Source organism: Hesperophylax consimilis, chromosome 18, assembly GCF_061612785.1.
Source record: "Hesperophylax consimilis isolate HC1 chromosome 18, BYU_Hcon_1.0, whole genome shotgun sequence".
In the NCBI taxonomy this organism is placed as follows: Eukaryota; Metazoa; Arthropoda; class Insecta; order Trichoptera; family Limnephilidae; genus Hesperophylax; species Hesperophylax consimilis.
In genome coordinates, this window is record NC_142853.1 from 32329911 (window position 1) to 32618268 (window position 288358).

Consider the following 288358-nt stretch of genomic DNA (forward strand, 5'->3'; position numbering starts at 1 on the left):
TCCATTGGGAGAAGAACTGAAACAAGTTGAATAAAATATACGTATCTCAGCCCTTCCAGAGGTTATGCTCCGAGCCCCTGCCCTGAGCCTGTGAATCACCAACGTCTCAGCACCCTTTTCTGGCTCCGTCTCCCTTCAGCTGCGGACACGATCACCTTCCAAGGTCTTCCTTCCCGCTGTAGCGACAGAACCCCGGTCCCGGATTCCGGCCAATTCACCCTTGATGCCGATCTTGATCCTGGATCTTCTGCGTACCCCGTGTAACGGTATACTCTCGACAAAATGTTGCAATGTCGGCTCCCACACACGTGTAAAATTGCGTTTTTACCGCGCAATTTGCCCGGCCCGATCTGCGTGCTCGCCTCGGCTGCGTGTGAATTCTCCAATTTGATAGCCTTTTATTATTCTTCTTCTTCCTTCAAAATTTAGCGATCCAACGCCCAAAAGCGCCAGACTATACTGTGATCACCAAAAATTCGAATAATCTTCTTGAATCATCTGATTCTCCGTAAACTTTTAATAATTTACGAACTACCGGCTGCGCCACTGTAACGTATGTTAACTCTACATACTCAATAATAACAATGCTTGTATTATAATATTTATTTGAAAGAAGACTATCACGGTTCTGGACTGAGAGGCTCATTCCCGCTCATACGATCTCTTATATACGTCTCGTACTCGCTGTCTCGCTCTCATGCTGTCCCCCTTACACACATACACCACACATTCAATTGACGGTGATGGATAGTTCCCCAGAGGATCGGGCCGTTTCGATTCAATGGTTGTGAATTAGGATGTAACCGATCTATAAATAAATAAAGCTAGATTTAACGGTGTTTTAACACCCCAACAGCCTTCGCAGGGATGCCTTGTCGAAGGTTTTTGACTTTGAGTCGGGATGGTGCATTTTTTTCAATTTATATAACATGGGTGCCAAGGTTATGACTTTCATTGTTAAATCGTTAAATTTGATGGACTTTTGATCAGGGATATTGATTTATTCTAATATTGATAGGACGGCCTCCATGGTTGAATGGTTTCGGTCCTCTGTTACAAATCCGGAGGTCGCGGGTTTAAACGTTAATTAATTTGAGTTATATCATAAATAATTCACTTAACATTCCAAATTGGCAGATACGTTCAGCATAGCCTTGGTGAAACACCGCCATTTTAGAATTGAAACGTTTTTGAAATTACTTTAGACGTGTTTTGTGACCAGATTTGAATAGCCAGCCACCTCTACACTCCAATAATTCACCTCTTCCCCCCCTCCTCTGCTCTTTCCCGACCTTCTACCTTCATCATCATAGCATAACCCAATTTGGGATGTTATGGTCTCTAGGGAACTATTACGTCTCTTTTGCGGTAAGTACCTACTCAAATAAAAAGTCACAAGTTGTGTGTATTGACTATTTCACTTTAAAAAGTCACAAGTTGTGTGTATTGTCTGTTTCACTTTAAAAGGTCACAAGTTTTGTGTATTGTCTGTTTCACTTTGAAAAGTCACAAGTTGTGTGTATTTACTGTTACACTTTAAAAAGTCACAAGTTGTGTGTATTGTCTGTTTCACTTTAAAAAGTCACAAGTTGTGTGTATTGTCTGTTTCACTTTAAAAAGTCACAAGTTGTGTGTATTGTCTATTTCACTTTAAATAGTCACACGTTGTGTGTATTGTCTGTTTCACTTTGAAAAGTCAGAAGTTGTGTATATTGTCTATTTCACTTTAAATAGTCACACGTTGTGTGTATTGTCTGTTTCACTTTGAAAAGTCAGAAGTTGTGTGTATTGTCTATTGCACTTTAAAAAGTCACAAGCTGTGTGTATTTACTGTTACACTTTAAAAAGTCACAAGTTGTGTGTATTGTCTGTTTCACTTTAAAAGGTCACAAGTTGTGTGTATTGTCTGTTTCACTTTAAAAAGTCACAAATTGTGTGCATTGTCTATTTCACTTTAAATAGTCACACGTTGTGTGTATTGTCTGTTTCACTTTGAAAAGTCAGAAGTTGTGTGTATTGTCTATTTCACTTTAAAAAGTCACAAGTTGTGTGTATTTACTGTCACACTTTAAAAAGTCACAAGTTGTGTGTATTGTCTGTTTCACTTTAAAAGGTCACAAGTTGTGTGTATTGTCTGTTTCACTTTAAAAAGTCACAAGTTGTGTGTATTGTCTGTTTCACTTTGAAAAGTCAGAAGTTGTGTATATTGTCTATTTCACTTTAAATAGTCACACGTTGTGTGTATTGTCTGTTTCACTTTGAAAAGTCAGAAGTTGTGTGTATTGTCTATTTCACTTTAAAAAGTCACAAGTTATGTGTATTTACTGTTACACTTTAAAAAGTCACAAGTTGTGTGTATTGTCTGTTTCACTTTAAAAGGTCACAAGTTGTGTATTGTCTGTTTCACTTTAAAAAGTCACAAATTGTGTGTATTGTCTATTTCACTTTAAATAGTCACACGTTGTGTGTATTGTCTATTTCACTTTAAAAGGTCACAAGTTGTGTGTATTGTCTATTTCACTTTGAAAAGTCACAAGTTGTGTGTATTGTCTATTTCACTTTAAAAAGTCACAAGTTGTGTGTATTGTCTATTTCAATTTAAAAGGTCACAAGTTGTGTGTATTGTCTGTTTCACTTTAAAAAGTCACAAGTTGTGTGTATTGACTGTTTCACTTTAAAAAGTCACAAGTTGTGTATATTGACTGTTTCACTTGAAAAGGTCACAAGTTGAGTGTATTGTTTGTTTCACTTTAAAAGGTCACAAGTTGTGTGTATTGTCTGTTTCACTTTAAAAAGTCACAAGTTGTGTGTATTGTCTGTTTCACTTTAAAAAGTCACAAGTTTTGTGTATTCTCGTTTCACTTGAATGAAAAATAAAAAAAAAGGTTATAACCTCCATTTGAGCGGGAGTGGGATAATGGCATCCCAACTTTGGTTGTCTTGGGAGAGGTAGGAGGGGGAAAAGTTTGGGAAAGCGAAGGTGGGGAAGTGCCCGGCTATTTAGATCTGGACACCAAACATGGCTAAAGCCATTTCTCAAATATCTATCGCATCGGTGCAATCTGGCGGAACTAGAGTCTAAACGAAAAATGGAATCATATGCGCACTGCTAATTGCGGTTTAAAAACAATGAATCCACCTAAATTTCACCGTGTATGCCATATTTTAAGGTTCTATAAATTTGGCACAATTTGGCCAGCGACCGTTCAAGACGGTTTTACGAACTTGCGATAGTATACCAAAAATCATTAGGGGTTAATTATATTATGAAAAATACTATTAATATACTAATTTTAGTGTGTCGTAACTCTGGTTCAATGAACTATAGAACTCGGATTAGCTTTGAATTTAAGTGCCTTTTTAAAAATTGGAACTGATTTTGTAAAGCAATAAACCGATAAAGTATTAACATAAGCATAATATTTTAACAGAAAGTTATTTTAATTGTGTTTTTTAAAATAGAAATTAAAATATCCCATGATAATTTTACTGTTCTGCGCTAGTTCATTATAAAATTGTTGATGCTTAGTTAATTTTTCAGATTATATTGATTAATTTTTGGGGTGTTGTAGTGTCCATCATCAGGGCAGATATGTATACGGCATAATACCCCAAAATATCAATATAATACTTTTGGCCGTGAACATCTCAAATCAATTTGTCAGATGTTTAAAAAATGTTACAACGATAAGCTTTTAAAAATGAGAGGATTATCTTAAGCCTAGTGGTTAATCCATACTAAGACGATGTCTGAACCAAAAGACTACAGATTTAATTTATATTTGATAGGAAATAATATAATGAAACAATTTCCCATTTCAATTTGCCTAAAAAAATATTAAACATCTCCTTGCAGGTTGAAAATGTTGTACATGCCTATGTGATTTATAGATACTTCGAGAAAGCATTTTACAAAGTCGACCATGATATTTTTTTAAAATTGAGTTACATCGGATTCTATCAGAATTTCCTCACTCTCGTAGACAAATTTAAATGTATTTAAATTGTATTAAATAAAGACTATTGATTGTTGTAATGAACTTTCCACCGATTAGAGAATATCCCTAGATGTTCCCATCTGGAGCCAGTGATACTATGGCATCCTCCAACAGGGGTATGATGTGAGCCTGAAGGTAGTAGGGAGTGGAAGAATATTGGGAAGAAGAAGAAGTGGAAGTACTTGGCTATTAAGATCTTATCGCCAAACACGGCTAAAGCCATATCAAGTGAATTTACTTATATTTCGAGTTAAAAACCTATTGCCATCAAATTTTGGTCGAATAATATCTTTGGGTTTGCTTTTAGCTTACTTAACTTAGGGGATATTTCACCATCCTCTTTATAGCTTATCCATAAGATAATGAATATTAATAAATAAACACTCGAAATAGATAGAACACTTGGATAACTTGTCCGATACACAACAAATAATAAGTTAATTAGTTTATAATAGTATAGTAGCATCTCATTTAAATTACTGCTCTAGTATCATTTTCTTGTGCAATCAAACGCAGATAAAAAAATTCAAAATAATTCAAAATAGAGGCATGCGAGCAGTATTGAATTGAAGTAGGTATTTTAAGATAATTAATATGCAGAAAAAAACTAGGTAAGTTAAGTGTGAGACAGTATAAAATTTACTATAACTTAATATTTATATTTAATCTCAAAAATTAGATGCTCCCGAAATACGAGTACATATTGAAGAATGTAAATTTTAATTTCGAAATACATGACAACCCCATGAGAAACTGTGGTGATTTTAAAATTCCGAAAAAAAAATTGTCTGTGACCCAAAACAATCTCTATTTTAAAGGATTTAAAATGTTAAAGAAGCTAAAAGCTTTTTGTGGGTCACGCCTAAATACTATAAAGAATAAGTTTTAGATGTATTGTTAAGTGTGCCTAAATGTCATAAAAATAAGTTCTTACTATTTAATGAAGGTTTATACTAGATATAAAATGTAAGTATTTATAACTAAATAAAAACAACCCTTAACAAGATTCACCTTATCGTATAGGTAAGCTTTTAAGAGGATGATGAAAACCCTAAACTATGTTATTTTTAAGGAACAACTTTTTCTTTTAATTTATTTTGAAGGGTAAATCCATCGATTGAATAAATCATCGAAGAAAAATATAATAATAATAAATCTAAACGAATCATGAAATAGAACAAGACATATAAAAATAACGCCTTAAGAGGAAGCTACAAGCCAAAAATGTGTATATTCTTGGTATACCTTATATTTTAGGCAATAGGTATTAAAATCGCTTTACAAACGGAGTCTAGAAACGTTCGATTTCAAGCACAAAACTGGTTTTTATTTATGTTGTAAATAATTTTATAAGAAAGCAAAAAAGTTAATCAAGTGAAACAGTCACAGATAATCTTATTAAGCTTTGCCTTAAGCGTTACGCCCGTCATTATTTGTTAATAATGACGCCTATATAATTGTCATAATTGTCCTGGTACGACAAGAGATTCTGGGTTCGATTCCTAGTTGTGACTGTTAACTTTTTATTTGTGTGTGCTTTGGTCTATTTCATATTTCTTTTTGACTTATAAGTATTATCTTCTTCTTCTTGAATGACATGTTAAAATTTTTCAAATTCCCTTTTTTGTGAAAAGCTATCCAATCATATCAATCATAAAATTGTTTCGCGCTTTAATTATTAAATTTTAAATGTTTTTTGTCTGTCAATCAATGAACAAAGTACACGTGAAAGTTTTTTTAAAAACATTGATTGTTCAATCATCCTTAGCCATAACTCATCATTAGAAGCAATAAATTACACAAATCGAACACATTGATCCTATTTGTCCAACAAAACAAAGCGGAATTATTTCTCCCATGTCACCGAGGCAGGAGTTTTTAATTAAAATTCCCAATCATCCATTTCCTGCGGTAACGAAGAGTAAGAGTTTCTGTTGGGAAAATTGAAATTGGAAAATGAGACGTGGAAAATGGAAAATACAAAATGGTATCGGCATAACGCGCGTCACGTGATTCGCTGACAGAATATGACATTGACAAATGCAAATATTAGAAATTCGTTTCCTTCATATTTTGGAGTAGACAGCATATTATATTTACATATTCCTCAAAGTAGATTACATCACTGTCTGATAAAAATACATTTTTAGTACGAAATTAACGTTTACTCAAAAAAATATTATATTTCAACAAAATTACAAAATGTCTGTCTGAATTTTTATTTTTGGCGTATAAAAAAGTGTACATTAGAAAAACACAGGAAAATTGTAGATTGGATCGGTAGCTCACTAAGTTCACGTCCTGATTATTATTAAATCTACTATTGCAGACTAATTTCTGAATTCTTGACAAAATTGCTTCAATTTTAAAAAAATATATTAAAATTATTTTCTGTTAAAAGGATAATATTATAGATAGCTTCTTCATCGATTGTCAGAATTATCAAAAAAATTGTAAAAAGCATTCACTTTGTGGCTCATCATAATTTATAATAAAAACACATAAATTTGTTTTTGACCACGATAGTTTTATTTTCACTCTACCGGTTTCGGAGTTTTAAATATTCTCCTGACGAAGGAAGGGATCTTCCGAAACCGGTAGAGTGAAAATAAAACTATCGTGGTCAAAAACAAATTTATGTGTTTTTATTATATATCAAAAAAAATGTTAAATTCAAATAAAAAAATTTAGAGTTCATGGAATCGGAGTTATAACCTACCTACTAACCCCTTAGTTTAGCGTCCGGTTCCTACCCAACCGTCCCGGATTCATTCATCATGTTTAGTGACCAGATTTGGATAGCCATAGTCGCACTGGATCCAGCGATTGTGAGCAGTTGAGGCTCTTGTGCGGCATTCATATAAAAAAAATCTCGACAGTCCGAAGGGTCGAGAAAATAATTAATCGAGATACTAACAGCGTGTTCAAGGCCTTCTCAAGACATGCGCAACAGAAAGTGAATAAAACATTGAAGAAGAACATAATACTAATAAATCTAAACTAAATATGAAACAGAACAAGACACGGAAAAATAAAAAAAATAACGGTTTCAACTGGAATCGTATCCAGGATATCTGTCTTACCGGGACAACGTCTCTATCCACTCGACCATTGGGACCCAATTATTACACATCGTTTTTGTTGATCTCATATTTCAAATTCAGAATCAACAATATTATGTTGCAACTAATTTTCCCATATTTTGGCAGCTATCTTTTTTGAATGATTACAACATTCCAAAATAATTGGTTTGTAACCTAGATAGTGTTACAGATAAACATGTTTGATTTTTATTTAGGTATATGGGATACATATTTTTTCTAAAAGTCTCAATTCATATTATTTTTAATTATAAACTAACGTACAAGGTTTTTATGCACAGAACATAGAATAATATATTATTTTTAAGCAAGTTGTGTTCTAGTGAAATAACTTTAATAGGCAATAATTGTTAATATGAAAATACCAGTACATATTGAATAATTTGGCGGGTTTCGAATTAGTCGACGTAGCGCAATTAATAGAGCAGCTGACTGGCAGTCAGAAGGCTGCGGGTTCGATTCCTGTCGGTGGCATGTATTTTTTCTCGGAAGATTTTTTAATTTATATAGATGTTGCAGGCTAATGATTATTTATTATTATATATATCACTCAAATACTTTGTCGACTTTTTATCAATATTAAATTAGCTGAAATAACACAACAAATGCGTACCACTAGAATTAGCTCTACCTTGAACTTTGTGGCGGTACATACTAAAAATTCTTTTGGTCAAAGAAATTATTTGTATCAGGAACCACTTATGTTTAATATTCTTCCAAATCATATTAAGTCTACCAATTCCTTAGTTAAATTTAAAAAGTAAATTAAGATTTTTGTATTGACAGATGATTGTCTTAATAATTTTTCATCTTTGTCCTTTCTTAAATAATAATATTTTATGTAAGTGCCATTTGTTAATAATAATAATTATAATAATTGGATGACTTGTATAGCGCCGTTTTTGTGCCAAATCACCTCAAGGGCGCTGTACAAACTTATATTACATCTCTACAGTGATCTATGTTATTACTAAACTATTTATGGAGATAATATATAGTACAATACTTACCTGGTAGGTCACTTGAGATTAACACTTAATTAAAATTATATAATTGTTTATTAGCGAAAATTAGATACAGGATTTAGGACATAATTGGATATAACTGGACTTTCTTTTAGGAATGGTATATTTAATTTAAGGGTACGACAGCTTAAAAAGGTAAGTTTTTAGTTCAGACCTGAATTCTGTTGGACTTGTTATGGATAAAAACTGAATGTCACCCTATCTGTCTTTATTATCTACTTTGCTTCTTCTTTTGAATAATGAATAATTATGGTTCAAATATTGTTACAATACACTGTCAAATTACCCATCTGGCAACACATCTAATACTTATTTTTTTCTTTAATTTTGAAATATTTTGTGTTTGTGTGTAGAATTACTTTATGTTTGTGATTAATCTTATGTTTGCTTCACTCAAATGTAAATTTTTGACCTCGATGCAGGCTTAGTCCTAGTGAGGTTGGTTTTTATGTGAAAAAAAACGTGTTTTATGTATAGTGAGATGCAATAAATAAATTATTTGAGTAAAACGCCTTAAAGTAGGTATCAAATAAATATTGATTGTTCAAAAGTTCAAGCATGCGTGCATAATCAACGATGTGCCGATATGGAATTGGTGAAAGTGGTAATAAGAAAATGTCAACTTTAACGATTACTAGTGAATAATAATAATAATATTTGGCTGTCACCTCAAGGGTGCTGAACAAGTTTTGTAAACAGAAGACCACACTTCTAAAAAGAATGGTAAAACTTTACCTACAACTGTATAGATAACATCTAGTTTAAGATAGCAAAGGATTTCGCCTAGTAATTAACAGGTACGTAGCCAGCGATCTCAGATGATTGTCTATTATGCCGATTATATGTTTCATATTTTCTATACTGCCTACAAACAAACGCGAATTATGTGCGAACTTCATATCGGTGTTCTGTCAAATTGCTGCGTCGGTTGGCAAATTTTCTCGTAAAATTTACGTAAATAATATTAAATATCAATATTTTTAAAATCGTTAATGCTAAAAGTTTTGGTTTATTGTCATTGAGTTGAATCAAATGATTGTTTTTTTAAAATGCGTATTAAAAACGGTAATTGTAGGTAAAGAATTACCAGAAGAATTTTTCTATTTATTTTCTCTTGATCTAATAAATCAAAAGTTTTGTAAGTGGGTACTTAAATACCTAGCTACTTAATTACATACCATAAATATTTAACAACTTTTTTATTTCAAATAAAGAGTTTGTCCAGAGAAATTTCACCGTGATCATTCGAACTCTGTTGGGATAAAAGGTAATATCAAACCTGGCCACCATCTTGAATCTCAACGTAACAAATAAATGTACAGACAGATGACTTGCCAAATAGTCGAGTAACGGGACTTCGCTACGCTACAAATTAAAACAATTATTTGGTGTATTGTTAAACATAATTATAGATACTCTGTCATGGGTCTTCCCAAGTGGTTCGCTTCGTTTGGTGACTGAGCTGGGGGCCCGGGTTTATGGGGTGAGAATTGTCTGCCCATCTACTGTGGCGGCCCGGATTTGAAGACGCTGGTTGAGAGAGATCTTTTCACCTCTCCAGCAGGACTCTCTCGACCCATCGCCTTGCACTGCAGTGGGAGGGATGAATTCAAACGCCCGCTACTCCTAGCATACTGACCACCAGATTCCTACCCATCCCTCATACCATTTTCCTTCCCAGAATTTTGTCTCCTTCCTTTCCATAAAAACATCCCCCGCGCAACATCCCCAAAGACGACATTGGTCCTGAGAGAAAGTATCTTTAGGGCCTCCTTTGTGGAGCTGTATATTCAGTTCTCAGCTCCCAATGTCTCTAAATAGTATAAAATAAAGTCGCTATCCGCGTCTGTCTGTTTGTGGGCTAAGTTCTTCTAAATTACGCAATAGAATTTGATAGGATTTTCACTACCATTTAGAGATATTTTTTTCCAGAAGGTTTTTATTTATTAAACATGCATATTATATTTATAAAAAGTAGAGAAAAGTGTATGTTTTGTAATCAAGTATTAAAAAAAATATTTCGGGCGCTTACATTACTAATGCTGGCTAAACCTTATGGGATACATCAAAATAGTATACTACGAAATTGTATATCTTAAAAAGGCATATAGAAAAGTATGAAACGGTTTATGTCAATCTCTTAAGGATAACACCTAGCAACGCTGGGTAAATGTCAGCTAGTTTTACATATTTAAAAACTAAATTAAATGTAAAAAATATTCTAAAAACTATTAAACAACCATTTATTTTTAAATCATTCACGTATAACCGTACACCTTAATACATGAATCAGTCCTAATGTGTTATTATTCACAACTTTTCTGTTCTAGCACGTGAAAGTTTTTAATGCCTCCCCTTTCTTATAACCTTTTCAACATCGAATAACTTTTTACCTCGAAGATAACATGGGCGTAGCGGAAAATTATAGGACCCAACGAATTTTTTAATTTTCTTGAATGAAGTGAGTTTGGCACAAGGGTCCCAACTACTCCAAACCTTCTGGAGCCAGTTAGACTATGGCATCCCCAATTGAGGTATGTTATGAGGCTGAAGGAAGTGGGGAAGAGGAAGTTACATGGCTTTTCAGATCTGGTCACCAAACATGGCTAAAGCCATTTATTTCAAGGTACTTTTTCAATTCTGAATGATTTTGTTTCAAAAGGGCGATGCTTAAAGTATCTGCCACTCTGGAACGAACAAATTGTGAAATAACACCAAGTAATCGAAATAAAATTTACTTGCACCTGCCGGGATTTTAACCTGTGACCTGCGACCTCCGATTTCGTAGCTAAGGATCGAAATCACTCTAACATAGAGGCTATCTTTACAATATGTTTTTATATTTTGAATTTGTTAAGCTATAAAACTGAAGGAGGTGAAGGAAATGTAAAGGAAGTTTTAATGTTACCAGGAGAAAGATTTCAACTATGCTTTAAGGATAAGGAATTGTCTTTAACCTTAAAATGAACGGCTTTTTCGCTGACATCTGAGAGAACTGGAATCGCAGTTAATGAAAAAGTCTTAATTTTAAGGTTAAAGCCAATTCCACTGTCATCTGAATCTATTTTTTTATACGATAAGGAGATAATTCCTAATTTAGTCGTGTGAGTAGATGACGATAAGTGTATTTGATCTTGTCATAGTGTTTTGTGCTGGTGTGTGTCGGAATAAATGCTGGCTTAGTGTTGGTATGTGAGGAGTGTTGAATTATTTCTTAAAATGGCAGTTTTGATGTTATATTTATTACTATACATATAACTTAAATAATTTTACGGCTAAGACAATTCTTTATCCTTAAATAAAAACCGGAATCTCCTGCAGATCTGGTCGCTAAACATAACTTTATTCAATTCGGGTGACAATTATTAGTTATTCGATGATGTATAATATCGCCGCAATTTATCTCTTCAATTTGCACATTATTTTTCAATTTAATTCATGTCTTTGGTCCTTATTAACCCTACTCAGCTTTATAAAGTTGTTACAAACATTGGGGTTGGTAATATGTTATTAGGTTTTACCACAAATACGAGAAACTTTCGCTTTGGTTTAGTTTAGAGCGAAGCACTACACCAAGTAATGCAAAATCATTTGTTTTTAGTTTGATAGCTTATAAATATTTAAGACGCTTTAATTGAATACTGCGAGCAGATTTTTTTTTGCCATTGAAATAATCAAGCTTTTTGTTGATTTGAAATCTCTCAAAGAAAAGGACTATAAAAACTACTTTAAGGTTTAAAATACGAACCCTTTTTGGTTATGGTTTTACTGTAACTAACTAACTAACTATCACGCCGTTTCCCCGCAGGGGTAGGCAGATAGGACGAACCGCCAAACAACTCGGTCTTGGCACACACTTTTTGCCTTATTCACATTCACAAATCGTCTCATACATACTCTTCTATTATTCTGACTCGAGTATCTGATTCACTTGGTCGTGCCATGTCTTCCTCGGGCGTCCCCGACTTCTGCTTCCATTCACATTTGCATCGTATATTCCCCAGTTTTATTGTATAATGTGGCGAATTAATTAATGTTATTTAGAAAATCTTGTGCCTGAACTTCATAAAATAAAAACACACTTTTTTCGATGTTTTTTCTGGCGTAATTCAAAACAGGCGGCCGTTAAGCGGAATTTAAACCTTATCGCTATTTACATAAGGAGTGTTATTGTTAGCGGCCCGATTCCAAATATTACACCAGTGGTGCATCGCTTTAATAGATAGGTTCAGTTTAAATAGTATTTAGTGGAGGGAACATTTAATAAATATTACACGACGTGGTGCATCGCTTTAATAGATAGGTTTAGTTTAAATATTATTTAGTGGAGGGAATATTTAGTGCATTTTTTTTTAAATTACAACTTCATGATAACAAGCTAGAGGGAAATATTATTTTTCAAGATAAAAACAAACAACAAAACACAAAATAAAAATAAAACATTCATAATAAGTACGAATAAGGTTGTTTGTTAAATCGTGCGAAAGAAATACAGTAAAAGCAATCATTTACTATTGAAACCTATTTTTTTAATATATCAAAATCATCTGTACGAAAAGAAAATACGTATTTTTTCCCTTCTCAAAACAAGTCATTCGCCGTATTTGCACATCAGGTAAACAAATTTCGTGTCATTTAGCGTTAAGAAATATTTTGATTATTTAAAATGACCACTGACCGTTTTGTTGCTACGCCACTGGTATACAAGTTAAAAGAACCATTAACAGTACTATCTAGTTATATCTACCGTTGTCTTTTCTTAACCTGCCTTTTTTAATATATAACAGCTAAGTACTGGGTATTAAGAAAGTTGGGATATGAGCAGATAAATTCCCTTTGCGAAAAGTAAAGACATTTTCGAAGTCTTCACTGATGTATCTACACATAAAGAATGAAAAGTTGAGCTTACCCTTAGAAAACCAAACCATAAAAATTAGTTAAGAGATGTCGGAAAAATGAGACAAATTTCCGATAAAAATATTTTGATTTGGTAAGGAATACGCTAATATGCAGTTTTCACAATTATCAGCAGAAGATGATAATAAAAGGTCCTTTTCAAATATTCAATGCACAATTATTATAAATAAACTTAAACTGAACTTGAAAACTACACACAACCACCCTTTGGTCATAGTGCAAACTACGTCACTGAACTATTATATATATACTGTACTTAAAGCAATTAAAAATAGTAATTGTTAAGAGGAAGCTACAAGCCAAAAATGTGTATACTCTTGGTATACCTTATATCGTTAGTAATAGGCATTAAAATTGCTTGACAAACGGAGTCTAATAACGTTCGATTTCAAGCAAAAAACTGGTTTTTATTTATTTTTTTAATAATTTTATAAGAAAGCAAAATAGTTAATCAAGTGAAATTGTCACAAATAATCTTAGCTATAATACTGTATTTTCAAATAGAATTTCCTTAATGCATTCATACATTTCTTTTGAAAAAATATTTTTTTTAGTAGTTTGCATTTATATTTTTTATTGAATAATTTATTTCTTTATTTGTATTTTACTCAAGCGAAGAGATAGGAAAACCTTCAATTTATTTAAAAAAAATTTTTAGTATTTATAATGCACACCAATTCGTTATAAAGATTAATCAAAATAGCGATTTGGCATTAAGCTTCGCCTTAAGAGAATCTTAGCACAGAATCTGAGCCCTATAATTAAAATAGTATACCCTATGAGTAAAACTCGGAAAAGTACGGATTATTAAAAAAATATAATAAATTAATTATGTAAACCGATTAAAATATGTCACATAATATCGAATTTCATTGATACGATTTTGTTTGTAAGTGTACCTACCAGTTTGAATGTTATATGTATTATAATTACGAAGATATCACCGCGCTGAAGAAATTCCTTTATTTTTACTTGATGTCTTATCTGTGAAAATAGTAAAGATGTACTAATGAACAAATTGTCAAATAATGTTAAAAGATCCCTGTAAGTCGTCTTGAATAATTTATCACTGTCAGCAGGTAATGCACTTTATGTCCTTATTAGAAGAACAAACTGCCTGCGTCCAAGTGGTGGTCCTTACCTAAGTGGCTCTCGAGTGGCAGGATCTTATCAAGGCCTTGGAGCACCCACAACACCCTGTCTGTCTGCTTTCTACCAGCCCACAGAGGTCCGAATCGCAAATGGACATAAATACTTGTTTATAAAAATGGAAATTATAACACCATCATTCTTTTGGTGTTCGAAACGCATTTACACCAAGAATTGTACAAAACTACAAAACTTTTTTCAGCGGATTTGAAGCCACGAAATATGTTTTCTAGTGAAAAATACTTCAGTAATTTCTGAAATCGAAATTCCATCAGTCTTTATTTTGATTCCTTTTCAATATCACTTTATTATATTACTAGTACCAAAGATGACTGATATTTTGGACACACTTTTTAATTTTAAGTTAAAGAAATATATAAACTTCAATTTCTTAACTTAAAAATGCACATCAAAGAAAAAAATCTAAATATTATTATTTTCCACCTGACTTACATAATTACATTTTAATTTTGTTCACATCTTCATTCAGTTTTTTCTTAAAGACGGGTTGTTTCTCAGAATTTGAGCAATTCATCAAATTTCAAAGTTGATTTACAAGTTCTGTGAAGGTTCTATTCAAGTTATGTTATTATATCTTTACTGGCCAGTTGTTTCACAAAACTGAAATAATTGCAGAAATTGAATAGATCCTTCACACAACTAGAAAATCAAGTTTTAAATTTGATGAAATGTTCAAATTCTGTGAATCAATCCGTCCTAAATGTGTTCAATCTATACATGTACTGTTGTCAAGCTATTGGGAAGGAAATTTTATGTGTGCACAGTGCATTTCCTAATGGTCTATGTTTCTTTTACCATTTTCAGTCTTTACTGAAATTGTGTACAGTTTATTATTTTGTCTTATGTAGTGTTCATGTACTTGTGATGTTTTCATAAATGTTGTATTCGTGTGTATAAATCCAATTAAGATTTTGTGGATTAATATGCTTATGTTATATTTGTATAGTTTTCTGATTTTCAGTAAGTTTGTTTTACGGTATAAACTTTTTAGGGGGTATCTGGGTTTTAAATAAACAGTTTTCTTATGACTTTATTCCCTATTATTTGCAGGTAGTTTGAATACGTGATGCGTGATGCGTGTGTTCCCGCATTTCAATTAGATAATTTATATGGGACTTTTTTTTTTTTTTTTTACAGTAATACCGCACAAGAGTCCCAACTGCTCCCGTCTGGAGCCAGTGAGACTATGGCATCCCCAATTGGGGTATGTTGTGAGGCTGAGGGTATTGGGGAGGGGAGGGAGATGGGGAAGAGGAAGGTGGGGAAGTACCTGGCTATTCAGATCTGGTCACCAAACACGGCTAAAGCCATTTCAAGCAACGTTTCAATTCTGAATGGTGGTCTTACACCAGGGCGATACTGAGAGTATCTTCCACTCTGGAACGTGCCGCAAATATACTATATATTATTTTAAATGAATTAATTGTGAAATAACACAAATTAATCAAATAAAATTTATTTGCGCACGCCGGGTTCGAACCCGCGACCTTCGGATCTGTAGTCAAAAGCGTATACCACTAGACCACGCCGGCCGTCAACACTGTTTTAAACTAAAGTATAATACCCTCTTTACTTGTGTTGCTAGAAAATGACCTAATCTACCATTTACACCAATTAGTGGGTTTTAGTTTTTGGGTGTGTTGCTTAATAATAATAATAATATGTGGATGATTTTTTTAGCACAATTTTTGTGCAAAATCCTCAAAAGCGCTGTTTAAATATATAATACATTTCTACAATTATCTGTGTTATTACTAACTGGATATGGAGATAATATTCAGTACCATACTTACCTGGTAGGTCACTTAAGATTAACACTTTTTCACGAGAAATTTACACACAGGATTTAGGACATAATTGGAAAATTGGATATAATTGGACTTTCTCTCAGGAATGGTATATTTAATTTAAGGGTATGACAGCTTAAAAGGTTAAGTTTTTAGTTTAGACCTGAATTCTGTTGGACTTGTTATGGATCTTAGTTCCGGAGGGTTTATTCCAAGCCTTTGGCCCAGATTCTCTGGAAGCCCGATCACCAAACTTATTATTTGGCTTGCGCTTAGGTTCCATCAATCTCCTTACAGCGTATGAGACGGCGTTTTCCCTTTTCATCACGATCATGTAACTAGCTTTTCTTAATATTAATCGTTAATATATTTTTTATTAGCCAATTTTTTAAAATTTTAATATCCAGTTGTGATTTTTCTAGTAAGTTTTTTACAAAGACAAAAAAAAATTATAAATGGCATTTCTGATCTAATATTTTGCTTCAATAGTGTCAAGTTCGTTAGTTTTTTTCTCGTGTATCTTACTTGTTAGGTATCCCCATAAAAATAATCCAGCGGATTTAGGTCAGGGCTCCCGGGGGGGGCAGTTAATGGTCCTCTACGAAAAATCACTTTATACGGGAACAGTTCGTCAAAAGCTTCAATTGATTAGTCAGATGTATGCCTTTAACTTGTCGAAACCATGTTCTTGAATTAAAACCTTAAATTCTTGCAACTCTGAGGTCAAAATGTTTCATAACATTTCACAATAACGGTTACTATTCTCGGTGAGTGCTCCCCTTCGTCGATCTTCAAGAAAATATTGACCAATGATGCCTCTAGCAGATATTGCAGCCCATACAATGACCTTTGGGCTATGAAGAGGTCGTTGATGTTTTCTTTTAGGATTTTCCTCTGCTCAGTAGCGACAATTCTGATCAACGTGTTGATCAATGATGTGTCAACGCGTTGTTGCCAATTTTTGTTCAAGATTATAGGAGTGCCAGCAGTGCGAATCTGGACACCATAATCTTTGCTAAATCATTTTCAGATCCTGGTCTATAAATAAAGAATTAGCAACGAATTTTAATATTTATATTTTTGTTTAATCCTTTATCAAATACCCGCCACCCTTTTAGTACGCCTGTACTAGTAGCAGAGATTATTGAAAAAGGTGCGGGATTTGGAAGCCCTTGGTGTTCCCATATCTGGTTCAACAATATTATTTAATCGTGTTTTTGGCCAACTAATATTGCGAATCGAACGTTTGTGCAATCTCCACAAGGAAACGGCCCAACTTGGGAGTGAACGTCGTCCAAATACTTTGCTAAGTGATGCGGTGGTCGGAACTCGTTATACCGTTCGGGTGCCGCATTAATTTTATGCACACAGAGTTCAGTAGTTTCATCTGAAACATGAAACTTAGCGAAGTCCTCAAAACCACTTCACTGGGAATTTTATACTTGCCGTACGTGTCAAGCAATAATAATAATAATTACTTTTCGACTTTCGTCTGCTTGATGTATCAAAACAATCAATATTTAAAAAAATCCAATAAATATTATGTATTAAGAATAATTTTAATCAATAAGTATTTAGACGAAAAAATGATGTTTGATTTTTGATCATAAAAATTCAACCCCTAAAAAACAAAGCTTTTTCAACAATACATCTAATTTAAAACTTTAAAAAAAATTGTTTGACTGGGATTGTACCTTCCTTCCTAGAGACTGAAGTCAACCGCGCTAACAACCTCGCCAAATGCCGATCCGTAGAACCAATATTTATTTTAAATATTAACGGCTGTAATGTCATATAATTTCTAAAAAATACGTATATGATTAAAACAAAAGTAGATAGAATACATTTTTATACAGAAAAGGGTTAATTTCCGGCTCCAAGACATCACGAAAACAAAAATTGAAATAGGCGTATTTAAAAAGCATTTAGTTGAAAAAAATTATATCAATTTTTTTGGTATTCTGTTTATTAAAATTACCGCATTTTGTTTTAATAATGAAATAACATCATTAATACGTATTCCACAAATATTTTTTTACAAGTTGATTTCTTACTACACACGAAAATCTATTCATTAGATAACAAGGGTAGTTTAACGTAAGTTGTTAGCTATGACACTATTTATGCAAAGTAAAAAGTCAAAGTTGAAACAGCTATCTCTTTCCACTGTTTCAAAAGGGAGACTGGAGATATGAATTCATAATTCAGCATTCTAAGGATTTAGTTCTACGAAGTTCTATTATTTATATTGCCATGAAGGCATATTTAAGTTGTGCGTGGTTCGTGAATTATCCATCAAATATTGTTTAAAACTTATTTATAGTGTTTAAAATTTATATTTATTTTAATTTTTCGGAGTAGATGAATACGCAACGAAATAGTTTAGAAGGGAAGTCGTCACGGGGTGGCGATAAACATATACATGATGTCTGTGGCGATAAACACATACATAATGTCTGTGGCGATAAACATATACGTGATGTCTGTGGCGATAAACATATACATGATGTCTGTGGCGATAAACATATACATGATGTCTGTGAAAAAGCAAGATACTCCCCCACCTTCCTTTTTCCCATATCCTTCCCATCCCCACTACCTTCAAGATAACAACTTACCCCGATTGGAGATGTCTCACTGACTCCGAACGGTTGGAAGTAGTTGGGACTTTTGTGCAGTTTCACATAAAAAAAGTGGGTGTGTCAAGCCTACGCAAGACAGAAGTGAAACTTCTAGTTTCAGCTGATGCTTGGCGTGGCGCAGTTCGCTGGTGTCTGAGAGAGAGGAAAGAAGAAAAGAGAGAGAACGTTCGTGAGCGGCTCCCCCACCTCAACAAGGTTTCACTTCAAAAATGCCACAGCCGAGAATCGAACCTCGCTTAACTGATTGAAAGCCAACCACGCTGAGCACCAACTGTAAGCAAAGCCGCATAAATTGATTATATTATGTAGGTTCTGAAAATATGAGAGCTTGTTATGTTTTATAATGTTACCTACATCACACCCAAAATATAATATATTTTTAAAAATAATGTACAATGTACAGAAATAGAATCCCACACAAGATCGCGTAGTGCGCTCTAGCGAACGGATATTTTATCAGAGGGAGATAGTTTTAATTTTTTTTTCTGTAAATTATTACATATTATCAAAATAAATAAATTAATTAAATAAATGTAATACAATTATCATAATATACGGATTAGATAATAATTTTAATCCAACACAATAACGCAAAGCGCGCTCTAGCGGAGTAATGTTTTATCACAGTGAGATAAGTGTTTTTATTATTTTGCAATATTATTTTCTTTTAAAAAATGTTCTGACCTACTAAAAAATAAGATATTGAATGAAAAAGGCGTTAAAAACAAAAAAATAATGTGCGATGGCCGAGAATCGAACTCGGATCAACTGCTTGGAAGGCAACTTTGCTGACCATTACACCACCAACGCCAGTTGTCGGGATGAGCTAAGAAGCATTTATATGTTACTTCAAAACTTTGAGATAGTTTTAATTTTTTTTTCTGTAAATTATTACATATTATCAAAATAAATAAATTAATTAAATAAATGTAATACAATTATCATAATATACGGATTAGATAATAATTTTAATCCAACACAATAACGCAAAGCGCGCTCTAGCGGAGTAATGTTTTATCACAGTGAGATAAGTGTTTTTATTATTTTGCAATATTATTTTCTTTTAAAAAATGTTCTGACCTACTAAAAAATAAGATATTGAATGAAAAAGGCGTTAAAAACAAAAAAATAATGTGCGATGGCCGAGAATCGAACTCGGATCAACTGCTTGGAAGGCAACTATGCTGTCCATTACACCACCAACGCCAGTTGTCGAGATGAGCTAAGAAGCATTTATATGTTACTTCAAAACTTTGACTAGATCAAATGAACTTTAATCGGTGGTGGGGGTACTCGCATTTTCGTTTCGATCCTGACTCGGTTTTACTACGTCCCCGAAAATTCATTACGCGGCTAAAGAAGTTTCACTTCAAAAATTATTAAAAAAACCACTTCAAGAAACGTTTCGAAAAGGAATGGTGATCTTTCACTAAGGTATACTTGGGATACTGGATCTTACACTCAGGAAATATTTATAAATTGTTTTTTTATTCATCGATAGTGGAATTATTTCAATAAAAATCATTAAAAGTAATTAAACCGAAATTATTAAAAATACTCATAATTGGAAAGCCACGGGTTCCGATTGGATACATAATTTTTTGTACAAACGTCTAACTACTTTACATCCTCTTTTGGCAAAAAATCTTTCAAAATTTGTCAGTCAACCACAAAATTTTCCAGATTTTCTAACTAAGGGCATTACTTATATGTTGCCCAAAAGCGAAAATATTAATAATCCCTCTCAGTACAGACCCATTACATGTTTACCGACAATATACAAAATATTAACCTCTTGCTTGACAGATTTAATATATACTCATTTAGATGAAAAAAATATTTTATCTGAACAACAAAAAGGTTGTCGCAGAAAACATATGGGATGTAAAGAACAATTAGTTATTGATTCTGTAATTCTAAAACAGATTCAAATTCGAAAACGTAATTTACATACTTCCTATATAGACTACCAAAAGGCTTTCGATAGTGTCCCGCACTCGTGGCTGATCAAAGTATTGAATATATATAAAATTAACCCCATTATTAATAGCTTTTTGGAAAATATTATGTCCTTTTGGAATACCAATTTACTTATCAATTTAAAAGGTAAGAAAATAGTAATACGGGGCATTTCAATTAAAAGAAGAATTTTTCAAGGCCTCATTGAGTCCTCTTTGGTTTTGTTTAGCATTGAATCCTCTAGGTATCTAAAATGTTAATTAAAAGCAAGTTTGGAATAAAAGTTAAGGGTAATACAAGGGAGAGTAGTACAATTTCGCATTTATTATTTATGGATGATATATATATAAAGATTCAAAAGTCGGTCATTTTGAATACATGTAGGATAACGAAAGATTTTTTAAATATTTATGTTGAGGGATCAGTAGGATTTATAGGCCCTGTTAGAAGTTCTACCGAGCCGAACCTTCTGATATGAAAATATCTGGAGTCGGTGAATTATTTTCCCATTTGATCTCTGGTGAGTTGACGTATTGTTCTTGTATTGTTTTGTATTTATTTTGCTTATATAATGCACTTGCATAATGTTGATTGACTAGATGATCATTTGTGGAAAAGTGTGTGGAAGGGTTTAGTTTTTCCTATGGGGAAGATTTAACCCGGACAATAAAATCATATTGAACCCGCCATCTCTGGATTCTTACTCATCAGTGGGGAGCAGTTGGGACTCTTGTGCAGTATTCAAGTAAAAAAGAATCGAAAAAAACGTGACTATTCGAAAGAGTCCTATGTTCAAAGCTGATACCCTATTGACGAAAAAGATTTTTGCATAGTAAAAATACATTAAAATATACTATCACTGTTGAATCCCAAAATATTTATTTAACACTTTATATTTGAACAGTTTCGACAAATGACAACGAATAATATGGCATTCAAAATAAGTTTCCTGCAAAACTAATTTTCAAAATCATTTATAATATTTGAATAATAGTATATTTAGGGTTCTATTTATTGTCCGAATTCCCCGGAGCCCATCTTTGTGCAACCTCCCAGCCTACTTTGAGTATCCTCAAGCTTGAATTTAAACAATCGTAAGGCTTGATAAGGGTTTTCATTATTCTCAAAGGCATATTGTGGCATCGTTTTATTAATTATAATTACGGCAACGGCTACTTTTTTACGTTTCACTACATTTACAGTCGTATTCATAACTCATTTTTTTCTATAAATATGACAATATTTGGCTACCACGAATTTTTTACTCAACTTATCAATGTGTTTTTGAATTTGAGACATCTAAAAAATTTACCCAATCGATAATTCAGAGTAGGAATTGTGGAATCATGACAAAGCATTTGGCTGCACATAAATGACTTGAAAACTTGTGCAGTTCTACAGAGTTCTTTCAGGATGCTCCGATGAGAGACGGCAATCAGTAGACAAAAATGTTGAATAGTGCGTTACATATAGACATGAAACTAAAATGGTGAATAGTGGGTTACATATAGACATGAAATTGAAATGTAGAATAGTGCGTTACATATAGACGTAAAAATGAATTTACTACTAGTAGTTCTGTGAAACACCAGACCACACTTTCAAGGTTTCTTTCACTTTTCCAGTTTGCTTTTCTTTAATAAATCGAGACCAAAAATTTCTCTAAAATTATAAAATTTCATAAGTATTATAAACGATAAAAATATATATATATATATATATATATATATATATATATATATTTTTTTTTTTATTTTTTTTTATATATACAATAATATTATTATTGGGTTTATAAAAACAGTTTATTTTTAAACAAGTTCTGCTGTGTAATTATTATTACGCGTGACAGCTGTTTCGCCCTCTAAAGGCATTATCAAACTGTCAAAGCATTATCAAACTGTCAAACAGTTTATTTAAAAATAAACTGTTTTTATAAACCCAATAATAATATTATTGTATATATAAAAAATAAAAAAATAAAATGGAGTTCTACAAATTAAACTTAATAACAATAAATAGATAAATATTTTGCTTATTTTTTTTTATTTCAAAGAAGGGTTTTACCACTCGTCCAAAGAAATGTCACCATCTTAATGACAATTATTTTTTTTTAAACTTCTTCAGGTCCTAGATATTTAATATTGATTATTTGTCATATGTCCGCTTTGCCAGGTGGTAGTGGGAACTTTGGCCTGACAAAAAGTTAGTATCCAACATGGCCACCATCTTAAGATGACAGATGAAATGTTAAATGGTTGAGTTAAAACAGAACTTTGCTGCACCCTCTCAATAAAATCATTATGCATAATGTACATTCAATTAAAAAAATTGTAGAACCATCAGTCAAACTGCCATGTGACAGCTTTGCATTACTTTTTCAAACGATAGATAGAGATATAATTATTAAAAATCTAAAAATGGAATAAAAGGAAAGGCATTGAAATGGTTCAAGGATTATTTAAGTAATAGATATCAAACCACCAAAGTGGGTGAGACAATATCCGAACCAGTAAAGATTACATTGGGAGTACCACAAGAGTCTGTTCTCGGACCTATTCTTTTTATAATGTACATTAATGATATGGCAAAAGTATTGAAATATTGTAAAATAAGATTATTTGCAGACGACGCACTGATATATATAACAGGAGAAGATTACGAACTCATAATGAACCATATAAATGAAGACCTACATAATATATCAATATGGTTGAAGAAAAATAAACTTAAATTGAATGTAAACAAAAAAAAATCATGAACCTTGGAAAACGAGTAACGCAAACAAAAAAAGACATATTGATAGACGGTGAAGTATTGAAAGAAGTATTTGAAATGAAATATTTGGGGGTAATAATTGACTCCAAATTAACTTTTGCTCAAAATAAAAAACAAATTATTAAAAAGATTGCCAAAAAATCTCACTGTTGGGAAGAATAAGAAGATTCCTTAACACAGTTTCCAGTAAAAATGTGTACACCGCAATTATTGTACCACACATAAATTACTGTAGCAGCATCCTATTCTTATCCGACGACGGTTTAATGAAACAAATGACAATTCTACAAAATAGAGCAATGAGAACCATATTGAAGAAAAATAAATACACAAAAATTAAGAACATGTTGAAGGAGTTAAATATCTTGTCATTTAAACAAATTATTTACTTTAATACCATATTTTTAATCTACAAGATAATCAATGGCCATACGTCTAGTGAATTCCTAAGATAAATTGTTAACTACAGAACAAACACACACATGAGACGAGGAAAAGTAATGAATTGAGACTCCCCTTCAGGAAAAAAACACAGAGTCAAAATTCATTGATGTACGGAGCGTTGAAGATATTTGGAGAGCTACCAGAAGAAATAAAATCAGAAGAAAACATAAAAACATTTAGAATTAAATTACGAAAATATATGATTGATTCATTTTAAATGTGTTACTATAATTATATGTATATAAGGATTATATTAGGACATAGATAACAATGGACCTACTTAAAATACCGCAATAACCAATAATAAACAATAAACCTGTTACTTTTTCTCCGTCTTTATATATATTTTTGACTGAGGATAGTACCTTCCTTCCCAAGAGTCGGAGTCGATCACACAACTGACCTTGCCAGATGCCGATCGTGTAGAACCGACATTTATTTCGTATATTAACTGCTGTAATGGAAATGCTTATATGAACGCGTGTACGTACGTGATTGACATCAAAAGTTAATAGAATGCATTTTCATTGACAACGAGTCTTAGGTCGATCGGATTGATAGAGCTAGCTTTGGTCTTCGAAGAATGGGCCACGCATATCGGATCATTGTCCGATGTGATATACCACGGGCATCAGTAGGTAATAAGCGCTGGCCGGGTACAGGTCCACGGCGATAACTTCAAAATGTTGACATGCAGGCTGAGATATTGTACAAATCGTACTGGAACATATATGGAAATCAGCGGTATAACCTTTCATCGGCAAGTGGGATTTCACCATAATCAGAAGTCATGTAAATTGACTTATTAAGTTTAAAACTCGTAAAGCCGGTTACTTTCGACTCGTCCGTTGGGTCCGTTGATTCGGGCGACATCAGCAGCCGCCACAACCCCCTTCCTACTAGGAATGTAGATCTCGGGATGTGGGTTAATTTTCACTGCCAAGATTTGCAACGTTTATTTATTCTTTCTTGAAAACAAGAGTGAAATTCTAATAGATTTATTTAAAAACTTTAGTTTATCCTTTATAGTTATAACATATTGATTGTGTGAGTTTCAGCTATATTGTATTTCGGGCAGTGGGTTGATTTTCGCTTCCAAGATTTGCATATATTCACTGTCGAAAACAAAAGTGAAATTCAAATAGATTTTAGTATTTAAAAAGAACGTTAAATTGTGACTAGCAGTTAAAAACCCGCTCCGCGGGTTTTTTTCTGCTAGGCCCTTCGGGCGGCACTTGGTTGGGCTTCGCCCAGTTTAAGTGATACTAACAACAATTACATTTAATGGGTAGATATTAGGTCATTCACAGAGAGAGGGTGAGTATATATTGTTAAAACACGGAACAGGAAGGAGTTTAGGCATATAAGAATGACAGTTGTTCGGCTAAAACTTTACCTTTCCCGAATAATTGCCTAAATGGCTAAATGTAAATTAATATAGGTAATTATTCGGAATCGCTGGACACGGAAAAATACGAAATATTTTTAAATAATACCTTCTGATTTACCTTAATTACTATAAAAGGAATCGAACAGCATTTGGGAAATTTTTAATTTTAGCTTTTTAATTTTTAATTACGTAAAATGAAAATTCGCTTTCGCTGTATGGGATAACAGCCTGAATAATTTATGTTGATAACATTTTCTTTTGTCGGTATTCCTGAAATGAACGGCTAGAGACAATTGAAAAACGTAAATTAAAAAGTTATAATGTAATACAATATTCCGGCAAAATAGTGCCTACTTAAAAAACACAAATGATTTATTTCGCTATTATTATCATTATTATTTTATTTAACCTCACCTATAATAACCTAACCTAACCTACAATAATCCAGCCTAACCTATAAAAATCCAACCTAACCTATAATAACCCAACCTAACCTAACCCGTAATAACCTAACTAACGTTACCTAACCTAACATAACCTGACTAATCCTAACCTATAATAATCCAACTTAATCTAACCTAACCTATAAACTAACTTGAACTATACTAATCCAACCTAACCTAACCTAGCATAACCTAAACTAACCTATCCTAACCTATAATAACCTTTTTTTTAATATTTCCTTACTTGTAAAAGAAACCAAAATACCTTTATTTTATTTTTCGAGCTTGGCTAAAATAGTACCACCTACCTAGTATTTGCATAGAGTAAATTGTAAAAATTCTAGCCACTCATATCAGGAATACCAAAAAAAGAAAATATCATCAATAGAAATTATTCCGGCTGTCATCCAATACAACGAAAGCGAATTTTAATTTTACGTAATTAAAAATTAAAATGCTAAAATTAAAAAATTCCCAAATGCATTCAGATTCCTTTTATATTAATTAAGGTAAATCCGAAAAATTATGTCCAGCGATTCCGAATAATACCTTAATATAATGTATATTATATACCTGGCAAAATGATTGTTTTATTAAACATATAAGTACATGTCAGATTAGAGATTTGTTGGCTAATTTTACAATCAACGAAGCGTTTCTATCTTCCGATTGTCTTTCATGTTATTTTATTGGGTTGGCAGTGCCTATACTTCCGCGTATTGTTAACTTCATGTCGGTGTTCTGTCAAATAGTGCGAAATTATTATTTACGTAAATAATATTAAATATCAATATTTTTCAAAATCGTACATGCAAAGACTTGTTGTTTATTGTCATTAAGTTGAATCAAATATTTGTTTTATTTGTAAATGCGTATTAAAACTGTAGTTTCACGTAAATAATTACCGTTGTTTGAATAAATGAAATTGTACGTATTTGTATATCGCTCTTATGCGCTCTGTCGGCCAATAGCAAAACTACTCCAGCGGCCGGTAAAGGAGGGATTGACATTTTTAAGGAACCCTGGAATGTCTGATTCTTGACAGACGTCAAATATATAAAACGTAATTGTGGATAATTTTTACTGTAATGTAATTAATCCAATGCATTGTGAACTTTCTAAAACATATTTTCTTCGATATTATCTAAAAATTATTTGAGCAGAAAAGATGCTTTTGAAGAAATCTGCGGATCCTATTTTAGTATTAAATCGGGTCATAATTTTGAAGTTAGCGGAATTTAACCGAAACAAACAATTTAAATTTGACCAATCAGAGGGCCTACATCGTCCAGACGCTAGGACAATAATACTATCAGATAAACCACCCTTTTCTTTAAAATTGGTATCTGGTAAGTAATCCTTCGGTATGTAATCACAGATGGTTTATGCAAAATACGAAGGATCAAATTTCGGTTCACGCGGCTTTGGTACTAAATGTTAGGACCAAATTAAATTATTAAGTACCAGGTTTAAATATTGTTTGTGTGCTTTTGAGGAGGTAAAATCCATTTAAGGGAAATAATTGACTTTGAGAAATAATATTAACTGTTTGGGATTACCTTTGACCTGAGCTTGGGAAAACTAACAATGGCAAAAACTACTAAAAACAATTAATTACTTTAAACATTACTTTAAGGTGAGTGATTTATATGACATATTATACGCACTAGGCTTTAGGTTTATAGGCTTTTAAATAATTAGGTTTTAGAATGACAATAAAGAACTAAAATCATTAACATTATTAATTCCTCAAGCCTAAGACATATTATGTTAGAAGGTTGGATTATTTTCGCCTTGCAATAAAATCTACGGAATATTTCTGAACGTATCCGAAAATTTAAATTTAATTATAAAAGGTGATGAAAAACGCCTTCAAAAACTTTTATTAGAATAAAATTAATTTTTGAATTATTTATATTTTCAATTCTCACAAAAAAAAAATTTAAATGTCTGCTAACGAAAAAAAAACACACACTCATATTAGAAAATGTATTACAAAGGTTATTTTCACCTTACTTTTGTGTCGTCTCATATAAAAATTATTAATAAATATTCGCGTTTCATTTTTTTTTTCAAATTGTAGTCGGAATCTTTGGTTTTACAGAAGTGAGCATTTTATCTATTCGGTGGTTAACTTTTAGATTTGAATATAAAGCGCCAGGCTTTCTCCTTATAACACCGTGAGAGTGCAACCAGTGCTTTAATTGAAAAATAGTCATTAAACTAGTGAACCAATGTTTATGTTGTTGATGGACAAAACCTGCCACAATCGAAACGTTGATCTTTTTCTACTTGAATACTGCCCAAGATTCCCAATTATCAGGAGGCGTACGGCATCGTCAACTGGCGTTTGTTGGAGTCTAGTCACCAAGAAACGTCAACTGGCGTGTGTTGGAATCTAGTCACCAAGAAACGTCAACTGGCGTGTGTTGGAGTCTAGTCACCAAGAAACGTCAACTGGCGTGTGTTGGAGTCTAGTCACCAAGAAACGTCAACTGGCGTGTGTTGGAGTCTAGTCACCAAGAAACGTCAACTGGCGTGTGTTGGAGTAATAGAGTTGAGTTGGTAATACTTAGGACGTGTTGTTTCGGAGTATTTGAACAATTCATCAAATTTCAACGTTGATTTTCAAGTTCTGTGAAAGATTTTTTCAAGTTCTGTTTTTATTTAAGTTTTGTCAAGCCACTAGTCTATAATGATATAATCACAGAACTTGAATTGGACTTTCAGAGATCCCAGAAATGAACGTTGAAATTTGATGAATTTTTCAAATACTCCGAAACAACCCATCCTAAGGACGCGTCGTTTCACGGAATGTGAACAATTCATCAAATTTCAAAGTTGATTTGATAGTTCTGCGAAGGTTCTATTCAAGTTCTATTATTATATCACTATTAGCCAGTTGCTTAAAAAAACTTAAATCATAACAGAACTTGAATATAACCTTCACAGAACTTGAAAATCTACTTTGAAATTTAACGAATTGTTCAAATTCTGCGAAACAACCCATTCTAATAGTGTATTCTACCCTGTATTTTTTTTACATTAGCGCCACAAAAAATAATCGTCAGGGCCTCTGTCAACTTTGAGAATACCATGTGGAAGGTCTTTTTTAGGAAATGAAGGAAAGGAAGATCTGGAAAGGAAAGAGGTATGACGTTTGAATTCATCCTTCTCCCTGCGGCAAAGGCGATGGCTTGCGAGAGTCCTGCTGGAGAGGTAAAAACATCTCCTTCAACCAGTTTCTCCAAATCCGGCCAGCTACAGGATAGGTGGGCACCGCTGCTAAGTCACCAAACGTAGCAAACCACTTGGACTTGACCTATGGCAGAGGTGTTGGTTATCCAATGAGTGCTTCCAGGGGCGGCAGTACCCATACCCGCCTTCGAAAAATGAGTCAGCCAAGCTTAGAATGAGGAAAATTTAAAACAAAACATAAAATTATTGGAGAGGCAGTCGATTTAAAATTTAATTTATAATTAATGGGAATTAATTTTTATAATATAAAATAAATGAATTAATTAATTTTTTAATATATATAATGGAAAAAAGAGACATCTCTTGTCATTTTTGGATGGATTTTTCTCTGCAGGTGTGATAACTGATTACCGACACCTTTTTTGCATTGATCAGTTGGATCTTCCAGTTTGTATTTTTTGTCAAAAGAGGTCTATTGAAGGCTAAATTAATTGGAATATTCTTTGACAGTAATGTGACTGTGGGTATTATCACATGTGCTGATTCATCATTAATAATTCTACTCTCTTGAGAGCTTGATCTTATAATCTCATAGTGCAAATGCAAAGTTATGCTGTGCTAATTGCTGCCTGCTGCCGAATTTTGGAAATCAAGGAGCCAAACTCAATTGCAAGTGTATTCTCTGGTAAGTCCTCTGTTCAAATGTATTTTTTAGTGGATGGTTTAAGTTATTTTCTCCCTGCAGAGTGAATTTATTAATCAATCAATTTATTTTCATAGGGAAATAAAATATTCCCTGATGGTCTGTGTTATTTACACGCCAGATCATCAACCAATTATCAATACTATTTTGAATGAAAAATCTTGTCCTATATTAAATTTAAAAAAGTTTATTTTTAAATAAAAAGTTTAAAAAAAAACATCATTCATATGCACGTTTACCTCCCGTATATTATTGTATGAATTTAGATGGGTCCTGGACAGGGGTTTAAGTACTTGAAAGCCGTAAGTCTCAGACCCAGCTAGGTTGGATATTCCAAATTCTTTATTTAGGTAGCTAGGGTTGCCCAGTTTCCGTAAGTAAGGGAAAGACCCACAAAAGGTGTTCTAGGAAAAGTCCTGCTAACCAGTGGTGTAGCGAAAACTTCCTAAGCACTCGGGCAATAATGTGTAAAATTAAATGTAGTAATTTGTGTCATGTGAATAACTTCAATACGGACAAAATATTCGTCGCTTAATGGGTTCCGTAAATTTCGCGTTATTTTTGACAAAATTCGCGAAACTCGCTTTTTTGGGAAAAGCAGTGTTATTTTTCAGTCAAAGCGATAGTATTTTGCAACCATGTAAACTATTTGGTGTTCTGCAGAAAAAGTGAATTTACCTTTTTTTAGAAACACGCGAGTAAAATAATGATTTTTCCGAAAAATGTGAATTTTGCGTTTTTCTCGTGAAAATGGCAAAATTCGCGAAAAAATGAATTTCGAATATAAATTGCATTATTGCAAAGGCAAGATTTTCATGTCTTCCAATAGAGTATTTTCAGAATCCACAAACCTACCATGGAAAGGGCGAAAAGTTTATTTTTCATTTTCTGATTTTCGCACTAAAAATTAAGAAATTTAATTATTTTTTTTACAAGTCTAGGATAATTTATTTATTATTTTGGAATAACTTAACGAGTAGACGGTAAGCCAATAGATGTCGCACATTAAAATAAAAATGGATAAATTAATCCAAGGCACTAATCTAGATCACATTTAGTTCAGGTATGATCTTGCAATAAAGATATAATAAAAATATGCGTTTAGTAAATGAAGATGGTGTTGGAAATTCTTATATGAAAAATGTTTACAATGGCAAAAAAAAATATTTATTGCCTTTGAGACCACGCAGCCCCGAGGCGCGCCACTGGAATCTACCCTCACTTCGTTATGGGTGCAAACGAAATTGGATCGCCACGCGCAGTTCTCAAATCGGAAATTCATAGACTTTTTTTAACGTGAATAAATGTAATATGTTCTTATTTGAATTTGTACTTTTCAACTACTGATAGGTGTCGACTAAAATTTTCTGTGTATGTGTTAACTGTGGAAAATCTGAAATTTGAGAGGCGGGTATGGGTACAGCCGCCCCAGAAACCATTTGTTGGATAACGAACACCCTTGCCATAGGTCACCCCAAGAGAATTGCTAAGTTGATTTAGTATGGCCTGGTTGCCCAGGCTCATGGGGTGAAGTTTTGTGGATATGTCTGAATCTACCTACCCCTCATACATTTTTGCTTCCCAGAACTTCCTCTGCTTCCTTTCATTAAAAAAAATTCACACAGCATCCCCTAAGATAACATAGGAACTGAGATAAATTATTTCCTGCTAATGTAAAAAAAAAATAATAATTAATAAAAATTTCTCAGTAAAAATTAGCAATAAAAATAGCTAATTAGTAATGTTACAAAAATACAGAAAACGGGCAATTTTCAATCAACGCCAGAGCAGTTCACCATTCGAGAGTTTTAATTGCTTCAGACAAAATAATATTTTTCAGTTTTTTACATGGCTACCTATATTATTTTTATACTTATAAAACACCCTTCATTTTTTTTCAATCATTAGATTAAAAAGTATAGAACTGCTCCAGTGAATTTTCTCATTTTTTAAATTATTATAAAGGGAAATTTAATCGGTTGAAAACTGTGTTTAACGGTTTCTGGTGCATACGTGAATAATATGACCAGATGGAGGATTGTGCTTTATTTATGGGATAAATGCGAGAACAGGATGAGAAAAAATAAGAAAAGAATTATTAATTATCTACATGGTTAGGTTGATAGACGCAGAAAGAATGATTAATAAAGTTATCCGCATGCGGTAGGTTGATAGACGCAGAAAGAGTGCTTAAGATAAACCAGAAATTAAAATTACTTTCAATGAGGAGGTTCTCTCAATAGACGACAATTCAAAATCTACACTTTGATTTTTTAATGTGTAACCCGACAAAAAACTAAATTTAATGTAAACTGCCTGAAGTTGCACTATTGTTTCGCCAATTGGGGAAAATGTTAGGATTAAGAAAGTGGAGAGGTAAGACAAAGGTTGAGAATTATTTGGCTATTCAGTTCGGGTTACCAAACACGCTAAAGCCATTTCAATCCAAGTTTCGACATTGAATAAAGTTTATACATAACACTAGCGCAGACCCTTAACGAATGAATTGAAAGGTTTTCTGATAAACTCTTAGTAAAATACCAATGTATTGCCGACATTGTGACGTGACTAATGTATTGTCACGATGTCGGAACACGTGTTCATAAAAATCGTGATATTTTCGCAATTCGTCATTATATATTTTCATGATAAATGTAGGTGCATGAACATGGTTTCCGATATTATTACGATTCTTAACTAATTAAATATACTAATTTTTCTCTGTACGTAAAAATCACGGGATATTTAATAAGTATTGCAGGTTTAGTGAAGTTGAATGTTTATGTAAAGAACTCATCAGAACAAAGACAATTGTTGCAGAGTGATTGAAAAAAAAACTTATGAATTCTTCACAGAATCAGTTCCGATTCTGAACATGGCAATTAAATTTTAATCAAATCAGAGTTCATTAAATCATAGAGTCACATAAAAAACAGACCCACAGTAGTTTTTTTATGATCATCGAATAATACAGAGCATCAGGTTCCCAGCCAAACATCACGGGTTCAATTTTCTTCTAGTTAAGTCTTCCATCATCACCCAACCAATATTTATCGTTTATAAAGTGAGAGGAATTCCAATAATTGTCAGGCGGTGCCTGCGTTCATAAATTTCTTATTTGTAATTTATTTATTAACATTCAAACCTGCTAAACAACTCTGTAGTTTGTCTGCAGGTATCTATTGACAACATGTTGTGTCAAACGGTATATATGTATTAAATATGATAATTATATATGATACGTATATGAACAGCACCTTTCAACACAACGTTCATGAATAAACCGATAATTTCAATGGTACGTTTATAAACAGCACCTTTCAACTCAACGTTTATGAATAAACCAATAATATCAATGGTACGTTTATGAATAATATCTAGCAGTCAATGATCCATTATGAACTCATCAGTTTATGAATAGACCACATTAACGAATATCAGTATTCAGTATTACTACCATTATAAATTAACAAAATACGCGGATTTTTGTATCAATATTTTAGAAGGGTCTTTGAGTTTGGTCAAGTCTTCGAATATTTATTTATTTATGTATTATACGCCCATAAGAGCTTTTACAAACATTTGATAATATGAACATAACAATTCAGTGAAACAGTAATCAATATTAAAATTGGAATTTAAAATTATTCAGAACCCATACAGAAGAATGGTATTATACTAAACTTAATTGTTATTATTACTGAGGTGTGTTATTATAGCCTTCTTGTGACTATATTCCGTGCAGCTGAACACATCTACAATTAATATAAGGTATGGTATAACCATAACTCGAGGTCTAGTCTTCGAGTATGGTCAAGTCTTCGAATATGGTCTAGTCTTCGAGTATGGTCAAGTCTTCGAATATGGTCTAGTCTTCGAGTATGGTCAAGTCTTCGAGTATGGTCAAGTCTTCGAATATGGTCTTGTCTTAGAGTATGGTCAAGTCTTCGAGCATGGTCACGTCTTCGATTATGGTCAAGTCTTCAAATCTGGTCAAGTCTTCTAGTATGTATTTGAATCACACGGCTTACGTGACAAATTTTTAGACAAACAAAAAACGTTCTTCTAAGAATTCAGTTATTTTCACGGTGGTAGAAGGTAAATATGTGGCCATATATTTAAATATTATTTGTGGAGAGGGACAGGACAAAGGTATTTGGGTTAACCAAATATTTCAGATTACGCGGCGTGGGTGTGAGTGAGGTGTGGGAGAGGGGATGGAATTTAGCCGCAGAACAGGTTGTGTCTTGTTAGGGGTGTGGAATATTAATAAAAATATGTAACCGAATTTGTGGTATTTCCTTTAAAAGAAACTTTGTCCTGCTGAACAAAGCCAACAGAACGTTCGTGCAAAGAATATTTTCAACAATTTTTTTTAGATGAACTTTCCTGAAATGAAAAAAGTATTTTCTGTTTTAAGTCCGCTATTTTTAAATGACTTAATATGACTTTAAAATAAAATTATGTCAAATAATCGAAATTATTTAAGAGCGTTTTAAATTCAAATAATAAATATTTTAAACTTCCGATTTTATGTCCGGGTTAAATCTTCCCCTTAGGAAAAACTAAACCCTTCCACACACTTTTCCACAAATGATCATCTAGTCAATCAACATTATGCAAGTGCATTATATACGCAAAATAAATACAAAACAATACAAGAACAATACGTCAACCCACCAGAGATCAAATGGGAAAATAATTCACCGACTCCAGATAATTTCATATCAGAGGGTTTGGCTCGGTAGAACTCCTAACAGGGACTATAAATCCTACTGATCCCTCGACATAAATATTTAAAAAATCTTTCGTTATCCTACATGTATTCAAAATGACCGACTTTTGCATCTTTATATATAATTTTTTTGATAAATATTTTGATATTTACAACATTTCAGTATATTTATTATCACGTTCATGATGGTTTCGCTGAATTGTGAGCACATATTTTTTTTACTTGTCTTTTTTGAAATATTTAAGAAGAATGTGTTTATCTGCTGATGTTCTAACGCAGTTTGATTTAATTGTAGATTATATTTTTAAATTAACTCCAATAACAAGAGGCTCTGAGGAAAACAATTTCCCTCACGACATGTTTCATCTTTGTGGATGCTGTGTGGAGGGTATTTGTATAGGTAGGATGGGAAGTAATGGGAAGGATAAATCCATCCCACTGTGGTGCAAGGCGTTAGGTCGAGAGATTCAGGCTGTAGAGGTCAATTGGCCTCTCCCGTAGTTGGTAGGCAGATGAATCCACCACCAAGACCTGGAGACACTCACCTAATTAACTTGGGCTGGGCAACCTTGCTAAATCACCAAACACATCGAACAACTTGGGGTAACCTATGGTACAGGTATTGGCTATCCAATAAATGGTTTCCAAATCGGCGATACCTATACTCACCTCCCAAATTTAGAACCAAAAAAAAAAAAATTTAAATAAAAAATGAGTCCAGAATTCTTTTTCAAAATCTTCTCCCGGAATCCAGAATCCTTTCGAGTGCTAAGTGGAGTTGTTTTTTTGTGTTCCAGGTGGAAAGCAGTATGTTATCATTATGTCAGGAGAAAAAGACAAGTCACGAGATACAGGAACGGGGACGCCTATACGACTACACAGGTGAATATTAAAAATTAAAGCACGTATTATATTTGCTACTCTCATAGTATGAACTTATTATATTGCACCCCCCTCCCTCCTCCCCATGGTGGCATCCAATTTTTGTAACCTTTGGCTTCCATCAAAATATTCTTCCAATACAAACTTAGTTACATAAATAATTTTGGAAGCTGTATCTGTACTATATGTAGCTGATTTTGTATTACACACATACCTTATTCAAAAATATGCGGAAATATTTTGAACATATTATGAATTATGATTAAAAAAGTAACTTTGTTTAAATCAATATTTCAAAAAAAATTATCTACATGTTTCAGATGTAAAGGTTCCTTCATCAGGATACAAAGTTGTTTTTTGTAATATTTTTTAAAACAGTTTATTTATTGTTATATCTCTGATTTACTTGTAGATTTCTGTGTTGGGAACTCTTTGATGAAGTAAAAGGTTTTTTACTATAATTGCTTTTATTTACGTTACAATATATAAGTCTGGATTTAGCTACACTGTTCATTGCCCGAGTATTGGTAATTCTCTGTTCCTAGAAGCTTGTTGTCTGGCAATAATATCCCACAGGCAATTGCTACACTCTAGCGACATCTGTCGGACTCTGGATTAAGCTTTATGACTGATGCCATCTATCGCTTGAAAACCCAACTTATTACCAAACATCATATTTATAAACAAGTTCTGCTGTATAATTATTATTACGAATTACAGCTGTTTTATCTTCCAAAGGCATTATCACTCAACTCATTTTCCAGTTATTGACGCGAACACTTGAGAAGAATAACAGTTTATTAGTCAAATGAAAAAATGGTTTTCTTTAAATGAAACTAAATAACATTAAATATGTTAAGTATACTTTGAATCTTTGGCACAGAAACAAAGTCATTGGAGTCGCAAATCTTGTCTGCGAATAAATGTGTGGTTCTATTGTCGACTGTATTCACATACAACAACTAGGGTAGTTGTGGTTAACAGTTAGAATCGGAAAATTATTCTGACTTACCCTGGTCTTTGGTTTACGTTTTGTTGCAAATCGATATAATGACCTTGAGGGACTGTTGTGTTCGTACAACAGGTCTTCAACTCGTCTTGGAAGGAGTTTATAATTAAATGGTTCTTTTAGATTAATCTGGGATTTATTAATACTCCACGTATTATAATGGTTACTCGATAGTAAACCTAACTAGAAGCTTGCTAATTGGAATCTGAAACAGTAAGTTTCTCTTAGAGCCTTACCACTGGGCCTGGCGACTACGGGCCACTGGCTCCATCTATGCACTGCCATCTGTGAGTGCATCTATGAAGCTCTTACTTCCCAAATATCACACACACGTCTTAACAGCTTTTAGGAGCACTTAACACGTCTACTGCACAGGTTTTCTTAACAGGCTGGTGATCTATAAAAAAAACTACCATGTCGCTGATGTAGGTATTTAGGTACTCCACCCTATCTGACAGGGAAGGGTAATTGGGTGGATGAATGTAGGAGCAAATGTTAAAGGGAGATCCACATAGTGCGTCAATAATAGGGGTTTAAACAAAGTAAATATTTTTTTTATTTCATCACAATTTTACCACAGAGTGAATTCACAATTTATTATTGAAGAAGATCGTATGATATTTTCCTGATATCCGCTAGTTGACGGCAATGAACACAACACATGTGGGGTTTAGCAGCTTATATTATAGTGTGTACTTTAATTTGCTTTCAACAAAGTTATGTAAATCATCGTTCATTGTTATGTGATCTCACGTACAAAGCCTTAACAAGAAATAATTAAGAAAAGCTTATCAGTTAAAGATAAATTATAGTTTTCCAGTGTTCAAAAAATTGAATAGACATATTACACTAGACGTTAGACAATAAGATGAAAAAATATATTATGGTTATGTCTGAATTTACTTTATTTTAGTTGGAACGCAATCTTGATGAACAATAAAATTTGCATTAAAATATTGTGTACCAAGAACCAACGGAAGCACATAGGTGCTTTAAATTGAATTTTGTTTAATAACCCAGGGCTGTCAATATTACTGTATAGACAATTCAATTATTTATGGAACATCGCATCTGAATATTGTCTGTGTAGACCTAATGCACCATTTTCAGAATACAAAGATTTTATTACAAGTAAATCGTTTTAAAGAGACTCTTGCTTGTGCAGTGGTGTACTGATTGGATTTTAAAATGAACCATTAATTGTATTTTAACGCAAATTCAAAAAATCTTTAGCGTACAAATAAAATATAAAACACAATTGATACACACCTAGAGCTTATAATAGGTACACCATAAATCCTATTCTGGTTCCATGGTAACTCAGGACAGTGGCGATTCAACACACTTTTCAATAATATTAACGCCGATAAACCTAACCTAACTTAGCCTATTTATTGAAAGGTAGAGCTTTAACAAACATAGTTCGTGGCATGTATGTTATGTACTTTATACTAATAACAATAACTGTACCCCCTAACTAATTTCCTATTTTTTTATTTGGTTTTACGTCCAGCCAGGCTTTTACATGTATTTTAAAAAAAGAATATATCTAGTGGGCTATAGAAATTTATACATATAACAGTAAACGTAAAAATTTAATTTTAAAAAATATTAGTAAAATATGTAACAGTAACATAAAATAATATAGAAACAATACTACATATAAGACTACTACTACTACATATAAGCTGGTATAGATTACGCTTAGTTCAGATTACTATAAATGGTTTCAATAAATAATAATATGTACCCCCAAACTTGTTACCCAGATCATGCATCCTATTGGTTAGTGAGTGTGTCTGGTAGTTGGTTGTGTATCTATTGCGGAAGAATGTTATATTTTGCAATTATAACAATCTTTACATTTAAGAGCCTTCATTTTATTTTTATTTATTTTTATTTATTTGTTAAGACATACACAGTACAATAAGATACAGTTAGAAATTTTTTAGTTATTACATAGTTGTAGTACCTATTACGTATGTCCATAAAATGTCATTACGTAATTTCGCCTGAGATTGTTATAAAAGGAAGGAAGTGTGTGGATAGATAATAATAAATGAATTGAAAATAAGAATTATAATAAGCTCACGAATTGTAATTGACTGTTAATACATAGGAGTTTTGAAAAATAATGTGAAAATATTTTTGAAATTTGTCATGCTAAGAAATTTAATAAGTTAGTTTTGTATGTTAGAAAGGAATCATGAAAGATGTCTAAATGTAGTAATTTTTCGTAATGGGTGTATGTTGTGATTGCGCGAGTAATTACTGAGTTGTTTGCTGCATTGGTATTGTTGGCTTCAATATGAAATAGTGTAGTGTGCCTGGTACGCCTCGTTGGAACATTTAAACCAATGACGGATAGTAATTCGGGACTATCTATTTTATTATTTAGCAGATTATGTAGAAACAACAGGTCTGACAATGTGCGTCTTTTTTGTAAAGTTAACATATTATTTGTAGTATTGTTGTATTTCTTGAGTAAATGTTTCGAAAATTTATTCTGTATACTTTCTACTAAATCTATGTATACCTTATATTGAGGATTCCATATTGTGGAAGCATACTCCAGTGGACTTCTGACCAATGAACAAAACAAAATTTTCAGAGTCTTAGCACTTTTGAAAACTTTGCATATTCTTAATAAGAAACCTAGCATTCTGTAGGATTTAGAAATAATGTGTTCAATGTGCTTGTCAAAAATTAATTTGCTATCTAAGTAAACACCTAGATCTTTACACGTAGACATAGGTTGTAAAGGTTTGTTATTCAAGTTGTATGGATAGATGATTTTGTTTTTATTTCTAGTAAATGTAATCGAGTGACACTTAGATATGTTTAAGGACAATAAATTTGATTCACAATATACGCACAAATTATCAAGATCGCTTTGCAATTCCATACAATCGGATAAACAACGTATAGCTTTATAAATTTTCATGTCATCCGCGTATAAAACAAAGTAACTATTTTTAAAGCATACGGAAATGTCATTTATATAAATATTAAATAAGAGTGGTCCAAGATGCGATCCCTGGGGCACACCTGAGATGATTTCCGTTAAGCAAGATGCAAAACCATTGACAACCGTGATTTGGTGCCGATTATTGACGTATGATGCGATCCATCTATAGAGGTCACCGTGAATTCCTAGACCTAATAACTTTTGTAAAAGAATATAATGATTAACACGGTCAAATGCTTTAGAATAATCCGTATAAATGGCATCTACCTGGCATCGCATATCCATTTGAGCATGAAGAAAATTTGTAAAAAATGCAAGATTTGAAGTTGTTGAGCGATTTTTCATGAAGCCGTGTTGATTATTTAAGAGTGAGGGTGAGATAGTAGAATATAATTGATCGTAAACAATTTTTTCCAATACTTTACTTAGTATCGGTAATTTGGATATAGGTCGATAGTTCGAGACATCATTTTTACTGCCATTTTTATATATTGGGGTAATCAGGGCTGTTTTCCATTTGTCGGGAAATGTTCCTTCGGATAGCGATAGTTTGAAAATAACAAAAATGGGGGGTGTCAATTGTTTACTACAATAATTTATGAAGATCCCTGGAAGTTGATCATCCCCTGGTCCCTTTTTGATATCAATGGACTTAAGGTATTTGAATGTGATGTCTTCATTGATCTCGATTGAGTTGATTATGCTATTTGAATTAGAGCAAAGACTGGCATTGCTTGTATGTGCAGGTTGAGCATTCGAAAATACAGATCCAAAATACTCAGAAAATAAGTTGGCTACTCCTCTACTGTCATTAGCAGTTTTTTCACCGTAAATCATATGATCAGGGATGGCAGGAGATTTTCTTTGAGAATTGACGTAGGACCAAATTTTTTTAACATTGTGCTGTATACCGGATTCTATTGTAGAAATGTAGGTTTTGTAAGCTGCTGAAGCGACTGTTTTTTGCCTTTTGCGAAGCAATGAAAATGAGAGATAATCAAGGGGGTTCCGATGGCGCTTCCATTTTCTAAAGAATTTTAATTTTTCGTTTGTTATTTTTATTAAGGCTGCCGTGTACCATAGTGGGTATTTTCCAGATTTCACAACTTTCTTAGGAATAAACGCTTCGATAATCTGTTCAATTATAACATAAAACGAATTTAACGCTGTATTTACATCTGGTGCATTTATAACGGTTGACAAGTCGGTTTCTTTCAGTCTCTCATTGATCTCTGCATAATCTGCTTTATGGAATAATTTTATTGTTCGAGGAGTTGAGAGGGTTGCAGTAGTGGATGGAAATTCTAGTTCTACAATCAATGATTTATGATGAGCATCTTCTTTAACTAATAGGTGGTCGGCAAGCGACACATTAACTGAAGTGTTACAAAAGACGAGGTCCAAAATTCGACCGTATTTGTTAGGTAAATGGTTAAATTGGGTTAAATTTGCAAAAGATAAGCAGTTAAGTAACGCGAGTGCGCATTGATCTCTATTACTTGGCATTTGTTGATTATTCCATTCGATATTGGGCATGTTATAGTCGCCAATGATTAAAAACTTGTCATTGGGAAAACGGATTGTTAAGTCAGAAATAGTATTGGTATGACTAGTAAATAATGCTAATCTTTCTGATGATGTTAATTTTGGACCGACGCTAGGTAAATACACGCAGCACATATGAATATTATAACAATGACGATTCGATTTTGATGTATTGACAGTTATCCAGATATCCTCAGCGTCTGATTTCCAAGAGCGAGGGGTAACAAAAAATTCTTTTTTAATTCCTATGAGTACGCCTCCGCCAGTTGATTTGCTAGTGCGGTGTATATCCCTATCATTTCTGTAAACAGAATAGCGATTATCGAATAATTCCTCATCTCGGATACTATCAACCAACCAACTTTCGGAAATGAAGATCAAGTCATAATTATTGAGCAGTATATTTTGATGAAATTCCAGTGTTTTCGAGCGCAAACCTCTTGAATTTTGATAAAAAATTATTAATGAATCATGCATTGAGAATTTTCGGTAATTACATTATTATGTTCGGTTTCTGTAGAATATATTTTAAGAATATTATATTCTAGAGTTATGTTATTAGTCATGAGTCCACTGGGCTTAGCAAAGCACAACATACTATTATTATCATTTAAAGTGAGTGAGTATATTATAGAATGTAGTAGTGAGCAGTTAGTGTAATTATTAGCATGTGGGGTTAATGTAAAAAGGGTGATGTTGAAAAAATTATGAAAAAAAATACGAAAAAAATAGTAGTTATGAGAGGATAGGTGGTTTAACATTGCAATAATTCATAATTGAATAAATGTCGAAAATTTACAAACATTATTCAGAAATACACATCAGTGCTATATTATACTTATTTGATTTGCATGTACCTACCAGTGATAAAATATTTTAAATATTTTTCAACGTTTCAATTTCATTTAAATGTGATTCGCGGAGACAAAGAAATGGCTCTTTCTATTTTTATTGTATTGCATTATGTATTAACCTTATAATATATTAATTGTCACTCCTCCATCATCAAAAGCTATAAATATAGCTTGAGCTACGATGGATAACTTGCAAAGGATTGAACTATATGTCAATAAGATGTTGAAATCCGTCATCTATGGTCATAGAACAACATTTGCAATATGATTCCGACAGTCGGTAGACAAAAGCCGATTAATAAGTGGGAATGAACTAACTAAGCTCTTAGAACTGAAAGAAAAAGGATACACGATCCATACACTTAATTAATTCATTTACAATTGAGCCGCGATCAATTGATTCCGTTCCAGAATCGAGAAACAAAATTTTTTGGTTATATTATGACTTATGATTAATGACTTCATGTAATAAGTAAACTTCCATTGGCAATATATATACAAAAGTTATCAATTTATTAGTATTTTTCGTTTTTCGTAGCCTTCTAACGTTTATGATCGTCAATTCATAGACAGATGTTTAGATTTGCATCATCAATATCTGTTTGGATATCAATATAAATCAGTATAAAATCATCGGTAGTTCCGCCTATCCGATATTGTAAAGTTATCGATTTCACTGTGCTAGACCCTCAGAAGGACAAAGAAAATATTATAACGAACCGTTCTTATTCTCAAAGAATGGGGTTTAGACACGAATATAAAATATTAGGAGTAATACGGAACTCAATTCAGAAAGTGAAAATTATTGTCTTGCTGTACAATGAGAACTGTCTTGAATCGCGTGTTGCCTTGGTTTAGGAACGTGATGATTTGTTCGTTTGTGTGCCAAGGAAGGAAATTACATATTAGTAGGGGTACGTAAATTTCGCAAATAAAAAATCGTGATTTCGCATTTAAAAAAACTCAAAATAGAAAATTTCGCATTTATTTCGCAAAAAAAATACACTGTTTAAAACTCAATTAAAGGCTAGCATTGTTGTAATTTCTACATTTTCATCTTTCATTGTTCGCCTGCGATCAGTTACGACAATGTTGTAGATACAAAAGTACCTCTCGGCATCAACACTATTGACAGGGCAATTGAGACATTGAATAGCTGCTTTTGGAAATCCAGGGTAGCAAGATTTTGATGTAACTAAAACTTGCATTACATCCACAGGAGCTTCTTGGCCGACCAATCGGAGTAATTGTCTGTGAAAATGTGAGTACCCGTCAATTAGTTCTTCTTGTGGTACACTTTTGAAAAACGGAATTTTCGCAAAGCTTTCCACTATGGAATTTGAATTGATAGAAGAAGAGGGCACATTTGCTGCTTCCGATGGACAAAATAATCTGCCAATGTGCTTGTAGCACTCATTTGTTTGATTCGGCCCCCCCATGTGTACCAACAATTTATCCAAGCTCTTTTGAGCAGCTGTCTTCAACATCATGCTGTGATCGATAGAATTTTCGGTTGATAAAATAGCCGTCTCTGTCTGTTTTGAACAGAGTTGTAATAATTGTTAGCGCGTCTGACCAACATTTGAAAGCACGTAACGTAAAAAGGTGCGAAAGTATTTAATTTTCAAATTTCGCTTTTATCGCAAATAAAATGCAGATTTCGCTTTTATCGCATCTATTTCGTAAAAACGAAATTTACGTACCCCTACATATTAGTAATGGAGGGGCAAAACGTCACCCCACCAACCTGTTGCTCCGTTCACAATTGGTTATTAGGCAACCTCGTTGATGTAATTACTATTGCTTGCTTTATGAATAAATGTAGCTTTTAGTGTGTTACAACGTTGATTAAAAATTGCTACATACATGAAACGATTCACTTATTTTTTTAATAGAACCAGATATTAAACTTGGAGATTGCGGAACATTAAGGGCAGGAGAAAATGGGGAGAAGAGAAAAAGAAATTGATTAATTTTATGGATTCTGGCTAAAGATTTCTTAGTGTTGTCTTAGATCGCATTACAAATAATCTTTCAAATCAAATTTCAGCCATATTATCGGAGCCATACTGAAAGCATCTTCCACTCTAACAATTGGTACAAAAGAATGATAAAACTGTCAATAACTAACGTTCCGGGACTAACTACCACATGCATGCACCAATTTCTGCTATCTTATCGGAGCTATACTGAAAGTATCTTCCACTCTCAAAATTGGTACATTGACTAAGTATTGTAAAATACGAACAATTTAACAATAACTTTAGGTGTGAATGAAATTAATGTAAACGAAGTAAGAATTGATATTATATCAGTGTTAGGTTGTTTAGGTAAGAAGATAAATGGTTTGGTTAAGCAGGGAATATATTATTTGATCTGCGTTTTTCAAGATAGTTTGGACACACACAAAAGAAAAAATATATTTAATTAGTTCTCTTCACATCCCAGTAATAATACTATAAACAGAGTAGTAAATCTTCTTTACAACACAACGTTCTCTAACCATCAACTAATATTTATAATGTATCTACTAAATTTCCCTCTCTGTATTTCTGTTCAAATACAAAGTTCATTTTTTGTTTAATATCACTAAGAAAGTACCTATCAAAATGTCTGTACACTATGACTCTGTGAACACTCAATGTTATTTGGTAGGCACTTTAGTTTTAAACCCTAATCTTCTTACTGCCAAAATGGTCAGCTTACACAAAGCCCTAATAAATTACGTCTACGTTTTACTACTTTCGTATGGAAAGCTCTTTTTTCCTTGATTCACTTTTTTATGGCTTTAAATAAAACTAATGGTAGAGCTCGTCAATTTTTATAGATTTTTTAGTGTCTGAAAATAAGGTCGATGGTCTGGTGAATTGGATGCTCGGCTAGTAATCGGACGGATCGAAATCGATGTATAGCGCTTACACGTTTAATCTGAACATCATTTTTACTTCAGTTTATTTCCATCTTCCTCTCCCCCATCTAATTCCCTTACCCACTCCCTTCAGCAATTATGGATATCATAGTCCCACTGTCTGCGGACAGTTGTGGGTAGTTGCTACCTACTTTGTGCGGTATTTGCATCAATTTAAAAAATAAAAATACAACGTAGTTTGGTAGTGTCGGACACTGCTGCAGTTATTTTCGTGAAAACATCAGTCGAGTATAGTATAGGTCGATTTGTATAGCGTATTGAAATTAAATTTCAAAAGTATTTTCAATTTTTTCATTAGTTGCCGATATTCGCGGCAGTGTTGCGCTTTGGTTCTGGGTCCGGGTTTTCAGCGTTTTCATGCGTTTTCAGTGTCAATCTCTTTGGAATTTTATGCTCTGCGCTTTCATGTTCGATTTTTATAATTCTGGTTATGCTTTGCCCTCATACATCGCAACTTGTTCAAGCTTGTTTTTTAGTTTTTAGACACATGGAGCCCAGAATGAGTTGTAACGTATAGGTACTCTTATTCAAAGCAGCAATTGTGTCACTTAGATGGGATAATTAATCCACGATCTCTTTTATGATACGTGTCGGATCCGGAAAGTCTAAAATCGTGGGTTCACTTTACGGGTGCGTAGATCGCTAAGACTGGAGGAGTACTGGCACAATTTTCGTACTTTTCTAATTCGAGACTAAGATTGCCGCACTATGACTATTTTTAGGTCAGTTATGAATGCCTCCCCACTCTCGGCTTATTGTCTTACAATATTAGTTTTGGGTTATGACATATGATAACACAATTCAACAGAAATACGTCGAAATTCTCGAATATTTATGATATTTTCAATTGAAATCAACGTGTCACCTATTTTGTAGAACTATAAATTGACTTGATTGTCACCTACCTGTTTTGAATTCCGGAATACTAATGACGAAGGGTTTTGTCCGTAAATATTTATTCTGTTTTAAGGGTCTAATGCCTTCCACCCGAAATGAGACCGTTAACGAATAATTAAAGATAAACATCATTAATTAAGCCATTCTGGCATTTCTTAACTTATTTGTAACGATCTTCTCTCATTTTATATTAGAAGTGACTGAAGTTCCCGGCGTTGCTCGGGCTTTGCGCAGAGCTTTTCGATATCCAATGTAAACAGAAATTTTCCTCTTATTTTGAACGTCAAGTGTTCAAAATTGCATCAAGAATATTGTCGAATTTCTGCTTTAAGATGTGGTAAAATTGGGTAAGGTGATTTTTCGAAATTTCCTTCCTCCTGTTTTGGAGGTCAAGCGTGAAAAATTTCATCACTCGAGGAATCTTACGTATTTTCACTGCTTTTTTTAATTCCCGAAGACAATTACGCTGGTGAAGGTACATTTTTTTTGTTGACGAGTTACTTTTCTGCAACGATTTTAAAAGTACCATTTTCAAATTGCCACCAAAACGACATGTTCGTTTTTATTCGTGAATTCGGCGGCGATGAATTACTGGCCTTTGGCGTGTTCTATTTCATAATGACGCTGTAGCCAGTTGTAACCGTATCGGAATGTGCGATATTAGATCGTTTTAGAAGTCGATAATTAAAATATTAAATATTTTTTTAGTACAATAACCATAATCAGAAATATATACCTTAAGTCTTCCATGCATTTTTAATTGCCGTTATTCGTAGTTTGTGAAAATACACTATTGCGGAACATCCGTCAACGAGTCGTTTCTACGACTTGCCGGCCTCTATGTTTCATCCCTCCTATAACATGGATCTCTTTATGACATAGTTTCAATCATTCCTTTCCACAAAAGACCATCCACACTTCATCTCCAAAGACAACATAGTTTTTTTGTCGTATAGTTAATAAATCACTTTATCGAAGCGTAACAAAGATTTTCACAATAGTGGATGACTTTCAGTTTCGCCCTGGTGAGAGACCACAATTCAGAAGCAAAATGTTGCTTGTCATGGCTTTAGCTGTGTTTTTTTACCATCTCTTTCCTTTCTCATTCCCTTCAGCATCATAATACACCCTGATTGGGGAAGCCATTATCCAACTGGCTCCGGACAGTTTGGACTATTACGCGCTATTCATATGAAACAAATTTTAAAAGATCACAAAAAAATTTTTTCGTTTCCAAATTTCATATGTCTTTAAATTTCTGTAAATATAAATATTATAAAAATATAATATGGCAGACCCGTGAAAAATCCTCCTTTTATCTCCTTTTTATTGGAATCTAATTAAGCTCTGCTCTCATTTGATTACTTTTTTGCATATTTGCCTTTTCTTATTACACATCTCATTGTTCTGTCTTTTATAATTCCTAGTTTGTTCAAGTTTCCTTCATTGTCCAAATATAAAATTTTAGACAAGTAACCTAAAAGCAGATAGTTTTTAAACTGACCTCTGTTGTGTTTCTCATGTTATTTATAGTTTACTTCTAAGTTTTCTAACTAAATTAACTTTTTTTGATCTTTATTAGCATCAATTTAAAATTTGCTGTGAAAGTTAGTTTCGAATCCAATATTACACCTATCGAATATGTGGAGCATGGAATTCCTCATTACATGCAAACCATCTAAATTGAAGTTTCAGAAGATTGTTATCGAAAGTTGTAACTTGCAACAACCATCTAGCGTGAGTTGCAACAAAACTATTTACTAACTCGTTAGCGAGGATGCCGTCACTGAAAGTGTATTACCTACCTGTACTCAATTTAGCGTTTGATGTCGGTTGACCTACTTATCTTCCTAAAATTGTCTACAACGTTTCCACAACTACTGACTAGGTATCCACTGTATCTAATCTTCATCTCGATTTGTAATATTTCGCAGTTTAATCATCTAATAATTTTTCACGCAACTATTAATCTTTCTTTAACATTTTCCTTGCATTTTTCCCATTCTATTTTTACCTATCGTTATCTGACTATACCCACGTGTGTGTGACATTTTACAACAGTAAAAGTGACTGTTAAACCAGTAGTTTTTATTGATGGAGCATGTTTGGTGAACATCTATTGTTATCAGTGCTGTTATTAATATCAACTCAGGGTAGAAGGCCTGTGCAGTGAACATATTTGGTTCCCTCAGTGTGTTTCGTATCCAACCTGGATGTTATGGAAGCTTGTGCGTGAAATCATATCTACTGTGAGTGAAATCATACCATCATCATCTTTGAAGAACATCAAAGGAAGAACAAGAGAACAAGAGTCGGATTCCTTCCTTACTCCATGTTCACCATCTCCAACCATAGTTGTGTCAACTTCAAAGTTCACAATTAATATTTTACAGTCCACTCTTGATTCGCCTGTTGCGATCACAATAATAAATAGTATAGTTTCAGAGTGGAAGATACTCTCAGGATCGCCCTGGTGTAAGACCACCATTCGGAATTAAACAGTTGTTTGAAATGGCTTTGGCCTTGTTTGGTGACCAGATCTGAATAGCCAGGTACTTCCCCAATTTCTTTTTCCCAGTGTTCTTACCCCCCTTCTACTACCTTTACCCCCATAACATACCCTACAAACCTAAAAATTATATTAAAACACAAATAACTTTGTTTACATCACTTTAATATATATAACCTCTACATGTTTCATGAACAATGTTCACCTCATCAGGAGCAAGTATATACTACAACACATGGCACAAGAGCTCCTCTTTTCTGATAAGGTATACATGACCATATATGAACCTTAATATTATATTTTGCAAAATATGTATGTAAATGTAACCCATATGATGTATATTAAAATAAAAAATAAAAAAATAAAAAAATAAAAATAAAAATTATAGATACCATAAACTTACTGGCTCCAGACGGTTGGGAGCAGTTGGAACTCTTGTGCGGAATTCGCAAAAAAAATGAATCTGCTAAAAAAGTACCTTCTTATCCTCAATTTTCGCATTATTTAAAAAACATCCGTATTAAAAAAGGAACACATTCAAATATCACTAAAAATTGGTCTGTGAAAGCAAAAAAATGCCCACCTTGTTCATTTGGGTAGGTACATATTGCCGGCGGTGTCCCAAAAACGTGAGAAGGGGTAACATTGACACACAGATCTAGCATCTGACAGGGGTTGGGTCGGTAGGGGTAACGTTACAGCGGTGCTAATCCACTATTTAGTTACGGTCGGAAAACCTGACAGAACATGGTTGAACTAGCTCGCTTTTTACGGGTGAATTTTGATACTTGTTCTGCGAACCCTATTTTTTCCTGCCGCCTCCGTTTTATTAAACGTATTCTAGATCCTATTAGAACAAGAAACGACAGGAGGTGTGACCCGCATTACAAACTTTTACATGAGGTCGTAAAATCCTTTACGATATAATAAAAAAGAAAAACCAAGAAACGGTTCTTAAACTAACTTTCTTATTACAAACTATTGTTAGCTATTTTAAAGTTTGGAAGTTTTAAAAATGGAAAAAAAGTAGTTTTGAGTAAATAACGTTTAAAATGGAGAACAGCATCAATTAATGGGCCAGTTTTACATATATGTTGTTTAACATTACCATAGGATGTGTATAGATATTGATTACAATTTTAAAAGTTCACAGTTTGTGTTTAGTTGTTACTAGGTGGAGATACAACTAGTGAAATAACAGAATTAATTCTATGGCATAGAGAAACCAAATAAATATTAAAAAAGTGATTACTTATTTTTTAGTTCATAGTTAGCAGTCCACAATGGAGTGCTGGTACCTACCCTGATGTATGGAAGTGAGGCATGGAACTGGCAAAGAAAGGATGAAAGTAGATTGAATGCTGTTGAAATGAGATCCCTGAGGCGTATGTGTGGTAAAACCATGTATGATCGTGTGGGGAATGTGGAGATCCGCAAAGAGTGCAAGGCTGATGTAAGCGTAATGAGTAAGATTAAGAAAAGGACGCTTAGATGGTTTGGGCATGTAGAGCGAATGAGCGAAGATAAGACTGTTAGGAGGATAGATAATGCAAATGCGAATAGTAGCAGAAGTCGGGGACGCCCGAGGAAGACATGGCACGATCAAGTGAATCAGATACTCGATTAGGGCCATGTCAAGAGTCAGAATAATAGAAGAGTTTGTATGAGACGATGTATGAATGTGAATGAGGCAAGAAGTGTGTGCCAAGACCGAGTTGTTTGGCGGTCCGTCCTCTCTGCCTAGCCCTGCGGGAAAACGGCGTGAAGTTTAGTTAATTAGTTATATTTCTATTTACCATGTCATCATACAAGCTTATCTTAAAATATAAAAATCACGTGTCACTGTATTTATACTCACTAATCTCCGAAACCGCCTAACCGATTTCAATAAAATTTGTGAATGTGTAAGGTTGGTTCCAGCATAAAATATAGGATAGTTTTAGACCCGATAGGTGGCGTTGTTGTCGAGATCTATTTTTTTTCTACGATTTTTTTTCAGATTTCTCATTAAAAAATACACATAACCACAAATTTTAACTTCCCTACATAGAAGGCGGTCTGTGGCAGGACAACGGTGCCCGGGCCGCTAATCCATCTATCCATATAAATAAAAATGTATATGTGCGTTTTGTTCAAAATCTTAAATCTCCGAAATTTCTTTAACGATTGCTCTGAAATGGTGTTACAACGTTGCATTCGAATATATTTTACATGCTTTTTGTCACCTGTGACAGCTAAAAACATGTTTTTTTTAAACAACGCCATCTGTTGGAGGTAAAAGCAAATCGCGCTATCTTTTCTCTATTTCCTCAGACAGACTGAGCCACAGCAATACAATGCGTGGCGGGGTACGGCTAGTGGCTAATTAAATTAGCACATGTTTTTTTTTTTAATGCGAGGCTGTTTATAAAGATGTCTATATCGTCACATTTACGGCATTATACAATCTACAGATTCGAGACAGGATTGAGATAAGCAAAATTGTTATTAAATAACTCAAGATGAAATATAACATTGCTTCTTAAACTAGCAGTTAAAAACCCGCTCCGCGGGTTTTTGCTGCTAGGCCCTGCGGGCGGCACTTGGTTGGGCTGTGCCCAGTTTAAGTGATACTAACAACAGTTACATTTAATAGATAGATATTAGGTCATTCACAGAGAGAGGGTGAGTATATATTGTTAAAACACGGAACAGGAAGGAGTTAATGAATAATAACATGCTCAATTTAGGCATAATAAGAATGACAGTTGTTTGAATAAATGAAATTTTACGTATTTGTGATGGATTATTTCAAATGAAACACTATTATTGACTACATGTCTACAACTGATATTAACTGTTATGGTACCTAATATAATTTGCTCATAGGAGACTTGCAATGCTTAAATATGTGTTACAACCGTCAATGTCTATAAGTTGAATCAATATCGTATAGTTTGTCACAACAATTAAAGATAGTTACAACAAAGTTGACTGAAATAATACATTATTACATATTGATTAATTGTACCCGTGTTTATGGATAAAAGGAGGGCAATTGTGCGATGTGATTAGCAGTCGGTTTAATTAAAAGGTGTGAATTTTACTCCAACTGGTGGTAATTCTTTACCTAAAACTGTTACTGTATCTAATAAAGTTTAAAGTTAGATTATATATACACCTTCATCAGGAGAGTAAAAATCTATATATAAAGGTAGATTATTATAATATAGCGCCCCTGAGGTGATATCTCACAAAAGCGGCGCTATGAAAATTGTCCAATCAATAAATAAATATAATGTTTACATTTTATTATGTACGTATGCATTGATATACAATGGAAATAGATAAACTAATGTTATCCGATTAAAATTTATTTTATTAAAAAACAAATAACTTTTTTAACTTCACTTTATTATATACAACCAATACATGTTTCATGAACGAAGTATACACCGAAGTCAAAAATTAAATATAGATTACAATTGGAAAAAAGAAGTGGAAGGAGGGGGGGAGGGGTAAGAGTAGGCTGGGTTTATAAGAATTAGGAATTAAAATATGAAAGACCAGTTAAGTGGGAAAATATTTAAAAGAGAGTTTATAAAAAAAAATTCTTGTTAATTACATCTACTTTTATAAACATGTTCTCTTATTTCTAAAATTTCGAAATTATTTATTTGTGATGCTTTATATCCTGTGTGAAGTATTTTAAGACCTGAAATTTTTTTTTGCATATAACCATAAAACAATATATTCATAAGACAAATAACATTTAATAACGGTTATTCTAATAAATTGATAGTTGAAATACTAAATAAAATAATTAAACATATTATCTTCAAACGGTATTTTTTACCCTATTTCTTAAGATATAAATAAACAATGGCGTAGAATTCTGTTTGTGAATAACGACACTTCTAAAATTATATATATAAACATTCCTGGTACTATTCAACCGGCGTTTTACACTAATAACAGAATGAATAAATATATTCTTAATAATAAAGATGGCGAAAATCAAACAAAAAAATCAGGAGTTTATAAACTCAATTGGGCTGGATTGTAATTTATTTTACAAAGGTAGAACCAATAGAAACTTTGAAGTCAGAACTAAAAAACATCTCAGGGTTCTAAATGGAAATAGTGAATCTGAGTTTGCAAATCATCTTTTGAATCACACTTTCGATAAAAATTCAGGTCTTAAAATACTTCACTCAGGATTAAAGCATCGCAAATAAATAATTTTGAAATTTTAGAAATTAGAAAACATGTCAATATAAAATCAGATATAATTAATAAGCAAAAAAAAATTATAAATAATAATGAAAAATGCCATTGCAAAGTTGAAATAAACTTCCAGAAGAAATCTTATTATTAAACGCTTGATGTTCAAGTAATTTTGCATATTTAAATATACGCGCCAGTCATTTGATTCGTTTCTTCACCGCCAGAGGTGCGCTCTGTCGACCCCTATAGCCGCGATGCGTATCGGGTATCGGCCATATTGAATTAACGCGTGCTTTTTTCGTCAAACGTCAAACGTAATCACGTAATTGTGGATAATTTTCACTGTAATGTAATTAATCCAATGGATTATGAACTTTCTAAGACATATTTTCTTCGATATTATCCAAAAATTGTATGAGCAGAAACGATATTTTTGAAGAAATATCGTATTACATGTGGCGATTCTATTTCAGTATGAAATCGTGTCTTAATTTTTAAAGTCTTATTTAAACACAATTTGAATTTGACCAATCACAGGGCCTACATCGTCCAGACGCTGGAGTATTAATACTATCAGATGACATCTGTTAGGAACTTTAGTGTAAATATTATTACGACAATGGATGGTTTCAAGCTTGTTGTGAATAATTTTGTATAAACATATTAATTCAGTAGATTGTCTTCGTTATTCTAATGTAATAAAATTAAAGCATTGTAGACGTTCCTCATAAGATTGGAGTAAGGCGTTCAACCACATTTTAAAGATTGTAGTCTTAGGAATACGTACCAGAAAATCATTTGACGGTCTCCGTGGTCGAGGGATAAGGCTCTTAACTACGAATCCGGAGGTCACACCCTGTCGCGCGCTATTGGTTAATGTTTTGTTTCACAATATTTCATTTTAAATAATATATATTCTGTCGCGCGCTATTGGTTACTGTGTTGTTTCACAATATTTCATTTTAAATAATATATATTCTGTCGCGTGCTATTGGTTAATGTGTTGTTTCACAATAATTCATTCAAAATAATATATATTCTGTCGCGTGCTATTGTCAATGTGTTGTTTCAAAATAATTCATTTTAAATAATATATATATCCTGTCGCGTGCTATTGGTTACTGTGTTGTTTCACAATATTTCATTTTAAATAATATATATTCTGTCGCGTGCTATTGGTTAATGTGTTGTTTCACAATAATTCATTCAAAATAATATATATTCTGTCGCGTGCTATTGTCAATGTGTTGTTTCAAAATAATTCATTTTAAATAATATATATATCCTGTCGCGTGCTATTGGTTAATGTGTTGTTTCACAATAATTCATTCAAAATAATATATATTCTGTCGCGTGATATTGGTTAATGTGTTGTTTCACAATAATTCATTCAAAATAATATATATTCTGTCGCGTGCTATTTTCAATGTGTTGTTTCACAATAATTCATTTTAAATAATATATCCTGTCGCGTGCTATTTTCAATGTGTTGTTTCACAATAATTCATTTTAAATAATATATATCCTGACGCGTGCTATTGATTAATGGGTGGCCGGATAAATCATCAAAATGATAATTCATCACATCCTTAAAAAGTTATATAAAGTCATGGAAAGTGATGAAACAAAAACTTTATTAACTGGGTTAATAGGTTAGGTTACGTTAGGTTTAAATTTATATTTTTTCATCGTTCCTAATGACTTTATATCACTTTTTAAAGGTGTGTTGAATTGTCACTGTGTTGAGTTATCATGGAACCGTTTAATGTGTTGTTTCAAAATAATTCATTTTAAATAATATATACCTTTTCACAATAATTCATTTTAAATAATATATTCTGAAGCGTGCTATTGGTTAATGTGTTTTTTTTACAATAATTCATTTTAAATAATATATATCCTAACGCATGTTATTGGGTAATGTGTTGTTTCACAATATTTCATTATAATAATATGTATCCTGACGCGTGCTATTGGTTAATGTGTTGTTTCTCAATAATTCATTTAACATAATGTATCTATTGTGTATTTATGTACATCCTGTCTTCATATGGTTACCAATAATTTACTGTTGTGAATATATAGGTATCAAATAGAGGAAACATATTCTGAAAAAATAATGTTTTCATGAATTATTATTGGCATGAGAGATTTTGTTGTTGTTGTTTTGTATAATTCTGTAGTAAACTTAATAAAAGTTATATGTTGTAGTGTAATATTTTTGAAATTTGATATTATCTTGATGATAATTTCACTACCTTTCTTATTATGTTGTCTTATTAGACCTAAAATCACAATGAATAAATCCTTACACGTGTACAAACTGGTAGATGTCTCTAAAATGAATAAATAAATAAATATTTGCAGCGCGTTCCAGTACCTATACACTCTCATTAACGTCATTCTCTCATAATTTAAACTTTACTTTAAATGATATAAGCCGCGATGGTGACCAAGTCTGAATAGCCAGATACTTTCCCAACATCCTTTTTTTCCCTCCCCACTATGTTATGCCATAATCTCACCGGCAATAACAGAAACGTTTTGGATTGAAATTTTGGAAAATGTCTAGAAAAGTCTAAGCACGCCATTATCAACTGGTCTCAATAAGTAACTTCTTCAAATGTGAAAAATTTTATAATTTTTAGGGAATTTTTTAATTAAATACTCTTATTTTCTTTCAGTATTTTTAAAAATCTTCGAATAATTTTCAACCCTATTTTAACGAAATACAATATTAATTCTACATTATCGAAATAATTTCATTGCAAAAATATCAACATTTTTTAAAACTGGAAACGTTTAAAAAACCTTTTTGACAACCTTCTTAATTTCGCACTTAGATTTTTAATAATCAATCCCTCCCTAGAATACGCCTTCTGTGGGGGTGAAAATATCACCCAATTACCTGTGAAAAATAATACGCAGCAGCACCGCCCTTATCGAATCATCGGAACGCAAATTTACCGAAAATACGACCCGGTCGATGAGTACTTTAAAAAAATTACGTCGTTCAGAGGTGCTTTTGGTTCGAAAATTTAACGTGATGAAAATATAGAAACGGTTTGTACGTGCCCAGCAAATCTCTTATTTGCTATGTATATACATATATTTTTATATATGTAAATAGTACGTTAGACTTATCGGAGCCAGTGGAACTATGACATACCAGTGTCGTTATAAATATGGTGCCCGGAGAAAAAAATGTGATAAAAATTATTGCTAAGTTATGAAGAATCTCTTGAAATTATTTGTAATCCGGTTAAAAACGGGATTGCAGGACCTTAAATAATAAATGTATAGGTTTCCTGGAAAAAATACCAATGTATTGTCACGATGTCGGAACACATATGTTATATAAGTTTTTTTTTTTTTTAGAAGGAGTTAGCGCAACACGGCATAACACCCCAAAAACAAACAACAAAAACATATGTTATATGTTCAGAAATATCCTAATATTTCGCATTTCGTAATTATTTATTATTATATAGACAAACGCAGGTGCATGGACACTTTTCCCGATATTATTAATAAATTACTAAAAGTATATCTGAAACAACATGCAATCCCGTTTTTAACCGGATTACCAATAATTTGAAGAGACTAAATTTGCAATACTATTGTTTATCCATGTCGCAGAGTAAATTATTTGAAATATAACATTGAAAGGTTGCAATCAGCGTGGAAACCCTATTTGCTAAATTATCAATATCTACTGTCTAGTCTCTCGTGTCTAGGATGAACGAAGTATGCATGAAGAATGAGTTAATGATGAATGTAAGTAAGTCTAAAGTAATGGTGTTTGAAAGAGAGAGTACGAAAACAGTGTGCAATATAATTGTGAATGGGGAATACTTGGAGCAGGTGGATGAGTTTGTGTATTTAGGAAGTATGTTTACGAGAGATGGGAAGGCTGACAGAGATATCGAAAGAAGGGTAAATGCAGGTAATTCCGTTAATGGAGGACTAAACGCCGTAGGCGCTAACAAAAAATTGTCCAAAGAAGCGAAGTTAGCAGTCCACAACGGAGTGCTGGTACCTACCTTGATGTATGGAAGTGAGGCATGGAACTGGCAAAGAAAGGATGAAAGTAGATTAAATGCTGTTGAAATGAGATCCCTGAGGCGTATGTGTGGTAAAACCATGTTTGATCGTGTGAGGAATGTGGAGATCCGCAAAGAGTGCAAGGCTGATGTAAGCGTAATGAGTAAGATTAAGAAAGGGACGCTTAGATGGTTTGGGCATGTAGAGCGAATGAGCGAAGATAGGAGTGTAAGGAGGATATATGATGCAAATGTGAATGGTAGCAGAAGTCGGGGACGCCCGAGAAAGACATGGCACGATCAAGTGAATCAGATACTCGAGTCGGGCCATGTCAAGAGTCAGAATAATAGAAGAGTATGTATGAGACGATGTATGAATGTGAATGAGGCAAGGAGTGTGTGCCAAGACCGAGTTGTTTGGCGGTCCGTCCTCTCTGCCTACCCCTGCGGGGAAACGGCGTGATGGTTAGTTAGTTAGTTAGTTAGTTACTTACGTATTATTATTAACATGTTATAATGGTTTACTTATTAACTAACTACTTACGTATTATTATTAACATTGTTATTATGATTTACTTAATAACTATCTACTTACGTGTTGTTATTCAAATTTTTATGATTTACATAATAATTATCTACTGACGTACTTTTATTAACATGTAATTATGATTTACTTAATAACTATCTTCTTACGTATTTTTATTGATATTTTTATGCTTTACTTAATAATGATCTACTAACGTATTATAATTAACATGTAATTATGATTTACGTAATATGTAACTATCTACTTACGTATCGTAATTCATCTTTTTATGATTGACTTAATAATTATCTACTTACGTATTATTATTAATATGTTATTATGATTTACTTAATAACAATCCACTAACGTAAGTAGATAATTATTGGTGAAGTAAGATAGTAATTAAGTAAATCATAATAACCTGTTACTAAAAATACGTCAGTAGATAGTTATTGAGTAAATCATAATAACATGTTAATTATAATACGTAAGTAAATAATTATAAAGTAAATCATAAAAAAGATGAATTACAATACGAAACTAGATAGTTATTAAGTAAATCATAAAAACGTGTAAATAATAATACGTAAGTAAATAGTTATAAAGTAAATCACAAAAATATGAATAACAAAATCTAAGAAATAGTTATTAATTTAATCATAAAAAGATGAATAACAATACATAAGAAGATAGTTATAAAGTAAATAGTAAAAAGATGAATAACAATACGTAAGTAGATTTTTATTAAGTAAATCATAATAACATGTTTAAAATAATACGTAAGAATATACTTATAGGTAAAATAAGAGATGTTAATAAGAAAATTATTATAACATTTTTATAAAAATACGTAAGTAGATAGTAATTAAGTAAATCATAATAACATGTTTATTATAATACGTAAGTAGATAATATATGACTAAATCATAAAAAATGAATAACAACACATAAATAGATAATATTAAATAAAAAAAATAAGAATACCTAAGAAGATGGTTATAAAATAAATCATAATAACATGTCAAGAATAATACGTAAGTAGATAAGTATTATCCAGATCATAAAAAGGTGAATAACAATAAGTAAGTAGATATTCATTTAAAATCATAAAAAGATGAATAAAAATACGTAAGTAGAAAGTTATAATCATAAAAAAGATGAACAAAAAACATAATAAATAGTTATTAATTACTTTACCAATAATTATCTACTTACGTATTATTATTAACATGTTATTATGATTTACTTTATAACTATCTTCTTAGGTATTGTTATTTATCTTTTTATGATTTAAAATTAATGTCTTTTTTATGTATAATTTGTTTATATTTATTTACTTTTTATTACTTACGTTTTAGTATTTACCTATTTCCATTTAAATTAATATATTTTTATTTTTATGATGATTGTGGCTAATAAGCCGACACTGTTACTTTGTAATACTTATTTAGTCAGTAGAATGTGATTGTTGCCACCTTTAAACGTACTGCCCAGCTGTAATTTTAGTTTGAATAACTGTGTAACTTATTTTTTTAATCATTTACTATAATTGTGTTTCCGCACATTTGGACACACGAATTGCCTAGTGAGATGAACGGCTTATGTAAAGCTGCACATTTGGATACAAGAATTCCCTAGTGAGATGAACGGTTTAAGATTTTATTGTAATGAGCCATTTTTTTCAATAAATAAATAAATCTTGTGGTCTCAGAAGCAAAACACTGGGAGGAAAAATCTGTCAAAGAGTAGCATGTTCGGTATTTTTAATAAAACAAGACCCATTTCAATCAGCGCCCTTTATATATATTATTTTAAATTAATAAATTATTAAATACCTAACAAAAATTAGTTAAACGCCGGGATTTGCGCCCGAGACCTCCGGATTCGATGCCAAGGATCGAAACCACTTAACCACGGAGGCTATCAAATTATTATTTAAATTTAGGCATCGACCGAAAAGGCTTCTTGTTAAGCGTAAGGGTTGATTTTTAAATTTATCTCAACTCATTTTTACTCGAATTGGCACTATGTATTTACATATAATTATCCCCTTAATTCAACTATATAACTTTGATTTAAAAATATATCTCCTCCCAATCCTTCTCTCCTCCTTCACTTTCCCGTTCCATCCCCCTTCAACCTCATAATATATCTAAGGCGAAACACTACATAGTAATGCAAAATCATATGCTTTTGGTTTGAAAATTTGATGGCTAAAAAATATTTTGATATACATATAAATACTGTGAGTAGAACACATTGCCTTTAAAATAACCTAGAAAACCTTTTTAAAAGGCCTTTAAAACTGTTCAAAATCTGCTACTTACGATTTCATTTTCGATTCTGGTTTTATTGTATAATGTAGAAATATCTATGCTTAAACTTCGCAAAGTAAAATAAAACACACTTTTTGGCGTCGTTTTTTACTTGCAAACATCGAAACAGTCAGCTGGTGATAAGCGAAAATTTAAATCATATCGCCATCTGCATAAGAAATGTTATTGTTAGCTACTCGATTCCAAAATTAACACGACGTGATGCATCACCTTAAATGAGAATACCATAGTCTCTTGGCTTTGAGAAGATGGGACTCTTTAGAAGAAATGCGTTCCTAAATACCCTTAAAAGTATCAACTTCGATAGAAAGAAGAAATATTTGCAGTAATTTTGTATAACCAGTTGCGACAGTTCGCAATGATAAATGGTATTTGTATTTACAACTGAGCGGTTTTTGGCAAACTTACAAGACTAGAATTCGCATGGCAAACTTTATATCGCATCGCGCTAGTAGCGTAGCTAACAGTATTTTCCTTCTAACTAATTCATGTTTCCATTAATTATTTCGCGCCCATTGCCTTCTGCAACGCGATGCATCTACAATGTGCAGTATGCAATAGTGCGCATATTTAGGTTGTGCATGCATTGCTTTTACAAAGGCTCTACTCTCCTTTGAAACGAAGCTCGGAGCATAAACGTCAACTGGGAGAAATGCCTATTAAGATACGCCGTTGTAATAATTGATTGTTGAAAGCTCTCAAAGATAAAAAAAGGCCAAAAAAAATGTAACTTCTTAAGTGGAAGAAAGTGAAAATTAGGCCATTGTAGAAAATAAGAACTAACAACAATTCACGCAGAATATTCTTTTTTACTGCGGGTAATATTTGCAGGATCGCAACACTGCCTCTTTCCGCCTCTTGCTACAGACGCTAGCCATTTTTAATTTTATTCAGGATCTACCATTCTTCGTTGACAGTTCGTTTTTATTTCCTTACTTCTGATAAATTTACGATTTATTCACGCATACATTTTAACGAGCAATAAAGATCAGTTGTATTACAATCAGTGTTTTGATTTATAAATTGGTTATATATGTTCGCTGAAGTTAAGCCAGCGATTCATCATAATCCATACCATAAAATATTGTCTACAACACCACTGTGACAACCCACCTGAATTACTGCACAAACTTCATATTTCTAAGCATTAAAACACAAGTTAATAGAATATAAATAATTCAGAACAAAGCCATGAGGTCTATTTTGTGCTGTAGCAGATATATTAAGATAAAAAACAATGCATCGCTAAGTGGGTTGCAACGTTTAGTCTATAATATTTACTATTTATAAATCAAGTATTTTATATAAGTCAAAAAATAAAATGTTAGCACATTATATGTTAAAAAGTATTAGTAGTACAGTCCATGGCTATCCTACGAGAAGCTGCTAGATTTTAAGCTTCTTAAGACAAAGTTATCGGCAGCAAAAAAAAATATTTACGAAATGTTTCAAACTCCCTTTAAATGTTAAGGGAGCTAAAAGTCATGCAGTTTATCATGGATTATGTCTAAATGTTGTCCAAAGTCCAAATATTAGTACATAGGTAATAGAATATTATTGTTCTAGTTCAAAATAGATATACACTATATATATAAAATTTGATAGCTAAATAACATATACTCAAAAAAATATTAAATAGTATATATAATTTTTCTTTAATCATTTTACGTAAGAAAAATTACAAAATATGTAAGCTTTGACTGTATTTCTATCCTATCTAAATGAATAAGTTAAATAATATCTAACTGAACCAACGGTATAAAACATATTTTTAAAACTAATAAACGAATAAACGGCGAGGGTGGTGAAAAGTGCCCTATTTTCGCTATCTGAGCTACAGGAGGTACTATCTACACAGGTATCAGGAAACTAGGACTGCCAGGAGATATCAAGCGAGTACTAATAAAGTTGTTCCCCGAAGAGAAATGGTTCCGACTTTAAGGCTGAAAGAAGATTAATTTCTTCCCCTTTGTCTCTCCGCGTTTTATCTGTTCTTGGCAATATCTGTGACGGTGGAATATAAAAGAATACGTGACAAATCACTTTTTCTATTGAGCGCGGCCAGAAAGAGTTTCATAATATCATGTTTCGTTATTTTTTGTAGCTTTTAGTTTCTCCTCCAATGTCACTATTTTTCGTCAGCATGAAACGAACTCAGCATGAATGAAACTTTGTAGGTACCCATTTTTCATGAATGTGGTAAATAGTTTGAATTTCAAAGGGATTCAGACTTACCCTGGTCTTTAGTATATGCCTTGTTACAAATCTATATTATGGCCTTGGGGGAGCCGACGGGTGATCACTATACTAATATAATAAAGATATACTAAAATAATAAAGTGTTGCTGATGTACGTATGTGCACTCTCTGTCTGGTGGAGGAATGAAGGAACATATTTAAGGGCCCGCTTTCCGCGTGAAGAATTTAGATTTGGGCAACACCCTCAAAATAAACAATATTTAGTGTTAAAAGAATCCGACAGAGGTGTCTGAATTCGTATTAGGAATAATTTTGGGGATTATAATTTAAATAACGAAATTAAATTACCGACATCTATTGCAATTTTAGAAAAACAGAACCATTTTTAGTTAGCACCGAGCGAATTATAACGATGTCGAAATGAAGATGGTTCTCAAAATATGAGTTTTATTACGGATTTAATTAATTATTATTTTTTTTTAATTTTACAAAAAACATTTACGAAAGTTATTTGAATAGGTATAAAAATTACTTTACTATACTAAAATACTATTATCACTTTTATAAAAGTAATTTATAACTTTTATAAAATCAATAAATATATTTTTACATCAATAAGGTTTTTCTTATATGGTTATCTTTATAGGGTGTCCGGGGGTAAAGTGCTCAAACTTCAGGAGGTTATTCTAAATGCTAGAAGAAGTAAAAATGAAATGGAAATTATTCGAATTTCCAAATTTTTTCCACAAAAATTTATTTTCCGTAGAAGAAATTGTTTTTTTTTCTAAAAAAATTAAACTTTTTTACTCGAAAACTATCTTAAAACGTTGGAATTCCAAAAAAAGTTTTTTTTTCTTTTTTACTTGTACTATCAATTAGAATCACCTCCCGAAGTTTGTGCACTTTACCCCCGACATCTTGTATAATATGCGCAATATAATATTTATACACGTGTAATATCTACTTTTGTACATTTATATCAATTATATACACGTTTACATTTTTATGCTCATCAAATTTATTATATTATAAAGATAGATAGAAAGATCCTTAGTGCTTCCCGAGGACTTACAAATCAGAAGACTTTTTTGTAAGTATTTATTTATTCATTTAAACAATTCAATAATTATAAAGAGTAATAAAACATGTAAGCAACATAAAATTACATTCTAAAATGTGAAAGGGGCTCTATTTATTTACATTTTTATGAAATTACTACTTTTAATAGTTTAAGCTTTCAGTGAACTTTCAATTTCATTTTTAACTTCTCTAAATATTATTTGTTTAAATTGTCAAATATAATTTAATCACAAACACAAGATTCACTCAAAATGAAAGATTGGTGGTTCTGAAATGTTCCCATAAATACGGTGAAAGAACCCTAAACTATAAACTTATTACCCTAAACATGCTTCGAGCGAAATGCGGATCTGGAAACCTTATCGTCAATCTGAGCAAAACATACCATGAACGTCAATATAGCAACAGCCTTTGTTCTGCTGCAGTTTCATTAAATGCCGAGAGATCCGTTTACAGTCTCCAAAAAGCAATACTGGGGCACAACCCTAGAAGCAAAGCAAAATGATTGGAATACAGAAAGATAAAAACACACCATTGTCAAAAATATCTTGGCCGTTAATGATTAAATAAAATTAGATTTATTCAGGAAGGCAAGCATTACGGTGATCGATGTTAAAAATCTAACATAGCCCTAGAATAACTCCAGTATCTTTAAGAAACCTTTCTCTTAAAGCTCAGAAAAAAACTTTCCATGACAGTTAGATATACCACTCTACAACAAGACCGCGTACGGTAAAACTGTAAAAAAAAAATAAAGTAATAAATAACAAAATAAATATTTCACAACACAATCATTTCATCGAAAATCTTAAATCCGTTTCACCTTTCTACATTTTCTATATTCTCCTTAAGAGTATAATCCTTAGATAATGCCTTTTCAGATTATTCGTGGAAGCTAGAAAAAAATAAAATCATTGATTATAACTGCACTTCAAGTGACCTTTTAAATAACAGTAAAGGGCTCAAATGATTTTATTATTACCTCCGTGCCTTTGCATCTTTACAAGACTTGGGCAAAACATTCTGTAGCGGAGTATAGATTTCACATCTGAAACATAATTAAAGAGTTTATTGAAAATAGAACACCAAGGTACGGTTAGTCAAAAAACGTACAATTAAGTTAATTCTGGGTAGAAATTGTACAGTTGACATTCAGGACAGGTTCACTCCCTCCTCCTCAAAAAGACCCTCTATACAGCATTCTCAAAGATGACACAGGCTCTGAGAGAAATTATTTTCTTCAGGGCCTCCTTCCGACATGAAAAATAACATCACTGAACTTAATTATATTATTGTAGAAAGCAATCACTTTGTGGTTTGACATATTTAATAAAATAAAATACTTTTTTGTTTTAAAACCACGATATTTATTAATTTAAGAACCGACCGGTTTCGCTTTACTTAAGCATCATCAGGTTACAAATTAATACTAAACAAGAAGTACATAATGTGTGCATATATATAACAAAATATAGAGGGAGACAACATGATACAAATATATTATAGAGGGAGACAACATGATACAAATATAAGCAACACAAAGACGGTCATAAAATACATTAACATAAGTGTACAAGTAATGGAAAACCGCTAGATAATTATGTAGACTAATGGGTTATACGAATAAATCGGGAAAAACAAAACATCAATAAAACCTCAATAATAACGGTTTTTTCCGAATTTGCAAATCATTTGATCGATAAAGATCATACATTCTGTCATAGCACCGGTGCTAACATCTTACATAAAAACGGGCATGGTAACAGACTAAACAATTTAGAGGCACTAGAAATTAAAAAAGCTGTAAAAACCAAAAGTCAGATACTTAATAATCAATTAGACATATCAAGTAGTCCAATATTAAGTCTGTTTCCAATAAACCCATAAAAAATTCCCAGTTCTCCTTACCTCCTTACCACCTTGCCAGTTGATGTTTTGTTTCTCCCGATTTATTCGTATAACCCATTAGTCTACATAATTATCTAGCGGTTTTTCCATTACTTGTGCACTTATGTTAATGTATTTTATGACCGTCTTTGTGTTGCTTATATTTGTATCATGTTGTCTCCCTCTATATTTTGTTATATATATGCACACATTATGTACTTCTTGTTTAGTATTAATTTGTACCCTGATGATGCTTAAGTAAAGCGAAACCGGTCGGTTCTTAAATTAATAAATATCGTGGTTTTAAAACAAAAAAGTATTTTATTTTATTAAATTATATTCCCCACAGTTTCAGAACTTTCAATAGCTTTTTTCGCTGGCCCGTTCATTATTTTTCTGGATTCCATGTTCGAGTATTGTTATTTGAAACAGGTGGCCCTTATTATTATTACATATTATATTATATTTCGGACATCGTTGCATTGTGAATCATTAGAGCAGATCTTAGAGTAATATTACTCTAAGGAGCAGATGTAAAGTGACGTGTGTATTTGTGTACGTAGAAAGTTAATTCGCAAATAAATCACGATCGTATAGGAACAAGAAAAGAGACAAGACAACAAGAAAACTAAATTAATAAAAATTTACCCCGTAATTTCTAATGCATTGGAATTAGTTTTATTTCCCAAAGTACCTATTCTGAAAAAAAAATAATAACTTTTTACTACACAATACATAAATAAAAATATGAATTATTAATTTTTATAGTAAATTATCGTTTATAATAATTATAAGCTTATAAATCAAAAATTGTATTTTTTTCTTCTCACCTATTAGATAGGATATAATTTTATGAGATAACATTTTTTCTTTGAAATACGGGATATCTTTCGTGTATTTCCCATCTTTAAAAAAACAATATTTATTAACTCATAAACTTTACACGCGTAAAAATTATCTTTATAAATTCAAATATTTGCACGTAATCGCACGTCTGTAGATCATAGAACGATGAACGACACGTCTGCCCCCAAAGCCCTCGAGTTGGCGAATGAACTTTTCAAATAAAGATAGGTTAATCTTCAAGTCGGAGCGAGCGCGCTATAATAAATATGATTTAAAAGCAATAGGCGTAAGCGACAGTTGTGAAAATGTTTAATAAATCACGGCGTATTTCAAAAATAGCAAAAATTACTTTTGGGGTCTATTGAGTAGCATTAAAAGAAGCATTGTGATTTTTTTCATACATATAACTTGTAAAATAACAGAAATAAAAGTGTTAATAATATTTTTCGGAGCATACTTTGCGATTTATTTCTATCGAGGGAATTTCAAATAATTACCGTTTCGGCTTTTGGAACAAATAGATACTATCTTAAAGAATAACATATATTTTTTTAAGAGCTTAAAAACTTCAAACTTTTAAGAAAAATATCTCGGAAATTGGATGAAATTCGAATAGTGGGCCCTTAAAAGGGATTTGCATATAATTGCGTCAGCAAGTGTTTTCAAGCCAACTAAAGAATCTATCTATTTTACTTCCGTATTTTAAACTCATGAAACTATTTATTATTTTTAATGATGAACTAATGTTTAACCCTTCAGACCTCGGAAGGACATTACTAGCCACAAACATCATATTCCATTATAGCCTCTGAAGAACAGATCTGACCGGGGCGTCAATACATTATAAAAGTATTTTTAATTTTTTTTTCTATAATGCGTAGATATGTGATATTTTCGTCATTGTAAAGATAAATAATTATTCTTCACAGTTTGTATCAAATATTTATAAATTATTGCAAGGATAAAATTTAAAAATTTGTCAAATTTCATTGACAGTTGAAAGATTAAAAATTATTTATATTTTTTATTGTACAAACGGTACAAAAAGTCAAGTGACAGTTTTATTACTAATTACTAGAGACCGGATTATATGCATTTGCATATTTGCATATTTAGACCCTTTTCAGCGGTAGTTGCATATTTTAGCAAATAATTTGAGATCTTGCGTATATACGCTTGATATCGTTCAGATGCCTCACATAGCGACACTATAGACGTCAGATAGCAAGGCGCGCGGCCAGCGAAGCTGAGCGAAGAACTGATAACTGATCTTACTGATCGCTACGGCCGGCGGCCGGAGCGGGGGGGAACCTCTCTCATATTCGCCTGCGCTCGCGCCTACTTGGCTTAATTCGGCTAATTGTCGAAAACAATTCATTTATTCGTATGAGGGGTGATTTGGTATATTTTTATGGTAATTCAGTGAATTTCGAATTTTGTTTTTGACTGGTCGCACGCGCTGTTCTTTAGAGTTTCGTCTAGTGTTTTGTTTGTTTGCACGAAGTTGTACATTGTGAAAGTGAACCATGCCCCCTGATAAAAAAGTGCCCATACGTGGATAGCTGAATATCCTGGAATATTTACATACGACGGAAAAGTTTTATACTGCCGAGTTTGCGAGAAAAACATTTCTAGCACAAAAAAGTTCCAAATAGACCAGCATGTCAAAACCAGTGTTCATATCGCAGGAGTGCAGAAGAAGGGCCCACGACAACAAGTTTTTACAGTGGCAAGTAGTAGTAACAGTGAAGTAACCTCCAAAGGTAAACAACAAAATCACCGTTATATCACCGTTATCATCAAGAAACCGGTCGCTAATTTTATAAAAAAATTTATACGTATCAAATGTACATTGTGAATAATAAAAACTCATTAAAAACAAAAAAAAAACAAAATCACTTTAGCATGGATCTATGTGAAGCATTTCTTGCAAGCAATATCCCTCTATACAAACTGACAAATCCTGCCTTGAAGGATTTTCTCAGAAAATATTGCATAAATCAAAATATACCGGATGAATCTACTTTACTTAAAAATTACATACCATCAATTTATCTACATGTGCTGGAAGAAATACGCAATGAACTCAAGGATAACATCATATGGATTTCAGCTGACGAAACCACCGACACTTGTGGCCGTTACATTGCAAATTTGATTGTTGGTGCATTAAAACTTGAACCTTCACCTTCCTATTTGGTGGCCTGCTGAGAACTTGAAAAGGCAAATCATTCTACGATCGCCAGATTTGTGAATGAGGGTATAAAATTAAATATTTCCTGAATCTTCTGCGGATGAAAATGTGTATGCGTTGCTCTCAGATGCTGCCCCCTATATGATCAAAGCAGGCAAAGCCCTCCAAGTATTTTATCCCAATTTGATTCATGTGACGTGTTTTGCTCACGGAATTCACAGACTCGCCGAAGAAGTGAGATCCACTTTGCGAATGTAAATAACCTGATTTCATCAGCAAAGAAAGTATTTCTTAAGGCGCCTGCTCGTATAAAGGCCTACAAAGAAAAACTGCCAAATATCCCTTTACCTCTTGAGCCAGTAATAACACGTTGGGGTACATGGATCGAAGCTACGATGTTTTACCATGAACATTTTGAAGCCGTCAAGGGTGTTATCAATGACTTCGATAGTGCAGAGGCTTTGGCAGTTTTCCAGTGCAAAGAATCGTTTGACGACGCCAGTATTAAAAAAACCTAGCTACAGTGGGTGGCCAAATTATTATACTCAAAACTATTTATTTGTATTTTGTCAGTTTGTTATGAAATAACAAACAATATATACAATATATACTAGTATATATTGTTTTAATACTAGTAAGTGTATTTAGGAATACAAATTAAACATGTGTAGATAAGTTGAATAGTCTATTAAAAGAGAAATACATATTATTCAGTATTTGGTTACTCCGCCTTTAGCTTCTATGACGGCTTGAACGCGGCGTGGCATCCTTTCAATGCATGATATGGCTACTTCTTGGAGTTTTGGAGTGTTGTGCCATACTCTAATGATATTCTCAATCAGTTCTCTTTTGTTTGTTATAATTTTATCCCTTGAAATTTCAGTTTTCAGGACTGCCCACACATTTTCTATAGGATTCAAGTCGGGCGAGTTTCCAGGCCAGTTCAGGGTATTAATCTGTTTGTTTTTTAGGTATTCTGTGATAGATTTGGCTTTATGACAGGGAGCAGAGTCTTGCATAAATATAAAATTCCTATTAGGGAACCATTCTGCTACCTGTGGGATCAGTTTTTCCTCCAGAACTTTCTTATACTGATCCTGACGCATAGTTCCTTGGACGATGTACAGCCTTCCAGTCCCTTTACTGCTGATGACGGACCATATCATCACTGAAGCAGGATGCTTTACACGTTCCACAATGCAGTCTTCATTGAATTTTTCATGCGTCTTTCGCCGAACAAACTCAGTTTTATCTTGGAGAATCTGTATTGACGACTCGTCCGAGAAACAAACCTGCAAGAAATTGTTTTTGTATAAATGTGTAAAAAACGATACTCTAACCATGTGTATTCTTGTATTAGGGTTATTCAAACCTTGCTCCAGTCTTCCTGTGTCCAGTGTCGATGCTCCTTGGCCCAGGCCAGACGTTTGGCCTTCATGGCAGGAGTGAGTTTTGGTTTTTTTAGTGGCCGACAACATTTCAGTCCCATTTCTACAAATCTTCGCCTGAGAGTCCGCTCTGATATTTGTACTCCATTATCATTAAGAATTTGTTTTATGATGAGCCGTGGCTTTCGACGGTTTTCAAGTGTAATGCGACGTATTTCTCGCTCAGTTCGAGGTGTTGTAATGCGTTTTCGCCCGCATTTACCGACTCGATCCTCCTTGATCGGTATTTCGGCGTCCAATTTTTGCTTGATATTACGCACACTGGACTGTGATACATCACACAAATCAGCAATTTGACGCTGGGTATATTGACAATGCCGTAACATTGTCGAAATCTGTGCTTTTTTCCTTGGTGTGAGGTCAGCACACTTCCCCATATCTGTTAATAAACATTTTTAGGTTAGGTCGGTTGACAACCAATAAAAAAACAAAAAAAAACAAAAACTAACTAAAACATGATCACAATGTATTGATCGAGTACTAGAATAATTCTAAATGTAAAAAAATCGAACACTTACTGAATAATAAGTCGATAACACTGAAGCCAAGATTTTTTTCGAAGACTTCTCACAAGCCAGCACAGTAAAATTTTCGACATGTACTGATACTAGCAGCCGCCATTTTGATAAAAAAAACATTTATGTGTTGCCACACTGATGAAAGTGTTGCCAGATATAGTGGCTAATCAGTAAATTGAAAAATCATAACATTTTTCCAATAATAAATTAATTATAGCCACCACTTTCACAGATAGCGACGTTTTTTTGTTTGAGTATAATAATTTGGCCACCCACTGTATGATTACCACTCATTTCGCCTACATACCTGCAAGTATAAAAACGCTAGAAACTCATGGATTGGCGTTGAATGCATCTATTCAGGTTATGAAGGAAATTCGCCTTATGAATTCCTCGTTGCCAAAGCTATTCCCGAGTAAACTCAACGAAAAAATTGAAAACATACTGAATAATAACCCAGGGTTTGAACCTTTGTGCCAAATTGATAACTTCATCAACGGGGCAGGTGAAATTTTGCCCGGAACAATAAGTTCAAAAATCGCACCCAAATTTAAATTCTGTCCAGCCACATCAGTAGACGTAGAACGTTCCTTTTCCGCTTACAAAAATATATTAAGCGATCGTAGACACATATTGTCTACAGAACATTTAGAAAAGTACTTAGTCATATACGTTTTTAAAGGTAAATTCTAAAATTTATTGTTAAATAATTTTATAATTGATATTTTCGAAAATGTAATTGTTATCCTTGAGAACTAATAGCTTACTAAAATAAAAAAAAATATGTAAAACTACGACTTCCTGTATTATTTCATGTTGCATATTTTGACCCTTTTTATGGATTTTCGTGCATATTTTAGCTATTTTTATTGCATATTTGCATGCAAATTTTGGGCTATTTTTGTTGCATATAATCCGGTCTCTACTAATTACCTACACAAAAGGAATATGTTTTATAAATATCGAATTATTTCAAAATTATGGACGTTCCGAGTCAAAATGTCCTGGTAAGTTTTTTGTTAACATTTTCATGTTTGATTTAAAAATATATTTTTTAGAAAGATTAAGTGTTTTTAATCTGGTTTCTAAAATAGCATTTATTTTAGCGACAACTTCCAAAATAAGTAATATGAAGAACATTTTAGATACCTCGGGAGCATTTCGAAATTCCAAGAAAATTCACCATTGTTGGTAAAAATATTTAAAAACCTGAAGGGTTAAGAGACAAGGTTTTTTATGCATAGTACAAAGGTTAACATATTATTTTTAAGCAATAACGGGAATTAACTGACCGGCAATTAAAAGGCTGGGGGTTCAATTCCGGTCAGCGGAACTTATTTTTTACTCGGAAGATTTTTTCAATTCATATAGGTGTTTCTAATTATTGCTTGAAAATATTTATTTTTCCGTTCGTCTTTTCACGACAAATAACACATCTGTTTACATTCCAGGTGTATTTTGAGAGGGTCAACTCTCACAGCGCATCATCAACCTTCGCGCATGCGTACTGTGGCTTCAAGGACGTCTCCAGAAACCTCATACTTGACTCCAGGGGTCCCATCACCAAGATAAGATTCAGCAAAGGGTTCGCCTTCTCCAACATAGAGGCTGCCAGTGGTACGTCACTCCTCTTCGTCTCTTTAATCTTTACTGTGATACAGTGTCAGATAAAACCCTCGACTGAAAATAATTCCTTTCATTTTCCCAAGAAAACGACAGAATAAAAAAACCTTAACAAGAAGAAAAAAATATCACTTATCGCGAAAAAAGAGTTTCGCTTCAAAAGACGTTTCACTGGTTTTTAGTGGGCCAGAAAATAGCAATTGGAAGATACTCTCAGTTTGGCATGAGACCACCATTCAGAACTGAAACGTTGCTTAGAATGGCTTTAGTCGTGTTTGGTGACCAAATATAAATAGCCAGGTACTTTCCAACCTTCCTCTTTCCCATCTCCATCCCCTCCCCACTATCTTCAACGTCGCAACATACCCAAGGCGGGTCATAGTCTCATTAGCTCCAGACGGAGCAGTTGGGACTCTTACGGCATCCACATAAAAAATTAATATTCTAGCCCTAGTGATGTAAAAATAAGTATAATTAATTAAATTTCACACTCATTAATAACTACATACTACAGAGTTTTTTTCTAAAATCTTCAATGTGTTTGTTTTTTTTTTTAATAAGTTAAGGGAGGGTTTTTTCAAACACTCACATTTGATAATAAATAAAATCGACTTATTTATTTATTTATTTATTTTGTAAAAAACAAACAGCTTTTATATAATATACGAGATAAATTTACAAGTTAACTGAAGTCAAGCCACAGAAGTTTCTTATGTTAAAGTGCATTATAAATGAAGTTTTAGTATCTTAAAATTAATTTGGTGTTAAAGGAAGGGGAGAGGAAGAGGAAATTAGGAAGAGGATAGGAGATGCTCCCGATACATTCCACACTGTCATATTAATAATCGATCGTACGCATTACTTCATATCGATATTTCTTTAGGTTATTACCAAAAATGTCAATGCTGTAAAATGTTGTATTATATTGTGCACATATACGAGGAATTGGGGATTTTTTTCGAATGTTTGTTCTACACAAGGGTAGATAAAATAAATCAAATTGTCGGGTTGATCTAGACGGAATATGAAGATTTATTAAATTGGTAAGTTTTGGTGAGTCCAGACAATTATTTAGGATTTTAAATAATAAGATTTGATCAAAAATTAGACGTCGTGTTTGGAGGGAGTTAAAATTATGAAATTTAATGGATTCGGTATAATTTGAGAAGTGTAAGTTTAGTTTATAATTTATGTGATTAATTTTTTTTTTAATTCTTTCTATTTTTTCGATATGGGCTTAGTATAAAGGAGTCCAGATCGGTGTACACTGTACAGTGTTCCAAGTGCAGGCGAATATATGAGGTGTAAAGGGAATATAGAGTGTTTATGTTGTCGAAGGGTTTTGCTATGCGAATTATAAATCCCAGCATTTTATTGGCTTTGTTAATGATGTCATCAGTGTGTTGGATAAAGTTTAATTTAACATTCAGTGTTACCCCAAGGTCCCTGATATATTTTACTTCATTGATGTGTGTGCCGTTTAGTGTGTATACAAAGGATATTTTATTTTTATTACGTGTAAATGTTAATTTATTGCATTTTGCGATGTTAATAACAAGTTTGTTTAATTCGCAATAGACAAAGAGACGATTGAGGTCCTCTTGAAGTTTAATGCAGTCTTTGATTGATTTAATAACTAAGTATATTTTTTATCATCTGCATATGCCAGGTAATTAGCATGTAAAAAACATGCTTATGATGGTTTACATTGCGACTGTCTCTGTTAAATGCCTATTCTCGGTCCGTTTCAGCTTTTCTGTAACTTGTGATCAGCTGACAAGAATATAAACATAACCTTTGACCAAAGCTGATCCACTAATAGTCGTCATCAATTTCGGGATCGTCAATTTTGGTGGGCACCAAACACGACAAAAGTGTGAAACACAATAACACCTATGTAGAATTTCTACTGATTTTCTATGTTTTTTCTTGAAAATTATTTTAAAAAAAACAACAACAACAACAACATTAAACACTTCACCGGAGAAAAAATTATGTCAGGAATCACTGGTTAAAGTAGATGATGTACGTACCTTAACACCCTCTATATAATATTTAATAATATATGTATACAAAACATTTACAGTATACATCATTCTTACTTGACATAACATAAGATTATACGCATTCTATACGTACAATGAAATGTTTAATGATTTCTTTAATTGTTAAATAAATAAATCAGAATCCATAAATAAACAATATCTAACAATATAAAAAAATAATGAAATGTTGGATATCAAATAGTTAGACTAATCAATAAGAATGTCAAATTAGGAGTTATTAGCTGATACCCGGCGTTGGTCGACTTTTCTCTACGTTTTTACGTTTTTACGCAGTAAAATTAAAAATACGTTTATTTATTAGTAAGGGGGAAGGAGTAGAATGACTATGTTCCCACTGCCTTATGTGTTTTACTGCGTTTGATATTGAACTTTTTTATTAATTTATTTTATTCAAAATATTATTATTCTATTATCCGGCGTTGCTGGGGATTATACATAGGAGATAGACATATATCATCTATTGCACACTTTTCTGTAGGCCTTTTAAAGTAGTACAATATGTTGAAGTATCTCATAAGGTTTAGCCAGCGTTAGCAATGTAAGCCCCCAAAAATATATATTTTTTACGACTTGATTGCAAAACTTTTTTCTAGTTTATATACATATAATTTGTATTGTACATATATCATGTATTATATATATTAACCTACCGTGAGAAATTCTCTAAATGATAGTGAAAACCCTATGAAAATCCGTGGCATGGTTTAGAAGAACTAAGCGCACAAACAGATAGACGCGGATAGCGAATTTCTTTTATACTATTTAGACTATTTAGATCAGATGAAATATTGCATGAATTCAAAAATGTGTTTCATTTGAGTTAAGCCTGTGACAGACCACGCTATAAGCGCTCTGTATTTTCGTAGCTACCGTATGTGTCGCCTACTGTAATTCTAAGTTACTCTATTTTGAATTCCCACCTTGATAACACGAACGGCGGTTAAAATGATTTTAAAATTGCTTTTATTAATATTGTACGTTTAACGTGTTATTACATAATTTAAAGCACAATTTCTATACCTCAAGGTATATCAAATCAATTGGCCGAAATATTTATTACATAGCAAAATCTTTTTTGCCGCATTGAATTCGCGGAATGTTCGAGCAGAGTGCCTACCTAAAACCTTCCAGACTTCTGAAAGTATTCCTGAAACCTGAAAGCTGGGTTACCAATATAAAGAGAATGTACGCCGTACATATATAATAGTGTAACTACACAGTTATGACCAGTGGCGGTTCGTGGTCTGAATCATTGGGAGTTAAACATTAAAACAATTTTAAAAAGGAAAGAAAATTGGCTTTTTATGAGCAGCCTACCTTTTTCATTGTATATATAGAGTCATATCATTTTGAAAGACTGCAGATCTAGAAAACCGTTACAAAAAGAATAAGCACAATTATTTGTTTGGAATGTATAACAAGGTTAACTAGAAATTTCAACAATATTAAGTGTATTAAACTGTTATATTTTGCCTTTGTTAGAAGTCAAACATTACAATACTCATGTACAACCTATTCTAAGTTTTAAAATTGGTATTCCAGCAATTTAATTGAACTTCAACTCTTTTTTTTAATTAAATAAATATACTTTAATTTTCACTGATTTATGTAAAATTAAATGAAAGTATTTATTTATAAATTTTTAAATGATGCATTTGATGGTCTAGAATTTCTTGCATTAATAAACTTTCGTATTCCACTACGTAATACTAGAAGTCGGGATTTATTTCAGTGCAGAAATTCTGGTACTAACTACCATATGTATTCCTCATTACTCAGAACACTTATGGAGGGAAATAATTATACCGAGTTAGTGGACATCTTTAATTTATCACTTGACAAATACAAAAGATTGTCTCTGAGGCAGTTTAGTTATGTATTATAAATATGTACTGTATTAATATATAATGTTTACTATTCATATGTAAAAGCCCCTAAAAAGGACGTTAATAAAGTAATAAATAATAAATAAATTAAATTTAAAACTAATCGTAAAAATATCGTTAAATACCTGTACACTAGCGACTTGAAATAATACGTCCATTGAAAAATACATTTGTGATACAAATGTAAAAAAGTAGCAATGAATAAAGTTATTCTAATGAAAATAGAAGTTTACCTCATTAAAATCGGTGCACTAAATAATTATTGAAAATCAGAAATAAGTAAATAAACATGTAATCATTTACTTGATAAAAAATAAAGCAAATATTGAGATGCACGTAATGTTATAAAGAATTGTGACGGGACGTTCATTCGTACGGATAGGTGTTTTTACTACGGAGTAGTGGCGCGTTGTTTAAACTGTAGTAATATTATAATGCAAGTGAACCTTGTTTGCCGTAGTTATTCTTTGGGAGTTCTCTGCACATCCACACATCAGAGAAAACCGCCACTGGTTATAACCACGTATCGGCACAGAACGCATTGGGAAATATGAAAATTGCATCACTGCAACTTGCGATATCTGCAATGGTTATGCAAGTGTATGAACTTTCATTTCGGATTTAACGGTTTACAAAAGTTCGAAAGTGGTCGAATTCAGTGCTTTTTGCACCATGTATTTTCTCTGGGAATTCAGAAAGGATTTTTTAAAAGTGTAAAGTGAATGCTTTTTGGAATTAACGCCACACAGAGGCCATAACGAAAATAATTTCCCTCGGGGGTTATGTCATATTGTATCCGGGTCTTGATGAGATCAATGTTGTAGGAGGGAGGAAACACAGAGGCCGACAAATCATTTCACAGCCGAGATATTGAATTAGAATTTAAAAAATTAGAATTAGAAAGAGCCATAGATTCGACCCGCTATAACAATAGTCAACTGTATGTTGGACGAATTTTTGGCATATTTACCGACTATGCACCAGAGCCAAATGAATGAATGACGCTAGTTCTTCAGAGCATCTTCATATTTCTTTTAAAGATGTATTGAATTGTCATTGTCTCGAGTAGTTCGGTTACCCTTACATTCACTATTATTCCACAGTCTAAGACCTATGTTCAATACACCTTGTACGGTGTATTTATGAGTTCTGATTCTGTTCTCGTTTTCCAGAATTTGAAGACCAACGTTCTAGATTCTTCGCCCAACACGAGAGGTACGACATGTACATGGAGATGAGAGAGGGACTGGACCTGGTGGGAGTCAGCTCCTTCAAGGAGTACATGGTGGCCTACAGGTAACATATTATTTTTTTACATAATACGGAATTCCAGTCACTTCTTTATTTTGTGAATGTTCACCTTCTAACTTAAATAACAGATTTTTTTTACAAATGTCGGTATCATAGTTAAATGATTTTCAAACTTATTTACATTTTTCAACAAAACGCCAAAATTATGGAAATCTTATGGGGTACAAGTGACGTCACACGTACTTCGATTTTTTCGGTTAACAGTAAGGTCAGTACCACTCGGATCGGTATGAAATCAAACAATTTTAATATTTATGTACGGTAAAACTTCCTCGTTCCAATACTACTGCTGACGAGTTTTGTCCTCCGTTGAACTCCAATATTGTTTCACATAAATTATTTTGAATCCATCGCCCTCCGTTGAACTCGACCGTTTTTCGGCGATCTTGGTAAATACCTCCATATAGGTGAAATGGTAGTCATCTAGTGAATTTTGGGTTCGATAAATTCGGTACAGCTCCCCATTAATGTAGCAACAGTGCGTGTGCACAGATGCACTTTATTGACCTCCTCAGATGATTTGGAGATGTAGAGCGGATTGACTAAGAAAGGAGTGTCAGGAGAGTAGAGCATGACAAGTAAGCGAATGGAGAAATATAGCGAGGATGCCACAACAAGACATGGAACGACAGGGTTCACCAAAAACTTGAGTCAGAACAAAGAGAACCTAACAAATTATGATATTTTATTTTTTTTATCGGTGAAAAAACCGATAACATTCAAATATTTAATGGTGTGTTCTGACCTTTTTTGTTTCTAGTAGTAACTCAAAATTTTCGATCATAAAAATGTCTCTTTGTTGTAAAAATAAATAAATAAAATCTTTTGCGAAGGCTTTAGCTTTTTGTTAATTGCTATTTCTTATAGCTAACCAAATTAATATTTGTTTGAGTCAAGTAGATATTTTCTAAAACTAGTTTATTGAGAAAATAAGACATGCTGAAAAAAACATATTAACGCCAAAAACAAAGAACCCAATAACTAACATGCTTGTCAGAAGAGTTCGTTAAAGTTCGCTGATACTTTTGATCAAGAACTTCCGAATTAGTTTAATCGAGAGGTAAGGCTCTCGACTTTGAATCGAGAGGTAAGGCTCGATCGGCTAAAATCCCATCGTGCGCAAGTAAATTTTATTTGATGGATTTGTGTTATTTCACAATTTAAAATAATATATAGTATGCATGAGGCACGTTCCAGAGTGTACAATACGCTCAGTATCGCCGTGGTGTAAAACCCATTTAGAATTGAAATTTCATTAGTCGTGATCTGTATAGCAAGGTACTTCCTCCACCTTCCTCTCTCCATCTCCTTCCCTTCCCCACTACCTTCAGCCTCACAACATACCCCAATTGGGGATGCCATAGTCTCACTGGCTTTAGACGGTTGGGAGCAATTAGGACTCTTGTACCGTATTCATATTTAAAAAAATGAAATGCTATGTATAAAAATTATAAGTCAAGAAAATTAAATTTTATATTGTTTTTTTTTTCCATTTTTTCAATCTCTGGGACAATATTTTAAATATCTTAAAACGAAAAATACAAAAATATATTTTAATTAAAAATAGGCATTTGTTACTCAACCAACCAACAGACGTTCTCACAGTTTATGAATTTGATATCTGAAAAGTTTTTGTTTTGACTTGTACACTGCATTATAAAGTATACGAAACAACTCTATGAAAGCAATCGAAATTCCGCATTAATTTGACAGATAATTCAATATGTCCCACAGTTTGATTGTCCCATTTATGCACAACGTTATAGAATCGTCATGTTGCTTTATTTGCATTGAATTATTATACGCGCAACCGTTTGATTATTAGGAAGTCTGTTTATGTATGCTCTGTAAACATAGTAGGCAAGTACTATCAACTTCTGTCAATGACAAACACCTCTCCTGTTCTCGCGTCTCTCATTGCCCTTTGTCTATGGCGCAGGAATTTAAACGAGTAAAACACAATCCATCAGGATATATCTTCCCTTGTAGATTCACGACATGATTGCATGTTTGTCGGCTATAAAGATAAGTTGTAGCCACGTTCATCACATCATTTTAGTTTGTAAATAAAACTGTTTTAAAGTACTTTGAGTATTATTGACTCCGTGCAAAGAGAAGGAAACGTGAATATATACTTACTTTTATTATTTTTATTTCTTGCTAGAGTAATCCCGACGAGTTACAAAACTTATTGTAGGACGGAAGGAACTTCCAATACATAGGTGGGAGTTAATAGGTACAATTTTACATTGGTATTTTGATATCAAATAAGCTTTAATTAAAATTAATCGTGAGCCCGGGGCACGAAAACGGAAACCAAACTAGGTTAAACAGGTTACATTGGTTTGGTTTATAGGTTAGTTTTTTCATCGCTTTGTTGACTTTATATCACTTTTTAAAACAATAGAACCGATTGATTGATCTGCCCTGATGATGGACACTGCAATGCTGTCCGAAACGTTAGCTAAAGAAGGAGGTAGCGCAACACGGCATAATACCCCCAAAACAAATCACTATAATAGAACCTGTTGAATTGTCATTGTGTTGAGTTATCGTGGAACCTTCTGAAAGATCCGCTTAGATGCGTCGGACACTTGGTACATCAAATAGACTAACAAATAGTTGGGAGAGAAAAGAACCAAGTAGATGAAACGGGGGTGATTGGAAAGAAGAACGTTCCACGAAACGATCAAGTGAATTAAATTTTTGAGGACGATCATGTCAAAGGTCGGATATCCCAAACAAATTAATTACATTAGGTAATACATAGAAAACATTTTGTAATGTTCTCAAAAGTACTATCCTGTTAAATTCAAATTAATCAGTTTGTGGAAAGGATGTTCAATTACAATGTAAATATAAGTAAACATAATATTACGGATTATTATTATTATTATTATAGAAACACATAATCAAAAATAATGCTAAATCCGCATGCAACATTGAATATCAAATATTGATTGATATCATCGCCTAGTTATAAAGTATCTCTGGAAAAGAGCCATATTTTCAACACATATCTGAATCTATTTGTTGATTTGAAATTGTTGATATTACTTGGTGACGTGTTGAATATTTTGGGAACGATATACTCCAGGGATCGCATCAGGGTCCGTATCAATTGTTGTTTTAGTACAAGCATGCATTCATTCGTTGTGTACTTGTATTGTGATCATGTTCCACTTTCCTCTTATATGCAGAGTCAGATATATGTTGAATCATTATTTTGTGCCGTAACGAGGCCTGCACCGGCAACATAGTTCCAATACAACAATGAAAAGTTTCGTCTTTGTGAAAAATGAAAAATGTGTTGAACTAGTAATTCAACCATCGAACTTTATACTGATTGTAGGTAATTTAAATTAGTTTTGTAAGAATATATATAATAGTTCCACGGATTACACTTATATTCACAGGAACGAAACACATCCGTTTTGTACAATGTACAGTCTACCCATTATTGCCCTTAGCCTTTTACAAATTTTGTTTATTTGTATGTCCCATTTGAAGTTGCAATCGACAGTCACAACAAAATAAACTTATTCGTTTACCAGTTCAATACTATCGCACATGCAGTGAAGCAAAATGTTAAATAATGTTTAGTGTAATTCAAATCCATTCTCACAAAGTTTAGGTTCAGAGTCCATTGAGGGAATGAAATAAAAGAGAAAATCATAATAACAACATGACGTTTGTACAGCGAAGTTCTGTGTTATTTCATTATTTATTACTAGCCGACGTGATCCGGCGTTGTTTGGGGTTATCCTTAGGAGATAGACTTATACCACATGATACTTTTCTATAGGCCTGTTCAAGATATACAATTCCGTAAAATTATTTTCATATATCATATAAGGTTTAGCCAGCGTTAGCAATGCAGTGCCCGAAAATATATTTTTACGACTTGATTTCAAAACATCGACTTTTCTCTACTTTCTATAAGTATAATTTACACGTTGTATATATATACATAAATCTTCCGAAAGAAAATTTATAAAGGATAGTGAAAACCCTATCAAAATATGTTGCGTAGTTTATAAGAACTAAGCACACAAACAGACAGACACGGATATCTACTTTATTTTATACTATTTAGAGCTTTATTTCAAGTGTGCTTTTCTAAAATAAACTTTAAAATGATGTTTCGGTAACCCTATTCGGTTATCATGATATTAAAATTAAAATTGAAGAAACATTAAGAAAATTTAAATAACTCAGTCTTGGCACTCCTTGCCTCTTGACGTGGTCTTTTTTAATTGTTATTTAAAGTATTATCCCGTTAAATTACAATTAAGCAGTTTCTCAACAGGGTGTACATGTTCAATTACACTGTAAATATGTATACATTATATTATTACTAATTATAAATATACATAAGATATCTCGATTACTTACTCAAGTAAGTGATTTACTTGATCGTGCCATATCTTTCTCAGGCATCCCTGACTTTTTCTACGTACACATTTACTGACTGCTAGCTTCGCTTCTTTGGACAGTTTATTTTGTTAACGCCAACCGCGTTCAGTTCTCTATTAATGAGTTACTTGCACTTACCCTTATTTCAATATCTCTATCAGCCTTCCCATATCTCGTAAACATATATTTTTACGAGTATACACTTGCATATTAGTAAGATAAAATGACGTAATATTATGCAATAAGGAAAATACAGACAGACCTTAATATTACCATATCTTCGCATGAACAAATCGAATTCGTCAATCCCTCTTTTCATCAAATTTCCCATGTTGTTTTGGGCAGCAATGTGATATTTCAAGTAATGAACATGTTTTTTTGGGCGAATTATTCCTTCAACATTCCTGAAACTCTGATAGTCCTCCTTGCCAGTTTCGCTGCGATAAATTTAACATTATACCCTTTCGCTTCAGATAACGCCATAACGGTGAACAGGATGAAAATATGAAAAATATGCTCATTAATCACTGACTAGAAAAATAACCACTAGAAACGCCTTCCATGTAGATTTGAATGGAAACCAGTTTCGACACTAACTTCGTACGTATCTTTTGTTCAAGCGCATTTAGCACGCTCTCTGTCTCTTTTATACTGCCTGGCTCTTTTATACCGCAATAACATTTTACTGTCCGAGATGAAAATTTCATTATGATGATAAAACGAATTTCGGATAACGAAACACGCCCACTTCAGGCCGAATTACACCTGCCGAGTGCTCGGCCGAGTTACTCTTATAACTTATTGGAGACAAGCTGACGCGTACCCGGCGTTGTTGCTGGGAGTTATTCTCAGAAGATAGATATATACCATTACGGACTTTTCTGTTGGCCTTTATACTTATAATATACCATTCCGTAGTATATTATTTTGATGTATCTTATAAGGTTTAGCCAGCGTTAGCAATGTAAGCGCCCGAAAATATATTTTTAGTATAATTTACATGTTGTATATTTATAAACCTTTTGGAAGAAAATATCTAAACGATAGTGGAAAACCCCATCAAAATCTGTTGCGTAAAAAATCATTATTTTCGATTAATCTTTATAACGAATTAGTTTACATTACGATTACCAAAAAATATGTTTTAGGTAAATTGATGGTTTTTTATCGTTTCCCTTGAGTAGAATACAAATAAAAAATAATTACTTAATAAAAAGTATAAATATAAACTACAAAAAAAAATTTTTTTCAATTAAAATGAAATAACTGTAACGATACTGTAACTAAGATTATCTGTGACAGTTTCCCTTGACAAAATTTTTTGCTTTCTTATAAAATTGTTTACAAAATAAATAAAAACCACTTTTGTACTTGAAATTGGGCGTGTCTAGAATAATTTTATCAAGCAATTTTAATGCCTATTACCCATATTTATGACGATATAAGGCATACCAAGAATATATACATTTTTGGCTTGTAGTTTCCTCTTAAAGAAAGGATGGACCGCCAGACAACTCGGTTTTGGCACACATTCCTTGCCTGTTGACGTGGGTTTTTTTAATTGTTATTTAAAGTATTATCCCGTTAAACTACAATTAAGCAGTTTGTCAACAGGATGTACATGTTCAATTACACTTTAAATATGTATACATCATATTATTACTAATTATAAATATACATAAGATATCCAGATTACTTACTCAAGTAACTGATTTACTTGTTCGTGCCATGTCTTTCTCAAGCATCCCTGACTTTTTCTACCATACACATTTGCGACATATATTCTCCTCATTCTGCTTTACATGCCCAAACTATCTGAGCGTTCCTTTCTTATATTCACAACGCTTATATCAGCATTGCATTCTTTGTGGATCTCCACATTCCTCACACGAACATGCATGGTTTTACCACACAAACGAATCAGGGATCTCATTGATACAGCATTCAGCTTACTTTCATCGTTCCTTTGACAGTTCCATGCCTCACTGCCATAAAAAGGGTAGGTACCAGGACTCCATTGTGGACTGCTAGCTTCGCTTTTTTGGACAGTTAATTTTGTTAACGCCAACCGCGTTCATTTCTCTATTAATAGAGTTACCTGCACTTACGCTTATTTCAATATCTCTATCAGCCTTCCCATATCTCGTAAACATATATTTTTACGAGTATACACTTGCATATTAGTAAGATAAAATGACATAATATTATGCAATAAGGAAAATACAGACAGACCTTAATATTAACATATCTTCGCGTGAACAAATCGAATTCGTCAATCCCTCTTTTCATCAAATTTTCCGTGTTGTTTTGGGCAGCAATGTGATATTTCAAGTAATGAACATGTTTTTTTGGGTGAATTATTCCTTCAACATTCCTGAAACTCTGATAGTCCTCTTTGCCAGCATCACTGCTATAAATTTAACATTATACCCTTTCGCTTCAGATAACGCCATAACGGTGAACAGGATGAAAATATGAAAAATATACTCATTAATCACTGAATAGAAAAATAACCACTAGAAATGCCTTCCATGTAGATTTGAATGGAAACCAGTTTCGACACTAACTTCGTACGTATCTTTTGTTCAAACCCATTTAGCACGCTCTCTGTCTCTTTTATACTGCCTGGCTCTTTTATACCGCAATTACATTTTACTGACCAAGAAGAAAATTTCAGAAAAAATTGCAACAATAACATTTGGCTGTCATCAGTTGTTTTGTTTTGCTCTATCTAAAATTAATTTTTTACCATTCTTTTTTTGTTTTCTGGCAAAAAAAAAGTGTAGTGTGTTGTGCCTTGAGGTTTCTTCTCCCTCCTGATCTTCCAGGAGTCACTTTTCGCTGCTGATTTCCAGATATTTATAACCTTTTTTTACTTCTGTCATTTTCCATACTATTATTGTAGTTGTTTACTGTTGTGAATAATGGAGGAAGATTTCCCTCCTGGACCCCCTACAAAGCCCCCAGATCCCTCTCCAGACCCCCCAGACGGGGAAAATGGAGAAATTTCTGACAGTGATTCTGTCATTTTGACTTCTACTAAAAAAAGGAAATTTACTCCTTCTTCCCCAATAAAACTTGACTCTCCTTCGACTTCACAATCCCCACCAGCACTTTCTCAACTTCCTCCAACAAACTTTTATTCTCCTCATTCCCGTGGCCCATTCATAGTATACGCCCAAAAAACTGAGCAAGGAAAAACCATCCACCCTCTTGAATTTGGCAAATTCCTATCAAATAGCAAGAACCTTTCAATCAAGCCTGGAGGTGTAAAAGCCGAGGGTCGCTTCCGAATCTCCGTCGAATTCCTCTCAGGGTCAGCTGCCAACAGTTTCATCAAAAATATCTTCATTTCATCTAATTCAAAGTTCAAGGCATATATCCCTACTTTCAATGTCACTCGCATGGGCCTGGTCAGAGGTATCTCGACCGACCTGTCCATCGAAGAAATTCTGTCTTCACTTTCAACCCCCCAACACATTGGCAATCCCATAAAAGCCAGGAGGCTAAATTACAAGGACTCCTCTGAGGGTATAATTTCCTGGAAGCCCTCCCAATCTGTAGTTATCACCTTTGAAGGTCAATCTCTTCCCTCCCATATATATTTATTCTTCAACTCATTACCAGTTGAAATGTATACTTATCCCACCACTCAATGTTTCAATTGCTGCCGTTTTGGTCATACCAAAGCTGCATGCAGATCTCAACCCAGATGTTTTAAATGTGGAGAAAACCACGCAGCTGACCAATGTCCTTCTTCCTCCTCACCCAAATGTTTTAACTGCTCAGGCTCACATACAGCTATCAACACTTCTTGCCCAGAACAATCTCGCCAAAAAAATATAAAAATTTCTATGGCCTCTCAGAACTTGTCTTTTCTGCAGGCTTCTAAACTATTCCCGCCTGTCAAAAAATCATTTGCTGAGGCTTTATCCAGCAACTCCTCATCCAACCCTCTTCCCTCTTCTACAACAACTTCTTCTCGTTCAACTAAATTCACATACAAAAACGATATCTCTAAACCGGCTCCTGGATACGATCAGCAACAACACAACTCACTGCTCTTAAATCCCAATGGTTCACCTCTTTCAAATGCCACAAATGGGTGTGCAAATAATTATAATCCGTCCTCAATGAACTCTCTAAAACTTTCTGAAAAACTCTCCCAAGACAATTCTGCATTTATCCAAACTCTCATTATGCTTCTAATTGACCTTATTTCTTCTCAAACTAATCTACCGTCCAACGCTGCTACTATTATTTCCACATTAAAATCATTTATTCAAAATGACTCTTCAAGATTTCAAAATACTTCAGTGGAATAGCCGAAGTGCTATTTCTAACAAATCTGATCTCCTTAACCTATTAAATTCCAACTTTATTTCTTTGGCTGCTATCTCGGAGACTTGGTTTACTCCATCCACCCACTTTAATGTGGGAGGGTATTCCTGTCTCCGCGACGACCGCCCGGAAGGTTCGGGCGGCGGTGCTGCCCTTTTTATTAAGAAATCCATATCATTTTCCCCAATAAATAATATCAAACCCCCCAATGCTGACTTCCAAATGGTTGCAGCTAAAATAAAGGACACATCCTTTATTTCAGTCTATCTTCCCCCAACAGCCCACTTCAATAAACAAATTTGGTTGCAAATTGTAAGTCAACTAAGCCCTCCTTTCTTTATATTCGGCGATTTTAATGCCCATTCCCCCGTCTGGGGTTCTGCTTTCTCCGACCGAGATGGTCGAAGTGTGATGGATTTCCTAGATCAATCCAACCTTTTCCTTTTGAATGACGGATCTCCTACTAGGATCTCTCGCCCCAGCACAAACCCCAGTGCAGTGGATCTCTCGATATGTTCTACTAGTCTGGCTTCTCTCTCCTCTTGGGTGGTGTCCCCCGACCCTTGCTCCAGTGATCATTTCCCGATCACCATTACTTATCAAACTTCTTTCCAATCGGACAAGTCTCATATTTAGACAAAGATTAAAACGAAACACACCAAATGGGATGAATTTAACTCTCATTTGGACAAGTTCCTACTAAATTTACCCGACACCAATATATTTTCCGTCAAAGATGACTATAATAACTTCAAATCAATGCTCATAACTGCAATAAATAAATCAAATCCTCCCCCTAAAACTAAATCTCTTTTAAAAAAACTCCCTCCAACTCCCTGGTGGGATGAGGAATGTTCCAAAGTAGTAAGAATTCGGAAAGCTAAATCTCTTTCCTATCGTTACAATATGACTATGGAGAACTATCTTATATACAAAAACGCTGAATCCAATGCCAAAAGGGTATTGAGGTCAAAAAAAAGATCTGGGTGGTACAACTTCTGCAGTTCAGTATCTCCGAACACTCCAATTTCGGAAGTTTGGTCTATGATCCGAAGATTTCGATCCTCCTTCAGTTCACCATCTCCTCGAGCGTCTCATTCTAAATGGATAGATGAATTCTTGGACAAAATTGCCCCCCCTTCTGTACCTAACTTAGATGAAATAACGCCTATCTATAATACTCCTATGTCTAATCATTGGCTAGACTCTCCATTCACCTTAATTGAGCTAAAAAATTGTTTATCAATAGTCAAGGACTCATCTCCAGGCAGAGATGGTATACCTTACAGCATAATCAAAAATAGTAATGATAATGTTCTAAACCACTTCTTAAGCATCTTAAACAAAATCTTCCAGACTGGTATAATGCCTGATGACTGGAGTTGTCAAATAATCATCCCTATTTTAAAAACAAACAAATCACCAAATTCTGGATCCAACTACAGGCCGATCGCTCTTTCATCCACCCTCAGTAAACTTTATGAAAAATTAATTAAAAACCGATTAGAATTTTTTGTCGAGAGTAAACAGCTTCTCTCTCCATCTCAATTTGGATTTAGGAAAAAAAAATCCACTCAAGATAACCTTGCCATCATCAGCACTGATATTAATTTATCAATTTCTAAACAGGAAGTTTGTCTTGCCGTTTTTATAGATATAGAAGGCGCCTTTGACAATGTTTCCATCCCAATCCTGAAAAAAAAACTTCTAGGCCTTGGCCTTCCCCCCATGTTTGTCCAATCTATTATTAATCTATTTCTAGATAGAAAAATTTTCATTGAACTTCCAGATATTTCTCCTCAAAGTAGGTCTGTTTGGAAGGGTTTACCACAAGGCGATGTATTGTCCCCCTTACTGTATAATATATATACATATGATATGCATGTCACTATTCCCCCACAAGTAAAAGTTATTGAGTTCGCAGATGACATAGCTTTCTTCTTATCATCCAAAATCATCCCTCTCGCCGTCAAATATCTTAACGAAGCCATGAATGCCCTTTGCACATGGCTCACCTTAAATGGTTTTGAACTTTCAATCCAAAAGACTCAGTGTGTCACCTTCTCAAACCGCCATAAAAACCCCCCCGTTCAAATTTTATTTAAAAATTCTCCAATCCCCAACGCTTCTGAAGTAAAATTTTTGGGAGTAACATTTGATAGGAAACTTAAATGGTCTTCCCATATTAATAATTTAGTTACTAAATGCGAAAAAAATTTAAATATCATCAGATCCTTATCTGGCGTTTGGTGGGGAGCTCACCCTACCTGCATTAAGTTGCTTTACAACGCACTTATTCGAAGCCATCTTGACTATGCCTGCCCACTTTTTAGTACTGCCTCAAAAAATGTACTTGATAAATTAGACAAAATTCAATCTAAATCTTTGCGAATTATAACTGGAGCGATGCAATCGTCACCCATCAATTCCCTTCAAGTAGAATGTTCTGATCCTCCTCTTTATTTAAGGCGCCAACTATTTGCTGACAAATTTGTTCTTAAATGTTTAAATTCTAAATGTCATCAGGTTATCCCCAGCGTCTCGTTGTTCATTGACTCAACCCATTCATCTACAATCAGAGCTTCAACTAAACCTCTTCCTGACATCTGTAAAAATTTTAAGTCTCTCTCAGAGCTTCACATCATCCAAAATGATCTACTTCCCTTATACAAATTAAAATATAGTCACGTCACCCTATCCCCAACAATAATAGAAGGGATCGGAATCCTTAAAAGTCATTCCAATCTCCCGGCCCGAACTGTCAATAATATTTTCAATGACATTATTTCATCTAAATGGCCTAACTTTTCTCTTTTATTTACTGATGGATCCAAATCTCCCGACTCTCCTAACTGTGGTATAGGTATTAACGTTTACCACAATAATTCTAATGACAGAATATTTCATTCAATTTCAAATCAATTTTCAATATTTTCAGCCGAGTGCATTGCAATAATAGAATCTCTCAAATATATAATCAAAAATAATTTCGAACATTCCCTCGTTCTCTCTGACTCTCTCAGTTCCCTCCAAAAACTTAAATCCAGTCCTCTTCTTCATCCTGATGATCACTTTGTATGCCTTATTCGAGAGATGATAGCCTCCATTCAAAGCTCTGGTAAAACTCTAACTCTGATTTGGATTCCTGGACATGTTGGTATCATGGGTAATGATATTGCGGATGCCTTGGCAAAACAAGGAGCGTCCAACCCTGTTGTTACCCTCGTAAACCACATTCCCCTATCTGACATTTTTTCCATCATCAAAGATAGATCCCGCAATGTTTGGGCAGAGTATTGGCACATTGCTAGTCAATCCAAGGGAGCCTGCTATGCCTCAATACAAAGAACTATTCCATCAAAACCGTGGTTTCAGCAATTCCCTCATTTTTCCAAAAAAGAAATTTCTTCTCTCATTCGAATGAGGATCGGACATTGTTCCGTTCCTTCCCATCTTTTTAAAATTCACGTTGTTGACTCCCCAGATTGTACATTCTGTGGTCTAGAAGTGGGAACTTTAGATCACATATTTTTTGGTTGTCCCTCTCTAAATAAATATCCTCTCTTCTATCAAGCCTTATCTAAAATTGCCTCCCCTCCATTCAACATCTCATCTCTTCTAAGTCTGAACTCGACTCCAATTTTCATTATAATTTTGAAATTTGCCCATTTAAATAATATTTAAATTTATTAAAATATAATATAAAATTAATATTTAAATTCACCTTTCATTTCTCAATAATTTTAAATGATGGCCAAGAACACCCTTGAAGGGTGAAAGCCAGAAATAATGTTAAAAAAAAAAGAAAATTTCATAATGATGATGAAACGAATTTCGGATCACGAAACACGCCCACTTCAGGCCGAATTACACCTGCCGAGTGTTCGGCCGAGTCACTCTTATAACTTATTGGAGACAAGCTGACGTGTACTCGGCGTTACTGGGAGTTATTCTCAGAAGATAGTCATATACCATTACGGACATTATTTTCTGTAGGCCTTTATACTTATTATATACCATTCTGTTGTATATTATTTTGATGAATCTCATAAGGTTTATCTTGCGTTAGAATTGTAAGCTCGCGAAAATATTTTATTTACGACTCTATTACAAAACATCGACTTTTCTCTACTTTCTATACATATAATATGCATGTATTATATATATTTATATATATATATAAACCTTCCGGAAAAAAATCTCTAAATGATAGTGAAAACCATATTAAAATCTGTTGCGTAGTTTAGAAGAACTAAGCGCACAAACAGAAAGACGCGGATAGTGACTTTGTTTTATACTATTTAGAGATTAGAGGTCATCATACTGTCCTAAAACGGGAATCTATCCTAGTTGGACAGTCAAAAGCATAAAATGTAATCAATATTATAAAAAATAAATAAGTAAAAAAAAATAATAAAATAAAAAAACGTAGAAGAAACAATGGACAAGTCAGTTCAATTTAAAGTACTGTTAACATGGTTTCGCGATGAAGGAATAAGAGAAAAAATAAGATAGCCTCTCATTAACAATACGTTAATGTTAGCTCAGAGGGTTGGAGCTGGCAACACGGTATCACATTTCACCACAACCTCAGATAACACATCTGCCCTGATGATTGAACACTGCAATGCTGTCCGAAACGTTGGCTAAAAAAGGAGTTAGCGCAACACGGCATAACACCCCAAAAACAAAGAACAAAAATACTTTTGGCCGTGAAAATCATATATTTCAATTCTTTTTTTTACTAACTTACTCGGGCTGATTGCACCATATGAAATGGAGGGGGTTCTTACTCGACCGAGTCATTGAATCACTCGCCCACTACTAGGCCGAGTACTGACTGTACTGATCACATACATCAATCTAACACACGGCCAAATGCACTGTCTCGGCAGGTGTATTTCAGGAATTTGCATTTTTCTTTTATTTTTTTTTATTTTATGATATTAATCTGTTTGCAACGTCGCTATCAGCGTCTGTCTATTTGTGCGCTTAGTTCTTCTAAACTAAGCGACAGATTTTGGTAGGGTTTTCACTGTCATTTATAGAATTTCTTCCGGAAGGTTTATGTATATAAAACATGCATATTATATGTATATAAAGTAGAGAAAAGTTTATGTTTTGCAATCAAGTCGTAAAAATATTTTTTTTCGGGGGCTTACATTGCTAACGCTGGCTAAACTTTATGAGATACATCAACATATTGTACTACGGAATTGTATATCTTTAAAAGGCCTACAGAAAAGTGCCTTGTAGTATATGTCTATCTCCTATGTATAATCCCCAGCAACGCCGGGTAGTAGAATAATAATATTTTGAATAAAATAAATTAATAAAAAAGTTCAATATCAAACGCAGTAAAAAACATAAGGCAGTGGGAACATAGTCATTCTACTCCTTCCCCCTTACTAATAAATAAACGTGTTTTTAATTTTACACAAATGTTAAACAACCATTTACCCGGCTGTTTAACAATTGATTATATAAATATTTAAAACTTGTTTATTAGTAAGGCCGCTTGTCTTTATTACACAACTAGCCGAAGTCCCCGGCGTTTACACATAGTTTTTTTTCTAAATCAGATGCAGACAGTAATTTTTCTCTCATTTTGAAAGTCAAGTTTGCAAAATTCATTCAAGAAGTATCAAAAGTCTGTTTCAAGAGGTGTAAAAGGGGGGTTGACCTTGGAGTTACCTTCCTCTTGTTTAAAAGTGTACAAAAATTCAGCAATTTAGGAATAAAACGTCCTTCTGTGTGGAGCTAATGTAAATAAAAATTGCTCAGAAAGCCAGTATTAACATTTAAATGTACTCTGGTCATCAGCGTTTTGACCTTTTCATTTGGTATTTTATTTTTCCCCGTTCTTCCCCCTGAACACCCATTACCTGAAAATATAAATATGTCGTTTATGACGACAGCTGTCATTGTGAATAGCAAAATAACGACACATTAAAATAACAGATTAGCTGGTGAGAACCTCCAAAAAGCGACCGACCAGTTTTTCCTCAAATTGCGACTGTTTCTGTCCACATATTATTACTTCCATACACTGGCGTGCACAGAGTTTTTAACCAGGGTAAGCGGTGTGAAAAACATAGAATTATTTGACGTGTAACTATACACATACGTGGTAAGTTGTTGTTTTTTTTAATTTAGCTAAACACACATTTCCTTCACTACTACAAGTTTTACATGTTAAATAATATTTAGTTTAGTGTTTTCCGATAAATAACGATTAACAAAGAATAGAAAACGTTTTCGACCTGATAAGTGCATTGAATAAAGTCAATTACTCCAAGTACCATTTAATAGAGGTAGGTCTAGTTCCAATAGAATGATTGCCATTAATGTTGGTTCTACAAGCACTGCCTAAACACTAACAAAAAACTAACACAAACGAGTCATCACTTGAATGCACAAACAGCTCACAACACACATGTACATAATATTCTGCGTAATATGTAGCATTGATTAATCTACTCTTTAGCAAGGCGGTCAGTGGCGCGGGCTTAGCTGCAATTCGCAGCTCAATTTCGCGCGTATTTTTGAAATTTTTTGCAATAATCTTTTTTTTATGTGACACCGCACGAGAGCGAGCGCCCCTGTCAACCCTGAAAGGTGTAAAATGTGGTCAAATTACGGTAATCAATTACAACACCCCAATCGGGGAATATTATTAAAGAAATTAATAGAAATGGGGTGATGGTTCCATGACAACTCAAGACAGTGGCAAATCAACACACTTTTGTGCAAATCACACACAAGTGTTGAAAATAAACTAGCCTGTAAACCTAACCTAACGTAACCCATTTAACCTAATTTATTTTCATTTCTATTTATGACTTTATATCACGTTTTCAAAAGTGTGTAGAATTGCCAATCTCTTGAGTTATCCGGTTACCATACCTATGTATTAAATTTATTGAGAATTATTTTTGTGTTATTATGATATGTTGCGCTTCCTCCTTCTTTAGTCAACATTTTGGACGGCGTTTCAGCGTCCACCATCAGAGTAGAAGTCTGCCATCTGACATCTGCCACGATGATGAAATTTGGTAGTGAAAATCCAAAAGCATGTATGAGTCACACATAAATTTATCTTATTAAGGGGGTATTTCACTATGTCGGGCTAAATATCTGACTAGCTATCCGTTGGCTGGCTTTAAATATCAGAATAACTTCGTTATTCAACGGCGACCGTTTCACCATTGTTTCCGAGCTTCCGGATAGATAACACTCGAAATAGTCTGGCAACATCGCAAAATGTTTGCAGTTACTCCATCTACTGCCACGGCTGTGATGCGTCACAGTCCGCACACCGCGAAGTGTGCATTTTTTTGGTTATGTTATGTTGATTATCAGGTCATTTTAGATAGATTCGTGTCGAATTAATACATTGTTTCTTATTTTGAACACAATCAAATAATTCAGGATGGATCATACAAGCATTCAAATTCATTCAACGAAATTCGACTCACTTCTCCGCTGTCAAACTCGGAATGTTTTGACGCCATCTTTGATTCGAGGAATAGCGCCTAACGTGAGGTTCGAGCACTGATTAGTCAAATCGAACTTTAACCCGAGCGTTGGCGTTATTCAGATATAGTGAAAACGAAAAAATGACTAATCCGCGGATTAGTGCTTAGTCAGAACATAATCAGAGATAGTGAAACACCCCCTAAATCCATCTTTGCTTTACGGATTTTTATTTTTTATTTATTTATGTCTATTCTTGAATACACGTTTTACAAATGATTATAGTGGTTTATATTGTAGTACAGAGAAAAAAGTGCAAAAAAAATGTATAAAAAATAAAGAACATAGGTTGATATAGGTAAAACTGTGTGTGGGTGATATTGTATGTTACGTGAACACCTCACTAGGAGAACCTGTGCTGAAGTGTTAACGTGTTTGTGATTAAGTGTGACAGGTATTTATGTGTTGTGGTAGAAAGTTATTATTTTTTTTTTCACAAACATATTGAAACATGAAAACACACTTTTATATGTGAGTGTATGTATTTTTGGATAATTCTTGAAGAACGTGTATAATATTAAATTTTACTTATTATATTTTGATTATGTTTTGTTCGGAATTATAATCTTTTGAATAAAGTGAATATCTTGATTTTTTATCCAGGCTACGATATGTTTTTTGAGAAAGTTTGTAGATGTGTTTGTAGTCAATAATTTTTTCAAAGTAATGGGCATACTGTTAAAAAGTTTAACAGTAATTACAAACATATTTTTAAAAAACAACCAGTCAGTGGCTGAGTAGGTATCGCGTCGCAAGTTTAATTCCTCGGCCGGCTACATCCTCCATCACGACACAAGCATCATTTTCCAATGACATCTAAATTCTTAATGTAACAAATTCGATGTTTAATGATAATTTCAATTAATAATTTTTATTTTTTAACCAATTTTAATCCATTGTAATGTAAGAAAATTGCAAACATTGTTTATTACCTTTATGTACAAAATTGTAAAAATTCAAATGTACCAAATATAAAAGCCACATGGGCGTTTAAAACGAATAAAGAAAAAATAAATAAGATATATATATAGCTCTGCCGTGAAATCGTTAAAAACGCCATCAAAATCTACAAGTATAGAATGAAAATACACAAACGCATATAAATATTTCGTATTTTGTGAAATAAAATAGCAAATAGCCCGTATTTATATAAAATTTATTTTGACGGTCTTCAACAAATTTGCGGAATTTATTTTCCCGAATTCGCGATGCCCGTTTTTATTAAGGAAGCCCATTTATGCGGGAGGGTTTATATCTTTGAAGATCAAAGTTTGGGGAAATTGTCTTCTAAACATCCCCACAACCCTTCTGACCCCGGATCAAATAGTCCCACGGAACATAAATAGAACAATAATATTTTCAGGACCCGCCGGATCATTATATCGGTAACCCAAACCTATCTCGCGTTTGTTATTCGAGATCTGCTGTGACCTACATACACATACACACGGCGTACAGTCGTACCTGCTTGAAGCCTTTGAAAACAACGCATCGCTGTCAAGAAGTATTAAAAGTGACTGATTCAAAGAATCAAACCTCAAAACAAGAATGATTATTTTGCGATGAAAGTACTTATTCACCGTAATGTACTGTTTTATTATCTTCTTAGTATGAAATACAATTGAGATCGAAGGTATTCATTAAATGCTTTAGTTCGTCAAAGAGTAGTTTATTATGAATGTCTTGCAGGGCATTCGTCCATTATATCAGAGACTGTCAGTTATTCTACGGAAATGAGCTCCCTAGCTAGGGATCGGCTAGCATCGGCTGTACTCGCAACCGTTCGGGTACAACCGACATGCTATCTCTGTTAGATGGTGTACGTACCGCCATCTATGGAAAAAACCTTACAAGTAAATGAACTAGCTAATAATAACTTACACCTTATGTATAAAAATAGGTGAAATGATTATACCGGATTCAAACTCCCGAACTTCAGAATACCGCCCAAGATTCCCAACTGCTCCCCGCCATCTGGAGCCAGTGAGATAAGAGTAAGATATTGTGGACGGAAAGGAGATGGTAAAGAGGTAGATGTGGAAGTACCTCTCTATTCAAATCTTATTACCAAACAGGGTTAAAGCCATTTCAAGCAACATTAAACAATTCTTTTATGAGGACTATATTAAGATTTTCTTACACTGCGACTGAGAACTTAAAAAAGTTTCCTGACTGAACAAGCATTAAAAATGTATAGAGTTCGAGTTTTCATACTGCTTCATCGTGTTTATTTTCTATTTTACTGTGAAGATTATGTATTTCATTAATTAGATAAACAAAAATGATAAATTATTTAAATCTGCCCATCGTTCGGATATTTTTATTATTTTCTCCGAACCTACTTATCTGTGTAGATGTTTCAATTTAATATTCAATATTTTCCCTAACATTTCTCCAAACCTACTTATCTGTGTAGATGTTTCAATTTATTATTCAATCTTTTCCCTAACATTTCTCCAAACCTACTTATCTGTCTAGATGTTTCAATTTATTATAGAATCTTTTCTCTAATATTTCTCCGAACCTACTTATCTGTGTAGATGTTTCAATTTATTATTCAATCTTTTCCTTTATATTTTGTCCCTACTTATCTGTGTAGATGTTTCAATTTATTATTCAATCTTTTCCCTAATATTATGTTCCTACGCTGCCAGCAAACCGTGAAAACAAAATGCCTAATATGTCCTGTTTCTTTACAATCACGTTTTTGTCTACAAAGTATGTTGTAATCTTTGACTATAATGTTTCAAATTAATAGTCTTTGCGGGTGGGGGCCGCAACGAGGGTTGCCAGAAATTGAAAATTATAAAAATTATTTATTTTTATAAAAAAGCAAATCATCGCAATTCTATCGTATTTACAATTTTTAATGTTTTTAGAATGATACATACGTTCGTCATAATATAAGTTATTTAATAACACTATGTATTGAATCCTGTATTTTTTACGTTCTAGCAGGTTTTGGATTCCAAACTTGAATTATAATTATAATACGCTCAACCCAACAGAGAAAAATGAGTATTGCTAATCTATTAAGAATCTTTTCAAATTATTAGCAATCCTGTTAGAAACGTGATTGAAGACCGTTTCCTGAAAAACTTTTAGCACTCGGAATCAATTTCTAATATATCGGAACACATGTTCATGTACCTGCATTTGCCTTGAAAATATGTAATTTATTTATATACTAACGGACCGTGTCCAATTTCAATACATTACATATTAGGTACACGAAGTTAATACAAGGAGAAATGTTACAATACAGAATGATCAAAAAATTGTAGCAAGAAAATAATTATCACCTAGGAGCTAGAATTAGCTTAAAACTATGGTTAAAAATTAGCACCTACTTCAAAAATAATTTTAAAAAAACTTTTTTTATTTTAGTACCTTAGTCGACTGGCGATCCGGAGGTCGGTTCTAATCCCGGCGTGCGCAAGTAAATTTTATTTGATTTATTAAATATACGATTAAATAATTTTAAAAAGTATAAAGTTTGCGGCACGTTCCAGAGTGGAAGATCACTCTGGTGTAAGACCACTATTCAGTATTGAAACGTTGCTTGAAATGGCTTTAGCCGTGTTTGGTGACCAGATCGGAATAGCTAGGTACTTCTCCACCTTCCTATTTCCCATGTTATTTCCTTCCTCACTAATTTCAGCCTCAAAACATATCCTAATTGGGTACATAGTCTCGCTGGCTCCAGATGGTTAAGGGCAGTATTAACAAAAAAATAATAAAAATAAACAAGTTATTGAGATTTTACTAATAATAAAAATACTTTTGACTGTTGGTCTCCCAAACAAAAAATAAATGATATTTTATATAGCTACACAAAACTCGGTGATTAGTGTTAGAAGCTGAATGGATGTAATGGGTGTTTTACACGATGCTTTTCTTCATACCGATTCCCACATGGAAACTATGTTAGAAAACAATAAACATATTTTAGAAACAAATTCATCAAAAATACACGCGAAATTCACAAACAGTATATTTATATAATAAATCAACATATACTAACTAAAGTATTTTTACAAAAATTTGAAATATAAAATATAAAAGACCGGTCGGTGGCCGAGTTGACATCGCGCTTGGGTCCCACTCAGGCGTAGTGTGTTCAATTCCTCGGCTGGCTAAGTCCTCCATCACAACACAAGCAACATTTTCAGCTTACTGTGGTGGTAGTAGGAGATTTTCAAATATTGTCAGGTTATTCGTAACCCGGGAATGTTTGTCTTTCTTTTATAAAATAAAATTAAATGTAAACTTCTCCACTTAATGTATTTCATTAATTTGTATTCTCTTACATACAGTTTAGATATTAAGTACCAGTTACAAACAAAATGTTTGTAATCAGTAACTGCATGGGTTGGTAGTAGTGTTTTGTGAACATCTTACTAGGAGAACCTGTGCTGAAGTGTTCGCGTGTGTCAAAGTAAAAACACAGCATCGTTCTTGAGATTCTTGAGAAAAGAAGGATTCTGCGCTTCCACTATGGCCGTAAAATCGGTATCGTAAAAAATAGGTTAGTAGCAGTTATATCATAATATTACAGACACAGTGTAGTAAAAATTTAGTGAAAAGAAAAGGATATTAATAAGAACAATAATAATATAGTTGCGTAAAACAATGACAGGCAGTAGATAATGTTCGCCATTGTATTATGTCCGAAAATGTGTACCAAATTAAAACGTGTCCATTTTTCATCCAGAATCAATGTGAGAAGAAAACCAATATGAAAACTGGATGAAAAGAAGCGTAGTGTAAACCGCTCATTAATTGCGAGAAGTCTGTCGAACTAGGACGGGTCTGGGTTTCTGTGTCTCGGGTCTTTGGTTCTCCGGGTCTCCGGTCTCCGGGTCTGCCAGGTGAAAGCCGAAAGAGGGCGGGAAGATTGAAGGTGACACCAGCCCTTTATTTTACCGAGTTAAAAATAATGGCGAGGGCTTTTACCCAAACTTTCGCAGACAGCATTAACACATTGCCCCGAAAGAAAAGTGCGTTTGTAGGCGTTAGGTGAAACCCTTCAAATAATGTTAGTGGGATATTGCCGTCCTCGACACGCTGACTCAGAAACTTTGAACGATGTATTCAACAACTACCAAAAATAATTGAGTTTTCAGAAAAAATATGAAAATATTTTTTTCATATTCATAGTGTATTTATTATAAATAAAAAATAAAAGATTTACCACGCAATAAAGAGATAGGGCTCTTGATTTTGGTGGGGGAATTCAAGCTCAAATGACGGCCTCCGTGGTCGAGGAGTAATAATCTCGACTAGCAAGCTGGAGGTCGCGGGTTCAAATCCCGGCGTGCGAAACTAAATTTTATTCGATTGATTTGTGTTACTTCACAAACCACTCATTTAAAATAATATATTGTGTATTTTGGGCACGTACCAGAGTGGAAAATACTCTCAGTAACGCCCTGGTGTAAGACCACCATTTAGAATTGTTGCTTGAAATGGCTTTGGCCGTGTTTGGTGACCAGATCTGAATGGCCAGATACTCTTCCACCTTCATCTTTATCATCTCCTTCCCCTCCCCACTACCTTCAATTTCCCTCAATCGGGGATGCCATAGTCTCACTGAGAGCAGTTGGGACTCTTGTGCGGTTTCACATAAAAATTAAATAAAAACGAAAAAATCTTAACTTAAGCAATAAAATATTGTTGATAATAATAACAAGAAAATATTTATATATACAAAAATTTTTAAACGATTTATCGAAAACAGAAAACTTATAATTTATTAACATAACAATAATGGAATATAATTTTTCTGTTTAAGCTGAAATTCGTGAATATTTACGATAATTTTTAAATATAAAATTTGGAATTTTAATATTATTCTGATATATTTTTAATTGTTAATTATTAACTAAACTGTTTTTCTTTAAAAAATTGGATAATTTAGATTTTTTAGAAATTTTTTCTGTTATAGGTACATTTAATAATGTAAAAAGGGTTTCAGTAGAAAATGAAGTTTTTCTTTATATTACTTTATTAAAAAAATCATTATTAAATCATTGAAATATTTTTAGTTACGTTCTTCTATAAAATACCATTTTTGATTACTTCTGTTTGCAACTATTGCCTGTACGTCGCAACCAATTTTAGATAAATATGCAAAATCTGAAATTGAAGTGTGATTAATTATGTGTTTTGGATTTTTAAAAACGTGGTCTAAATAGCAACAAATTTTTTTTTAATTTTTTACTAAAAATTTAAAAAGCAATGTTTCTCAAAATTATTTGAGAGCTTAATTTTATCGACCTTCAGAGCAAAGAAGATTTGAGTTACAGTCGTACAAATTACAGAATTCTTACCATAGGAATATTAGAAGTAGAAACACGTAGGTACAAATGATATTTTTTTCATAAAACAATTTTTCAAATTAATAACAGCTTTCGTTTTCCACTAGTTGCTTATCAAAATCTGTACAGGTTTCCATAAAGACGGGACAATACCCTGAAATAAAATAGGAATCTTAACGTCGCGTCGCGACGTAAGTGAAGACGCCATGTACAAAAATATGCGACGCTCGGCCCTGCGTATTGGACAGACCTACGGATGAATTTTCTATAGCAAATCTCTAAAATAAAGTGGGTATCGTAATGACCTAAGTGAAGAAGTAGTGTTAAAAAAATTTCGGCGCGCTGTCCGGCACAATGGACGGACCTAGGGTCGAATTTGACCTAGCAGGCCAAGAAAGTGATATTTCCGTAGGGTTTATTTTAATTATTTCTGATGAACGTACTACTAAAATCTCAAATGCTTCTAGAGGGATCCCTCAGGAGTAACTAATTCATCGTATAGAACAGAGGTTTCCAAACTTTTTTGCCCCGTAGACCACATCACGTAGACTTTTCCTAAAACTATTAACGTCCCATGTGATAATCATTTATTTTTTTTGTAAAAATATTCCCTTCCCTTGCCTGTCCAATAACCGGGTGGCGGTTGCTCTGTCTTTACATTGTGCAGACAGGGGCACCCTTGTGAGGTATTACACCAAATGTAGCTGGCCCTACAGAACTGCCCCTTAAGTTCTTTTTCAGTGCTTATTCCGGTCAGTTTTTCTAGTCACATGATATCCGATTCTTCAACGTTGCATTTCCATAGTCAAAATGTCCTCAAACTTAGTTTATTACCCTGGACGTTTTTCAAAAACAAGTTGGGGAACTAGGAAAATTCGCGGCTTCCAATGTGCAATGTTTTGCTTGAATATATTAATTCTGACGAGAAAAGGAACGTAGACTCTATTTATATACCTTAATTAACAACTTTACGAAATATAAAAATACAAATATCAAATAAGTCATTTCTCAGTCTATTATATTTGTGTTAGGTCTATTGTGTCATTTACGGAACTCCTAAATGTTGACATGAGGTAAATAGGGGTCCGTTCGTATGTACCCCCATTTGAATCTCGTGGACCCCCAAATTTTTTTCTCGCTGACATTGACCCAGCATACCGATATTGACCCCTGGGGGTCCATATAGACCCATATAGATAAAATTTCAAACCGTTTTACAACAAATATTTGAATGGTCAAGTAGTGTTTTTATTACTCTTAAATATGAATAATTTACATCTATCTGAGCCTTGAGAAAACCTCAATTATTCGAGTCTTTTGTCGCCTTTAAAGTCAATGTTTGCAATTTCTCGAAAGCTTGATTTTCTAGACATTCTTTGAAACACAAACACACATTTTCATAGTTGTGGAATCTTCAATTATACGTAACACGTAAATTTGTCATGAGAAACAACTTTTACCTCATTCTCATGAATAAAATTACCCGAGGTATTAATATATGTACTAAATTCTCCCTATTAAGGAAATAACACAAACAGTGGGTGCCCGGAAAATGTACGGTAAAATATTTGTGGGTCGGAGTTGAAATACAAAACAGGAGAAAGATTAAATCTTATTATCTCTCTGACCACGTATTTTGAATATTAATTAAATTGCATTGTTGCGGTTCGCATAGTTACATCGCCTTGAGATAAACATTAATTAAATATAAAATAATTCACAAGTGTAACTTCTATCTATAAATTATGATGCTCCTTTAAGCTTTCGTACATTTTTGGTATAAAACATTCCCTTACACAAATTATATTCATTTTATCGATATTGTTGGTGATATTAAGGAATTTCTGGACGTAAATGAGATATATTTCAGTAAAGTATTTATAGTTTTAAGAAGTAGGCAATAAAAAAGAAGGCATGAAAATCAACAAAGCTTTCAATTATATTTATTTATAACATTGACAACTGTGTAGCATTTTTTATACACGGTGTCCGGAAACTGGTAGTATAATCGGGAAACTGGGGGTTTCAAGCTTTTGAAGCACATTAAAAAACATTAAACAGATGATATTAATTCCCTTGCGACCGATTTTGTTTTCAAATTCAATCTAAAAAATTCCAACTTCGCACTCTATTTGCTCAAAAACGAAAGCTCAAATCAAAAAAGTAAAACAACCAAATCTATTTTTTTATTTTTTATATATACAATAATATTATTATTGGGTTTATAAAAACAGTTTATTTTTAAACAAGTTCTGCTGTGTAACCAAATCTACTCCAAATATGACGCAGATTCACCAGATTCCCACCCTTGAATGAATACTGAACACTGAAAATAACTTTGTAAATAAATGTGACAGAATGCAAACGAATGAGTGATAGTATTTACTAATTAGTTGTATATTTAGAAGAAAGTGGAATTTTAACTATTCGTGGAAATCCGTTTTGAAATTATCGAAAACATGGTTTGTTTTAAAAAAAACTTATTTTTAAAACAAATGACTCCTGTCAACTGTGAATGGGATATAAAAATCGATGAATTTTTTTAAAACGATTTTAATTCTTGTGTACAAAGGAATCGTATAAAGAAGAAGTTCTGAATCGCTTGCGCAAACTATTCCTTTGGAAATTTCTTTTTATTTTATGTATGCCTTCTCTGACGTCTTTGGAATAAATTATCTACGATTTTCCGATAAACATTCTGCAGAAAAGGGAATTTTTAGTGAATAAAATCGTGGCCCGTGCGATTAATTCAAAACATCATTCAATTTTCTAAAACATTCCCAAGTTTGTTATTAAAATGTTTCGAGACAAATAAGCGCCTTTAATCTGAGTAAACTGATTTTTTTAAAGTACAGTGGAATTACGAAAAGTATTAGGTTTCCAATCTCATTGGACGAAAATGTAAAAAATTATCTACCATGAACCAGAATAAAAGGATTCAATGGAAAGAACGTTGAGGAATTATTTGAAAACGAGAATCCTTAAAATTTTTAAAAAAATGTATAAAGGTCAGCCAACACAAAATAAAATAACAGTAAAAATGCAATTAGACCAGATGATGGGTTTAAAGATTTTTCGACATAAGTGGAGCAGATTTTTAAAAAATCGTGTTAATATTGCAAGTTAAAGCTCTGCTACAGTTGTCGTCAAAGTTGTTAGTTTTCTTAGTAAATTTGGTCTGATAATTTTCATTTTAGGTTACTATTCAAAAGGTACCATGTTTTCACCTGAAACCCGTAGATTTGGAAATGATACAATTTTTTTCACACACTCGAGAACAATACACTATATGAAAATAAAATACTTTGTGTACACCACTATTTAATCAAAAATGATGGGCACGTTTCGAAACCAATATTACGTTTATTCTGACGAAGAAACCAAAAAGTCTTTCTCGCCCGGACATGCTCGCCCATGAATACTAGGCTATACAATTATACAAGCCTGTTTACTTTATTATATATGCTTACACACTGTACGGAGAAAAATTAAAAATTGCTAATTTATTAAATATCTCATCAAATTATTGGTAATCTGGTTAAAAACTAAATTGCAGTTTCCTGATTTAGTAAATTCCTAACATTGATAATATACAATGACGAAATGATGAAATCTGAAATTATAAACACGTGTTCCGACATTGTGATAATTCGTTCTTATTTTAATAAAAGTTTATTGGGAAACCTATCAATTCGTTTGTTAAGGGCCTGCAATCCTGTTTTTTACCGGATTACGAATAATTTGAATATATTCTTAATAAATTAGCAATATGCAATAATAGTTATTCTTCTCCGTGTGTTATAGAGAAGTTTAATCGTAACACAAGACATCTAAAGCTGCGTGTACATTTGCGAATTGAGCCACGAATTATGAGAAAGGAACGAAGCAAGACCACAGCCAATCTCTGCACTACATCCAACTATAAAATTCCTACCTTTTCAGAGTACTGCCTTTGCCATCAAGCTTATCAAAATCTTAGTCAGAAACATATTATCCGAGTTCACAGTTATTTTAAATACATTTACGTAAAACCGTTATATTTCACGTCCAATGTTAAATTAATTTATAAGTCCAATGGTAAATTCAAAGGACTCACCGTGGCCCATATAATAGTCGCACGAAGTGAAAGGGGCAAAGCGCGTACTTTATGTACGATAACAACGCAGCCCGCACAAAGGTTCTAATTACCCACACATCTCTCCCCTTGAAGTCCGCCCCTGCTTATCAAACACATTTCCTACATCACTCCTACATTTGACAAGTTAATCCCATTACTTGCCGACTGGGGAAACTATTAGAAGGTGAACCAAGCAAAGCGACCACCCTAAGCGAAAAACATTTTATTCGAATTATTATTATTATTTGTGTTGGTTTTGTGCTTCCGATATTATTATTTTCAATTTCACTGAGAGCTTGTTTGTAACAGAACTATCGTTTCATGTTTTCGTGCCTCCTGTTTTTTTTGTTGCTATATTTTAATCTAGTAACCTACTAGAGAGAATAATAATCAATAAAAATAATATGTCTATAAAATAATATTTTAAATGTTAAAACATCCACTAAACCGTGTTGGTACTACTATTATTTGTTCAATTTATTAGGATATCATCTTAGTTAGAATGTACCTACTGATATTTTTCAGCTAAATTCGGTTACTGAATTAAAGCATGCAATCGAAACAATTAGATAATTTTTGAAGGATAATAACGGAGAGAAAGGCCCCGAGTAACAAAAATCATAATCAAATACGTTCAAATTTGAAACAATCATGCTTAATAAGTTTTTAACACTGTTATTATATCATTCCTTCGGTAAATCCTTAGATCAGTTTCTTATCATAAGGAGCAAAATATTTTAATAATCCTATGATATCTGATTGCCTCCGTGGTTTAGGACGTCGCGGATTAAAATCCTGGCGTGTGCAAGTAAATTTTATTTGATTAGTTAGCGTTATTTCACAATTTACTCATTTTAAATAGAATATTTGCAGCACGTTCCAGAGTGGAAGATACTGGCAGTATCCCCTTGGTGTTAGACCACCATTCAGAATTGAAATTTGTTTTTTTTACATTAGCTCCCCACAGGAAGCCCTGGGGATAATAATTCCCCTCATAGGACTATGTCACCTTCGGGAATGCTGTGTGGAGGGTCTTTTTAGGACAGTTCTGGGAAGTAAAGGTACGAAGCTATAATGGGGTCAGTGAGTCCAGGAGTGACGGACGTAAGAATCCATCCCGTTCTCATCTCCGAGAGAGTTGGAGAGGTCAAAAGGTCTTCCTCAACCAGTCTCTCGATCCGGTAGTCGGTGGACACACACTTCCACAAATAGACTTGGCACTTGGGTGCCGCTTGAACTAAACGAAACCCAAAAAAGTGAATCATTGATGACAATGTTAGAGGCTAGAACCCCGGCAAAGCTGAGGTCCTGGGTTCAATGTTACAGGCTAGATCCCCGGCAAGGCTGAGATCCTGGGTTCAATGTTAGAAGCTAGAGCACCGGCAAGGCTGAGGTCCTGGGTTCAATGTTAGAAGCTAGAGCACCGGCAAGGCTGAGGTCCTGGGTTCAATGTTAGAAGCTAGAGCACCGGCAAGGCTGAGGTCCTGGGTTCAATGTTAGAAGCTAGAGCACCGGCAAGGCTGAGGTCCTGGGTTCAATGTTAGAAGCTAGAGCACCGGCAAGGCTGAGGTCCTGGGTTCAATGTTAGAAGCTAGAGCACCGGCAAGGCTGAGGTCCTGGGTTCAATGTTAGAGGCTAGAGCCCCGGCAAGGCTTAGGTCCTGGGTTCAATATTAGAGACTAGAACCCCGGCAAGGCTGATGAAATAGGTTCAATGTTAGAAGCTAGATCCCCGGCAATTCTGATGTCCTGGGTTCAATGTTAGAGGGTACTTACTTTTCACCACTATTTACACCAACGATTTGTACTGTAAATTTTATGGTTCATTTTATCTTTTGTCAAAATAAATTATTATTAGTACTTTATTGAGTAAGCGTTGCAAATTCCTGTTTTAATTCGACCGTTTTGCCATTTTCATTGAATACAAGTTTCTTTGGACAAATTGTATAATTCTTTATTTGAAATTTAAAAAATATTACATAAAATACTATACGGTTATTAGGTACATAGGTTTTTAAATACCTACTATAAGTTTTTTCCGTAAGTCTAAACTTAAACTTTAGGGTGGGAATGGGAATTTGAGTGGGAATGTTGGTTTTGATTTATTAAATAAGAGAAAAGTATTCACATAATTTTTTGAACGCGATGTATACTGTTCACAGAACTAGTAGTATTGAATTAACTAAAGTTACGTTATTTATGTACACCGTGATGTAATGTTATCATAACTTTAAAGAAAATATCTCCGAAAACAGACAAGGGATAAAAGAATTCGCCGCTATACCGCGCTGTGCTGTCGACAAAGTTTACGTAGGCCAAATTTAACTTGGCTGATCATTCTTTGCCAAACTATTATCACTACGCACTGGAATATAAATTATTGTTATCAATCACTCAACTTTGACTGTTGACATTGTCTTTATGGTAAGTGACTCTATTTACTGAAATTTTCCGCGTAATTTCAAAACCTAAAAGTTTGTAATCACTCTGAATTTGTGTACTTAAGTAATTGAAAAGTTTTTTTTGTAATTTTTTGAAATAGTGTAGGTAGATAGGGACTTTTATTATTATTTAATTAGGCAGCAATCTGTTGATGAGCTAGTATTTGATTGCACAGTAAGTTGAACGGTAATTGAGTATTTTTAATTTAAAAATAAGTTAGTCCTTTCTTCTCTTCAACTAAGAATCTAATCTAGCTTTAAATTTGTTTTGATGTGGAAGTTTGTTCCATGCATCCACTTATAATGAAGGAGGTGTTTTCTTGGATTGAATGAGGTGTTTTGTTAAATTTTTTTAGTGTCCACGGAAATTTATATTTTGGATGAGGGTGAACATTCCTTGAATGCCAAGGCAACTATAATTTCCAGATAAAATTTTGAAAGACTCAAGTCAAGTCAATCCCTTTTTTAACGTTTACAATTCGGGAGGCGGGTATTTGTACCGCCTTCCCGGGACCAATTAATTGGATAAATAACACCGGTTACTTAGGAAGGGTGCCCGTGTTTATTGGGTCAGGTGTGTGCGGTTTCCAGCTGGTATCTCTCGACCCATCGCCTTGCACGGCAGCGAGAGAGATGGATTTATACCCCTAGATTCCTACCCACCCCTCATACCTTTTTCCTTCCCAGAACTTCCTATCTTTCCTTTCCTTAAAAAATCCCTCCACACAGCATCCCCAAAGATGATATAGGCCCTGAAGGAAACTATTTTTCTCAGGGCATCCTAAAAGCATACTTCAGAAAAGGTCACATATGTATGTTTTATTTAACATGTCCGGTGTTAGTTCAAGGACGGCTTTCCTGTTAAATACGTTATTGAATTTGCTCTTCTGACAATCCCAGCGATATGCGGTTCCCGTTTTAAATCTTGTAATGTGGTCCTCGTAACTCCTAGGTCTTGTTTATTTATTTATTTCATTTAAACGCCCACAGGGCTTTTACATACAATGCATTTTTTTAATACAATAAAATAAAGCGTTTACATAATATATAAGAATATACAGATTACATGAAATATAAGATTTAACAATGTATAGGTTAACAAAATATAGGTAACATGAAACATGAGAGTTTACGAAACATAGGTAACATGGAATTTAAGTAAGTGAAATAAAAACAGATGATCTGCCAATATCCTCCAAATCAATTGAATAAAGAAGTGTGAAATTGTTGTTCACATTAGCCTTTAAACTATGTAACTTAATTAACAATCTCTTTTACGCTAGATTAGGAAAAGAATCGACAAAAGGTTTAATAAAAAAACATTTATATTAATGTAAACATTCCATTAAACTGAGTTTAAATTTTGACACTGATTGGCAGCGGTATCTAAACATAGATTGAACTATACTTATTGCCAAGTCTGTGTAATCACGTGTAAGCACTTTGCCAATCAATAATAGAATATGGAATTATTGCTTGGGGAGGAGCAACAAACTCGGCTATCAATTACATAGAAACCGCACAGAAAACGATCTTAAAGGTAATACTAAAAAAACATAAGCTGACTGATACAGACCAAATATTCAACAGCTGTGACGTACTAGATATACGCTAATTATACGTTAAATCACTACTAAACTACACATTTGACAAAAAAAAAAATTTCAACATACACAAAATAATACTAACAGACCATTTAGACAAGCGTACAAAGAAAACATAAAAACTCCGACAGTAAATTCAAGCTTTGGACAAAGACACTACCAATACCATGCTATATAAGCTTTCAACAGTGTAAAACTTCAAATTAAAATTGAGGAAGATAAAAATAAATTTACACACAAAATTACAAAATGGATTAAAGAACAAAAAAGACAATTTTACAAAAATTTCATAGCATAAATTAAAAATAAAACCTACACGTAACACACAAAACCAATATAAACACACATCACTCACAAACACAGAAGATTAAATTTTAAATGTATTATTTTCTCTTTAAATGTATTATGTAGATTATATTTTCATATTATAAAATGAAGGCCTCAGCACGGGCAAGCCACCCAGTGAGGCCAACATTACTGGAAAACTTTGAAATGTAAAAAATATTGTACCAAATATAAAAACAAATGTTTGGAAAATCGTTTACGAAATAATTGTTAGCAAATTTTGGAACATTATACAAGGCGTTCAGTCGAGTGTCCGTGTAGGTACTCGCAACGAAATAACGCTTGTTAAATCAATAGCGTCCAGTCTGCCATTCGATATTTAGAATAGACATACCATATCAGTCACTGTGCGCCTTGATGATAAGTCGGTTAAGTTTAGCATGTTCCAAAAAAATATATAATTAAGATCTTCGATTGGAATTCCTATTTTAAAATTAATGAATCTCAGGAACTTATTGGTTGGTCGTTGGTCCCTTAGTTGGTGAATCTTATAAAATGGAGCCCAGATTGTTGAATTATACTCTAGATTACTTCTCACCAAATCAGTGAATAGCAATTTAAAGGAGTTCATTCATTTAAAATCATTAACCGCTCTCAAAATAAACCCTAAGCATTTCATGGCTTTGTTATTTATTTCATCTATATGAGGAATAAAAGATAATGTACTGTCAAAAATAATACCAAGGTTGATTGCAATATGGGATTTTTGATTCGGCCAAAAGTGATTATTTGACATTTTTCGATGTTAAGAAACAGTTCATTACGGGTGCACCACTCTTGTAGCCTCATAAGATTTAATTGTAAAACGTAATAGTCATAGAGATTAGTAATAGTTTTGTAAATTTTGAGATCGTCTGCCAATAGGAGTATCATAACTCCATCAAAAACGGTAGTTATATCGTTGATAAACAAGGAAAACAATAATGTACCTAAATGTGACCCCTGTGGAACGCCGATGAAAATTTCAAATTGGTGTGAATAGTGTTAGTTGAGTTTGACTGATATTTTTTTAACCTCACTGCTTCAAGTGCTCCATTAAGTTTTTTTGTAAGTTTAGGGTTAGTTTTACCAATATGTAGGATAGTGCATTTTACAACATTGAGTTTTAGAAGCCAATCCTTTGTCCATCGGTATATTTCATCATAATTCGTTTTGCGGTTGGTCGTGATGTATATGTGTGGGTCGGCCAAGAATTTCGCATCATCTACGAAACCGCTGGAGTATTTATGCATGGATGTACAAAATAAACAGAACTGATCCTTGAAGGACACCACTGGTCACATGTCGCTCAGTTGACAGTAATTTTCTCTCCATTACATTGATCCATTTGAGAAGTCATTTTGATAGCTATTTAAAGGATGTATTTGAATTTATTTATTGTTATTAAGTTTAATTTGTAGAACTCCATTTTATTTTTTTATTTTTTATATATACAATAATATTATTATTGGGTTTATAAAAACAGTTTATTTTTAAACAAGTTCTGCTGTGTAATTATTATTACGCGTGACAGCTGTTTCGCCCTCTGAAGTTTGATAATGTTTGATAATGCCTTCAGAGGGCCTCTCAGTTTGATAACCTCTCAGTTTGATAATGCCTTCAGAGGGCGAAACAGCTGTCACGCGTAATAATAATTACACAGCAGAACTTGTTTAAAAATAAACTGTTTTTATAAACCCAATAATAATATTATTGTATATATAAAAAATAAAAAAATAAAATAAAAAAAAAAAAATAAAAAAAAAGATGTATTTGAATGTAGGCTAAAACTATGGCTCTTATTAAATAATCTAATTTTACTTAACAGGGACACAGACAGGATGCCGTGGTACTCCAGCCAAACTCTCTTCTGGGTCCTGTCCTGTCTTTTGCTCTCCTGGCCATTGAGGATTCTCATAGAGTGCAACACTGCCTATGTTCACTATACGGTAAAAAAAAAATTTTTTAACTTCGCAACATTCCTATTAACTTTTTTTATTTGCGAGTGTTATATATCCTGATATTTTTTGTTCTAGGTGACAAAAATCTTTGGTGTTAACTACGACCTGGAGACAAGCAGGAGGTTGGATCTAGAGACCCACATGTCCCAGTATACCCCCACTGCTCCCACACACTTCCCGCGCCATCCCCCCGCCACCTCCATCCTTTCCTCTCAATCTGCCATATTAGCCAACAACATGGAGTCAGCTAGCAGTTCCACTCAGCACATCAACATCCTGGCTCTCGCGAGAAACAGGAATGGTCTGGAACAAGGAGAAGTCATGTCGCATACTAGTACCATCGACAGCCTCGAACTCTTCGCAACAATAAGAGAAAACTGTGTCCTCGTTCCTTCCTACTCCGAAGCTCTTCTCCTTTCTTCGCTTCAAATGAGTACTGGAGATATTCCAGCGGTAGTTAAAGATGCCATTAACAACTTGAGTGATGCACAAAATTCACCACAGAGAAATAGCTCTCATCGTGAAAACCTGCCTGCGGTGCTTAGTAATATTAATGAAAATAGTAACAGCGAGCTTGAAAACGTTATTCATAAGTGTCTAATAAAGAGTTTGAAATCCACGCAACACCTTAGCCAAAATAGTTTACCTTCAACAAGTAGTGCGATAGATATAGCGAGTAACGAAGAACCGAGTGAACACACTGAACCTATCACAACACAGCCTGCAGTAGAAGTATGTGTTGCTGAGCAGGTCCGCAGAAACTCAGCAAATGAGAGTACCAATACAAGTGCAATTATAGATAGTAATACTAATACACCAAAAAGAACTATTCGCATAATGGAGGAATTCAACGTTACCGATAACGTCAGAACGGCTCGAGTTATTGAAATGGGTGACTCGGCCAATACAATTGCAAGTAACAGAACTGACAATGAAACTAAAAATAAATACTCGCCTTTTGGAATGCACACCACCCAATCCAACTATAGTCTTCGAACCGGGAATAGTAATTCCGTATTTACCAGAAGGGAAAATAATGTTCTGGATAAAACAAGAGTGCAAAATAGACGGTCATGGGCTGGTTTTCTTTCTAAGCCAACTCCACCTTTTGGTCACTATAACAGAATTTACGGCAGTGCTCGAATAAGGCCAGTCCCTCGACTGAACAGTAGAAGAAACTCACACGCAGACTCTCTCAATAAGAACAGTGATGAAACCCTCATATTGACAGAATCAGTTGAAGAACAAGCCTTCTTAGAAAACGGAGACGCCTCAAATGCAAATGCAGAAATCACAACAGAAGAAGAAACAGAAATACCAATATCACAAATAGAAGCCATCGATCGCAATCTAGGAGATCGAGGTACTGCAGAAGCAGGGAACAGGACTCTTTTCTTTTCGAGTCCCCTTCTAGAAGTTTGTCCGATAGATCCTTTGGGTGGAAGAGAACAAACAACTCCCACTGAAGACCCCCCACCGTATGAAGTAGCGATCAATCTTCCCGTAATGAGGAGAATCACAAGATCGATAACAGACAGAGGAGAATTATTTGGACAATCGCGAGCCTTCATCAATGACACCCTTCTGAACAGAAGATCATGCGCAGACAACGTCATTTCAGGAACAGATTCCGTTCGACTTCTACAAAACACAGCGACGTGCGACATTGAAAATGCAGAAATGGAAACCAATTTGTGAAAAGACCAAAATACTAAATTGTACATAAAAGAACTAGACTTATTGGAAAAGTTTATAAAATTATATTTATAGTGAATTGTTAATAATTCCAGAAAGTGCCATATTGTGATCCTCGTAGTTAATCGCTAAAGCTAGAAACTAATATTATAAATTATGTAATAGTTCGCCGATTAGTATTTCAAATAAATTTTATTTATTAAATACTAATTTATCTAAATCCATGCTTCGTCCCTTACATTGTTTTTAATATTAATTTGGCATTGCCAAAGATCTCCAAAAAGAGATACCAGATAAATATTTAAAACATAATTATATGACTAAATTGTACATTTCTAATATGTCTGTCAAGGTTGTTGGATAAGATTTATTGTCATTACGTCAAAGTACTCCAAAATGCTTTAGGAATTTTAGTGAAGAATAAATCTAAAAGATTTTGTAAAAATTGATAAACGAACCAATTACTGATAAGATTCCATTTAGATGCAATAAAGCGTCGCATGCGGCTTTGCGTGTAAATTAATCGATGCCTTACGATGTTTATTAAATAATTACGTATGGAACAAAGTAAGTTTCTCTATAAATAAAACTGAATAAATAATAACAAATGTCGAAAATAATCTAACGATGTTAATTCGTGAAAATTAAATAAATTGTTATTTTTTTGTGATTTTGCTCAAATTTATCAAAGAAAACAAAGACAAAAAAAACACTTGTGTCCATTTTAGCGATGCCTCATAGCCATTCATAGATTGGTTCGACTACAACAAATTAAGGGTAAACGTAAGGTTCATTATAATCTACGCGTTCATAGATAACGTTAATTTAATTATTTTATGAAAATTCTTTTTTGCGAGTAATTCTTTAAAATATTAAGACCAATTATTTGTTTGCGTCCGTGCATAGGTACTCAATATGAATATTAATAAATAGTTTTGTCCCCATAAAACTCAGTTCTTTCAAGAAATGCATTGAAATACAATATTGGATTGAATTACTGATACATATTGTATTTATGCCTTTCTTGAAAGAATAGAGTTTTTGTACGGACAAAACTATTTATTTATATTTATATTGCGTGTATACGGGCGAAAACAAATAATTCTAATAATAACCATTCAGGCAAATCTGTTCGCTTTTGGGAACAACTCATACGGTCTCATAGAAATCGTTGTATCTCCCTTATTGTCATGGTGAGATATATAATATAAACAGTGATAGAAAGAGAAAAAAACATACTTTATATTCACATAGAAGTTAACCATAGAAGAATTAATTTTTGCACTTTTATGAAACCAAAGGTTCCGAAAGAAAAAAAAATTATAATTTGTTTTCCAATTAAATGATGAATTTTTTATTAATTATTTTTATATAAAAAGACAAAAAGTCAGGGGTCAGTAACGTTTATAATGTATTTGTCTTTATTTGTATTTTAATATATTTTTTCGATGGCAGTAATTTTTGTTACAAAAAACACAAGGTGAGCATTTTTTGATTATATTTATATTTGCATTAAAAATTTTAACATTTAAAAAAATATATTTTTATTTACAAAAATAAAATATTAATGCGTATTTTATCAACTCAAAAGCAATGTTTATTTTTCGGATACATTCGTAAATATTCCATTTATTTTGATTTTATTGGAATGCGGAAATATGGACCTTCTGTCAAAACATAGCAGAGGCTTGAGCCCTTCATATTTCAAAGCATAACTTTCAAAAAATTATGATTAAAATAATCAAAAAATAATGCAAAAAGTGTGTTTACATAAAATAATTGAATTAACGCCATCTATGAATGCTTAGATTATAGGTGTGTAAATAATTAGTGTCTGTTAAAAAAGCTCAAATATTCAAACTTATGAGAAAAACAAAAACAAATATATAATATTTATAAAATGTTTGTCCATCTAAGGTAAAATTTTCAACAGCATACAAACATAGGTATGAATCTTTTAATATTCCTCTCTTAAGATCTTTAGGATTCCCTAACAAGTTTCCTATGGTAAAGTGCATTTTCTTCAATTTAACTATGTGTTTCCATCTGAATGTATATACCTATACTAATTGCGCAATTTGAGTTAATCCAAACAACACACATTTGTATGTATACCTAAACGCCCGACTGGCCTTTGTGTCATTTAACTATGTGTTTCCATCTGAATGTAATATACCTATACTAATTGCGCAATTTGAGTTAATCCAAACAACACACATTTGTATGTATACCTAAACGCCCGACTGGCCTTTGTGTCATTTAACTATGTGTTTCCATCTGAATGTATATACCTATACTAATTGCGCAATTTGAGTTAATCCAAACAACACACATTTGTATGTATACCTAAACGCCCGACTGGCCTTCGTGTCATTTAACTAAATGTTTCCATCTGAATGTATACACCTATACTAATTGCGCAATTTGAGTTAATCCAAACAACACACACTTGTATGTATATCTCCTCTCCCGACTGGCATTCGTGTAATTCGCTGATAAACAACAGTTTGTCTTGCTTACGCCTTCTTCCTGCTTTTGGCGACAAGGGGACAAGTTTAGAAGATCATAGAATTTAATTATTTGAAAAATTTGACTATGTATACTGTTATTAAGTACTTACTTATGTTTAAAATGTTTTTATTTCAATTTCACTACATTTTTTTTCTTCTCTGAAGTCGAACAAAAAGTTTGAAAAGTTTTGTTTTTACCTACTGTGTTCATGATTGTGACATCTATCAGTTAAACGATCTGAAAATGCTTAAATTGTCAGACAGACGGACTTTCACTGACTTGGTATTTCTGTATAAAATTTTAGAATTGCTTGCATTGATAAGCTTTCGGATTAATAGAAGTCGGGATTTATTCCAGTACGGAAATTTTGGGACTAACTACCATATATTCTGAGTAAATGGAGGGTAATAATTATGCCAAATCAGTGAACGTCTTCAATTTATCACTTAGTAAAGATTGTTGCTGCAGATATTATATTAATTTTACTAACTATTCCCGTAGAAAAGCCTAAAACCCGTTATTTCGTAGTGGTTACAAGCGGGAAAATAGTAAATCTACATCACATAGAGAACCCAAAAGAAATTCCAATCCGAGAATAGCAGTTTTTTTCAACCTTCTTCCCGTTTTTACAGAAACTTAAACCTTTGGAGCCGGTTCCACGGTGTGAAAAATTAAAAAAAATATATGTACAGCTGATATTACTCGAAAGCTCTAATTAAAAAAGGTGTAGTTGACAAAGTCGACTCCAAATGTAGATTCATCAGTTTCTCTTTGTACTGCGAATTTCCAAAACAGCATATATGTGAAAACATCGAAATGTTAGTTTGCCCATAAAAATTAAGCATTTTACCCAGAGTTACTTTCCATGCTTTAACTTGATTCCGCGTAAACCATTCCTTGGAAAAGCTGCCCGAACATAAATGTTACATAGCCAGTCAGTACTAGGTTCATACAGGCCATCTAAAAGTAAATATTTTTTTACTGTGTTAATAAAAATAATATGATCATTATTAAAATTATTAATGTAAATGTTCAAGGGCACAGCTTATATTATGTAGATAATAATATGCACTAAAATTAAATTAAACATGTAATATTATGTATTTTAAAACAATAATTGAGTTATAAATGGAAATAATGTTGTGGCAAAGATTTATTGAACGTCTCATACATACTGTATGGGAACTATATATGTATACTGAACTCCTTATATGTATGGGAACTATATTTACTGAACTTCTAATATGTATGCGTATAATATACTGAACTCCTAATATGTATGCGTATAATGTCTCAGGGTGCATATATTGATAGATATAATGGAAGAGATATCGTCAAATTATTTTAATTTGCCATGCATTTCCAACCTTCCTCTCTCCCAACTCCTTCCCCTCCCCACTCCTTACCCTAATTGGGGGTGTCATAGTTCTACTTTCTCCGGGCAGTTGCGAATCATATGCTATATTCACAAAAAAACTTTTATTATTTAGAGGATACGGTCAAGTCCAAGGCCGGCCCTGTGCAGGTACAATTGGAGCAGTCCGCTCCGGGCGCTGACTTACCAAGGCGCCAAGTAGCCAGGAAGTCAAGGCGCTGATAATATCTAAAACCTAACACTTCGCCCTTGAGGTTTTTACTAGCGCCAGGCGCCGTTTGGCTCAGTGCCGGCCCTGGTCAAATCTACAAAAATGTTGGGGACTAATTTAAATTTTAGAGATTCATGCTTCATCCTCACTCTCGTTAAAAGATTAAAATATAGGCCTTGAGAGAAATCGGGGGAACTTTCTCTGTGGATGAAAATACCGTTCGCAGATGGAGTAGATGAAAAATAACACACTATTCTCAAGAACTTTTTTGTAAGCTTGTAAACTTTAACAATACTAACACAATAAGCTAATATAATAAGCAGTGATTGTTGATTGAAGTACTAGTACATGTTTAATTATTTGGCGGGTTGGAAATAAGCCGACGCAGCTCAGTGGTCCAGAGCGTCTGACCGGACATCAGAAGGTGCGGGTTCAATTCCCGTCGGCGGCATTTATTTTTACTCGGGAGATATTTTCAATTTGTATTGATATTACAAGCGACTAATTATTGCTTACAATAATGTATTATCCTTCGTGCTATGCATAAAAACCTTGTCTTATAAACATTAGTTTATCATTAAAAATAATAATTGTAAACTATCCTCCATTACATCTTTCAATATTTAAAATCACAACAGTACCAGCCACTCTGTAAAAAAATACTGAATATAAAATTGTAGAGCAGCTTGGATAGAAAAGGGTTGTCGTGATTTTCCTGAAGATACAAAAAAAATGTGTCCAAAAGTCGGGTCTCCAGCGACATGTATTCAAAACATCCGACAAAAACAAAAACATTGTGTCGGGGCCACAACGGTTTTTGTTTTCCATCAGCCGCGGAAAACAAAAACTTTGTGGCACTGCCCCAATGTATGTATTCTAACACACCAAAAAAGGAACAGTGTTATTTTTCGTTAATCATTTTTTTGTTAGTCAATTTTTAAATTTTAAACAAAATAATTTTAGTGAAAAATGAATTATGTTTTACACAAAAATACAATCTGTCTGCAATGGTCAAAAAATTGCTAAAATATAAAAATTATCTTTATACTGTCTTGGAAATTTATTGTCAATAAAATAGTGGAGTATTTTTAAAAAATATTTTTAATTTGACCAAATAATTAATCTTTGTTTAAAACCACTTCGTTTGAGTTATACACGTCGACCGGTTTCGGTTGATCTCAACCTGACAATAAACATATAAACTAAATTACAGTACGGACCCTTTACCAGCCGGTCTCGAATGCTCTCTCCCTCTCTTATGTGTTTTCTTATAATCTTTCTCTGTACTGTAATTTAGGTTATATGTTTATTTTCTCGATGAAGGTTGATATCAACCAAAACCGGTCGACGTGTATAACTCAAATAAAGTGGTTTTAAACCAATCCCAAATAAAGTGGTTTTAAACAAAGCTCAAATAAAATGGTTCAAATAAAACTTTTTTTCGTTTGTTGACAGCCACAAAGTGTTTGCTTTCTTCTATAATTTAATAATAAATAATTCAGTACTTTAATAATATAAACCAGAAAAGTCGCATTAAAATAATATTTATATGTGTATGTTGAAAAAGTCTACCTACCTGAATATTTTTCCAGTCTCTCAGTCGAAAGATATTTTTTCATGATTTTAGACATGTTCAAACTACTACGTACTTATTTAAAAATTATTTATTAGTGTATAGATTTTACGAACAGCTGTTTTAAATCTCTACCTATATTTTGATCTTATGTACCAAAGTGTATTTTATTTGCATGCAATACGATGATGTGCATGTTATGTGTATATAGAAGCAAATAAATGTGATGTTAGTGTAATCTAAAATGTTTAGGAAATAATAATTTGTAAAGTTTGCCATTGCAAAACAGAACCATTTTAAAATGTTTTTTTTTCGATAAAAAGCCTTCTTGCCATAACCCTTTTTAATATTTATTATGTAGGTATGCAGGGACATAGATAATTCAAATAACTAATATTTAAAATTGAAATCGATCAACATAATTATATTTGTAAATCTTCCTCAAATGGTACCTATATAAATTAAACACTCACCTTTAGTTCTGATAAAATTCCCTTGGATAAAAAAAAAGCATAGTATTTTTCCAATTATTGCTTGCAGTAGAAATCCTTTGAAAAAAAATATTTATTTCTTCCTATCCACTTAGATAAACTCAATTTGGTTCCATGTTAACTCAACACAGTGACAATTCAACACACCTTTAAAAAGTGATACAAAGTCATTATAAACGATGTAAAATAAATAAATTTAAACCTAACCTAACCTTAGCTACATAACCCATTTAATAAAGTTTTTGTTTCATCACTTTCCATGACTTTAAATAACTTTTTAAAGATGTGATGTATTATCATTTTGATTATTTATCCGGTCACCCCTCAATTTACATACTTATAACGAACTGCTTTTTCAACTGTATTTCCCCCCAAAACTAAAATTAAAGCGACTTCCTTTGGTCAAATATACTAGAATGATAATAATACGCCCAACTCCAATAAAAATATTGGCAGTATTTACCCAACGCTAACCGCTAGAAGCGCTAGTGAAGCATGTTGACATTTCTTCCGGACAATGGCGGCCATAAATCAACTTCTAATGGCGGCAAATAATTCCCTTAATAATGCAAATAAAACCAATATAGACAGAGCGCGAGCGGCGAGGCTTGTGACTGTTAAAACCCAGTAGCGGTTTTAATATGTGTTATGTAAATATTCAAAAAGCAGTAAATTCCTGTGCAGGTTAACCTTACATTTATTTATTTTTTGTTTTCGATAATATTTCATATAAAATCCATTAAAATGTATGAAATATAAGCAACCTGCATAACTCGCGCCGCTAGGAGGCACTAGTGTAGTATTCTTCCATCAGAATGTACGGGAAATGTCAGAAGTTGGAGGTATTGTCTACATTTGCTTTGGCATCTCTTCGAACTAAATCTAACAAGAAAGCAGGGCCGGCCCAGCGCAGGCGCAATGGTCCACTCCGGGCGCCAACTTTCCTAGGAGCCAAGGAACGAAGGTGCTGATAATATCTAACACCTAATGCAGGGCCTTTAAAGTTTTTACTAGTGTCGGCGCCGTTTGGCTCAAGGCCGGCCCTGCAAGAAAGTACTTACCCCTAATCCTACCCAAATTTCATTACTATATGAAGCAAATATAACTGCTAATACAATGTCAATTTTTTTTATTGTAATATATTTACCTAAAAGTGCATTCTTATAGAATATATTATAAAATAAATACAAAATTAAGAATTGTTTGTTTTTTAAGCCTTTCCCAATATTCTTTATACACAGGTGTCTGGGGGCAACGAGAACAACTTCGGGGGGTGATTATAAAAAAAATTACATTAAAAAAGTAAAAATATTAAAAAAACTTTTTTCAAATTCCAACATTTTAATGTTAAAACGTTGAATTGTTTGTACAGAAAACTAAAGCTGAGAAAAATATTTATGTATGGGAAAAAAACGATAGAATTTCGAAAAAATATATTTTTTTTAATATTATCGTGTAGAATCATCTCCCGAAGTTTGTGCACTTTACCCAGGACACCCTGTAATATTACTAGCTTTAACCCGCGGCTTCGCTTGCGTGGTAGGTATTAAAGAGAAATTACTGTACAAAGAATTTTCCCACAAATGATTTTCCGGGATAAAAATAGCCCATCTCACTTCCCAGTCCTCCAACTATCCATATGCAAAAAATCACATTGATCGGTCGCTTCGTTTCAACGTGACAGAACGACAAACAAACAAACGCACTTTCGCATTTATAATATTACTAGGGATGAATTTATGGTTAGGTAAGTACACTATTTTTTTAAACAAAAGTTAATTTATTCTTCAATAGCTAAATCGCTGTGGCGTCAATTTAAATAAATTAAATAACTAACTTTGTTTCACCACTATTTAATAAAAATTATAAACGTATAAACAAAATCAGGGGCGGCATCTAACGGTCAGCATTTCAGCAAATGCTTTTAAAATGTTGCTTGGGCAATGATGGGGAACTTAGCTATCAGTGATTTACACTCGCGATGCCTGGGTTGGAATCAGAGGCATTTGTCCACTCGGCTACTAGCTGATTAAGCTGATGTTTATTTTTATTAAATATAAAAAAACATTACAATAATTTACAAATGTAGATATTTTGAGGCTGATTGCAAAATAATGATATATTTTTAACGAAACTGCCCAATCAATTGAGAAATTATTTCTCGTGATTGAATGAAATGATTAAAGGTTTCCGTCTTAAACAACACTAAAATATTTTCGTTTAAATATTGTTGAAATATATAAATCGTAAGAATTTAATGGTTTGTGCTTCGACAAAGAATTTTTTTTACTACGGCGCTTTTTAAGTGTGTTTGATATGTAATAATTCATATTCCATTCGCTTCACCTACCAGACACCTACTGCCTACCCCGATAGGAGATTCCATGGAAAAAAAAATTGCATGGAGAAAAAAAATGGCGCTTTTCAGTGTTTTTGTGAGTTATAACTAATTTTCTAGTCCCTTTGCTTTCTTCACTTACTCTTGGGAATGGCAAGTTCCACAGTCTGCGAGATTATTGAGGAACTGGGACTAATGTGCGGTATTCGCAATTTTATATCTTTGTAGGTAATTAGAGAACGCGCTGCCATTTCTTTTAAGTGAATTTTTCAGCGTAAAATTTTCAAAATAGACTTTTTACCCCCCTGGGCTTAAAAATGTTTTACTGTAAAAGACTGCAATAATACTTATTTGAGTTTTGCTCCATTTTGTACTATCCCTTTTATCATTTTGCATTACTTAATGGTTGACTGCTGGGCAAAGTCCGGTTAAAACACTAGTTACAAAAAAATAGTAGGTAACTAATATCTGAGTGTTATTGGAAAGGGCAAAAGGAAGATTAATAGACACGATCGCTCTGCCACATATGGGGTACCCTAGTGACCCCCCTTCAGGTAAGTAAAGGTTAATAACTTTTTCAATAAATAAACATTGGGTGAAATGGTTCAACATTATAACTTTATTTAAAAAAAAAATCATACTCTAAATGCAGCTCTACAAGAACTACTAACTTATTTATACAAAATCTGATAATTTTAGGTAAGAATATTAAATATTATTTATTACATCGTCAATGCGAAGCCAACCGCAAGGCAAAATTATTTTCGACGACAAAATCAGAGAGCATAGGAAATTTGCAAGATATGATTATTGTAATGAAGTCTTGTATGAGAGAAACAAATTCAGGTATGTGTATAAAAGAATATGCATGGTTGTTCTGTCTCTCTTCATCGTCACCTGCCATCCAAGATAATACAGGTTCCGTCACGGGAATCGCATGGTTTACGAATAAGATATACTCAGTCAGTTTTATTTAAAAAATATTTTTATTTGTGACAAAACATAGTGTAAGTTGGGAATTATTTATTGACAGTTTATGTTTTGAAAATCACGTCGCCATCGCTCAGATGTTGGCCATTTACATTTATGCATGATTGTAGGCAGTCCTGAAAACTTTGAGAAGTGTCAATTAACATCTGAACATATCTGAAGATAAGGCTGCCTGAAAACTGATCCCTCGAGACAGCCATTGAATTACGAGGTGTGTGCGGTGTTGCATCAGTAGATTTTTGCCGAAATCAATAGATCTACTAAAATTTCAGTAGGAACGGCATCACTGGCTCTAGGTTCCACGACATCGCAATAATTAAACTTCCCACTCTAAAAGAAAAATCAAAGCCACGCCCACTATCTGAGGCTAACAACTAGGCTGTACTACTATCCAATCAAAATACATGCAGTTTCTGTGACGGACCCTGTACATTGGTGATAATTAGAGAAATTTTACTATTATTCCACCATCCCAATATCATAGCAAAACCTCCATAAAGGGTTATTCTACAAAAAGACAGTTACAATTATCATTGTGAGGCCATTTCCAATGATCAAAAAAATGTGATTATACATATTTTTCTGCCCATATAGAAGTAACGCCACTATCAAATGGCATCTTCAGATGACTTGCAGTGGGGATAGATTCGCAATGAAGTGATATTCACAACTATAAAACAAGAGGTTAATTATTACACTATTTTCTTTCGTTAAAGCAGAATAAAAATTAATAAATATTATAATATGTACAAAACATCTTAAAGGTACATGAGCCCAGTTATTTCCCAGAAATTCAAATTGGCATTCAGCGCCATTTTGTTTTTTTTTTTTTTTTTGAAAGGTCCCCGTTAAACACAGATTCTAGGTGTGTTTCAGCTTTCTATCAAATTGTTATAAGCTGACAAGCTTAACAAAATGATTCTGCTGATCACAATTTGTTCAAAAGCTAAAATGGACTTTTGATGACTTTGTCACAAGTGAATTTCTGCAAAAAAACTGGGCACTATTGAAATATTTTTAGAGAGAAAAATTTTGCGAGGGGAGAGATCAAAATTATTGTAGATTGACCATTTTCATATTTCTTTAGTATGGGTACATTTTATAAATACTAGGCGCCAGTTAAATAAAACTAATAGCTAAATGATATATTAATAAAACATGTAAAACAGAAAAACTTTGGTTTGGTTTTCTTTAAAGTGAATATCGCATAAGAGTCCCAACTGCTTTCAGTAGGCTTTCTCTATCTGGGTATGTTGTGAGGATGGAGAGTGGGAAAAGGATGGGGAAGAGGAAGCTGAGAAAGTACCTGACGATTCAGAAGCAAAACATGCAAAGATGATTTGACAGAAAAAAAACACAAAAAGCCAAGAAGATCTTCAAAGCTTTCAGCTCAATGTGTGTAAGTCTTCAAGTCGTTTTGATTACAAACCCCGAGATGCAGAGAGATTCTTATTTTGCTTCCAAAGAATACTTCAGAATATTTTCAGTCATATTTTTATCATAAGGCTTACACCATCACATGTGGGAGGCTTAGGATCACAAGGACCTACCTTACAATCAAAATAACCAGAGGTAGGTAAGCCCCTGTGACACTAAAATTCCAAGTTTATTCATGTTATGGACATTTTACACAATGCTATTTGTCATTAAATTTTCCATATCCAATTTGGGATGCGGGTAAGGTTACCGAATCCAACACCTCCGCCACAGATAACCCCAAGTGGATTGCTGCTTTTGGTGAGTTAGCAGGGGTGCCCGGTTTCATGGGGTGAGGTTTATCTGGTCTTGATGGCGGATGAGTCTGCCAAACTTATTGCGTGGCGAGGAAGACCTTTTGACCTCTCCAGTCACTCTCAACCCATTGCTTTGCACCACAGTGGGAGGGATGGATTCATTTGTCCATTACTCTTGAGTCAACCGAACCCCAGATTCCTACTCATCCCTCATACCTTTTTCCTTCCCAGAACCTCCTCTTCTTCCTTTCCCTAAAAAGACCCTCCACACAGAAAGATAACATATCCTGTGGGTCATAAGTTTCCTCAGGGTGTGTGTGGAACTAATGTAAAAAAATGTATGGGTTGTCTTTTCATACGGATTCGGGATGAAAAAAAGGATCTTCATACATTTTAAGATGGAGGACAAAATTTGACATCTGTCATCTGTCATTCTTTTACTTAACTTTATTATCTATAACTAGTTTTATATTTAAAATATTATAACATGTGTTTATTACCGGTTGAGAATATTTATTGCTGTTCGGTATTGTGATTTTTGATGATTTTTTGACGACAACGGCAAACGCAAAAGACAGATGCTCTCACTGATCTATGGTTATGTTCAAGGTGTTGCCATTTTATGACGAGTATGAAAATAACGATTATGTAAGGCAAAGATTTTTCATATGGGTCCCGATAGTTTCCATGTGGGAATCAGTGTGAAAAAATTGTGTAAAAATGCCATTATTCTTAATTGTTCTAATTGCATACCACATATGTAAATACATAATCAGTCATTTGTTATACACACTTTCGCATTACATATTTAGATTATTCTTTTCCGTTACTTCTTTTCAATTATTATAATTGCAATAAAAATTATTTTTCCTGTACATATCTTGAAGTTTAATTTTCCCTGAACAAAGGGCAGCGAGCACTGAAGAAATAAACTAATCGAAGTAAGGTCTATTTTATCTTACTTCAGGTGAATTGATTAATTTAAATTCTTTCTTGAACAAATACTTTATATAATAATCAATAATAAATTTTATTAGCCTGTATGGGGACAAGTTGAATGGGTTATATTATTATTATGTAATTTGGACATCAGTTTTCTTTCAAATCTTTAAATACTATTTTTTGACATTCTACGGAAGCAGGTAATAATAATTATAAATTAATAACTGTCAAGAGACCTCGCCTCTCATGGATTTCAAATGACATAATGCAAAACGGCATATTATAATTTGTAAAAATATTCAAGAACACAAGCCTATATATCTTACTATGTACCGCATAGCTCTGCTGCATAAAACAAAATAAATATTCACAAAAACAATTCATTTTTGAGTAATTTAAATCATAACCTCTTATATTTTGATATAATGTATCCAACAACAAACTCATATCATATTATCTCATACATTCACAACAAATTAAATAATAAACAATTATTTAATATTAGGCCCTTCTTCCATAGGGATACACAAGTATCCAATACTCGATGATTCACGTATCTTTATCACGAGATTCCGACACAGGCGCAAATTGCTGATATTTTGTAAACTCGTCGGCGACACCAGTTTCCCCCCGATCGAATTGTGATTTCAATAACGTTCACGGGCGTTGTTTGCGATGTGAGTACACAACACAAGTGGAAAAAGGCCTTACAATAATTTTCACTTTCAAATATTAATACATTTTTAAGAAAGTTAGAAATTTTAAAATTACTTTGCGACAGACAATAAAGTATAATAAGCCACTTGCCTTCATTTTATAATGACTTCGTGAAAGAAAAAATTCGTGTTGACAGATCTTTCTTACTAAGATTTCAAAATTGTTACTTAAAAAAAATTTCATAGTTTTTTTTTAAATGAAATAAAAAAAAATATTTTTAGCTCGTTTTATCTCTATAATATAAAATAGTCCAGTCCACGACTTTCTTTATTAACTATTATTTAAGGTGAATTGAGTGAAGGCAATCCGGTGACAGACCATGCTTAAGCGTGCTATATTTTCATGGCTTGGCCTATTTCAGCATATCGCTGGCCGTACATTCCTATTGGTAGTGTACGGTGAGCGATATGCTGAAATAGGCAAAGCCATGATGCGTATAGCGTAATGTGTTGTATATCTAAATGCGACGTTCATTATAATCTACGGGTTCATAGATGGCATTAATTTGAATATTTTATTAAAATATGTTTTTTGCAAGTTATGCTTTACAATATAAAGACGAATTATTTGTTTGCGCCCATACATACGCAATATGAATACGAATAAATAGTTTTTTCTGCGTAAAAACTCAATTATTTCAAGAACAATATCAAGTTACAATATTGGATTGAACTTTCGACACAATTTTGTATAGGTATATTCATATTGTGTATGTACGAAAATGTAAAGCATAACTTGCAAAAAGCGTATTTTTATAAATTAATACAATTACCGCCATCTATGAAAATGTAGATTATAACAAACTTAACCGTTTAGCGTTTAACCTTAAGTAAAAATAAAAATATCACTTTATCAAGTTTGTATTGTCTAAGCGTTGGCTTTAGCAAAAATATCTTTTTAATTAAATAAGTTTCTTGCTGGACCAAAAACCACACAGAGCTCCCTGTAAGAATTTTTAATTTTGACTAATATTATGATGTGAAGTTCGTACGTTTCTTTGGCTTGTAAATTAGCGACTTACATAAATAAAATTTAACTCAGTTTTGGCTATTTATTTAATTTTTCACATTTTACATAATGTGAAAAATTAAATAAATAGCACGGGGATGAATGGATTAGGCTCCACGGAGCACTTCACGGAGCAGTTTACGGGAGAGATGCTGCTGGTCGACTTCACCGAGGAAGAGAAGACTGCCCGGTTCAAGATATACAGTAGAACCTCGTTAATTCGAAATCCAGCGGACATCAAAAATCAAATTTCGAATTAACGAATTCCCACGTAATTCGAAATTTTATGAAAAAAAAAAAAAAAAAAATAGGCCGAAAATCGATTTTCTCGGCCGCCTCTTCAAATCCGGGTGGTATTTTAGTTGTAAATTCGTATTAATACCAATTATTTCTTTATTTTCGCGGTCGATTACCGTAGCGGCCGGCCCTGTAAATTCAGATATTCGCAATAAATTCGTAAAAATGCTATATATTTACGCGTAAATCGAGATTTCGCTGCCGATTTCGGTCGCGGCCTACCCTTTAAATTGAGATATTCGTAAAAATACGATATATTTCCGCGTAAATCGAGATTTCGCGGTAATTTTCTGTCGCGTCCGGCCCTTTATTTCAAATATCTGAATTTGAATTCGTAAAAATACGATATATTTCCGCATAAAACGAGAATTCGCGGCCGTATTCTGTCGCGGCCGGCTCTTCAAATTCAGATATTCAAAATAAATTCGTAAAAATATGATATATTTCCGCGTAAATCGAATTTTGTCGTCAGTTTTTCGTCGCGGCCGGCCTTTTATGTTCAGATATTTGAAGTAAATTCGTAAAAATATGTCATATTTCGGCATGGATCGAAATTTTTCGGCCGATTTCCGTCGCGCCGTATTTTTTCAACGCGGATATTCAAAGTAAAGTTTGTAAAAATACGATATATTTACGCGTAAATCGAAATTACGCAGCCGAGTTTCGTCGCGGCCGACCCTTTAAATGCAGATATTTGGCGTAAACTCGTAAAACTACGACATATATCCGCGTAAAATGTATTTTCTCGGCCCTTTAAACTCGGATATTCGAAATAAAATTGAAAAAATACAACATTCCAGTGTAAATCGATTCAGATTTACAAAATAATAATACTAATTAGGACGATGTATAACCACGTAAAAATACATTTTTCGGCGTTTTACCGCCACGGCTGACTTTTAGATTCAGATTTATGAAATATTATGATTTATTTTCGCAAAAATCAGATTTTTTCGAATTACACGAACAAATTTTCGTGTGCGGACAAAAATAAATTTCGAATTACGAATTAACGAATTTCGAATTAAAAAAAATTTTGTATGAAAAAATTTTTCAGCGGAAATTTTTTTTGCGAAAATTTCGAATTACGCGTTTTTTCGAATTATCGGGGTTCGAATTAACGGGGTTCTACTGTATACAGAATAAAATTCTCTTCAGTCCTTACTGTTTATTAAAAAATGGACCGATTTAGCAGATTGAAATTTTCAAAAAATCACCATGGTTTCAAAAATATAGTTAAAAAAAATAATACAGAATGTCTTAGAATTTATGCACAAATAGAAAAAAAAAATGAAAATTTGATGAAAGTGGCCCATTGTTAAAAATGTAGATTGACAGGGTGTGATTATTTCATATAACAGAATCAAAAGTAATTTATAAGGTATAAGGTACAGACTACTGAGGGTTTGAGTAGAGCATAGCGATGGCAGGATCTTCAGTCTCGTAAGTGACAAGAACATCCCTGAATTTATCTATAAGCTGCAACACCTGTGACCTGGTAAGGTTCTCCATGTACATGATCTCCTCCAGATGTTGTTCTCCTCGGAAATATCCTGAAATAAATTTATTTATTAATTTATTATTAACGCCCTTTTAGAGGTTTTTACATGTGAATAGTAAAAATTTTATATTAACACAGTACATATTTACTATACATAACTAAACTGTCTCAGTAACAATCTTTTGTCCTTGTTAAGAGATAAATTAAAGATGTCCACTGATTCGGTATAATTATTTCCATCCATAAGTATTCTGGGCAAAGAGGAATACTTATGGTAGTTAGTGCCAGAATTTCTGCACTGTAATAAATCCCGACTTCTAGGATTACGTAGTGGAATCTGAAAGCTTATCAATGCAAGCATTTCCAGACTATCAAATGCATCATTTAGAATTTTATATACAAATACTAAGCCAGTGAAAATCCTTCCGTCAGACAATTTAAGCATTTTAATTTAATTTAAAATAGTGTTGTAGTTCAACAAAATTGCTAGAATACCCATTTTAAACAAAGTTTAGATTCTGTCTGTTAGCCTTTCACCAGGGTGATACCGAGAGTACAACTTAGTGATACAACTTTCCCGTTGAAAATCAAATATTTTAAATGGTAAATTTTATTTTAAATTCTATTTTACCTTTTTTATATAGTGTTGCCATGAGATTCAAGTCCTCCGGATTGTGAGCAGCCGGTATCTTGAACAGGGCAGTCTTCTCTTCCTCGGTGAAGTCGGCCAGCAGCATCTCTCCCGTAAACTGCTCCGTGAAGTGCTCCGTGGAGCCTAATCCATTCATCCCCGTGTTGTTCCGGGACATCATGTCCACCACGTCACAGTTGATGTGCGAGAGATTGGAAATTACGGTTGGCGGTTGAAAACTAAAACAAAAATAAAGGTTCTAATACATCCTCACACGGTGATAAACCGTGGCTGAGCTTTCCAGTAAGCTGTCGAAGGGTATTCTAATATTGTAGACATATTTGTATTCCACATAGAAACAATTACTGTGACATTGTATAAAGTAGCATTCATATTTACCTGGTATCAACATGCTTAAAGTTTGAGAATTTCTTTTCCGAAATGTTGCTGGTGGAACTTGAATTACTGGTGTTCAGAGTGAAATGAAGTTTTTCATTATCCAGTCCATTATTTGGGCGCAATGTGGTGCCATTGGTATTATTCTTCTCTTCAACTTTGAGATTATGAATCCCGTTGACAAGATTGGCAACTTTCACCAAATGAGGCAGATTAGCGGATACCTCGTTGTTATTGTTGTTGAGTTGGACAGCGTCAACGGGTTTGGTATCGAAATTGTTCGTTTTGATGGATTTATTTGTAAAGTTTGCATCGAAGGTCGGAACAAGGATATTCCTCGCGAAATCAGGAACGTCCACTCCGATATTATCATTGCTGTTGACGGAGCTTTCTGAAGAATCTATCGTCCATTCGCTCTTCCTGGCAGGTTCGGCAGAAGACTCACTGGAATCTGTGGTATCAGAGTTCTTACGATTCTTGGCATCGCAGACGCTGATTTTGACGCAATGTGGGACAATATCCACACTCTGTGGCGTGGAGGGCTGTGAATCGAGCGAAGACTCGCAGGTGATATCGCCGAATATCAGACTATTTTCCCGAAAGACGTTCTTTGGATTCTCTAGCTTTACTCTGGTAGCAGTCTCATTATTTGGCGACTTTAAGATGGGTTTTAAATGATTGAATCCGTTTCTATTTTTACCGTGCTTTACTTCTGTGTCTGACAAGGAGGAGTCTGAGTTTCCCAAAGCGGTTTTGTTGGAGCGAAAGCCGCTGTCGTTGTAGTCTCGAGTGCGCATGTTGAAGGAGTCATTGCTGGAGTCGTCGGAATTATTCAAAGGATTGGCCGAGTGGGGCACGAGGGTCAGGGAGATCAATGAGTCGGAGATGGTCGGCCTGGGTCTGTTGTGCTTCTCGCAGAAGTAATCCTTGGTGCCTGGAGTAACAATAAAATCATAAATTAAAACAAGAAAGGATTCAAGGCTCATACTGTCGTTTCCAATAATATTAATTTGGTAAATATAAAGAGATGCGCAAATTATTTTTAAAAAACAATTTGTATCAGTTTAATTACAACGAGGAACTACTACTATTTCAGTCTACTAAGAAGAAATAAACTTAATTAATACTTCAATCAAAAATTCTTTCGGTCATCTTACTATCGACGTGACATTTAATGGCAAGTTTTTGGGCTGGTTTTTTCTTTCTTTTTTTAATAAAACTAAGAACCCAACAACCTGGTTTTTAAAGTTAGTTCTTTGGTTTTTTGTTTGGGATAAATTTAAAAAACTAGCACTTCTTATAAAGACGACGAGGCAAGCCTGTGGATATTAACTGTCAATTTATTAACCTCTTTCTAACAGTTAATTAACCATGCGGGCATAAAAACCGCTTAATATCGAAAAATAAATCAATGATTGAGGAATTTCTAGGTTAATTTTCGTGTTACCAGAAAACTAACGGAAACCAGTGGTACCATGACCGGCACGTAGCTAATCATATTTATTTTTTGTTTACACTAAAATCCACCAATAATGTTTTTTAATTTGATCATATTATACGCCCATATGGGCTTTTACAAACATGTGATATGTTCTTAATAATTTAGTGGAACAGTAATGATGAAATAAAATTTGCTATTAAAATGATATGCTATGCTATATAATAAATACCATGCAGAAGAATAGTATTATGCTAACCTTAATTATTATTATTAAAGAGGCATGTTATTATAGCCTTCTTGTAACAATATTCCATGCAGTTGAACACATCTTCAATTTCTGCAAAATTATTACCAACTGCAAGCAATCTAGGTACAAACGATAACCTAAATGACTCATTTCATCAATCGATAAAATGAGTACACATAATCGATGAAATGAGTCATTTAGGATGTTGTATGTTGAAGTTGATTATGAATTTTAAGAATAAAAGTCAAGTTGGAAACAAGTCATTTCTATCTGAGAGTTTTTATAATTTTAATTCTTTCTAAAAATTTATGCTGATTTTTTCAAATGGAATCGGAGTGAATTTTAAAGTGAGGGGACCAAATACAAGAATTATATTCGACTTGACTTCGATCTAAAGAACATAAGATTTTTAATTTTTAAATGGTTTAAAAGTCTGTGCCATTACGGAGAATGAAGCCAAGCATTTTTAATCCTTTATTTGTTAGTATATTGACATGAAAAAGAAAATCAAATTTGGAATCGAAAATACTGCCAGGATTAACATGTAATGTAAGAGAAGCGTCTGTGGCAGACGCTAATAGATCTAGTTTTATTCCGATATTGACGAAATTTTGCACACTTGAACTTCAAAACAAGAGGAAGGTCAGTGTCTAGATAAGATTTCTAAAAACCATCCCCATCCCCTTTTCCCACCCTTAAAGTAGATTTTGTATACTTCTTTTGGTGAAATTTAGCACACTCGACATTCAAAATTAGAGAAAAATTACTAAAGGCCACTTCAGGCCGCTAGACTATTTATATAAAGGAGAGTGTTTGTGCTCTGTGACAGCTAGTGTAGTATAAAGTTAACCATTGATAGGCGGTCCAGCGGGAGTAGGCAAGAACTGCACGTAAGTGTGCAGCTGCAGCAGCAGATGTCTCTGCAGCATCCACACGATGCACTTGGCCAGCAGGGCGGCGCCCCCTGCCCAGGCGCGCGCGTGGAACCACAGCGGGGCCGGTAGCGACAGCATCGACATCACCTGCATATACAATTAGTATTACAACACAATGTAGATGCAATACTACTGTTTAACAATTCATATAGATCACATCCTCGTGTCTGTCTTCCTTACCGTCAGGTGACAAATATGATCTAAACAAAAAGCAAGAGAAAACACCACACTTTATAGTCAAATCTAGCTGTAAACCAAAGAAAAATTTAAATGTGCACCTCTATGAAACTAAAGTTTCTGACCGCAATTTGAGAAAAGTTTATGTGAATATTTTAATAATTATTTTTACGTCAAACGACAAAAAGGTAAGTGACTGTAATATTTATAATACATTTGTCTAATAAAATGTGGATGTTTTTTAGTTTTTTTTCATTGTAGTTAGAAAAAACTTTTATTTACTTTTGTTTACATTCAAAATTTTAATATTCCAAAAATTATATCTAATAATAAAACTTGGAAGCGTATTTCATCGTCTTCCTAAAACAGTTTTTAATTTTCAGATACATTAATAAATATTCCATTTATTTGGATTTTATTGCAAAGCGAAAATACTCTGATCTTCTGACAGAATATACAAGAGGCCTGTGAGATTAATGACTAGTAATAGTAAAAATCACAGGATAGTCTGAATTCCACAATCAGTTCCAATTTTTAAAATAATTTTCTGTTAAAATATCTTAAATACACACATCAAACAATGTGAAACTGAATTTGGTGTCCCGAATCTATACCGCTAGAACGGACAACGGTGTTTACTCTCAGACACTGGATGTATACACTCAGTGCCGAGGGTCGAGTGTCTAGTATTGCGATATACGCGAACCATTAAAAATCTATAAATATAATAATACTATAAAATACTAGAACGTTCTCACAGAATATCTTTAAATTAAAAATTATAACCACAACAAACCTGGATGAGACATAGTCCAGGGAAGTCCACGGCAAACTTCTCGACGAAGGGAGAGTGCAGGTGGACCTGGGCATCCGGAGCGATCACATATACATTGCTCTCGCACAGTGGGTAGATGATGGTGGCCTTGGCCCAATATACCAGGTGGCCGCAGATTTGGAACACCTACAAAACATTTGCAATGTCGTTATTAAACACTCGAGCAATGGCTACCCAAATTTGGGTAGCTGTAGGTAGGGTTTATTTACAAATTAAAATGAATTTATTTTGAACTTCCCGCAATCAGCTAATATGTGTAGTAGCAAGCTTGATTAAGCTTCTATCAAATGCCAACAGATGTCACTACTGTTCCTGTCATGGAATATTCTACATTATGTTTTGTATTGTCGGGCTGTGGTCAAGGGGTAAGAAATTGTAGCACTAATTGAACACTAGAAATCGGTAGGTCATGGGTTCAAATCCCGGAGTGCGCAATTATTTGTGTAATTTACATAAGACAATTTTGTATAAGAATTTGACATAAACATGAGTATATGGCACATAGTTTAGATCCAGAGTTTAATATCGCCCCGGTGAGAGACCACCATTCAGAATTCAAAAGCTGCTTGAAATGGTTTTAACCGTGTTTGGTGACAAGATCTGAAGAACCAGGTACTTCCCCACCTTAGTCTTTCTCACTCCTTCCCCTCCTCATTACCTTTACCCTCACAACATACCCAGCCTCATAACATACCCAGCCTCACAACATACCCAGACTCACAACATACCATATCCTTGAACATACCAGATCCATCAACATTCCAGATCAATCAACATACCAGATCCATATCTCACAACATCCCAGATCCATACCAAGCCTTCCAATTCACTGCCTCACAACATACCAGATCCATCAACATACCAGACCATCAACATACCAGATCCTTTAACATACTAGATCCATCAACATACCAGATCCATACCCAGCATTTACATACCCAGCCTCACAGCATACCAGATCAATCAACATACCAGATCCATCAACATACCAGATCCATCAACATACCAGATCCATCAACATACTAGATCCATCAACATACCAGATCAATCAACATACCAGATCCATATCTCACAACATCCCAGATCCATACCAAGCCTTCCAATTCCCTGCCTCACAACATACCAGATCCATCAACATACCAGACCATCAACATACCAGATCCATCAACATACCAGATCCATACCCAGCATTTACATACCCAGCCTCACAGCATACCAGACCAATCAACATACCAGATCCATCAACATACCAGATCCATCAACATACCAGATCCATCAATATACCAGATCCATCAATATACCAGATCCAAAACAGATCCATACCCAGCCTCCCAATTCCCAGCCTCACAACATACCAGACTATCAACAAACCAGATCCATTAACATACCAGATCCATGAACATACCAGATCCATCAACATACCAGATTCATATCTCACAACATTCCAGATCCATCAACATACCAGATCCATCAACATACCAGATCCATCAACATACCAGATCTATATCTCACAACATTCCAGATCCATACCAAGCTTTCCAATTCCCTGCCTCACAACATACCAGATCCATCAACATACCAGATCCATACCCAGCATTTACATACCCAGCCTCACAGCATACCAGACCAATCAACATACCAGATCCATCAACATACCAGATCCATCAACATACCAGATCCAACATACCAGATCCAACAACATACCAGACAATGAATATACCAGATCCATCAACATAACAGATCCATCAACATACCAGATCCATCAACATACCAGATCCATACCAGACCAATACCCAGCCTCCCAATTTCTAGCCTCCCAATTCCTAGCCTCACAACATACCGGATCCATCAACATACCAGACTATCAACATACCAGACTATCAACATACCAGATCCAACAACATACCCAGCCTCACAACATACCAGATCCATCAACATACCAGACCATCAACACACCAGATCCATCAACATACCAGATCCATCAACATACCAGATCCATAACCAGCCTTCCCATACCCAGCCTAACAGCATACAAGACCATTCAACATACCAGATCCATCAACATTCCAGATCCATCAATATACCAGATCCATACCAGATCCATACCCAGCCTCCCAATTCCCTCAGCCTCACAACATACCAGACTATCAACAAACCAGATCCATCAACATACCAGATCCATCAACATACCAGATCCATCAACATACCAGATCCATCAACATACCAGATCCATAAACATACGAGATCCATCAACATACCAGATCCATCGACATACCAGATCAATGTCTCACAACATTCCAGATCCATACCAAGCCTTCAAATTCCCTGCCTCACAACATAACATTTCCATCAACATACCAGACAATGAACATACCAGATCCATCAACATACCAGATCCATCAACATACCAGATCCATCAATTTACCAGATCCATAAACATACCAGATCCATAAACATACCAGATCCATCAACATACCAGATCCATCAACATACCAGATCCATATCTTACAACATTCCAGATCCATAAACAGTGTCCCCATACCCAGCCTCACAACATACCAGATCCATCAATATACCACATCCATCAACATACCAGATCCATATCTTACAACATTCCAGATCCATACGCAGTCTCCCCATACCCAGCCTCACAACATAACAGATCCATCAACATACCAGATCCATCAACATACCAGATCCATACCCAGCCTTCCCATACCAATCCTCACAGCATTCAAGACCAATCAACATACCAGATCCATCAACATTCCAGATCCATCAATATACCAGATCCATACCATATCCATACCCAGCCTGCCAATTCCCAGCCTCACAACATACCAGACTATCAACAAACCAGATCTATCAACATACCAGATCCATACCCAGCATTTCCATACCCAGCCTCACAGCATACCAGACCAATCAACATACCAGATCCATCAACATACCAGATCCAACATACCAGATCCAACAACATACCAGACAATGAACATACCAGATCCATCAACATACCAGATCCATCAACTTACCAGGTCCATCAACATACCAGATCGATCAACATACCAGTTCCATCAATATACCAGATCCATACCAGATCCATACCAGACCCATACCCAGCCTCCCAATTTCTTGCCTCCCAATTCCCAGCCTCACAACATACCGGATCCATCAACATACCAGACTATCAACCTACCAGACTATCAACATACCAGATACATCAACATACCAGATCCAACAACATACCTAGCCTCACAACATACCAGATCCATCAACATACCAGACGATCAACATACTCGATCCATCAACATACCAGATCCATCAACATACCAGATCCATCAACATACCAGATCCATCAACATACCAGATCCATATCTTACAACATTCCAGATCCATAAGCAGTCTCCCCATACCCAGCCTCACAAGATACCAGATCCATCAATATACCAGATCCAGCAACATACCAGATCCATATCTCACAACATTCCAGATCCATACCAAGCCTTCTAATTCCCAGCCACACAACATACCAGATCCATCAACATACCAGATCCATAAACATACGAGATCCATCAACATACGAGATCCATCAACATACCAGATCCATCAACTTACCAGATCCATAAACATACCAGATCCATCAACATACCAGATCCATCAACATACCAGACAATGAACATACCAGATCCATCAACATACCAGATCCATTAACTTACCAGATCCATAAACATACCAGATCCATCAACATACCAGATCCATCAACATACCAGACAATGAACATACCAGATCCATCAACATACCAGATCCATCAACATACCAGATCCATCAACTTACCAGATCCATAAGCATACCAGATCCATCAACATACCAGATCCATCAACATACCAGATCCATCAACATACCAGATCCATCAACATACCAGATCCATCAACATACCAGATCCATATCTTACAACATTCCAGATCCATAAGCAGTCTCCCCATACCCAGCCTCACAACATACCAGATCCATCAATATACCAGATCCATATCTCACAACATTCCAGATCCATACCAAGCCTTCTAATTCCCAGCCACACAACATACCAGATCCATACCCAGCCTCCCGATTCCCAGCCTCACAACATACCAGATCCATACCCAGCCTCACAACATACCTCTGAATAGCCAGTATAATAATAGCCAATAAAGCTTTGAATAGCCAGGTACTTCCCCACCTCCCCCCCTTCCCACCTCCCTCTTTCCCATCTCCTTCCCCTCCCTATAACATAATGAAAAATTTTGTGAGCAGACAGAAGTGGTATAGATGTATTTATCTAACGGTGTACTGGGTACTGGGTACACATTCACACCTTACTTTGTACTTGCGATGAATTTCCAAAATGCCTGGTTCCTGGGTAAGCATTTGTTATAACAACTATATTTAAGTCAGTTATCATGCGTCGTATTTCAAAAAACTGATTCCTTCTCACTCTGTTCTACTAGAAAGATGTACGAGGAGAAAGGACAAAAGCAGTAATTTTCCCTACAGTATTTCTTCAGTTCCCTCACCCTTCCCTCCTTCCCAACGCTCTTGATTTCAATCAAAGTAGGTATTAAATACTGAAAAATACTTGTACCCAGTATTTTATTGTGCTTATTGACGTGTAATAAATAACTTGGTTTTCATTTTAAGAACCGAACCAAAAATGTTTTAAAGGTCTCTCCAAAATATGATGATGAAGATGAGAGGAGTTATAAAATTAAAATACATAACTGATCTGATCACAAAGCCCAGAATTAGTATTATTATAAAAATAAACTTGAAGTAGGTTATGTAATATCTACCTGAGATAGAGTAAGATCCGCTTCAATAGCCAGGGTCTGCAGACTCTTCAACGGACTATACAAGGTAACCAAGCGGATGAGGAAAGGACTACTATCCAAGGGAATGGAGTCCAGCAGTTCATTGGGATCCACGAGGAGCAGCATTCCGTGGTAGGGTCTCAGACTACGGAGGCACTTGTCGATGGTCTCTGGCTCGATTATGAGGCCCCGGTTATGGAACTGGTGCGCTTTGTGTGGGAGACAGAAGGACACGAGGACCCACTGGTTCATGCGCACCTGGACCACACCTGGAAGTGAATAAAGCCTTGTTTGGTTCCATGATATTTCATCAAAATGAAAATTCAACACACCTTTAAAAAGTGGTACAGACATTAAAAATGATGAAACAAAAATTAAGTTTAATAGTTCCCTATGTAACTCATTTAACCTAGTTTTTGTTTCATCACTTTTCATGACTTTATATCACTTTTTGTAGGTGTGTTTAATTGTCATTTTGATGACATACCCGGTCAGCGAAATGGTAGAAGTGATTTTAAAACAATATTGTTCTTCATATTTTTTCAAACAAATGTTTTTAAATAATTCAAAACATAAGTTAGTGAACTACGGTTTTATGTTTTGGTACTAATAACAAAGGTGTATTGGAAATTATAACAACAATAAGTGAAATATAACTTGAAACATCTGTGTACCATAAAGTATGGTCTTGAGAGATATAGGAAATGTACTTAACTCACTTCTACCTAAAAACACACTTAACACGCATGTGTGTGCTAGGCCATTGATTGTGATCTATAAAGTCTCACAAAAACACACCTGTGTCAAAACAGGCCATGTGATGGGATAGATTGTGCTTAAAGTGCCAGCGTTGTAAAGGTTGATTTATTAACATACCTGAGCTGCTGAGTTCCTCAAACACCGTCTTCAGGCTCATAGCCAGGGTGCTCTTCTGCAGGATGTGGTGAAAGGGCGAGCGCGGGGGGCTGGAGGGCGGCAGAAAGCTGTCGGTGGACTCGTGTGCCTCTTCGCTGTCACAGTCCATCGAGGACAGCTCATCGTGGATGGCAATCTGGACATCAGAACAGATTGTACACATACAAACGTAAACATTATCTACCCTTTTCCTAGAAGATGTTTATAAGAGTCTTGCATGTGTTTGGAGTGTCCCTATCTTCTAGCTACTTTGTTGACTAGTATAACTTTAATGACCAGTGGAACGTTGGTGACCAGTGTAATTCTGGTGATATTGTTACTTGGATTAAACTAGATAACAAATTGATCCTACATGCCAAAATACAAGAGGAATGTCTACATTCTAGCATATTACCTTCCATCAACAATGCAAGAGTAAGGAAAAGGGATAGAAAAGGCTTTGAGGACCTGACTATTCAAATTTGGTCACTAAACGTGAATAAACCATTCCGAGTGAAATAATACATTATTCCTCATTCGCCATAAGTACCAAAAATTCATAGTTAAGGTATTTCGAAATGGTTGCCATTTGGCCTTTTGATTTGAATATTGTTTAAGTCAGTTAATATGATATTATAATTTAGTAAACACTTTAATCCATATGAAAGTTTCCAATCCTTAACATCTCAAGCTAATTTATTAAGTTTTGCGAACAAACAGGTATTATCGGTACAACCAATTTGTTCGCTTTTGGGAACAGCTCATATGGTCTCATACAAATCATCTAATTGACATTGAAAGAGAAAACACTACACTTTATATTCAAATCTAGAAGAACTATAGAAGAATTAAAATATGCACCTCAATGAAAACAAAGGTTCCAACCGCAATTTGAGAAAAATTTATGAAACTTTGTGAATTTTTTATTAATAATTTTTATATGAAACAAAAAAAAATTATGTAACAATAATGTTTGTATCGGATGTACCAGTCAATTGTATTTATAAGAATGTATTTGATAAATTTGTGTACCATGTTAATCCGCGAATGTGACATCAATTAACTATTTGGGCTTGTCATAATCCACGGAACCCCGCATTATGTACCTAGCTGTAAGATTGCATACATTGTACAATATTTGGTATGACGCCTTCCTGGAAACTTTTTTGTAAACAATAAAAAATAAATAAATGGCCGGCAGGCGATGGATACAAACAGGGACCAAGGTAAAGGTTTTTATGTAGCATGGTAGAGCCACGAGTTTGACAAAAAGGGGGCACCTTTTCTTTTCAAGCTATCTCTTCCACTGGATCTCCTGCGCCTCGGACCTGTCTCTGGACCCGCCGCCCGATGCAACCCCTTCAAACTGAGTTCTGAGAATTTTATTGGCCATCTAACCCTGACCGACTGAACTGACTCGCCGGCGGGAACCACGACGCTTTCAGCGGACCCTAACTAAAACATATTTAACCGCCTTTTTAAAGTCGAACCTTCATATTTTGCATTTTCAAGTTGTGTAAGGAACTAACCGTCCTTTTCAGGACGAACGTTATTATGTTACATCAGTCGCATGTGGCGTGTACCTAATATGTCTAATAAAAGGTGTTTTTTCATTATCCTTAATTTTAGTTCAGTATTTAGATGAAAAAACGTGAGGTGAGCCATATTTAAATCTTTTTTATGTTTGCATTGAAAATTTTAATATTATAAAAATCATATGTTTATTTCTAATACCATAACATGTCGTGTTATGGTAAAATACAATATAATAGTATTTAACTTTAAGATAACAATGCAAACAAACAAGGGTACCTAAATGATTGGTATCAAGTCCATTCTAATGAAATACATATAATGTAGGTTACTTACAAACACATAACAAAACACCATAAAGATCATTTAACATTTTCAAATAGCATTCGTCTACTTAATCTATTTGTTACTTATAATGAATATGTAATTGCTAAATTATTTGTTTGAATAATTTTTTAAATAAAAATCGAATTCTTTAATTGCCTATATTTTAAAACATGAGTAAATAAAATAGCTCACAACCTTACTAAATATTTGCTTATCTTATCCCCCTTACTTATAAATAGGTGTAAATATTAAAAAAACTTTCTAATAAATTTTACAACCCTCTTCTTCCCTTGCCCCCCCACAAGGGTCAAACTTCCACATGGGTTTGAAATGCTATAGTTACGCCACTGCTTACAATCTAGCTGGCCATAAATACGAAAGTCACGAGTATAATATATTATAAAGAAGTCAGAATGGCGAAATTATATCGAAGAAGATACAATTTTAGAACAAGAAACATAAAACAAGCCAAAATGGTAAAAGTTCTTACCATTATCTTCATTTCTTCCGACAAATATGCACATCTCTTTTCTTCGTGTCGAAGTGCTTTTCCCAATCTTTCACTGAGATCGTAATAGCACTTCACTGAAATAAAAATAAAATGTCAAAAAAGTATAAAACAAAGTCACCATCCGCGTCTCTCTGTTTGTGCGCTTAGTTCTTCTAAACTATGCAACGGAGTTTGATACAGTTTTCACTATCATTTCTTCCGGAAGGTTTATGTATATAAAACATGGATATTATATTTATTGAAAGTAGAGAAATGTCGGGCAACGCCGGGTACACTTACTTCAATAAATAATAAGATTAAACTATACAGACAACTACTTTTTATTTTTTCATCAACACACTTTATGCGGGAAAGGTTCTACCCATAGACATATGAATATTAGTAGACCTGCCCTAAGTGATTAAAAGCGTATTATCCCCACTCCCCATACCGGTTCCATTGGAGCCGGCTGGGCTCGCGTATGGCTTCCCGTGAATCTTGAGAATGTGACGTCATCATTCTTGTGCGAACTATGGTCGAAGCATCATCGGTTCATTTTACGAAATAACACGGCAAATGGTGACTTGTATTATGAAAACTTGTAAAAATAGATGTGAAAAAGAGAATAAACCCAATTGTCGTATTACATTCCATATATAAGCATTATTTTACTTTATTTTAAGCATATTCACATCGTATAATATGGATCAGTTGTAGAAACCTAATTATACTATCACATCGAGACACGTCTGGACGTGAAACACAAAGCTGGTTGGTTGCTGGGAAGTAAATTATGAACATTTATAAAAGTGTCTTAACTAAATACATAAACGAAATATTCGACTCTGAAAATAGAAGAAATTTATTTTGCCGAATTTGGACTTCGCAAATTTGTTCATAACGTGGCGAGTAATTTGCGCTCCCATGTAAAAATGTCTATTCATTCAAAAGCAGATTTTACTTTTAAGAACTAAATGGTGATATTATAAGGCGAGATGCCTATATACTATCAGATTGATTTATTGACGAATCACAGTCAGCTTTACCCTCTTCGTTCTTCAACAGTTGATTTTACCCCTCATCCTTAATTTCTAGTCTATTAATATTCATATGTCTGTGGTTCTACCTTTACTAGCGGGAAAGGTTCTGCTTTTAATGGCGGGAAAGGTTCTACATTTAATGGCTGGAAAGGTATTGCTAATTAATATATTTTTATGAGTATTAAATAACAATCTCTTTGTGAAAGTCTCAACTATACATATGTATATGAATACGCATAAAAAAATGTTGTCCAAGTCTTCCTTAACAGAACTATATAGAATATTACACTTATTTATGTTACTTACTTATTTGACCCAAATGTTTTGGGTCAAGTGAAAACAATTTTTTATTTTTTATTTTATAAAATGCACACCTTTGTTCAAAAACTTTACATTACATCGACGCAGCACGGACTGCAGTTTATTGAGTCGTATTACAAAGTAGGTTTTAATAGAATAGTGAACAGAAATCTTCTAGTGAGGCGGGTTACTTACTTGTTTGTATATGATAATGTTATTTCAATAAACGCCCGGGTTGCCGGCAATTTAAAAATAAAAATAAAATTTCAGATGATGTACTCTTTTTATGTGGGGAATGGTGAATACTATGTAAAAAATTCATTCAAATGCATTAATTATTTTCATAGATACAGCGGCCTGCATAAAGTGTGTTAAAATGATAAGTTCATAGTGAGGGCCTCAAACAAATCATTGAATTCATGTTATAAAAGTGTTGTTAAATTGGTAGGTTTATTTTAGCCAGTGTGCATATCTGCCATCACTGCTTGGTGAATACTAAACAGCATTTTATCCAAGAACTTGTTTAGTGTTGAAATGTTCACATACCAATTTCATAATATGTTTTGTATGTAGGGCACTTACCGACAGAATGACTAGCGAGTGCTTGCAGGGCAAACACAATATTGATGAGAATTGTGGAAGAGGTTCCATCATCCTTATTAGCTCTGAATGGTAGTAGAGTCGGATGACCGACAAACCGGACATCGTTGACTTTGAGCTCAAACTTCCTGTGGCAGAGTTCAGGCTTGACAGCGAATAGCGTTGACAGGACTTCATCTGTAAATCCTGTCAATTGACCTGGAAATTAATGAAGAACGAAATATGGCAGGGTCCTACAAGATTTAACCCACTTAGAAAACACATGCTTATTAATTCAAAGAAAATAAATGTTATTATATCTCTTTTAGCATCGCTGTCCACGCTCAATATAATTACTATAAAAGCCAATTATCTACATCCGGGGAATGGAAAATACCATGTTAAAGTTCCATTTCAAAATTTCATGCAATACAGTTTGGCCATGTTTTTTTCATTTGTTTAACGTATGCGTATTGAGCATGGCTAGCGATTCTAAAAGTTCACCAAAAAATCTTAGATTAAGTTGTCGAATTCCGCCTCAAGCTTAATATGTAAAAACGCACTTGGTTTCTCTTATTTTTTTTTTACATTAACCTCACACAGGAGGCCCTGAGGAAAATAATCTCTCTCAGGGCCTATGTCATCTTTGGGGATACTGCGTGGGGGGTCTATTTAAGGAGAGGAAGTTCTGGGAAGGAAAAATGTATGAGGGGTGGGATCAGGGGATCAGGGATCAGTGTGTACAGAAGTGACATATATATATATACACGGTGTCCGGAAACTCGTAGTACAAGCGGGAAACTGGAGAATCTACACCACATGGGGAACCCAAAAAAACATAAAGTTTTTTGATTTGAGCATTTTCAAAAAAAAAAAAAAAAAAACCAAAAAAAAATATTTTTCGGCTATTTTAGGGTTAAAGTTTTTTCTGGTGTTTAGGGTTGAATAACAGATGTTTTAACCCTGCAGAGCAGAAATATTTTATGATTACACCGGGTTAAATGAAGGGTGATTTCAAAATAATGCTTCAAATCCGAGTTTCTTCATTTGTTTTACTTTCAAATAGTTTTAATTAGTTGGGTACTTTGATCTTCAGTAATAATTTATAAGAATTTGATTAAAAAAAAAAAAAAAAAAAAAAAAAAAAATCAACTTCAAACTCGATTTACTCGATAACGAAAGCTCAAATAAAAAAAAAATATACTACAAAATCGACTCCAAATGTGATGTAGATTCACCAGTTTCCCGCTTGTACTACGAGTTTCCGGACACCCTGTATATATATCAGTCCCGCTGCGGTCCACAACGATGGGTCGCGAGACCAGTTGAAGAGGTCAATGGTCTCAGCAAGGGTCGTAGCAACTATTGATGTCAAGGGAGATGGTAAAAGATTCATTAAAGTTCCATTTTTTCTGAAATTTTAATTTTAAGGTTAGGAAATATGCATAAATTAATTAATCAACATGGCGTAGTCTTGACTTGATTCGACTTGTCACTTTATTTTCTTATATTATATCTGCCATATGTCTTTGCTTTCATGTACCTTTGTCTACTCCTGTATTTTTCATTTTCCTATATTCGTGTTATTATTTTGTAATTTGGACGATGTCTGTTAATAAATAAATAAATTATTAAACTAACCCAAACTAACAACCTAAAAACCTAGTTTGTGCATGTTTAGATCTACCCCGACTTAACAGTTGATTACATTAGTAATTAAATTGAAATCAAGTGATATTTTTTTAAATGCGTTTAAATTTAAATCTTATAAGACTTTCATAATACCTACGTATTATTGACTGCCTGACGTTGATTTAAAAAAATTTTTCTTTATTAAAAACGATTTTTTTTTATTTCCTCATTACGAAATTATGATATTTATGCTTTTTTATTACACCATTAAAAAACACATCGTGCAATAGAATCTACAAAGTAATTACTGGATAGAGAAAAAAACGCAGACCTTTAATGTAATTTGTTTTTTTACCTTTATGGATGTTAGATGTATGTGGCATGGGTGTCTGCAATAAGTCCTCGATCACACTCAACGCGTAAGGATTCTTCTTGCCATTTCTTTGATCGTGGATATCATTCGTCGTCTCAACTTCGTAAGGGTAGCGAAACAACAATCTATCACCCTTGCTATCAGATTTCACGAGAATAATACTAAGCGGGTCCACCTCCATGACGAAACGCACGTATTGTTGACAACTCAATGGAAAATAATGTATAAATGACGCTCTTTGCACAAATATCCCAGATTCTGAACAGAACACAAATTATATTTATATAATTGTTGCATTTTACGTCGAACTGGCTTATCTCTTGGGAGTGATATCAATACAAATAATGAGATAAAAATAAGAAAGAAATTACAGCATGCCACAAATTCCTATAATTTCCTAATCTGTCAAACAAACCAACAAACATGCCGAGAAAAATAACATGATTTATTTTGTAAAGTTGGCCACCTGCTCTAGTATTGCCTTTATAATAAGTTCTTTCTTTCACGCAGTTTTCTTGCTCCTTGCTCTTTAAATATTATGTATGTAGGTACTCGCATACCTCTTTACTTGTGACTCTGGAAACTATGGCGCAAATTTTATTATTATTTATTTAATTTTACATATGTATTGCGCCTGTCATTTTTTTCTGACATTACTATCTACTCTTTTACGCTACTTTCAATTTATTTCAAGAAAATGAATTTTTATATATCTTTTAAAATATAGCTTGAGCATTTTTTCATTGAACATTGTCACAGAAAACTCTCAATTTTTAAGTACTGTTTCAGAATTCCAATAAAGTGCTCGCCCCGGTGAAGTCAAGAACTCCTTAAACATTTTTTAATGGAATATTCTGACATTATTCTATCCTTTAGGCTTTACATAGAGATTTTAGAATTCAGATGTAGACAGTGAACTTCCTCTTGTTTTGAAGGCCAAGTGTGCCAAATTATATCAATCTTAAAATAAAACTGTAGATTTTGTATAAATTCAAACAAACGCCACCCTCCTGTTGTTCACTAAACATTTTCCTTTATATAAATGGAATTCTGTTTTTTTTTCAGGCATTATTCTTTATTTTCACGGAAATTACCATTAAGAACCTACTTAGTTATATTTTTTCCCATAATATTCTTTAATTATTATACATGAAGTATGTTTATGGAAAGCAATATGATTTTACCTTTAAACTGGGGGATGCCTGGGGGACACCAGTCACACAGTGTTCCTTCTATAAATAATGATGTATGAGAAAAAAAACTCTAAATAGTATAAAACAAAGTCGCTATCGTGTGCTTAGTTCTTCTAAACTACGAAACAGATTTTGATATGGTTTTCACTCTCATGTAGAGAAATTCTAAAACCTATAGACAGTGGGGGCTCGTGACTTTTGGGTGTAATCTGAGTTTTAACTCTTTGCACTCCGTTGTCGCCGTCACGGCGTCATAGGAAACATTCTAACCCTGATGGAGCCGCAGCAGCGACGTAAATAATGGGTATACATTTTATTGTTTAAAATATAAAAGGGTCCTTTTACAGGTATACACATGATTCTATTCAGTTGTATACAGTACCCACTTAAGATTGGTTGTGCTTTTTGCTCTGTTTTTCATAACTACACATTCATTTTATTTCAATATTTGTTACTGGGCAATAAATATTCTCACTCCATCATAGACCAGGTTCAGTGGAAAACTCCATATTTGAAGAAAAGGTCTCAAGTGGGACTGTGTGGTCTGCTCGAAAAGGGTAGTAAAAGGTGGCAGACGGGAAACCAGTGATGAAAAAAAAAAAAAAAAAAAACATGTGTTCTAACGAGCCACGGATGCATTTGGGCGACTGCTTTCTAAAATACCACACTTTAAAAATAATAAAGATTAAAATATGCAAATTTTTCTTTTATTAACAATCTTATATAATAGTCAGTGGCGGTTCTTCCCTTAGGTCAATTGGTGTTTGACCCCCCAAAATTATAAAACAACAATAATAATCAATTATGTGCATCAAAACAACTGGCATTATTATTCATTTATTTAAAATGTAACGCGAAATAGCAGAGCTGCGAGCGGCGGCGGCCAGTGACTAGCAGTGACATCTGTTGTCTCTAATAGAAGCTTTCATTCACAAGTCCACACGATTCGCTGGGTCAATTTAAAGAATGTCCACTTTGGCATCTTCTATCCCTATGCGCGCCATAGAATAAACGAGATGGCACTATATTTTTTGTCGAAGTAAAAATTAGGTTCCGAAGAAAGCTTAGGGACGCTTAGGTCATGACCGTGGGGGAGACAACACGATGAATATTATATGTTTTACAGAGATGATGACATAAACAAATGTTGGTTTTTCATTTCAAACGCTTGTAGTGTGTGGAAAAACGGTTGTTTTTCTATTGGATAGTTCGGGAAAGGTTTGGAATAATTATTTATGTTGTAATCGATTTAGAATGACGCTGAAGAATGAAACAAAACAAAAAATGTAAAAGATCATTGTCAAATAGAATCAAACTCTTATTTACTTTAATGTTGTGCACAACTACATTAAAACTTAATATCTTAAAAATAATTTGCTGTAAACACATAGATTGTGTATTTATTTCCAATCTACTATATTAACATAATACGCGGACTCTTAATACTATAACAAATTGATATAGATAATAATAAATGGGCATTTTTCACAATATCAAATAAAGATTAGTCACACATTTTTTTCAAATAACCTACCACGATTGGATCCCTAGAGCCGCCTCTGATAATAGTAAATATATATTTCATAACATAACTATATCATTTTATTTACTGCCTTACCAAAAAACATTTTTTTCTAATTTTCTAAAAATATCGTAACATTTCCTCATATTTTTACATTACCCTTTTTCCTAAAAATCATACAAAAAACCGAATTTCGAAAAAAAATTTTTGTGTTAAACATCATCAACAATGTTGAATTTTTCGAACTTAGCACTCTCACACAGTAAAAAGTCATGAGCCGCCACTGCCTACATATAGACATAAGCACGGTGCCACAGAGAACTTTTACTATTTCATTATTGAAGAAATATCATAATCAAAAATACTATTTTTTCCAATAAATAAAGTCTCGGAAGATCTAATCTTCAAACTAATACTGTAATGGGCGGTCCAAAAATTATTCACAACCTTCCGCCAATAATATACTTTTATTATATTATTATCAGTCTTCAGAAAACAAATTATAAGCGTGGTTCAAGGAACAATATAATTTTGCTATCGGCCCTCTACACCAAAGAAAATAATATAAGCAGTTCTGCTATTAAATAATATAATTCCTACAAGGTACAAGGTGGGAGTGTGCTTACAGTATAAATTGAAAAAGATTAATTTGCCAATATAATATATTGTTCTTTCAGTTAATTCTTTGTGTGCTGATGGAAAATTTTCGCTGTGCGCCATCTGATTCTATTTTCATCATAACTTATTTTTTTCAAAATGATGTATTTGTAAATTGTACAGGTACAGCCAGACAAAGTGTATTTGGTAATAGGGAATAATTTCATATCTGTAATCTGCCATAATGTAGGGTCCACAGAATAGATAGTTGTATTTAGTGAAATAATTTTTTAAACATATCCAAGGATACGTTAGCGTTTGAGAGGTTAATTTAATTATTGAAGACAATATTAGCGATTCTTAAACGAAAATTTGAAACAGATACAGATACGGTCACATCTAGGACATGTAGTCTTTTCTGTTTCAAATTTTCATTTAGGAATCGCTAATATTGTCTTCAATAATTAAATATTACAATTTGAGGTTATACTCATTAAGTTATTCCAAAAATAAAAAAAAGGTTAATTTAAGTTATTTAACATAATGTATTGCGGATTTCTAAAGCATGATGAAGATAAAGGTTCATCAACCAATTTGCAAAGTTTCCTCATCCTCAGGCACAATGATTATTGTTGTTTTACAGTCTGTTTGACAACAAAAAACATATCTTTCCCCTTCATGAGAGGTACTTGGGGTGTTTTTTTTTCTCAAATCAATTAGTTCAGTGCTTTCTGAGTCGGAAGTCTGTGATAGTTTTCTGCAATGCCAACTGTAGTTCCAAGGCATCTCTAACGGGCATTTCGTTGAGTAGAGTTCCTATAACTCTTCCAAATATATCACATTTATTTTCTATGTGCTTTTGCTTTTTATTTTGAAATTCACTATCACTAAAATGCCCTTGTCCGTTTGTCATTTGTACTTCAAATTCAGTAGGTGATTTAAGAATCGGAGAATTAGGAGTTAAACGATGTTCGGATGTGGTTTCGTCGCTTTCTGCCGGTTCTAGTTTGACATTATCAGTGCCCTCCAAAGAAAATGAATCTTCACCATCCTCTTGCTTGATGAAGACACGTTCAATTTGTTCCGGAGAGTTATTTTTCGTTTCTTTGGTAGGCAACTTGGATTTTGAAGTTCCCCGTAACTGTAAAAAAAATGAACTATTGTATGCTTATATTACAAATGAAGACCACAGGGGAAAAACCAGAAATGTCAATTCCAGATAAATTTTGCAAATATCAGCATTTTATGTTTAAAATTCTATAAGACCTGAGTGGTAGAGCATTCTGTGGGGCGGGGCGACAAGCTAAGTGTGTGACTGCCTCACTGCAGGACAGCGTTCGATGGAGGCCATAATTGAAATTGCTATCATGACTTCATGCATAATTATCGATGTATATTTTGAAGAAATTCATTTCTAAAATGTGTATAAAGAAAGGCAGAGAGAAATTGTAAAACAAAGAAAAAAAATTGAGAATTTTCAAAAAAATCATTTTTTTACCAGCTCTCTCATTAAATAATAATGTAATCATCCTTCCTCTGCCAATTCCTAACAAAACTGAAATTCAAATATGTAGATGTATTTAAAAATATGTAAGTTTATATCAGACCACATGAAATGGATCTATTTTAAGTTTGATAAATAAAAATATAAAAAGTTTTGGAGATATCCAACCCAACGGTTTGAGTTGCTCCAAGTACCGCCCCAAATATGCGTCACATACGCGAGCAAATCGAAATACACAATCGGTTTCGATGAAATCCATATTGCCGATCACTTCATAATTTTTTTAATGTTAACACCTTTTTAGATATTTCTGTAGCAAAATATATCCTGTCACAAAAATGAAAATATGGCTATCTTATAATAATAAACTTATATATTTTTGAACATCTAATACCTACCTCTCCACACCTACTTTCGAAATGACGTGACTCCATTATATTCGATGAAGAAGATGAGATGCTCACAAAAAGCTGAAACCTTTGCATTCTTTAAATAGCTTTGATGTTGAACTCAAAATGATTTAGACTACATACTATTCAAATATATGATTACATACTATTCTTTTTATCGAAGGAAGCAAACATTTTGTGATGTGACATTATATATCAAATGAAAAATACACTTTATAAAAAAACACTTTTATTTTGAATTAATATTAACAGCCAACCAGGTTTCGCTTAGCTCAAGCTTCATCAGGGCTTATTATATCAGCTGATATTATATCAGCTGAGTTGATAGCTGAGCTTATTATATCAGCTGAGTTGATATAATAAGCCCTGATGAAGCTTGAGCTAAGCGAAACCTGGTTGGCTGTTAATATTAATTCAAAATAAAAGTGGTGTTTTACAAAGTGTATTTTTCATTTGATACATACTATTCTGTTATTCAGACTCTTAACATGACCCGACTCAAGTATTTGATTCAGTTGATGTTGGTCGTGCCATGTCTTCCTCGGGTGTCCTCGACCTCTTCAACCATTCACTTCCACATCATACACTCTCCTTACAGCTCTTTCTCTGTCATTTACATTTCATTTTACCACAAATAATTATTTGAAACTGCATAATGTCGACTTTAATTTAACTCCATTTCTCATTCCAGTGCAGATAATGTGTTAAGTCTTTCTGGAGCGTCCCCGACTTCTTCTAGCATTCAAACCACTCTCTAAACACTCCTGGCACTAATAAGAACAAACTTAGAAATTTTCAGCGAAATAAAGAATGGTATAGGAACGCGTACAGGACAAACAAAAAAACTTTCATTTTTTTAATTACCTCTAGGGGTCCACAACACATGGCACAAAGTCCTGCGGCTTGTGTACGATATCTACCTCTCATCATCGAACTGTCATCATCAAACTTAGTAATATTATCAGTCTGTACTGTTGAAGTTCCTTTACTGCGCACATGACACTTAATTTTTACTTGAACAGCCTTGTTAATTTTGCCAACTGAACGAGTTTGCGTACTGATGTTAGCAGTCTCGGTCTCGCACCCGAGAATTGTTGAGTACAAGGTATGAGAATTGAATATTTCGGGGCCGAGAGTGTTTATAGAACCCTCTGAAATTTGCGGCTCTGCTAATGTTGTGGGAGGTTGGAGCTTTAACTTCCTTTTTTGACAGGCAAATTTGTGTGGTACCACTCCGCTTTTCAAATACAAATTTCCGCCCATTAATTTGACTCTCATATAACTTTCAACGTCTTCTTCAAGCTGAAATATAAAAGAACTTACATTTAATAAAAATTTCACAGCCAGCAATCACTTTGTGGTGACATAATTTATAATTTTGATAAAAAATAGCATTTTTAAGGTTAAACATAAGGTACGTTATAATCTACACATTCATAGATGGAGTAAATTGAATTATTTTATGAAAATTTTATGCAAAGTGTATTTTAAATTAAAGCTGCGTACATTATAACGTACGTTACGTTTGCCCAGTTACTTTAAAAACTTTCAATTTATTAGAGATGCTCAAAATAACTTATTTATTGTTGTCGTGTTCAATTTGTAGAACTCTATTTAAATTTTTTTTAATAATAATAGAAAAATAATGAAACTAATTTTTATAATGCTACTATTAGGTTAGAACCTAGTACTGATAGCAGCATTATAAAAATTAATATTAATCATTTTTCAATTATTATTTTTTAAAAAAAGGTAGACCATAGAGCTGTGCAATTAGAGGCGACATTGCATATTAATATCTCATTGAAAAGTGGTATAGCGATACTCGGTGCGTGCTGCACGTAGACCGGATTTTATTGTTTCCGGTAGGTCTGGGTAAGAGTGTTGGAGGCCAAATCGGACTAATTGGACGGACAAAATTGGAACTTATTTTTTTCACTTCATGTCTCTAAATATAATACATCAATGAGTTCTGCTAGTTTTTAATCTTGCAGAACTTAAGTAATAACTAATAACATTGTTTATAAAATCATTCACACAATAAAGGACGATGTATGAATATGAAGGAGGCAAGGAGTGTGTGCCACCGAGTTGTTTGGCGGTCCGTCCCCTCTGCCTACCCCTGCGGAACCGGCGTGATGGTTAGTTAATTATAAAGGAACTTACATTAAAATGGTCTTCACAACAATGAAGATGACTTTTAGGAGAAATAGTTCTGTATTTCATTGGGTCTCTTTTCATTGCGTTATACCATAGTTCCCTCGTTTTCGTGTTTTTCGGAAAGGCTAAAAACATTTTGTTTGGAGTTTTACGTGTAGTATTTTTACACATAGGAACCAAACAGTATTTATATCGCAAATGTACAGACATCGTGAGATATTTTTAATTGCATAAATCGAGCTAACCACAAGCAAATAAACAACTCGCGTTGACTCGCGTCAACAACAACTGTCACACAACCGAGGAATAGAAATACGGGCGACGTTTATGACGTCAGAGCGGCATACCGACGTCATTGCGTGGCGCGAAAACATGGTTCATGGCAACATTTAAAAATAGGCATATTTTATAAATATTGTTTTGGGCTCGAGAAGATGATGATCTATAAATATTATAGCATTGCTTTTAGCGAGGTTCCAATATTTTCTAGTAAATTTACAAAAGGTAGGACAGGTATTAATTACCTACATTAAATTTTCGAGATTATAGTAAGTATAAATTTTATTTTATTTATATTATGATCTACCGTATTTATTTATGAATTAACTACTACCTACCTACTTGAAAATAGTTGTCAGAAGTTGAAATTGCCCGCGAAACGTCAAGTCAAACACTCGAATTTGACAGTTCTGATTGTTTTGTAAATAATAATTTAATAATAACCATGTTTTTTTTAATATTTGATGGATACTCTATTAATGCCGGTTAAAAATAAAGGTATCCGAGGGGTGGGTAAAGTGCATTAACTTCGGGAGGTGATTCTTTATGATTAGTGCGTACAATTAAAACGGATCATATTATTAAGTACAACATATTTTTTATATAAAACATATATTTATGTAAATGTACAATCATCTTCCGAAGTGATAAACTTGTCGAATTCCGCTGTGAGCTTAATGCGCAAAAAATTATAATTACAAGAAATCACTAGTTATTTCGTCGGAGATGGAAAAAGATACATTATAGTTCAACCTTTTTTCAAAGTTACGTTGAAGGTTAAGAAATACGCATTAATTATTAAAATAACCCACACTAAATAGACCGACTTAATTATTTGTCTCCATTAGATATTTAAATTGCAATCAGATGTTGCATTTTTAAGAACCTTAGCTTGCTGCGGAATTCGACAAATTTTCCCCGAAGTTAGTGCCCCCGGACACCCTGTATTTTGATTTTTTTTAAATTTATTGAATTCCCATGGTCATAAACAGGGTTTTGGCTTTTATTGGCAAATGTGTACGAAATCTAAATCTATCTCTGTTGCTTATATTTTTGTTGAAATTCTGTTTCTATAATTATATGTAATTTTCTTACTGTACAATATTTTGTAATATTTTTGAAAATATATTTTTTCCATTTTTTAACTATACATGTTATAATCTATATCTATAAGCACATAGACTAGCTCGGAGCTCCCCAGTTTGACCCGAGAATATTTCTCTACAAATTGGGTAAACAAAAAAAAGTGATGTCTGATATGAAATGTAATATATTTTTATCTCTTGTGAATTTTTTTTTCTATAATAAAAAAAAAAAAAAAACCCTATTTTTGAACCCTTCCATCTTTCATGGTACAGTCACTCACAAATCCGTAATCTTTTATCACACTCAGTATCGCCCTGATGTAAGACCACCCATTCAGAATCGAAACGTTGCCGAGTTTGGTGACCAGATCTGAATAGCCAGGTATTCTCCAACCCTTCTCTTCCCTGTCTTCTTTCTTTCCCCACTCCCTTCAGCCTCACATCATACCTTAATTGGGGATGTCACAATGGCTCCGGACATAGTTGGGACTCTTGTGCAGTAGATTTAAAAAATTAAATAAAGTACTCATTGTTAAATCAATTTATTGTGCAGGAGATATTTTTTAAATTAAAATCATAATTTGGTTTACATATTTACAACATGGCAAAATGATTAAAATAATAATTATTATTATAACAAGAAAAAATCACTCAGGGTCTCTGGAGAACATTCGAGCATTCTAATGTGATTCTTATTAGAATAACTTGCGATGCGACTTTGACCTTAATGCTTTGAAAAATGTATGAAAACACAATGAACATCGTTTGGGCTAATAAAACGTTAGGGTCCACTACTACTTTTCAGTGTTTATGCTCAGGCCTTTAAGGCGATGCACTACGTCGTGTAATATTTGAAATCGAGCCGCTATCAATAACACCCCCTTTGTAGATGGCGATAAGGTTTAAATTCCCGCTTAACACCATCCGCCTGTTTTGATTTATGCAAGAAAAAAACATGGCCAAAAAGTGCCTTTTATTTGTGGATGTTCAGGCATAAATATTTAATTTTTTTCCCGATCATTTTATAAATAACGGGTTCGTAAGTAGGAGATTTTGAACTTTAAAGCAGTTTTCATTGGCCTTATATATTATTTTTTTCTGGGCTTATAAAAAGACTTATCTAAAGAATACTCGATTATTTCAAAGGCCAAGATGTATTCTACTCGCAGTATTTAATAAAAGCATCTGAAACATTTCTAGGCGACCAAATTTTCAAACCAAAAACACATGATTTTGCATTACTACGTAGTGCATCGCCTTAACAGGTTAAAGCTAATAAAGTGATGATCGTATTATTAAACGCTTGTGAAAGTAAAGTTTTTTTTTTAGGACCTTTGCTGTTTACCATCAGGTTGATTGTAAGGTCCATGTGATTTACGGTTCTTTCCAATCCGTAAATTCGTGTTCAGTAGATATGGGAAGATATTGATTAAAAACTAAAGTAGTTACACAATGATTTCTGTTTAATTTGTGAGAATTATTTTTACAAAAGACAATACGCATTTTACGGGGGAAACGGTGGTAAAGAGTGTGACTGGTAGGGACAAACGCTAAAACTGGAATAAATTTGCTTCGTCATGATCGACGGTAATCAGAGGTTCCACGGATTATTCCGCGAGCAAGTGTTGCCATTGGTGCAAAATATTAAAGTAGTCCCACAGCATCAATTCAAAATAATATTTTTGCTGTCTACCGACACTTATAATATTAAGTATAATGTATATTCTCCATTACTATGATTTTAAAAAATCAATCAAAAAGATGAATATCCTTTATTTTATGGACTTTTGGCGCTGAAAATGTCATAAAAAGTGATTTTTTAAAGTTAAAATTTTAGCCGTTGTTTTTCCACATTAACAAACGCCTTACTAATAAATGCGATTTAAATTTTTCACAACTGATAAACAACCATTTATAATATATATTGTAAACAGTTTTCATTCAGATTTGACAGTAAGACTGAATATTTAAGTTTAGAAAACATTCACACGTATTTTATTTTTATCACAGGTAATCTGGAAAAATATAGCATTAACAGTTTTTTTACCATAATACATCTATTTTTATTAATAGGTGTAAATAAAATTATTTTTTTTGACCGAGGATTAAACCTTCCTCCCCAGGGACGGGAGTCAACCGCGCTAACAACTGAGCCAAATTCCAATTGGGTAGGACTGACATTTATTTAGTATATTTGCTGCTGTAATGTCATCCAATTTCAGAGATATGTATATACGTCCGTGTGATTGCCACAAAAATTAGATAGAATGCACTGTCATCGACGAGTGTATCTGCCAGGTTTCGGCTTGATCTGATGGCAGGAAATGGGTTAACAAATGAAATTTTTTTTTGCTTTTATATGGATTATAATTTTATACTTAACTACTTAAGTATGTGGGAAAAGTTTTTGTCGCCCCAATGGGGTGGGCAATATGCACTTATTTCGATGCGAAATAAGTGCAGCCTCCCAATCTCGGCGGCGGGTATGCGGATAGATTAATTTCCATTTCCAAGATTCGACTTCATTCAAACATTCATTTAAGAAAACAAAAATGAACTTCAAATAGATGTATTCAAAATTAAATGATTGTGAAATAGGTGTGATGATAACAATATGAACTCGACAAAAGAAAGAACACTAGGTACATTATTTATTTTAATTTGTGAAATAATTGATTTTGACATGGATTTGCTTGGACGGATATATAATTATTATAATAATTAGGCCCCACTTAACTTATTTATAATTTATAATAAGAATTATGGCATCTTAAATCTACACTACATCTCTACCTTCAATATAATATGTTCATATGAATGAATTTAATTTTAATTTCTTAAGCTGCAAAACTAAAAAAATAATTCTTATATGTAAGCGTAATTGGTGAGATTTTGGTTAGGCAAGTAAAACAATAAAATACAAATTAAAAACCCCAAGGGCATAGGCATATGCAAGAATAATAATTATTTAAATAAATGAGTGCATTTTGAAAACTATCCTAAACTTCTTTAGAGAGTTATGGCCAGACATTACTAATTGAGATTAACCTTTGGAATGCCGAGCTCCAGGAACCTAATACCGCCAGTATACCGAGGGTAAAAATACCACAAGCAGTATGTACGAGTAATAATGTCAGATTACCATATGGATACACCAGAGCTCATGGGTTACAATTTTTTTGTATCCAATGGGTACTTACGGTGCTATTTTCATTATATTAGGTGTGACAAATAATATACTCACCGAAATTTAACATACCTTACTTTTATATAATTCTTAGGTATTATTGTTAAGCGCCCTTTATTTGACACTATAATAAATGGTGCCGTATAAATTGAGCTGTTTAGTGCAACAAAAGCCTAACACCAAAACTGAGTCATTAACCTTTTCAACGCGTTAATTTGCTCTGTTTTATCTATACCCGTACGCGGTACATATTTTCGAATACTTATGCACGCAATTAAATGTCAAATTATAGCATTCTGGCATGATTTATTGGACTATATAGACAAAACAGATTATTCTCCACAATATGAAAACAAATCCTCGTGTGTCAACACTCTTAGATGTTTATTAAAAAAAAAACATAAAATTTCATACAAAGACGTACCGTATCTTTTGAATGTGGTCCCGCCATTTACTCGGCGTGTGTGTACTTAGGCCACTGCATTGATAGACACAAGTGGGACACCATGATCACTTATCATTTTTAGTTATGAAAAGTTGTGAATGACATACTATGTAGTACTAACGCCATCCGTTGACAAAAATGTAAACTAAAGGACTAAAAGGCGCGAAGAGGCGCACTTGATTATCGATCTTTTTTTATGAAATACAATTTTATTTTTGAGAAATTCTTGTAGATGTCAGCATCGTGATAGTTTTACGAATGTCCAAGTGAGCAAGAAATACATTTATGACGAAAGAGCGCTGGAATATCGGCTGTCAAAGTTTCCGTATCAACTGTTGATACAGCCGCGTGTGAGTATGGACTTTTTGCCGTAACAACAGTTGATACGGCCGCGTGCAAAGAGTCAAGGAATGAAAATTAAACTTTTTTTATTGAAAAATAATAGTAACAATATGTTGAGTGCCAATGTTAATACGGCATAATTACTAAAGTTCTTGAAAAATATTCATAAATAGAAGAAAAAGAGTTTGTTAGGCTTTTGTTGTTTTGGAGTAAATTACATAATGACGTATACCGTATAGTGAGCAACAGCCCTATCGTCATTATTTTTATAGGAAATGATTGAAAATTTAGGTGGCAGTAATGTTTATTGTGCATCTATCTAGTAAAATATGCGATTTTTTTTCATCATCAGTCATTTTAGTTTTTGTGTTTAAATGAAAAATGTAAGGTGAGCAATTTTTTAAGCTTTTTGTGTTTGATTTCAAAATTTGAATATTTCTAAAATGATTTGTTTATTTATAATAATAAAATTTGAAAACATATTTCATCACCTTTCAAAAATAGTTTTTAGTTTTCGGATTCATTCAGAAATATTATATTTATTTGGATTTTATTGCGAATTGGAAGGATACACAAATTCTCCGATATTTTTTTTTTTTTTTTTTTTATGTGACACCTCACAAGAGTGTCCCTGCCTGTGCAGTGTACAGACAGGGGAACTATGTCACCACCCGGTTGGGCGGCGTTGTGAGGCGGAATAAGGTAGGGGCTGTAGGAAGGGATTTGTTAATGCGGGCCTTGAAGAGGCTCGGATTATAGGAGGGAGGAAAAACAAATGCCGGTAGCTCGTTCCACATACGAGCCGACTTACACAGAAACGAGTCAACATTCAGTGTCTTTAAGAAATATAACATTCAATGTGCCAGAGGCCTGAGGGGTTGGATGTTTTTTGCATTTATAGTTAAAGAAGAGCTGATTTCAAATATGCATGTAAGTCAATTTCAACTGAATTGTGGGTTGGGCTTTTGTTGCATTAAACAGCTCAATTAGCTAAGTATATCGTGGAAAAAACCTTTTCCGAAATTATAGAACAACAAATACAATATAATAATATACCTAGGAATGTGTGCACATACAATGCACAATTTACTATTTTGCTAAGCAGCTGCTTCAGAAACTATCTGTAATTTTCATAACAGATTTCAACTATTTTAGATCAGATCTGGAAAAAATATCATTTCCAACCTTACTCTACCTTTCCCCTGCCACTTTGGTCCATAATATGTACAACATTCCTCAATGGAGGAATCACTATTCCACCAGCTCCGGGCTGGGGGTATCTTGTAAGATATCACATTAAAATAAATAAACATGTGCTTCACCAACTGAGTGAATTGGACAAAAATAGTGTCGCAGTGAAATCCCAATCGACCATTATCCAAATACTTAATTGTTTTCCTGCGTGTGTCGTTTACTTAATATCATACAAAACTCGCAAAAATAGATTGACATTAATTGTCGTTATTAAAGTATTTTCAAACACAGCGGAGCGTGCGTGTTATCTTTTTGCTTTCTAGTTTTTGAGCATTTCAACATTAAAAATGAACCGTCCAATGAAAAAGTGCGTACTCTTTGAGAAAAATTAAAAATTGTCAAGGAAGTGGAGACAAAAAACTGCTGAAAACACATTGATGTAGCCAAGCGTTTTTGAATCACAGCACAAAAATTTATATGTGAAATATGTACCTATCTTTTTTAGAATAGAATATTAAACATTTAAGTGTGATCTTTTTTCTATATTCCCGCATTCATAGTTTCTTTCAATAGGACCCTTTAAAAACAATAGATAAAGGTTTCACTGTATATGACAATAAAAATACGTAGACTGGAAATAGCGACATGCTTCATTCATTCACCTACATATTATCGCAAAACGACTGATGTAATCTTGACACTACTTCCAGCCTAATACTTTTAGTTTTTAAATAAACATTATTCAATTATGTTAAGGTATGGGCCTCACTAAACTGAATCCAGTGGATAACAGGATAACTTCAGCATCCCACTTTGACCTCCACCATACCGAGAAGAACGAAGATGTTCTGTATAATGAAATAGAAACGACAGATTTGGCCCAAGAACATAAGTGGAAATGGCATGCATAACACTGTTCACCCATACTACTGCAAACAGCATCTAAACATAGCGGCACCCCGCCTCCATTCCTACCTACACACCAAACACTTAACTCTCATTGGCTCCACTGCTTTTACAACTGTTGGTGGTAGCTTGACGACAGTCAACACCTTACACACTTCTGTGCCATATATATCTCTTTCATATTATCTCGATACAGGACTGACCCAATGAGATAAAATGTTTTGCTTTTGTCGCACAATTTTGATAATAAATAAATACATCGTAATAAATGCTCCGTGACTATTATTTGTCATCGTAGAAGCCGTTCATGTTCATCATGTTTGTCAGCTCGATGAGGTGCGGTTGGTAGCCGATGGCGTGCAGGCGGTGCACCATCTTGTGCAGGTGCCGCACCTGCTTCTCAAACGTATTGTAGGCCAGAAGCATCTTGTCGAAGAATGGGTGCGTGTAGTGCACATCGTTTTCTTTCATATGCCAGCATCTACGGAAGAAGTTTTTATTAATGATCAGACTACACTTTGTTTTTATTCAGATTTTTGAATTGATTTATGCTACTCATTGTACACAGAATAATGTGAAAAGAAGTTAATTTCCCTTAGATCGGATCTGAATAGCCAGGTATTTTCCAACCTTCCTCTTTTCTGTATCCTTCACCTTCTCACTTCAGCTTCACAACATACCCCAAATGGGGATGCCATAGTTCCACTGGCTCCGGGCAGTCGGGACTATAGTGTGGTATTAAAACAAAATATTTAAAATAAATATATGGAAAAAAATGAACCTTCCATTCAGCTGGTAGTGGAATTGCAACACCGACTTGAATATATCATCTAACATTCTCATTATGGGCTGCGACCTCCTGTTCAGTAGACATCTGAACAAGACCTTCTTTATGTAGGCCACGTGGACCGCATAGAGGTCATCCAACGTGCCGACTTTCATCAGATCCTTCTCAAACTCGGTCCAGGAAGACTGCAGGCACGTGGTGGACACGTAGCAATGGATGGACCTCATGAAGGAGGACATGGAGTAGCGGAAGAGCTGCACCGAGTGGTATTCGGGAGAACGCAAGAGCTCGCCGGATACCATGAATTCTTCTTTCAGTGACATCTTTAGCACCTGAAATTAAATTCACTTTCAATGCCCTTTGTATCTAATAAAACCATATACCTAAGAAAGGACGCAATTCAAATAATAATTTGTGGTAAAATGAGGTGTGAGGACAATGTATAACTTGGAAGTGAATGGTTGGAGAAGTCGAGGACGCCCGACGAAGACATGGCATGATCGAGTGAAACAAATAGTTATTATGATACAATAATAGTATTTCCATGCACATATTAAATGCACCCAGTTGACAGGTACACTAGACTTCACAACCTCAAAACTTTGCCCCAAATTATTCATAAGTCCCCGAGCAACACCGGGTACACATCAGCTAGTAATATTTAACTATCTATAGAGCGGAGACGGTTTACATGTAGTTCCCGTGAGCATTTAGGCCATAGGCCCATTGTGCTATCTCCCTTTTTACCTCAATCCTTTAACAGTCACCCGGTCCCTTTTATAAAGTTCACCAGGATCGTAATTGGATATGGGGCTATGTCTTCTGGTTCTACAATGTGTCTTCCCAGGTATCTGAGCCTTGAACCCAACAGAACTGGACGTTGGCACCAGATGAATTGGAGTCTCTTCATCCTCTTCACATTTCCTGCATCTGTTGGTGTTTACCACTCCCAACAACTGCATGTGTCTCCTGAGATGGCAGTGTCCCGTTAGTAGTCCTATCAGTTCCCTCAGTGAGTTTCTCTCCATATTGAGTAGTTGTCTAGTTCTCCTTGGGTCTGGTCCGTTTATGAGTACTTTTGGATGTATAGTAATATAATATAATATTGAAAATCTTTAATGTGGAATTATTTCTGTTGCGTTCTGCGTAACTCTGGTTCAATGAACTCCAATTTACTTTGAATTTTAAATTGAAACTGATTGTGTGAAGAATTTATACAAGCGATAAACCTAGCTATAGTATAACATTTTAAAAGAAAATTATTTTCACTGCCTCATTTTCAAATTTGAAACTGATTTGTTTTCAAGAATTCAGACTATCCCGTGATTTTTCGTGGGTCTGCGCATTATTTATTTTAAAATGTTCATGTAAGTGGGTCTGCTGCTCAAGATTATTTTAAATAATAGTTTCAATTTATGTGCATATAATATTATCAGTAAAAAAGAGTAATAGCCAATATTTCGAATGAGCAGGTGGTAGGGACATGTGTTCCCCATACCGAGACCATGTTCCAGACATTTTCTATGGCCCAGCCTGCATATCACCACACCGAACTCAAGAGGCATAAAGTGTCATACCCATATATCTGTTATAAACCGTTATACACAGAGTGTATCGGCACGTACCCGACAAACTTTAACCAGCTATTCCTTAGCACATTTGGACTAAAAAATGTTATGGGCACTTTGCTGTCCGGTAACATTTTTTTTAAATAAAAAAATTCTTATTCATATTTTCACCACATGTCACCAATGTTTTATCCTTTGTCAAAGTTTGAAAACCCATCTGGCCATATTTTATTCGAGTTTTGTTGAATAATGTACGTACGTACCTACATTGGCGCGCTTTTACAATCACAACGAAATGGGATGGCACCATTCATCTCATTTTTAACTATTATTATTTAGTGTATGAAAGAGCGAGGACGCTTTTTGACACACTTGCTAATAACAGCCGTTGAACACGAGAAACAATGCCAATGTCAGTGATGGAGTGTGGATTTTTAATATTTTTTTTGTTGTTTTTAATTGAAAACAAATGTTACCCCACAGCAAAGTGCCCATAACATTTTTTACTCTAAATGTGCTAAGGAATAGCTGTATAAAGTTTGTCGGGCACGTGCCGATACACCCTGTGTACACACTCATACAGTCAAACTTTGGGGGTGATTGATTGTTCAAAATTGCAAAAAATGTTCACATTTTTTTTCCATTAGTGCCCAAATACAAAAAATAGTGATAAATTTCTTATGTTTCTAGGGTTTACAAAGAGTTTGTATAAACTTATAAAATTTTTTTTTTTTTTCACTTGGTCAGGTGTTCAAAAGGAAAACTATAATAATAATTACATTAGACAATTTAAAATATTTTTTTTGATAATTAGAATAGCCGTATTTATAAAACTTTATTGGGATTTTTTCTTAAATTATCATGAATTTACCCCAAAGTTGTATAAAATACGGTGTATATACACATATAAGTATGAATACATTTTTATTTACAAAAAAAAAACCTACCTCCAAGTCTTGTTCCAGCACCCAAGATATCCACCGGAGTTTGACCAGAAATTTAAATACTATGGCATAGCGGTCCAAGGCGTCTTGGGATATGATGATGTTGACTGGCCAGGCCACCGTGTAGGACAGGGTGAGACTTGCCAGGACATCCGGAGACAGTCGCAAGAAACTTAACGGCATATCGCTCACAATAAACGACAAATTCTCCGCATACTTGTTGGAACCTACAAATATCAGTGTTTTCAATCACACCGGAACAACATCAACAAAATATTAATTCTTTGAAATAAAATGTCTGATTAGAATACAGGGTGTTACCGGAAACTAAGATATGATTTACATTTTTTACTCCAAATAGTGTCACCCTGTATCGCAGATCAATGGCGCTTACCTCCGATGGAAGACCCAAATGATTTATCCAATATGCTGTGCAGAGTTGCAAAGTTCAGTAGTTCCCGGGGGCTCTCTGTCGTGCTCAGCTTCTCAAATAGTTTGCTGCAAATAGTCTTGGCAAACTCTCCGTCCATCAGGAAGAAATAATCGCCCAAGCTCTTCAGATGATCATAAAGGTCACAGTTGACCAGGAAATACTTCAATATAGCATTGTTCACCATCTCCATTTGATAAGACAATGGAATCACAACAGATCTTTGTAAACAAGCGGCCATCATAGAGCTATCGGCGCTCTCGATGTTTGCAACAATATTCTCACTCTTCTCCAACAGATGGAACATCTTGAACGTATCTGTCATAGGTTTCTTCTGAACTTTTGCCATGATATCTGTAAAATTAGTGTACGGAGACTTGAGGTTATCCATGCTTAACGGTTCTTGGAATATATTCATAGACGTGAACTTATTGCTCGCCGTGCTTTCAATGCCAAATGGTTTGAAGTTATCGAAGACGAGTTCATCACTGCTGAAATTCCAGACGGAGGATCTGGCTCCGTAATCATCAAAGGCTTTGAAAGATTCCGGTGTTTGAGGAAAATGATCTTTAATGGAAGCATAATCCGGAACAGATTCTTCTTCGTCCGTATGCTGTTCGATGATGTTCGGAAATCGGAAACCGTCACCGGTGAAAGGCAATGATGACATATTGGCAATGTTATCAACGCGACTAGAGATGGGGCTTAAAGTTGCTGATGGAACACCTATCAATCTCTCATCAAATGTTGATGGAGTTTCAACATCTAGCCTAGCTGGAAACTGGCTAGGAGTCATTAACTGAGGAGTTGAAACGACTGATAACCTACTACCGTTGTCTGAGGCTTTTCTACTGCCCCAATCCCAACTATAATTTTTTGAGCAACCTTTCAGATCTAAAGTCAGACTTCCTCTTTGTTTAGTTCTGCTGCTTTGTGAATCAACTTCCATCTCTGGACCCACTTCATGGCTTGAACCTTTCTGCCTATTCCTCAATGCTTCTTTACTCGCCTCCGTATCAAACTGTGGTTCATCAATCCTGTTTGGGTTCAAGGCTGGTTCACTGACGCTGTCAAAGGTGATGGAACCGAGAACTTTGTCTTTATTATGAATAGCATCACTTCTATTTTCAGCAGTATTTGCAGTTAACTTTGAGTTAGCAACTGTTTTGATCGCTCTTATTGCCGGTTGTTTGTAATTTTCTACTGAGAAATCGTGCGCTAAATCCCTTTGCTTATTTCTATTAAATTCCTGCTTCTGCTGCTGATACGTATTGTAGATATTCTGGTCACTAAAGGACACATTCTTAATTGGAACATTGCTATTTAAAATGTCAGAAGGACTTGCATCAAAATCTAATGACTTGTGAACTTTAATGTTTGATAGAGAAATTCGGTCCATGGCGTCAATTGTCGTAATAGTTTCTGCCCTTTCCGTTGAACTGATTTTATTATTATCTCTATCTGTGATTAAAAATCTATTATTATTGAGTCCATCACTGTCATCCCAGGAATTGTTTGCTAGTGGAATTGTGTCTAATTCATCTGATCCTTTTATTTCCAGAATGCTTCCCAGCATTGGCTCAACTTGAGGATTTTCAGGAGAGTCATCTAAGAGATTTTCTTGAGAGTCGAAATGCAGAGAATCTGAAGAAATTTTCATAGCCATATCATCACTCCTTTGTGGGATTTCTGAAACAGAACTTGCTTCTTCTACATTTATTAACACTTCCGAAATAGCTGCGGGAATGTCTCTTGGTGATTTATTCGGTAAAATACTGTCGAAATTGCCTTCAAGAGATTGGTGATCCAGCTCCATTTTTTCTCTCGTCAAATTAATTTTTTCACTGGTGAGTAATTGCACTCTCCGCTCATCTAATTTCAGTCTTTTTATTTTCCATTGAGATTTCATTTGACGCCTCTCTACTTCTTTGCCGATTTCTGAATAGTATGCATTCAACTTTTGCCTGCAAAATAAAATGGTGCTTTATTATAATTGAAAACTTATGCGAAAAAACAGCGTTATGTGAAAAAGTGAGTTCTTAGATATTGGCTGTTAACCGGTCAGCAACGTAAGCAGATATACACGATAAAATAACGATAGCAGTCAAGTACAATAAGCGTGTTTACACGTCAACGCGTGTGTTTCCACAAAAATCGTCATAACTCCGTTATTCTTCTAGTGACATCCCTAAAACAAAAAGTAAAATATTCGTATTGAATGAAGCTTCACATCTCTATTCAAAGTTATCCATAGAAACCCGTAAAAAGACCTACTCAGTGGAAGCAAATTTTACCCGCCAAATCGTAAAACGACGCCAAGAAAGCCGTTTGACGTGCCGACCCGCCTCGCAAGTTTAATTATTTTTTTAAAAATATATTTTGTATGAAATGGTCAAAAAGTGAAGTGACAGAATTGTTTATTGTACATTTGTACGATGAAATAAGTGTTTTTTTTTTACATTATCCGTGATTTTAGTATCGTTTTTACATAAAACATTACAGGTGAGTCATTTTTACAATTTTTTCATGTTTCCATTCTAAATTTAAATATTTACAAATGTTAATATTTATTTATGATACAACAATTTGAAAGCCTATTTTGTAACCTTTCTAAAACAGTTTTTACTATTCGGCTCCGTTCAGTAATGTTTCATTTATAGAGCTTTGATTGTGAGGCGGTAATAACACAACGTTTTCGTGAAATTGACATTTCGGTAAAGACATCTTAGCTTCAAGTTCGCGAAAAGTCGGAGGGGTTAAACATTTCATTTGACTGTAGTGAGCCGATACACATTGAAAGTTAAGTAAATTTATATGTAATAAAGTATTTCAATTAATAGACAACACATTTTATATATATTTTACTCAATCCATTCATAATGTTGAGTACAATCACATAAAAGTAAAAAAAATATATATATATAACGGGAGCAAACTGCTTAAACATAATACTTTCTTGCTCACACCTATTACGGTGTCCTTATCTACGAACGCAAGATATCAGAGATCTCATACGGGTTACGTAAATTATAAACCAATTAATCAGTGGCCGACTCAACGCTACCTACCGAATGATGTACCACGGACGGTCAATATAAGCGAACGCACAGCCTTGAACGAGCAGAGATCCTGAGCCGGTCATAGGCTCAAGACCTGATACTAGTAGCGAGATGTGTCGTCCCTTCCAGCGAGGCCTTACAGAAGTTCTAGGCTCAGTACCTGATAACTGATAGCGAGATGTATCGTCCCTTTTAGTGAGGTTGAAGAGTGCCTAGAGGAAGTCTTTATCTTTTGTACATAGTCGAAGATAATGCGCCGTGTTGCCTTTCCCACTAGTCTAGTTATATTGTTATTTTTACTTTTCCTACGATAAAATCTTTTTCCCAAATTCACTTTAATATTTAATTATTTTTACATTAGCACCAAATGTGGGGCTATGATAAAAAACTGTTTTAAAATCTGTATGTAATCTATTACTGATGTAAAATTTGTTATAAATGCCATTTTTCCATAAATCAATGTTTCTTATTTTTATTAACAAACTAGCTGTACCCCGCAATGCATTGCTGTGGCTCAGTATGTCTGTATAGATAGAGAATAATAGTGCGTGTTGCTTTCACATCCAACAGATGGTGTTGTTTTTTAAAAAAGCATGTTGTACCTGTCACAAGAGACATTTATGTAATACAGGTATATAAAAACACAATCATATTCAAATGCAACGTTGTGTTAAAATTTCAAAGCAATCGGTAAAGAACTTTGCGAGATTTAAGATTCTGAGCATATGAACATTTACATTTTTGTTTATTTAGATCTCCATAAAATTTGTGAAATAAAAAATTTCGAACATGTTATAATTTATGGTAATTATTTACCTACGACTACCGTTTGAGAAAATATTCCGTACGAGACGCTATTTTGACATACCGAGTTCTCACATACTTCGCGTTTGTTTGTGTAGTGGCAGTGTAGGAAACATGAAAGGAATAATCGGCATAATAGACAATTTTTCGAGATTGCTAGACACGCACCCGTTAATTGTTAGGCGATCAACTTTGATACCAAACATCAGATGAATTTAGTTTCTTAATATTTAAAGGTTTACTACGATTTTTTTAAAATAAAACGTTTTCATTTTAGGTCAGGTTGGGTTATTATAGGTTATTACAGGTTAGATTAGGTTATGTTGGATTATTATATGTTAGATTAGGATAGGTTAGGTTGGATTATTAGATGTTAGATTAGGATAGATTAGGTTAGGTTAGGTTGGATTATTATAGGTTAGATTAGGATAGGTTAGGTTGGATTAATATATATGTTAGATTAGGATAGGTTAGGTTAGGTTAGGTTGGATTAATATATATGTTAGATTAGGTTAGGTTAGGTTAGGTTGGGTTATTATAGGATAGTTTAGGTTGGATTATTATAGGATAGGTTAGGTTAGGTTAGGTTGGATTAGGTTGGGTTATTATAGGATAGTTTAGGTTGGATTATTATAGGATAGGTTAGGTTAGGTTAGGTTGGATTAGGTAGAATTAAATCACAAACCAGTCTATACAAACCTAGCGTAGCCCACAAACTACTTGAAAACTGGGATATAACTCTAAAGGGGACGCGAGCAGGCGTTATTAAAGGTTCCCCAACATTTATAATAACTTTTAGTAATAATTTAATAATATAACTAAATTCAAGTATTAATTCAAAGTAATCATTCCATATTTACCGTGAAGCGGAATTCGTAACCTTTACCAAAAAACCTTTCCTTAATACGTTAATTTTAATAAATAATTTTTTATTTACAATATTTTTTTGTATGAATAAATTAACACATCATTTAAAAAAAAATGTTTTTCATTGTCTATGATATAAAAAACCGTTTCGCCATATAAATTTTAACAACTATCCGATTGTGTTTTTTAATTGTTATGTTGGCAGTGCCCTACACTACGTAATAACAAACGCGAAGTATGCGAGAACTCGGTATGTCAAAATAGTGTCTCGTACGGAATATTTTCTCAAACGGTAGTCGTAGGTAAATATTTACCTAATTTATTAACAAATAACACAACGTAGAAATAAAACTTTATCATCATAAAATGACAAATATGCCAAGAGCTGTTCACAACAAACCCTCAGTTTCAATTAAGTTATGGCCGACTAAGTAATAACTACCGGCCGTCACCATAGACCTTCTGCTGTCGTCTGTGATTGAGATTTTAAAACGATTTTTGCTGTGAATGTAGTTGGATTTAAGTCGCATAATTTGAAAGGATTTGCACCAAAACAGCGTTATTTTGATAATCAGCATAAGGGCTCAATTATTTTTAGACAAAATGAAAGTTTGACACTGTAAATTAGAAATCTACATATTTCGATTTTCAGTATTGCCATTAAAAATATCTATACTTAGTTAAATAGAATTGCCATTTAAAAACATTCTCATTTAAAAAAAAAATTAGGTACTTACTTTTCCTCTTCAATACGCAAGTCATGTAGTTTGTTGGATGCCGTTTGATATTCTATAATGAGCAAGTCTTGTTGCAAGTCCTTTTTCTTTGCCAGTTCCCTCCTGGAAGCTGCATCTTCAGCCGCCGTTCTCAAAGCATTGAATTGTCGTCGCTTATTGTCCGAGATAACACGAGACAGGCGCTTGCGATCCTCTACGAGAGAAAATATTAATTATAATTATATTCGCGTATTACTTAATTACTAGAAAACAGAATCGCCATAGCAAGATCAGAGCCGAGCTGTTAAATATGGTGTATGAGAAAGACTAAACCTCTAACCACTAGAGGAACATCTGCCCAAATTTAGGAAGGTGATTTTTTTGATTAAATTATTGATATGAGCGCAAAAGGAGAATGCTACCTGCACATATAATAATAATAATAACTATTATTTTGAAATTTTTTTGTAAAACCTAAAAATATGCGATAAACGGAGAAATCTAGGTGGATTCATTGGCTTTAAAATGCAGTAAGTAGTATGCATTTTTTCCGCATTAAGCGGTACGATGTTAATTAAATCGTATGGCCGAATGAAAAATTGAACACCCGGAAATCTTCATCGCATCTATTATAAGAAAAATGATTAAAAAAGAGTGTTATTTAAGCCCCGAGCGAGGGCTTAAAGTCAAACAACATTATGAACAAAATACAAACAAATAATTCAAGGTCTTAAAGTCAAATAATGTTACCTACGAAAATATGCCGATAATTTTAGGGCTTATTCAAACAATGTTGTCCACAAAAAGAACCTATTAATAATTAGAGGGCTTAAAGTCATCAACATTATCTACAAAAAGATATACCAACAATTAGTATGGGTATGTTTTTTTCTTGTAAATAACGTCATTTGATTGAGTCCTAGAATTATTTTAACGTTTTTTATGGTAGATAGCGCTTTTTGACTTTAGCCCTCGGTACATGAACGGTAACCGCATAAAACAGAATACGATGTGTGTAAGAATAGGTTAGTTTATATTTGTTGTACAATATATGAATGATAGACGAATAAGACAGAACAGTAACAAAACAGAGCATGAGGTAAGAATAGGTTAGGTTAGGTTTGTTGTTTGTTACTCTTTTCTTCAATGTTCTGTTTTGTCATTATACCTCTGTGTTACCTATAAGTTTGTGCATAGTCTCCCCCTGTTTGAGGTGCACCATCTCCCTGAAGGCCTTCTTCTCAGCCTCGCGCTGTACCAGCAGGCTGTGGAAGGAGACGGGCTCACCGCACACGTACAGGCACTGCACCCGGTACCTCTCGTACAGCTTTCTCTGCTCCTCCATCTCCGAGAATGTGAGGCAACACTTGATGGGAGGGTATTCGGTGGAGAGCAGAACGCACAATGGGTCCTACAAAAAATACAATCATATTGTTTGTTTGTCTCACTCATGATATATATAGTTCATCATGGTTAAAGTATGAATAAAGACTGGAAAGAAATCTATATCCATCAACTGGTAGGTTAAAAACTGGAAGAAGAAGAAGACGAATAGATAAAGAAATACATAAATAAAAACACAATGTAATATGATTCAAATTAATCAGAATTTACAATGAGCCTATAGAAAATAAAATGTAAACTAATAACCTTTTTCAAAAATATATGTGAAATGCTTTTATAAATTCTTTCAGTACTTTTAAAAATAGCTGCTACTTTTACATATTGGTTACCTAAGCTGTGAATGTATTGTATAGGAGAATTTATAAACTAATTGGTATTGAAATTATTTATTTATTTATTTACGCCCTAATGGGCTTTTACAAAAGTAGTTAACAAGTAATACAGTTGTTTTTTTTTTTTTTTTTTACAGTATTACCGCACAAGAGTCCCAACTGCTCCCGTCTGGAGCCAGTGAGACTATGGCATCCCCAATTGGGGTATGTTGTGAGGCTGAGGGTATTGGGGAGGGAAGGGAGATGGGGAAGAGGAAGGTGGGGAAGTACCTGGCTATTCAGATCTGGTCACCAAACACGGCTAAAGCCATTTCAAGCAACGTTTCAATTCTGAATGGTGGTCTTACACCAGGGCGATACTGAGAGTATCTTCCACTCTGGAACGTGCCGCAAATATACTATATATTATTTTAAATTAATTAATTGTGAAATAACACAAATTAATCAAATAAAATTTATTTGCGCACGCCGGGTTCGAACCCGCGACCTTCGGATCTGTAGTCAAAAGCGTATACCACTAGACCACGCCGGCCGTCACAGTTGTGTTACATAGTTTACAATAAATTATGATTTTTGATTAAATTAAGGTAAATTCAAATTAATAGTGTGGATTACGGAAAGCTAAATATGTATTAACTCTTTGCACGCGGCCGTATCAACTGTTGTTACGGCAAAAAGTCTATACTCACACGCGGCTGTATCAACAGTTGATACGGCAACTTTGACGGCCGATATTCCCGCTCTCTTTCGTCATAAATGTATTTCTTGCTCACTTGGACATTTGTAGAACTATCACGATGCTGACATCTACAAGAATTTCTCAAAAATAAAATTGTATTTCATAAAAAAAGATCGATAACCAAGTGCGTTTCTTCGCGCCTTTTAGTCCTTTAGTTTACATTTTTGTCAACGGATGGCGTTAGTACTAGTTTGTCATTCACAACTTTTCATAACTAAGAATGATAAGTGATCATGGTGTCCCACTTGTGTCTATAAACACAGTGGCCTAAGTACACACACACCGAGAGTGGTTTATTTATGACGCCGAGTGAATGGCGGGACCACATTCAAAAGATACGGTACGTCTTTGTATGAAATTTTATGTTTTTGTTTTTATAAACATCTAAGAGTGTTGACACACGAGGATTTGTTTTCATATTGTGGAGAATAATCTGTTCTGTCTTTATAGTCCAATAAATCATGCCAGAATGCTATAATTTGACATTTAATTGCATGCATAGGTATTTGAAAATATGTACCGCGTACGGGTATAGATAAAACGGAGCAAATTAACGCGTTCAAAAGGTTAAGGAACATATACAAATAAAAACAAAAGTGTATTCGCTACGGAGTTGTGAATTCATACATCTCAGTAAAATGATTAAAAAGATTTCGTTTTATAACTAATACGGAATCTTTAAGCATTTCTACAATATTCCCAAATTTATTGCCTAAATGATGTAGTCTATTTATAGGTGTATGAGCTTCATAGTTGGTTTTAAAATTGTCGCAGAAAAATGTAGCACTTTGCCTCGTATTTCTAGTCGGTGCGTAAAATTTTATTTTGGCGAGAATTTCAGGGTTGTCAATGGAATTATTAATAATTTTATTTAAAAGTACAAGGTCAGAGATGATCCGCCTATCTGATAGCGTTATTAAGTTAAGTTGTTAAATTATTATTACTGTTACAGTTGAAGATATTTTTAGTTCGCGTGACTGTATAAGGAACATGAAATGAAATCAGTTGTTACTTGTCAACAGGGGAATTAATGTTAATTGACTAAAAAAATAATTAAACAACAACTTGAAGAAATGTAAGAAGCATGAAAGTTGGCATTAATACTCACATCAGGATTGCACAGCTTCAGAAGCCTCAGTGATTTTCCACACAACAAAATGTATTTGGCTATGCCTCGGAGGAATTCGGGAACCATTTCATCATTCCTGATAATGAAGCCCTTGTCCCAGTAGCGCTTGTTGTAAGAGTCCACATTTATGGGATCTTTTCTGATGAAGAATTCACTGAACTGATCTTCAAGTTCACCCTCAAATATAAACCTCTGTATAAATCTGCAAAAACCACAATTTAAATAATAGACTGGACTGTAAATTTGTACATCGATGACTGGGGCACAGATGAAGACAAGCAGTGCAATACATTATTTATATATATTACGTGTATTCCTGCAGTTGTATCACTTTTGTGCCATCTCTCTCACGCAGACCTTTAGTCGCACATTCATTACAATATAATGTAAACCAAAATTGATTTAGAATTATGGATTGTTGATCATCAATGATTTATGAGCAATAATTACCTGAAATAAACGCAACACGTAGCCTTCAGAGTTGAGTAAAGGAGAGCTGACACCTGGGTCTGAGTGACCATGCTGATCTCATCGTAGAGGTAAGCCATCAATCCAGCTCCTCGCAAACAGTTCCTGTCATACTCTGAAATATAATGTCATAAATTAGGGAATTTATTATTATTTTTAATGATAAACTAATGTTTATACGACAAGGTTTTTTATGTATAGCACAAAGGATAACAAATTATTATAAGCAATAATTAGTCTCCTGAAATATCCATACAAATTGAAAATATCTCCGGAGTAAAAATAAATGCCGCCGACGGAAATTGAACCCGCACCTTCTGATGTCCGGTCAGGTGCTCTGGACTACTGAGTTAAGTCGGCTTATTTCCAACACGCCTAATAACATACGCCAATTTGACAAGTCAAAATATTTCACCAACAAATTTAGATATAATATGTTTCGACGCCATCTAGTGGGAAATTTAGCACTAACAAAGCCTTTCCTACAAAAGTTGGTTGTTTACAGGTGAAAAAATATAATAAGCAGTAATTGTTGATTGAAGTACTAGTACATATTGAATTATTTGGCGTGCAACCAATCGTGGTCATATGATTATGTTCTAGTCTCACACAGAAGCTATAATCTGGAGGGGTTGGGAGAGGTGATATAGGCCACGCCCAAATAACACATTGAGAGTATAGCGTCTTGTGACGCTAGCATTAGGCATTTTCAAATTTCAGTTCTCAAGGAACAGAAAAAACTCGACAGTTACCTGTAATACAAGTGCAAGTTTTATTGTCGTTATCTCCTTCCTTAACCGTCTTCAGAATGTTGCTCAACCGAATCTAGAAATAGTTCCCCTATCTGTACAGTGTATACTGTACAAACAGGGCGCTCTTGTGATGTATCATTTAAAAATAATATTATCTATTTTAGCTCTCTGTCCCAAATGTGTTAACTATTTAATAAGATACAGTGTGCTGAAGTAGACATTTTCGTCGATAATTATTACGGTTTTAGAAAAATCCTGTTATTGCTCAAAAATATGTAACAATTGTTGAGCTAATTATATTAAGCATCACCCGTGTCTCTCTTTGTATTATTAGTCATTTGAGTGAATTTTTATATAATTTTGTAATTTTATGTAGATATCATGTATCTGTTGACTGAGTAGGTTTGATAACTGAATTTTTATAACTGAATCTGTAAGAATCAATAAATCACATTAAAAAAAATAAGAAAGTATTTTATTAATTTCAATTAAAATGGTGCCACAAAATAAGTTTGCTGTGTTAGAAGAAGTGAAAAAAAAAATGATGTTACCATGCTCGTAAACCTTGTAGATCTTGGCCATAGTTGTGATCTGCCAGCTGAGGGGGCGCAGGGAGTGCAGGATTTCAATAAGTGTCGGCAGAGACTTGTCATTCCGGAGTTCCATTGTCAGCCCTTCGCCAAATATCTTGTCCACCTCCAGGCGAAACCAAACCAGGTACTGCCTTATGCTGTCACACATGGACTGAAATAAAGTACTTGGTCAGCTAACATTTGAATAATATTGTGCTTCTCAACACTACCAAACTTTACCATCACAACCTTCTTCCGAAGAAGTAGGCAAAGAAGATGGACCACCATACAACTTAGTCTTAGCACACACTCCTCGCTTCATTCACATTCATACTCTTCTGTTATTCTAACTGTTGACATACATTGTGTGGTTATACATCAAGGTTACTATCATCATAACATTATTTAACAACAACAAAAAAGTCCTCGGCAAGTCAGATAAAAGTCACTAAGCCAGTTTTAGTGACTTTTATGTACTTTCAAGTTTATCTATTACTGTGCAGGTAAGTATATAAAACCTTAAAATGTATATTACATAAAATAAATTTAAAAAATAAACATTTCTGACCAATATTTATCCTTCCAAATGCAATATATTTCATAACTTTGTATTTGGGGTCAGTAACTTTTGTCCAAACGAGGACAACACTATGATTGTGTGTGTAACGATTGTTTCAAAATTATCATAACTTATAGTAATTCATTGAAGAATTGCACACTATAACCCATCAATATAATAACACAAATAGTTTTGACCCTAGAACTGATCCCTGTGGAACCCCTTCAAATACGAAATTCTTACCTTGTAAACAAATCCTTCCTTGATAATATTCTCTCCAGTTGATGTCGGTGTAACTAAATGATTTAAATTCCAATAGCAGGTGCCGATGGCAAGCAGATCATTCACATAGGTTTTCAAGCTGCTCTGTAGTAATCCTTCTAAGCATAGTTCTGGTTTCATTTGAAACTTTTCTGCCGCTTTATTGTAGCTGAAAGAACTGGATTCAATACCCACTGCAGAAAAGAAAATGAATCTATTAACATTTTATGTATATATGCTGGTTTATGCTTTATTATTGTGTTGAAATTTATTGTGTTACACAGAGTCATTAACAACATAATTGACAGTATATATTTATTGACTCCATTTATAGAATTAGCGTATTCATCAGCTATACCAGCACTTTGTTGAATCCTACAAATTATAGTAGCGTTGGTAATGTAGTTTTAGTGATTTCTCTTATATGTAGTATCGTTCTAGTTTCTATATTACTTTATGTTACTGTTACATGTTTTGCTAATATTTTTTCATATTCAGTTTATCAGTTTAGTGTTATTAAATGCTTTAAAAATATTGTGTATAATTATCGATAGCTCACTAGGTATATTCTGTTTTTAAAATCCATGTAAAAGCCCGGCTTGAGAAAGATTTTGGGTAGGTAATTAATTCTAAGATAAAATTTGGGTAGGTAATTAATTCTAAGATTTTCCTAGAAATTTAAATGTGTTCCATTTTTAAAACATACGGTATAAAAGCTAAGAAGTTGTTTTTTTTTATATTTAATTAATGGAGGGAAACCAGTAGGAAAATGGTAGGGTTTGAAACAGGATTGAGATTGGTTGCAAATTACTGTAATGTTTGATGAAATGAGTTGTGGAGTTGCAAAACCCATTTTGGACTTTTTCAGAAATCTGGAGGTAGTCACAAAGAACTGTTTGGAAAACTTTGAATATACATTTTACGCTAAAAATTAAATTATACATTATTCTTTTGATATTTTGCGAAATATTGTATTTGCAATTTACTTAACCTCTCAGGCCTCATATTGACTGTTATTTCTTAAAAACTCAATTTCTTTCAAACATAAAAGTTTGAAAAATGGCCCATCGTATGTATTAAAGTCTAAACATTGAACTAAAATTACTGAACAAAAAAATACACATTTTATTAAACACATGTATTATCATCTGTCATCTTACTTTTTTGTCGCTTCATATAAAAATAATTAGTAAAAAATTCAAAGTTTAAATTTTTTGCAAAGTGTGGTAAGAACCTTTGGTTTCATGGAGGTGTACATTTCAATTATTTTGTTGTTAACTTATAGATTTGATCATAAAGCTTGGTATTTTCTCTTTCTAACACTGTTTAAATCATATTTCTAACCATGACAGTAAGGGAGACATAACGATTTATATTAGAGCGTATGAGCTCTTCCCAAAAGCGAACAAATTAGCCTAAGGGGTTAAGTACTGTGAATGTAGAAATTTCCAGAGCGGGTTTTGCATCTCCACGACTAAAATATAACATGTAAAGCCACGAATTACGGGAAAGGAACGAAGCAACTGCAAGCAGCGTTTCGCGCCATTTGCAGTTGCTTCATTCCTTTCGGATAAGTTGAGGTTTAGCTCAGCAGTTGGGCTCGCATAAGACTCACTTGTAAGGTATTTGATGTGCAGAATGAATTCTACTTCGGATATAATATTAAGTCTCTTTAATTGGTGTCCGTTGGTTAGTCTCCAATGAGACATTTGCATATTCGAAGAAGAGATGAGGCTTCGCTTTTGAACTGGCGCCAGTTTTGCTGCAAACAAGAATACGTAATAATGAATTAATAAAAACATTGGTAATGTTGCCAAATTCCACCTCGCGCTGAAGCCCCCGCTTTCAGAATTTCTATCGATTTCTCTTTAACAATTTAAGTTTTTAACCGTTTGAGTGGGTATAGTCGATATTTTGACGATTTACTCTTCTTAAGTGCGCGTGAGAGTTCAGCGTGTGAGGTAGTGCGTGTGGTGTGCATTATTTAAAAAAAAAATTGCTACATCAATTACAAAAATAGTGAATTGCAAGCCGTGAGTTCACAGCAAAAATAAGTTCAACAAGAATACGTAGGATTGTAATAATTTTTACAATTTGTTTTTTAACATGCAATTTTAGTGCATATTATGAAAAAAGATCCAGCACACAAACGGTTAAATTCTTAAAAGAATATGTTATTTTTTAAGATAATATCTATTTATTTGTAAAGCCGAAACAGTAATTACATGAAATTTCTTCGTTAAAAAAAAAATCACAAATTAAGCTCTGAAAATTATTATAAACACGTTTTGTTCTATTATAGGTATTAAAAAATTCATAGTGTATCTTTAAATGCAATTTAAGCATTCGTCGAGAGATTTTTTCTCTAATTCAAACGAGTCGTATTTTCTTAAATATTTTCACCTTTTTCGCTTAATTATTATCCTTTTTTAATAATAGCGCGCTCCCTATAATATTTGTATTTACATATCTCCCTTTCAAACGCTTACTACAGGGCCTTAATACGTAATTTTATTTTTAAAAACACTTGGTTTCAACTTTACAAGAAACAACAAATATTTATGTCAGGGGAGATGGTAAAAGATGCAAAAGTTCTATTTTTTTCCTAATTCAGTGCGACCACCATGTTTTTTCTTATTCGTATCATCTGACTTAAGTTTGAACAATAGGAAATACGCATAAATTATTTAAATAACCCAAACTAAGAGCCTAATAACCTATTTTCTGAATGTTTTCCATCTCCCCGGGCATTAATAGTTGTTTCTTTTAGTAATTAAGTTGAAATAAAGTATTATTTTTTTTAAATTGCGTATGAAGCATGAGGCGGAATTCAGCAGCTTTACCCAATCATTAAGTCATTTTCTAGAGAGAATTCATTCATTCATTTAAGATATATTTCCAAAATAACCTACCTAAAATAACTGCACATAATTTTGAATGTATACATAAAAAAATGGATAATATTTGCTGCTGTGAAAAAATTGATTTTACAAACGAATATACTTACCTACCTTGGCATAATCGTAGACAATAACTTTAAATGGGACAAAAGTGTGACTAAAATTTGTAACCAGCTCCGATGTTTGGCGAGTAATTTTTATAAATTAAAATTTGTATTGCCTCGATGCACTCTCAAACTTATATATCATTCTATGGTCGAATCAATACTTAGATATGGAATTCGAACTTGGGGACACTTGAGTAATATTAATATTAAATACATTCAAAATTTACAAACTGCTAAAATTAAAAAAAATTGTTAAACCTAGCATTTACAAACAAAGAAACAACTTAAAATTACTATATGGCTCTGAGGGCCTACTCCCAATTAAAGGGCTTCTCTGGTTTATTATAATTATGGATAATGTGGGAGAAAATGCGTGCAAAAAGTCATTGGTGCATAGTCACAAAACAAGATTTACTGAAAAAAAAGGCCTAAAAATTCCACTAATATCAAATAAGTATGGTAGCAGAACACTTGACTATTTGATACCTGTGATTTATAACAAATTTAACGAAAAATTTTACTTAAAAAATAATGAGGAACCCTGCCCTAAACTGACAAAAAAGTGGTTAATAAATGAACAAAACGTTTATCTATCCTAAACATTATATTTGGTATTAATATTTAAACTTAAGCTAATGTGTATTATGTTATAACATTAAATGGTAGAACCTACAGACAAGCTGATTGTCACAGCTTTGTGGGACTACCCATATCTTATATTGTATTAAATGTAATTATATTCAATTTAATAGATAAATAAAAATTAAAAAAAGCTAATAATAAAAACTAATTTTAAAACACCCTAATATAATAGAACTTCCTCCTTCTTCTGACGCTTGTAAAATTAATTTTATTTATAAGTTTCTACATATGTAAATATATATTTTATTAAGATAGTAGTTATAGGCCTTAGTCCTAAGTCTCTAGATATAAGTCTCAGATGTAAGTCACTAGTTCTAAGTCAGTAGTTCTTGTATTAAGTATTTAAGAAATATATTTGTACAGCGTCCTTGAGGTGATTTCTCATGAAAACGGCGCTATATAAACTAGCCAAATATTCTTATTATTTTTATTAAGAACTGGCCTCAATCTTTCCTTGAACATACCACTAGCTTCATTCAAACCCAAATATCTATCTATATCCATATATGTACATAAATTTCTTTACAACTCTTGACATGACCCTACACAAGCATTTGGTTTACTTGATTGTGCTATGATTTACTGGGACATCCCCTACTCCATATGTTTACTAAACTTTCTTAGTTGAGTGGAAGATACTCTCAGTATCGCCCTGGTGAAAGATCACCATTCAGAATTGAAATGTTACTTGAAATGGCATTAGTCATGTTCGGTAAGGTGGGTTTCACATATTTTTTTTTAATATACTCATATTCCTATAATTCGTTTCTCTGTTCAACAACTGTTTTTCTTTCTTTGTATAACTGTGCATTATTACATCTGTAATTCGGTCACAAGTGGTTTTATCACGCATGCACATGTGAGATCTTATTTCCACTGCATTCAGTATACCCACATCTTCCCCTGGTTATTTATTCCATTTCTCACTGCCATACATCAGGGTTGGTATCAGAATATCGCTGGGAACTGCTGGCCTCGATCCCATTACAATAATTAAATACAATTTGGGAGGCAGGTTTGGGTACTACCGACCCAGGAACCATTGATTGGATAACTAACACCCCTGCCATAAGTCACCTCAAGTGGTTTGCTACGCTTGGTGAGTTAGCAGTGGTGCCCGGGTATATGGGTGAGGTTTGTCTAGGTATTGGCGGCAAATGCGTTTGCCCAACTGCTAGTTCGGGAGAGACTGGTTGAGTGAGACCCTTTAACTTCTCCAGTCGGACTCTCTTGAACCATCGCCTTGCATCACAGTGGGGGGGGGATAGATTCATACATCCATCACTCCTGGACACACTGACCCCCAGATTCCTACTCACCCCTCATACCTTTTTCTTTCCCAGAACTTCCTCTCCTTTCTTTCCCTAAAAAGACCCTCCACATAGCATCCTCAAAAATTAGATAGGGCTTGAAGGATTTTTTTTCTGTGGAACTAATGTAAAAAAAACTATTCATTTTACAGAATGCCATTGCAAAGATTACTAACTTATGCATTGATGTTACATATGCGGTGATGGATTGCCGTCGACGTTATGCTGGTTTTTTTATTCTGGCTATTATATTATTTTTGTATTAAAAAAAATATTTGGTTCTAGCATATCATCAACTTCTTAAAATAGAAAATAAAATAGGACCCTTATCCACCTTGGTTAAGTACTAAGTAGATTTGAACAATTTATTTTGAATACTTACAGGCTTCTTGCCACAATTCCAGGGTGATTAGAGGTTCTTCTGTTCGTGCCAAATCCCAGATGGAAGTCATACTGGATGGAGAGCTTTCTGGCAGATATTTGATTGATTCAGACGATGCAGATTTAGATGTTCCACAAAGAGAGAACATTTGCTCGCTACTTATGGCGTCTAATCTCCTTTTTTTCTGAAGAATAAAAACATAATGGGTATAAAACAGAGCTAGATATTTAATTTGATATTCATATGTATTTATTAACCTTTCCTTATCTGTGGTGTGTATTTACTACACATTGCTTCTAATAACTTTAATAACTCTATAAATATAATATATTCTGGGTTCAGATTTTAGGTATTCCTCCGTTATACATTTGTGCACTGAATTAAAAAATAATATGTTACATAGTTTTCAAATTCAATTAAAAATCAGAGTTTTTGGTTAAAAATCGGGAACAAATAAACCAATACAATCAAATACATCAAACCGTGTGATACTAATACGCGAAGAGTGTGCGAGGAAATGACACTCTATTGATGTCCCGCTTTAATTCGCTATGCGGGAACATGAGACATCCACACTTCTGCAGTTGTAGTTTTTGATTTAGATTTAGACCATCGATACCTATGACTGCACAGCTGTGTTTGTGCCAGCCGCCAGCCGCTAGCCAGTTGGCCGCGAACCGTCGTTAGATGTGGACCCCTCACACGTTTCTTTAGCATCTGCCGATGGTTTTTTCATGTTTTCAGCAATTAAATTACAATTATTATCATTTTTGATATAAAATATAATAAACATAATTGATTAGCTATGAATATTCATATTTTTCCGATATTAAATCGCTTCTTTTGAGATGTGTATTGACTACACAGCACTGGAACGCGTGTATTTTTTTAGCACAGTAAGGGAAAGGTTAACCTGTCAGACTGATCGCTCATCCGTGGGCATTTTTTATTACAACCTAAATTACGCAATTATTATTGTTTATAAGTTTTATCTCATTAGTTTGTCTCATATTTAAACTTGATTCCATGGATAAAATCAAAATAGTTGTCAAAATGTATGATTACAAATTGGCAGGATATTTTCATTGCTTTTAAAATACCTCAGAAGCATTCCGAAATTTCGTCGTTGGGACTTGTAGGTAAAAATATTTTAAAGCCTGAAGGGTTAAGATTATGCAGAACTACCAGAAGTACGTCACATCTCTATTGTGCACCACACATACGTACAGGAGTGCTCTTGTACGGTGTCAAATTACAACTTTATTTTACATAAAAGTACTCACTTCCGGTCCATCATTCTTGGGGATGATCAAGTCCCTGGGCCCCGTAAGTCGAGGACAGAAGAGGAAGCCCTCGTCACTCTGCGAAGAAGATACGGACCATTGGTTTCCCCGCGAGGAACGACTGCTCACAGAGTGGACGTTGGACATGCTGAGCTTGCCGAGCAGTGCGAGGTTGGTGCCTGCCAAATACCATTTATCAGTACACAGAATATTAATTATTATTAGAAATAAACATAGAATTTTTGTAATATTAATATTTAGAAAATCAAACACAAAAACTTTTTTAAATGGCTCATCTTAACTTTTTTCGACTAAACTCTGATCTTAAGGCGATGCACTAAGTAGTAATGCAAAATCATGTGTTTTTGGTTTGAAAATTTGGTCACCTAGAAATGTTTCAGATGCTTTAGTTAAATACTGCGAGTAGAATACATCTTGGCCATTAAAATAATCGAGTATTTTTTAGGTAAGTCTTTTTATAAGCCCAGAAAAAAATAATGTATAAGGCCTATGAAAACTGCTTTAAAGTTCAAAATCTCCTACTTACGAACCCATTTTCGGTTATAATTTTGTTTTATAATCTTGCAAATAAAGTTATTTATAAAATGATTGGAAAAAAATTAAATATTTATGCCTGAACATCCACAAAATAAAATAAAAAGCACTTTTTGGCCATGTTTTTTTCATGCATAAATTAAAACAGGCGGATTGTGTTAAACGGAAATTTAAACCTTATCACCATCTACGTAAGGGGTGTTATTGATAGCGGCTCGATTTAAAATATAACACGACGTAGTGCATCGCCTTAAATTACTAATAACGAAAAAATATACAGATTTTACTAGAGAAATTAATGTATTATAAACATTTTTGTCACCTAACTCTTTTGTCGTTTCATATAAAATTAATTAATAAAAAAATTCACAAAATGTCTTCTCAAAATGCGGTCGGAACCTTTGGTTTCATAGAGGAATACATTTTAATTCCTCTGTGGTTAACTTCTAGATTTGAATATAAAGCGTGGTGTTTTCTCTTTCTAATACCGTTTAGTTCATATTTTTCACCATGGTGGTAAGGGAGATACAGCGCTTTCCATGAGACCATATGAGCTGTTCCCAAAAGTGAACAAATTGACTCTACCTGAATTAATAGGCACCTGCTGACCTTAAAGTATAGACAGATACAGTCTGTCTAAATTTTAAAATAATAAAATAAAATAATTACCAGGCTTAGAAGAAAATGCATCCATTGGCAGGCTGTACAGAGATGGGGGGTTGAAGTTAAGATGATCATTTTCATTGATAGAGAATGGAAGCTGGAAGATGTGGTCCGGGAAATATTGGTATGGCTTCGGGTCTCCGGGGTTCAGCATCTCAGATAACGGCAAGATCTCATCTATCTTACCAAAACTGAATGGATTCTGTTGAAAAATAGAATATAATTTTACTAAGTATGTACTTGCTCAGTTTATTGTTGTTTTTTTAATGTGAATACCGCACAAAGATTCCCAACTGTCTAAAGCCAATGGGACTATGGCATCCCCAATAGGGATATGGGTAATTATTTCCCTATCTGCCGCACTTTTAGAGACAGTTTATGGAAATTATACTTTGTTTCAACAATTATTACAAGAAACAACTATTTACATGCAAACAATAGGTTATTAAGTTCTTAGTTTGGATTAATTAAGTAATTTATGCATATTTAGATTGAAACGAAATCTTCGCAAGTGTCACTCCATACAAAAAGTCCAAGATGGCGGCAAAGAGATAGTTTAGTAATTGTTCAAGTAAATTTTGAACTATTATTTATCCCGAGCGAAATGGTTATTTCTTGTTGTAATGTTGAAACGAAGTGTAATTTCTATAATCTGTGCCTATTAAAAGGGCGGCGGGGAAATATTTAACGGGTTATGTTGTGAGGCTGAAGGTAGTGTACCAAAGACGGCTAAAACCATTTCAAGCAAAGTTTCAATTCTGAATTATGACATTTCACCAGGGCGATGTTCAGAGTATCTTCCAACCTTCCTGAAATACGCCACAAATATACTATAAATTATTCTTAATGGATTCATTGTAAAACAAAACAAATTTATTGTGCTCGCCGAAATTTGAACCTGTAACTATGGATTCGTAATCGAGAGCCTTACCACTCGACTATAGAGGCCGTCTAGTGCGAGACAAAAATAAAATAATTAAAAAAACTTCATTATAGGAAGAAAAATCAGGAAAACTTACCTCAAACATAGATTTCCCATGATCAACGACAACAGAATTCCTTAGGGAAACTATGCAGGCGAGTGATTCATTAAAATGCGGCTTATCTTTACTTTTGTCTCGTTCAATGAGCCAATCAATTTTACTTTTAACAGAAACTAAGTTATCATAGTCGGCAATATTTTTCTTATTACAATCCTTCACGAAATAATCACTCAGCATGTCCATGACAGGTTCGCAAGGTTCAGAAGGCAATACAACTGAAGACTTCTTCAAGAGAATAGAATAAGCGTACGATCTGAGCTTTTTAGTGAGAGTTTTATTAAAAGAACCGAAATCTTCAGTCACTTCATAGGCAGTCGTAGTCTTTTCACAGAGTCTTGTTAAAAGTTCGAAAACACTTGAATCGTTATATTTATCCCACTGGTCAGGAAACTCCATTGTGAAATATTTACCGGGAACAGTGAAGAGTGAACTTTGTTTATATAAAGAGCTAGTGCGCTATTATTATTTTAGGGTGCAGTGACAGCTCGAGCACAACGGACTACGGGCGGGTTAAATACGTATAAGTAAAGGTACGACCAGTAATAACCATACTAACTAATACGTGTCGAACATTCGAATTAAATTTCTATCAACTTAGCAGAAAAAGGGAGTCTATTCCATTTTGAATCATATTGAATATGTTTAAAAATTGAAGCGCACCAACTACAAACGTCAAAACATTACTGATAATTTTAGAGATGTTCGAAATTTCTGTCCCGGTGACTTTGTTTTCATAAAATCGTTTGATGATAATTTTTTTTTTCTGAGGAACCGGTTCCTTTTGTTACATTTTCAAGAACAAAAATATCATTCGAACTGTTGCACTTGGGGACAATCTGATTTGTTTTCTTAAGCAATTTGGTATCACGTTTCTTTCTTGATCGAAGGCAATCCGAGAACTCAAGTTCAAGTACCGCGGATACAGTCCATTGAATCCCCCCGTAAAAAAAATATTAAACTGTTTGTTTTAGTTCAAAAATATTAAGTCGTTTATGGCGGGATTAGCTCACGTTCAAATTAAGTTTTGATGATAAACTTCCCAGATGTAGCGTTATTTTTATTATATTGTATTATAAATTGGTATATGTATTGTAATTTTTTATAATTTATTAATTTATTGGTGGCATGACTTCTGACTCTTGACATGGCCCAACTCAAGTACTTGATTCTCTTTATGGTGCCATGTCTTCCTCGGGTGATCCTGACTTCTACCATTCACATTTGCGTCATATATTCTCCTTACTGTACAGTAAAAATGTAGGACCCCAAAATTAAACAATTAGTGCTCGAGCCACCACTGACATGAGGGCAAAGTACAATCAGGATTATAAAAATCGAATCCAAAAGCATCGCGTACTTTGAAATTCGTAAAGCTTGAACTACTAAAGTATTTGGATAAACCAACTAAAACTAAAAAAAAACTTTAAAACTAGTTTAGATTTTTCATATAATATGTATATTTTTTTTTTTATTTATTTTATAAAATACAGTATAATGTTTAAATTTACATAGTAAGAGCATATTTCAATAAAAATTAACATGTTTACCTTTACAAGAGTCTAAAACTCGTGTGTAAAGGGAAAATAATAAAAACTTAACATATATATGTAAATAGAAGAAAAAAAGAATCATAAAAACATATAAAGTGAAGAGATTTTAGTTTTTTTATACAATAATTTATAAAATAATATAGTGAGATATCATCGTCATTCTAATTCGTTAAATTATTTATTGTAGTGAAGTTAATTTTATTTTTAAATTTATTAAAATCCGGTTCTAATCTCATCTCAGTCGTTAATTTATTAAACCATACCACTCCAGTGTACGTGTAATAGTGTTGTGCAAAACTGGTATGCATTAATGGAGTCCATAAGCGACCCATTGTATTTTGCCTATTGCTCTCGACACGAACCATGGCATGGTGTGACTTCTTATACAGATCTTTATGGATTTGAAGTAGCGTATTTTTCGTATATGTATTTTTTAGTGATGGGACTTGAAAATCTTGGAAAAGTTGTAAGGTTGGGTAGTCTGATGGTTTTTTTATTAAAATTTTTATTAACAGCCTTTGAGTGATTTCCAGCGGTAAAAGTGATGATTTGTAAGCTCCCGCCCACGCAACGATACCATACTGTATTATTGAATGCGCTAGAGCGTAGTAAATATTTTTAAGAATTTTTAAGTTAAGTATATTTCATAGACTAATAAATATGTAAATGAGTTTTCTTAATCTATTTATGATATTGTTTATGTGAGTTTTCCACTTAAGTTGACTATCTATTATTACACCTAAATATTTAATTTCATTTTTATTTCCTATGGATAAACAGTCATTATTTTGGCAAGTAGATTTTTTTGATATGCATTTTTTTGAATATATTTTAATATTTAATGTAATAAAAGGGTTTATTTTGTTTATACTAAAAATTATATAATATGTTTTTTCAATATTTAATGTTAATAAGTTTTTATCAAACCATTCTTTTAACGTATTGATATCATTGTTAGCAATTATTTCAAGTTCATTCAATGAATTCGCTTGAAATATAATTGCAGTATCATCTGCATATGAAATGAGTTTTCCTGTTAATGGTAATTTAAAGATATTATTAGCATATAATATGAATAGAAGAGGGCCCAATATGGTGCCTTGTGGTATTCCAAAGTCACTTGTGTTCGGTTCACTGAGAGTGTTATTTATTTTTACATATTGACTTCTAGAGTTCAGGAAACTTTCTATCCACATTTTGGCATTATCTATAATTCCTATTTTGTTAAGCTTGTAGAGTAATTTTTTGTGACTTATGCTGTCGAAGGCTTTCTTTAGGTCTATGAATATTGCAAGAGATTTTTTGCCTTTGTCTAGTGCTTGATGTATTTTTGTTGTTAAATCTATGATTGCGTCCTGTGTGCTTATTTTTTCGCGAAATCCAAATTGTTGGTCACTCAATATATTATTAGTTTCAATAAATTTTAGCAGTTGTTTTTTTGCTACCTTTTCAAAAATTTTTGAGATATTTGATAATACTGATATAGGTCGGTAGTTATTAATTTCTTTAGTATCACCTGATTTAAAAATCGGTGAAATAATAGTTTTTTTGTAAATAGATGGAAAGATTCCTTTTTTAAGACTATTATTTATGATATGTGTAATAGGTTTTTTCAAAAAGTTGAGATTTTTTTTCAGAATTTCAACGGTTATCCCATCAAAACCTGGTGCGGACTCAGTTTTTAGGTTTTGTATTATAACAACAGTTTCTTGTTCGGTTATCGTTTCGAATGTTTTTACTGTTTTATTTAATGAAGCTACTGGAATTCCTGATGTGGTGGTATTATCTATGTTGTTAGTTATTTCGTTTGCGAGATTTTTTCCGACATATGAAAAAAAATTATTGAAAGCATTCGCACATAGTTTTGGGTTATCAGAAACTTGCATCATATTATTGTTAATGTGCAGCTTTAAAATGTCACTTGTCTTTCTTTTTTTATCAATTATTTCATTTATTGTTTTCCAAATTTTTTTACCACTGTTACCTGAATTTAACATCTTTTGTTTGTAGAATTCTTCTTTGGTCATTTTAATTAGTGCCGTTAGTTTATTTCTGTATTTTTTAAAGTGTAAAATAATCGAATTATTTAGTGGGAATTTTTTTGTAAGTTTAAATAATTTTTCTTTATCTCTAATGGAAACCACTAGACCATGGGTAATCCATGGTTTAATTTTTTTGAATTTTTTTTTATATATTTTTTTGTGTATTTCACAGCTTGAATCTTTTATATGCTTTTGTAAGGTGTCATGAAATTTTAAAGCACTATTATTTACATCTTCTGTGCAGAGTATAGATTCCCATGTTTCGTGAGACAGTTTTTCATGAAGTATTTGTTGATTTATCGATATTTTAGGCATGTTAGATTTATTACTATTATTAATGTTTTGTTTTTCTATGTTAAGGTTAAGAATACATGTATGATGGTCCGTTATGTTGTTTCTCCATATTATTGTTTGAAGATTATCAATGTAGTTGGAATTACACCATATGTGATCAATACATGATGGTATTTGATTATTAAATTCTCTAGTATATTTATTAATACAGGGTTTAAAATTTAAAGCGGTCATCATGTTAATATAATTGTCCTTTTCAATAGTGTGATTATTTTCAGCAATGTTAATATTAATATCGCCAGTTAGAAAATTATTTGTACATTTATTATTTAAAATAATATTATTCAATTCTCCAATAAAAGTGGATATAACAGCAGAGTGTGTCCTGTATATTGATATTATTTGTATAGGTAGTTTATTATTAATGCTCAGTCTTATAATAATACAGTTTGCATTAGTCATATTCGTTTCAGTAAAGAGTACGTCTTTAAATATCGTCTTCGTGTATATAACAATACCACTATTTTTGTTAATATTTTGTTATTATATGCAAGAGGTATTTAAATAATTTCAAATTTATTTATCCAACTTCTCATATCACTACCAAATCAGCTTCGGTCAGAAAAAACCGGCTGGGAACCGGTTGGTTTGCCACTAACTTCATAAAGAACGGGCTCCATGTCGGTCTCCGATTAGTGGAACCGCAGTGAAAACCCATTTCAGATTACCAACCATCTCTAGTATTTTTTGATGAATAAGTCATAGACAATAAAAGAAATATGTATTTTACCGGTAAAATCTTTAATAGATCCGTTGTACCCCTCTTTCTATCACGCTTCATTATTTATGAGAAAGAGGAAGACAACTGCGACAGAGGTCACCGCGGCAGTACTTGCAAGCCATATCTATTGTCTATGACAGTCTTTTGAAAACTTGTCAATATTGGAATATCGTGTCAAGTTCGTTTATTTATCATAAGTTTATTATTTGTAAAAACGTAAATGAAAACATTTTAAAATGTATCTTTTCAACAATCGCGTATTCGGTGTAGCGTTTTTAATATTTTATACGCTATTATGTGTCCACTGTGCAGAAAAACCGTATAATGGTAAGTGTATTTTTTATAACCTGTAACCATAATATTATTATTTTCAACTGCACTAAACTGATAATATATGTTTACATTTCCCTGATTTAATTAGGTTTAGGTTAAATTTATGTTTGGGTATAATTTTACCATAGTATTGTAATTAGCTTACATCCAGCATTTATTTAGATATTATTCATAAGTTATTTTTAAGTTCAAATGTTACGTTTCTCATGAATACATTTTGTTTTTCTTCCATCCACAGTTCACACATTGGAAGGACCGACAAAGATAGAACGAGTTTATTCTAGTATTCTGGATATTAACTGTTTTATTGGGAAGCCAAAAAGTATTATACATTTGTGGAAGACAGTGAAGGTGGGTAATTGTTTTGTTTTTAATGATTTGTTTTTTCAGTATTTATAAAACATCTAATTATGATTTATTTTTTTAGCTCCTCTTGGATATCCCTTCTGACAGATTTGCCCAGTACAATGGCTTTACTCCGGAGGAAGTGTGGAATGCCTACCTCGCAGACCGTTCTTTGTTTTCTTCGAGCTTCTTCTCTTCAAAGAAATCACGCTCACTGCGGCTAGATCCCTTCAACACAACCTGTGTTGCCATTAAAACTGACGAAAAATACATTATTGAACTTAATGTTCAAAGTAAGTACCTAACTACAAAAATACTTAATCTCCGTTCCATCTGATCAATTCCCACACTATTGGCTTTACTACAGGCTTTTCCAGTGGAACGCCTGGAGAACATGCGAGCATTCTAATATGGTCGTTATTAGAATAATTTGCGATGCAATTTTGACCTTAATGCTTCAAAAAATGTATGAAAAACAAAATCAGCATCGTTTGGGCTAATAAAACGTTAGGTTCCACTAATATTTTTCTGTTTTATGCTCCGGCTTTCAACAGGTTAATAAAAAATCTGCAATGTTGCACTGAATCATCGTAGGACTTAAGACTAGGATCATATAGGTATATATTTTATGCCAAGTAGGGAGAGATAGGCCCCTTTGATCCTAAACCCTTGCTTTCCACCTTGTAACGTCACACACACACACACACACATATATACATATATAGTCGATTTTGTTTTGTATATTTATTTGATTTGGGGAATCTTAAATTCTTTTAAGTTATTTGTCAATAAATGAATCTGCATATACAGGCAACTCGCAATGTCTTATCAGTATCTGGTCTTTGAAAATAAAATCTTTATCCTTTTTAAAATGGTGTGCGAATTGCTGGCTGCATAAAAACCCTAAGGGCCCGTTCCCACTTCCGTTTTCAAATCGGAGGCGGGTCCCGTTTTAAAAACGGATGCCCTGTGGCTGTAGTGGATGTATGGAGCTGTTCACACTTGTCCGACACGATTTGAAAACGGATCCGACATTTTTTGTCAGATGGATCGCCAGCGCAGCGCGTCCGTTTTCAAATCGTGTTGGAACTCGCTCGCTATTAGTTTTGTATCGAGCTGTTCACACTTGTCGCCTCGTCGTTCCGGCAGAGTCCCTGCCACACCCTGACCCCTCCCCGCCCGCTCCCAGGAGCAAGGAAGCAGGCACGCTGCGTGCTTGTATTTGGTTATTTTGTTAAGTAAATAAATTAAAACGTATTTTTATCCTAGCAATCTAGCTCGCTAAAAACTCACGGACCGCCTCTGGAAGACCCAGTAGCCAACAAACTACAATATTTTATTTTTAATTAAATAAAAACAAAACGCTTGGTGTACACTACTTTTTTATATCAAAATTATCAACATGTTTCAAAATTTATTTTTTATCCCTTACTTATTTTTCTTTATTTTAAAGCTTAAATGAGCTGCACGATGCACGGAAGAGCGCATTAGTTTAATAAACACATAATAAAAAAAATATTTGAGTTGTAATTGTTTTCTTACCTTAAAAATATCGATAGCCTTTCTTCAGGACAAATGCACTCTCTCAATTTTGTATTTTGATGCGTTAAGCTCTCTGAAATTCGTTTCAGTAGATGGTTAAAGGAAGTGATAGACATTCTAAAATAATTAAAGAACTTTAGTTAATCATTTCTCAACTCACCAATTAACACTTGGAAAGTTCCTACAAAAATCTTTCATCCAAAATTAGATTCACCCAATAAAGGATGAAAGTAGATTAAATGCTATTGAAATGAGATCCCTGAGGCGTATGTGTGGTAAAACCATGTTTGATCGTGTGAGGAATGTGGAGATCCGCAAAGAGTGCAAGGCTGATGTAAGCGTAATGAGTAAGATTAAGAAAGGGACGCTTAGATGGTTGGGGCATGTAGAGCGAATGAGCGAAGATAGGAGTGTAAGGAGGATATATGATGCGAATGCTAGCAGAAGTCGGGGATGCCCGAGGAAGACATGGCACGATCAAGTGAATCAGATACTCGAGTCGGGCCATGTCAAGAGTCAGAATAATAGAAGAGTATGTATGAGACGATGTATGAATGTGAATGAGGCAAGAAGTGTGTGCCAAGACCGAGTTGTTTGGCGGTCCGTCCTCTCTGCCCACCCCTGCGGGGAAACGGCGTGATGGTTAGTTAGTTAGTTAATTTTGATTCTTTAATGGACAGTGAGTGACCCGCCTAAGTTAAATTAAATTTGTGCTTGAACAAGTTACAGAACATGTTTGAATGATTTCGTAACAGGACCTGTTACCAACCACCATTAAAATGTTAAAATGCATTCTTTTAGATGTGGACTACTGGAAAATGGGACTATTGTTTGCTGGGGTATTCCTATTTGTCTACTCCAGATCGCTGGGGGAAAATGTGATGTTTTTTTACCTCAGTGGAATTACCCTCGGTGTGTTTGCTTCGTTCATGATACTCGTCTACTTCTTGAGCAAGATGTTACCTGGTGTAAGTGTAAATTTACTATACTTGATTATTATAATGCCTCCATTCCTGCTGTTATCCAAATTCTTATATCTGATGTGCTGCTGGTCTCCACACCGTCCAACCCTCAAATTAAGGTGACCCAATATCCCCTTCACAATGTTTATTCAATGTTCTCCTAAAATGGTTTTGCACCAATATACTTTGTGTTTCAATAATTAAAATCATCATTATCACGGTGCTGCATCGCAAGGTTGGGTTTGGCTTCCTTCACAAATGCTTTCCACTGAATGCAATCTCTCATTTCGCCATTTGCTTCAAATCCTCAGAATTCCTTCCCGTCCTGCCCCAATCCTCTTCCATGCAGTCTATTCACCTCTTTGCATTACTGCCTCTGTGTCACTTCCATTGGGGCACCCTCTTCGTCATAAAGTCTATGTACCTAGTTCAATACCGCGTATGAGCCGATACTTTCAAAATACGTTTTCTTGGCATTTTCAGTTGCGGACCAATCAATGCCGCATTGATTGGTCCTTTAAAATTGTGAATAGACTGCTTGTACTCGATTAAAGTTATTACCACAAATGAACCTTCCTCAGTACATAAGCAAGGAAGAGTGCTTATATCCCTAGATGGTTTTTTTGTCCTTCCTGAACACTTTTTTCCCCCGTGAGCACTCAGGCCATGGACACATAGCGCTATCTCCCATTTCACCTCATTCCTTTGAGCTGGTTTCCCGTAAGGGTCCCTGTTTTCCCATTGTATGGATCCCCTTGAGGATCCTTTAGGTAAGGGTTTTGCTATTGTAAGTCCCTCTTTGTTTGGGTTCCCCGAAGGCCCCACGAAGGAAGAGTCCACCGAGGTAGTCTCAATCCCCCCTCTCCACTCCCCCTTGGTCCCCCGAAAACCCCAAGAGGAAAGAGTTCACCGAGATGGCCTCGGCTCTCCTCTTCACTCCCCCTATGTTCTCCAAAGGCCCCTAGTTTTTCGTTTGAATGATCCATTTTTAGTCCCATGAGTATCTAGGGAAACAGAAGAAGCAGAGCCCCAAATGCTGGGGTAAGGCTTAAATACTACGAGATGTGACCCTTTTTCTCTGAAGCACCATTTGTGACATTGTTCACTGAACATGGTAGTTCACACCTTGTCTTGGCCATTGCAGGTCACATTTCCCCTCCCTGGGCGATGAGTTCCCCACACTATCTTTCTTTGTTTCTCTACAATGTTTACACCTTTAATATAATTTTTTATGTGGATTACAGACTGTGTGACCATTTACAATACACAAGCAACATAAATTACCTACATTTTAAACATTCTTTCACATTTTACATTCTTTAAAAAAGAATTAAAGAAAAAAACTACAAAAAAAACATACATATTATATAGGGTTGCCATCTCTAAAATTTGGCAACCAGGACAAGAGGCGTGAAAACCCCGGATTTTAGAGCCCATAACCCGGACATGTCAACAGGTTTTTTTTAAACACAGTCAGTGTAATAAAAACAGTTTAAAATGTCATATATCAACTTTTTATTTATTTTCAGACCTTAAAATTAAATTGTGTCATCTTTTATCATCATTTTAAATGTACCCAACAAAACAAAATCTTATTACAGTTTGTTACACATTGTTTTCATAATCAGTTAGAATTTTTTTCATTCTTAGGCTAGCTTTAGACTTGTAAGCTTTTTCGTAAATTTACGACTTCTAGCCAATGGGCATATTGCATTTTGAAAATCCAATATGCCCATTGGCTAGAAGTCGTAAATTTACGAAAAAACTTACAAGTCTAAAGCTAGCCTTAAAATAAAACATAAATTATTAATATACTCTGTTATGAAAACTAAACCTTATTAAAGTATTAAACTTAACAAAATTCAATTAAATTTTTACAAAAATTTTAAAAATACTGGGACCATTTTAGTATTCAGTCTTACAATTTTTGAGGTAACTCTTTAAACTGAATAATAATTATTATCTTTAAATTTGTATCAGCAGCCATTTACACAACAAAATACCTCTTAATATAATATGAACTAAATTCAGTCTTCTTAAATCTTAAGCAACAAAACTGACAATTTTTTCAAGTTTAGACTTACTGGAATGTAAGTTACATTATTAATTTTTTAAAACATAAAATATCCACAGTCCGTGTGTGGCGGGCGGCCCAAGACTTTAAAATTTTAAACCCGGACTACAAATGAAACCCCGCCCGGACGCTCCCCGGACGCCTTCTAAACTAGGACAAATCCGGGGAAACCCGGACGGATGGCAACCCTAATATTATAGCTGTTTAATGTATATAATATATTTCCATAAAGATTTCAAAATATTCTATAGATTAATTAATTGTTTTTGTTGTAGAACTCCATTTAATTTTTTTTTTAAATTTAATAATAACATTATTAAATTTGATTTACATGAAATTAAAAAAAAAAATGGATTGATTTAATTATTGTAATATTTCCAGAAACCGATAGTCTACGGTGCCATGATCGGAGGCTGGACACTGGGGGTGTATGCCCTACAGTTGGTCTGGTCCAACTTCCAGCCACTACTGTTGGCCTACCATACCTACGTGGCGGGGTACGTGGCGGCTGCGGGATTCCTCAGCTTCGTCATTTGCTACAAGATGGGACCGCCCAGAGACAAGAGAAATAAGAACTTGATCACATGGACTTTGCAAGTCAGTATGAAATTGGTGTCTGAAGACTAACTAGTTAACCATCACGCCGTTTCCCGAAGAGGTAGGTAGAGAGAATAGACCACCACACAACTCTGTCTTGGCACACGCTTTTTGCTTTATTCTCATTCATACTCTTCTGTTTTTCTGACTCTTGACATTGCCCGATTCAAGTATTTGATTCACTTGACTGATTCACATGTCTTCCTCGGGTGTCCCCGATTTCTTCTAACATTCACTTCCGCGACACTCCTTACATTCCTCTACATTTTTAACATGGTCATAATATGTGGTTTTAACACTCATCTGATTTCTTCAGCATTCTGTCTGCTTTCATCCTTCCTCTGCCAGTTTCGTGCTTCACTGTCATACGTTAGTGTTAGTATCAGCACTCCAATGTTGACTGCCTGCTTCACTTCATTGGACGATTTTTTCGAGTATAGTAATGCTTTGGAATTATTAATATAATTAATATCAGTTGCGAGCTGGGATGAAGAAGAGAGAGATAATAAAGAAGCTAATACATGGCCTTTTATACTACTGTAATACAACTGTCTCACTCTCTACTAACGAAGTCAAACACCTGACTTTATAGTGCCAACCGCATTCAGTGGTCCAATCTTCTTTTATTTTTTGTCTTGCTTTTTATTTTACAGTAGGCCCCGAGAAAAATAAATAACCCTCAAGGTCAGTATGTCGGCATGCATGTCGACATGCAAAAAATAAAGGGAACCTATGTGTCCTGATTTCATGGACCATTTCCATTCAAATTATATTTACATAAACTAACTAACTAACCTTCACACCACTTCTCCACAGGGTAGGCAAAAAGGACAGACCGCCAAACAACTCGGTCTTGGCACACACTCCTTGCCTCATTCACATTCATACATCGTCTCATATACACTCTTCTGCTATTCTGACTTTTGACATCTCGTTCACTTGATCGTACCGTGTCTTACTCGAGCGTCCTCGACTTCTACCATTCACATTTGTGTCGTTTATCCTCCTTACACTTCCTTTCTTCGTTCATTCACTCGAATTCGCTCTCTAATTTTTAAATGGAACATTTGTTTCTACATAATGTATTTAATTTGTTTTGGTTCTGACTGATAATTTATACATGGTTGGCTAATAGGACAAAAATATTGGTCCATTAAAGCGTGACGTACACATATGATGCCACTTCCTCAAACTCTAAATTCTAAGGGATCGCCTTCACTGGCTTCGATTCCCTGAAAGAGTAGAGTTTAAGATCTGCTTAATGACCTTCAAAGCATTGCAAGGAATGACGCCAGTAGTTGTTTGTTTTCGGTTGTCTGCTTATTGTACCTTTTTTTTAAATGTCTGCTCAGAAGATTCTCATTTCTGAGCACAAACTGCCTCCTGTTTTATATTATGTTTTAGTTTTAATGTTCTTGTTTTGTCCTGTCCTGCTGTTATTGTTATTCTAAGTTTTGTCATCGCTTTGTGTAAACTGTACATTTAATGTTATATTATTAGATCTGTATTGGGTAAGGCGCACTGTAGGAATAATTTTAAGAACATGACCACCAATACTAAATTACTGTTTTTATGTTTGTTATAGTAAAGCGCGCTTGAAGTGAAATGACACTAAACTGCGCTATATATACAGGGTGTCCGGAAACTCGTAGTACAAGCGGGAAACTGGTGAATCTACATCACATTTGGAGTCGATTTTGTAGTATATTTTTTTTTTATTTGAGCTTTCGTTATCGAGTAAATCGAGTTTGAAGTTGATTTTTTTTTTTTTTTTTTTAATCAAATTCTTATAAATTATTACTGAAGATCAAAGTACCCAACTAATTAAAACTATTTGAAAGTAAAACAAATGAAGAAACTCGGATTTGAAGCATTATTTTGAAATCACCCTTCATTTAACCCGGTGTAATCATAAAATATTTCTGCTCTGCAGGGTTAAAACATCTGTTATTCAACCCTAAAAACCAGAAAAAACTTTAACCCTAAAATAGCCGAAAAATATATTTTTTTGGTTTTTTTTTTTTTTTTTTGAAAATGCTCAAATCAAAAAACTTTATGTTTTTTTGGGTTCCCCATGTGGTGTAGATTCTCCAGTTTCCCGCTTGTACTACGAGTTTCCGGACACCGTGTATATTCTAGATACAAGAAGGCTATACTATCATATATTCTAAATCATTACTAATATAACGTAAATCTACTCATACTTATTGATAATATTTTGTATGTACTTGTATCTCCTTCTAGTATTAATTTTCTGTCATCATTTTATGATCAAATGCCACAGTTAATTGTTATTCTGTGACATGAATTATGTTGTACGGTATATTTATACCGTTGATATTCAATAAATACTACGTTATTATTATTATTAACAAATAAATATAATTTTGCAATTTAACATCAAAAATAAAATAAAAGATTACATTGAACACTTAAAAACTGATATATTAATTTGTTTTTAAATTATGCATTATTTTCAGGCCGCTGGACTTGTATTGATTTACTTCAGCACTGAAATGACAGAAGCATTTGCAGCAATATCCTTTAGTCTGATCATTGTCAAATGCATTCCAAACTCTTGGATCGCTGCAATCAAACAATATTGGTAACTATATTATACAAATCATAAAATATTGACTAATTCATTACCTAACCAAACTTTATTAAACATTATTATTTTTTTATCTTTACAATTTAAAATTTTATAATTTCACAGGTCAAGAAAGAACCTGAAAAGAGCAGTGGGCAAAAAATCTGCTAACAAGAGGAAATAATATTATCCAAGATTAAATTTGAACAATTATTCCTTTTCTTTTTTTTTATTAAACTTTTAAAATTATCAGAAAATATACCTCCCCTTTTACACCGAATTTTCAAGGCAAGGCTTGAATTTATTATTTTTTTATAGCAGCTATCCTTTTGATGTTTATGTTAGTTACATGCTCAGTCAGATTCTAGAATCTAGAATCAATGTAATATTTCTAAACATATCCGAAAATTAAACTGTTTTTGAAAGGGAATGAAATCAAATTTTCTTATTAGAAATAAAGATATAATTTTTGAAATATTAAAAAGCAAACATAAAAAAAATTTAAAATGGCTCCCTTACGTTTTTTGTAACTAAATTTACTAAAAAATAAAAATAAAAACACGCATTTTATTAAACAAAGTTGATGCAAACGTAATGTCACATCACATTTTTTGGTCGTTACATATAAAAATAATTAGTAAAATATTCATAATTTTTTTTTAAATTGTAGTTGGAACCTTTGGTTTCATAGAGGTGTACATTTTGATTCTTCTGTGGTTAACTTCTAGATTTGAATATAAAGCGTGGAGTTTTCTCTTTCTAACACCGTTTAGTTCGTATTTCTCACCACACCAGTAAGGGAGATACAACGATTTTTATGAGACCAAATGAGCTGTTACCAAAAGCTAATTAGGGTTTATAAATAATAATATTCTTAATACAGCAAATGCTATTAAACCTCAAAAAGACACGATGATAACCAATTTTTCATTGGGGGAGGGGGTTCATTTGGTTACCTTTGGAAATTTAATAATATTACTTGCTTTTGAAGGCTGGAGCATAAAATAGAATTATTAGCCCAAACAATGCTAATTTTGTTTATCATACATTTTTCGAAGCTAAGGTCAAAATCGCATCCTAAATTATTCTAACAAGGATCATATTAGAATGCTAGCATGTTTTCCAGAGACCCATCGGCGTTCCACTTGTTAATATGTAACGTCCCATTATAAGATACTTTTGTGTTAGAATTACTAAGTTACCTCTCGGGAGTGTTAATAATTATTTTTTATTTCAGGAGATTAAAAAATCCCCCAAAGCGAGTGCTCTTAAGCCAAGAAGAGTATTATAAGCAAGGCCAGAGGGAAACAGAAAAGGCTCTCGAGGAGTTGAGGGGATATTGCTCCAGTCCCGAATGTCCGCAGTGGAAGTTAATGTTAAAACTCAAACACCCTCAAAAGTAAGTTATTATAATAATGTATAATATAAAAAACACCCTCTACAACATGTCTTGAGGGAAATTGTTTTCCTGAATGTTTCAATTCTGAATGGTGATCTTACACCAGGACGATACTACTTCCACTCCGGCTTCCTGGAGCTAATGTTAAAAAATTGTCCTTCGAACGGTGTGTCATTATTGAACATTTTTTCTTCTAGGTTTGCAAATTTCATTGAGAGTAAAACACATTTATCGGATGATGAGATTTTGGAACACGATAATAGCGACATTATCATACGAAGAAAAAATATCTCCAGCCAGAAATCGAAAGAAAGAACAACTGTTCCTTTTAGCAAAATCAACGGGGACAATGAAACAAGTGATGATTCTTCTTTGAGCTCTGACGATTGGAATAATATGAATTATTGAATTTGTATTTTTCTTCATAGTACAGGGCACATTTTATGTTCCAGGTCGATGTTTTTTTTTTAATAACTTGATTGATTATATGGTCTTTAACATGATGATGTCAGTCAAGTGGCCGTCTCTGGCCGTGGCGTAAAAGCGAGCTCTTTTAAACACATTTTCACAGACTTTTAGCATTATTTAAAAAATTACATTTTCGAATGTTGCCCTTAGGCATCGAGGTTGTGGTTGTTTATTGGTGTACACCTTTTCTTTCAAGTACCCCTTAGGAAGAAATCGCGAGGGTTCAAATCATGGGATCCTGGCGGCTAGTCGACGTAACCACTTTTTGACATTATTCAGTTAGTCACGTAATTTTCTCCGCTTATTCACAATTAAAAAAAAAGGTTTTAATAATTTGAACACATTGTTACGGCGTTAGATGCTCTATAATATATTGTTATCGACTACTCTCTATGACTGTCAAATGCCAACTGACAAATGTCACCCAAACCAAAATGGTAGCCAAACAAATTCGACCCGGAACATAAAACGCACCCTAAATACTCTTTTTTTATTTTGATAATTATTTGGAAGTTGTCGATCCGATAGTGAGGCTTATTAACGATTATTGCTGTATTTTTTGTTTAGTTAATTAATTTGACACAAAATAAAATATAGCGAAAGAAATGAACAATTTATGAAGATAAACACTATGGGCCTTATGAATAAACATGTTTTAAATTTTACACCACTATTTACCCTGCCCTACACAATGATAGCATAATTTAAAACACGTTTCTTAGTAAGGCCCATATAGATAAATATTAAATAATGTTGTTTACTCTGAGGATTCAGCCAATATGTGTAAAAGGATGTGGTTTATATATTATTTTGTAATGAGAGTAATACATTAATAATACAATGACGTTATAATACATCTAGACTTGTTATTGTCTCGCAAACTCGAAATAAAATGTGGCAAGTAAGAAACAGTCTTGTTTCCAGTAAATTCTTATTTCAAACGTTGTTCATGTGTGACAAAGATTATGTGCGTATGGACGGCATTTTCGTATTTCCGTTGAATACTACATTCTAAATAATGGGTGTGACTGAGATAACAAGATATGTCTATTCACTTATAAAACTAACACGGAATACTGTATGAGACCACCTACTGCTATTAGGTTGTCCCGCACTTTCTCTAATGGCGCTGAAAATCTTCAGGGAACAATTGAAATAATTTTATTTTTTATAATAATAAAATAATTTGTGTGTATTTATAATTGCAATCTTATTTCTTGGCTTTTACTAGTGTTTGCCGAGTAATGAAAACATTTTCTCATCACAAATGGAGGCATTTCGGTACTTTTTAAATGCAATTTACTACAGTTACTAAACTGCCAGCAACATATAACTGGTCGAAAGCAATACAATTGTCTTACTTTTTTTTTTGGCCTGCCACTTTGACATTTCTATATTGCATCTATACAGGGTGTATCGGCACTAACCCGACAAACTTTAACCAGCTATTCCTTAGCACATTTGGAGTAAAAAATGTTATGGGCACTTTGCTGTCCGGTAGCATTTTTTTTTCAATTAAAAACAAAAAAAAAAAAAATTTCCACACTACATCACTGTCATTGCGTTTCGTGTTCAACAGCTGTTATAAGCAAGTATGTCAAAAAGCGTCTTCGCTCTTTCGCACACACTAAATAATAATAGTTAAAAATGAGACGAATGGTGCCGTGCCATTTCGTTGTGATTGTAAAAGTGCGCCAATATAGGTACACACGTGCATTATTCAACGGAATTCAAATAAAATATTTGCCAGATGGGTTTTCAAACTTTGAAAAAGGATAAAACAGTGGTGACATGTGGTGAAAATATGAATAATAAATTTTTTATTAAAAAAAAACGTTACCGGACAGCAAAGTGCACATAAGATTTTTTACTCCAAATATGCTAAGGAATAGCTGGTTAAAGTTTGTCGGGTACGTGCCGATACACCCTGTATAAATTGTAACATCATTGACTTAATAATTTCTAATAAACATATTATAAAAATTAAAATTCTGTGTGTAATCAAATAATTCAGGGATCATTTAAATATTATTATTTTTTTATGAATTAAAATTTTGGAATGTTCATGTATTTAGCGATTTTTCTTTTTATTTATAGTAAAAATAAATATTTTTTATGATCCTAAGACTGTAATTTACCTAGTCCTGCAACTAAATTTTATATGTCTCTGGAGTGATAAATCTATAAATAAATAAAGTTGTGAAATAAGCAATGAATCTTCTAGAGATTCAGGGGTACCCAACCTGAGGCCCAATTGAAGAATTTTTGCAGCCCAAAATGAAGTTTTCAGCATTCTATGTTTTGGATTTTGAGGTCATACAAAAAATAAAATTGTAAATTTATCACATTTATATCATATTTTGTGAAATTAGAACTTTCTTGTTATTAGACCTCGGGCTCTCGATGGGGGTTTTGATTTATTGCTTGAAAAGTGCCAGGCAATTCAAGCAATAAATCATTACCCTCATCGAGAGTCCGAAGCCCTATTTGCTATGCGTATGCTGGCTGGTAATAGGATGTTGTGTAGATAGGCTATCTCAGGAGAAGCATGTCATCTGTACCTGAGAAGCAACTCTATGCGGATGAAACTCTTTAATATGTTGTGTACATAGGCTATCTCAGAAGAAGCATGTTATCTGTACCCGAGAAGCAACTCTATGCGGATGAAACTCTTTAATATGTTGTGTACATAGGCTATCTCAGAAGAAGCATGTTATCTGTACCCGAGAAGCAACTCTATACGGATGCAACTCTTTAATATGTCGTGTACAGAGGCTATATCAGAAGAAGCTTGTCATCTGTACCCGGGAAGCAACTCTATACGGATGCAACTCTTTTTGTCGTGTACATAGGCTATGTCAGAAGAAGCATGTCGTCTGTACCCAAGAAGCAACTCTGAAACATGAAATGTTATTTCCACTCATATTTTGACTGATTTGTGTAAATAAGTAAAAAGATTTGCTAAAAACAGAGGTTTTCGGCTCTCCTGAACATATCGTGTTATGGAGTTGCATCCATTTGCTTCACGGGTACAATTTTTTTCCTACTTTATTTTAGATAGCTTTTCCAGTTCCTATAAGCTTTCTTGTCTGACCCATAATTTATTTAATAAATGAGTAATAATAATGGGTATAATGAATGTAAGTAATTTATTCAATTAAACGACTGAAATTATTAATAAGGTTTAACAAATAAAACAGTATTTAGTTTGTTAATATTGTATAATACAGTAAAAATATAAACATTGATACAAAATATGGTTTAATTTCTAATACATTCATTTTAAATAAGGCACATTGTATACAATTTATTGTTATGCAATATACAGTAATAACCAGATCAACAAAGTTTCATACTATAAATAAATTAAAAAATAATAATTTGGCATTTAGTAAAATTAAACATATTAAGAAATTTTTTAATATTAATTTAATAAAACAAAAAGCAACTACAGGCGTGCATACTATTCAATCAAAGTGACTAACTGAGGAATACACTATCCAATATTGATGTCAAAGCAAGATGCCTATTATAATTATTCTGCAATCCTTAAATGAATGATTAGTGCCATTATGAATTTTTACATTTGAACGATGCCCGTTTAATAATGCCCATTCCTGGCCCGTTTTGGCTTTCGATCAAATTTGATCAGCTGACATCCATAACACCCAACCCTTAAGTAGTCATAGAGAAAGCATGTCATCGACGATCATCCTCTTCCTTCTCATACGTCTTGTGTGGCAACGAAAAAATACTATAACGATGACATCACATGCAACCTTTCTCCGGGACTAGTATAATCGATAGATCAAGACTTCTGTAGAAAAGAAGAATTGATTCACACTGGAAATAATACTTAATGACATGTTCACATTAATAAATTTTGTGCACCAAATTTTAAATTGAATTTGCAATACTTAAAATACAGCAGGAGAAAAGGAGACAAATGAAATTAATACAAATTGAATATTTATGTAAGTATTGATTAGTTCAATGTAAATTACATATTTGTTAGTAATAATAAAAAATAAAACTTGGCAGTGAATGTTATAATTTATTAGTTCACTTAAATCACCTTACAGTAATAAAACTATAAATATTTTGTCGTATTGCACCAAAGGAGTTAAAAACTGAAAAATAGTTTGGAACAAATAAATTCTTCTTAATATTAATACAAAGTAAGTGAAACATTCTTTTGTGTGTAAGATTTCATACAAAACACAATGCACATGCTGAAGCAAAAGTACACTTGCATATTAAGGCTAACACAGATTGATTGACAGACACTTTACTTAAATCAATGATATTGATTTACTTACATAATTATGGCACCTTTATAAGACATTGAGAACAAACATTACAGTAAAGCTAGAAAGAGAAATGATAAGCTTATAATAAAAATGGTTATATATGTGTTGACATTGGAGGAACCAGGACGTTTAGACCCTTTGTCCACAAGGATAGGCAAGTATCTGATACTCGTGTTCTGTACCTAAGTCGTAAACAACTTCAAGGGCTTAGTATCAAAAAATGTCATCTACGAGAGGTGGGTTGTTCCACTCATTTTACAGACTCAAACCCGATTCCGAGTTCAGCCAATTTGAATCAATTCATTGGACTCATTCCTTTCGCCGGACTCCGGTAACGTAACGTCCGGTGGAATCGAACTCATTGTGTAGTTTGGACTCATCGAATCAGCTGGAACAAAATTCATTGAGTTCGTTCCGATGGATTCGCCGGACCCGGTGGAATGCCACGGAGTTAAGGAATGATAGGAGTCACAAGAGTGAACAAACTTATCAAATTTTCTTGAAGGCAAATAATGCTCTTTGCTATCTCCCGACTACTAGATAAGTTTTCATCGACCAACGTGTTTCTAGGGCTCAAAGTCAAACAACATTATCTACACAAAAACATAGCATGGTAATAATTGGCATTTGTTGGTAACATTGTTTGACTTGAAGCCCTAGAATTATTTGTATGTTTTTTGTAGATATCTTTGTTTGACATTAAGCCCTTCGACTTGTCACACACAGTCCTTACAGGTCTACTACTGAAATCACGAGACTTGCGTTGCCATCAATCATAGTTCTACCAAAACGAAAGACCTTCCTCTAACGTCATATGTAATGAAGCGCAGTGCGGGAGGGAAGTGCAGCATGATAAGTCTCTAGAGAAATACTAATAAATCACCCTCTTTCTGTGCACAGCAATTTACGGGGTTCTTTTGATTTCGGTCTAGCTATAGCCCAGGTCTTGATTATAAAGAAAAAATGCATACACTCCCTCTTGGTGATAAATTTTCCACAAAAGTGGCACTACGTAATATATATAAATTAGCCATGCATTATTAGGTGCTTAATTTGCTAAATTGAATGTGTCGGCGATTTCAAAATGTATCAATTAATGCTGATTACATAGCACCGTTGTGAATTTAATTTAGAAGATATATGATTAGAACCTCGGCGTTAAGTGCAATGGAGAAGGTATTGTTGCATTGTTTATCTAGCCCGGCTAGCTTTCTTCGTCTTGTCGATCGGCTGTCCCGGTGGCGGGGGTTTCGCTGCAAGATGGCGACTGTAAATCCTGGAAAGAGAGCAAATGAATTATTAAAATAAGTTTGTTTTTAAGGTATGGGGAACACACCGTGAAGCTGGCGCCAGAACTGTAGCAACTCGAAGTTAGTCTTTCTGTAATTGAGACATATTTCTTCCTTCAGCCCTTTTTAAACAATATTGAAAATGTGAATACCGTGCAAGAATCCCAACTGCCCAGAGCCAGTGGGACTATGGCCTCCCCAATTGGGATATGTTGTGAGGATCAAGGGAGTGGGGATCTGTTGTAAATCCAAATTGAGTCGTCCACAGATACACAGTGAATGCATTTAAAGATAGACAGCGGTAAACAACAAGTGTAAAATGTTAAGAATTATCTTATTATGTATAGAACAGTGATGAGCAAACTTTTTAATCGAAGGGCCAATTTACCCATTTTCAATTTATTTGCAGAGTGTGGGGTAAGTACAGCTTGGCGTGGTTAATTTTGTAGTCGGTGGTATCGTAAACTTATTTATATTTTCAAAAACTGTAATTTTTTAATAAAATAATAATCAAACACAAAAATAATGTGCTGCAGACGCTAATTTTTTAAGGACAAACCAATTAATTCTGTTGATTTTTATCATTCGTAAAGTTCAACTAAAAATTAGACAAAAAAACTTTGGGTATTTTATAAAACATTTTAAAATGCATCAAACATATTACTTTGAGCTGATGATGCAAATATTACTCATCACTGTATCACTCTCACTTCACGAAATGGCAATGTAAATGTAACTTATAAATAAGTACAAGTTAGTATTAATGAACAAAAAATACATTCTTTGTTAAAGGGGGTTGATTCACAGCTTGCAAAACTCTATACTAGAAGAAGACTAAACTTTCTTTCTCAAATAAGAATGTTTTTGTTCTCTGGGTCTGACTTACTAACTAATAAAATGTTGTGCAAAACTTACATGCGATATGTTTCCGAGCGTATATAGTCCAGCACGTGGGATATGCCAAGCTTGAGCTGATCATCAATGGGGGTGATCCAATAGTTTCCTTCGATACGGAGCATGGCTTTGTTACTCGCCAGATCCAAATTTCCTGCCACAATAAACATTCACAATATTATCTAGTTGCAAGAATAACAACATTCTCGTGCTGGAACATGACTGCTGACTAGTACATGACTTACTTTAACATGACTGCTCACTGGAAAATGACTGGATTTAACATGACTGCTGACTGCTCATGACTATTTTATGCATTCCATTTGAGTTACCTACTTTTCACCAATACCAATACTAGAAGCCGGGATTTTTTTTTCTCTGCAGAAATTCTGGGACTAACTACCATAATATGTACTCCTCATTACCCAGAATTATTTTATTTTTTTGTAAGCACCCCGCAAGAGTCAAAACTGTTCCCAACCGCATGGAGCCAGTGAGACTATTGCTTCCCCAATTAGGGTATATTGTATGGCTGAAGGTAGAAGGGGGAGGGGGAAGGAGTTGGGTAAGGGGAAGGTGAGGAAGTACCTGGCTATTCGGATCTGCACACCAAACCCTGCTAAAGCCAACAACAGGGCGATACTGAGAATATCTTCCACTCTGGAACATGCCGAAAAAATATTTTTTTAAATGATTAAATTGTGAAATAACTCAAATCAATCAAAGAAAATTTACTTGTGCATGCCGGGATTTGAACATTTGAACCTGCGGATTGATAATCGAGAGCCTTACCCCTCCACCACAGAGACTGGCGAGGGGTAATAATTAACTAATGGAGGAATAATTATGCTGAGTCATTGGACAACTTCAATTTATCACTTAGTAAACACAAAAGATTGTTTCTGGAGCAGTTAGTTATATATGAAAAAAACTGTATAATAGTAATAAAATATTGTAAACTACTCTAGGTCAAAACCCCTAAAAAGGGCATTAATAAATAAATAAATTTAGCAAACGGATTGTTAACGATTAACAATGTTAACTAACTAACCAACACACCTGCCCTCCGCAGGGGTAGGCAGAGAGGACGGACCGTCAAACAACTCGGTATTGGCACATACTTCTTGCCTCATTCACATTCATACATACTCTTCTATTATTCTGACTCTTGACATGGCCCGACTCGAGTATCTGATTCACTTCTTAATCTTACTCATTATGCTTACATCAGCCTTGCACTCTTTGTGGATTTCCACATTTCTCACATGATCATGGTTTCACCACACATATGGCTCAGGGATCTTATTTCAACACCATTCAGTCTACTTTCATCCTTTCTCTGCCAGTTCTATGCCTCACTTCCATACATCAAGGTAGGTACCGGCACTCCATTGTGGCCTGCTAACTTCGCTTCTTTGGACAGTTTTTTGTTAGCGCCAACCGCGTTCCGTCCTCCATTAATGGAGTTACCTGCATTTACCCTACGTTCAATATCTTTGTCAGCCTTCCCATCTCTCGTAAACATACTTCCTAAATACACAAACTCATCTACCTGCTCCAAGTATTCCTCATTCACAACTATATTGCACACTGTTTTCATACTATCTCTTTCAAACACCATTACTTTAGACTTACTTACATTCATCATTAACTCATTCTTCATACACACTTCGTTCATCCTAGATACGAGAGACTGTAAATCTTCCATGCTATTAGCAATCAGCACCGCATTATCAGCATACAACAGGCAACATACTTTCAGATTACTAAAAATTCGCGCCCAATCCCATCTCTTTCAATTCTTGCATACAATTATCCATGTATAGATGGAATAACCACGGTGACATTACGCAGCCTTGTTTAACCCCTTTTGTGATATCAAACCGTAGTCGATGTATACATTAATAATTAGTATGGACTTACCAAGTTCTGGAGGTAGAACAGTCAAACGATTGGCCTGAAGATGCAGCTCTCTTAATCTGGTCAACTCTCCAATCTCACTGGGCAACTCAATCAGGTCATTCTCTCGGAGAGATAACTGAAAAGATATAAACGTACCATAATAAAAAAAATATTGCAGATAAAAATTGAGGGGCACGACGAACTTTTAATGTTTTAAATGGCATCACCTTTGACAGGGTTCGTCACAAAACTTTAAGGGAGAAATTGAAAGCTAGAAATATACCTACCATATACGAGTATATCAACACACTATCCTAATGGCACTCTCAAGAGGAAAACGTTGTATGGTGGGCAAGTACATATTTTCAGCCGTCCGATCAGGAGTAAGGCAAGGAGGGTTTATGTCCCCCATCCTATTCAATGTATACATGAAGGAGTTAACAAATCGCCTGGACACCAAAACGGGTTGTCGTATTAACAATTTATGCCTAAATCACATAAGCTATGTGGACAACGTGATTCTCCTAGCTCAATAGATCGAGGGATTGAGAATATTATTATATATGTGTAGAATATGCTAAGCACAACTTCAAGAAGACGGAACTAATCGAATTCCACCACAGCAAAAATGGACGATGACGATATTGAACGACAAAGGACAAGTATACTGATACACATTAGAGTTACACAGTACATATACTGATACTGTCTAACTATAATGTGATTGCCTGCAGATTCTACAAATACAGCAATAATATTAAAAAATATATTTTTCAATGCATTCTGTACAAACTTATATACGTGTGAGACACGGTGTCATTACCTAATCAGACTACTTCTAACGACTACGCGGGGCGCCCTGGGTTCAAGTCCAAAATGTGACTGCATCTTTTCTGATTTTACTTTTTCAAATTTTCGTTTAAGAATCGCTAATATTGTCTTCAATAATTAAAAATTATTATTATTACCATCAGCATGGTTGAACCGTTAAACCAACTTTACTCTGAACTGACTAATGAACTAATGAAGTTGTGATGGATTTTTTGACATTATATGAGGATTTAACTTGCTTGTTATCCCACAAGTAAGATAACAAGAACGTAGCTCTTGTGATCTTTTTGGAGAAGTTTAAATGTATTATATACTGATCCAATGAATAAAATCTAACTTGCTTGTGGGATACTGCAATCAAGATGCCAGGAAAGTAGCTCTTGTGATGCTTTTGGGGCAGTTCAAATGTATTGAAAAGGATCCAACGAATAAAACTATAAAAAGCTAGTTTTATTCTTTTAGTAGCATTTTTTTTCATTCAATGAGCCATTTTTTTGCCCGTGGTTGTCTTTTCCTTTAAACAATGCGATTTGTTTAAGTGACTTTTTGGTTTTTGATAAAGTAGGAGGCATGCTGCGTCTGTTCTCCATAATAACAACTGATGAAATTGAACTAACAGTTGCATTGTCTGTAAGCAACACTCAATGGTTGAACCAATCAAATTGAGTGGTTTGTAAGGCGTTTAACTAAAAAAAAACATACCAATAATAATTTTCGGTATGTGTTTTTGTAGATACCGTTGACTTCGAATTATTGATATGTTTTTTATAGATAACGTTATTTGACTTTAAGCCCTCGAATTGTAGATATAGGTTACTATACAAGAGAAGAATTGAGATATTAATTAAATTATTGAAACTACTTACGATTTGCAAATTCTTCAACTGCCCAATGCCAGGAGGAATGTACTCAAAATCATTGTCCCCAAGGTACAAAGCACGAAGCGTTTCTGAAAACAAATTTGTATTATAAAATAGTAAAATTATTCAGGTACACCTTCCACTTTAAATGCTTAATATCAAAAAAACTATTGGAGTTTCAATGGTCTATTATATGTTTTTGAATAAATACAGTATTTAAAAATTTTAGATAAAACCTCACCCATCATGAAAAAGTTCCCCGGCAGCGTCTTCTCGTTCAGATTATTATAGGTCAGATCCAGTATCTCCAGCACAGGAAAGGCGCCAAAGCCCCTGGGCAGCGAGTTGAGACGGTTGATGGACACATTCAGAATCCGCAGCTTGGGCAGTGAGGAAAGGCTGACGGGCAACTCCTGGATCCAGTTGTTGGAGAAGTTCAGGATCTCCAGATTGATCAGGTTGGCCAGGCCGGGCGGCACCACCGCTATCTTGTTGTGACTGATACTCAGACGGGTGATGTTTACCATATTCACTGGAAATTAATAGCTTTATTGATTATCGAAATGTAAATAAGAATCGGACCTACGTCCGATTCGTGGATGGCTCGAAAACTCAACTATCATTAATTTCTATGTTACCAATGGTTACATCCGTCACTGACAGCATAGGCTGTTTTATATCCCAGCCTGCAGGACTAACTTGCTAATGGACGTGCCGGTGGGGAGCAGTGGCGGCTTCTACTCATGTAAATGGTGGTGCACTGAAAATATTGCCAATCTATCCCTAGTCCCTACGTCAGGTCGGGAAAGGTAAAGGGTATTCGAGACCAACTAGCAATTTTGAAGCTTGTACCGACCTGCTGGAATTATCGGTGTGCGAACTGTGAACTAAAGTGTCGCCATCTCAGTGTAGACTTTAAGAGCCATTAGTGAGCACCGTTCATGTTTCAAACAAATTTCAATGCTATGGTCAACATCCACGCTCTTCGCGTATAGATAAATGATGTTCCCAGGTGACGTTTCTTGATGAGCGATATGGAATTCGCTCACACCACGTGACTTTTGACATGTGATGCAAAGAACGAAAATTCAAGCTGGTAGAGTTGAACTTAATACTTTTATAGTATTAAATTTATTACTGTGATTTGCTTTGAATTTTTGTGGTATTATTATCGGTTGATAATTATTATTTTTAGATTGACCAAAATTTTGAGAGTACGTTGCTCCAACGCTCCTAAGCGCTAGCCAACACAGGTGGGGAGAGCTATCTTGTTGTTTAATATAATCACTTCGGATATTGACATATTCAAAGCAGAATTTAGACGGCAAGCTTTAAAATCTGCTCAATACTATTCTGCTGATGGACATATTTTGGATTTTGCACGGCTGATAAAACGGCTATTTACGATTCATTAACGGTTGTTTGTGTGTTGTGTAGGATTAGGAGCACATTTATTGTTTTCCTTGCGTATCTTTTAAAAACTAATTGAAATTTTAATTTTGTAATGTTCTTAGAGATTTAATCTAATGCATATTATTCATGTTATTTGCCCTAAAAAGTTGTCAAGGTAAGGCGATTGATGTAAAAATATTTTCAATAAGTAATCAAATGGTTGCTTAGATTATTTTAATTTTATTGTAAGATTTCTAAATTTACAGATGCACTAAGGTCCTGATAAGCCAAACATATGGCTTGTCAGCAGGTGTATGTAAATTATTATGTACTAGTTTTGTTCGTAGACTCATATAATACATCTTAATATTTACATTTCAAACCTTCCATTCAACCATTGTTCAATTTACCATTACAATAATTGTGAATTATTCACACTATCAAAGCCTTTTTTTTCAGATAGCTAGATGTAGTGCATCATATTGAGATTTTTATTAAATTCCAAAACAAACAAGAAACCTAAAAACATTGGCATTTTTACTATGTCGATTCTGTCTATTGGAAATTACTATATGCCCAAAGGGTATTGATGATGATATGAAAACTTTAATTTGAAACCCCAAAACTGAATCTTTGAACAATCATACATTCAATGCTAAATCTGTGTAGGTGGTATTTTGTTAATTGTGTGGCGCATGCAAGGTTGTTTATTGGTATTTATCAAACTGGTAAACCAATAAAAAATATTTATTCATTAACAATATCATCATAAATATTATTATTTGTTACTCATAAATTCTTTTAAGGTTATTTTTAGACAACATGTCATAATATCATTGACAGTTAGTAGTAAGGGCAGGTCCCGCCCACAATTCAAACCAAAACAAGATTCCTTATTTGGTCATAAAGAGAATTTAACAGGTGTTCATTAAAACTTACACAATCCGGGCATTTCCTCGAAGCTTGAAATGCTCCTATCGACCAAATCAAGCTCAGTATTTGAACTTTCTTTCGCCTCATCGATAGTTTTCTTGACTTTTGACATCTTGCTAGAATTCGGAATACAGGAAACTGGAGCTTGCATTTTGTGCGCAGACGTCAAACACTCGTACGAAACAATTGGTTTTCGAATGAAAAGAAGAAGAAGAAATTAATATTTCTTCATTTACATCTAGTTTGAGTACTTACCTGGAAAGTCTTATTTTTAATATGTGGCAGCATTAATAAATATTCCTTTTCAGGGGCGTATAACTCTCGCATAACCTTGTAACCCTGATGGGAGGAGTTATCCTCAACCCAATTTCTTATAGACAAAGCTGTTGTGGCTGAAAGCTCAGATCTCATTGGCTCAGAGCAAAAATTGTATCTTGATCTCTCGCTCTCTACCGTAGCGACTCGTGTAACAGAAAGAGAAGCTAAACATGTGTTATGCTCCGATAAAAAAATAACGGTAATTTCCAAGACGTCATTTCGCAAATTGAAGTCAGTAGGAAGGTTTTAGCGTAAATATTTTGAATTTTCTTTCACCCATCTAAAAATAATGTTGCGTGCTAGAATTCTTCAAGGTGATAAATTAATGCCGTGTTGTGTTAAAGGTTGCTCAAATGGATTCGATAATCCAGTGCTAGGAAGAAGCAGCAAGAAATACGTTTGTTTGTGTGTGCCATTTCGCGATTGAAATAAAAAATACGGTACTTTTGGGATTAAAAAATAATGCGTTGCCAACGCTTAATCTTCTAATCATCATAAAATATCCGGTCTATCTCCACCAATTGAAAGAAGGACCCGATCACGTTGTTAAATACAGGTACTAACCTCTCGTTCTTTGATACAATGTTCATGATTCCTGAATGTACTTCATTGGCTAATAATTTGATTAATTTTCCTTTTCAGACCTATCCGTATTCCGACGCGATCTTATACCACGTATTAGGAGACTAAAATTGCTAAACAAAGCCACGATTACATCAAACAAGTTCATTTAAACCTCTCCAGAATTACATCATGTAAGTACCAGTATTTTCAATGATGTTTGCTGACGACAAAGCTGTGAAAATTATATGAAACCCTTGCAGGAGAACTTGAATAACTTCTAGTGCTATTTTGTGTATATATTCTTGTATTTTTGTGCAAGGTCAAATTAAATCCTATTAAGTTGCAGTAAGACAGAAATCCTGGGTTCGATTCCTAGTTGAGACTTACTTTTTATTTTTTGTGTCTTGTTCTGTTTCATGTTTTGTTTAGATATATTAGTATTATCTTCTACTTCAATGATAAATCAATGCCCAATACATCGGTTGTACTGAACCTGTTTTGTATTACTGTCCATTGTCTTTTTGAAAATAAAAAATATTTTGATGTGTGCATAGCTGTGGGTTTTTTTTTTATTTTCCTTTTCCTGCATTCCAGTATTTTTTATTATATAATTTTTTTGGGCTAGTGAATGAACGATGTTAGCTGGGTGCAGGTATATTGTCTATGTTTGCTCTTTTTTTAAATGACCTTGAGATTTCTTTATGGTCCACCATATATTTACCTGTCTGGACCAAACGACCGTTTTATCTGTGGTTAAGGGGGTGACAAAATGGCGCCATACAAAAAGCCCGAAGATATCGATCTAGAGAGTGGTTTATTTATGTTCCTTTTACTAGGTTTTATCTGTGGTTTCATTCTTCGATTGTATTCTGAATGATTTGGTGTTCTGTGGGTATTTGTCATATCAAATCCATATTGAAAGTGAAATAGTCGCGTTGGACGTAATTTAAAATGATTGACCGGGAGTTGTTTGTTCTCCCGTTACTAATATTATTTTTTTGTTTGCATTGCGTGTGTGAACGACACGGATTTCCTTCGCAATCCTTACATTTGTATAAGCCTGACGCTAAGCATAACAAGCGAAGTGTAGCTGTTTTCGATAGATCGCAAAGTGATTTCGACGCCGGTAACAGTGATGATTTGTATCATTCACGCTCTAAAAGAGATGCTCCTGCCAGCAACCCCAATGGAAACATCACCACCCGGGTAATAACTCATTTCCTTATTAGATTAACATGTATTATTGTACTTACTTGACGTTTGTCATATTATGCTGGTAGTTGTATTGTTGTCATTAGTTGCGCCGTTGTCAAAAGAAATTATTAATAGATTGATTTTATGTGCGTTGTTTTTTTAAATTTTCTTTGTTATGTTTGGTCACGTGAATATTTACAATGACTAATGAGAAATCGTATAAAATTTGAAATGTCATCGATCATTGATAATAAACAATGGCTCATCTAGCTATCCTAGATAAGCTATTGAGAATGTACCGACTTTATAATATTATCAATAACATTGAACTTTATCAACTTTTCTATCAATACATTAAATGCGCTGTAAAAAGAGGATATTTTTTTTTTTTTTTTTTTTTTTTTTTTTTTTTTTTTTTTATTTTTTTTTTTTTATAAATTTAATTTAGATTAAATTTGATAATATTATTATTAAGTTCTGCAAGTGTTTTAGTTTTTTATTATTGTGACAGCTGTTTCGGCTTACAAGGCCATTTTCAAACTGTTTGAAACAGTTTGAAAATGGCCTTGTAAGCCGAAACAGCTGTCACAATAATAAAAAACTAAAACACTTGCAGAACTTAATAATAATATTATCAAATTTAATCTAAATTAAATTAATAAAAAAATTAAATGGAGTTCTACGAATTAAACACAAAAACAATAAATAAAAAGAGGATAGTACGCCGGAGTCCTCTTTAGAATCTCTTGCTTTTGTTTTGTGCCAAATTCAAGTGCATTCATTTTATTATTCTCTTTTTATAACGGTACCTACTTTTATTTTATTTATTAACTTTCTAAATCGAACACTTTGTGGTCATGCACGAGCCATGTCCATATTTTTTATAAAGTAAACTACAAAGCTGCTACTTTTACAATGTATTTGATTTCTTAGTTCTTAAATATTTTTACGAAATATATATACTATTTATTCTCTCAAAGTAATGTATTTTTGGGTAAATAGTTGTCTTTTTATAGTAATCAAGGTGAATCAAGAGATTTTATTTAAAAAATCGTATTAAGTGTGGCCAGCAATCCTGAATAATTAAGTACCTGTATTTTTAATAAATCCCATTATGATTTTTATACCCTTGAACATGGACAGTGTCTTTTATACGCTACCATGGTATTGTTTTTATATACACGTGAAATATTAATATTCGAATAGGTATTTATTTACATTCTTATTTCAGTCGAAAATGTTTCAGTTTTTGTTGAGGAAGATTCAGGTAAGCCCCTCAAGCAACAATTGGTAAAAATTGGGGTAAATATACAGAGAAGTGGTACACTGTTAATAGGCTCATTAATATCTCAAATATCCAGATAAAAATGAGAAACAACTATTTCACTACCTGAAAATAATAAATTTGAATAGCTATTTTGTTAAAAAAAACTGAAAATTTGACTCGTCTTTTCTTCATGCCATGTTTTGACGTAATAATGGTTTTTCTTAAATTTATTTTTTAATTAAACCAGAATCAAAAACCTACAAATCTATTTTAGGTTCTTAGGTTCATATTTTGGGTTAAATAAGATTAAAAAAAAAAAAAAACTACCCTTAAAATTTTCACATCAATAACAATCGCAACCAAGTGAAGAATCAAATATGATGTAAGATTCTCACGGCCAAAAGTATATTTGTTTTTGGGGTGTTATGCCGTGTTGCGCTAACTCCTTCTTTAGCCAACGTTTTGGACAACGTTACAGTGTCCATCATCTGGGCAGATGTGGCAGGATACAACACTGCATAACACCCCAAAAACAAATAACAAAAAGTGAAGAATCAATTTTAATTTTCACAAAATAACTAATAAAATGCATTATTTTACATTTCCAGAAATTAAAATAATTACTTCTCGTCGTTATCTAACCGATGCAAAGGGGTTTTTTTTAATGTGTGTTTAACCATGTGCCGTTTTTCTGTGTATTTATCAACATTGGTTTGAAATAAATTGATAGCTGATTTCATTGGAACTCAAAGTAATCATTTTCATAACACAAAAAAAATATTTTAAGAACTACCACTGTTACATACATACTATCACTGTTATCTAAACCTTTACCTACCTGAAGGTAAAAGTCACATATCACCCAAAGAGAGGTCACTAGGATTCCCCATACATCGACGTATCTCTTAATATTCCTTTTTGCCCTTTCCAATAACACTCGGATATTACTTGCTACGTACCGTTTTAACCGAACATTGCCCATCTCTGCCCAGCAATCAATCATCAAGCAATGCAAAACCAATGACTAAATAAAATACCTTATGCAAAATGGTAAAAGAGATATATAGTACAAAACAGAGCGTAACTAAAATACACTGTCACACTACCATATAGTAGTCCCAGAGAGCGTCCTCAGAGGAAAGGAATAGGATGATCGTCGATGATGTACGTACAACCTTTCTCTAGGACGATTTTAGCAAACTTTTGGCTAATTTCGGCATGGCTCGTGAGAATTTGTTTGACTGTCGAACACGAGAGTTCCCTCCCCCGAACCAAACTTCATGTTTTTATGTTGCAATGATGTATCCCGGCACAGACTGAAACCGCCAACAGCTGATAAGCTACTATCTTTATTCAACGTAAATGTTGTATTTTACACTGGAGGAAGCAGGGTAGCCGTGAAAATATTATATTTTACATTGTAGTAAGCAGGGTAGCGGTGAAAATATTATATTTTACATTGGAGGAAGCAGGGTAGCGGTGAAAATATTATATTTTACATTGTAGTAAGCAGGGTAGCGGTGAAAATATTATATTTTACATTGGAGGAAGCAGGGTAGCGGTGAAAATATTATATTTTACATTGTAGTAAGCAGGGTAGCGGTGAAAATATTATATTTTACATTGGAGGAAGCAGGGTAGCGGTGAAAATATTATATTTTACATTGGAGGAAGCAGGGTAGCGGTGAAAATATTATATTTTCCATTGTAGTAAGCAGGGTAGCGGTGAAAATATTATATTTTACATTGGAGTAAGCAGGGTAGCGTTGAATATATTCAAAATAAATTTGATATTCGAAGGTTTATGAAATATTTTAGATATCTTCATAAACTATTTTTTAAATTTTTTGTAAGATAATGTTGTTAATTCTGAATTTGAAATATGATATCGACAACTATGACTAATAAATAGGTCCCAATGGTGTAGTGGTTTAAGATGCTTGTCCTGGTAAGTCAAGAGATCCTGCCATGGGCGCCCGCAGAAAATTTTCTAGGGGGGGGGGGCAAAATATTTTTAATAACGCTTGACGCTCACGTCACACCCGTGCGTCGCCAACCTGGCGATGATGTTGCTCCAGGCTGGCTAATGCTCTGTCTCTCCACACTTTCTTTATGGTAAAACAAAGTGATTTAAAATAAAAGTAACATTATTTGACTATTTTCAATCAATCCAGGGGAGGCAAGTGCCCCCCCCTGCGGGCGCCCATGGATCCTGCATTCGATTCCTGTGACCGTTATATTTTTATTTTTCTGTGTCTTGTTCTTTCATGTTTCGTTTAGATTTATTAGTATCATCTTCTTCTTCAATGATATATTTTTTTATTTAACATATTTCTGGCTGGTTTTTTGTGCTGGCGCTACGCTGTCTCCGGGCGAAAATAAAGGTCCCTTGCGAATTTTAATTAATTTGTTTAAAATCGCTAAATCTTAGAAAATAATTAAAATGTTTTAATAAAAAAATCTACGTAGTAACTCAGCATACCCAAGCTATAAAAGTATTAAACGAAAATCGAATATTATTTTAAATGCAACTCAATTAACATTGTAATATTTTAATTATGGTCCCATTTTAGTATGGGAGCGTGGCATGGGCAGGTACGGACCTGCTTTCTTTAAATATGCCCGACATCTCTCGCTCGCTTGTACATAGGAGTTAAGTGGGGCGGAACAGAGATAGAGATTCGAATCGGGTTTCACGCTCATAAAAATCCTCATTTCAGGAATTGAATTATTACAATAACAAATAATATACTATCCTTTTGTTGAAATACCAATGTAAACGAAAGGCACGAAGATAAATATAAAAAGAAGACTTGCATTACGATTCGATAACTGTGTACATATAGTTGGGACCTTTTCAAAGAGATTGGTATATAATGTTCATAAAAATATTGAATAATTCAGTCTTTTCTGCCATTGAAAATAAGGCCGGCGTTCTACCTTTCCCGGCCGAAGTGTGTAAAGCAAGCCATACACGCTACGGTCTACCGGAGAGGTTGCCTTTGAAGGTCTGCATGCGCAGGTCAACCGTACGTCGGGTGCGTGTATGGGGACGTTCCGGTGTACCGGAGCGGTCTTCAGTTCATTCTCTTTGCGATGGCATCGATTGCAGACGATGACGGGTTGGCGTTGATAGGCCTTGCGTTAATTTTGATGAAAAAAGATAAAACAGTGAAAAAGAAGCTAACAAAGTGGTGTAAGCATTGGTTATTGAAAAGAAAAACGTATTGAATGAATTAAAATTTGAACCTGAAGATTTTAAAAACTATCTCAGAATGCACCAGTGATAAAAAAGATACAGTTATGAGAAATAATATATTATAAGTTACTTTAAGATTTGACGTGACCTGCGCAGGCGACCGGAGTACATGCACACACACGTAGGTACACCGTACGGTGTCGCCCGAAAGAATTGATTTTCGATTTTGCACCGGTCGCCTGCGCAGGTTAAAAAAACTGCACAGGTCTATTCCCACACACGCTCCGGTCGGCCTGCCCAGGCATACCTGCACAGGTAGACCTCTCCGGTGGACCGTAGTGTGTATGGCCAGCTTTAAGTGACAAAATAGTAACAATCGCATTTATAATAAATTATTCCAAATGAGTTTAATAAAACTAATTTCGGGAAAGACAACATTGTGTAATTATTGTTGGAACGTCTTTTCCTCAATAATATACGGTAAATTTTACAGCTAGTCTGTAACAATAACTTGAATGGGATTAAGTCTGTACCCGCTGTGGGATATGACTGCCAACCATCCATTAGATTAGTTCTGTGACAGCAGTATTGAAGGTTGAGTTTGTATCTTGCACTGGAAACTATAATTAGTATCTGTTGGATATTTAAGTCGGGCCGTGTCTATAGTCAGAATAACAAAAGGGTATGTGTGAGACGATGTATAAATGTGAATTTCCCCCCTATTCCATAGACGGTTTGAACACGTGAAGCGTATGATCTTAGAAAAAAGTGTCAGGTGAATTTATGACCTGCAAGCGGTTGAAAGGTTTGTGGCCCCCCAAGAAGAAATATCACAATCAAGTTAATTTTATAATGCGCTTGCATAAGAATACACATTTGATTCGCTTGATTCAGTAGTCAAAATAATAAAAGATGTATGCATGTGAATGAAGAAATGTGTGAGAGAAGTATTTTTTTAATGTATTAATTTATCAAGAACGAACAGGAGTATATTATTATGTATGTATTATTATACAAACTATTTCATAGTAACTTTCTTTTAGTTTTGTGCCTTTTAGTACACATTACATCGATAGCACTTGATTCTTTTTGTGCCCTTTACAGAACAAACTGAGACGGACTCATAAACTTCATTCTATCTCCTTTTGTATTATGCCGAGATATATGATTTAAGCAGTGTTTAAAAGAGGCAACACCAAGCTTTGTATTTGCATTGAAAATTTTACTTTTATTGAAAATATTAGAATGCTCGCTTGTTCTCCAGAGACCCATCGGAGTTCGGGTTCCATTCCACTGGTTAAAGCATAATCTATAGTTGAACATAACCTGTCTCACTAGGCGAACTATATTGATGCAGGATTTTTATTTATTATGTATTTTGATCTGCTGGTAAAATGGAGTGATAGCTCTTTCATAATGTTGCTCAACTAGAAATAGCATACAATTAAAGTTCATTATCACAAATGTGGCAATTTTGTTATCGACATAACACAATGTCAGGAAATATTTTAACTGAATACAATTGCATATTATTATCATTAAACTGCACAAAAAACCCTTAAAAAGATAAGAGTATTGATAATTATTGTCAATTTTGAATGATTCATTCTGGTTTAGTGTTTACAATCTGAATGGGCTCCCTTATCAAAGTTATTTTGATTAACCAAAACCAAGATAAGAGTGTCCTTATCAATAAATTATTGGCTAAAGTATTGTATATGCACATGCAAACTGTGTTTTTGGATAACTGACATTTTGATAGTAACCAAATGATCTTAATCAAAAAGATTGTAATTATCATTTGATTGTAAGCATATTTGATCGTAAATTGCCATTTGATCATATTATTTGCTTATTCATTTGCTTATTATTTACCTACGATTATTTCGCTTGCGATCATTTGAGAGTTACGATCGTTTGATAGTTGCGATCATTTGATTATGGTCACTTTGTTTATAATTATTTTACCTGTAACCATGTTTTTGAATTTAATACTCTATTGTTAAACATTTAGGGTGAGAGTTAGGTTTTAAATTGGATTATGTTGAGGCTGAAGTGAGTGGGGAGGAGGAAGGTTGGGAAGTCCTTGGCTATTCAGATCTGGCACCAAACACGGCTAACGCCATTTCAAGCAACGTTTCGACTCTGAATGGTGGCCTTTCAACAGGGCGTTACTAAGAATATCTTCCACTCTGGAACATACCGGAAACATACTATTTTTTTAATTTTTTTTATTTAATATATATAAGTGGGTACAGGATATAATATGAGTACATAGAAAATATATTTACATTACAAAACATATTTATGTTCGCAATCTCACCAATAAAGAAACTGGTTCTTGTGCTTGGTGAGAGAGTTACACTAATTATAAGAAAAATAGAATATCATTATGCTAAAAGTAAGTACTTATATATATGATAGGAACAATATATAAAGAGACAAAATCTAAATACAGTGAATTATTATTTGAAATAACAAAGATTGTTTTTCATTCTAATTAACTCATAATAATGAAAACATCTACTGGATAATTTTAAATACTAATTATTTATTATGCAGCTCATACAATGTACAATATCAGTCTCACAGTCTATCAAGCTTTTTTGTTATTTGATATTCTGATTCATATTTTATGTATAACATCTGCTACAGTGGGAGGCAATAAAAGCGTGGGCATCCTTTGATAAAATAATTACAATCATTATATGTATTACCAAATTTTCCTGATATTGATTAACTGACCTCCGTAGTGTAGCTGTTAAAATGTGCAATACAGAGTTAGAAATATTTTTTTGTAATATTCTATCATTATTATGAATAACCTGAAATTATTTGGAAAACTCCTACTACTCCTAATATTGCTTTTGCGATGATGACGGACTTCTTGGCAGAGATATTGAACCCATGACCGCCATGGTCCATCAATTTCGATAATAAAAACTATAGAATAAAACCTGGAGCTGTTGTTTATCCAATGCTCCATCCCCCACCATGCACGTTACTCCAAAAGGCTCTATAAATTCCAAGCATAAGTCCTGAAATTCTGCCAATAAACGTATTTCATCAATTTAATAATGTGTCTTAATAATAAATTTGTTTTTCCCTGCTTAGTGCTTAATCTTTGTTTTTACTTTGTTATCTTTGGTGACAGTAATAATAATATTTTTAGCGGAGGTAATTTATAATGCATAGATTATAAGCAATCTAATCTGATATTTGAATTTACGTATTGACCTACTATACTTTTAATTTTATGCAGGTTGTCTTCGACTTTCATAAAATAATTGTTTATTTTTATCATTGTGAAAAAGAGAGGAAATGTGTAGGTACATATTTAACGTCAGTTTTTATTATTGGAAATAAACATAATTTTTTTCCAATGAATCTGTTAAGCAACTGGTGGCCCACAATGAAATTACAGAACTTGAATAGGACTTTCACAGAACTTGAAAATCAACTTTTAAATTTGATGAATTGTTCAAATTCTAAGAAACAACCCGTCCATTTTTAAAATTATTTGATTTCAAAATTTTAATATTTCAAAAATTTTATGTTTGTTTCTTGTAATAAAATTTAAAGCATATTTCTTCACCTTTCAAAAACAGTTTTTAGTTTTCAGATACATTCAGAAATGTTTTTTTTTGTTTTTTTGATTTGATTGAGAAGTGGAAATACACACAAATTCGAAATGTAACAGTCAATATACCAGAGGGGTTAATAGGGTTGATTATCCTTATCTCTTCACAGGGAAGCATCCGATGGCAGAGTTGAACAAAGGACATTATTTTTAAATACCCGATTGGGCCGAAAATTCATTAAAATTAATTGCGTTTATCCTTCACTTCAGTGATCAGGTTTTTACTTAAGTTGTGTCATCGTAATAATATGAAAACTTATTATTTAACCTTTAGGCTGCGTTCAAATGTATGGGTTCCGTCACTGCCACACGACAGGCGCGGTCTGTCCATACATGCTGTGGATGCTCCGCATCCCTTGCATTTTAGAGTAAAAAGATTTGGACTTTTAGCCGTAAACAGCAATACTGCAATTTAAATATTTTAATATTTCTACAGCGACCTTAATGTGATTTTTTTTACAAAAAAGCATTGTAAAAAATTATACAAATTTTATTATTATAAGACATCGTCCATATTATCGTCCTGTTCCTGTGTACGCACAACGAACGACACGATACAAAAAGCGCTGGCGAGTCTAAATACACGTACATTCTCAAATACTGTGAAACGCGTAAAACACACTGTGGTGTGGAAGCGATCTGTAAACCGTATCCAAGATTGCTAGAACGTACTTTCTTTCCACGCATGCGCACTGAGACCCGCAAGCCAATATCTTCGTCAACTTTATACAACATTAATGACAGCAGCCAACGTGCAAAAACCGTATTTAATGCTCATATGTATAATGCACAGAATCGTATACTCTATTACTAATCCATTGTATTGTATGCGCGCGCTGCTTTGACAGTTTGCTTTGAGCTTGGATTATTGGATACTTCTCCAACGTGTTCTAAATGATAATAGTGAATTGTGTGATTGTATAATTGAATCATTAATACGAAAAAGTTTTGTATCTTGGCCATTTGCGAAAAAAAACTTATTCTGAATACTGGAAATATTGAGTTATGGAGATAATTTTAGACGGTACCTAATTGTATCTTGTTCGTGGGCTAGCGTCTAGATGTACATATTTGATATCAAGTACGTAGTAAGTACTAGTATAAACATTTGATGTCCAGCATCCCTTCTACAAAAAGTCACCGACCGCCACTGCCGCACAGCACACTTTTTATACCCCTCTTGCCGACCAATAATACTTTTTAAAATACTGACATTATTTCTTGAAATTATGTATCACGTCGGAAGGATATGCATTATTTCTCAGGTAAACAACAATGAAACAGTCACAGTAAAAATAAATACGTAGTACTTCTGTTTATACAGGCAAAAATAATAAAACTCATAAAGTGACTCACTAAATTCATAAAGTGTTTGTTCAAATTAGGTACGCAACATATGGTGCGAACTGAGAACCTATTATAAAATATTGTATATAATCTATTGTGACTTATATAAAAATATTGTGTATTCTCGCGCAAAACAAAAATCTGGTCACATTCCTTTCTTTGAGACGTGTCATGAAAACATGAGTGTGGACCACAGACATAGGAATTAATAGACGAGAAGATAATGGCGAGGGGTAAAATCAACTGTTGAAGAACGAAGGGAGTAAGGCTGACTGTGATTCGTCAATAAATCAATCTGACAGTAAATAGGCATCTCGCATTATAATATCACTATTTACTTCTTAAAAGTAAAATCTGCTTTTGAATGAATAGACATTTTTCCATGGGAGCGCAAATTACTCGCCACGTTATGAACAAATTTGCGAAGTCCAAATTCGGCAAAAAAATTCGGTTCTATTTTCAGAGTCGAATATTTCGTTTAAGTATTTAGTTAAGACACTTTTATAAATGTTCATAATTTACTTCCCAGCAACCAACCAGCTTTGTGTTTCGCGTCCAGTCGTTTCTCGATGTTATAGTATATGTTTCTAAAACTGATCTACATATATTATACGATGTGAATATGCTTAAAATAAAGTAAAATAATGCTTATATATGGAATGTAATACGACAATTGGGTTTATTCTCTTTTTCACATCTATTTTTACAAGTTTTCATAGTACAAGTCAACATTTTGCCATGTTATTTCGTAAAATGAACCGATGATGCCTCGACCATAGTTCGCACAAGAATGATGACGTCACGTTTTCAAATTTCACTTGAGGCCATACGCGAGCACAGCCGGCTCCAATGGAACCGGTATGGGGAGTGGGGATAATATGCTTTTAATCACTTAGGGCAGGTCTACTAATATTCATATGTCTATGGTGTGGACAATTTTTAACAGATGTATGGCTACACACATGCACATCTTGAAGGGAATATTGCCTGTAAACTTACCACATAATCTACCATAAACCGCATAATAATACTATAAACTGAATAGAATTTTTTTTCTCATAATTTATAATTTTGCAGGTGAACCACCTGAACGACAGTCACCAGCAGCTGATGGTGCACTGGGTGGGCGAGGGCTCCAGCGTGATAGTCTGCCTGGCGAGGGACCCCTCCCAGCCGCCCACGGGCCCCGGCTCTCCCAGCGCGCTGTACATCTCCTACGACTATGGCGACACCTTCCTCAACAAGACGGAAAGTTTCCGGCTGGGCGATAAGCCCTCAGACGGATACGCCCAGCTGGACAAGTTCTACAACCATCCGCACATCAATTCCTTTGTAAGTAGTGTAACTTTCATATTACTGTATTTATTATAACCTTGTTGCTGCTTCAGACAAATTAACTGTATCTGCTTTATATGGACTTAAGATTTGAAATAATGCGTATGGTGAGTCACACTAATTATGTTATGCTGGTACGTTTGCGGACTAATATAGTGCTTGATCAATGCAAATTATGTTTTCACCTCACCATGGCATATTAAGTACATCCCTTTTGGTCCCAATGCCGTTGTAGATGAAAATGGCAATAAAATACAATGGTTGCAGATTTAATAATGTTTTTGTCAAAGCCTACATAGAAGGCGTTGGAGAATATCTGTGTTTATGACCAAAGAGGAAAATCCCTCGATAAATCAGTTTTCATTGATAATATAACTATCTCGAAAACCATGTTATTAGATGACATATCAAATACGCACAAAGGTTAAATGAAACATGCTTACAACAAGATGATTTCACATTGATGGTGAGTTAATATATTGTATCTCCATAAAACATAATATTGAGAAAACTTAGTTTGAAGATTTGCAATCCTGGAAACATTAGATTTTGTGATATATACATAAGTTTTTTAGTTACATATTACAGTATCTATATTTATGTAAATATAATTTTTGGCATTAACTTTCGTTTAGCATAAAGCCTTAGATACATTATGCTATGTACGTATTATATGTTGGGCTGACACACTACGCTATAATCTTCCTCAAGAGAGGGGGTCAGATCAACTGAGGGACTGCCGCGGAATATCATTTCTTTGTATGGGACCTGTCATTTTGAAAACTGCGTAATTACAGCACTCCGTTAAGTGTTCTGACCCCTGCCGTAGGTTATAAGTTTCACATACGAAACAGAAAAAAAATAGAAAAATATCAAAATTATAAGTTTCAAATACAAAACAGTACACAAATAGAAAAAGGGAGGTTAACCCCTTCAGTAATCATTTAAAAATTAAAAATGGAAAAAAAAACACCTTTTTTTTATCAATGAATTTTATTTACTCAAAATATATATCCTCATATAAAAGCCAATTTGGGCCCAAAATGGGACTGAATATTGATGTTGTGGTGCATAGTGTGAAAAAATAATTAAAATTTTTCTTTAGTATGTATTCCGAATTCTGGCACATAATAGCCGCCCGAGTATACTCGGGCGTGGTCCTTAAGAGGTTATTTATTTATTTATTTATAGAATACATGATAATACAATAATACATTTTCTTACATGTGATACATTAAATCACCACACTAGGCGACTGCCTGTCTCGTCGCGACCAATGGTATATAGTTAGTATGTGAGGTCTAGTGTTAACATATGAATTAAATATTTATACATGTTTAAAGTATGAAAGATTATATTAGAATGAATTATAATGGAAATAGAAAATATAAAAATGTTAAAGTAGAAAGCAGAAGACAAAAAAAAGAAAAATTAAAAAAATAAAGAAGAAATAAAAATAAAAGAAAAAAAAATAATAAAATTTAGAAGTCTAAGACATGCTATTGTGCAGGAAAAGATCAAATACATAACTCTCTTTTCTGGTTGTGTAAGTGTACATGCATGTATGAGCGCGTAAATACGCGTGTACACGCATACATCCACACACACACTTATTCATATTTATAGATGCATACATATTCATACAAAGATATACAAATATATACAAATAAATATGTATACATACATACATACACATATATATATGTATGCATACATACATATACACATGCCTACTTGTACATAGTTGTTTATTCACTATCTGAGAATGAGAAACAAGTGATTAACACTGTCACAATCATTAATCAAAAAGTCATCAAGCGCCTTTTTGAAAGTGAGATATTTGGTTATTGACTTTATTTCAATTGATAAATTGTTAAATATTTTAGGGGCAAGAAAGTTAAACTGGGACTGTGCCATTGAAGTTTTTGTTGCCGGAATAATATAATAATAATAATAATAATAATAATAATGCGTATTAGATCTATCAAAAAATTTATATATAAAGATGCAAAAGTCGGTCATTTTGAATACATGTAGGATAACAAAAGATTTTTTAAATATTTATGTTGAGGGATCAGTAGGATTTATAGGCCCTGTTAGAAGTTCTACCGAGCCGAACCCTCTGATATGAAAATATCTGGAGACGGTGAATTTTTTTTCCCATTTGATATCTGGTGATTTGACGTGTTGTTGTTCTTGTATTGTTTTGTATTTATTTTACTTATATAATGCACTTACATAGTGTTGATTGACTAGCTGATCATTTGTGGAAAAGTGAGTGGAAGGGTTAAGTTTTTCCTTTGGGGAAGACTTAACCCGGACAACTAAATCGGAAGTTTAAATAAAAAATGATTTATTGTCTTCTTTTCTTATTAACACATAGATATAATGATATCCTCACTGGGATCTCCCGTGCTGAGGATGTCATTTACATATTATAATTTAATTATAAGAAATTAATATTACAACAAAGTATAATGTAGTATATATATTTTTTTTAAGTAATTTTAAAATAAGTAAGGTACTGTTTTTTGGTATAGTTCAGTTGATTCTGTTTTAGTCTGTGTTTGATTTCAGTAAATTTTCTATTTCAGATCTTCCTATGTTAAGTATCCAGCTTTTTATTTCAGATTTAAATGTTAAAGTGTTGAGGTTTTTGAGTGTGAGTGGTATTTTGTTGTAGAGTTTAATACTGTGATATAAGAAGCTTTTTTGCCCAAAAGTTGTATTAGTAATTATTTGTTGGATAAGTTTTTGATCATGAGATCTAGTGTTTCTATTGTACGTGTTTGTTGTTATTTCTTGTGTTTTGTGTTTATGAATGTAAATGAGTATAGTTTTAGAATATAGTTGTTTAATAGACATGATGTTAAGATTGGTGAAGATTTCGTTAGTGCTAGTTCTTACAGGAACTTTCAGTATAATTTTCATTATGGCTTTTTGAGATTTAATAAGTGGATTTAGTATGTTTTTATTTGCACTGCCCCATCCGATAATACCGTATTCTAACAGTGATTGGCAGAGAGCCATGTAGATTTTGATTAAGTCTTTTTTAATGAGCACATTCCTGATAGTTTTGAAAAAATAACTTAGTTTTTTAATTTTATTATCTAAATAGCTAATGTGATTGGTCCATTTTAAATTTCCATCTATTTTTAGACCTAGATACGTTATGTGGTCAACATTTTCTAATGAGGGACAATTACAATGTTCATTTAAGTGATGCGGGCTATGAATTTTCAAGTTATGGTTTTCTTCAGAGTTTTTTGTATTTTTTATTTTGAAAGTGAAGAATTTGGTTTTATTAGCATTTAGTGTAAGTGAATAGTAGTCTAGCCATTTTTTAATCCTGTTTAGTGTGTCTTCTGCTTTCTTAAATGTTTCTGTCCAATTATTCCCATTTATAAGGAGAACAGTATCATCCGCAAAACTTATGATTTCTCCGTCACATTCTATGTGGCATAGATCATTAATGTAAATTAGGAACAGAATCGGACCCAGAATACTTCCTTGAGGCACCCCGCATTTGACATCAATACACTCACTGGTTATGTTGTTAAGTTTCACAGTTTGCTTTCTATTTCCCATGTAGCTTTTAAAGAATATCAGTTCATTATCAGTGATCCCTATGTTAACTAGTTTTTCAAAAAGATGTTGGTGATTTATTGTGTCGAAGGCTTTAGAAAGGTCGAGAAATACTCCAATGCATTTTTTATGTGAATCTAGAGAATTTTTAATATATTCAATTACTAAAGCTATGGCGTTGGATGTTCCTAGATTTTTTCTGAAACCAAATTGTTTTGGTGATAATAGTTTATTTGATTCTAGGTAATCGATGAGTTGAGTTTTAACTGTTATTTCTAAGATTTTAGATAATGTGTTCAGAATTGTGATTGGTCTGTAGTTATTGATATCTGTACGATTTCCTGATTTAATATTATAGTTGTATTGGTTCGAGTATCTTGTGTTATAATTTGAATCGGATATATATTTTTTTGTAAATTTGAATTTAAAATAAGAGGTAACATTTTTTACATATAAGGATTTTATATTAAGAACTTTAAAGTCTTTAAATAAGTCCTTCGTGGGTTGTATATAATGTGCTTTGTAGATAGTCCGTATTATCAATTTTTGGGCTTTTATTAGTGGATCTAGTACAGTTTTAATACAGTTTTAGTACGGTTAAGTAGAACAAACAAGAAGAAATTAAATAGGAAACAGACAGGGATATACACATAAGCACAGAGCCATTTAGAAGAAGTTACTTACCAACTAATACATTGGTAAAAATAGATTATGCTCGATAACAAATACAGGGAGAGAGAAAGAAACAAAACAAAGTACAACACTACAAGAATTGCGTATTTTGGTTTTTATGTTTTTTATGTTTTTAAATATAGCCTGGCTAGCAGATCACAGCGCATATCGTCGCCACGCCCACACTTGTAACACATAGGTGTGACAGGTCTGTATGGGATTGTATGGCGAGCAATATGGAGTTATATAAAACACTCTTATAGCATAATCTGCCACCGCCTTAAAGATAAATAAAATTGTTAAGGAGATACAATATCTGTGCCCATAAACACATTGCTTGGAGGATTTGAATGGAATTTGTACAATTTAGTTACATTCATTGTTCTTAACCCTTTCAGAACTGTTTGATTCAATTATGCGCTTATTATTTCCAAAGGAAGGGGGAGGGGGTGATTTTATAATTTTCCTGAATGAACTCATAGGAAGCCAAAGGTCCCTAAGTATAGAAAATACAAGATCTAAAAGAAAAAACATTCCAAGGCTGAAAGGGTTAACCTAACTGCATTTGTTTTAAACCATTGTAGCTCTTTATTATTATTGATAACTATGTTAATTCTGCTTTTCATTTGTGGATTATAATATATAATACAATTCATGTCTTGTTCAAAACATGGCATCCATTGTTTGATTTTGCGTAAGTGTGGATAAATCCCGTTAATTCATGTTTCCTTGATGTATCATTTTATCAATACGCTCCCACCAGAGCACTGAAATGCACAAAACATTTTGAAAATGTTTACATTTCGCCAACAGCGAAATTAACAATTTGTTTAACTACATTATCCGTCAAGACAGCGTGAAATTTAGCACTGCGATTAATTTTCATGGACTGTGCAGTTTTACTAGTTATTTATCTAAGTATGTTATTATACCGAGACATTGTTTATTGGCAAACTCTTTCAATTCGTTGTATTTTATTGTTTCGTTGAAGTAAAATGTTGATATTAACTGATATTTTTCAGTTGCAGCAATCTGTATACTTCTGATCCCATTTTTTTTTATTTAAAAATATATTAATTTTATTTAAAAACATAAATATGTTATACTAAAAAAACTAAATACAATAAAAATGTTTTCTTTTTAACGTAACTACCCAATTCAATAGAGAAAAACGTTTCTCGTGTTTGAGTTGGGGCGTAGTGCCATTACAATATACATAGGGTAAAGAAAAGAAAGAAAGTTTTTATTTATAAAGTAAGAAATAAACAAAATGTATATAGCATGATAACAAAAGTATAGATAATGAAAATAGACTAAAATAGCAGTTACTAAATTAGATACGCAGTAAATTTAAATAAATTTAAGAATATATTTATTTACATTTAACATTGATTTAAGAATAGTAGTAAAATAAAAATAATATTATTACATTTCGATGAATAAGTAGGTGGTATAAGTACATGGAGTTATTTTATTCATTTGGAGTAAACGGAGCTGATAATATGTATCATATCCATAATACAATACAATAATTATTGACATTGAAATAATCCTAGATTGTTGCACCAGTGGAGTAGAGAGCTCAAATTTGTTTATCCAATTCATTAATCCCTGCAATTGCAGTGTTGAAGAATCGTATTCACGCTCGGTACGAAGCACTGCAATTGCAGTGTCGATCTTGTACATTCATATTGCTTTCGGTTACTACCTTTACTAGGTTTGTTAAGGCAAAAATAAAAATTTCTCTTTATCAAGAATGGTGTGTATTGTTAATACTTATTATCTTTTGATTTATTGAAGTGTTTTGTCAGCCCCTACTTGTTTAAAGGCTTATTAATAGATTACCGCTTTGTTTTCTAAATTGGTACTTTGATAAGGCACCTGCTGATAATCACTTTAGATAAAGTTCATTATGTATTGACATTTTCGTGAGCATTTCCTTAGAAGATGAAAAATGAGTGGATTTACAAAAGTAGCCATATTATTGTCCATCGAACAGCGTATGGATTTAAATATTGTCCAATAGCATCATTGATTGCAAAGAGAAACGGAGGCTGCTTACAAACAGTGGCGGCTCGCGACTTTTGAATGTGGTAGAGTGCTAAATTTTGCGAAATTCGACATTATTAACGTTATTTAGTCAAAAACGATTTTTTATTATTTTTCAAAAATTCGATTTATTGTATGAAGATTTTCAGGAAATTTCAGTTTGGCCGCACTGATGAATTTTAGAAAAAAAAAAGTTAACAACAATTTTTTTTGTAATATTAGCACTCTAGTACATCCAAAAGTCACGAGCCGCCACTGCTCACAAATGAGATGATGATCTAAAGAGAAGGCTTCCGATATGTCATTAGTTGTAAATCACTCGACATTAATCTTAGTTATAAGCCACTAGTTGTCTTTAGCTATGAAACTTAGTTATTAGCCAAAAGTTTATGTCTAAGTGATAGGAATAAATTAAATGCTTAAATTAAGTTGTTAAGCGCCCTTGAGGTGATTTTCTCATGAAAACGGTGCTATACAAATAATCCAATCGTTATTATTATTATGGGAGGTTCATATTCAAAGCTTACCGCCGAAAAACTTTTTCAATTGAATTTATTTGATCAGAAACATTTCTTATGACAGCTGTTTTTATTTTTATCAAAAGTCATTCTTGCTCGATCGGCAAATATGGTACCTACGTCAACGCCAGACTGCAGCGTAAATAAAAGATTATTTTTCAGCATTTTAGATTTTATTTGTTTGCATTAGTTTTAAAACCTGACAAAAAACATCATTTTATAATTTTACGACCAAAAATACCAACATCTGTTTTGTCCAAAATCATCGGCATCGAATGTAAGACGATCATTGCAATTTCTGAGAGTGACGAATGAAAAAAAAAAATCTTGATAATAATATCCTCATTGGGTATTTTAATTTATATGAATTTTTGTTTACAGAAATAATTTTTACAGTTGATTTTTATTACCAATAGCATAAAGTGCTGATAAAGTATTTAATCTCGAGAAAAACATTTGTATTCGCTGGCAACTTTTAAATTTATAGAATAAATAGAAAATAGCAGGAATATGCAATCTCAACTTTAAAACTCCACTTGAAGATACTTCTGAGAATAATGTCTCCTAATAAAAAAGGAGCACAATTGGCTCATTTTCAATACTGAGAATTAATCAAAATAGTGGTATTGAAAATCACATGATGTTTTGACCAAAGAGATTATACTGATTTCAAACAATGATTGTAAAAATGGGTCATTTTTAATAATATATGTATCGGACCGGTCTGTGGCTGAGTTGACATCGCGTTTGGGTCCCACCCAGGTGTATTGTGTTCAATTCCTCGGCTGGCTAAGTCCTCCATCACAACACAAGCAACATTTTCAGCTTACTGTGGTGGTAGTAGGAGATTTTCAAATATTGTCAGGTTATTCGTAACCCGGGAATGTTTGTCTTTCTTTAAAAAAAAAAAAAAAATATTCAGCTCTCAAAAAAACTCAATACTACAACCTTTTTAATTAGATCTTATATGATTTTTCGGATTTTTTGCATAATCTGTTCACTTATAATAAGGACGGGTTGTGTTTTACAGAATTTTAACAATTATGTAAACGAATTTCAAAGTTAAAATTAAGTTCTGTTATTATTTCATCACGAGCCGGTTGTTTCACAGTACTTGAATAATAACATAACTTGAGTAGGACTTTCAAAGAATTTGAATATTCACTTTGAAATTTGATGGATTATTGTTCAAATTCCGTGAAACCCATCCTTATATTTATTTGTCTAGTATTTTTATTCAGAATCAGCATTTATTTTTTACATTAATTGAGGAATATGAGACAGACGTAAATGGGGAAAAGTAAAGGGATGCTGAAGAGGAAGACAGTACCTCCCTGGCTATTCAGATTTAGTCAATAAACATACCTAATATAACTGATAATTTCCAGATTAAGAGATGCAACCGTTTTTCAATTTTTAAACATTTGTATTGCCACTGTATTGTCCGGTCGTAGGTCCCTCAAAGGGCCACGAATTATGTTATGAATATGCCCACATCTGGAGCTACTTGCCTTCTGTAATCATTCAATATAGTTAATACTCATCCATTTGCCTTATGACACCAATCACAGTGCTTACAACTCACAGTGTCATGTTTACTACACAGATTAAAACATTTCAAGGGCCTACAGACTAGTGATGGGTCGTGACTCATTTTATTAAGCCATGGTACCAATTCAATATTATATTTAAAGAGTCGACTCAATTGAATGTGGGCTCAGAGCATGTGAGCAGTGAGAATACTGTGCTCACCCGACACGGCTCCCCCGGTACGGCTCCCCGTTCCCAGCGTCAGCGTATGATTGTACGACTCTTTGTACCGGTATGGCTCCCCGTTCCCAGCGTTAGCTTATGATTGTGCGACTCTTTGTACCGGTATGGCTCCCCGTTCCCAGCGTTAGCTTATGATTGTGCGACTCTTTGTACCGGTATGGCTCCCCGTTCCCAGCGTTAGCATATGATTGTAAGACTCTTTGTACTGGTACGCCGCCTCGTGCCACGAGAAAAATAAGATGCTAGGTAGTTAGTAGGTGTAGGTATATAAATATATAAGTCCAGATGTCAGACTGTCAGACTTTGTTCACTTCTCTGAGAATTTAATAACAAGTAATACTTGGATAATTTTAATGGTGCAATTTTTTTAAATATCTCCTGATAAAAAAGAGTAACCATTCAATTGAGATATGGTATGGTTTACCGGGAGTTGTACGATTATGGCTCATCAAAAAGATCTAGCTCAATTGTGTGGGTCATTCATGAACGACTCATCGTTACCACAGCCTACAGCCCTGTAGATACATACTAAAATAAGTGTCAGTTTATTGCTATTGATAATAAAATAAATAATAACTTTCACTACAATCTTTGGTCACTAGTTTTACAGCTGCATACTGTTTTATTGATTAGATTGTTTTATATAAAATTTCTTATTGTACATTTAAAATACACTGAATAACACAATGGTACTAAAATATATTATTGTGCCAGAAATTACCTTGTTAACACAATATTCATCACAAAATACTAATTTCGATTGTATTTCTGTCTTTAACTATCGTTCAACAAATCCTAGAACTAAACAAAATTAAAAAAAACTCTAGGACTAAAATAAATCCTTAAGTACATACATAATATTTTTTTACCAGATTTATTTTATTTGATTTTATTTTTTAGTACTTAAAGTACCTACCCACAATAGCATAAAATTTTGCTACAAGAAAATTATTTGAATTCTATATTTGAAATGTGTATTTCTTAGGCCCTTTGTACACAGAAATACTTACGAGCTATGCGACTGTGATGCAACAACAAGTGGACTCTACTCTTTAAAGATAGTTTCCGTACACGGCGCAAAACAGATTACACTGAATTACACTTTCACATGCAGCCGTGGATAGGGTTGTCAGATGGTCCATATAAATTTTGTCCTTTGATTTTTTTTTGTAAAATTTGTCAAAAAAAGAAAAAATGGTCCTTTGATAATCATAAATCCCTTTTATTTTGGCCAGATAAAATATAGAAAATTACTGAAGGTGAACACAATGAAACACTACTGCTTTTAATAATAATCGTTATTGTTGCCTGAAATTTATCTTTAAATTCAGTGCAACTGACATTTAAATTAAAGAAAGCACATAATTCGCTTTTTACGGTATTCACACCTAGTCGATTTCTTTCGTCAGTCCATACATTACCCATTCTTTGATTATATAAATGTCTAGATTGAGCGTTCGAGCGACGAAACGCCAAAAAAAATATCAGCCAACAGTTGGCTGATAAGCTCGTTCAGTCCGCTCAGTTGCGAAACTATCGCTGTGCGGTAAACACGTGTTGTGTGACATTTGAAAATGACGATTTGCGCTACAACAGTGTGCAGAAATTACAAAGGACGATTGAAAATAACTAAAAATGTTACCTATCATAGGTAAGTTACCTTTTCAAAGCCATATAATAACCATTTAGTTAAAGAAACAATTCAGTTTTAATGGTGTAATTTAGTCTTACCATCGTCTTGACAACGCCATATTTTGACGCATTGTTTACAGGGTTGCCTGTTCTTCAAATTAAAATACCCACATAAGGTAAAAATTGCAAGGCGCAAATGACGCCGTTCTATTTATAAAGAACATTAACTTTAAATTCAGTAAATTTAAATGATTCATCTCTTTAAGAAATATAAGAATCTAATAAATAAAAAAATTTCCCATGAGTGCGTTGTTAATTTTAAAATAGGTTTTAATAATTGCCCAAAGTACACTATACTAAAATATTAACCGGAATGTAAAATCTAGACGAAATCTGTTTAAAAAACAAATTCAAAGGGAAGGTCATTAAGAATAAATAATAACTATCGATAGCTTTAGTTTTAAAAAGTTGCATTGTCTTTTTTAGTGTGACATGTTTTATTATTATTTTGTACAACAGACAGGTAAGTCCAATATTGGTACAATTTTCTTACAACTAACAATACATATACATTATTTATTTTAAACATGGTATAGTGATATTAAACACATCTATATTTGCTGGTAGGGCATTAAGCAATGTCATACCTCTTGTCATGCTATGTTGAGCCATGACATCTGTGCGGTATGCAGAATAGGGCGTGGCTACGAGTTCGACAGTGTTTATCAGGAGCGAATAAGCCACAGCATGACAGGAGATATGGACAATCGATAAGATGTTTTAATAACTTTAATTCAAATACCATGAGTCCGGCATTACGCATGGTCTCCAGGCTTTGATAATTTGTCTCCTTTAGCATTTCCACGTGATGCATGAATTTCGGATATATTCCGTATGATTACATGTAAACGTACCTTAGGATTTTTTTTTGAATTTGGTCAATCATATTTATGTATTTAAGTTGATAAAGTATCCAGACACTACTTTTTAGGTAGGTATAGATTTACCTGGTTGTGGGCCACCTTCTTTAATTGATGATGATAAAAATTTAAATTTAGACACAGCGATACCTGCCGGCCATTTGGCAGCGTCTAGGAATGTATCTTTCTTATTTTCCGTATTTCTTGTTTATTTGTTAAAAATAATCAAATAAAAATAAATCTCTTTTAACAATGATTTTCTTTTCATTTATATCATTATATTTATGTAGAAAACTATCTTACTTAAATGAATTCAAAATTAAACGAATTATAGGTCCCGCAAAATCGAAACATATTTTTTCCCAACTTTTTTGGGAAATACTAGGGAGCTGGTATCACTCAATACGCCTACAGTGACGTTAAGCGCTTACGTCAACGATATAAGTTGCGTATACTTGTGTGCGTGACACGCACACAAGTATTTCAAATCTGGCCTGTTCTTTCTGTCGGAATAACAGTGCGACACTCTATCTAGACATTTATATAATCAAAGTACCCATTACACTAAAAACTCTTTCTACGAAGGCATTGGATAAGGGAACACTGCACACACATTTTACCATTTTCAACAGATTTGGTGCTGATTCATCGTTGAAAAACCTACACCACATATCAATGGATATTCCTTCCAGTTCCTAATAGAGATTTTCAGGAGGAGTTTGCTGCTTCCATGGGGACAGTGACCATATTTCAATTAGTTCATCTAGCGTAGGTAATCTTCCGCATTTAATATCCAAGCTACTGAAGGTTTTGTAGGTATTGTTTTCAAAAGGGTACAACTTTTCAATATAGACCAGTGATCTTTGATAAACGTTAAGAACGTTTTTGGTAAATTCTCTTACTTGATCATATGACTTGCGAGGAGCGCTCCTCTCCCCCACAAGTCTTGCTGCCACCCGTCAGAATCGCTCTTGGCTTTTGCTCTGTAAATGTGAGTAAGGTATAAATATTGCGTATTTTGAAATAAAATGGACATTCTATTGTCTAGTTTTCCAAAATTTTCTAGACCGGACGGCCATTCAAAAATCCGTACAGTCCGGTCCAAAACCGGACATCTGGCAACCCTAGCTGTAATAGTTAATACGATGTCAAGTGACTGGAGTGATGAAAAAAATATTGGTCTGCTCTATCTTTATTATAAATATGAAAAACGATGTAAAAGAAGATTTTGGGTTCAACCATAAAACTAAATAAATATTAATTGTAGGGCATTCGTCGCCGCCAAGGAACTACACAAGAATGATGTCAAATTGACTTTTTTCCTATCTCGATCCCGGCTTCTCCGCTAAATCCTTTCTTACATATTCCTCTAAATTATAGATATATAAACATAAATATTTTTCCACCTCCAGAACGAATTTAACATTCAAATCATCCCCGGACAGCATTTATATCAAATGAGTAGCAGATGTGTATACAACTAGCATAGCTTGCTACCAGTATGCCAGTAGCCTGCAACTGATGTCAAATCCGTTGGTGTCGCAAACACTAGTAAAATATTATGGCGGATACTCGAGAACGATGCGCACAAAACTCCAGTCGCTTGCGAGTATCTCCATGTATGACTGACCTTAGGGATATTCTTGACAAGTAAAATTGAATTTCGTTATCCCTCAAGTGTCTGCGCTTTTTAGCTAATGTGCAATTATCAATCCTACAATAAAATTATAATGTCCCGTAATTTGTCACGGATCTGCGCTAATAATAAATAACTTTGCAGTTATTTACAAAGGCGTTTGCTATGTATAATGCCGGAGTTAAATAACACTTATCTAAGCTATGTGATGCGATATTTGCATTTATTTTCCTTCCTAATTATATTAATCACGCCATTTCCCGACAGGGGCAGGTAGAGAAGAGACACCACAACACAACTCTGTCTCGGCACACACTCCTTGCTTCATTCTCATTCATATATCGTCTCATACATATTCTTCTGTTATTCTAACTCTTGACGTGACCCGACTCAGATATTTGATTGACTTGATCGTGCCATGTCTTTCTTGGGTGTCCCAACTTTTTCTACCATTAATTCCTCGTAAAATATTCACCTTACACACCTTTCTTCATTCATCCGCTCTACATGCCCAAACTATCTAAGCGTCTCTTTCTTAATCTTAACCATTCTGCTTGCATTATCATCTCCTCATTTTTAACATGATCATATAAAGTTTTACCACAGATGCATCTCTAACTTTTCATTTCTACACAGTTTAGTGAATTTTTTTTTTTTTTATATATACATCAGAACTCTCCTCTATTTAAATTTTTTCTTGATTGCATAGGATACAATAATTATGCCTACCTAGTAGGTCCTACCTATGTCATTAAAATGATTTAATTTATCAGATGAGATATTTAAAAGGTCCATTTTCACCAGCCCAGTCTCAGGAAGTTCTTGACAAAGCAATAGATCCTCGGCCTCTGTAGTGGAGGGGTAAGGCTCTCCCTACTAGCAATTCGAAGGTCGCATGTTAAAATCCGTTCATTAATAAAATTAGGATTGTTGCTAATGGAAGTGGCGTCTTCTGTTATTTTCAAAAATAACCATTGAAGTTTTCAAACGGGGCATAGGGTTTTTATCTGCCAGTCATTATTTCATTTAGCTCCTAATGTTAATCATTTAGCTCATAACTAATAATTCACAACAGTGTTGTTTTGTATGCAGTGTCCCATTTCATTTATTAGAAATATGACTGTTCTTGTGTCACTGTCATTACAGTAATAATAATGCTAGACTTTGATTTCATGATATATCATTTTTATAATTAGTCATTAAGGGAAAATGACACACAATGATAATATATGTTTGGTTGTGGTTTCTTCTTCACAGAGTCATTAGATTCTGAAGAAATTAACCACATGAATTTGAGTGATACATAATCCTATTAAATTCGTACAATATTTTAGTTGAATGGATTTATTGTAAAATACCAAATATTAAAGTACAGGAAAGGAAAGGAATCATTTATTTAGGTACTCATTATGAGTATATATGTACCAGCGTTGGGAATGTGAACTGAATGACTCTGGGGAACAGTGTCACGAATGGCGCCTTCGAGATACAGGATAACATTTCGGAGTATTTAGACCTTATCCCAGCACTCGGGGCTCTGCCGCGTTAAACTTTCTATTTACCTAAATACTTGTGGGATAAAAATTGAAACATTCTAATCATAAAACAAGGGGCCTTTGGGGTACCTGGGGGGAGTGGAGAGGAGAGCTGAGGCCACCTCAGTGGACTCTTCCCTTTTTTCTGACCTTCAGGAATTCAAGGGGGAGTGGAGAGGAAAACTGAGGTCCCTCCATGTACTCTTTCCTCGTGGGACCTTCAGAGAATCAAGGGGAGTGGAGAGGAGAGCTGAGGCTGGTAGATTAAGCGCTTGTTATTATCTTATGTAAAGAATTGTGATGTCTGCTTAAACTCCCACTGAAATTTCCGTTAGCGACTCGAAATGCATTTCTGAGAACAGAATATTATGATTTATGTGGAGTGTTTGTTTCAAAGGCAATAAGAACAATGATAGCTGTGTGATATCAGACCAAAAAAACGCCCTTTCCTCACCGTGACAAATCAGAGTTCTTTGAACTGTAAATATGCCTGGAATTATTCCAAGTATTAAACTATTATCTCCTTCTTGGAGAAGCTTGCTTATTTGCAGTAAATGTTATATTTGTTAATGTAATGTTATTGGTTCTGAGATAATATAAGTTGCACTGTTAAATGCAATGCCGCTAAAATAAATTATTTACAATATATTTTGTACTACGAGTAGAAACCAGTGAATCCGTGACCAGTGGCGGTTGGAGCTACACACCCCCTAAATTACGGACAATCTAAAAATAATAATTCCCAACCAACACCACCAAAAATCAAAGCAATTAAAAGTAATACTATAAAAATATTAATTTAAATTCTTTTCGTTCAAATGCCATAAGTCACGTGGTGCAAGCAGATTCCATATTGCTATAAGAGAAGACATAATACATTTATTTAACGCGCCGAGATGGCACCACTTTGGTTCACAGTTTGCACACGAATAATTCCAGCAGGTCAATAGAGGCTTCCCCCCAATACTCTAATGGTGAAAGACCGTTAAACAAAGGAAGCTGACGAACCCGGTTCCCGTGCATCGCCAACGCATGCTCGTGATGGTGACCAGCTTCCACAATATATTATTATGTACACAATAATATATATTGAAATATGTATCCATATAACTGATTAATAATAAAACAATGTGCCATGTTGTTGTCGCATCTTTGCTCAAAAAAATATGAGTCTTGAATGATAACACTAAGAGTTTCAACTGTAAGTTGGATGTTTTGATGTAGGAAGCAATGAAATAATCTTAATTAATTGCACATAATGTTTATGTCTCATGCTCATTACAATATTGTTTATCATTTATTCTAAATGAAAACACGATGCTGTTTGTCTTTAACCCTCTGTTATTGAATTAATATCCTCCTTGGATGCACTAATATTTGCATTATACCTTATCTTATCAGAAGAAATTTATTGACATGCTGGAATCACGCCATGCATATTTTATTAAAGAATTATTGGGGCATAGATAGTTAAAAAAAAACGGTTGGTGCTTTTCAAATTTAATTCCTGATTTTTTCCATGGGTTCCTTTCTGCTAGCAAATTGAAACCTGCTGCTATTTGTCTCTGAAAGACTTAGGATGGGTTGTTTCGTAGAATTTGAACAATTCATCAAATTTCAACGCTCATTTTCAGGTTCTGTGAAAGACCTATTCAATTTCTGTTATCATATCATTATAGGCTAGTTGCTTGACAGAACTGAAATAATAACAGAACTTGAAAAAATCTTTCACAGAACTTGAAAAATAACTTTGAAATTTGAAGAATTGTTCAAATTTTCCGAAACAACCGGTCCTTAATATCGTTAAGCTTTTTTGATATTTTATTGATACCCTTTAGCACTTACTAAAGGTTTTCCAATAAGAGGTGTTATTTTGAATAGCTTGTTATTTCGGTAGATGTTACTTTTGAAGCTGTCATTTTTTGACATTTGACAAGTAGAAACTACGACATTAATAAAAATGGAACGATACACGCTTCAACAACGCATTGAAATTATTAAAATTCACTTGAGTGAATTAAATGAAAATCATCTTGAGTGATGAGGCCCGTTTCCACCTCGGTGGCTTCGTCAACAAGCAAAATTGTCACATCTGGGGCTCGGAAAACCCAAGAGTTATTGTTGAAAAGCCTCTCTTTCCTCAATGTGTGACTGTTTGGAGCGGTTTATGGTCCGGCGGAGTCATTGGACCTTACTTTTTCAAAAATGAGGCTGGAGCAACAGTTACGATGAATGGATTGCGCTATCGAGAGATGATTAATGATTTTTTATGGCCGGAATTGGATGGTATTGATCTGGACAACGTTTACTTTCAACAAGACGGCGCTACGTGCCACACAAGCAACGAAACCATTGATCTTTTACGATTGAATATCAAAATAACACCTCTTATTGGAAAACCCTGTACTTCCTGAAGTTAAGAGTACTATGGTACCCCCAATAAGGAACTCAAATGAAAAATATTATTGATTAATCCCTCAGGCCTCTGGCTTTTTCTGACAGTAGTTCTGGTAAGAGTATTTCCACTTTGCGAAAAAATCGAAATTATAAATATTTCTGAATGTATTCGCAAAATGAAAAACTGTTTTTTAAAAGGTGATGATTTCATATAATTTCGTATAAGCGTATTTACGATTTCTAATTTTGTTATTAGAAATACATATAATGTGACCCACTTTATTTTATTTTTTGCAACTAAAGATACTGATATACACACAAATAAAAGTACACACATTTATTAGACAAATTAATGTATTCCAAACTTTATTGTCACCTCACTCTTTTGATGTTTCGTAAAAAAAATAAATAATAAAAAATTCACAAAATTTTAACTTTTTTTTTCAAATTGCGGTTGGAACCTTTGGTTTCATAGAGGTGTGCATTTTAACTATTCTGTGGTCAAAGTCTAGATTTAAATATAAAGCATGGTGTTTTCTCTTTCTAACACCATTTAGATCATACTTCTCACCAAGACATTAAGCGAGACACAACGATATCTATGAGACCATATTATAAACTGTTTCCATAAGCGAACAAATCAGCCTGAGGGAAAAAATATGAATTCATTTAGATAAACAAACATTGATTCTTAATATATACATTTTATAATAATAATATTTATTGGATAGTTTGTTTAGCAAAATTCCCGTGGGAAATCACCTCATGGCCACTGTACAAATATTACTTGCTAGGATTTTGCTTAATATGTACAAACAGATACAGAAACATACATACTTTGCTTTTTTTTTATTTACTATGTCGGGGACTGTGTAAGTTTCAGCATTTCAGTGTGTAGAGCAGTACATTCACACATTTGCACATGAAATAATAAATTCTGTAAGATAGTTACTTACCGTCTTATTAATTAGATTCTTACACGCCCATTCAACGTTGGTGTAGTAAAGCGCCGACCTTGAGAATACCATTTTAACCAAACAAACGCCATTGTAATAAGTCAAGTTTTTCACTATTCTGACCTTACGCGCTCCAATATTAACAACATGTTTTTTAGTAAGGCTGTAGGTAGATATTAACTAGCTAGCTTAGCTATTTAAATTAGGTTTGCAACTGTACCATTTGTGGATATGATTTTCTAATTTTCGATTTTATAATTCGGATTGCGCGGGAATCATTTTCGCATCGCATTCGATTCCTGATAAATATGCTGAAATTTAAAAATATTTAATTTGGATGATTTTTACAGCACCGTTTTTGTGCAATATCACCTCAAGGGCGCTGTAAAAATCTATGTTATTACTAACAATAGACTAGTAAAAATATTGTCAATTTTTGTCTAACAGATTGCATCCACCGGTTCATCGATCACTAAGGGTCGGAAGTGTCTTTCAGATTTTGTTATTATGAGTCTACATGTGCAATTAAAAATATTCAAAATTTGAACACAAATATAGATAAAGATGCTTACCGATGGTTTTATTGTGTAAACTGTAATTACCACGTTACATGCAACTACTAAACATATTTAATTAGACAAAGGTATTATAAAAGTTATTGTAACTTCACTTTTTATTGTGTAAACTTTAATTACCCTTTTACACGCAACTACTAAACATATTTAATTATACAAAGGTATTATGCAAGTTATTGTAACTTCACTTTTTTTTTTAGTAATATATAAAAAAGTTTGCATACCTTAACAAATTTTATTGAAATTCTAAGAATTTTTCACAGATTTTGAACAATTACAATGTTAAAATTCAAGTTCTGTGAAAGTTCTGTTATTATTTCATCATGGGCTGGTTGTTTCACAGTACTCGGATTATAACAGAACTTGAATAGGATTTTCATTGAATTTGAATATTAACTTTGAAATTGGATGAATTGTTCAAATTCTGTGGAACAACCCATCCTAAATGTTGTTTCACAGTATTCTTTTTATTTTTTCGGGAATGTCTATCATAAACTTTTAAATTCAAAATACAAAGTGTGGTGTTCTCTCTTTATAACACTCAATACAAAATTTCACGGTAATACAAAACGAGATTTGATTTTTGTTCTGGCATGTGACTGGTAAAAATATCTCCCAAGAAGACTATGGATCTTTTGACATCTGGGAGAAATATATAATAAATTAAATTAGGGGTTTTTTCAATTTATTGGGATAACTCTTAAATGTTTTACTTATCAATATAATATCTAATCATTGAAGAATTGAGAAAAAATAATTAAGTTTCAATAGGTTAGTGGTTAGAGGCATTGTCCCGTTAAAACGGAACCCCTGAATTCCATTCGCATCTGCAACCATTATCTTTTTATGTTCTGCTTCATGTTTCGTGTATACTTTTTAATATTATCTTCTTGATTATTATTTCTTTTCTTATTGTATGAATTATTTGCAGTGTGTCTTCACGGACATTGCGAACAAGATGCTGTACCAGACCACGGACAACGGGATGACCATCCGCCGAACGAACTTGACCTTCAGCCCCAATGAAATATCCTACGATGAAGAAGATCCTTACACCTTCGTTGTCTTGGACAAAGTGGACCCAATGCGAAAGGTAACAAATGTTGAAAATTAACGTTTTCTAACCTAAAAGCATGTTTGATTCTGCTTTTTTTTACACTGTACAGAAAGTAATAAGCCTAGTCTCACCCGTGAAAATAATAAGATTCAGTTATAGGTAAAATGATCATAATCGATTGTAATCAAGCAGTCGTAACTCTCAAATGATTGTAGGCAAATAATAAGCAAATGATTGTAAGCAAATATTAAATTAAAAAGATTTGATTTGATTTACGTGTAGCCATTTATTTTACGAGACATTGTGCAGTGCACTGCATACTGAACAATGTATTTTAATACTTGTCATTATCATATTAAATGCTGGTTTTACAGTGTTTTTTTTAAAATGCAAATCTATATAACAGTTAACAATAAATATACCTAGGTAATATATTTAAACAAAATAATGCATGTACAGTATACAGGGTGTCCGGAAACTCGTAGTACAAGCGGGAAACTGGTGAATCTACATCACATTTGGAGTCGATTTTGTAGTATATATTTTTTTTATTTGAGCTTTCGTTATCGAGTAAATCGAGTTTGAAGTTGATTTTTTTTTTATTTTTTTTTTTTAATCAAATTCTTATAAATTATTACTGAAGATCAAAGTACCCAACTAATTAAAACTATTTGAAAGTAAAACAAATGAAGAAACTCGGATTTGAAGCATTATTTTGAAATCACCCTTCATTTAACCCGGTGTAATCATAAAATATTTCTGCTCTGCAGGGTTAAAACATCTTTTATTCAACCCTAAACACCAGAAAAAACTTTAACCCTAAAATAGCCGAAAAATATTTTTTTTTGGTTTTTTTTTTTTTTGAAAATGCTCAAATCAAAAAACTTTATGTTTTTTTGGGTTCCCCATGTGGTGTAGATTCTCCAGTTTCCCGCTTGTACTACGAGTTTCCGGACACCGTGTATAAACAGCCTTTTATTTTTATCAATAAAAGAAAAATTCTAGTTGTTCTCTTCAGTAAGCAATGCTGTGGGTTATTCTACACAAACAGTCAATAATCTCATGATTTTAACCTCTCATTGTTTTGTTAAAAGCTTCATAACTCACGTTTTGGGAAACGTAGCCTCATTCTAAAAAATGTTTTGGAAAGATTATGAAATTCACTATCGTATTGTTTTGTTATACGTAAATATTTGCGTTTCTAAATATACATTTTCTGAAAACGTCAAAAATATGTAAAAATCGCTGACCATTATTTCAAAGCTGTGAAAAATGTACTTTTTTCTGAGTATCATAAAGAAATAACACTTTATATATTGAAGAAATATAATTAAAAACTATTAGTCACCTCAAAATATTAACCGTCCAAACTAAAATATTTTTAATAAATTATTTAGAAACGCAATAAATTATGAACGAACAAGATGACAGATCCAATCGACTTAGATAATGCACCTCTACATTCCATAGATATTCTTGAATACAGACGCGTAGCGTTATTCATTATCGATACTCTGTTTTTTAAATCATGGCAATCCGTATACTAGTGATGGAAATAAATCGATTTTTGTAAAATCTCGCGCGTTTACGTGAAAAGACGTACTAATGTCTTGACCGCTATTATCATATTTACGTCTTTTGACGTTCTAATGTTCCGAGTGGTTAATAAAACTCCTTCTTGTTTATGTACCTTTCTGCTCCTGAACTTAACAGTTTGATTTGTGTGATCATTATTTTCTAATTCACCATCTTTTAAAGTAATATTTAAATTTATAAAACTTAAAATTGTAATTTTTTTTAAATTTGTTATCTTTTACCGGGTGTTTGCCCACTATTATTTATTTATTAGAAACTAGCTGTAGCCCGCCACGCGTTGCTGTGGCTCAGTCTGTCTGTGCAGATAGAGAAACAATAGCGCGTGTTGCTTTTACGTCCAACAGATGGCGCTGATTTAAAAAAAAAAGTATGTTATTACCATGTCACAGGTGACATCTATACAATATACATTATATTGCTAAGTGATCGATGTGTTGGTGTATCCTCTATGATTTGTAGTCGCGGGGATGCTTGATTAACGGAGGATATGCGCAACTCATAACAGTGTATAAAAACACATGTGTATTCGAATGCGACGTTGTGTCAAAATTTCAAAGCAATCGGTGAAGAATTTTTGGAGATTTAAAATTTTGAACAAACGAACATTTTTATTTGTATGGATTTAAATTAAATTAAACAGCAGTTAAACTTTAAAAATCATGATCATGTTCATATCACGTTATTCACATTTCATGTTTTTATTATGGTTTTGTCTGGTAATGTATTACTTACATTGTACATACATTTAACTGCACTCACGGCATAAGCAAAAACATATCTGAATGGTTTGTTGCTATCTAGCAGAAAAAGTAAAAATATACATTTTCTTTATAAAACCAAAAATGGGATATATGTAACTGAAATAGCTATAGAAACAGTCTGCTTGCCTCCTGTAAGCACAGGTCAATTGTGCCGTCTACCATGTTTCACCATACTTATATACCTTACAACTCTGGTTATGCAACAATCTTTTTTAAACGGGAAACTCCCTAGAACGAAACACCCATCTATAAAAAAGGTGAAACTCAAACTGGCAAATACAGACCTATAAGTTTGACTAGTATCATTTGCGTATGGAAAGAATAATAGTGAAGGAGATAAGCTCATTCTTGATCAATCTCAACATGGATTTATACCGAAAAGATTCACAATTACGAATCAAACAAGTGGGACAGACGGATTTCTACTGACATTATATATCTTACCTTCGATGTTGTTCTGACCAATACTGTTGGCTAAACTTAAATTTCTAGGCATAAGAGGATGACTTCTGACGACTGAGAGACAATTAAAAGTTCGAATTGGCAACCAACAAATTGTTAACCAAGCGAAATGTGACCAGTGGGGTCCCTCAAGGATCATGCTGGGTCCAGTTCAGTTTACTGCATACCATAATATTTCTTGAAAGTAAACAAGTCCCTTTAATAAAGTTTAGCAGGGTGTTGGGCATTGTCTTCTGGTTCCACAACATGACTCCTCAGATATCTGAACCTTATTCCAATCATGGTGGATCCTTGGCACCATTGATTAAAGGTTGCATCTACATCCTCTTCATGTTTTCTATTGCTATTGATGCTTTCCTCTCCCAACAGCAGTGTTTCTTCTAAAGTGGCAGTGTCCTGCCAATAATCATTTTGGCTTTCTCAGTGACTTATTGATTGGTGGTTCCATTTTGATTTAAATAAATATTTTCCCAGCTGTATCTCACCCGCGATGGAGGCATAACCTTTAAGCCCATCGAAGAGTACGTCAAGTCCTTCTACTGGTCCTCGGGCCCCGACAACCCCCTGCAGTTCTACGTGGAGAGGGCGAAGCCTTACGGTACCAACGCCGTGCTGATGGCCCCCCGACCGGACAACTACACATTCAAGGAAATCATTGATGACGTCCAGGATTTCCAGATCAAAGGAGACTTTATGTTTGCCACCAAAAAAGCCGGACAAGTGAGTTAATTTATATTGTGTTATTCAACCCTTAGAGCATGACTTACACTACTCTTATTGCATAATAATATTTTGATGGTTGCTCGTCTGTGTGAATTCAAATTAATCTTTTTTAATTTCCCCGTAAAAAGTTTTTATTACTAATATCTTAAAATCTTCAAACAGAACTTGGATCTCTTCATATCGTACCAACGTGGCCCCTTCGTGAAAGCCGAATTCCAAACCGAACTAGACCTGAAAGAGTACCACATCTCGGACGTGACGGGATCCCGTATCTTCATATCCGTGTCTCATGCAGACACGCTGGCCAACCTCTACGTGTCAGAGATCAACAAAGACTTCACCGAGTTCAAGTTTGTCCTGAGTCTCGAGTCAATACTATGCTATTTCCCCAATAGTACTTGGAATAAGAGCTGGCTAACGTAAGTCAAATATTTTTTTCTCGTTATGTACTTAGCTGTTATTGTACAAGTGCATGGGTTTGACAAAATGCTTATTTGATCTGAATGAGTTGGAATGTATTCTCTCCATTACATTATTCTCTTATTTGTGATGTCTAAAGTATTTAAAAAAAATTAAAATTAATAAATATTGTGTGGTGATGTTGGATATTTTTATTCCATCTTGTGAAAAAAAAGGTATAATATTTTGTTTGTACATTATATAAAATTTGTGCACAATTTTCAAGTTTTTTTTCACTTGTATGAGTAACAGGTGTTTAGCTTTAATAATATAATAGCAAATTCATATACCTAGTGAAATTTAGACATATTTATCCCCAAGGGAATTGTACTCGAATAGCCAAACCGGTAAATTTATCTTTTTATAGTTCTGTTTTTTTAATGTTTTTCTTGAAATTACTCCAAAATCGTTGCCTACATAACGATAGTGTTATGTTAAAAAAACATTATCTACAAAAACATACCAACAATCTGGGGCTTAATCCCTAACAATGTTATCTACTAGAAACATACCAAAAGACTAGGGTTTAAAATCTAACAATGTTACCTACAAAAAACATACCAACAATCTAGGGCTTAAAACCTAACAATTTTATCTACAAAAAACAAACCAACAATCTAGGGCTTAAAGCCTAACAATGTTATCTACAAAAAACGAACCAACAATCTAGGGCTTAAAGCCTAACAATGTTGTATTCAAAAAACATACCAACAATCTAGGGCTTAAAGCCTAACAATGTTATCTACAAAAAACGAACCAACATTCTAGGGCTTAAAGCCTAACAATGTTGTATACAAAAAACATACCAACAATCTAGGGCTTAAAGCCTAACAATGTTGTATACAAAAAACATATGTGGTGTGACATTAAGAGCTAGAATTAATTGTATGTTTTTTATAGATGACATTGTTCGACTTTATGCCCTCGATAATACATATTATAAACAATTTATCTTACAGTTAAATCACTATTAATGAAAGGCAAACACACACAAACTGTGATTTTAATAGAACTTTAAATTCATTGTAAATTATTTTATGTATATCAGTGATGCATAATCTTTTGATATGAAAACGTCAGTTACCCTTAAGTTTTGGTTTGCACAACCCGGAGTTTGTCTACATTTCTACAAATGTTTGTTTTCGATTTTATTTAGGAAAGTGGGCCACATTAAATTCACTGCAGGCAACAATGTATGTGCATCACTGTAATAATAATGTAACATTTGTATAGTTTGCATTATTAGCTTAATGGAGACCCGCTGCATGAAAGAGAATTCTTAGATTCAGATAATTAATGCTGTATTTGTTTTTGAATCAGAAGTAGACAGAAACGACAGTGGCCTTCCGTGGTTATGGACAGAGGGTAAGCCATAGACAAATAAGCACTGGTTTGTTATTCCTAGAGGCCATGGATGTGTGTTCATTAATTGCACGCATTTTAGTTACTAATATATATGCATGTATTACGCCACTCAACACTATATCCAAATATTAATTTACTGGAAGTTTGATGCTTTTATCAAAGTTTTACTTTAATTTACTGTATGTATATATTATATTTCTTAGGCCTAAACAAACATATTTATACAGGGTGACTTTTACTGGAAGTAAAATATTGAAGAGTGTTTTAGAAAAAATATGCAAGCACATAGATTTTTTTTTAAACATTATTTTAATATTACTACGGCCTACGTAGTCAGGTGGCAAAGCTGTCGATTAGTAAACCGAAGATCCCGGGTTCGAATACCGGCATCCAAAAGTAAATTTTATTTGATGATTTTGTGTTTTTCCGCAATTAACAATAATTTTTAGTAAACTTTTCGCACGTTCCAGAGTGGAAGATACTCTCGGTATCGCCCTGGTGTAAGACCACCATTCAAAATAGATAGGTTGCTTGAAATGGCTTTTGCCGTGTTTGGTGATCAGATCTGAATAGCCAGGTACTCCCCCACCTTCCCCTAACTTATCTTCTTTCCCTTCCCCATCTCCTTCCACTCCCCACTACCTTTCAGCCTCACAACATACCCCAATTTAGGGATGCCATAGTCTCACTGGTTCCAGAAGGTTGGGAGCAGTTGGGACTCTTGATACTCACATAAAAATTAAGAATATATATTTTTAAAAATATTTTTCATCAAGTACCAGTCACCTGTATATTGGTTTGAATTACAGAAATCGTACGATGCATTATTTGCCCATTCTATCAATTTTTATTTAGTTTAATTTAAATAAACAATATATATTAAGTTGTTTTTAAACATATTGTATCTGCCTTAATTTATAAATGTATGTTTTCACAGATGTATACTTGTGTTGATGTTGACATCGCGTTTGGGTCCCACCCAGGCGTAGTGTGTTCAATTCCTCGGCTGGCTAAGTCCTCCATCACAACACAAGCAACATTTTCAGCTTACTGTGGTGTTAATATGAGATTTTCAAATATTGTCAGGTTATTCGTAACCCGGGAATGTTTGGCTTTCTTTTTAAAAAAATAAGTTTTTTTTACCTTTGCCATTCTTTTTAAAAAAATAAGTTTTTTTTACCTTTGCCATTCATCATCACTATCTCGTCTGTACGTTTTATTGTCTCTCTAATGTCATTGAAGTACAAAAAATTGTGAATATGATAATATTAATCAACATCACTCACAATAACAATGCTTCCTGTCATTGATGGATATTTTAGGAATATACCTCCTTAACTCGAGCGATAGCTACCCAAATTTGGGTAGCACCATTAATGTCCTTGAGCGATAGCTACCCAAATTTGGGTAGCACCGCTAATTTCCTTGAGCGATAGCTACCTAAATTTGAGCAGCGGCGCTAATGTCCTTGAGCGATAGCTACCCAAATTTGAGCAGCACTGCTAATATCCTTGAGCGATAGCTACCCAAATTTGGGTAGCACCGCTAATGTCCTTGAGCGATAGCTACCCAAATTTGAGCAGCACCGCTAATATCCTTGAGCGATAGCTACCCAAATTTGAGTAGCAGCGCTAATGTCTTTGAGTGATAGCTACCCAAATTTGGGTAGAACCGCTAATGCTCTTGAGTGATAGTTAGCCAAATTCGAGTAGCTGCATGTAGGTGACTTTTATGAATTTATTGTTTTTTTTTGTAAAACATAAAAAATGGGTTAAACCGTGAAATATAAGTGGATTCATTGGCTTTAAATAATATAGAAAAAAATTCGAATTGACATAAAAAACTAATGAAACAGAAATTAATAACTTTAGTCCGCCTCAGCACAGATCACCCTAGTGAGAAGTGAGGAGGACTAAGAAATACAATTACCATACATATATTTAACATCATATTTTGTATGTACAATGTTTAAATACTATATTAAAAATAAAAAATTTAAAAATCATATGTCCGTATTGGCATACGGACGTATGATTTTTGGAATAAGCGCAGCCGAATCTAAAACTGGAAAACTCTCGGGGCTTTTTTTAAATACATTGTCTGATTTTCAATTGCACTGAAATTTAATTTTTACACTTAAATACTGATTCAGTGTTTTAACTTTTGCACACTTTACACAATGCACAGGAAAGAACTTTGCTTTATGGGTGGCTAATTAATCAATGATCTATTTATTTTTCTTCTTGCAATCATGAAGATGGTATTCCATTTTAAGGACTCGTCTATTTTTTAAAACCAATGTTTTAATTTAAATATAATTTGAGCCGCGTTCACAGTGGAGTACAAAAGCAACCCGGTGTCTTTTTCTAGTTATTGACAGCCTCTGTTGATGAGATGCTGGGTTGTTTTTACTCCCTTTCGAATGCAGCTTAATTTTCATTAAAAAGCCTCTAAATATTATTTTAACCTGTTCACATGAGAAGAAAATTGACGATCATACTTTTAAGCATGGTGGTCATTGTTTGCCATTTTGATACTTTTAAAATGTGTATTAAAAGTCCATAAAGATTTAATTTGAATACTGACATTCATTGAAGCTAAAATTCTGTAGCTCAATTCAGACTCTAGCAAGTTTAGAAGCCACTCCAAGCAAAATCACTGGGCCTAGTTAATTTTGCTGTTGTGAACACTCCTTTCAAATTGTATTAAAAATCTGGTAGATGAAAATAATGCTCGTGTGAATAGGGCTTTAATTAGCAAATCTTTTTTATTTCTATGTATTGGCTTTTGCTAATTTATAATCATCAACTGATTACTTTGTAGAAATTTACTTTTCAGTTATTCAAAGTATGTATGTACGTCATTGAAATTACTTTTTTTTTATCTAAGTTATTTCGACGGTCATGAAGAATAATGTCCAATGTGCAAATTTGTAGTTTTGCAGTTGAGCTGTTTAAAGTATCATTTCTGAACTTTTACTGTTGAGATCAACAAATATAGTGTTGTTTGATATTTTGCATTAATCCCTATTTATTTTATTGGAGAAATATGTTATTGAAAACAGCAAAAATGCAGAAACGAAATTTTAAAAGGCTCTACTGCAAAACTACAAATTTGAACTTCCTACATTGTTGATTTTAAAGTGGGTATTGCCAAATAACACTTACCAAATATTCAGGGATTGTGACCACTTATATAAATTAAAGTGTGTATTTTACCCCTTTTGCCATGGGTGACCAGATTTGAAAAGCCAGGTTTTATTCCTTTATCCTTTCTTCTTGCTCGAAATATATATAATAAGTGTGCCTTAGACCCACTGGTTTCGTTCAGTTGGGGTCTTTTGTGTAGTGACAATATAACGAACGAAAGTTGCTAATACTTTGAACAGCACACTTAATAATATTTTCTCTTGTTAATCAATTTTATCCTCAAAATCCCCTTTTCAGATTTATACATTTATACAATGTCTTTTTATTTATTATACAAGCAATAATTGTTCGCCTGAAACACTCATCCACATTGAAAAATCTCCTGATAAAAGATACATGACGCCAACGTCCAGTTCAGCCAACGGGACGTTGGCGTCATGTATCTTTTATCAGGAGATTTTTCAATGTGGATGAGTGTTTCAGGCGAACAATTATTGCTTGTATAATAATTGTTACCCTTTGTGCTATGCATAAAAAATCTTGTCTTAAAAACATTAGTTTACCAAAAAATAATAATCTTTTTATTTAAATAATGTGTGCAAACTGTTGTCTTTTAAATAACATTAATTGTCCCCTTTAATAATTATTAATACATTTCTGGCAGGTATGTTTTGGCGAAAATAAATGTCCTGCGCGAATTTCTTTAATTTCTTTTAAATCGCTATATCTTCGAATATATTTTAATAAAAATTTCTATGTAGTATTTCTACTCAGCACTTCATACCCAAGCTATAAAAGTATTAAACGAAAATCGAATATTATTTTAAATGCAACTCGATTAAACTTGTAATGTGTTTATTACGGTCCGCCTATCGATATTTGCCCATACCTGCTTTCTTTAAATATGCCAGACATCTCTCGCTCGCTTGCACATAGGAGTTGAGTGGAGCAGATCAGAGATAGAGATTCTAATCGGGTTTCACGGTCATAAAAACCCCCATTCCAGGAATTGAATTATTACAATAACAAAATATGTTATCTAAATAATATACTATCCTTTTGTTGAAATACCGATGTAAACGAAAGGCACAAAGATAAATATAAAAAGAAGACTTGCATTACGATTCGATAATTATGTGTACATAGTTGGGACCTTTACAAAGAGATTGGTATGTAATATTCATATAAAAACATTGAATAATTCCATCTTTTCTGCCATTGAAATGAGGCCGGTGCAAAAGGTAGAAGTACCCTTCCCGGCCTTAAGCATCAATCGACCGAACGGGTAGAACTAACATTCCCGGCCAAAGTGTGTTAAAAGAAATTAGTGATTTCACTGATAGCTTTGCTTCGCCTTAAATGTTTGACAATACATAATATCATAAAAATACCTATTTTCATAAATGCATCTGCCGCTAGTAGACAGGCCTTTTATACCATTTTATTGCAAGTAGAATACATAAACCTTTTCCATGCTGATCTTTTTCTATTTCACTGTTTGAATAAACCACTCGAGCAAAAGCAAATTTGGGTAGGTGATTTTTATGAATTATTCCTATAAATATGGGATACACAGTTAGCAGTTAATGTATTTCCATATTAATATTTGGAGGTATGATATTAATTAAATTGAATGGCCGAATCGAAAACTGAACACCTGGAAATATCTTTTTAATAGTTTTTTTTTACATTAGCTCCACACAGGTGCCCCTGAGAAAAAAAAACCCTCAAAGCCTATGTCATCTTTGGCGATGCTGTGTGGAGGTTTTTTTCAGGGAGAGGAAAGGGAAGAATTTCTGGGAAGGAAAAGTGAACTAGTCACCAAACATAGCAGAGTGGTTATTAATATTCTTTCAATAAATAATGAATTATTTTTCTTGTAGAAATGTGGCTGAGGAATCCTTTGCCGACTTGTACAAGGTGGAGGGCCTGCGGGGGATCTACATCGCCTCGAAGGTGGTGACCAAGCCGTCGGGGGTGAACATTGGCCCCGAGCACCTCATGTCCTATATCTCCTTCGACCACGGTAACACGTGGGGGCCCATCAAGCCCCCCAAGCAGGACGACGAGGGCCAGCCCATCAACTGCGTGCTTGTGGATGATTGCAGTCTGCATCTCAGCCAGAAGTTCAGCCAACTCTACCCCGTCACGAGGTTATATTTTATATTATTGTTCCCGATACATTCTGATGGCAGTATGCTACACTAGCGCTTCCTAGCAGCAGGAGTTGTGAGGCTTGGTTTACTTTTATACATTTTAATTACGGATTTTATGCGTGATTATGAGAGTAAATACTGCCAATGTTTACTGGAGTTGGACATATTATTATTGTTTTAGAGTATCTGGCACCCCTTTCATCGTTATATTTCCACAAGCAAAATACACAGATTTTTAGCAGTAAAAATTGAGATATGATTTATTTTCTAAATTTTTATATATGGAAATATGATAGCTCTTTTTTAATGATAAAACCAACTTTTCTACTCGGCTTCACCCGAGATATGATAAAAACATTTAAACAAACAATATGGGCTATTTTTACAGATGATATTTATACAATATTAGAATTCTAGCGCAGACCTGTGAAAAGTCACAGGATATTATAATTTGTAAGATTTGTGAAGCTGAAATTATTTGTAAGAATATATATTTAATGCCTTTTAAAAGAAGACCTTTGGAATGTTAGTAAACTTAAAAATTATCTGACTTCTGTCAAAAATTTAGACAAAAGAAATACACATTTAAATAAGCATTATTAATTAATTAAATAATACTGGTCTGATATGATTTATACTTATCAGTTCCAATTATGAAAATTAAAAGTTTTTTGATATTTTATGCATTATGCACAAATACAATTACAAGTAACGCAGAGACAATCGAAATTATGATAACGCATTGCTCGTGATGGAAAATGTCATGCAAATTTTAAAATGCCAGAGCTCACTATTTATTTGTCTCATAAACTCGAGACTTTTGAATAAGTGTTGAGTTTGTTTATGTGACTAATCAAATTGCATTAGGATTTAGGGCCAAATTGCTTTTGCACTTTTGCACTCTGTAAAATAAACATAATACATTTCAGATCCGCCACAATAATGAGTTCCAAATCTGCACCCGGCATCATTATGGCCACCGGAGTGGTGGGCAAGTCCCTTAAGGGCCACCCGGGGATGTTCATTAGCCGCGACGCTGGCCTCACCTGGAAGCAGGTCCTCAAGGACTACTACTTCTTCAACTATGGAGACCACGGGGGCGCCCTGGTGGCCGTTAGGTACTTCAAGACCCGTGGCGAGACCAGGGAGCTGCTGTACTCAACCGACGAGGGGGAGAAGTGGCTGACACATGAGTAAGTCAACGCAATACAGTTAACCCCTCAGACTGGTTTGTTCACTTTTGGGAACGGCTCACATGGTCTCGTAGAAATCATTGCATCTCCCTTACTGTCATGGTGAGAATTACAAACTAAACGGTGCTAGAAAGAGAAATCACCACGCTTTATGGTAATAAAATTTGAAAGCGTTTATCATCATCTTTCAAAAACAGATTTTAGTTTTTGGATACATTCAGAAATATTCCATTTATTTGGATTTTATTGCACTCGGAACTCCAACAGAATATACCAAAGACCTGAGAGTTTGTAAGGCTGCCGTTGAAAAAATTTAGGCACATCTTTTGTTAATACATAATAATTCTGTATGATTTGAGATTTTCACAAAAGTATTATATAGATTTGTGCTTATGTCTGAAGCACACATTTCACCACAAGCTTAAATTACACATCTGCCCTGATGATGGACACTGCAATGCTGTCCAAAACGTTGGCTAAAGAAGGAGGTAGCGCAACACGGCATAATACCCCAAAAACAAATCTCTACAATAATTCAATCATCATATATTATGTTTCTTTGTTTCAGTTTCCACGAGAATGATCTGAAAGTCTATGGTTTGATGACCGAACCCGGAGAGAACACAACTGTTTTCACAATGTTTGGATCCGCCAAGGGACACCATCAGTGGGTCATCATCAAAGTCGACCTCTACAACGCTTTCTCCTACAACTGCACTTGGGACGATTACAAATACTGGTCTCCTTCATCCACCGATGTTGGATCCAAAGTGCCCTGTATCCTCGGTGTCACCGACACCTATCAGAGAAGGATCCCCCATGCCAACTGTTACAATGGCAAGAACCTCGACAAACCTCTGAAGCAAGAAATCTGCCAGTGTGATCGCCAAGATTTTGAATGCGATTTTGGATTTGTGGCAACGGCGCATCCTTCCCATTGTATACGCAACAAAACCTTGACCAAGTTTGATCCCTACTCTGTCCCTGCAACCTGCAAATCTGGAGACTTTTACAACAGGACAAAGGGATACAGGAAGATTGATGGGGATATGTGCACCGATGGATTCGGCTACAATTATTTACCTGACGTCATTCCTTGCCCTATGAACGAAACTACGGAATTCCTCATCTTTGCCCAGCGTGGAAGAATCGCAAGAATCAACTTACTTGATAACAAACTAGACGTTTTCCCCATCAAAGGACTTAAAAATGTTATCGCTATCGAATTTGATGTTCGAAACAATTGTCTTTACTGGGCAGATATCGTATCCGACGTGATAGGCAGACAGTGTCTGAGCAATGGAAGCTATGTTCCCGATATCATTGTCAAAACAGATATTGCTAGCATCGAAGGAATGTCGTTGGATTGGATATCAAACGTTCTTTTCTTCGTGGATGGAATGAGGTCCAAGATAGAGGCTGTGAGGACTGATCTCAGCAGTGAAGGCAGAATGAGGCGTACAATTTTAGGACCTAGTGTATTGACCAAGCCGAGAGGAATCGCAGTTCACCCGACTGCCGGGTACTTGTTCTGGACAGACTGGGCTTCCAGCAGTCCATCTATATCTCGCTCAAACCTCGATGGTACCGACGTGCAGAGGCTCTTCACTAAACCTATTGTAGAGTGGCCTAACGGAATCACCATCGACCATATCGCCGAGAGGATCTACTGGGTGGACGCCATGGACGATTATATCGCAAGCTCCGACCTGAACGGCAAGCTGTTTAAGAAGATTTTAGCCAACGATGAGAAGGTATCACATCCGTTTGCCGTGGCCGTATTCAAAGACACAATGTACTGGGATGACTGGAAGGCAAAGGCAATCTTCTCCGCTGATAAGGACCATGGAATTCTGATAAACACGATACAAGATCAACTGGCAGACTTGATGGATTTGAAGGTTTTCTCTCATTCTGTGCAAGTTGGAACTAATGCTTGTGCGGACAAGGGAAACACTTGCCAGGCTCTGTGCTTGGGAATGCCTCGAGGAAACTCCTCCTGCTTGTGCCCCGACGGCCTGACCATGAAGGATGGCAAATGCACCTGCCCCGGAGGCAAGATGCCCTTCAGCAACATGACCTGTCCTAAGGAATTTAACTCTTGCAGTGCTGTGAGTTACATTTCTAATAACAAAATCCTATATTAATAGTATCCACAAACAAGTTCTCATGCTTAAGAAGTTTATTTTTTCCCTCTGTTGGAAAACCTTATAAGAGAATTTCACTGTATTAGCAATTTTTTTATTAGACTTTTGTTCTGCTACAGGGTCAGTTCTCCTGCAGCAATGGCATCTGCATCCCAGCGAACTGGCAGTGTGACGGAGACAATGACTGTGGCGACTCCTCGGACGAGCAGGGATGCACCACGGTTACGTGCCAGCCTCAGATGTTGCTCTGCGACACCAACAAGTGCATTCCGCATTACTACAAGTAAGAAATCCACAACAAACTCCTACATTTAAAACTAACTGCATATAATGATGTGGATCCGTGACAAAATAGAACATTGAAGAAAGTGAGGAGAAAAAAAACACAATTAACCTAACCTAACCTAAACTGTTTTTTCACTTTTCTGTTTTATCCGATTACCAAATAATTAATGTATATTATAAATAATTCCTCCAGAAAGTCTTGAACGGTGAGAACTTGAAATTTGAGCAGCCTTTTCTCTGGAATTCTAGGTTAATGCATCTTTTTTCATCTGACAACATTTCATCATAAGCTATGGAGTTTAAAATATTCCGGCAGTTGCTACTTGTAATGTATATTATGTTGAAAAACTGAAGAGTTAAATATAAATTCGATTTCCACTTTTTAATGGATTAAATCATTATTTTATATTTAAAGTTATCCTTGAATAATTTTATATTTGTACCAGTTCTTTATCAAGACAGATAATCTGGCATAAAATTTTTACCGCAATTATATGCTTGGATTTTATTATTTTACCTCCATATGTTTTTCTTTTGCCGAGTTAATATTTGCTCCATCAAAACAATATTTCATGAAAAGCTGTTTTTTTTGACATAATATTTAACACGTAATAAAATTCTTGTACAAACGAATATTGTTGAATCAGCTGATTTTATATTATTTATATTTACATTTTATTTTGCTCGGGATTATATATGAAAAATACATCTTTTGCACGGGTGATACGTTCCATAGAATTTAACGCTTTGCCGGCTGCAGTCTGCTAGCGATTTTACCGTTCCCTTAGTGTTGCCACTGTAATGAACATTTTAGTTTCTAATTTAATAAATTTCTACATTTAAATGCCAAGTGTGTTCTACTATCCAACAGACTCTAATATCGGGGTTCTACATAGACCCAAGTAAATGTGGCTTCCAAGATAAGCAGATTCTTTAATAGTGACCGGCTTCTAAACCTATACAAATCTCAAGTGCGCCCAATAATTGAATTTGCGAGCCACCTTTGGGCTGGAGTCCCACAATACTTGATAAACCTACTGATTGATTCTGTGCAAACTAGGGCAGTCAGTCTGATTGACAATTCATTGATAACAGACCGACTGCCATTTCTAAAGCACAAATGCAATGTGGGCATGCTGAGTTACAGCATTGATCACAAATTATTATAAGCATTAATTACTCGCCTAAAATATCCAGACAATTTGAAAATATCTCCTGAGTAAAAATAAATGCCGCCCATTCCCAACCTGCCCATATAGAAGTACTTGTACATATTGAATTATTTGGCGGGTTGGGAATAAGCCGACGTAGCTCAGTGATCCAGAGCACCTGGCCGGACATCAGAAGGTGCGGGTTTAATTCCCATCGGCGGCATTTATTTTTACTCAGGAGATATTTTAAATTTCTATGGATATTTCAGGCAAGTAATTAATGCTTATAATAATTTGTTATCCTTTTTGCTATGCATAAAAACCTTGTCCTAGTTTATCATTAAAAAAGCTTTGATCTCATTGCGTGTGCATGATACTTGATGTACACAAGCGGAACAACCGTTCATAGTTGATGTTGGCTTCATAAGAACGGGCCCCTTCTTCGACTCGTTTTTTTGTAATACAGCTTGTGCGTGGAATATGGCTACCGGCATCTGTTTTTCCCCATATAATCCAGGCATCTTCAAGACCCACATTAATAAATGCCTTCCTACAGCCCCTACTATCCGCCATACAACTCTGGTGGTGACATAGCTCCCCTGCCTTTACACTGTACAGACAGGGGCGCTCTTGAAGTGTCACTAAATCAAATCAACTCTATGATTCGTTTTTTTATTCAGATGCGACCATGACAAAGACTGCGTGGACGGCACGGACGAGATAGGCTGCGTCTACTACAACTGCACAGCGGAAGAGTTCAAGTGCGCCAATGACAAGTGCATCCCCAGCAAGTGGCGGTGTGACGGAGAAGACGACTGCAGAGATGGCTCCGATGAACTCAACTGCAAGGTAGTACGTAGTCACAGCTCTGTGTTTCCTCCCTTCTACAACATGTTCACTACTTCCTCTCCTGAAAAAGACCCTCCACACAGCATGTGATATTATTTGAGGGAAATTATTTTCCTCAGGACCTCCTGTGTGTAGTTAATGTAAAAAAAAGAAGTTGCATACTAGACCCATCGAGAACTCGTACAGACGTTATCGACGATCGTCCTCTTTCTTCTCACGCGTCTTGTATGTAAACATAAAAGAAGAAGATACTAAAATGATAACGTCACAAACAACCTCTCGCTGGGACTAGCGTATGTAGTCTTCTTATTATTTCATTTTGTTTATGGATTACACATCTGCCCTGATAATGGACACTGCAATGCTGTCCGAAACGTTGGCTAAAGAAGGAAGTAGCACAACACGGCATAATACCCCAAAAACAAATCACTATAACTTAAATTTATTTTTGTATTTATAAGTTTTCATATTTCGTATTTAAGTTGCCAACTTTTAATTCTATTTCTATATTCGTGGTGCCAGATAATTGATGACAATCACAATACAAATACTTCTACTCAAATAAGTGTGAGTATACTCTCCTACCTTCCTCTTCTCCATCTCCTTCCCCTCCCCGCTACCTTCAGCCTCACAACATCAGCTCCAGATGGTTGGGACCCTTATTCACATAACTCGTTCCCAAAAGCCTTGCATTAACTTCTCAATACGGGAATTTTTCCACCAGGAATCGCACCCACCGACATGCAAAGCCCTGGAATTCCGCTGCCCCACTAACGGCGTGTGCATCCCCAAGTCCTGGACGTGTGACGGAGAGCACGACTGCCCCGACGCGGCCGACGAGCTCAAGTCCCTCTGCAAGGACTCCAAGTGCATGGACTGGATGTTCAAATGCCCCGGCAACGGGAAATGTCTCTACACCTCATGGGTGAGTCAATTTACTTACATTATCAATTATGCAACCCATAGAGAATATTGACTTTCTTGATTGATGCTTTCGTACTGTTTCTCTTTGAGTTGTCAGTTCTAGAATCACCCTGTCAATGTTGTCAAGCGCAGGATCGGAAGATGCTTTTTGATTATTCATCGTCCCAGGATGATGACTCCAGTTTTCAATGAATGATCGAGCGGATCCATCAGTCGCTAGTCAAAAGGAATGCCCACTGCTCTGGGATGTTAAACAAGGAATTTAGAGCTCTTTAATTTTGAACTTCGCGGGTTTTGCGATCTGATCACAGGTGTTGCAACTGATGTGTCCCAAAAAAACCAGAGTTGGCAATCTAACCAATGCACAATGATTAATGAGTAAATACTGGAGGTGTCACACACCGAAACCATATGTATAAATTAAGTAGAAGGTTCCACACACCGTATTACAAATCCTTTATGTAACAAATGTGTTTATACACGGTGTCCGGAAACTCGTAGTACAAGCAGAAAACTGGTGAACCTACATCACATAGAGAACCCAAATAAACATAAAGATTTTCTATTTAAGCATTTTTAAATTTAAAATTTAAAAAAATATATATTTAAAAAAAAATTCGGCTTCTTTAGGGTTAAATTTTTTCAGAAACGCGGAAATGTCACGATGACAGATGACAGATACTATTCTAAAATTATTTATAAGTTGCTAAATCTAATCTCTTTTCGTGTACATAGTTTATTTATTTTCATCTCTAATTTCACCTCTTCTAAGCATTACAATTATGGTTAATTAGCGTACCTGTTTAGTTTGATAGCAGCCAGTCATCTCGTTGTTTTCCAAGGCAAAAACACAACACAAACATTGTCGCCAATTTTTCAACTTTATCACAATTAATAATCAAGGACATTGGAGGTTACCCACCACATTCCCGCCATGGTATAAATAACAGATGGTTACTCCTTCAAGGCTCACGCAAGGACTCTGATTTCTTTGAAAGAACGAATCTACATTTAATTTTGAACGAATCTAGACCTCCAGTGTCCCTGATTATTAGCGTATTAGATTATTAACAGGTATTTCACACACTTATTATTAACAAAGGTATTTATTTCACACGCACAGCTAGTCCACACACTTCTAAGCAAAACTTACAAAAACACATCACAAAAACTGTTCAAAAATGATCACCATTATCTAAACGCAATAATACCAAGTATGTAAGGTCATTTATTTACACAGGTAAATACAAAACACTTCACAAAAATTGTTCAAAGTTATCATCATTACATTCTAAGCACAGTTGGGCCCGTCGAATTATTGATTGTTGAACTCTTCGAATAATATATTGGTTAATTTTCAGCTGGTCAAAAGCGTCAATGATACGCAATCTTAAAGTATCAATATCTATAGACTTTGCTTTTAATATAACTCCACGTAAAAAAGTCCATTGGTGTCAGATCCGGTGACCTTGCTGGCCATGCGACAGGTCCAGCACGTCCTATCCACCGACCTCCGAACTCTTCATTTAGATATCTTCGAACTTGAAGCCCAAAATGTGGTGGAGCACCATCTTGCTGGAACCACAAATTCCTTATGGTTATTAAAGGAATATCTTCAAGAAGTTCCTGCAGTTCGGTCTGTAAAAAACGCAAATAAAGTTCTGAACTCATTCTTGCTGGAAGAAAACACGGCCCCAGCACCCTATCGCCAATCAACCCACCCCACACGTTTAAAGACCACCGGTGTTGGAAATGTCTTGGCCGCTTTGCATGAGGATTGACATGTGCCCACTGGTGTTCATTTCGAGAGTTGAACATGCCATCTCGACTGAAGGTTGACTCGTCTGTCCACAGAATATGTTCGATAAATGCCACATTTTGTCTCTCCATCTCAATAATCCATTCACAAAATTCTCTCCTATGGATATTATCTATTGGCAATAGCGCCTGGACGCAACGGTAATGATACAGATGTTGTCCATCATTCTTGAGGGTATTCCAGACTACCTGGTGTCGAATATTTAATTCTCTCCCAACGGATCGAACGCTTCGTCCTGGCTGTTGATTAAAACTTCTTAATATGTTTTCTTCCATGCGTGGATTACGTAATGCTGGACGTCCAGTATCAGCCATATTCGGCCGCATATTTCCCGTAAGGTGTAGTCTTCGCGCCAAACCATCAATAACCCTTCGATCTGGGCGTCTCCTATGTGGGAATCTCTCCATGTATTCGATGGCAGCTCTGGTCGAGTTTCCGTTTGCGCGACCTAAACACATCAGCATATCGTAATATTCGGCGTTACTGTATTCCATTTTAAACCACAATAATAATTAAAATTTTCAACAAACGAGTAACTCACACTTTTTTTAACATATCAAAATAACACATACTTTGATTTAATGTTTGTTAATTAATCTGAAAACAAAAAAAGGGTTAATTATAGCTTGTTGACACAACCACTTCACAATAGCGTTATCAGCAAACTGAAGCCCCGACAAATAAAATCTCCTCGCGAACATCTTGTCGCGTGGGTGGTCCAACACCGGACGTAGCCATTGTCTTGTCTTCAGCCCATCAGTAATACGGGTATAAGTCCAAAATTTGAAGAAATTAGTTTTTTTTTTCAATGTTAAAAAACTAAAATTCCGCCTAATTAGTATTTACCTAACAAGCATGCATTGCGTGCATTGTGATTGAAATTTAATAGCTTGATTTTTTTTACATTAAAATCTCTAATCGCGCGGGCGTTTTTTTTTAATGTTTTTTTTTTTTTTTTTTTTTTTTTAACATTATTTCTGGCTTTCACCCTTCAAGGGTGTTCTTGGCCATCATTTAAAATTATTGAGAAATGAAAGGTGAATTTAAATATTAATTTTATTTAAATGGGCAAATTTCAAAATTATAATGAAAATTGGAGTCTAAAAAATTAAAATTCCGCCTAATTAGTATTTACCTAATAAGAATGCATTGCGTGCATTGTGATTGAAATTTAATAGCTTGATTTTTTTTACATTAAAATCTCTAATCGCGCGGGCGTTTTTTTTAATGTTAAAAAACTAAAATTCCGCCTAATTAGTATTTACCTAACAAGCATGCATTGCGTGCGTTAATTAAAATTTATTAGCTTGAATTTTTTTTTTACATTAAAATTTTATTTTTATAAGTGAAATATTTCTGCGATGTTGAGCGGCTACGCTAAGTTTGTGTGACATGATTTATGATACAAAAGAAAGTGCCTCCTGCTCGCGTCAAGGCAAGAAAAACATCCCAGTTTTCAAGTAGTTTAACGGCTACGCTAGGTTTGTGTGACATGGTTTTTGATACAAAAGTGAATGTATTAAAAAATAATTACCGAAATTAAAAACATGTTGTTTTACGTCATTTTATTTCCAAAACTTGATAATTTAGTACTTACCTAATTTTCCAGACTTCGTAGTATCTTCAAAATCTTCTAGCTGTTCGTTATACATTCAAGTGTATCAGGAATACCAACATACCAAAGTGACAGCGAATGAGCTAATGGCGTACAATCTCACAAGACGAAAGCTAATTTTAACTTTACGTAATTGAAATTTAGAATGAAATATTTTCCACTTCCCCAATGCAAATAGTTGTCTTTTAATGTAATTAAGGTGAATCAAAAGATTTTTTAATAAAAAAGTGCGTATTAACCATTGACAGCGATCTCTAAAAATTACCGTAAATTATCATGTTTATCATATCTTTATTATTTTAATTAGGTACAGATCTGACAATGAGATCCATGAGAAAACCATATTATGTCTTAAATTTGCAATAGCATGTGCGCGACAAATGGACGAATAACTCAATATTACGCCAACCGATTTCGATGATTCTTTTTTGAAGTAAAACTTCTTTACGCACGCTCGACACTTAGTGGGTAAGCTGGTGAATGCGTTACGAAAAGTGGTGATTGTTACGAAAAATGTCTTGCGAAAGGTAATCGATGCGAACGGTAATCGATGCGATCACTAATAATAAAAAAAAAACAAAAATTTTAACAAAACAAAAAACGACTTCAAAAATGAAATAAAAAGTAAAAAAATAATTTCGCATTCTTCCACAACTTATTAAGTTTGGCTCTCCTGAACATTTATCTTTTTGGACTTGCATCCGTATGCTTCTCGGGTACAGAATTTGTTGAAGAATGTGAAATTTGATACGGATGTGCGATCTGCTTCGTGTTATTTTATGGAAACTATAGTTCGTCTCTCTTTCACGTGTTTCTTGAACCGAGCAAATAGAGACAGCTATAATTTTGTCATATTTTGATGATAGCTACGTCTGTCGGCCTCCTAACAGCTGACGAAATGTTTTTAACCGTGAAGCGACCGAATATTTTATTATTACAAAGAATTAAATGATGGGCGATTTCAAAATTATGCTTTAAATCCTCAATTCTTTGTTTGTTTTTCTTTTAAATAGTTTTAATTAGTTAGGTACTTTGATCGTCACTAATAATTCACAAGAATTTGACCAAAAAAAAAAATCAACTTCTGACTCGATTTACTCGAAAACGAAAGCTCAAATCAAAAAAAGTTATAACACAAAATCGACTCCAAATGTGATGTAGATTCCCCAGTTTCCCGCTTGTACTACGAGTTTCCGGACACCTTGTATATTTATAAAAAAATTATGTATTTTTTCCAGAATAGCTACTTACATTCAGAGAAATGTTTTTTTTTTCTGTTATAGAAAATATTATTGAGTTGTATTATATTTTTCAGTTAAATAAGCGATTTTCTGTAAATAAATACGCTACTATGACAGTTGACATGGAAAATTGCGAAAATTTTAACCCATTATGCTTCCAGGAGCTTTGGTTACCATTAAAATTACGTATGATTGGTCCTCCCATTGGCACTGAACCGGTTAAACATGTTTTCAAGTGCCGAAGCGACAAGCTAAAATATACAGATACATTATTTCTTTGCCAAGCGAATAAAATATATTTTAATATTCTAGCTGCATTTTTCAAAATATCATAGAATCGGCAAGTGCTGTCGGTCAGATATAAGAAAATCCGCGGTGGATTTTTTAGCAGACTGTAAGGGTTGAGCATAAAAATTTCTAATATGTGAAATTAAGTAACACGAGTCTTAATTATATAATTGTAACATTCTGTAGGTGTGTGACGGCGAAGACGACTGTGATGACGGCCTCATGTCCGACGAGCAAAACTGCTCCAACTCCACGGACCTCACCCCGCTGCCCGCCTTCAACTTCCCCACCACCAACCAGTGCCACAACTGGATGTACCTGTGCAACAACTCCCGCTGCATCCCCTACTGGTGGAAGTGCGACGGCGTCAACGACTGCGGCGACAACTCGGATGAGCTGGGCTGTGGAAACACCACCTTTGTCACGCCGCCCGAGGACAAGGAGAAGCGACCCAACGCAGGGAACGGCATAGATCTGCCCACCACTTGCAAGAAGAATCACTATATGTGCGCTAACGGTTAGTGGTTTTTTAAAATATTCATTTATTTTTACGTAAATTATCAACTAGTAGTTCTATAAACAGTTCCTTAAAAATATGTTTCTAATTTTCTCTTATTTAATATATCAAAACTAAAATTTCCTCTGAAATCACACTCTGGTACTCAAATACCTATCTGCTTAATTGTAAACAATGTAACATTTTTGTATTTCAAATGAAGAACTATACAATTAGGACGGGTTGTTTCGGAGAATTTGAACAATTCATCAAATTTCAACATTCATTTTCAAGCTCTGTGAAAGATTTTTTCAAGTTCTGTTTTTATTTCAGTTCTTTCAAGCAACTAGCCAATAATGATATAATAACACAACTTGAATAGAACTTTCACAGAACCCGGAAATGAACGTTGAAATTTGATGAATTCTTCAAATTCTCCGAAGCAACCCTTCCTTAGTCTAAAGAAACTAAGTCAATGACAATTCAGGCAGGTACCACTATTTTTATTTTTCCGATTTGACTGCTCGTTGAAGGATCCACACTCTTGTGAATTCTGGCAGGGTAAAAAAACTGTATCCAACACTGCTACCATCTTGAAATGGAAACGGAATGTACAAACAAATTTACAGAGAGACGCAATGCAAAACGGTCAAGTTAAAACACGACTCTGCTACACTCGGTCAACAAAGAATATGTGTACGGCAATATGAACCACCCATGAACACCCTTTATAGTTGCCCCCTGAATCTCATAAATTGTATTAATTTCGGTTTAGGCGATTGCATACCGGCTGCGTGGGTGTGCGACGGCGCAGCAGACTGCGAGGGCGGGGAGGACGAGCTGACCTGCGAGGGCGGTCCCACCGGACACTGCAAGGAGTTCCGTTGCCGTCAGGACGGCGCCTGCATCACCTTGCGTGCCGTGTGCGACGGGAAGGTAGACTGCGCCGATGGCAGCGACGAACTCGGCTGTCAGGTCCTGGTTAGTCCTATAGATCTCCCTAGATTTACGAAAGGATTGATTTGAATCTTTTCAAAACATTCATTTGTTATCTTGTCTAAATGAAACTTATACAAAAATAAATTAATAACTTATAAAATAAATTAATAAAGTATGTCATCTTTGTGGATACTGTGTGGGAGGGTCTTCTTGGGAAGATGAGGGAATGAACATGTGTAGTATGGATTATCTATATGAATATATAAGTACATCAATTTCAATTTATAAGCATACCTTTTTGAAGTTTTTTCATTGAGTAGGGGAATATTTTGATAAAGCTATTTAAATTGACAGTATTACACACAGACATAGGAATTAATAGACGAGAAGATAATGGCGAGGGGTAAAATCAACTGTTGAAGAACGAAGGGAGTAAGGCTGACTGTGATTCGCCAATAAATCAATCTGACAGTAAATAGGCATCTCGCATTATAATATCACCATTTACTTCTTAAAAGTAAAATCTGCTTTTGAATGAATAGACATTTTTACATGGGAGCGCAAATTACTCACCACGTTATGAACAAATTTGCGAAGTCCAAATTCGGCAAAAAAATTCGGTTCTATTTTCAGAGTCGAATATTTCGTTTAAGTATTTAGTTAAGACACTTTTATAAATGTTCATAATTTACTTCCCAGCAACCAACCAGCTTTGTGTTTCGCGTCCAGACGTTTCTCGATGTGATAGTATATGTTTCTAAAACTGATCTATATTTTACGATGTGAATATGCTTAAAATAAAGTAAAATAATGCTTATATATGGAATGTAATACGACAATTGGGTTTATTCTCTTTTTCACATCTATTTTTACAAGTTTTCATAGTACAAGTCAACATTTTGCCGTGTTATTTCGTAAAATGAACCGATGATGCCTCGACCATAGTTCGCACAAGAATGATGACGTCACGTTTTCAAATTTCACTTGAGGCCATACGCGAGCACAGCCGGCTCCAATGGAACCGGTATGGGGAGTGGGGATAATACGCTTTAGGCAGGTCTACTAATATTCACTTAGGGCAGGTCTACTAATATTCATATGTCTATGGTATTACAGTATTTTGTCGGCTGAAAGAAAAAAATTATTTTGGCTTTTTTATTTTTATATTTTGTACCTACATACTGTATGGATCAAATTCAACAATATTTTTATTTAAATATGTGTTTTAAACAGTCATTTCCTGCACTATTTACGAGTATAATTTCGTAAATATTGTTATATATGTATGTAAAAGCCTATAAGCGTAAAATAAATAAATAAAGAAGAGTGTTTGTGGCAGGCGGCCTAGCTTTATTTATTCTACAAATCTATACTTTATTCTGAAATTGATGAAATTTTGCACACTTACTTTCTCTAAACAAGATGAAGGTTATGCGACATTTCAAAAAACCACCCCCATCAGCTTTTCCCACCCCTGGCAGAATTTTAATAATTCTTGATGATATTTTGCACACTTGACGGTCAAAATAAGAGGAAAGTTTCAGTATACACATAATGATAATGCATACTGATTTGTAGAAAAACAAGACGTCTGAGAAGACCAACATCAACAACAATGGGATCTGCGCCAACACGGAGTTTGCGTGCGACCACGGCAAGTGCATCTCTATGTCCCTCCGCTGCAACCACATCCAGGACTGTTACGACGGCACAGACGAGGCCAACTGCACGCAGCTTGATACTGAAGCCAACATGTGTCAGGTACTTGCCAATGCATTTCTGTTAGTTAAAAATAAACATAATTTTACTCTTAAAAATGAACATATAATATTACTATTAGAAATAAGCATCATTTTGCAAATATTTACATTTATAATGCAAACATAAAAAGTTTCAAAAATGGTTCACATTGGGTTTTTTCTTCTAAACACTGAACTAAAATAACTGATCTATGAAATTTTTTGAAATTCAAAAGCACAATTTGATATAGCGCCTTTACACGTTGGCCCAATGCATTGGACCAACCTTGGGGCCAAAGTGTGAACACCAATGTTGGCCGGTTAAAACCGGTCATGTCGTTTAGGTGGCAAATAGAAAATGGCTCATTTTAAATCATTGCACAAAATTTATTCGTCAACATAAAAATAAAATAAATGTACCTTCATCATTGTAATTTTTCATTTTATTAATCTTCTTTTTTTTAATGCGAATACCGCACAAGAGTCCCAACCAATGGCGGCTCATGACTTGTGAGTGTGACTAGAGTGCTAAGTTTGAAAAATTCGACATTATTGATGTTTTTATTTAGTCCAAAACAATTTTTTTTTTTCAAAAATTCTATTTTTTTTAATGAAGATTTCCAGGAAATTCCAGTTTTTTCAGCTACAACAACACCAATAATGCCAATTTTTTTAATATTAGAACACAAGGAGATATGCTGTCATGAGATTTCGTTACCAATACTTCTACACGCCTTCGTTTACACTAAAGTGTTCACCCTTCCAGACCAAGCATGAAACGTCTGAATTTTTTTGGCACTATTACAGAACATATTCCCGTGCCTACATGTCCCGACAGCTTGCACTATTAGCAATACATACTTACAAAGGATAATGATTGCAAGACACAAATCGGTAAAAAAATCGATATTTCAATCAAATCATTTGTTTACCTTTCATTTGATAAAAGTTCTTATTCTCAGAACAGATAAAAAGGAATAAGTGTGATCTGGACTCTGGTTGCGTTTAGCTATTTCAAGCAATGTTACGATGCTGAATGGTTTTGACGGGGCTTTACACAGAGTTTTTTGAAAATCAAATGTAGACAGTAATTTTTCTCGGTCTCGGAAATAAAAATGTAGATTTGTTTAAAAAAAACAAACTCTCGCTGGCACTCTCTTCTTTAAATATCTGGGGTTTAGAAATGCCTAGTTCAGTTTTGATAATTTGATTTGGGTACCAGAAAGTACTTTATAACGTCCCATATTTGAATGCATTAAATACCTATATCAGGTGCTCTAGATTGATAAAATAGTGTATGTTCACTAGTGAGTGAAGTAAAGATTGTGGGATCACAGAGCTGTAAATAACAAATAATTTTAATTCTTATCTAACTCTAAATCTTAAAAATAAATAGAAAACGCACCTAAAACACCCATGCAAAAAGTCTCGGATTTTTTATTACAGTTTAAAATGATATTGGCCAAAGTGAGACGAGCAAATGCATCAATCCATTTTTCTTTAATTTTTCCCTCCTTTGGAAATCTGAAATAATTTAGGATACTACGAGTATAATTTACGACATATAAAAACTGAGATATACAGGGTGTCTGGGGGATACTTTACCTAAATATGAAAACTGCACAAGAGTACTCCCAAAAAAAAATTGTATTATGAAATATCGATAGTCTGTCAATTATTATTAATCATCGTAATTAATAAATAATCACTCACGCAATAATCAACACAACTGCCTCCGCTGAATGCTGATTGCGAACTGGAGACAGGGTCAACGTTTGAATGCTGTTAGGACGTTGGCGCCAAGATCCTTTGACGTGTGCATGAAAACCGACAATAATCAGGTTGACTGGCCAACGTTGGCGGTCAACGTATGCAACGGTCAAGTCGCTATGTACACTGGCCATCCCATAAACCAACATGTACACTTTTTTAATCGAATTTAATAACATAATTATTAAGTTCTGCAAGTTTTTTTTGTTTTTGTTTTTGTTATTGTTACAGCTGTTTCGGCTTTCAAGGCTATTCTCAAACTGTCAACAGTTTGAAATATTATTAAATTTGATTTTAATTAAATTTTTTTTAAATTAAATGGAGTTCTACGAATTAAATACAAAAACAATAAATAAACAACGTGTTCACGTCTATTACACAATAATTGTAGTATAAAAATTACTGCCACCTCACTTTTTTGTCTTTTCAAAAATAACTAGTAAAAAATTCACAAATTTTTCTCAAATTACGGTCGGAACCTTTGGTTTCATAGAGGTGTACCCTTTATTTCTTCTGTGGTTAACTTCTGGATTTTAATGCAAATTGTAGTGTTTTCTCTTTCTAAACACGGTTATGTTTAGATCATATTACTCACTGTAAGGGAGGCACAATGATTTCTACGAGACCATATGAACTGTTTGTTCACATAACCGAACAAATTAACCCGAGGGATTAGGGATGTTTTAATATATTTTGAAAATACTGTGAAGCTAGCCAGAGTGAACAGAGAGATGCAAGTTTCGCAAAGTATTTACCTACTAACAGTGAGAAGAACTGTAGCATTGGCTAGATAATATTATAGGTATGTAGTAATCTGCTATTGTTTAGGTGAACTCTCTAAACGTGGACAGCTCGGCCATCAACTCCACCACCATAACCCTGTACTGGCGGGTGACCCCGTCCAGCGTGGTCCGCCTCCAGTATTTGCCGTCGATGGCGGAGACGACCGGCCCAAAGGCCAACGTCTGGAGAAACGCCAGCTCCTGGATCGAGGAGCAGGTCTACATGTTCACCAACCTGAAGCCATACACTGAATACAACATGACGGTGTATGTGCGCACGGTCAAGACCGCCGAAAAGGATGGCTACCCGCCCAATCAACATCTGGTGGCAAGAACTGGTGAAGGAGGTTAGTAAATATATTCTTATCTTCTATCAGTAACACACCGTGTCCTTTTTTTAATTGACGAGTATTCTGTAGATTCCAATTTCAACTTTTTGTATGGAAAAATATCAAAAGTAGCCCGTTGCCAGTTTTTTTGTTATACAAGAGAAATTTCTTTACAGCTAAAAGAACGAAAGAAGTATCGTCGCTAGGGTTTGCATTTCTGCTGGATTTCAGAAATAACTGATCCCACAGATTTTCGGGGTTCGGTGAATTTTCTAGAATTTGTGGGACTAAAGGATTAAAAAAAAAACTGATTTTTGTACCAAAAATATGATGTTTTAATTTGCATGCAAAATTGCAAAATGATGACAACGTCGGCCCTACCATTTTTATTGCTGTCTCGAGCTATCAGAAGAAAGAAGTTAAAAAACTATTAATGAGATCAATAGATTTAACTACTGGAGATGAAGATATTTTATTGCAGATAAACAGAGCGCAAAAAATTTAAGGCAGTGGTCAATATTTTATATTTTATTTATTTATTTATTTATTTATTTATCGTTTCTTTACATTGTATCTTTTTTTTAAGTTATAATTTTTAACCTCACTAGGACAAGCCTGTGTTGAGGTTAATAATTTTACAAAATATTAAAAAAATAGTACAAAGATTATAAGAGATTTAAAATAGTACAAATATTAAAAAAAAATAATTCAAATATTAAGATAACAATATTGTTACATTGACGTTTCTGCGAATTGGATACCTACATGGTACCTATCAGCCTATTCATTACAATATAATGCTGTAAACATGTAGGGTGACCATGATATTTAATTGCAATAAAAATGTAACAAACTATTATTTTTTTTTAAACAGAGAAGAAAGAAAGAGAGAAAAAAACATTTACATTAAAAAAAGAAAAGGATGAAAAAATTAACTTATTCAAAATATTATGCCACAATTTAAAAGGACAAAGATGAAAGAATATGTTGGAAATCCTCGGATGGCAGAAATAATTTAACATTCTTTTTAAATGTACACAAGGAATTTGACGATTTAATAATAATAATAATAATAATAATAATTGGATAATTTGTAGAGCGCCGTTTTTGTGAAAAATCACCTCAAGGGCGCTGTACAATTTATTTCCTAGGATCTACATTTGTTATTTAGAAATGATACCAAAACATACTTACCTGGCAAGTCACTTCCAACAAACACACTTATATTAAAAAGTTTATGCTTATAAAAGATAGAACTGCACGCAGAGGACACTATATCAAAAAACACTGGTCGTCGCATGATCTTAAGTCTGCTATAGTTTTTATTTTAATTTAAATGTATTTTAACTGTCTTAAAAGCCTACAAATTGTTAGTTGTTATCATTTTTATTTATTTATTTTTAATTATTATTTTTATTTATTTTATTTTATTTTTAGTATTTTTTACATTTTGTTAATTTAAATTTAAATTGCCGTCAACTGTGAAAGTGGAGGTTTCTGAAATTATGGATACGACTGTCTGAAAAGGTGCGTTTTAAGTAATGTGATCTGGAAGGCTATTAAATAAAAGTGGAGCCTGGTACAAATAATGTCTCTGCCCAAATGAGGATTTAGGGTGAATTGCCATAAAGTTCAGACCAGAGCCAATTCTTGTAGTACGAATTTGTTGCGTTCTTTTAGCAGAACTTATATTGTTAAAAAATCTGCATAACGTTTGTAGGATAAATAGTTGTTTTAAATTCATGATATTACATTCCTTATAAAGTAACTGTGTAGGATATGTAAATTTATATTAAAAGAGGAACTCAACTTGATGCTGTGAAGAGAGCATAGAGCTGCATTTCAAGCTCGGAAATTTCAAGACCTAGGATCTATTTTGAAGAAATAGATGCTCCTTGCTTCCTGCAATCCCGCAGTTTTGATAAAGGTGCGGGATTTCCAAATCCTAGTCGTGATATTGTTAGTAATTGACTTATTATATTTTTTCGTAATAGATTTCACTATTACTGTATGCAATAAAATATGAATTATTGCAATGTGATTGTTGTCTTTCTCCAGAAAAAAAACCTATAAAAAGAAAAATGACTGAATAAGAAAAATGAAATCTGAAAATTCAAGAATGAAGAGGAATTTTTAGGTGGAATCTATTTTCAGCTTTACAAAAGATTAAAAAAGACACCATACATTGCTTGATTGTTCAATAAAATATATCTTTGCTTAACTGTTGTCAGGCGAGATCTCAAGTGTTGATGATTTATTTCAGTCCCATCCCCCGCCCTGCGCCTGATAGCCCGCCAGCAGGCCGGACGCCGCGTCCAGCTGGAGTGGGATGCGCCAGTGCAGCCCAACGGCCGCATCCGCACCTATCAGGTGATGGTGTCACCGCCACTGCCGCCCGCTTCGGTCAGCGTGCCCCCCACCGAAACCAAGACCCTGCTGTCTCTGGGGCATTTCCGGCCCGGCACCAACTACACCTTCTGGGTAAGTCAACTAACATCCTACCAATTGTTCCCAATACCGATATTTCAATGGAAAATGCTCCAAGGAACTAGCATCATCGATTCCTTCGGCACTGGTGCCTAACACGTCAATCACGCGCCCAACATTTGTAGATGATTGACATTTGTCACTTGAGAATGGGCTGTTTCTACAACTCATTCTTGAGATCAACAGCTCGGCTGTGGAAAGATTTTCCAGTCTGTGATTTTCAACAACATGGGTCTCTTCAAGTCCCTTTTCACTCTTTCCTCTCCTCGAAAATACCCTACATACAGCATCCTGAAAGATGACATGCCCTGACGGAAATTATTTGTGTGAAGTTAATGTATATAATTTTTTTTAAATTTAAGTTAATTTTATATAAACATAACTAGCGATGATTTGTGTATTTCCAGATCCTGGAGTACTTCTGGTAGGAAATTTTTTAACAAGGGGCACCTTTTACCAATAACCTCTCGATATGATTGTAACTACGTCTGCGGTTAACAGCACAATAATTGATGGACTTTAATTTTGGGATCAATGAAATATATAATTTTCTTCCTCCCCAGGTCGTAGCCAAGAACGCTGTCTACCAATCTAACTCAGAAGCCGTGACGCTCATGTTCGACGCCATGGGGGATATTGACGAGCTGCAGCACCTGAAGGTGATCAGAATGTCCCCCAACTCCTTCCAGGTGGCTTGGGATCAGATCCGAGGAGTGGACGGCTACTATCTGAAGCAAAAGCTGCCCATGCCCTACCCGGAGCCTGAACCCATCAAGACACAAGATTGCAACCTGACATGTCAGTACATTTTGATAATATCTTTATCATTATACACTCGGTGAAAAGGGGATACAGGGAAAGTCTCCAAGGCTGGAAATTGTACCAAGCTTAACCTCGGTCGACTGACGACATAGCACTGACAATTTTGAACGATGATCCTTGTTATTCATTTTATTCGTTCACCTACATATTACCGCAAGCGACCGACGTAAGCGTGACACTATGTACAGCCTTAAGGTTTTCCAAGGGACGGGGGAAAAATTTATGTGTGATAAATTTTGCCATTTTTTCATTTCTGTCTTCAAGGCACTAAAAAAATATTTTTATAATAATATAAATACTTTTTATGTGGGTTTTTATCTTAGTCTGTTACCTCTGAGTAAACTGTCAATGAGGGCTACTCGTAAAGTAGCATATATTTACCATTTCACTACTGCTGAGATTATTTGATTTTTACCACCAAAGTTACCAAACTGTTTACTGAGGGTTTGTGAAATACCCTCTTCATAAGTAAATTGAATGCTGCTAATTGAATGTCAAATAGCAAATCCTCTCAATTTTGCCAACATTTTATTTGGACCATTAATTGTATATCTGTCTTACATTGCACTGTCATCTTTTGCAGTGTCCAACCTAAGTCCCGGTGTAATCTACACCATCGAGGTGCAGGCCTTCAAGGACGAGCTGATGGGACGGCCCGCCACTGTGTTCATGTCCACGCTGGGCACCCGCCTGCCCGCGGTGCCCGGCGTCCAGGCCGCGCTCACCAACAACACCTCGGTCCTGCTCAGCTGGACCAGGCCGCTGGACAAGCTGCCCGACCTGCAGTACGCCGTGCACTATGGACTCACCATGGAACAGATGTTCAAGGGTGAGGTTTATTCTCTTGTTTTAATTCTCACTTTGCCCGGGGCTGCAAGTCGCGCTCACCTTCAAGGACGAGCTGATGGGACGGCCCGCCACTGTGTTCATGTCCACGCTGGGCACCCGCCTGCCCGCGGTGCCCGGCGTCCAGGCCGCGCTCACCAACAACACCTCGGTCCTGCTCAGCTGGACCAGGCCGCTGGACAAGCTGCCCGACCTGCAGTACGCCGTGCACTATGGACTCACCATGGAACAGATGTTCAAGGGTGAGGTTTATTCTCTTGTTTTAATTCTCACTTTGCCCGGGGCTGCAAGTCGCGCTCACCTTCAAGGACGAGCTGATGGGACGGCCCGCCACTGTGTTCATGTCCACGCTGGGCACCCGCCTGCCCGCGGTGCCCGGCGTCCAGGCCGCGCTCACCAACAACACCTCGGTCCTGCTCAGCTGGACCAGGCCGCTGGACAAGCTGCCCGACCTGCAGTACGCCGTGCACTATGGACTCACCATGGAACAGATGTTCAAGGGTGAGGTTTATTCTCTTGTTTTAATTCTCACTTTGCCCGGGGCTGCAAGTCGCGCTCACCTTCAAGGACGAGCTGATGGGACGGCCCGCCACTGTGTTCATGTCCACGCTGGGCACCCGCCTGCCCGCGGTGCCCGGCGTCCAGGCCGCGCTCACCAACAACACCTCGGTCCTGCTCAGCTGGACCAGGCCGCTGGACAAGCTGCCCGACCTGCAGTACGCCGTGCACTATGGACTCACCATGGAACAGATGTTCAAGGGTGAGGTTTATTCTCTTGTTTTAATTCTCACTTTGCCCGGGGCTGCAAGTCGCGCTCACCTTCAAGGACGAGCTGATGGGACGGCCCGCCACTGTGTTCATGTCCACGCTGGGCACCCGCCTGCCCGCGGTGCCCGGCGTCCAGGCCGCGCTCACCAACAACACCTCGGTCCTGCTCAGCTGGACCAGGCCGCTGGACAAGCTGCCCGACCTGCAGTACGCCGTGCACTATGGACTCACCATGGAACAGATGTTCAAGGGTGAGGTTTATTCTCTTGTTTTAATTCTCACTTTGCCCGGGGCTGCAAGTCGCGCTCACCTTCAAGGACGAGCTGATGGGACGGCCCGCCACTGTGTTCATGTCCACGCTGGGCACCCGCCTGCCCGCGGTGCCCGGCGTCCAGGCCGCGCTCACCAACAACACCTCGGTCCTGCTCAGCTGGACCAGGCCGCTGGACAAGCTGCCCGACCTGCAGTACGCCGTGCACTATGGACTCACCATGGAACAGATGTTCAAGGGTGAGGTTTATTCTCTTGTTTTAATTCTCACTTTGCCCGGGGCTGCAAGTCGCGCTCACCAACAACAAGGAAGTCCTGAAATCCTCTCCGGAACTTCTGAATGATGATATTTATGTATTATTTGTGTAAAGTGTCCTGTCTGTCGCCCTTTTTGTCATATTATATGTATTTGTTTAGTTTGCCACTGACTTGTGACTCGCAATGAAATGTTAACCTTTAGAACGCTACCCCACCATGCGGCACATTTTGACAATATGGGTGCTTTTATAATTCCTACAGCAATGGCACAAACATAAAATGAAACATATATTCTTTATCACTATAAAGCTGCAGCTCTTTCTTACATATTAAATAGGTAGTAGAAAATGAGAGAAAAAAGTGTTTGTATGTCTGCTTCCCCCAAGGAAAAAATGAAATCATTACCATACATCTCCCTCACATGTATTAAAGAAATTAAACACTGTTGCTATTACCATGTCGTAGCCGTAGGAATTATAAACGCGCCCAATGTATGTGTTTTGCATATTGTCCATCTTTTCTCTAAACTGGAGCGAAAACTTTATTATTTCCCTTTAGTATCTTCCCTGAAGACCTCCAACACCTCGATGCTTATTGAGAACCTGCAGGCGTGTGACTCGTACCTGTTTAGTGTGGGGCTGGTGCAGCCTGCTCTCGGTCCCCTCAGCCAGGACCCCGTGTCGCTGATCACCGAATACAGCAGAACGTAAGTACAGTATATACTCTATAATCCATTCAATTTTGTATCTCTTTGAACCCAGAGCTATGTTGGGGGTATGTATTTTGTTTTAGGGTTCCTCCTTTCCTAGCAGTTCTGTGCCACGTGGAGAGCCAAGGACAGACACTCCAGCGCATTGGTAACCTTACTCTGCCAACACTTTGCCAGTGACTACGAGTTTATTAATGAAATATGAAGGACATTATTATCTGTTTGTTGCATACTCTCTACTCGGTCTGTAGTTAACTTTAGTCTCTACGGCCTTTAGGGTGTATAGAGCTAAAAACCCGATTAGCGAAATCACCCAACTAAAACACCTGTGTGAACAATTAGTGCATTGGAGTTATAAGTTATATTAATAACGTGACTGCGCGAACTCAAGGTGCTAACAATGTCCTTGCCATACATTTTAATTGTATGGAGATGAGACTTTATCCTAGACGTTTGTGTCTTCTTGCACAATATGTTCACTAATATCTTATATGATTTTCTGTCGCAGAGCTCCTGTAAAGAATCTGCAAGTGAACAGAAGCCCAGAGGATCCCAGCATCATGATCATCACCTGGGACTCCAGCTGCAACACCATGTCAGAAATCAGCGAGTATATTGTAAGTCACCAGGCTTTTTAATATCATGTTCTTCATATTGACAATGCCTATCTAAATTCTTCTACTTCTTCATAAGACTTTTGGCAGTTAGTTTTGGAATGCCACCCTCGAATGTCTCCAGTTTTGCCCATTCCTAATCACTTTCAATCCACCAGTATGGTAACTAAAATTATTGACACATATGTTTTTGTTTGTTTTCAGATCACGGTTGGAGACATGGCACTCAACAAGACCTCAACCATCAAACTGACCCCTACCAAGAATGCTTCAATGTCTCACACCTTCAAAAACATGCAGTACGGAGGCAAATACAATGTGACAGTCTTGGTTAGTTATTTTGGGCATATAAAATAGCATTTCTTGAGAATAACAAACCAGTTAGTTAGATGTAGCCGTGTATCACAGAGTTCACAAATTTTTTTTATCACTATAAGCTACGGAAATTTTAAATATCCATTCAGCTATTTAAAATAAGACAAGATACCATATTTTTCAAAATACAAACATATTGGACAGTGTTCCTGGAAGGCAGTATCAATGTCTGTTATGTATAATTTAAAAATGCCTGAAACAAGCCCTGAAAACTGAATTATCAATTCACTTTACTGAACAAATCATTGAATTGATTTTTCAGTCAAATTGAATAAATCATTGAATTGATTCATCAGTCAAATTGACTCTGCCTATGTCTTTGTCTAATGCAGACTATTATCAAATAAATTAATTTGCATAATAATTCCTTTGTTGCAAGGCACGCTGACTTATAAATTATGCCTTCTAGCGCAACGTTCCTGGAGCTGTGCCGGCATCAGCCATAATCCAGGGACCAGGACTTCCCCCACCGCACCAGGTGCAGTGGAGACAGGCGCCCAACGGATCCTTTGTCCTGGACTGGGCCAGCCGCCCACTGCCCAACACCCTGTCCTCTAGCAAGATACCGCAGTGAGTACAAATAATTCATTATTATATTTTATGGATACATAGTGCAGAGCAGGGCTCGGCAAACTTCTTTTGAATATGTACTTATAAAACATAGATTCCAAGAAGAAGAAACGCACACTTTTTTATTTACATTTAGGGTGAACCATAAAATGATGTTATTTTTAACATCCTTAACCTCTCAGACAAAGGCATTTGTATGCTATGTGTTCCTTTGAGAACTGTCAAAACGCGGAAATTTTTGTGTTATTCACGACTTTTGCTAAAAGCATCATAACTCACGTCTTGGGAAACGTAGCTTCATTCTAAAAAATGTTTTGGAAAGATTATGAAATTCACTATCGCATTGTTTTGTTATACGTAAATATTTGCGTTTCTAAATATACATTTTCTGAAAACGTCAAAAATATGTAAAAATCGCTGACCATTATTTCAAAGCTGTGAAAAATGTACTTTTTTCTGAGTATCATAAAGAAATAACACTTTATATATTGAAGAAATATAATTAAAAACTATTGGTCACCTCAAAATATTAACCGTCCAAACTAAAATATTTTTAATAAATTATTTAAAAACGCAATAAATTACGAACGAACAAGCTGACAGATTCAATCGACTCAGATAATGCACCTCAAGATTCCATAGATATTTTTGAATGCAGACGCGTAGCGTTATTCATTATCGATACTCTGTTTTTTAAATCATGGCAATCCGTATACTAGTGATGGAAATAAATCGATTTTTGTAAAATCTCGCGCGCTTACGTGAAAAGACGTACTAATGTCTTGACCGCTATTATCATATTTACGTCTTTTGACGTTCTAATGTTCCGAGTGGTTAATATTAAGAACGTGGAAAAAACTTGTACTTTTGGACCGCTGATTCAAAACATTGAAGACAGACTAAAGTTTGTCACAAAACCATTATGATTTTTCAAAACATATCAGAAATAATTGTATATTAAAACAAAAAGAATATTATTAAAGTAAAGAGGTTCAAGTTTAATATTTCAATCCATTTTTGCAACCGAATGACTCAGTTTCCTTTAAAAAAATGTTTTTTTAAAGGACAGTTTCATTTACCTTACCTTACCTTTCCTTACATTTGGACACTTTATGTTTTGTTTCACAAAGAGTTGAACACTGCGTTGTATAAATGACAATTATGAAGATATTCCAGTTGTAATGTCTGCTGTTTTTGTAAAGTGTGTAATAAATTTTGTATGTATGTTTTTCTAAAGTTTGTAAATGTAAAATTCATTATTAACTCTCGAGCGAGATTAAAATAGGCAGCGGGTCATATTAGTAGTTTTCCGAACCCTGGCGTAGAGCTTATAATATGTGTATTTATATTATGCATCTTAGGAATGTGTGTATAATAATAATATGACTCACCCTAATTCTGAAGATGGTTTACTATAGGTATACAGTAGAACTGGCTTAATTCGCAATCCACAGGATAACAAATCTCAAATTAACAATTTCCAGCATAATTTGATATTTTAAGAAAAATAAAAAATCGCTGAAAATCGAGTTCCTCGGCCGCCCCTTCAATTCAGGTAGGTTCTTCCGAGTAAATTCGTAATAGCGACTTATTCCCGTGTAAAATCGAATTTTCTCAGTTCAGTTATATAAAGTGAATTCATAAAAATACGACATTGTTCGGCGGAAATTGAAATTTCACAGCCAATTTCCATCGCATATTGAAACTAAGTGTGTGCGGTCGGCATTTGGCATATTTGTCATTATCATGTTATTTGCTATCGTGTTTTTAATGTTGCAACACGTCTGGAATTTTTCAATTTTATGGGAATTTTTGTTGGTAAAATGAAAACATTGATCTTTGGAAAATAGCATTATTTGTTTTAGGTGTTTTTCCTCAAAACTAATGAATAAATTGGTTAAAATATGTATATAAAACGTATCGTCTATTAAATGAAATATCTTATTATAAAATTATTTGACTTTTAATGTGTATAGTATATATTGTTACTACAGTCAAATGAAATGTTTAACAGCCCATATCTCAGTACTCACGTTTTCACATAACGCTTTTTATAACACAGTGAAGAGATGTGGCCCATCCAAGTGGTGATTCGCTCTTGTTTGACGTGTTTGTCGTTAGTGACGCTATTTGTTAGTAACTTATTGGGTGTTTCTTCTGTGGCCAGGGGTTGTTAAGATCAAGATCTATTAAATATACATATTACACCATCTCTTATTTCAGTTTAAAATGTGTAAATTTAACTAATCTATGTTTCCCTTTTCAGATACCACTTTGCTGTGACTGTAACGGAGGGCGAGAACAATACCTCGGTGGAACATGTGTTCCCTGCTGCATCGTCCCCCTTCTACATCCCCGGCCTGAAGCCCGGCAACATGTACACACTGCGAGTGCGCATGGTCACCAACTCTGGCTACATGGGGCCACAGAGTGAGGCCATGACGCTGATTGTTCCAGAAGGTGAGAAACTGTTACTAGGCTTGCACTACGAAGTATTCACTGAAAGAATACTGCTAGACAACTAGAACTTTGCAGGCGACCAAAAGGGAATCTAACAAACAAACCTTTTTTGTATCTGCAGGTTAACTGTGTCAATCAGTAAACTACATTTGTGCAATACTTTACTGGCATAACCCGACATGTTACATTGCTCAGTTCTGGCACAAGCACTTTGAGAAAGGTTTTTTGATGATGTCGACAGCGTGTCATCATTCCCAAGAACGACTGCAGACCGCGTATGAATAAACAGTTTACGTCGGCTAGATACGCTTAATTTAGTCAATGTGAACTGTTGTTTGTCGACAATCTGCAGTCATGCTCGAGAATGATTTCAAGTTACTGACCTTTATCTACGTGTTTATGTTAGTGGACCATGTTAGAGGAAGAAAAAAACATTTAATTTTTTTTTTTATATAGACAGTTGGATAAAGACCGAGCAGTCGAGCATGTCCCTCCTGGTGGGAATCCCACTTGGAATCGTCGCCATCGGAGCGTGTGCCGCCTTTGCTGTGTTGGCGTTCAAGCACCGCCGCCTGTCCTCCTCGTTTGCCCGCTTTGCCAACCCGAGATACGACTCCCGCTCTGGCGCCGCCACTCTGGGAAATGCTTCCGACATTATGGGTGAGATATTTCTTTGCATCAACGGTCAGCACTCAAAAATACACACTTTGTAGTGTGCAATGGCAAGAAATGCTACGAACGATATATGTGTATATACGGATAGTTGTAAAATTTATGTGTACAAAAATAATATCCACTCTAAATCTAATGATTTTTTCATGATCGTATATAAATGCTGATTTTTTTTTCAGATGAAGACGAAGCTCCACCAATCCGAGGATTCTCCGACGATGAGCCGCTGGTGATAGCATAAACCCAAACCAGCGATTCCTCGTGAAAAGTGACATTTGGGTATCAATGTATTATAGTAAAATGTGAAAGACTTATATGGTTGTTATCGAGCACTGAATTTCTATTCCACAACTAGTCGTAAATCCTAGTGTTGCCGCCGTGAATAATATTACCTACGTCTAGGGAGGCTTTTGTTTTGTGTTGAATAAATGTTATTTTTTGTAGATTTTTAAAGATGTATGTTGATAAGTGATGTAGTCTCAATAACTTGCAGTCAATAATAATTTTTTTATAACATTACAAGGAGCCAATTCAGTCGCTATTTTTGATGCAGAAATCCATGAATTTGAAAACATATTAAAATAACATTCTTTAACAAACAGAAATTGCCAATGAAATAATAATATGTTTTCTTGGACTTGGCTAAATTTACTTTGACTTACTATAAATTCAAGTCCAAGTTAACATGACAAATAATGTAATTTTCAGCATCTTTTCAATTTTCTGACAAAATTGGCAATTTTTGATTTTGCGCATCGAAATTGCATCTGAATGAACTCCCAACTAGCAGAGTCTTGGTTTGGAATTTCAAAATGGATAACTGTAAATTGAAACACTATGACGTATTTAAATAATGTTTATTTATGTAAGTTATTTTTATTTATTCACATGTTTGTTAATCTTTTTTGACCAAGCATTATTCTAACATCAGCTATCTAAAGTTATGTAAACAACTGGTTAAACAAACCGTTTCCTAATAATTTATTAGATGTAATATAGCATGAACTTTAATGTTAAGATGCAAAATATTGTCTGATTTTAGTCTGATATGATTTTTCAGTAGACTTTTAGAGAGCGTCTAAAAAACTAAAGCCATCGTCCTACTGAGTCGGTATCGGTAAGTGTATAACCGAATGTAAACCCAAGACCCTGCGCAGAAAACTCCCACAACGGTTGTGCTACTGGTTGTCTTCGGTTTATGTTGATTGCCGATACTTACCGATATCGACCCAGTGGGTTTAGGTACATTTATTTGCACTCTTTTTAAATTATTAAATTCACATTCAAAAGACATTTAAACGAAAACAAGTAATTTTTTTACCCACTTTGTATATTGATAATTATATTTATTATGCACCTCAGTGACAATGACAAAGATTGTATCTGTACCAATGATTATTGTAATTTTCAAGTATAAAAAAAAACAATAATGGTAATTCGATTAACATCTTAAATCAAGGGTTCCCAACCTTTGTGAGTTTGGGAGTTCTTTTTGCATTCATTTTCACAATGATCGACTTCTAACATCAATTTGGAATCGATCAAATTTTGATCTGTGATCGAGTGTTTGAGAACCCTTGTCTTAAATGTATTTTTTGACTTGAAATTGTTTCTTCCTTACAATAATGTATTTTGTATATTTCATTGCTAAATCCAGAGTTTATTGTATTCCAACTTGGTTATTATTTTTATAGTATTAAAGATGGGGTATATTAATTTTAGTTAACTGGAAATTTATAGTATCTCACAAGCATTGTCTGACTAAACTTCATTTCCAAGACACAGGCCATTTTCTAAATTTTGTTTCTTTGGCAGGATTCCTGTGTTTATATTTTTAGTATTTAGGTTTTTAAATATTCCTCAGCACCACTTTTTACCTCTTAGCCAATGAAGAGGAGGGGACAAAGAGCCAATGGCAGTTGTGAGTAGGTACTTACTTCACAATTATTTCATATTACGGCGAGTAAATGGGTTCGTCTCCCGAATTGCTTACGACTCCCTCTACTTCAAATTTAAGCTCATACCAAAAGAGTGCAATTTTTATTACATACTATTGTTTATATAACTAAGGCTTAATGTTCGTAGAATAATCACCTACGTAATACTGTTTTTTTAATCACTCGGAGTTACTGAAAAGATGTTATCTTTAAGTTTACACAATGCAAAAAGACAATATAAAAAACTGGATGAATTTTTGTGATTTGTTTCCTGCCATTCTTATCTTTCGAGTAATCTCGTAACAGTATTACATAGTTGTTTAATTCTTGATATAATTATGTATTTAAAGTGATAAATCTTATTTAATAAACACTTTTTTGATGCATAAAACAGTTTTTTAGTTTCTCTTTTCAACAAAATGAAACCTTTATGAAATTAAATTTGTCCCCGTGTAGACACACCTTTATTTAAATTAAATTTGTTCCCGTGTAGACACACCTCTATTTAATTTTTACTAGCTGAAGTCCCCGGCGTTGCATTGACCTAGATAGTGACCTTCCTCTTGTTTTGAAGGTCAATAAGATTTGTATAAAAATCAAATCTACATCGCCCGCCCGGTTTCCGCACAGGGCACAGACTTTATATAAATAGATTTACAATAAGAAAATATTAGTCCTTTTTTTACAATAACCCCACACAGGAGGCCCTGAGGAAAATAATGTCCCTCAGGGCCTATCTCGTCTTTGAAGATGCTGTGTGGAGGCTCATTTTAAGCAAAGGAAGGAAAAAGGTATGAGGGGTGTGTAAGAATCTAGGGATCAGTTTATCCAGGAGAATCGGACGAATGATCTACGCCTCCTGCTGCGGCGCAAGGCGATGTATCAAAACAGACCAGTTGGAAAGGTCAAGTGTCCCCCCAAACCAGCATCACCCGATGAACCCAAATACAATTCATTATATTATACAACGCGCTTGAAGTGATTTTTCACAAAAACGGCGCTATATAAATTAGCCAAATATTATTATTTATTAACGCCCTTTTTCGGGGCTTTTACACATGAATATTAAGAATTATACATTATTTATTATACATAGCTGAACTGCTTCATTAACAACATTTTATATTTCTTTAAAGATAAATTGAAGATGTCCACTGACTTGGTATAATTGTTTCCCTCCATTAGTATTCTGTGCAAAGAGGAATACATATGGTAGTTAGTCCCAGAATTTCTGCACTGAAATAAATTCTGACTGATAGTATTACGTTGTGGAATCCGGAAGCTTAGCAATTCTAGCAATACCGGACTATCAACTAAATCATGTATAATTTTATATAGAAATACCAATTCTTCTGTCTGACAATTTAAGTATATTCCAATTTAACAGAGTGTTGTAATTATTATTGTTTGCTTGTGGATTGGGAGAGGACTATACATTTGGAAAGAACTATCAGTTTAGTAATATATTATGGTACAAGCATAATTTTGCTCGTAGTATACATTTAGTGAAGATTTCTGTTCGAATTAAGGATTCTTTCAAATGTATATTATATAGTTTTGGTTACATTGCAATCATGATTAAGAAATTAAAAGACAAACATGTATTTAGAAAGAAAAAAAATTATCATGAAAAAAATAATTACAGGATTGTTTTTTAAGGCGAGTAAGTTGTCTGACTTTTGAGGCAGTTGAGTTAATGTGTTCTTCCCATCTCGGATATTTATCTTTGGTGATTCCTAGATATTTTAAACAATCCACGCATTCTAGGTTATTGCAAGTACAACTATTCGGTTCATTGCAAATGTGAATAGTAATATGTATTTAGTATTTCCTTGGGTTGTCCCGCTTGTGTTGCACTAAAACGTATAAATTTTCTCTTATCCATATTAAGAGTAAGGAGATTATTTCCAGCCAATGTTTGACATTGTTTATCCCAATTTCAGCTTTTCTATGCGCTTCATACCAGTTTTTGGCAAATATTAAGACCGTATCGTCAGCAAAAGTGATGATATGATCGGCAAGGTCATTGATATAGATACTTACAATATTGTTCCTAAAGTACTTCCTTGTGGAACACAAAAATTCGATATTGGCTGGATCGCTTACCACGTGCCACTAATATTAACTCTTTGGCTCCGATTTTCTAGATAGCTTCCTAACCATTTAAGTAACTGCCCCTGTATACCGATTAGCTGAAGTTTTTTCAAAAGGATTTTGTGCGAGATATAGTTAAGCTTTAGCCAGATCCAGAAAGAGCGCGATGCTTTTAATTCCTCGATAGATGTTAATAGAAATGACTTTAGTCAGATTGCATTGCAGTGATGTTACATTTGCTATTGTTATTGGCACTTGTGTGTTTTTTGTTTTTATAAGGCAGAATTGATTGCAGTGTAATATCTTATTTTCCTCATAAAAATCACAACCCATTTTGTCGATAATTTGAGACATTTTGTGGGTTTTAAAGATAGGTGATATTATAGATTTTTATAATTTGCTGGAAAAATGCCTTTGGTCTGACTGAGATTCATAAGGTGGGAAAGTGGTGTTAGTACATTTTCATTGTTAGTTGTAGAGTATTTTTACTGAGATGTGATCAAAACATGGAGAAGAACTGCAGTTGTATTTCGAATTCAGTGGTTTTTATTTTAAAATGTATTGTGTATTTCGGTTTTGTTTATTACTGGTTGCAGGGTTAGGCTTGTGTAAAGGTTTAGAGAATTTTTCATCGGCATTATTTCCTACTTTGGAATGGAATTACAGAATTTGGAATTTTGGTGGAACTTGCAGAGAAAGGATGAAAGTAGACTGAATGCTGTTGAAAAGAGATCCCTGAGGCGTATGAGTGGTAAAACTATGTATGATTGTGTGAGAAATGTGGAGATCCGCAAAGATTGCAAGACTGATGTAAGCATAATGAGTAAAATTAAGAAAGGGACGCTTAGATGGTTTGGGCATGTAGAGCGAATGAGCGAAGAAAGGAGTGTAAGGAGAACTAATATATATAAGTAGAAAAAAAACTTTTTCTACTTATATATGTTATACTTAGGTACTTGAAATATAGTAATGGTTTTATATTACCCACACTCAGGCAGTGCCTTAGTGGGTTTTCATTTCTTGTGTATACAATTTGGTAACATATATTATGTTATTATTTACTGTCTATTAATATGTATAATATATGTAAAGAAATGAAAATAAATAAAGTAAAAAAAAAAAAAAAAAAAAAAAAGAATACTCGTATATGATGGGAATGCAAATGGTAGCAGAAGTCGGGGACGCCCGAGGAAGACATGGCACAATCAAGTGAATCAGATACTCGAGTTGGGCCATGTCAAGAGTCAGAATAATAAAAGAGTATGTATGAATGTGAATGAGGCAAGAAATGTGTGCCAAGGCCGAGTTTGGCGGTCTGTCCTCTCTGCCTACCCCTGTGAAAAACTGAGTGATGGTTAGTTAGTTAAATCCATTTTTATCTTCCATATTATTTTTCCACATCTTCTATCTATTTATCTTTTTTACTTCAACCATCATGTAGAATCACCTCCCGAAGTTAGCGCACTTTACCCACGGTACCCTGTATGCACAATGGGCTTGTGAGGTCTTGTACTAGAAGCTAGCACAAGTGACCTGGCGGGAATTATGCTGAGCGAGTATATTGATGAGTGGGGCACAGACGTGAAGACTATTGGCAATGCACATACCAATGAACCACAACTGTCCTATGGTGGTACCCTTTACTAAGGTCACATAGTACATGGTTTCTATAAGTATGTATAAATTAAGTCAACTTATTTTGTGTAAGTACAGAGATTTAAATGTAAATGGGCATTTTTGCCAAAGTTTGTACATTGCGTTTTTTGTCATGTTTCACGATTTTGATTGGTTTTTCCGTAGTTACGTATTGTAGAATATTGGAAAGTTATATATTTTTAACATGCAAATTTATTAATTTACTTTATTTAGTCAGTTAAATACAACTGTCGAACCTGTATATTTTTAATTAATTATTTACATCTACATTCAATTAAAAAGTCTGATTAAGTACCAGTATATATATATATATAATTTTAAGCTAATATTTTTTTTATATTTTTGGAAAATATCCAGTTTTTACATAAATTTGTGCAAGAAATCAAATTTAACCGTTTTAGTGCTATGCTTCTTATTGTGCAAGTAAATATGTAAATTGCTACATTTTTAAGATAAAAAAGTAGGCATTAAATACAAATTCAATAACTTGGACGAATATCAATAAATTTTTATCATTCTTTTTGCAATTAAACAAAGCATAAAACATTTGGTTTTCAGAAGGTTGTTTTTGTAAAAACTTTTCGTCAAACAAAGGTCTCGTCGTCCATTATGTCGCTATCATTTGATACATCGTCCACAATACAACTAACATTCGATGTGGTGAAAAATATCGATTCACTTTAGGGTGTATTTATTTCAACAGGATAAACAATAAATATAATTATCAAGACACGCGCCAACCGTAATACGCGGCACTCAATGTAACAGTCGCTCTCCCGAGGACCAACGAACGTTCTTTAAAGCAATTTTTGTGATTAATTTTGCAGCGTGGTAGCATTGAATAGCACTTAACGGTTAACATTTCTGGTAAAGAATCTTTTAGTTCCACAGTACTCTGGGCAATGAGGAGTACATGTTATGGTAGTTAGTCCCAGAATTTCTGCACTGAAATACAATCCCGACTTTTAGCAATCTGTTATTGGTGGGAACTGCAAAAGTAGCAGATTGGTAAAATATAAGATGTGCAAATTTTGGCAAAAATGCCCAAATACAACATATCGCCGGTAATCATCAAAAAAAGTCCAAAAAAGAATAAATGGGGATATAATCAAATAAAACACATTGCAATTTAAAATCGTAACCTTTATTTCAAAGGAAAATTAAAAACTAAGGTGCATTTCAAAAAAAAAAAATATTCATATTTATAACGCCCGTAAGGCTTTTACAAACATTCAATACATCAAACAAAAATAAGGTATAAAGAGTAAGTACATACAAAATAATAGTAGGCACTTCAAATTACAGATACATGTCTCTGCAGGACAGAGAGGTTTTGAAAAGGTATTTTTATTTCTAAGGAAAATTAAAAACAAAAGTGCTTTCAATATCAGCAATAATTTTTTTTTAAATATTTATTTGTAACCAGCTTTACCCCGCTACGCATCAGTCTATCTGTGCAGATAGAGAAACAATAGCGCGCGTTGCTTTTAAGTCCAATAGATAGCGCTGTTTTAAAAAAAAGCATGCTTTTATCTCTCACAGGTGACATCTACATAATATGGGTATATTAAAACACATGCGTATTCGATTGCATTATTGTGTCAAAATAATAAAGCAATCGGTGAAGAAGTTAGGGAGATTTAAGATTTTTAACAAACGAACATTAGCACTTTTATTTATATAGAAGATAGATGCCCATAGGGCTTTTATAAACATAATACAAGTTGCACAATAATAACTACTCGAGTGATGGAGTATTTA

At 34.2% G+C, this 288358-nt stretch overlaps 6 protein-coding genes and 2 long non-coding RNA genes across 10 annotated transcripts; 3 read left to right on the forward strand and 5 right to left on the reverse strand.

Annotated features, from left to right (window-relative positions):
• The first annotated feature begins 929 nt into the window (after window positions 1-929).
• Window positions 930-110806, forward strand: LOC149415673 (transmembrane protein 151B-like). The gene is made up of 8 exons (XM_089642411.1): window positions 930-941; window positions 1346-1368; window positions 35085-35169; window positions 70615-70780; window positions 75911-76034; window positions 108976-109096; window positions 109184-109652; window positions 110340-110806. The coding sequence occupies exons 1-8, from the start codon at window positions 930-932 to the stop codon at window positions 110804-110806; spliced, it is 1467 nt and encodes a 488-aa protein (XP_089498537.1).
• Window positions 62379-63349, reverse strand: LOC149415674 (uncharacterized). The gene is made up of 3 exons (XR_016303773.1): window positions 63253-63349; window positions 63094-63165; window positions 62379-62755 (listed from the first exon to the last, which is right to left on the reverse strand). It is a non-coding gene; the product is annotated as an uncharacterized LOC149415674 (long non-coding RNA).
• A 9128-nt stretch (window positions 110807-119934) lies between the features above and the next one.
• Nprl3 (GATOR complex protein Nprl3) lies at window positions 119935-143596 on the reverse strand. Of its 2 annotated transcripts, none has more exons than XM_089642807.1 (10): window positions 143147-143596; window positions 141163-141366; window positions 139241-139335; window positions 136873-137047; window positions 135979-136265; window positions 131114-131278; window positions 130056-130227; window positions 127521-128451; window positions 127122-127360; window positions 119935-126542 (listed from the first exon to the last, which is right to left on the reverse strand). In XM_089642807.1, exons 1-10 carry the CDS (start codon window positions 143343-143345, stop codon window positions 126385-126387), a joined length of 2625 nt encoding a protein of 874 aa, XP_089498933.1. In that variant the 5' UTR covers window positions 143346-143596; the 3' UTR covers window positions 119935-126384. The 2 variants fall into 2 exon arrangements, with proteins under 2 accessions (XP_089498933.1, XP_089498932.1); XM_089642806.1 differs by having other exon boundaries at window positions 141163-141378.
• A 3405-nt stretch (window positions 143597-147001) lies between these two features.
• Window positions 147002-150804, reverse strand: LOC149415676 (uncharacterized). The gene is made up of 3 exons (XR_016303772.1): window positions 150557-150804; window positions 149255-149692; window positions 147002-147617 (listed from the first exon to the last, which is right to left on the reverse strand). It is a non-coding gene; the product is annotated as an uncharacterized LOC149415676 (long non-coding RNA).
• A 1665-nt stretch (window positions 150805-152469) lies between these two features.
• On the reverse strand, window positions 152470-182941 carry Grip163 (gamma-tubulin complex component 6). Its single transcript, XM_089642412.1, has 15 exons — window positions 182241-182941; window positions 181228-181423; window positions 180004-180182; window positions 178721-178904; window positions 174995-175141; window positions 173362-173573; window positions 172539-172731; window positions 171218-171350; window positions 170747-170969; window positions 168343-168574; window positions 167185-167377; window positions 161682-163681; window positions 161291-161514; window positions 158770-159107; window positions 152470-158469 (listed from the first exon to the last, which is right to left on the reverse strand). The coding sequence occupies exons 1-15, from the start codon at window positions 182658-182660 to the stop codon at window positions 158271-158273; spliced, it is 5073 nt and encodes a 1690-aa protein (XP_089498538.1). The 5' UTR covers window positions 182661-182941; the 3' UTR covers window positions 152470-158270.
• Window positions 182942-186958: 4017 nt separating this feature from the next.
• Nemp (Nuclear envelope integral membrane protein) lies at window positions 186959-200330 on the forward strand. 2 transcript variants are annotated; one of them, XM_089642808.1, is made up of 8 exons: window positions 186959-187258; window positions 187503-187615; window positions 187692-187902; window positions 189953-190119; window positions 192569-192784; window positions 195265-195389; window positions 196612-196773; window positions 196971-200330. In XM_089642808.1, exons 1-8 carry the CDS (start codon window positions 187168-187170, stop codon window positions 197179-197181), a joined length of 1296 nt encoding a protein of 431 aa, XP_089498934.1. In that variant the 5' UTR covers window positions 186959-187167; the 3' UTR covers window positions 197182-200330. The 2 variants fall into 2 exon arrangements, with proteins under 2 accessions (XP_089498934.1, XP_089498935.1); XM_089642809.1 differs by lacking the exons at window positions 196612-196773; window positions 196971-200330 and adding an exon at window positions 195501-195657.
• Window positions 200331-200443: 113 nt separating this feature from the next.
• Window positions 200444-209834, reverse strand: ics (ras suppressor protein 1). Its single transcript, XM_089642810.1, has 6 exons — window positions 209659-209834; window positions 207569-207859; window positions 207334-207416; window positions 205658-205772; window positions 203756-203888; window positions 200444-202827 (listed from the first exon to the last, which is right to left on the reverse strand). Exons 1-6 carry the CDS (start codon window positions 209801-209803, stop codon window positions 202743-202745), a joined length of 852 nt encoding a protein of 283 aa, XP_089498936.1. The 5' UTR covers window positions 209804-209834; the 3' UTR covers window positions 200444-202742.
• A 1561-nt stretch (window positions 209835-211395) lies between these two features.
• On the forward strand, window positions 211396-281810 carry LOC149415680 (uncharacterized). The gene is made up of 29 exons (XM_089642413.1): window positions 211396-211740; window positions 222259-222513; window positions 241696-241857; window positions 245115-245360; window positions 245526-245782; window positions 252220-252489; window positions 253422-253685; window positions 254254-255796; window positions 255952-256115; window positions 257949-258120; window positions 258842-259042; window positions 264191-264521; window positions 265276-265481; window positions 267018-267200; window positions 269777-270077; window positions 272323-272540; window positions 273110-273344; window positions 273952-274456; window positions 274498-274715; window positions 274765-274974; window positions 275024-275233; window positions 275283-275492; window positions 276069-276216; window positions 276728-276836; window positions 277038-277163; window positions 277618-277778; window positions 280045-280238; window positions 280695-280898; window positions 281090-281810. The coding sequence occupies exons 1-29, from the start codon at window positions 211486-211488 to the stop codon at window positions 281149-281151; spliced, it is 7620 nt and encodes a 2539-aa protein (XP_089498539.1). The 5' UTR covers window positions 211396-211485; the 3' UTR covers window positions 281152-281810.
• Window positions 281811-288358: the final 6548 nt, after the last annotated feature.

Excerpts from the sequence above, each read along its gene's own strand:
- LOC149415673 (XM_089642411.1), top strand. Across the intron at positions 1,369-35,084 it reads ACTATTACGTCTCTTTTGCG|GTGGAAAGCAGTATGTTATC; the intron begins GTAAGTACCTAC and ends TTTGTGTTCCAG. Across the intron at positions 109,097-109,183 it reads CTGCCTATGTTCACTATACG|GTGACAAAAATCTTTGGTGT; the intron begins GTAAAAAAAAAA and ends TTTTTGTTCTAG.
- Nprl3 (XM_089642806.1), bottom strand. The coding sequence starts at position 143,345 with ATGGAGGTGGACCCGCTTAGTATTATTCTCGTGAAATCTGATAGCAAG. Across the intron at positions 141,379-143,146 it reads TACATCTAACATCCATAAAG|GTCAATTGACAGGATTTACA; the intron begins GTAAAAAAACAA and ends ATTAATTTCCAG. Across the intron at positions 128,452-130,055 it reads CGCTGGACCGCCTATCAATG|GCACCAAGGATTACTTCTGC; the intron begins GTTAACTTTATA and ends TTGTTACTCCAG.
- Grip163 (XM_089642412.1), bottom strand. The coding sequence starts at position 182,660 with ATGGAGTTTCCTGACCAGTGGGATAAATATAACGATTCAAGTGTTTTC. Across the intron at positions 163,682-167,184 it reads TTGCGTATTGAAGAGGAAAA|GCAAAAGTTGAATGCATACT; the intron begins GTAAGTACCTAA and ends TTTATTTTGCAG. Across the intron at positions 158,470-158,769 it reads CACTACCAGCTGAATGGAAG|ATGCTGGCATATGAAAGAAA; the intron begins GTTCATTTTTTT and ends CTTCTTCCGTAG.
- Nemp (XM_089642808.1), top strand. The coding sequence starts at position 187,168 with ATGTATCTTTTCAACAATCGCGTATTCGGTGTAGCGTTTTTAATATTT. Across the intron at positions 187,903-189,952 it reads TATTGAACTTAATGTTCAAA|ATGTGGACTACTGGAAAATG; the intron begins GTAAGTACCTAA and ends GCATTCTTTTAG. Across the intron at positions 192,785-195,264 it reads TGATCACATGGACTTTGCAA|GCCGCTGGACTTGTATTGAT; the intron begins GTCAGTATGAAA and ends CATTATTTTCAG.
- ics (XM_089642810.1), bottom strand. The coding sequence starts at position 209,803 with ATGCAAGCTCCAGTTTCCTGTATTCCGAATTCTAGCAAGATGTCAAAA. Across the intron at positions 207,417-207,568 it reads GGGGAACTTTTTCATGATGG|AAACGCTTCGTGCTTTGTAC; the intron begins GTGAGGTTTTAT and ends ATTTGTTTTCAG. Across the intron at positions 202,828-203,755 it reads CGCTCGGAAACATATCGCAT|GATTTACAGTCGCCATCTTG; the intron begins GTAAGTTTTGCA and ends CTCTCTTTCCAG.
- LOC149415680 (XM_089642413.1), top strand. The coding sequence starts at position 211,486 with ATGATTGACCGGGAGTTGTTTGTTCTCCCGTTACTAATATTATTTTTT. Across the intron at positions 264,522-265,275 it reads TCACTATATGTGCGCTAACG|GCGATTGCATACCGGCTGCG; the intron begins GTTAGTGGTTTT and ends ATTTCGGTTTAG. Across the intron at positions 274,975-275,023 it reads CATGGAACAGATGTTCAAGG|TCGCGCTCACCTTCAAGGAC; the intron begins GTGAGGTTTATT and ends CGGGGCTGCAAG.